The 287780-nt window shown below is 32.1% G+C and overlaps 14 protein-coding genes across 30 annotated transcripts; 9 read left to right on the top strand and 5 right to left on the bottom strand.

The window, feature by feature from the left end:
• Positions 1 to 1076: 1076 nt before the first annotated feature.
• On the top strand, positions 1077 to 4604 carry 14-3-3zeta (tyrosine 3-monooxygenase/tryptophan 5-monooxygenase activation protein zeta). Of its 5 annotated transcripts, none has more exons than XR_011779431.1 (6): positions 1091 to 1344; positions 2150 to 2452; positions 2517 to 2640; positions 2767 to 2930; positions 3592 to 3845; positions 3924 to 4604. XR_011779431.1 is itself a non-coding variant. In XM_040709316.2 (5 exons), exons 2-5 carry the CDS (start codon positions 2156 to 2158, stop codon positions 3763 to 3765), a joined length of 759 nt encoding a protein of 252 aa, XP_040565250.1. In that variant the 5' UTR covers positions 1077 to 1344; positions 2150 to 2155; the 3' UTR covers positions 3766 to 4604. The 5 variants fall into 5 exon arrangements, 3 of the variants coding, with proteins under 3 accessions (XP_040565250.1, XP_040565252.1, XP_071743508.1); XR_011779432.1 differs by lacking the exon at positions 2767 to 2930 and adding an exon at positions 3137 to 3300 and having other exon boundaries at positions 1119 to 1344; XM_040709316.2 differs by having other exon boundaries at positions 1077 to 1344; positions 3592 to 4604.
• Positions 4605 to 4893: 289 nt separating this feature from the next.
• On the bottom strand, positions 4894 to 6158 carry Smyd5 (SET and MYND domain containing, class 5). Its single transcript, XM_040709315.2, has 2 exons — positions 5788 to 6158; positions 4894 to 5735 (listed from the first exon to the last, which is right to left on the bottom strand). The coding sequence occupies exons 1-2, from the start codon at positions 6156 to 6158 to the stop codon at positions 4970 to 4972; spliced, it is 1137 nt and encodes a 378-aa protein (XP_040565249.1). The 3' UTR covers positions 4894 to 4969.
• A 190-nt stretch (positions 6159 to 6348) lies between these two features.
• Polr3F (RNA polymerase III subunit F) lies at positions 6349 to 7501 on the top strand. The gene is made up of 2 exons (XM_040709590.2): positions 6349 to 6716; positions 6776 to 7501. Exons 1-2 carry the CDS (start codon positions 6392 to 6394, stop codon positions 7381 to 7383), a joined length of 933 nt encoding a protein of 310 aa, XP_040565524.1. The 5' UTR covers positions 6349 to 6391; the 3' UTR covers positions 7384 to 7501.
• On the bottom strand, positions 7490 to 9405 carry Arc42 (Activator-recruited cofactor subunit 42). The gene is made up of 3 exons (XM_040709312.2): positions 8797 to 9405; positions 8462 to 8741; positions 7490 to 8406 (listed from the first exon to the last, which is right to left on the bottom strand). The coding sequence occupies exons 1-3, from the start codon at positions 8944 to 8946 to the stop codon at positions 7610 to 7612; spliced, it is 1227 nt and encodes a 408-aa protein (XP_040565246.1). The 5' UTR covers positions 8947 to 9405; the 3' UTR covers positions 7490 to 7609.
• Positions 9406 to 10391: 986 nt separating this feature from the next.
• Positions 10392 to 12866, top strand: mIF2 (mitochondrial translation initiation factor 2). Its single transcript, XM_040709309.2, is given in 3 exon segments — positions 10392 to 10867; positions 10939 to 11628; positions 11631 to 12866. Coding segments are annotated over 3 exon segments (2049 nt in total). The 5' UTR covers positions 10392 to 10542; the 3' UTR covers positions 12665 to 12866.
• Positions 12867 to 12884: 18 nt separating this feature from the next.
• LOC121115133 (uncharacterized) lies at positions 12885 to 15747 on the top strand. Its single transcript, XM_071887408.1, has 7 exons — positions 12885 to 13016; positions 13108 to 13963; positions 14124 to 14313; positions 14364 to 14481; positions 14556 to 14649; positions 14704 to 14936; positions 15010 to 15747. Exons 2-4 carry the CDS (start codon positions 13694 to 13696, stop codon positions 14375 to 14377), a joined length of 474 nt encoding a protein of 157 aa, XP_071743509.1. The 5' UTR covers positions 12885 to 13016; positions 13108 to 13693; the 3' UTR covers positions 14378 to 14481; positions 14556 to 14649; positions 14704 to 14936; positions 15010 to 15747.
• Positions 15606 to 18547, bottom strand: LOC121115132 (uncharacterized). Its single transcript, XM_040709313.2, has 5 exons — positions 18386 to 18547; positions 18067 to 18317; positions 17262 to 18017; positions 16206 to 17217; positions 15606 to 16144 (listed from the first exon to the last, which is right to left on the bottom strand). The coding sequence occupies exons 1-5, from the start codon at positions 18545 to 18547 to the stop codon at positions 15821 to 15823; spliced, it is 2505 nt and encodes an 834-aa protein (XP_040565247.2). The 3' UTR covers positions 15606 to 15820.
• A 1308-nt stretch (positions 18548 to 19855) lies between these two features.
• On the top strand, positions 19856 to 24723 carry LOC121115126 (DNA topoisomerase I, mitochondrial-like). The gene is given in 9 exon segments (XM_040709308.2): positions 19856 to 20040; positions 20216 to 20228; positions 20953 to 21734; positions 22160 to 22442; positions 22505 to 22597; positions 22600 to 23060; positions 23125 to 23452; positions 23519 to 23805; positions 23943 to 24723. Coding segments are annotated over 9 exon segments (2739 nt in total). The 5' UTR covers positions 19856 to 20001; the 3' UTR covers positions 24396 to 24723.
• Positions 24724 to 25171: 448 nt separating this feature from the next.
• Positions 25172 to 31301, bottom strand: Pgant7 (N-acetylgalactosaminyltransferase 7). Of its 2 annotated transcripts, none has more exons than XM_071887406.1 (9): positions 31168 to 31301; positions 27641 to 27953; positions 27381 to 27580; positions 27235 to 27301; positions 26889 to 27158; positions 26457 to 26707; positions 26102 to 26288; positions 25743 to 26016; positions 25172 to 25687 (listed from the first exon to the last, which is right to left on the bottom strand). In XM_071887406.1, exons 2-9 carry the CDS (start codon positions 27901 to 27903, stop codon positions 25373 to 25375), a joined length of 1827 nt encoding a protein of 608 aa, XP_071743507.1. In that variant the 5' UTR covers positions 27904 to 27953; positions 31168 to 31301; the 3' UTR covers positions 25172 to 25372. The 2 variants fall into 2 exon arrangements, with proteins under 2 accessions (XP_071743507.1, XP_040565244.1); XM_040709310.2 differs by lacking the exon at positions 31168 to 31301 and adding an exon at positions 28324 to 28580.
• Positions 31169 to 38854, top strand: LOC121115124 (uncharacterized). Of its 10 annotated transcripts, none has more exons than XM_040709305.2 (8): positions 31177 to 31291; positions 31674 to 31687; positions 31819 to 34199; positions 34264 to 34482; positions 34562 to 34963; positions 35014 to 35435; positions 35493 to 36145; positions 38342 to 38854. In XM_040709305.2, the coding sequence occupies exons 3-7, from the start codon at positions 31887 to 31889 to the stop codon at positions 35605 to 35607; spliced, it is 3471 nt and encodes a 1156-aa protein (XP_040565239.1). In that variant the 5' UTR covers positions 31177 to 31291; positions 31674 to 31687; positions 31819 to 31886; the 3' UTR covers positions 35608 to 36145; positions 38342 to 38854. The 10 variants fall into 10 exon arrangements, with proteins under 10 accessions (XP_040565238.1, XP_040565239.1, XP_040565235.1 ...); XM_071887404.1 differs by having other exon boundaries at positions 31180 to 31318; positions 31582 to 31687; positions 31813 to 34199; XM_040709302.2 differs by having other exon boundaries at positions 31181 to 31291; positions 31813 to 34199.
• Positions 38855 to 52271: 13417 nt separating this feature from the next.
• Positions 52272 to 55702, top strand: LOC139904971 (uncharacterized). Its single transcript, XM_071887228.1, has 5 exons — positions 52272 to 53967; positions 54104 to 54402; positions 54469 to 54890; positions 54947 to 55598; positions 55697 to 55702. Exons 3-5 carry the CDS (start codon positions 54763 to 54765, stop codon positions 55700 to 55702), a joined length of 786 nt encoding a protein of 261 aa, XP_071743329.1. The 5' UTR covers positions 52272 to 53967; positions 54104 to 54402; positions 54469 to 54762.
• Positions 55463 to 76553, top strand: LOC121115123 (uncharacterized). Its single transcript, XM_040709299.2, has 7 exons — positions 55463 to 55598; positions 66990 to 69376; positions 69441 to 69659; positions 69739 to 70140; positions 70199 to 70620; positions 70678 to 71326; positions 76048 to 76553. The coding sequence occupies exons 2-7, from the start codon at positions 67064 to 67066 to the stop codon at positions 76150 to 76152; spliced, it is 4110 nt and encodes a 1369-aa protein (XP_040565233.1). The 5' UTR covers positions 55463 to 55598; positions 66990 to 67063; the 3' UTR covers positions 76153 to 76553.
• A 25608-nt stretch (positions 76554 to 102161) lies between these two features.
• On the top strand, positions 102162 to 199858 carry LOC121115367 (uncharacterized). Its single transcript, XM_040709589.2, has 8 exons — positions 102162 to 102257; positions 106070 to 106589; positions 144156 to 144356; positions 147090 to 147327; positions 156848 to 157003; positions 160883 to 160996; positions 195143 to 195223; positions 199596 to 199858. Exons 2-8 carry the CDS (start codon positions 106116 to 106118, stop codon positions 199670 to 199672), a joined length of 1341 nt encoding a protein of 446 aa, XP_040565523.1. The 5' UTR covers positions 102162 to 102257; positions 106070 to 106115; the 3' UTR covers positions 199673 to 199858.
• On the bottom strand, positions 199702 to 252628 carry Egfr (epidermal growth factor receptor). 3 transcript variants are annotated; one of them, XM_040709298.2, is made up of 7 exons: positions 252283 to 252628; positions 207847 to 208182; positions 205195 to 205520; positions 204828 to 205025; positions 201497 to 204356; positions 201075 to 201422; positions 199702 to 200990 (listed from the first exon to the last, which is right to left on the bottom strand). In XM_040709298.2, exons 1-7 carry the CDS (start codon positions 252395 to 252397, stop codon positions 200461 to 200463), a joined length of 4713 nt encoding a protein of 1570 aa, XP_040565232.1. In that variant the 5' UTR covers positions 252398 to 252628; the 3' UTR covers positions 199702 to 200460. The 3 variants fall into 3 exon arrangements, with proteins under 3 accessions (XP_040565232.1, XP_040565230.1, XP_040565231.1); XM_040709296.2 differs by lacking the exon at positions 252283 to 252628 and adding an exon at positions 208865 to 209310; XM_040709297.2 differs by lacking the exon at positions 252283 to 252628 and adding an exon at positions 208865 to 209310 and having other exon boundaries at positions 200331 to 200990; positions 201075 to 201419.
• Between the last annotated feature and the right edge of the window lie 35152 nt (positions 252629 to 287780).

Genomic DNA, 287780 nt, shown 5'->3' with positions numbered 1-287780 from the left:
CTATATTGCGCTCCAACTATTTTGGCTTAGCCACCACTCCTATAGTTTACAGAATTAAAAGTTTCCACATTCAATCCCTATCAATAAAAGGCTTGAATCCCTATTGTAAAAGTTGATGTTGGTCCAATAAAGTGATTAGGTAAAAAATATTGGTTTGTTTGTTCAAAGGATGGGGGTCAATGAACGGCATCATAAGTTTTAATAAATTCATGTATCATGTGCAATGCTAATAATCATAAAAATCTGTTGTTGGGCATACGTACTTAATTACTCACCTCGGATATTACATGTTTAAAATATACTTTTTACATTATGTTTGTAAATAAAAGAGTATTAAGAAAGTGGAATCCGTGGGTAATGACAATTATTATCTCAAATATAACGATACTATGTTGAAAGAAAAACGCACAAACAATGATGGAATGACATTTTGCAAATAGTCCTAGCTAGACACCATTCTTTTGTATGGAATCAGTTACCGATATTTGTCATAATTCATATTATTTATGTTGTTGAATGATTTTGTATATACATGGAAGAAAGGAAAAATTCCTCAAGTTTATAAAAGTTAGATGCTGGCCGGCTACGCCCCCTTCCCCAAAGGATGAGAAATGTCATTTCTAAGAAAATTACATATTATTAAACATTTTATATTGAGGAAAAAACATATAGGCAAAAAATATTTCATTCCATTTTTTTCAAATTAAATGACACACGCTCCCCCAATGAAAGAGAAGAATTTGCTGGAAACCGGCGAACGCCCTATTTAGTGAAAAAATCCTTTTCCCGCTCTTAAATTCAAAATTTTGTGCCGGCCCGAACGGAAACAGAATAATGAAAGAAGCTAGTCAGCAACTTTACTTCTGATTACTTAATCCCCTCCCGATCGGTATTTACAACTACTGATAACATTAAAAAAGTAATTAAATAATGATTTAATTAGATAAATCGACCCATGAACTCTAATTTATTATTAAGATTTATAAAATATCAACATAATTTAATGATTTACTCAAATAAAACAGAAAAGCGTGCGCAAATGGAGAACAGGAAATGAGAGTTCTTGTATGTTGTGTGTATTTTTCTGACTAGTGTAGTGGTGCACCTTATTTAAAGGAGGAGTCCCCGAATAAGAAAAGTCGCCTTCAGTCACAGAGAAGAAGGCGACGTGATTCTATCCCGTTCGGTTATTTTTTCGTATTGATTCCACTTAAGTGAAGGGGGGAGATCTACTCTTTATTTCATTGAGCACTCCATCTCGGAATTAACATTCTTTTCATTCTATCCGATTAATCCCGTGTAGGATTGTTTTTACTCTCTCCAGACAATAGTTAACGAATTCAGGTAAGAATTTACTGTTTTTCTTATTATGTATCATAACTCACGCTGTTTTCTACGATAAAATAAGCTGCAAAGGGGGGAGATATACTTGAGTGAGAGGGATGGTACTCCATTTCTTGGGTTTTGGGAAGTATGTAGTCTTGGGTTGCTTAGAGTACCAATAATGTGATTTTTTTATTTGTAAATTGGGGAAAGAGTATCTATTATGAGTCATCGTTCTGCATTGGGTTCGTCATAGGAAGGTTGATAAGGGCCGTCAGTTGAGGTTGTCCACAGGTATGTGAGCATTGTCATGGACAAGGAGAGTCTTTGGGAGCCTGGAGGAATGTTAGGGAAAGATAAGTTATTGATTGGGGAGGAGTACGAGGAGAGGGGGGACGAAGGGAAGGAAAGAAGAGGAGCAAAGATTGGTGTGAGTTGAGAGTGTATTGGGGGGAGAGAGGAGAGGAAAGAAAAGAAAAGAAAAGAGAAAGAGGTGGTGGGAAAAAAGAGAGAGAGAGAGAGAGAGACAGAAAAAAAAGGAAGGAAGGAAAGAAAGAGAAACGCAAGAAAGAAGAGGAGTATTGGTAAGAGAGTTGGGGAGGTCGAGAGAGTGCGGCGGCGATCCAAGGAGGAAGAAGGGGCGGGGGCACTGGAGGTAAACCTTTCCTTACAGAATTTAGGATCTCATCTTCTTTCCCCTTCCTTTCTTTCTTTTTTCTTTTCTTATTGCCTTTTGCGCAGCGTAATAAGATAAATTGGTGTTATTTTGGATCCTGGAAAAGTCCCTACTTGTGCTATTAATACAACTACTCTTTTTGGATTCTAGATCACTATGGGCGATAAGGATGAGATAGTTCAACGCGCCAAATTGGCCGAGCAAGCTGAGCGTTATGATGACATGGCCGCCAGCATGAAGAGCGTGACGGAGACAGGGTTCGAACTCACCAATGAGGAAAGAAACTTGCTCTCCGTAGCCTACAAGAATGTTGTTGGGGCTCGACGAAGCTCTTGGAGAGTCATCTCCTCCATTGAAACCAAGACAGAGTCATCAGAAAGGAAACAACAAATGGCCAAAGAGTATAGAGAGAAGGTCGAATCTGAACTGCGAGAAATCTGCCATGATGTCCTTGTAATTAGTCATTCTCTGTAGCTTTTTTCATTCTTTTCATGCCTCGTCTTCTTGTCTCTTCTAGAGTCTTTTGGATGTCTATCTCATCCCCAAAGCCAGCAATGCGGAAAGCAAGGTATTCTACCTCAAGATGAAGGGAGACTACTACCGATACTTGGCTGAAGTCGCTGTCGGAGACCAGAAAAATAGTAAGTAGTGTGTTTGCTCTCTTAGCAATACCCTCCCTCTTATGGCCCCTACCCAAACTCATTCCCTTTGAACCAAAAAGAAATGAGGCATAGTCATAACTTAATTTAATAATCCATTTTCAACAGCGGTTGTGGAAGACTCTCAGAAGGCATACCAGGACGCTTACGATATTAGCAAGTCGCAAATGCAACCAACCCATCCTATCCGACTCGGACTTGCTCTAAATTTTTCTGTCTTCTATTACGAAATTCTCAACTCCCCTGATAAGGCCTGCATGTTGGCCAAGACGGTGCGTTTAAGTTCCTAAAAAGAACTGATTACTCTTCTTTTTTGCTAAAAAAGATGAAAAAAGAAAGAGCAGCACCCAAGTTTCAACGTTTAGTTTTCATGTCATTATTATTTTACAAAACCTTTGGGAGGGATATTTTTATATTAACGTTGAAGTTGTTTGCCTTTTCTTTTTAATCATCGTTTTCTCTTCTTTTTTTAAATCAGCTGATGTCGCAAATTCGGAACAAGCATACCGTGAATCATTTGATATAGCCAAAGTCTCAATGACTCCTACCCAACCCATCAGATTGGGTTTGGCATTGAACTTTTCCGTCTTTTTCTACGAAATTTTGAACTCTCCAGATAGAGCATGCCATATGGCCAAACAGGTTTGTCTCCTGATTTTGTGTTGCTATGGTGTGCTTGTGTGGATAATAACTTCTAAGTATGCTGTTTCCCCATTTGTGACACCGGTGATAATATATTATGTTAATGGCTAGTTAACGGCAGTGGTGTAAGAAAGTTTTGATAGATAAATTTTATCACTATACTGTCTTAGCAGCATTGATATGTCTTTTCATTAATTGCAATTTATAAGGTATCATCAGGCTGCTGAGATTCTTAAAATCTAATTCAGGATTCATTTCGTAAGAAATTAATGGAGTTTTGCTTTATTTTAGGCCTTTGATGATGCGATCGCAGAGCTTGATACGCTCAATGAGGATAGTTACAAGGACAGTACCTTGATTATGCAACTCCTTCGAGATAACCTAACGCTGTGGACGTCTGATGCTGCTGGAGAAGTAGATGACTCTGGTGCTGCTGGAGGCACTGAACTAGAGAGCGGAAATTGAAGATCTCGAAGTTAAATAATTAAAATCTATGCGAAAAAAGAAATAAAAATAATAACTAAAAGTCAAAACTTTTCTTTGGGGTACAGCTCGAGGATATTCATTATTATTTATTTATTATTATATTTTTTTCTTTTTTATGAAATCAATTTAATTGAAAGGACGTGAAAATCGTTAACAATTTTATTTGTTTATTAAAGAATTTCCTCTATTACACCAATTACTTCTCGGAAAAGAAGGTTTAAGAACGCAGAAACCCCTTATTTATTTAGGTCGAAGGCATTGCTCAGACTTAATTATAATTACGTTGAAATTTCTTTACACTGTTGTCACATTTATTTTCTTTTTTTAATATATATATATATTGTCTAATATTTGCTAAGGCTTTTTTATCTATAACATGTTTCTGGGCACGTTAACCCTTCTATGCGGTGTTATGATTGTATTTTCTGTTTATATCACGTAATTGTGCAGAAACGTAATCTAAACTTTCAGTTTATCCAACTAACATTGACAGCAGGAGTAAAAATATTTTTTCATATGGCATGGAGTTTAATTTTTGCTAGTTGCGTTACTTTAATCTATAAGTCCTTATCATGTTATGTTATTAAAAAATTAAAATGCATAGTGAAATTGCGTCTATGTTTTTGTCTTAAGTTTAAAAAAATGTTAATATTCCTCAAAAGTACCATATAACATTAACATTGTGAATTGCTTCTACTATACAGTGATTTCCTACGTTTTTATATCAGTTCATGTAGGAATCTTCATATGATGTTCTTTATTTCATAATCGGACTTATTTTGGAATGTAAATAAAGTGTCACCCATTTCTGCCATTCAGTTACTAACTAGTAAAGTTTTCCCCGCGTTAATTATCGTCTTATGGTGTAACAGGGTTGGGGTAGCTCGTATCTGAGCGTAACTATCTTGAATGTGAGATTATATAAATAGGTTCCTAGTCATCCAATCGCTGAAATGCCAGTACGTGCAAATCATTTCGGGTTTTAATGGTTACTTATTTACTAATCCCTTATTGATCTAGTTCATTAGATAGTATCTGTAAATTTAACATGTGATAAAAATGACGGGACAATTAAAAATAATCTCCTGAAGAAATTAATAATACTCATTAAGGTAAAGGAAGTACTTATTTGAGTAAACATTTAAATACATAGAGGATAATTGTTAACAGTGGAATGGATTAATTAATTTTCGTTTTCGTCACTTGACATTTCTTCTTCGCTGGTTACATCAGGGTCATTGATCTGTGCTTCGCACTTTATACATTTGCACAGAAACATATAATTTTCTTTAAGGTATTTTCTTCTCGAGTGTCTTGAACTTTCCAACATACACTCATCCAAATAAGAAATGCAGATCTCTTCCCCTTCGTTGATGTCTTTTTTGGCATTGAGTACGAGTTCAAAGTTATTGAAAGGAAACTCTATGACTGCGTTAGGTTCACAGCTATGATTGGATGCACTTTGTAGTTCATAGAGTCCTGAGCCTTCACTGTTAAGGAAGTCCAAGCCCACGGTTCTATCCAGTACAGTAAATATATTTTCAATGAGATTATCGAATCCCGCCTTTTCATTTTCAGATGGAAAGCGAAGTTTTTCAACATTTTTAACCCAGCGACCGAAGGGAGAGGAACCGATACCCTGACCATTTCTTGCCACAAGAGCAAAAAGGCGGATGAAGCCATCCGACGTTAGATAAGGAGCTACTTCTGGTTTGGAAGAAAAGACTCGAAGAGTCGCTTCACGCAGACATTCCAATTGAGAAGCATACTTTTGTCCGAGTAGTTTATGGGTCATCTCTTGACCTACTATAGGATCTTGACAAAATCTGGATAGCACATGGGAAAAATGATCTGAATGAAGACAAAGGCGAGCAAGGATTTTGGCCATTAGGGTAATGGAACATGATTCGGGAGGATAATGCATCCCCTTCCAAAGTTCTTCCAGATCCCTATAATGCAAATGTTACGTGATAGAAGTTATTTGAGGAATGTTGGACCTACTTTAAAGGTTGATTTTGACAAAGAAGAGCATGTTGTGCCTTTGCATCCTCCTCCAGACAGTGAGTTGAGCAGTATCGTTCATTGCACTCAGGACACGCAGAATGAAATCCAGAGCGTGTCTCACAACATTGCGTATGCGGAAGAAGGATGTTGGGGTCATCTGTGAGTCGGAAGATGTTTTCTTGAGCCGTTTCGAGAGGAGTAAGGCAAAAGGCACATGCTGCATACCCGTACTGCCGATTCCAGGAAAACTGGCTCGAAACCAAAGGCTTCTCACGAAGAATCGTTTCTCCTTCGCGAAATCTTCTCAATGCAACGAGTCCATGTCCCACTTCATCGTTGATTTTAATAATAGAGTAGTCTTGGTTCATATTGATGTTGGAGAAAAACAAAAGCACTTGGAGTAGAAGAAACCGAAGGCATGTGCTTTTAACATGAATCACATGGGTTGCGAACGCACGGTACAATGGAATGCAATCCCTCTTCAAATAAGGATGAACGCAAAGAAAGGCACGCAACCTATCTATTTGTTTTGAACACATTCGCATTGTCTATTGATGATTAAATGAGTTGACCATTTTCCAACAGAATTGTCTTTGTCAAGATGGATTCGAGCGTCAAAGCGGAAAAAATTACTCCAGCGGAAGTTCGAGATAGAATTCTTGCTCTTACAAAAGGTAAAGGAAACGAGGGCATATCGGATAAGGCGCTTCAAAGTCTCGTTCCTGAAATTCCGAATGGAGACCGGGCCAAAGCCATCAATGATCTCCTCTCCTCTGGGAAGGTACAACTATTTCAATCCTCTCAAGGTATTCTTATCAAGGTTAAAGAGGCTCAAGATACTACTGCCTCAAATCAAGCCTCTGTCAAAGGAGGAGACGCTGAAGAAAAAATCGTATTTTCCATCATTCAGGAATCCGGAAATAAAGGTTCAAATTCTTAGATCCACATTGGTTATATTGTTATACTTATTTATTCTTTTTTTTAGGGACATGGATTCGGGATATTCGCCTCAAATCCAACCTCATACAAACGACCCTAAATAAAGTCTTAAAATCCCTGGAAACGAAGAAATTGATCAAAGCAATCAAATCCGTTAATGCGACTAAGAAAAAAGTGTACATGCTCTATGACTTAGATCCGGATGTATCTGTCACGGGTGGAGCCTGGTATTCCAATCAAGACTTTGAAACAGAGTTTGTGGAAATTCTCAATCAACAATGTTTTCGTTATTTGTACACTAAGCTAGAAAAATCAAAAGATTGCCCTTCAGGTCCTGTTGCTGGGAAACACGCCTCCTGTGCTTCCTCAGATGATCTTCTCAAGTACATCTCAGAATTGGGGATTTCAAAGATCTCTCTCAAATTAAACGACATAGAAATGATTCTAGACACACTTATCTACGATGGAAAAATAGAAAACGTTGCGAGTGAGGATTCCAAAAAATATTATAGAGCAACTGAATCCCTTCTACCACCTACGGGCCTTGTTAGAGTACCATGTGGGATCTGTCCTGTTATTAAAGACTGCAAAAAATCCCTTGGTTCTATCAATCCTAAAAAGTGTACCTATATGAAAGAGTGGTTTGAGATCTGAGGATTTTAGAATATCAAATTTAAATCAAAGAGTTGAACACTATCTAAAAATTATACCTATTATACTTTATGGGTTTCACTCAAATAAGGTCCATCGAATAAAGAGATTCAGTCAGAAATATATATTTATTTAAAAAAATCGTAATCAGGATTCAAAATAGGAAAACTATTATTTTAATTATAAAGAAATGATTGCATTGAAATTGAAAATGAATTTATGTGAAGGTTCATAGTCCATATTCCTTCATTATGTTAGAAGCAATCACTATCCTCTGAATTTCAGAGGTTCCTTCATAAATTTCCGTGATTCTTGCATCTCTGTAATTACGTTCTGAAGGCATATCTGTAACAAATCCCATTCCCCCAAGTACTTGAATGCTTTGATGTGCAACCCAAGTAGCTGTTTCAGAAGCAAATAACTTCGTCATAGCAGCTTCTTTGGTATAAGGCATCCCAGCATCCTTTGCGGCAGCTGCACGATAAAGCAATAACCTTGATGCTTCAACACGCATGGCCATATCTGCAATTTTAGATTGGATCATTTGAAGCTTGGCAATGGGTACACCGAATGACTGTCTTTTAGATGCATAGTCCACCGCTGTATCTAAGGCATTTTGAGCTATGCCTTGCGCTTGAGCAGCAACTCCAATACGTCCTCCATCAAGAGTTTGCATGGCAATTTTAAAACCCATTCCTAATCCCCCTAAAACATTTTCTTTGGGTACAACGGCATCCTCTAGTATTACATTACTTGTAGATGAGCCCCTGATTCCAAGTTTGTCTTCTTTTTTCCCAGTGCTTACACCAGGTATGGACTTGGGAACAATGAATGCAGTGATACCCTTGTGTTTTAATTTAATGTTAGTGGTAGCAAAGACGACCATGCAATGGGCTTCGGGAGCATTAGTGATCCATGCTTTGGTTCCATTTAAAATGTAGGAACTGCCATCATCACTTAGTTTGGCCATGGTGGATGCAGCTCCAGCATCGCTTCCATTACCAGGTTCAGTGAGACCAAAGCAGCCTAGATAATATATTATATAAGATAAAAAGTTATAGAAAGACTCTTCTTTTTTTACCGATTTGATTTCCATCTGTTAGAGGAGTAACATATTTTTCCTTTTGTTCGTGAGTTCCGTTCTTGTTGATAGGATCCAAATAGAGGGAGTTGTGTGCGGATAGAATAACTCCATTGGATGCACATCCACGAGAGATTTCTTCCATAGCAATAGCATATTCCATGGCACCCAGACCTGATCCCCCATATTCTTCAGGAGTGTTGATTGCCATGAGTCCAAGTTCTCCCATGGCCTTGACGCACTCTTCAGGGTATCGATGCTCTTTATCAATTAATTTAGCCTAATGGAATAAGTGTAAGATGTATGTATAGATAGAGGACAAAGAAGAAATTAACCTTGGGCATAAGCTCCGACTCTGCAAAGGCCCGACATGTATCCATAAGCATCCGCTGCGTATCATTGAAGTTCATATAACTGGAGTTGTGGCGCTTGAAGAGAGCATTGGAGAGAGGGCTCAAAAGGGATCTGGAAACGGAGAAGGACATATTGATTCCTGGACATGCACTCCTGTCACTTGTCAAAGATAACCTAGCTTTTGAGTCAAGTCAATTCAATAAGTTAACAACTTAGAGGGCGCTTCTAAGTATGTTTCTTGCTCAAGAAGCTAAGAGGAAATATTTTTTTTATAAATTTCAAGATTGAAACATATTATATAAATGTGACGTCTTTTGCCTTAGGTATAAATTTGTATTTTTTGAAATCTTCCGACATACTCAAATGTTACAACAATCATTTGATGAAATTTTACGAAACTAACATTAACCATAACTACTCTACTCTCTTTTTAATGACAATTGTACGTCAAAAAATCATACTAGAGGGTTAAAGAGGCAGAGAAAAGCAAGTTGGAAATTCTATCGAAAAATTCAAATTACTCTGTGGTTGCCAAATAAATATAGGAAATATTCGTATTACTGAAATCAGAAACAAAAGCTACATCAACTAAAGTTAATTATCGCTTCAAATCTGTTTTTTTATAAATCCTTCATAACATAATCCTATCTGCCCCTATAATAAATATATTATAGGGGCAGATTATATAATATTATATTATTTTATAATCAACAGCAGGGACAGCTAACACAATGGACACTAACTTTTATTTATAATGGGAAACGAAACCTATATCGTGCGCAATGGCCAATGTGTATCTGACCAGCTGTAGCGAGACAATCTCGACTATTGAGCAAAAATACGGATAGTATAGAGCTTTTATTTAATTCAAACAAATAATATCGATCTCAGAATGAAGTATTTCTTTAGTTCATTTTTAAAAAGTGGCAGTGGTACCTACTGATTAATGTGTAGATAGGATTTAATATATTAAATATATATTGGTCGTAGATAAAGAACGTAATTTTAATAATACATGTACGCCAGTTCATTATTTTGGATTAACTTAATAAATGGCATTCGAAATTTTACAATAGTCAATCACGCTCATTAATAGTAAGAGACACAATTGCTTCGTTTGTCCATCACTATATTATTATAATACTTTTAAGTATCATTGTAAACTTAATCATTTAATATCTGTAGTTAATAATTCACAATTTTCCCTTGTCTGATGAGGATATTGATAAAATATTCCTTTCAAGAATAGGGTGCATCATTCAAATATAGCAAACTCGCCCTCTAAAGAGTATTTAAATTTGTATTCTTAAAAATAGAATGAACTCGAGATAATGATATGATTTCTATCATTCGTGAATTATGACATGTGTATGATCCTATTAGATGATTAATTAAGGATTACAATTTATGAGAAGGAGGGAAGGTTGTTAAGAGTTTTGATTTTATTTGTCCACTTCTTTTCATTAAGTTGTGTCTTTTTTTAAATATTTATTAACTATAGACTATAGTATATAATAAGAGAGGCTTATTCAAGGATTGCAATTAAATTAATATTTTATTTTATCTAATTTGCTTGATTACGTAATGTGGAGGATGATGAGGATGATTTGCCATGAGTCAATGAGGCTTAGATATTCGTATTGAAGAAAGACATTAGGAGGGGTGAATGGTGATCTATAGAGTAAAGAGAGAGAGATTGGTCCTAATCAGCTGTTCCATGTGCTGCGATGCTTTCTCGCGGAGGAATGATTATCCGATGGATCTCGAGTGGTCAACCGCTCTGTGGTGGGACCCGTGTACGAAAAAGTCACATGAATTATGAGAAACACATGATGAAAAAAACTTCCAAGACACAAGAGATAAAAAGGAAGTCTGTTACACTGTGGCATAGTATGAACGTCAATCAATTGGCAAAAGTACTCGAAGTTCCTTCCCATTCCTTATTTGACCTCATCTTGGATATCCCTGGATCCGAATTCATACATGATGAAGAAACGCCCATTCAAGACTCGGATATCTTTGCAGAACTCGCTAAAAAACTTCATTTTAAAGGTTCATAATAAATGCAGATATCTACGTACATAATTAATCATACTCATTATACTTCAAATAATTCTTTTTAGCTAAATTCGTTGCTTCGTCGGACTCTTTGTCTTCAAATCCATCCTCCAAAATTGCTGAACTTATTCCTCAACCCGATAATCCTACAATGTACCAACCACGAAGTCCTGTCGTCGCTATTTTGGGACATATTGATCATGGAAAAACTACATTGTTGGACTATCTGAGGAAATCATCTGTCACTGATAATGAATTTGGAGGCATTACTCAGCACATTGGAGCATTTTCAGTCCCTGTCCCTTCTTTTGTACAAAATACTATTACCTTCATCGACACACCTGGACATGCTGCATTCAAATCCATGCGTAATCGAGGTGTTTGTGCCACAGATATTGCCATTCTTGTTGTAGATGCCTGTGAAGGCGTCCTTGAACAAACACTTGAGTCTCTAAGTATGATCAAAGAGTCGGGGAGACCTTACATTGTTGCAATTAATAAAATAGATAAACCCAATGCGGATGTTAATGCAACAAAGGAATCGTTAAAGGAATTAGGAAAAGTTAACTTAGAGGATTTTGGCGGTGATGTTCAGAGTATTTCCATGTCTGCTCTCAAAGGGACTAACGTCGACGGATTTTTGAATGCTATTGGCGCCTTAGCTGAAGTTCTTGAATTAAAGGGGGATCCAACTGGTCAAGTGCGAGGTGTCATCTTGGAGTCACAAATGGAAGCTGGTATTGGGCGCTCCACTGTTTTCTTGTTCAAAAAGGAACTCTAAAAAAGGGCGACATCCTTGTGGCTGAAACACACTATGCTAAAATTCGAACAATTAAAAATGAGTTTGGAAAGTCTCTAAATAATGCAGGTCCGTCTCAGGTTGTACGAATATCAGGTTGGAAGAGCTTACCTTCTGCTGGAGATGAAGTTCTGCAGTCATCGTCAGAGAAGAAAGCCCTTGATGTAGTGAAAACAAGAAACCAAGTCAAAATGACGGAAAAAGCATTAATGGAAACTATGGACATAGAGAAAAGACGATCGATTGAAAGGGAGGCCTACGTGCAAAATCGCTTAGAAACTTTAAAATCTGGCAGAATTAAGTCAAAAAAGAATTATTTGAAACATATGTATAGCCCATCAACTGGGATTCCAAAGCTGAGTATTCTTATAAAAGCTGATGTTGATGGAAGTTTAGAGGCCATCATGGATTGCATTTCAACCTATGATGCACACGATTTAGTAAAACTTGATATTATAGAATTCGGAGTAGGAGAAATCACGGATAATGATGTTAATGTAGCACAAGAATTTGATGGGATAGTGTATGCTTTTAATGTTCCAGTCAGTAAGTCTATTACCTCCATTCATTTGATGGATCGGATCAAGACCTGTAATATTATTTATAAACTAATGGATGATATTCGTGACGAAATCAATGTTCGAATGCCTTTAATTGACAAAGAAGTGGAGGAAGGGATGGCTACCGTTCTCAAAGAATTCATTGTTACAATTGATAAAAAGAAATCACCAGTAGGGGGGTGTAAGGTCATATCCGGAAAAATCCATCGAAATTCATATTTTCGAATTAGGAGAGCCAATAGTATTATTGCAGACAAGCTCAAACTTAAGAGTTTGAAGCATTTAAAAGATGAGGTTCCCGAAATTTCCAAAGGCTCAGAATGTGGATTGATGTTTGAAGATGCTGGCATACGATTCCAATTATCAGATCGCTTAGAGTGCTACAAAATGACTCAGGAACGAATGAAAACGGATTGGAACGGCGGACTTTGATATTATATTTATTCATAGAGTTTAATAAATTGTGATATTCCAAATATCAATTATGATTTGTATTTAATATTCATGCTTATTCTCAGCCTATTAGAATTTTATAAACGCATACTACTTTATTTTGTTATAAATATTTGGTTTCATAGCAACACCATAAAAACAGAAATACCTATATAAAATATAATTTATTCTTGGTCCTGTATCTTCATGTCCATCATTTCATAAAATGAATTTATCGTACAAAATTTGCTTTGTATCAAGTCGAGAAGATGACTTTTCTCATATGGATATATCACAACCTACTCCAACGTCGAAGGGATGGTCCTCTAAACGCTATTGCATTTATCCACAAGTATATACCTTATACTTATATCATGATATATCTATGGAAATGAATTCATTTTTTTTACAAATTTATTTACTATATTCATTATTTATTACAGTTCATTATTTTACAACTACATAGTAGATCCATTGTAGACGAAATAAGATTAATCACAGATAAAAACAAGGTTCCTTTAAAAATGAACTTTTACCTCGGAGATGTACCGGATTTCAAAGACCTGAACCCTGATGTGAATGAAGCTTATTTCATGCAAGTGGGAAGTTTAACCTTACCACTTGAGAGTAATTATCGTTTATGTCACAATGTTGTACTACATACTAAAAAGTCTGGACAAAGCACTTGCATCTTTATAAAAATATCCTTTACTTCGAATCAAATATCTAAAAAAAATGAATTCAATCAAGTAAGTATAGTGGGGATTGAGATTTTTGGTTCGCCTCTTAAAGTCCAGGAAGTCTCGAGATTAAGTATTTTTGATTTGCTCTACGTGGATGCAAAGATAAATGATATACGTGTTCAACTTTATAAGAGAAAAGAAATGGCTCATGCCTCTGGAAGGTACATCTATGAAAAAAAAATACAAAGAGCTAATGAGGAATTAAAGAATGGAGGTGAGATACTGGCAGCTATGATCATAGAAGCCCGACAACATTTAGATCAAAAAAGAGTTTGCAAAAGCAAAAATGAAAAATGCAGAAATAGAAAAATTCCGTGGGGAATTGTTGTCCAACTTAGAAATCGAAGGCCTATGCGAAAAAAATGGTCAAAGGGAAGAAAATGATATTGAAGATCTTGAAAAATTTAAGAAGGATTATGAAATTCCTGCTCTAATACTTGATAAACCTATTCCAAAAGAATCCAGAGAAATAGGAATAAACACCACCCCTACTGTTGAAAAAAACACTATCCTCTCTAATCTATTTGGGGAAACCTCATCATTGATAGACAAGGAAGTAAGCATTTTGCACCATACTCTAGTAATATATATATATATAAATAATTATTTTGAAACTAATAATAATTCTCTAAACTCAAATATATCTTCTTCTCCTTTATTGAGCCTATTATATACTAAAAGTGGTAAAAATTAATTTAATTTGAGTACTAAAACAGATTGATCCTTCATCAGAATTAAATGAATATGGGAAAAGCTCTTCAACAGAAAATAAACCTAATGCCACTCAAGATGAAAAAAGCGACTTTAAAACTTTTGAAGTTCCAGATTCTGCCATTTATGATCCGCCAGTAGAGGATGATTTCTCTCCCAGGATCTTGGATGTGCCAGATAACTCTGTTACTGATGGTATTTGAGAATAACTTGATGATAATTATATGCATATTCTTCTATTTCAGCTCAAAAAAAATAGTGAGGAAAATAGAAAATTTGATGGTGATCTAGGGAAGGAAGAAGAGGAAAATAAAAAATTAAATGATGATCTTAGGGAGGGTAATGAGGAAGAACATAATAATTGTAAGGATTATTTATTTTCTAAATTACTAATTGATTGAGCAGTGGAGCATTTCTGATTTATTTAATACATTTAGACACATATCCAACCTCTCCACTCCCAGATGAGAAAATGAATAACAAACTACCTCGTAAAAAAATATGTGGAACCCAAGGGTGAAAGTCTAAAAAGTAAGAGGTCTCAATTCAATTATAATATTATCCTTATCATTTATGATGACATAGATGTAAAGTTGAAAATCAATGACTCAGTTGCAAAGGAGTTGAGTTTGGCAATTAGTGTTTATGGACAAGAGAGAATAGCCAAATCTGTCAATAAGCATGCAATAATCAGAATGGAAGGTTCTGAAGAAATTTTGAAACGTTTTAAATCCTTGCGTAATAACCATTCTCCTCATTCTTCAAAAAAAGTATTTAAGGCAACCTCTGACATACTAATGAGACTATTGAAAGATTTAGTAAACCAGCAATTAATAATTATTATTTATATTATCTATTGATAATTAAATAACATTGTTTTCTTCTTTTTAGTTGATTAAGATATTCAGGGATGGAATAAATTTGATGATGCTCCTTTATAATGATTTCGCATCAAGGTATTCAATACCTTTGGATGATTTAATTTATTCAGCAGAAGAATCCTTATTTCATTTAATTTTAAAAAGTTCAGACGTTACCAACACAAAAATCTCAGTTTTGAGTGAAGGAAGTATCCAAAACCTTATTCGAATTAAGAGCCTTCATAAGTCAGATGAATTTCAAAAGACGATTCTCAGACCATTAAGCGAGAAGGCCACAACAGGAAAGGATTTGCCCCCCAAATGCGATGAAATGAAAGCCAAGATAGTTTTGTGGTATTTACAAATGCAAGGGCGGAAGGAATTATTACCTACAAGGCTAGTTAAAAGAGGAACTCGGTTTGGAGTCTCTGCAATTCAGAATGTGGAAAATAAAGTGAAGAAACAGGGAAAGACTATTTTAATTATACTGTATAAGAATAATCCAGATTGGGTTCAGGACTACGTTATTCAGAACATTTCTTCCAGTTCGAGGAAAAGTATTATAGTTAGATCCTTGTTACAGGAAATGGAAGGTAGGCATAAAAGCCAATAAAGGAACATGATTGATACAATTTATCGAATATTTTATTTTCTTGCGCGATGAAAGAAACAAAAAAGAAATCATTTTAAATGTATAATTAATTCATTTAATAATGCTTGAGTGAATAACATAAATAATAAATTTAACATGGTTATGTATATAATATAATTTATATAGGTAATTTCTTATATAATAGAAAAATAATTATCTAAATATCACAAAATATAAATATGAAATATTCCTAAATATGAGCTTTGCTTCGATGTGCCTCGAGTGCAGTAAGATTTATGAACATCTTTCCACAAACTCCACATTTGATTGTTTGGTTTAAATCAGTCACTTTGATAAATTTTTTTGAGGGATTATTTCCTGTTTTTAAGGACGACAATACTTTTAGATTAAATTCCTCACCAAAATCATCTTTAAGACAGGGATGCGAGATGAATTTACAAACAGATGAAAAGTTTGTTTTGCATTTGTCACAAGAGTTTACACGAGCCGACTGATGCTGGAGAAGTACATGTCTTGATGGAACGGTTAATCCACATTCTCCACAGTCCACCAACTATTTGAATAATAATTATTTAACAAAATACTGCATTAAAAAAAATAGCGTCTAAACTCACCCAACTGGAAGAATTAAGATTATTAATCTTAAAATAAATGATTCCATCAGATTCTTTAAACTTAAGACCATCACATTCATGATGTTGATGAGTTCGTGTTGTGGCATAAAATTTGCTACATACGCCACATTGGATCGAACGACACTTAACCTTCATCGCATGTAATCTGAGTTCTTGTAAGTCGGCAAAAGTAACACCACAGTACGGACAAATGCAATCTTTGCCATCTAAACAACTAGGATGAGATAAATTTTCAGTACATTGCTCACTACAACTACTACCCCCACCTGAAGCACTGGAAACAGCTTTTTCCTGTGAAAGACCAGGCAAAGGTCTAAGTCCAAGACTTTTGCATTTGTCTGTATGAACACTTAGAGCAGATATATCAGAATTACAAAATCCACAAAATTGACAAGTATAAATAGTACTGGCTAATACTTCTGGTTCTAAGGATGAAATACATTCACTAGACTTTTCTGATACAGCAGCTGATGACTTTTCGACCTTTTCGTCAAACATACACTTTTCATAATCCTCTTCATCAATGACTTCTTCTTTAATAGAAACCTCATTTCCAAGTACGTTGCCATCTTCTTTAGACTTTTTCTTCAGAGGTGGAGAAACTCCATAGTCATGGTCTAATTGCTCAATTTTGACTTGAAAGTTATCCTCTTTCGCAGTTTCCTCAATTTCATCATCTTCATCATATCTTAGACTTCCAGAGCACGGATGGTTCTCTAGCTCTGAATTCGTAGTAAATTTAAACAAACATTTCCAACATTGAAAAATAGCCTGGATTTTTCTCTTACGAGTACTTTTTTCACGTAACACAGGAGATGCGGTTTTGGTCGTTTTATTACTTTTTTGAATCACTAAACTTGTTTCACTAGATTTATCACTGATGGATTGTGTATTGGACTGAGAAAAAGTCTTGGTTGCTTCACTGGTCTCGGATAGAGGATATTCAGCTACTACGGCAGGAACTTTAAGTTCTATATATTTTTTTCTGAAGCTTCTGGTATTACATTAACAATAGGAGGATCAAGTGGCACAGGCGAAAATGAAATGCTTTCAACTACTTGAGAATCAGTAATATTACTTGCAACTGGCGATGATTGTACAGATGCTTGAGGTATAGAGGAATAATTTGTCAATTCAGGATTTCTGTCTTCAGAATTAAGGAACTGTATGTCATTCTCGAAATCATTTTCATCATTAAAACTAGAAGTGACACAGGGATCCGACACTTCAGTCCAACATAGACGACACATATATTTTGAGAAGGAAAGCGTGACAACTAATCTGGGCTCACATATATGCTCTTTTGACTTTGAATATCGATACTTGTTGCGGTTTTCCGCATCAAAGGAAAAAAATTCAAAATGCCAGGGATTAAAGCACAAAAGCGTTTCTCTGTATTTTCCTCGAGAGAGAGAACATCGATCTGATGATAGGAGACATAACTCACCCTCAACATGATGAAAACGAAATGTTTTGTAGAGCAAGTGCTGAACATATTCCTTTAATTGTCGAACACAGATTTCTCCACGAGAAGGAAATGATTTGGCACAAACCGGGAAACAGTCTTTTCGATCACCCGAGAATCCCTTTGTCATAATTTTGATTTCACGGGGATTTAACTTTTTTAATAGTACATGTAGAAAGACTTTTGAGCCCTCCGTATCTCGTTTATTGGCAATTCGACGCCCCAATGTACGAAGAAACACATAGGTAGTATGTTCGTTATAGTGATGAGGATTTATACATTGGGTTGTATTACAGGAGCGCACCAAAACTTCCGCATCTTGATCCCTATAAAACATTGTTAATAAGAGAATGAAGGAAAATGATGAGATTTCACCTAAAGGCTTTGTATACAATGATATGCGCCCTTGGGACTGTGTTGAGTTCCAAGGGATAACAAGGGAGTTTGAGGGGAGAGACGAGGGGGTCCTTCATTAAGTTGGCAAGGACTTTGAGTTCCTCGATTGTTTTGAGTTTTTTGAGTCCATCGTAGAAGAAAGGATAGTTTCCAGCAAACTTCTCTGTGATTTCCTTTGGGATTTGTTCAGCCTCGGATGTAAATGGGCACGTCTCCTTGGTTATCACTTTCTAAGAAAATACAAATAATATATATTAAAAAGCATGAAGGAATCATTGATTGGACATTTACTAATTACCGTGCTTTTCAAATAGGAAATGTATTCAGTTGCCTCCAAAATAAGCTCTGAGGCGGGTAAAAGAGATTTGCGTGAGCGGAGATCCGTTGGGAGTTCATGATAGAGTTTGCTTAGTTGTTTTAAAAGGAAAGGACGATCCTCTAAATCCAGGAGGATCCTCATCCCTAGAAGTTATCAGTAATTAATAAATAATTATTATTCCGCGTATTTGTTGTATGTACTAATTTATTATTAAGCGCCAAGTCCCTCTAAATCCCTTTTTCAGCAGCTTCTTCTTGAAAAAAAAAGAATAACGAAGTAATAAAGCTAGTAATACAACGGTTCAAAATAGTCCTCGCTTAACATATCTTTCAAGCTGCAAACCCGTTGATCGATCGAGCGTTGCGATCCCATCTCATTTTAATAATATTATGCACTTCATGAAACAGTAATTAACATTACTCCATGCGTTCGATCCAGTAGGAATTTTCTTACTCATGTAACATGTTATAACAACTTAAAGATATTCAATTTACTTCAATCCAAGGGATAATTAAATACCAATGTAATACTGGTTTTTATTATATATATATATATATCATTTAACCAAATTTCTTAGTATAATTTAAATGCTCCAATTGATAGCACCACGTGGAGCGTGGTACGAAAAGTTACGTCTTTCCATTAAAACCCATTTAATTAATTAATAGTCATCAATGAATCACATTCAAACTAAGGATTTTAACATAAATCATAATCTACACCTTTTGGGCGACATAGGTAAGCTCTAGTAAATGTTAATTTATTGTAGCATGGTCCTGCTCTTATTAATATTATTCCATCATGATTCATGATGTTTGCTTCCTCATCATTGTTGTTAAGTTGTAGCTGAATAAAAAAGTGAAGGGAGGCAAATTACAAGAATTTTTAGTCCGCCTTTCTATAAAATTAATGGATTGATGTGAAATGACTGTATGTATGTATATTAGAGATAGAAGTTATGCATCATAGCGAATGCCGGGGTTTGACTCTATGTATGTTAATGTAAAAGTAAAAATTTGCTAGACCGGGTGTATATTAATAATTATATAATGTACGTACAGCTGAGTATGGCTAAAGAAAAGAGAGCTAGAAAAGGAGAGGCGAAGGACTAGTACTGCTGCTGTCCATTTAAAAAAGATAATAATAACAAGGAGAGAGAAGAAATAAAGTGGGAATAAATGAAGAAACAAACAGAGAGAGAGTGGGATAAGAAGGAGGCAAAAGGGAATGAACTTGGTATTCTTGATGGATGATAAAAAAAGAAATAGAGAGCAAGTTTTAAGATGGCGTCTGTTCTACAGGCCGGTTTCTATCAAGCTGAGAAGGAGGTGAAGGAAAGAGAGTGCGCGTTTAGTAGTGATGTCGATGTGGAGTGAGTCTGCTGCTGCTGGCTATAAAATATATATAATACTTAGAGTTGGGCGTGCGCTAGAGCTCGGATTTCTTCTAACTTGGTATTAGAGTCTTGCGTGAGACATCACATTGTCAAGATAGGAAATCGTGTCGTGTGGAGTTATCTCGCCTTTTTTCGCATTCCCGGCTCTCTCATTCCAGAAACAAATCTCTAAGTGAACGAATCCTAGTCTTCAATCGTCATGGGTGAAAATGGAACGATGCTTCATCATGGATCCTCTGTAAGTAGTAGTGCAGTTCGCACCGGATATTATCTTGATTCACGGAATATCATGTCTAGGGAGGGAGAGAGTCTTCCTTGACTTCCCTTCGAGAACTCTTTCCATCTTTAGACCCATACTTTTCCTTTTATTTGTCATTAAAGTGCTGACTAACTTTGTATTTCTTTATTTTCAGGGCTTAAATGGAGGTAAGATCCCTGTTTTACGAGAATAAATGAGTAAAATAAATCATTGTACAAGGCTTAAGGGGATTATATTCCCTTTTGCCTTGTCTATGGAGCAAAACGTGGAGAAAAATGGCGAAAATGGATTTTTTTAGTTGAGGCAGTAGAGTCAGAAACTAAGTCCCAATCTCAAACGATACTTAGAAAATTTATAACGCTTTGTTCCTTCCCCTTTTTTTTTCTCTCTTCCTTTTAATTCTTCTATTTCCCAAAGATTCTCTCTCATTTCTCTTTTTCTCCTTCTGTATCTCTCTTTCCTCCGCTCTCTAGCTAGCAGCTCTTCCTCAGACTATTTCCTTCTATCTCTCTCTCTCTCTCTTCTTGTAGCTCTGCTTCATTCTGACGCCATTTTCCCTTTTCCAGACACACACTTTTTCTTGTTCTCTCTCTCTCTTTCTATCTCCCTTTCTCCTTCTTCATGCAGCTTCATGAAGCTTTGCAAAAGTTCAATAATAAGAAGAACGTGGGGTGGAGTTAAATGGGGCTCGAATGAGCGTTTTCCTAGTGTAACAAAATGCAAGTACATTGCTCATTTCCCAGCAATCTTTTGATTATTATGCATTAAGTCTATACATGGCGCTTTGATGTTTCCACTTTAAATAGCTCTTATCCGCCCCATCCCCTCTCCTACATTGCTTGTTTATTTATGTAATTCGTTGCTCAACTTCTATTTTCTTCTAACCCGTAGAAGCATTCACGAATGGGTCGACAGAGACCAAAGCTTCTGAGCATCGTCATTCTTCTTCCAAGCATAAACATAAGGATAAGGAGCGACGAAAAGAAACGGAAGAGGAGCGCCGTGTTCGCAAAGAGCAAGAGCGTAAAGAAAGGGAAGATCGCCATAAGCGTGAAGGGCGTCGGGAGGAGACCGAGGAGGAACGACGGGCTCGTAAGGAAAAAGAAAGGCGAGAACGTGAAGAAAGGCACAAAAGGGAAGGGCGTCGGGACGAAACAGAAGAGGAAAGAAAAGTAAGGAAGGAAAAAGAGCGTAAAGAACGAGAGGAACGTCACAAAAGAGAAGGCCGAAGGGATGAGACGGAAGATGAACGTCGTCTCCGTAAGGAAAGGGAACGAAAGGAACGGGAAGAACGACATAAAAGAGAGGGTCGGAGAGAAGAAACAGAGGAAGAGCGAAAAGCTCGTAAAGAAAAAGAGCAACGTCATAAGTCCAAGGAAACGGAGGAAGAGCGTCGAGTACGAAAAGATAAAGAACGTGCTGAGAAAGAAGCTAGAAAAAGGAAGGAAATGGGATATGATCATTCCATGGGCGAAGAAGTGTCTTTTCATAATCATGATGAGGAAATGAAGATGGAACAACAAGAACAGCAAGTTAAAGATGAGCCTCAGTATGAAGAAGAACTACATGAGGAACAGGATGAATTTGAAGAAGATCGCTATAATAATGCGAAGCAAGAAAATATGGAGGTTGAAGTCAAAGTGCAGGATGATAGTGAAGATGATATCCCTTTGGTATGATGCATTTCTATTAATCATAATTTTCTTATAAAATTACTTATTAGTATATTTATATTCAACTAAGTCATTCATCATCCCGGTGCGATTACCACGTGGTTTTTTAAAAAGTTAAACAGCAGCTTTTAATTATGATTGACTGATAGTGCATGTAATAGTAATCCACTATTATTATTTTTCCCCACAAGATTCCCTTAATAATACAAACATAAATTATCGGGATTTTTTTTTTTTTGAAAGATTAATCCTATTAAATAGCAAAGATATGTCTCAACTTTCAGATTAAAGGTTTATTGCACTGCTTTCATAAGAGTTTTTCACGATTAAATTAAACGTTTTTATTACTATTTATGCAGTCTTTTAAAACTTGCTAACCATTTTTATTTGAGTTGCTGTATTTATCTTTTTTTTCTAATCTTTAGGCCAAAAAATCTAAGAATAAGAAAAGGAAATCGAGAGATGAGGATTCTGAAGATGATGTTCCACTTTCGAAAAGGAAAAAACCCAAAGTAAAGAAAGTTGAACGAGTTGAAGTAAGCAAAAAGTCAAAAAGCAGCAAGAAAAATCACAAAGTAAAGCATGAAGTAGTAAGTCCTACTAAAAGTGGAGGCCGTAAGAAAAAGGAAGATAAAGTTGAAGTTTGGAAATGGTGGGAAGAAGAGAAAGTAGATGATGGAACCAAGTGGAAATTTTTGCAGCATAGAGGTAATGATTTATATATATAGTTAAACTTATCTATTTTTTTTATTCAAAAATAATTCATTTAGGTCCACTTTTCGCTCCCGACTATGATCGTTTGCCAAAGGGTGTACACTTTTATTATAATGATAAAAAAATGAAGCTATCGTCCGAGACGGAAGAAGTGGCGGATTCTATGCAAGGATGATTGAACATGAATATACAGAAAAGGAAGTGTTCAACCGAAATTTTTTTAAAGATTGGCGTAAAGTAATGACAAGAGAAGAAAGAGATATCATAACTAATTTGAGTAAGTGTGACTTCAGAGAAATCAATACATACTACAAGAAGGTATCGGAAGAACGTAAAAATCGTAGCAAGGAAGAAAAAAAGGCGGAGAAGGAAAAAAATGCAGCAATACAAGATGAATTTGGAATCTGCGTTATTGATAATCACAATGAAAAAATCGGTAATTTCCGTATTGAGCCTCCGGGTTTATTTCGTGGACGTGGAGAGCATCCTAAACAGGGTATGTTAAAAAGACGTGTTGTACCGGAGGATGTGATTATCAATTGCTCCAAGGATTCTAAATTCCCTGAACCTCCTCCAGGGCACAGATGGAAAGAAGTTCGACATGACAATACTGTATGTCTATTTGTTTATTCACAAAAGGAGTATTAGAATGTGTATTAATTATTTTGTGTTTCAGGTTACTTGGTTGGCTTCATGGACCGAAAATATTCAAAATCAAATCAAATACGTCATGTTAAATCCTTCCTCAAAATTAAAAGGGGAAAAGGATATGTTAAAGTATGAAAAAGCGCGTGAATTAAAATCCAAGATTGAAAAGATAAGGGACGATTACACAGTGGACTTTAAGTCTAAAGAAATGAGAGTCCGTCAAAGGTCAGTTGCTCTCTACTTTATTGACAAATTGGCTCTAAGAGCTGGTAATGAAAAAGATGAAGATCAGGCTGATACAGTTGGTTGCTGTTCCTTGAGAGTTGAGCACATCACTTTACATACAGTTAAAGACGGTAATAATCTATATTATTTTAATAAAAGTGGATAATGATTAAAAATATTGACATTTATGGTATTAGGCAAAGATTATTGCGTAGAATTCGATTTTCTGGGTAAAGATTCGATTCGATATCACAACATTGTACCAGTTGAGAAACGCGTTTTTAAAAATGTGCAACTTTTTATGGAAAATAAGAGAGGTGAAGACGATCTTTTTGATAGACTCAATACAACAATATTAAATGAATATCTAAATTCATTGATGAAAGGACTTACTGCGAAAGTATTTCGTACGTTTAATGCATCGTTCACTCTGCAGGATCAATTAGAAGAATTGACTGAGGCAGATGATAATGTTCCAGCAAAAGTAAGTATTTGTTACTTTCCATTGAATTCTGAAATTTCTTAACATCAAGCCATATAATTAAGTTTTTTCAATAGTATAGTTTGCTAACATTGTGTATATCAAGTGTTGTCAATCATTAATTTTTCTTTCAATTTTAGATGCTTTCATATAATCGAGCCAACAGAAAAGTTGCTATTCTATGTAACCATCAAAGAGCTGCCCCCAAGACGCACGATAAATCTATGCAAAATCTTCAAGATAAAATCAAAGCAAAAAGAGAGGCTGTTGAAAAAGCAGAAAAAGATTTAAAACAAGCCAAAAAAGCCTACAAAAACGGAGGCTCAACCTCTGAAAAGGTTGTGATGGATAAAAAGAAAAAAGCTCTCGAGAGAACTGTCGAACAACTAGATAAATTGGAAACGCAGGCTGTAGACAAAGAAGAAAATAAAACAATCGCATTAGGTACGTCCAAGTTGAATTATTTGGATCCACGTATATCCGTCGCATGGTCGAAGAAATTTGATGTACCCATTGAGAAAGTGTATAACAAAACTCAAAGGGATAAGTTTAGATGGGCCATTGAAATGGCTGGAGCAGATTATGTATTCTAAGGAATGGGGAGAATCCAATTAGCATATTTGTTGCATTTTGACATCGATTTACATTAATAAATATAATGTATAGAGAAAATAAGTCATTGAAACAACAATACCCTAAGAAAATGTAGGAAATCATGTTTTCTATGGAACTAGAATGTCGTTAGAAAATAATCCGACAATTATACGTCCTTCGTTAATTTATTATTTATGTGAATGTGTATATCTAATTTGTTAATTTACATTTTTTTATATAAATATTTAAACGAATTTACATAGAAGTGTGTAAGCATGTATTATAAAAGTCTTGCTTTATTTGTATATAATAAAGTGTGTAAACGCATCATTGTTAGTTCTATATCATTTGATCTATACATATAGAAAGATAAACATTTGTACACCTGTGTCTTTTCGTCCTATTAATATTTTAGGATACAGTCACATTATTTTCTTCAAATTATTGATCCTTAATCATAAGTTAACTACTTTAATGACTGGAACATTTTTAGTAAATGTTTTTCCAACAAATTCTATCGTAAAAGGATATTATACAGGTTAAAAAAAAAAAACTATTTCCAACAGTATGAAGATGCTAAAAAATGAGTAGCTTACATACTAAGGAATCCTTAAATCATGATTCAATCCAAAAATTAGATGTTAAATGTTATCGGGTGTATTTATAATTCATTCAGAGATAATAGAAAGCCCTGGATCACACTTAGACGCACTTTCATATCCTGACGCTAGATTCACAGCTTAATACTCGACATCACAATAATTAATTCACAACAAACAATAATAGTATTATATTACTTTACATTAATGGTAACAAAATAAAAATCATTAAAAAATAGAGGTAAAAATTGAATATGGATGTAAGTACATACGTAAATAACAAAATAAATTGAAATACATCACAGATAGGTGGCTTCAAATGCAAAATTAAACTAATCATAATAGATCAATGATTAGAGTCTACATACTACAGAGTTTTAAGACGACCAATAGGGCTTGAGCGTTTTGATGCTCCACTTTTGGTGGGAATTATCCTTATCACACGATCGCAAAACGAGACTATTGCTATCAGGTAGTAAAGCTAAACACATCTTATATGTTCTATGATAAATTTGTCGAAGGTTTTCTTTGAATTCCCATGGTCCGCTCACTGAGCCGAATGAACACCATTGAATTGATACAGAACCACTTGAATCTGCAGTTTGGCACCATTCTCCGGACGTTAATTGTCCCTCTGTATTGAGCCTAAACATTTGATTTCCTCCCATTCCATGGCATGAAGAGGCAAGGGTCTAAGCAATTAAAAATAAAAACTTTGAATGATGAGAGGTAGTCGTGATAACGTACCTTCTCTGGAGGATGCTGTCCTCGTGTATCTAAACAGAGATTCGTGGCTTCATTTCGAAATTCTCCCCATTTAGCATTTGGAGGAAGTTTGGGATATTTTTCCAGCACATCATAGGCTACCTCTTTCATAAACCAATCAAAGGATTTACAATTCAGTTTTTTCTTTAAAGCTAACTGCTCAGAAATATCCCCCATATCCACAAATTTGGCCATAGGCTCACGTGTGTAGAAGGACTCCTTATATTCATCATCGAACCAAGTTTCAATTACACGTCTATAAATTATAAATTGACACAAGTGTTCATTTTTGACTCACAAAGAATATATAATTTGATGGATAAGAAAAAAAGGGTGTTTACTTATAATTCCTCATAGTAGTAGGCTGCCCTCCAAATTTGTTACCTAGGGATCCAGAGTGACAAGATGAACAGGAATGTCCTCTATAAACATGCGCCACTCTTGAGCATGGAACCCAAACAGATCTTCCTCCGCACATCCATGTTTTAAATGAGAGTTCAAAATTTTCACCACCCCAGATATATAAACCTAATGATCAAATTCATAAGAGGTATCAAAACAACAAGATTCGATGTACATGGAGTATTTAAAAAAATGAACAGTTTTTGAAAATTAAAAAAAAAAACACTGAAGGAGGAGACAGTTTACAAAAGTTGTTTCAAGTTGCGAATAAATATTAATTATAACCGTTTATACCTGGGTCATACCATCCTAGTTCCTTGAACCATTCTCTATCAATTGCGAATAAACCTCCAGCATGAGTTGGTGAATTATAGGGCTCACTATGGTATCGTCTTTTGGTAGACTCTTTGATGGGTAAGTTCCCTTCTTTATATAACATGCCCCATTCAAAAAGACCTCTTGAGTGTGAGCCTTCAGCATAAACAGAGTTGATTGAGAAATCATCCCAATTGATGCCATCTATGACTGGTACTGAGAGTGTTCTCCTAAAAAAATATTTCAAAATAAATGTAATTAGATATCAATGTCGCAATGAAAAATGATTCCCGCTCTATAAATAAATTTATGACATCCAAATAAATACAGTCGTTGATTTATATGGATATACTTACAATCAATATGATAATAATAATAGCCTAAATCATTGATAGTTAATGAAGTACATACCTGTTTTCGTGAATAGGTGCAAGGAGAGGAGGCAACCAATTTTTGTTGACTTCGCAATGTGCATCTAAAAAGATAACTACATCTCCTTTAGCTGCCAAAGCCCCATTATTCCTACTCCGAATAAGTCCTTCTCTTTCTTCATTTCGAACGACGACGACCTTTCCTTTATAGTAGGGCTTTTGAATCTCGGCATCCAATTGCTCATGTAAATGTTCCAGCTCAGACTTATCATCCACGAGTACAACTTCTTTTAGTAATTGTGGAGGAGAGCTGTGAATTAATTAATTAATGGATTATAGTTTATTCCTATTTATATATCTATCTAAATCATATCTGAATTCCTTACCCATTAATGACAGAATTAATCGTTCTGAATAGAGTGCTCCATCCCTCGTTGTGTAGTACCAAAATGACTAATGATATGAAGAAAAGTAATGATAATTAATTAGTGGCATAAGTGTTGCTCATTATATTTGATGGATAATGAGTTACCGGAAGCAGTTGGCAAACGAGTTGGATAGTCCCAAAAGGCACATTCCTTCTCCCGAATATCAGGTATTGTTCTATTCAAGGAGATTTCATCTGAGACGAGTTGATTAAATCCATAGACACTCTTTAAACGGTCTTCTTCTTTCCGTTGTGAGGCCTTGAGTTTATGGGACTTACCAGCCTCTCCAGGACCATTTCGTGGCCTGATTAATAAAGGATGAAATAAATATGAATCAATGATTATTTTAATCATGATCTCTCACCTCACGATCCTATCGTTTGACTTTTCGTAATTGCCCAAGTTTCCAATGCCTAGAAACCTTGGGATTTCCTCAGGATATGACTTATGAGCCTCGTACCGCGGCTTGAGATTGGCATTACGCTTGGCATTGAGGAAATCTTCTCTAGAAATGATCTCCGAACTCAAATTGAAGTGACTATAGATCAATCCCAAAAAGATGAGGATGAAAAAAGCCCATAGAGCCAAACGGAGAACACGGCCTGTCCTGATCTGAACAACTCTCATCCTCCTCCTCGTCCTCCAGAGACACGACTACGACGTGTCAAACACCGCTTCTTAAAAGAGAAAGAGTGAGAGTTCAATTTAACTACTTACTATTACTACAACAGCTCAGTTGCTTGTAGCTGCTTCTGCACTCAGCAGAGCTAAAGGAATTTAACTTTTTTATTAAAGGGCTGCGCCGATCGAAAATTTAATAAGTAACACTCGCGGCAGCTTCACTTCATTGAAAGGAAAGAAAGAAAGAGAGGCAACCAAACAGAAAAAGACACATAGATAGAGAATTAGCTAGACGAGTGAAATCTAATTACTAATTACTACACAATAAATATTATTAATATAGAATCCAACTCAATTCCCAATATCCTGCTCCCATTGTCAGTATTATATATACTCATACAATCACTGAAGCCATTTGTTACTTACTTTTTCCTATCACTTAAACACTTTCTATATACTATATGAATAGTCTCTTCCCTACTCCCAATGATTATCGACACATAATCTGCCTATTAATTAATAATATCCTCAACAAAATATGAAACACCTTTAATTCAAAATGTCAGTCAATTAAATATACATGGACAGTCATTACACGTAGCTCCTTAAACCAAAATCTGGGTCGATAAGTACATGCTATTTATAAAACATTAATAATTGTATTATTGTCATAGAGATTGAATTCATGTCGTGTCACTCAGTTTTACCTGTTTGATATAATTCATACAATATTATATTGATGTGTCATAAGTCCTATTATCCATGCAAATTAAAATCACGTACATAATATTATATTGATACTTTAAAAATGTAGAATTGAAAGAAATCATTATTAATTATTATACATCAAAGGATTAAATCGTTAAATCCCATTCCTTACTCTATGAATCTAAATGATTGACGTAGTGACAACCACGTCATTTACAATAGGGAATCAATAATAATATTGCTAAATTCATTCAGAGCTCTCAAGTTTAGAAATTAATTCGGCATGAGATTTTTACTTGATAGTAATCATTCAATTGGGATCACAATTTTTAAATAGGGAAAATTATTTATTGACTTCAGATAAACATTTAACTCTACAAGTGGCTTATTATTAGGCTTATAGGACGGGGTTGAGTGACTTCCATTTTAATTTGATAACATTGTGTCAGTCATTTATACCAGGTAATAATCCTTTCATTTATAATATTTTTCGGTTTAATTTAGCCATTAATTTTCAGCTTTGAATTAGTTATTATATTTTGAGACGGGTAACCGTAACGAGATTACAAGATTGTGTTTACTTCTAAATTTATTTCAAATCAATATTGTAGCTAAACTAGCCTTTTAGAACCAAATTCTCATTTGTAAAATGAAGTCCTATTTACTTATGATTCAGATTATGTAAAAAAAAAAAAAAAAATGAAACCTCGAGGAGTTATTCCTTTAAAAACCCCCTTATCATATGGTTATTTTTTAAGCCTTTAAATTCTATTTTCGCAGGATTGAATGATCAAATATAAAATATAGGTAAGCATAAAATTTTGCAAAGAATAAACTTCTTTTTTTTTTTTTTTGCGAATTATTGATAAATCCCTGTTATAACTGTATTAAATCCATTATTTCAACCGTTTGGTCTCCTTTTCCTTATAGTCTCTTTATATATACACATCAACAAACAACATATTAGGTGTAGTAAAAATAAATCCATTATTTTTAATAGATGTTTTAATTTTTTTTCTATTAATATCTATCTCCTTGGTAATCAAAACAGTGTTACATAACGATCGGAATCGACGATTACCATTATTTTATCCGCTTTTCCGACAATGTACCTTCGGAGTAAGGTGCATATTTGAGATCAAGATTACAGGAACGGAATCGACGAAATAAAAAAATGTGCTTAATTGGTTTTTACATTTTCAGGACTATATAAAACTAGGCGACTATATATAGTCACCTTGATATAAACACTATTCTATTTTCAGACGCTTGTATTGTTTTCGAATTTATCGAAGAAAAACTGTAAAATATGGCGTATTTTCTCTTTATTGGTGCCTGTCTTTGACGAGCAACGCAAACAATACTGAGTCAAGCAATCACAAAAGTTCCTGATAAGGAGTGATAAAAATCCTATGTATAATAGTGATCCTAAAAAAAACACCCGAAAATCAACATCGTAACCTATGATCGTAACCCTGACAATTTGATTTAAAGAATGTTTTGACCTTGATCAGCTACAATCAGCTGTTACAAGGGAGGAGGGGAAGAAGGAAATAAACAAACAAAGATATATTAATTTGAATTACATATACAGGGCTCGAAGATGGAATTCGCACCCTACCTCACATTTCTAAAAGCAACATAAAATCAGTAATTTTTATTTTTTTTCTTGTAAGACTGACATTTGAGATATCGTTAATACGTCATGTCTTAACTGTTTTGTTACTGACTTCAAGTTCATTTTGAATTGAGATGGAGGACCTCGTCAAGGACCGGTAAGATGCTGCGCACCTTCTAGATGAACTCTGCATCCTTGACCTTCGAGGAGTCCTCCTGTGACCTCGAAATAGTCATCCCCCAAATGGCCGACATTGACCATGCTGACGTGACATACAAGCGCTCTATAGAAAAGGTGGGTGAACCCAAGGTAACTTGAAATACAAGTTACCCTCGATGAAGGTACTAATTATTATTAAACAATTTGGAGTTTCTATCGGAAAATTAAAATTCTTCAGTCACTACATACTGAATAAATATAGGAAATATTGACATCACTGAAATCAAAAGTAAAGCTACATTAAATAAAGTTAATCCATCGACTTCATCTCTAAATTTTGAAATTGTACAACATATATTAATACTGGGATTGATATTATGAAATATATATTATCCCAGATTAATATTCATAAAATATCCATACGAAAAGAAATATATATGATATTATATTATCTAAATATAAATCAGCGATGTACTGGATGAGCTCTGTTCAATTCATTAAATTTGTGTGTCACGTTAAATCAAATCATTATGTATTTTTGGATAACACTATGGACTATTATAAGGATAAAGTAAGAAGAATAAAGGTAAATCAAGGACCATATTAAATGAACTTATCACACACACTAATTCTAAAAATTATGTGCACATAAAATATATAAATACAGAGGAAACACATAAAACAACACCAGAAAAACCGGGACAAAGATCCCGTCTAGATCTACTAGTCATAATAATACATTTCAACATGTACTTTTTATCTACTTTTTTTATGTCTAAATATACCTAATACAGATCAGTTCTAGTCCTGTCTTCTCCTTAAGCTGTTCAATCCTTTATTAAATCCTCCGTGGCCCATTCAACACACCTATTTTTACTCCTTTTCGACGACAAGAATAGCATATATAGTGTAAAGTATACAACATACATTTGCATTGTACAATAAAATACTCAATAACTTATTACAGTTTTATATTATATGGTTAAATGTAATGAGTGTTTCATAATATTATCTATTCAGTCTTTCTGTTTAATTTGTTGATTTTTCTTCTTCTTGAATCTCCTGAAAAAAGGATTAATATTTTTATTTCTTTTGATATATTCATTTTTTTTCTCTGAAAGAAGCTAACAGTTAGATAATTTGATCTAGATAGAAATTTTTTTTTGAGTAATTAAAACAGTTTAACTAATAAGTTTGAGTAATAAAAAATCGATATCATATATTTTGTTGGACATTGCTTCTGAGATGATGTATATACCTAAATATTTATTAACTATTTAAAAAACTACAGATTGTCTAGTGACCGTATGTTTTCCTTCAGATTCTTCCTTTCCCTATGGTGAGTCGAGGTTGCGAGGGCATAAAAAACAAAAAAGGAGGGAAGACATTTAAATGAATTGAGTCCGAGTCTAAAGATTGTATTCAATTAGTTGCAGATTGGCGAGTGCATTCCATTGGACCATTGTCGTCGATTGAGGAGGTTGGAGAAGTAGCTTGAGTGGAGATGGACTCCACGACTTTTCTCGAAGACAAATTCAAGACCTTCCTGGGGGCTCCAGATGTGGTGCCAATGCCCACTTTGAATCCCCAGGGGATTAGTGCCGCAAAGAAATGCATCGATTTCGATGATGAGGAGGATGAAAACATTCGCGTGTATGCACGGATCAAGCCGAGGCTCTGTGAAGAGGAGGTGGAAGGGAGTACCAAAGAGTCTCGCATTTATATTTCTGGGCAAGAGGTCGTAACGGATCCTTCGCCTGGAGCAGGATCCAGTTATTCTCAACGATTCCTCTTTAACAAGATTTTCCATCCCCAAGTCACGCAGTTGGATTTCTTCCGCCAAATGGTTCAGCCTCGACTTAAAGATTTCCTGGAGGGACACAACCAACTCATTTTCACCTACGGAGCCACTTCTTCTGGGAAAACATTCACTGTACAGGGCACATTGAACAATCCTGGGATTCTGCCCCGTTCCTTGGACACTATTTTTAATTCCCTTGGGTCCGACAGAATAATTGAAAATACCCCGTTGAAGCCCTGTGGCTTTGATACATTTGAATCCTGCTCCTTCCAGGACGTGAAAGAAGAGAAGGACTTTGTTCTGAGTCTGGGTAGTTATCTCCACCAAGTAGTGGATGAGGACAGCACCACCTCTTCGTCCTCCTCTTCCTGCACAGCAGATATGAGTGCAACCAACAGGGAGAGAGAAAAGACGGAGATCGAAGGCCTAAACCACGAGGGAATGTTTTATTCCCTGTGGATCTCCTTTGCGGAAATATACAATGAAACTATTTATGATCTCTTTGAAAAAGTATCCTTGTCCAAAAAGTTGCGAGGGACTTCTTGCAAAGTTCCTTTAAAGCTGTGTGAGGAACGAAAAGGAAGCGCCTATATAAAGGGGCTCAAGGAAATACCCGTCTCATCTGCAGATGAGGCTTATAAACTCCTCCTTATTGGTAGAAAAAATCTACACTTTGCTGCTACTAAACTAAATCACAATTCTTCCAGGAGTCATTGTATTTTCACTGTGAAGGTTATTAGATTTTGTGATTTAAGACAACCCAAATATGGACGGGTAAATATTCTCTCTTTCTGTGATTTGGCCGGCTCGGAGAGAATAAAGAAAACAAGGAATGTAGGGTCAAGGCGAGTAGAGGCTGGGAATATTAATGCGTCCCTTCTTGTTCTTGGTAGAGTCATGAAAACGTTGAGAGACAATCAACGGATAAAAGAAATGAAGAAACATGCCATTGTTCCTTTCAGAGATTCGAAACTCACTCGTTTATTTCAAGCATTCTTCGTTGGATTCGGAAAAGCTTCCATGATTGTTAATATTAGTCAGTCTCCCTATCTCTTTGATGAAACACTCCAGGTCTTAAAATTCTCTGCTATTACGAGTAAAATTAGTTACGCTAAGGAACAATTACCTGCTAAGCCTAAGAGAAAATCTAGATTCTCATCTATTTTATTTGAGCATAAGCGAATGTCTTCATTAAATGGACGAAATACAATCATATGGGAAAATCCTGAAGCAAGGTCAACACTATGTCCACCAAATCAAATTGATGAAGAAGACGAGAGTGACGTTGAGTCGTCTGAGGAAATTAATGAGACGCATTATGAAGCACTAACAAATCTCATCAATGATTTGGAAAGACGGTTATTGGAGGAAAAACGTAAAAATGAGTCCTTAGAAAGTGACATTAGAACTGAATTGTGCAACGAGTTTAATATCATGATAATGAATGTTGAAAAGGAATGGCAAACACGTATGAAGGAAACAACAGAGCGCATGGATGATCTTAGTGATTGGAGGATTAAGAAATTAGAAAATGCCTACAATGAAACACGCAAACGTAAACGACAGGATATTAGTGACGACGAATTGAATGACAAAATAGCTGAACTTGAAGCTAAGTTAGAGGATAGAAATCTTGAAATAGAGGAAATCAAAAAACAAAACGTGGCTATTAAAGACTCTCACAAGTGTATCCTTGATGCTCGAAAAAAACTGCAGGAAGAAGTGACGACTTTAAAATTTACTAATGAGGACAATAAAAGTAAAATCAAATCCTTGGAAGAAGAAATGGACAAATTAGCACTAGAGAACAGGAGCAAAGAATCTGCTATAGAATCATTAAGCTCTAATCCCATTATAAAAGATTTGAAAAACCAACTTTGGGATACAAAAAGAAAGTTAACTGTCAAGACGGAGGATGCTGCATATTTCAAAAAACTTTTGGATGAAGCAGGAGAAGAATTTCTTGCAAAGGACGAAAATGAATCCAAGTTGTTAGAAGCTCAAAAGTCTTTGAAGGTAGTGTACATATTATACTAAATGATAATAATTAATTGGATCATTATACTCAAATTTATTCCAGACTGAATTAGCTCAAGTTAAAATCGCACTAAAAGACGCACACGAGGAATATTCAGTTTTAATAAAGGAATCAAATAACAGACAAGAAGAGTATGAATCAATGGAGGAACTTTTGTCTGCTTGTCGAAAAGAAAATTGCGAGATAGTCAGTAAAAATGAAAAAATCTTAGCAGAATTATCTAAATATAAGCAGATTGGCAATGCTGGTGACAGTGAAGTGGTAAAGTTTTTTATAACACATTTATTTATGTTTTATAAATCTTCTCATTAAAAATAAAAATTTTATGTTTCATTTTTAGGATTCTTCAGTAGTCGATAACCTCCGTAAAAGGTTGGATTCTACATCTTCAGAAGTAAATTGTCTTTTAATAAAATTAGATAAAACAAGACAACTGTATGAAGATCAAGATAAAGTTCTCAAAAAAGTTGAAGAAGAAAAAAATAGGCTTGATAAGGATTTAAATGATGAAATTGAAACGCTGAGACGTTCTAAAATTAAAATCAAATCTTCAGAGGATGAGAAAAAGAAGATATTGTCTGAAAAAGAGAATGAAATTCAAAATCTAGAAAAGGAAATTAAGAATTTGATGAAGAAAGGTATAGCAAATCAACAATCTCTTGAAGATAATTCTAAAGAAATACAAAACCTGCGATGTGATATTGCTGAGAAGCAAAATATTATTGAAAATCTTGAGATACAAGTAAGGTCAGAAAGGATTTTTTTTTAAAGTTTAATCTTTATTTTTTTAAGATTAAGTCCTTACAAAAAGAGGATAATGTGATAACAATCTTAAGAAAAGAATTGAAGCTTAAAGAATATGAAAAAACTCAACTGAGTGATAAAATTACGGAATTAGAAAACAAAGCAGTAAGTTTGTCTACTGTTACTAAACTTCGAGAAAACGTAGAATACCTTGAATCTGAAATTGAAGCCAAAAATTATGAGGTTGAAAAGTCGAAAGAGGAGCATGAGTCTATTTCGTTGCGCTATGATAAATTAATTAAATTGAAAGATGATGAAATTAATAGAGAAAAGCAAGAAGCGATGAAACTTCGAGGTTTTATGATGAAATCTACTCCCAGTAAAAAGAATGCATTGTCAAATCTGGAAAATGAACTTTCCAAGAAGGAAGCTATCATTCGAGAGCTTGAGCTAAAATTAGAAAAATCATTGTGAGTGTGGTTAAACATAATTTTAATAACTAATTACTAATTTTTATACGTTTACAGATATGATGGAGAGGTTGAAGACTTGCTTAGAGACGAAATAGAGTCATTAAAGCGTGGTGTAACCGAAGCAAATGCAAATCATTCAAAGGAACTGGATAAAATAAAAAAAAGCTAATGAAAAAGTAATCAATGAATACAAGGATGCGAATAAGGAGCTCCAAAAACAAGTCGGCATTTGTTCAAATAGGGATGCTGCAGAGGATTCTAGTCAATTAATTCATCAACAAATGAACGAATCAGATCAGAGCTTTAAAATCGACTCAAGCATCATATCAACTGGATTGCAAAGCTCTGGTAAAAAGAAAAGAAGGGGTAAAATTAGAAATGCCCAAAATAATAGTACAAAATCCAACAGTAGCTCCTCAATTTTGTTAAATGAAAGCAATGTTGAAAATGAAGTAAATGATAGTGAGGGTAGTTTAAGTAGGTCTCGGAAATCAAATAAAGTCACTCGTTCACGTCCAGTTCATAAAACTAAGAAGAAACACGTTAGTTATGTTGATAAAAGTTCTATATCAGAACTAAGTTCCGTAGAAAAAGAAAAGAATGCGCTTAAGGAAACTCCCAATTCTGAATTTCTTCATTCAGCCACCAAAAACACTCCAAGAAGATCAAACCGAACAACTAATAATAATACTTCCAGACAACATGGGGTAAGGATGAAACTAAATACTTTTCTTGTAATGACACTTACTAAAAGAAATCCGGTTTTGGAATACTCATGGTCATTTTAATTTTTATTTAAGCCATCAAACACAAAAATGATCATTCAAACCTTCAATAATCATGTGGTTGGCCTTTATAGCCTTTTCTAAAAATCAACTTTTTAAGATTACATATAATAACGAAAATCAAAGATAATGGAATAAGAACTCATTTTTTAGTTATTGTTATCATATTGAATAGGTAATAAATATTTATTTATTTTTCAAATGTTGCAATGTTTTATCAATTATAAATACTCTAAAAACTATAAATTTAAATTGGTAAAAATTTGAATGGTCATTTTCGTGTGCTACGGCTTAATAACTATAATAAATGTGGGCTTTACCTTATTTTATTGCGAATATTTTCGCATCTTATACATTTTGCCACATGACATATTTCGCCACCTTTTCATGTTTTCATATTAAAGGTTCGAATTTTTACTTTTGGTCTTTACTATAGATGAAAATAATAAGATAATGGAAGAGAGTCCCGCTTTTTGTTGCTGCTACCTGAATATTTTTCTTCCAAGGCTGATATCATTTTTATTTTATTCCTGAAGAGAGAAACATAAAAGTATAAAGTTATCATTAGTGCATGAAAGACTTAAAGGAGCACTGATGATTTGTTGCGGAGTTACAAGTGGACCTCCTTTTTAGACTCTTAGACTTGAGGATTGCCATTGTTATTAGCTGATTTAATGAAACATCAGGGCAACTTTACTTTCTTCCAAACATTCTTCAAATTGTCAGGATAAACACGTTAATTTTCGTTTTTTTAAAACAAACTTTCTTTCTATCAATTGAGTTTCTTACATTTCTTCAAGTCTCAACTAAGATCATGACTATGAACAAGGTGTCATTATTCAATGAGTCCTTTACAAATAGACTCATAATCCTGGATCCGTGACTACTTACTCATTTGTCCTTATAAATACAATTCCTTCTATATTTCCTCACTATCTGCCTTTTTTCTTCATTTTTTAATCTATAGCCGGGATGCAACAGTAAAGACTAAAGTAAAGTTCGAACTTATATTAAATAAACATAAAAAATGCGGCAATATTACCAGAGACGATAATGTTCGTGTCAAAATTACCGGTCACATTAAAAGTGTATTTAATACTGGAGGCAAAATAGATATTATATACCAAGTTATGTTAGGTTTTGGTCTGAAAATTCTAGACCGGTCTGAGAACCTTATAGTTTTAACTAAGTCTTGTTTTTAGTAAATTTCGGACTTGATTTGTTCAATCGTCATTTTATTTCTTTTAGTTAAATTAATATTTGTTTAGCATTTTATTTCGTTTTAAACGGAAATATCTGTCTAAAAGAATAATAATAAGACTAGTGTTGAATTGGTCCTAGGAATAATTTACTTAACATTCCCCCCACCCCCATTCAGCCTTTCATCGATCAAATCAAGGTTAATAGAAATACAAGGTTAGACCATCATGAAATCGGGCTTGCCAAAAATTTCAATCTGATGTATTGTATAGACTGCAGGCCAAGACAGACAGATTTTGACAAAACACACCACCACTCAAAATCTTTGACGTAACGATTGCTAGAATTTTCAATTTAATGTATCATACCTACTGTTGGGCAAGAAAGACAGATTTTGACAAAACATGCAACCACACATCTACTATGGCGTCAACATTAAACGCGTGGTGGAAGTCAAACATCGGTCGTACACGCGTTATGGTATAATCTTGTATTTCTATTAACCTTGGGTCAAATCTTGTTTACCATTCATTCGGAGCCTATTTATATTCCAGTTCAATGTTTTAACTATATAATCCATAATTTTGACCAATAATTTTGTTAAGAGCATTTTACAAGCACTTATGACCTCAAGATTTTCGTTTGGAGTGGGGAGGGGATTGCTCAGACAATTCGTTGAATTTTTTTTAAAGGAGACACTTTAGTTGAGAGGGAATTGGAATGATTTATATATGCTTTTTTTTGGGGAGTGGGTGACAACATCGGAAGCCCAATTTTTGTATGACGTATTTGCACTACAAGTTCCGGTTTCAATAGGAGTTTAGAATAATACTACTGCTTTAAATGCGCCAGTAACTCTATGTCATTGTAGTTCCGGTATACCGAACACAGCACTAATATCTCATTTCTCTTTTTTAGGTCCTCAACTCTCTTGAAAACTTGACTGAAATGGAAGAAGAGGGAGAGCGTGCCTCTCAATCATCTGTAGGAAAAAGACAACTTAGAACTAGGAAAAAAAAGTAATTTTAATAGTGTGGTGATGATAGGAACATTGTAATACCGTCTCTTTTAATAAAGAATATCATAAAAACATTTATGAATATTTTATCTCAACATTTTACAAAGAAAGTCCCTGTCGTCCTATTCGAGACAACAAGAAATGATGATATTTGTGAGACCAAAACAAACTTATGTCTATATGTTTCTGATTATAATTTATTTTTCTCCTTTTATTGTTATTTTTACTATTTTGTATCAAGTGCTCAATTTGATATCTCTTATGTCAAGAATATTATATTCAAATATATATATTCTTATTTTATTATATATTTCAAAATAATTACACCAAAAGTAGGATGGTTTTCATCATCCATTGCGAGCTTGTAACAGCATGACGATATATTAAAGAATTAACAAAAAAGAACAATAGTACCAACCGTTTTGCTTGTCTAATTTCAAAACATATTATTATCTACGTTTTCCCCATCTCTGCTAATTACGAAACATCCATGAATTCAGCCTTTTAACAGAATTAACAAGGAGAAGGACAAAATTTATCTTTGGTATCATAAAAATTAAAATCTTGAGTGGGAAAAAATATCACTACGATCATGCATCTCCTGAAATTAAACAATTGCTTAGCGCCCTATGTTTTAAAACTTTAACATGTCGTTATCTTTATTGTATCTCGCAACTTTTCATCCTAAAATAACATTCCCATTTCTGACAATAATTCAAAAGGTAAACTGAGATACTTTCCCATAATAAGTATAACAGTAAAAATGATGCCTTGTAGATGGCGCTTAAAAATTTGGGACTTATTCCAGGATCTAGGACTATTGTTGTGTCTGTTCTTATTTAGGTCCGAGGTCCTATTCAATCCTACTTGTAGGCCCTTCACTATTGACGTCATTGAGGGTTAATAGAATATTATTATATAACTAGCTAGGTTACAAATTTAGAGAGCACCACAATCAAATTGTCATACATTCAGAGGTTTTTCTTGTTTTAAAAAAACATGAATTTCTTGTAGGGGAAATAACTGCATAATTTAAGTATTTTTTTTTTCCCCCGTTAACTATTTTTCATAAACCTATCTACAACTCTGTTCAAATTAATTTTGTTTCAATAGCTTTAACACATTCAAAATCCACTTTTTAAAATTCGTTTTTTTATCAAAGTTAATTTTCGTCAACTTCCGGATATCTCCAATAAAATACAGACATAGACATTTTTTGTATAAAGCTACGGATGCATTTTTATGTCAGCTACAACTTTGTGTAATTTTTTTTTTTAGTTTAAATACCTATAATATATTCAAAATTGTCTTTTTAAAATTCGTGTTTTAAAAAGGTTAATTTTTGTCAACCAATTTAGATATCTCCGGTAAATTACATGTATGATCCGGAAAACCTTAGGATTGTCTCTATAATCTTTCAAAGTTTTATCAAATTCATTTAGCTGACATCGACATTATAGGACTTGTAAAAATTTGAGTTTGAATAACATATTCAGTTTGTTTGCTACGAGACATACATAATACATTTGTCCATGTCAACTACAACTAGGGTTGCCAACTGTCCACTGAAAAACAGAATCGTCCCGTATTTAGAAAGAAAAAAACACCCGTCCCGTATTGAGCTGAAACGGGACGCACTTTGTCCCTTAATACTGTGAGTTTCAAGAAATTGTCAGTAAAATGCCGCTGGAAAATGAATTTGAGGCACAAATATGTTTACAATTTTTCTACAGATGTCCTATAGATGCACTATTTCAGGATGGATGTTCTACTTTCTATCTTTTATTTTATATTTATGTATACAATTTTATGTAAGCAAGACAGGTTTCTGTTTAAGAAAGATTCTAATTTTATTCAGTTTATTATTTAAGTGAATTACTGGCTAATAATTAGTTTTCCATGTGTTAATGTCACTCCAAAATATGCATCTAATTCGATTCAGGGTCAAATAGTTTAAAAAATCGGAAAAAATTAGTTGCCAACTATCGCTTGAAGAATCGTCCCAAATTTTTAAAAAAGCACCCGTGCGATCCTGCCAATGAGATGTCCCTTATTTATTTTTTATAGAGTTGGCAATCCTAACTACAACTATGTCTAAGAAAATTTAATTTTAAATGGCTCTAATACATTCCAAATTAACTTTTTATAATTAAAAAAAAAAAATCAATTTTTGTTAACTTCCAGACATATCCAGTGAACTACGGGCAGATTTTGGAAAACTTGAGATTCTTATCTATCAAGTGGCGTAATTTCAAAAAATAATATCCACTGATATAGTTAACTGGTGAAATTTTATTTTCTAAGCAGAATGATTGATAAACAAAATATGAATTATGGTCATGACGTAATCTATATAAAAAAATGTGATGTCATACTATTAGGATGTTATATATTTTTAACTTTAATCTAAAATTGTTACTTCGAGCTGTATTTTATATATTTATGTTAAATAAAATAATATATTTATAATTTGAATTATAATCTTTTAATTTAATGAAAGGTCTTGTTGGAATATTGATAGTAAAATAAACGTAAACAGATTAGGCCGAGAATAGGATGTGACATCTACCTATATAAACATAAAATTTAAAAGAACAAGTGACGTCATTTTTTGACGAGGCAAGTGAAGAAAATTCAATTTTCGGCCTAGAAAAAAATGCAATAGCTCAGTAATTATCCAAGAAATAGAAGCCATTTTGTTATCAAAAAAGTTTTACACTGAATATACATCATTGGAACCTATTTAAAGTCCTTGATTAAGTTATTTTTGATTTTTTGTAACCTACCTAATGCAACTAAATAAAAATATAATATTTTCGTATTACAGGAATATTTTTTGTAAGGTATGGGCAAATTCTCTTAGTGTATATATCATATATCTTATTTAGTTAAATAAACCATCGACATTTGTAGGAAAAATACCAAGGACTAAATGTCCTAGGAACTTTTCCTAAGACTGGACTGGAGCGTATAAATAAAGACTGAAAAAACTCTAGCGATAACATGAACAAGAGGGACAGATTTTAGCATAGATAATATATAGAGCGATGAAGCATTTATTGAGGAGATTGTTATCGAGTTAAGATGACGTCAGCCATTGTGGGGGATTGATGCTATGATCATTAATTTATAAATTTTTTTGCACGTGTTTTGTAATCATATTCTATGTAAGTCTAGTCATATATATATCATTGTTCAACTTAAAACCAATAGGAGAACGAAAATATGTAAGACAAAAAAATGCAAACAAAATAACTTCATAAATACAAATTTTATTTTTCATTGGTATGACGTTTTTTCGCTTCATTATTCTTAAACCTACCGACAGCACCGATGATTTAACCAATAGATTGAGGGAGTAATGTAGTACTAATATATGTAGATATTTTTTTTTTTTTTTTAATGCTACTCACTAAACTTTAGCTACACACGCCCGTTCTTACAGTTCTCTTGAACTTTTAAATACATTAGGAAACAAGATTCCTTGTTTTAATTGGTTAAACTACGAAGAAGTTTCTTATTGGTTGTAAATGTCTTCTATTTCTTCATTGAGTAATCAAGCAAATGTGTTTGGATATTTTAGTGCCCTGGATGGGGGAAGATCAAAAGATAAAATAAAAATTAGTCAAAGGAGAGTTTGTCAGAGAACTTTTTTTTTCATAATGGCTATGGGGATTTTACTCTATGTATTGTATAGGCTATTTTTACGATCATGTTTGTTGCCTATACTATGATTTTTGTTAAAGGGCCCTTCTAATTAAGCTTATCATTCACACATGAGAAAATAATAAAATGTTACAAGTTCATAAGGGAGACAGTTGAGTATTTACTACCCGGTAAGTCAATAATCCACAAGGCCTTACTCCACTAAAACAAAAATATATGGTGCCTTTTGTTGTCAGCTGTTGACGTTTCTGCTTCTTTTCTACTAATAAGTGTCTTGAACGTTGATTAGTTTTAATTAGCCTTTGTTAAGCTGTAAACAATTCTAAAAAATTATTGAATATTAATTATACAGAAGGGAAGATTTTTGCTAACTACTACCAACTGATTACACAGGGGAACAATTATAGAGTCAAAATGTGTACTAATAAAATGAAACCAAGAATATAGTTTATCTTTGAGCGCAGAATCCAAAACGGATCTCAGTTTTTATCTAGGAAGTTAGGCTTAAGAAATATCTTAGATTACATTAATTTTGAACTATTATCGTTCAGACTTATTTTTAATCATTAAAACAATCACCAAATTGAAGTGCGAGGAATAAAACTGATGTAAAAGGGTTTTTATGATTAAAAAGTGTTTTGTAGATTCTGTATATTGTTCTGAACTCGACCAAGGACTCCTGTAAGCAGGACAAGACACGGCGCTCACGGGTTTCCAATATGGGCCTTTGTTTATTCTATATGGAATGTCTCTCTTAAAGTGTTTTGCTACAAAATAAAGAGTTTTTAAAAGTATTTTGCTAAGTAAAATCATCAAAAAATAAAAATGAGGCTATATATTTATAATAGAAGTAGTATTTTATTTGTACTTTAATCAAAATAAACATTAAAAACATATAAAAAAGAAAAAATCAATATCAAAAAGTACAAAGTTTGTCCAATTCTACAAATTAGAAGATTTTGATTGAAATTTATCTTTTTTTCTATTAGCTTCTGAATTCTTAGCTGCCATTCTCTTTTTTGTTAAAAATCGGATGTCATCATTCAATTTAGCACTTAAATTTTTACCCAGGATAGTTAACAAAGCGAATGAAATTCTTTGAAGAAAAGCTGTCCAGGAGTGTCCTTCGTCGCACTTTACTCCCACAATGGCGATAATGTCAGAGTTTAAACTGTCCAGCATACTGTCAATGAATGTGGCAACAAATGAAGCTCTAGGATTTGGGGTGCCAAGTAAACTGTCTTTCTCTTCAGGAGTAGTTATGATGTAAGGGAACATGGAGTGAGCATAAAGACAGGGGAGGTAGAGAAGGTCGGATGGAGTCGACAACCGCTCTCTGCTCATTATGTCGATGAACTCTTTAAGGTCTCCATGCTGATTGCTTGGGTTATCGAAGGTTATTGAGTCCGGAGGTGTGCCTCTGATGACCATTAACTCTTGGTATGATGTAATTTGCCTCATGAATGAAAGAGAGCTTAGAAGCTTGTGTAGGTTCTATCTCTGAGGAGTTGAAAAAATTCACTAACTTGTTGAAAATGTCTTCCTAGGTCTCTGTTTGATTCAATTCTGATTTTGCTCCCAGAAAGGAAGACAAATTGATGGCTTGAATCACAGTGTTGACTTTGCCTTCTTAGGTGATGTGTAATACTGCCTTTTTGTCAATTCAACACACCAGAGTGGTACATTTTGAATGTCACTTCTGTCTCAAACTAGATGCTGGCTACTACTTGGGGGCCCAATTTCTCATCATGAGATAGCTTCAAAAGGACAATACTTGGTTTTGTAATGAGGATGAAGTCTGATGGGAGTGTCACCATCGCCAATTTGATACCAAGTTCTTCCACAGAGAGGACTGACTCCTCAATCAAGAGTTTAAATTCCAGATGATGTTGTAGGGCATTGAACTGTTGAGCCCTACGTGACGTGGTCGCAGCTTGAGTTGACCTTGATGACGCTTTGGGAGCGGAGAGGTAGTTGCGGCAGTGTGGCTATAGGGATGGTACTACATCTGGTTTGAGGTACCTGTAAAAGAAGGACAGTTATAAGCATACTATCTTCCCAACATTTTTTACAAATTATCAATCGGGAAAACGGCAATCCGTACAGAACGCATCAAAAGTGAGCAGCTGTCTTATCTCTTGTTTATAGCCTTGCCAAGGGTCTGACTTCTTTTAGACTCACAGATGAAATCAGAGTCGTTGAAATGCAGGGAACACAGCTTTGTACTTTTGGATGGTGCCTAATCTGTCTTCGTCAGATCTGTTTCTCTTGGAATGGCTCTCAGTCAGGCGGTATGAAGTCCAGGATTTCTCTCTTTGCTTGGCCACAGATGGATCATAACCCCAGACTGTTGTGGCTCGTTGTAATAGCCCGTTCTACACCCTGGAGCACACACAACTTAGTGGGCATGCTTGGAATAAAAAAAACACAATAAAGATGGCGTCCACAAAGTAACTAATAGTTATTATCCTACCAAACACGTTGCATTGTTTTGTTCTTTTTTTTCAATAGACCCATGCTGCACGTGTATTTGAATTCATGTTTGCGCGTGCCCGGTCCTGCTTTCAGGAGTTCTTGACTCGATATATTTCCATTTTTAGGCTGAAAAATGATGAAAAACGACACTCTTCCTTAGACCCTTATAACTTATTCATCATTGATAGTAATAAGGAATATCATAGGTTATACTATACAAAAATATTCCATGTGTTATTCAAAAAAATACTTATTTAAAAATATGCATGGCCAGGGATTTTGGTTCGATTTTTAATGGGGGAGTACTATCAAATATGCAACATTGTGTTAATAATGTTTACCATTTCTAAAGCATTAATTCAAGTAGCGAAACGCGACCGTTAGCCTGAGGAGAAAGAATGGTGCAGCGTTACAATTTTTTTCGCAAGATGTTGCTTTTTATTTTCCTGCCACGGAGCATCACAAATATAAATTAACCTTCAGTTAAATTCTTAATGCGGTAAAGTTTTAATTACTTGAATTTAAATATAGTAATATGGATGATCGTTATCCACCTTTTTCATTTAGATACTCAAAGATTATTGTTTATTATTACTGTTGTGGTGCATTGGACCTCAGGTAATTACATGTTTGAGAATCGCAAAAATTAAATAAGTATATTCGTGAACAGCAGCAAGTCGCCAAGAGTCCTTATTTCTTCGCCAAATCACGAGACGGATAAGTATTTACTTCATTGTCGTCACATGGGATTCAAGATGTAAAATTTTCTCCGAGACAGTAAGTGTATTCCCTTACAGTGGTGCAGGATGCTAGATATTCCCCTCCTTGACCAAGGACTTTCGTGAGAGGAAGATGAAAAACACCAAACTGAACTCTCATCTATTGAAATGACCTTCCTGACTCCAAGATTACTAGGACACTAGTTTTCCTAATTTCATAATACGAGGGATTTATCAAAGAATATATACTAGTCACTACAATATATATGTTAGATATCTTGGATGGCTTTTGATTTTTTCTTTATATTTGGATAATACAATTTTTAAAAGCTATAATACATTTTAAACTTCTTGTTGGTTGCGTTTGATAGTTATTGTATAGTAATAAATAGATTTTATTTTTGATTTTTTACTATTATTATTTATAACAAGACATAATTACTGCATAGTTTATATTTATGAACAAAAATTCATCCTCATTTTCAGCCAAATAACTGCTATTCCTTCTTTAACGCAATTCAAATCCAGTTTTTCCTTCAGTTCAGATAAAGACAAAACACCATCATCATGGTCTAAAAGAATTTCAGACAGAGGATCAAAATTTTTAATTCTTTTTCCACGTTGTGCTTCTGGAATTTGATTGATGATGTACTCAAAGTGTCCCTTACCGACTACATATTAGGCATATTATACCAGTAGCTCGTGATAAATTTGATCGTATAATGTTTTAATATGCATATATTCATAATAGATCCAGTAAATACTAAATAGTGATGCATGAGATATCCAAGTTAATAAAAAATAAATGAAAACAGCATTAGTAGTAAAATAAAAACACTTAAGAAATAAATTAAAATTGACAAATGCCGATTTATTTATTTATTATCATTGGAAATTGATGAGTTTTAGATCTTGTACATAGTATGTGGGCTCTTCATGAGACGATTATCTCCGATGGCGATACATGTATGATGTGAGTATCTTCCCATAAATAAAGGAATCTGATAAAATTGATCCAGTAATAATTTCTTTGAGTTCTAAGTTCGTCTTGAGTAAGGGATAAGACTAATAAATACATTATGAATGAGATAGTTAATGAATCTGAAAATATAAAAAAAACGAAAGAGTAAATTATTTTTAATACTCATAGAATGCGGCTCATTCTTACCACGAAACACTAAACGGTTTGAGGCATACTTGATACTTCAATTCTAGCTCCTCAAAAAGGAAGTTCAGAGTTTTTAATTTATCTTCATTAAGGTCCAACTCAACCCATGATATATTTCCCCTTATACTCAACAATTCCATTTGCGTCTTCCATACCTTCATGAGTATCTTTGAAAAAGTAAAATCTATTCCACATCATATTAACTCCTCCTTATTATCTTTCCAAACAATAACTAACAGTCCTCCTAGCGGACAAAAAAAACTGTGCATCATGACTTTTTTCAGCTGTTCATTATGTGGGCCCTCGTTTTGCTACTTGGTGTAAAGGTTTAACCATTTCAATTTAACGATAATGGCATCATACTCTCTAGTAAATAATAATAATAAATATCGCAATTGAATGTCAATATAATACCGTGCATCGAACAAATTCAAATAAAGTATTACTAATTATATTTGAAATAATGAAATTCAGATTTCCTTTTTCTTTCTACTGGTTCTCAGGTAGAAGTCCACTTTTTGAGGAATGAAGAAAGGTAAATGGCGGATAAGTATTTACTCTGCTTGATTCAATGATAAGGAGCCAGAGGGAATAATAGCCGGGGTCTTTTTCAATCTTGGATTTTTTTTCTTACTCATAGTCCAATCATTTTAGTTAAGAAAGGGGATGCGTGTAAAGAAAAACTAAGTATAGCGATTATGAAAGGAAAAAACGGTTCTTGCGTGTGCTCTTTTTTCTTTTTTATCCATTATTTCATTATCATGATTGTCCTAGTTGTCCCAAACTTTTTTGATGGCATCAATTCACTTCCATTATAAAATTTGATTCTTCAAAAGCCGGTCGGTTGAAATATGGAGTGGGATTTTCTTCCTCTGTTGATCTACAACATAACGAGGGGTAGCATAGGCGTTTGGCTTTGTTAATCAATCACCTTATTTCACTTTAATTACATATATTAATTATTACATAGGTTTTCTTAAAACAATCCAAATGGAATCCACCTGAATTTTAAATTTATAAAGTTTTAATCAATTGTTGAAGGGAATCATGAATATAGGCTTCTTTGCTCTTCAACAACTAGATTCGTAGATTCTAGGGGGAAAAAATTGTGGCAATTTTAGTTATATCGCTACCCTGAAATAATTTCAAATTTGAGAAGAATTGGGTGATTACCTTGAGTCATTTTTGTTTTTATTTTCGAAGGTAATCCTGAATTAGATAAAAATTTGAAATACATTTTATCTGTTGTATTATTTAATATTTTCAAAATTCAACTAAATTGTTGTAATGTACTCGGACAAAAATTTGCAAGTTTAATATTAACTTGAAAGCGCATCTTATGAATTCGACAAAGTAGGATCTTTAATTTTTAGGGTCCAGACCCCAGGACCAAAATTTAAATTATACCCTGCTCTGCCTCCAAGAAATGTAAAAATAAACAAAATACCCTAAGAAAAAAAATATAGAACCGTTAAGAATCGAATTCGATTTTAATGACGCGAAATCAATCACTACTACCAACCGATCTTGGGTCCTCTTTCTGTTTTTTTTTAAAGGAAAAGTTACGAGATACAATAAAGATAACGATTGTTTTTCATTGAATAAGGCTTTATGCATGGATTATGCTGAAGCTTTAAAACAAAGTAGCAAAAAGAACTTGTTAGCTTGAGGAGGTACATGGTTGTGGAGTTTGTCTTTTTTACACCAATACTTTGCTTTCTATGACACATCAGATGACGTCACCAGGGTCGATGCTAGCTTTCATCATTTCATAATTACTTATAGAAATAGGTAATTTATATATCAATATATAATAAAACTTTTGTAGGCTTCCGAATTACATTTTTGAGGAAGTAGTGGGCTCGAGCCCAAGGTGATTATATATAAGGTGTGTCGATAAGAAACTTGCAACGCAGTCTGGTTGACGTTAGCTAACGACTCTTTTAATGACGTTACACTGTATCTAAGTTCAGTACTACTGACTTCTGTTACGTGTTGCTGACTACTATTATGTGCTAACTCATATTATTCGAAGAATGATGCCCTTTAGAGGTACTAAGGGTATTTGTACTGTGGCAACCCGTACAAATCCTTCAGATGTCTACTATTTTAGTTTCGCAAGGCAAGATTTGAGGCTCCCCCGACCGTGAGTTTCTATGTGTAAGAGTCAATATATAAAATGCATGGGTTTGTGACCGACACTTTACTCCTGAGGATTTTGAAAGTAATCTAAAAGCGGAACTCTTAAAATTGAAATGCAGGGAAAAATTGAAAAGGGTACATTCCGATCGTGCAATATTTCAAAGAATAAATGCATTCCACAATTTGACAAAAAATGCAAGATCGACATAGGAAAAAAGAATGAAAGAAAAGTTTTGCTGGAAAAAATATTAAAACCCAAGGAGGGATTTGCAAACTATAATCGCTATTCCAAATGTGATTTACAATCGCTCTCATCTTACAAAATGTAAGTTCTAAAGTATTAGAATATTTACGTTCTAGAAAACTTGTTGCTTTGCCAAGTCGCCGGACTCAGGAACTTTTTTTATGGGATTTCATTTGTAAAGCAGGTTTTCTCGAATCAAACCATGAAAGGATGGTAGTTTTTTGTTTTGACGAAATGGAGGTTAGAAAAACCTATGAAATTTATTATAATAATAAAATATTTGGACCTTGCAAGAAAATACAAGTAACAATGGTTCGAGGACTTTCTCATGTAACCAATATTTGCACAATTTGATACTCATATGATAAAAGAACTGCTGTTTAACATCATTGAAATACTTGAACAAGCTGGTATTCAAATAAAAGAAATTAATTTTGATTTAGGGAACCAAAGACTGATATCCCAGCTGAAAATATATCCCGAAATATTTTCGTTTGATAATCTTGTAGACTTAAGACGTCAAATTTATACATTTCCAGATTGCCCACATTTGCTTATGTTACTTAGAAATCATTTGCTTGACCAGGGCTTGAGCTTGATTGACGTCAATGGAAAATATGCAAGATTGACGAATGAAGACTTTCAAGACCTTCTTGAAAAAGATAGTGGTGAATTGAGGATAGCTTTCAAGGTTACAAAAGAGTCACATCTTGAATGCACTAGAAATGTTAGGTAAAGAGTAAGAACTGCAGCAATACTTTTCTCAAATACTATATCTAAAACTTTTTTGTATGTCTATGGGGAACAGAAGATATCACAGTCAAGAAGGATAGAAATTGTCAATGATTGGTTTGATTGCATCTTGAATGCAAGTACAATTTATAGCAAGACAAAACTGTCATGTGAATTTGGTATACATTTAGAAGAAAAACTCCATGCCTTGAATGAAATGGAAAGATTAGTTTCGGGAATTAATGTAATTAGTAAATCTTATGAGTTTTCTTTTCAAAAGGGAATATTGATCTCAATTAGATCTAGAAGGGTATTGATCCAATGAATGGAAAATGAAAGACAAGCTTAATTTTAACTACGCACTTAAATCAAGAGTGTCTTGAGAATATTTTCGTTCGTATTCGTATTGCCCTTAGAGAAAGTAATGATCATCCGTCTTTAGTTGAGGCCCTTAGAAGATTAAAGGTTATCATGTTGGTAAAAGTCATTACTTAATCCTGAGAAACCGTCAGTTGAGAAAGAAGCTAATGAAAATCACCAAATACCTATGAGAGATGACGTCTAAATTGTAACAAAATCTTGGACTCATCACTTCTCTGTGTGTACAATGAATCAGGGAAATGAATCACATGATGAAATATTAGATGGATTTGAATGTTAGGAAGTCTCAGAACTTTCTGAAAATTTAGAAACTATTGGAATTCACAAATACATCAATAGAAAGGAAATGCTCCTGATTTCTCAGACCAGGGTCTTGCCTACATTGTCGGATTTTTAGCAAGAAAAATTTAAATCTTTATATACACATCTTGGACAGAAAACAAGGGATACTGAACCTTACGCGCAAACATCTAGTTTTGGACTATGCTTGTTTCCTGGGGGAGGCCTTCCCATTCCTTCAGAGGAATTATTGAAATTTTTCCAACAATAAGGGCCATTCTGAGAGACACAAGGTATTACTATAATACTTACTTATCTGACACCATCAGCTAGTTCAAGATTGCGTAGCAAACATTTTACATTCAATGATTTCGTCGCTGTATCTGTGGACGCAAGACGTGAGAAATGGATATCTCTTCAGCTCAGGTAATGAGTTTATATTATTACAATTGGACGTGTACATTTTGAATATTTTTAATCTTTCCGACGTTTGAAAGAGGATGCCATTCTATCACAATGGCCTAATCTTTCTACCTACCTATCATCACCCCCACCCACTTCTAGACCAACGAGAGCCTCAACTATCATCCGAAGACTCCAGTTACAAAAAGAACGGTTCAAAGCATTAGAGACTCATATGTTTTTGCAAGAGACAGTCCACTCTGCAAAAAATATCTACATGGAGCTCTCTTCTCAAACATTGCTTTCAGGATTTGGTTTACTGCAAGTTCCAAATGTTGTTCTGGTCAAAATAATCCATTCAGATGACAAAGGATTTGATTTTTTTTTGACAGGAAAACAACCAAGCAACTAAAACAGTCCTCGCTTTCATGATTAAGTCTGCCGGAGGAAAGTACATAGACGTTGTCTTTCTCCTACCGTTGACTTCCTTGTCTTCCTTGTTCTACCCCATTTGTTGTGGGCGCGTTTGAGCCTTCGCTGCAGGTTCCTAGTTTTATATGTAGTGATAAAAATCCTGTGTAAAAAAAAGAACCAAAAACCAAGATGATAGCCATGCAAATTTGAAGAATATTTTGGAAAAGAAAATTAATAATACTCATGACATTTAATTAGATCAGCTACAATCAGTTGTGACGAAGGAGGAAGGAGAGAAGGAGATAAATAAAGGTATTTGCTAGTATTACTCAAATGTCGATCCCTAATGCTACTCTGAGTCCAACAAGGACTCACAATTATAACTTTGCAGCAAAACCTTCAGGATAACGCTCCGTTTTTTATGACCATAAATGTTTAATCAGGCAATGACTACTATATATATGTATATATAATAGTAATTGTCCATGGAATCAGAATTAGAATATAATTGAATCTATTAAGGAAATAATTAAATAACAATGACAACTGCTAAGAAAAATAAAATTAATTTTTTAGATTACCAATTCCTAAACAATAGACCACCTAAAAAAATCACCGGATTTACATTACTGATAATATGCCTTATATAGCCAGGACATATAGGCTGGAATTTTTCTTATGGTGATCCTCAATTCTACTTCAATTTCAACAAGGACTTAAACTTATAACTCCCGAGCCAACCCTCATTCTTACTCTTTTTTTTTCATGAGCACACGCATTAGTTATAAATTTATACATAAATGTTCCCTTCTGAAGAATTAAAGAAAATTAATGATGACAGTTTTAGAATATAAAAAATGTTGTTCAGGTTGCAACTACAAAAATATTTCTAGACCTCTACTAACCACTAATATCATAATTTATTGACGGCAAGATATGTTCGTGGGAGCCTATACAAATGAACTATTAAATATAAAATTTACAGAATATACATTATTAATACGACTTATAAGAAAATCAAGGAAGGCTACATGTAGCCTTTCCTGAAGAACATATATTGGACTTTGCGCTACCGTCAAAATAAGTGCACGCCAAAAAAAGCTATCATTCCATATTCATTTGATTTTAGTTTTCCTTCTATCCCTTTTTATTCAATATAGAAATCCTGGATCTATATTTTCTTATAGGCTTAGCAGGTAATTGTTCCTAAGCATAACTAATTTTACTCGAAATAGCAGTGAATTTTAAGACTTGAAGTGTTACGTCAAAGAGATAGGAAGGCTGACTAAAATTAACAATCATGGAAGTTTTTTCGAATCTAGCAAATAATGTTTGAAATAAACGAGTGAGTTTTGAATCTTTGAAAGGAGCAATGGCATGTTTCCTCACATCTTTTATCCGTTGAGTGTCTCTTAACGTTCTCATCACTCTACCCAGAACAAGAAAGGATGCATTAATATTCCCAGCCTCTACTCGCCTTGACCCTACGTTCCTTGTTTTCTTTATTCTCTCCGAGCCGGCCAAATCACAAAAAGAGAAATTATTTATCCGTCCGTATTTGTGTTGATTTAAATCGCAAAATTTAATTGCCTTCACAGTAAAAATGAAGTGACTCCTGGAAGAATTGTGATTTAGTTTAATTTCAGCAAAATGTAGATTTTTCCTACAAATAAGGAGGAGTTTATAAGCCTCATCTGCAGAAGAGACGTGTATTTCTTTGAAACCTTTAATATAGGGGCTCCTTTTCGTTCCTAACACAGCTTTATAGTTCCTTTGCAGGAAGTCCCTTGCAACTTTTTGGATAAGGATACTTTTTCAAAGATATCAGAAATGTTTTCTGTGTAGATTTCTGCAACGGAGATCCACAGAATTTAGAGCATTCCCTCATGGTATAGGCCTTCGCTTTGTTTTTTCTCTCTCCTTGTTAGTTGCACTCATATCCACTGTCCAGGAGGGAGAGGTGTTATCGTCTTCAACTGCTTGGTGGCTTAGCACAAGCCCCTTCTCTTTTTTCACATCTTGGAAGGAGCATGATTGATAGGTATCAAACCTATTGGCATTTTCAATTTTTTTCCCGGATCCAAGGCAATTAAAAATAGTCTCTAAGGAGCGGGACATAATACCTGGATGATTCAACGAGTTATTAATCTTGGTAAGAATGTTGAAAAAGATTGGTAAAAACGCTTGAAAACCCCACGGAGCTCATGAATGATCTTAGTGATTGAAAGAATAAGGAATAAGAAAATCCCTACAACGAAACTCGCAAATGTAAACGACACGATATCAGTGATGATGAATTAAATGAAATAATAAATGAACTAGAAGCTAAGAGGATCAAGATCTTGAAACAGAGGAAATTAAAAACTAAAACGTGACGATTAAGGACTCTCATAAGTGTCTCCTTGATGTTTGAAAAAAAACCAACTCCAAGAGGAAATAAAGACTTCATAATTTACTAATAAAAGTAAAATGAAACCCATTAAAGAAAAAGGAATAAATTAACTTTAGAAAATAGGAGCAAAGAATCTGAAATAAATCTTTAAGCATCTGATCCCATAATACAATATTTGAAAACACTAACCTTGGAGCACCAAAAGAATTGAGCAGAGAAGATGGAGCAGGCTACATATTTCAAATAACTATTAAATAATGCTGACGAAGAATTTCTTAGAAAGGACTATAATGAATCCAAGTTGATGGAAGCTAAAAACTCATTGCAGGTAGAATTCATGTTATATTTATTGGATAATTTTACTCAAATTTATTCCAAATCGAGTTAAAATGGAATTAAAAGATGCACAAGAATAACATTCAGTCTTCATAAAGGAATCAAATAACAGATGAGAAGTGTATGAATCAATGAAGGAACTTCTGCCTGCTTGTCGAAGGGAAAATAGCAAGATAGTAAGTAGAAATGAACACATCTAAGAAAATTAACGAAATATGCTGGTAAAAGTAAAGTGTTAAAGCTGTTCATCACACATTATTGATGTTATTAAAATATATTCATTAAAAAAATAATTTTATGTTTCAATTTGAGGATTCTTCAGTAGTCGACAATCTCCGTAAAAGGTTGGATCCTACCTCTTCAGAAGTAGATGGGCTTCTTAAAAAAATGAAATAAAACAATACAACTTATAAATATCAAGGAAAAGTTCTGAAAAAAATTGAAAAAAGATAAGAATAAGCTTGATATGGATTTAAATGATGAAATTGAAAAGCTGAGACGTTCAAAAATTAAAATTAAATCTTCAGAGGATGAAAAAAAGAAGATATAGTCTAAAAAAGAGAATGAAATTCACAATCTAGATAAGGTAATAAAGAATTTGATGAAAAAAGGTATAGCAAATCAACAATCAAGGTAAAAAAATTACATTATTTTAAAATTTAATCTTTTTTTTTAAGATGAAGTCCTCGCATAAACAGGATAATGTGATAACAATATTAAGAAAAGAATTGAAGTTTAAAGAATATGAAAAAAACTCAACTGAGTGATAAAATTACAGAATTAGAAAATGAAGCAGTAAGTGTGTCTACTGTTACTAAGCTGCGAGAAAACGTAGAATACCTTGAATCCGAAATTGAAGCCGAAAATTATGAGGTTAAAAAGTCGAAAGAGGAGCATGAGTCTATTTCGTTGCGCTATGATAAATTAATTAAATTGAAAGATGATGAAATTAATAGAGAAAAGCAAAAGCGATGAAACTTATAGATTTTATTATGAGATCTACTCCCAGTAATAAGAATGCACTGTCAAATCTGGAAAATGAACTTTCCAAAAAGGAAGCTTTCATTCGAGAGCTTGAGCTAAAATTAGAAAAATCATTGTGAGTGTGGTTAAACATAATTTTAAAACTAATTACTAATTTTTATATGTTTACAGATATGATGGAGAGGTTGAAGACTTGCTTAGAGACGAAATAGAGTCATTAAAGCATGGTGTAACCAAAGCAAATGCAAATCATTCAAAGGAACTGGATAAAATAAAAAAAGCTAATGAAAAAGTAATCAATGAATACAAGGATGCGAATAAGGAGCTCCAAAAACAAGTCGGCATTTGTTCAAATAGGGATGCTGCAGAGGATTCTAGTCAATTAATTCATCAACAAATGAACGAATCAGATCAGAGCTTTAAAATCGACTCAAGCATCATATCAACTGGATTGCAAAGCTCTGGTAAAAAGAAAAGAAAGGTTAAAGGTAGAAATGCCCAAAATAATAGTACAAAATCCAACAATAGCTCCTCAATTTTTTTAAATGAAAGCAATGTTGAAAATGAAGTAAATGATAGTGAGAGTTATCTATGTAGGTCTCGGAAATCAAGTAAAGTCACTCGTTCACGTCCAGTTCATAAAACTAAGAAGAATCACGTTAGTTATGTTGATAAAAGTTCTAGATCAGAACTAAGTTCCGTAGAAAAAGAAAAGAATGCGCTAAAGGAAACGCCCAATTCTGAATTTCATCATTCAGCCACCAAAAACACTCCAAGAAGATCAAACCGAACAACTAATAATAATACTTACAGACAATATGAGGTAAGGATGAAAATCAACACTTTTCTGATAATAACACTTAGTAAAATAAAAAAAATCATGTTTTAGAATGTCCATGGTTATTTTTATTTCTATTTAAGGCGTAAAATACGAAAATTACCATTTAAACCTTCAACAATCATAAGTTTTGCCTTTAGAACCTTTTTTAAAATTCAACTAAATAAGAGTACATATAATAATGAGTCAGAGCCATAATCAACGATAATAATAATGGAGTATATAATTAAGTTGTTTATACGAATAATTGGAAATACATTGTTTTTAATGCAAGGGGATGAACATTATTTAATAATATATGCTTAAAATCCAATATAATTGATATGTAATCCTTACTTATTTAGTATTTTAATCTATTTAACTATATCTAATTTCAAAACTTTTATGATGCAATCCTCCACTTTTTAATTATTAAATATTCCATAAGAAAATCAATAACTAAATTTTACTGCTTTTGTGAAGAAAAATGTTATATTATATTGATTATTTAATTTTAGCAATTATATATAGCATAGAAAATATTATTAGTTTCCATTTTACTAGAATTTTTTTAATGATAGGCTCTTTAGATTTTGAGGTTTTTGGATGGAGTTATCCATCCAGACGAGCGTGCATTGACCTTGAAAATAAATGTTGTGCAGGTGAGTTGCCACACGACAGGGAAATAGATGGGTATGTGAAGAGGAGTTCATCCAGTAATGTTCCAGGATTATTTTGCATCAGATCTTTGACAATCCTCACTGCTCTTTCGGGCTGTCCATTACATTCACCTTCACTCCCCATTGCGACAATTTTTCCTAAAAGAGTGAGCTTGAGAATTGGGTACCATTGTCGAGGTGTATTTGTAGCGGAAATCCCCATCTAGTGAACTAATGAAAAAGCTGGGTGTATTTTGAGGTGCTGGACATCGGGGTGGCCTCAATCCATTTTGAGCCCGTATCAATAAGGATGAGGATATCCTGTTTCCTGGCTTTCATATCATCAATATGAATGCGTTCCAAGGGTTTGAAGGCGGGAGGTGAATTTAGAAGGAGGAGATGGCTGTGGCTTTGACATGTTTTACAGGACACTACGAAGTGATAAATGTTATTATCATATATGTTAGACTACCATAGCTGAAATCGCGCAACAGATTTCATCTTTGCAATTCCTCGATGTGATAAATGTTGTTCGTCGAGGAACTTACGTTGGAGAGAAGAGGGTATGGTTAGGCGGATTCCCCAAAATAGCAATCCATTTTTCAATGAGAAGGCATGCCGTTCCTTTTTGTGTGGATCTTCTGTTACCTTGGACCAGTCACCTATTCTTGCTGCTTGAAGGGGAGGGCGAAAATATTCATCCTCTTTCACAGCTACTAGGAGTTTATTGTCGCTTGAACTAGCAAAATACATTAACTCATCAGTAGTGTCAGGAGTTATGAGTGGTTCAGGGTCTTCTAAAGGACCTTGGGAAGGAGCGTCTATTTGTAGGTTGTAAATTCCTGTGACGGGAATGATGTTATAATCGAATATATCAAGACGAAGGGCGTAACGGGAGAGACAGTCCGTGACCACAGTCGAAAGGTCTTTTTGAGGGTTAAGAATAAATTGGAGAGGCCTGTGGTCTGTTTTTATGGAGAAGGTTCGGCCGTGGAGGTAGCACTCAAATCGCTTTAGGACGAATATTATTCCGATAGCTTCTTTATCGATTTGTTAGTAATTCTTCTCGGCGCTACTCAGATTCTGAGATGCATAGGCAGTAGGAGGGTTCTCTGCATTCATCAGATGGAACAAGACGGCTCCAAGCCCAATATGTAATGCATCAGTTGAGAGGAACAAGGGTCAAGCGAGATCATAGTAGGCAAGGATAGGTGCATTAGTTAATGTTTTTTTTGGTTTTAATAAAGCTTACCTTAGCCTCATCCATTCCCGTAAAGTCCTCGTTTTGCCTTATAAGTTCATTTAGAGGAGCGTCGATCGATGAGAGATCTTTAATGAATTAGCCGTAGAACTGGATGATTACGATGAAAGATTTGTTCTGGGAGGAGGTTGTCGGAGTTGGGAACTCAAGTGCGAGTCGTACCAGTTCTGGATCTATCGACTTTTCTCCGTCAGATACTTTGAATCCCACGTAGGTAAGCCCATTGCTTGCAAAGCCAGCTTTTCTTTTCTTGAGGCGCACTCCAGCGACACTGATTCGTTCGTAAACTAACCGAAGAGTGGAGAGGTAATCAGGCACTCATTTTGAATATATTAGGGAGTTCATCGGGGTAAATTTTGACATTGGCTGTACCCGCAAAGAGTTTCTCCTGGAATGCTTGAACGATCGCTGGGTTAGAGTACAGACCATAAGGGAGAACTCTATATCTTATGAGGCCCAAGGGAGTGTTTATGGTCAGGAGGTCTTTGGGAACGATAATCGAATTTGTATTGTTCAAAACAGTGGAGAAAATCTAGCTTAGTAAATTACTTCTACCCGGCAAGGTCTCCGAACAGTTCGTCCTGGTAAGGCTAGGGGTGGAGATGTTTGTTGATGACCGGGGGATGGTGTGGGCATAGTCCACAGAGATGCCAATGTTTCAGTCAGGTTTGAGCACAGTTACTATAGGAGATGAACAATCAGGATTTGATTTTCTCCGGGGTACAACGTTTGACCATACCTAGTAGTTCTTTTTGACCTTATTCCGGAGAGCGAGAGGCACAGGACGGAGATAGTGAGGTTTTTCTTCGTCTATGATGCGGATTCTTGCTTTTGCATGATTGACAGTTTAGGCACCAGAGTCCAGGAAAATATAATTGAATTCAGTGTGAAGTCCTTTGAGGGCAGGCTCTGCAGGTTGGACTTGTTTGCAGAGGAATGAAGGTTTATGGATGTAGAAAAGGCCAAAGTCTAGACAGGCCTGCGATCCAGACTAAAAGGAAGATAAACAATGCCACGGGTGGGAAACTTGCTGCCACCAAAAACGGCAATATTACCACCATATGTAGGGTCGGCTTTGTCGGGCACGAGTCGAGTAAGGATGATGTTGACGTTAGCTCCCATATCGAGTGAGAAGGTTACCCATTTATCATTGAGCCTTGCTCTGACAAAGGCTCTCTTAGAGCTGTTAAGGTGGGGAAGTTCTGATAACTTCGCCACTACCATATGACTTTTGCACTTCTGAAGCAAGGATAGAAGTGTTCAAGGCCTCCATACTTGGAGCAAGTCTTTCTGATAGCTGGATATTGGGATCTTAGAGGAAAGTGCATTGAGTCATAAAACTTACATTTTATAGTCTTCTTAGAAGGCTTATGGTTGATAGGAGGGTTCCTTGGCCTTCGAGTACTCTTTCGTTAGCAAAAGAAATAAGTAAGAGATAGGAGAATAGTGTTTATTGAACAAATCGAGGGGTACAGCGTGTAAGTGAGATGGAAAAGAAATTACATACTTATATAAAATACACAACAATGGTCATTTTCATCTTCTACGTCTTAAATAGCTATAATTAATATGGGTTCTACCTGATTTTACTGCAAACTTTTTTGCCTCTTGGACATTTTGCAACATGACATATATATGGTAATGGAGGAGAGTTCCGCTTTTTGTTGCTGCTACCTGAATATTTTTTCCCCCAAGGCTGATATCATTTTTATTTTATTCCTGAAGAGAGAAACGTAAAAGTATAAAGTTATCATTAGTCCGTGAAAGACAAAAAATAGAACTGATGATTTGTTGTGGAGTTACAAGTGGACCTCCTTTTTGGACTCTTTATAGAATTGAGGATTACCATCGCTGTTAGGAGCTAATTTAATGAAACATCAGGACAACTTTATTTTCTCCCAAACATTCTTCAAATTGTCAGGATAAACACGTTAATTTTCGTTTTTTTAAAACAAACTTTCTTTCTATCAATTGAGTTTCTTACATTTCTTCAAGTCTCAACTAAGATCATGACTATGAACAAGGACTCATTATTCAATGAGTCCTTTACAAATAGACTCATGATCCCGGATCCGTGACTACTTACTCATTTGTCCTTATAAATACTATTCCTTCTATATTTCCTCACTATTTGCCTTTTTTTCTTCATTTTTTAATCTATAGCTGGGATGCAACAGTAAAGACTAAAGTAAAGTTCGAACTTATATTAAATAAACATAAAAAATGCGGCAATATTACTAGAGACGATAATGTTCGTGGCAAAATTACAGGTCACATTAAAAGTGGATTTAATACTGGAGGCAAAAATGATATTATATACCAAGTTATCTTAGGTTTTGGCTGAAAATTTTAGACCGGTCTGAGAACTTTATAATTTTAACTAAGTCGGGCTTTTAATTAATTTCGGGAATATCGGTGTTATTTTTTGTTAGTTTTGGAAGAATAAATTTTTGTTTAGCATTTAAATTTCGTTTTAAACAGAAATATCTGTCTAAAACAATAATAATAAGACTAGTGTTGGATTAATTTACTTAACATTTTCCCCCTCAAACGCCACCCACCCCCCTTTCAGTCTTTTTTTTCATCGGTCAAATCAAGGCTAATAGAAATACAAGGTTAGACCATCATAAAATCGGGCTTGCTAGAATTTTCAATCTGATGTATTGTACATACTCCCGGCACAGAAAAACAGATTTTGACAAAACACGCAACCACTCATTTACTATGACGCCAATATTAAAAGCGTGGTGGAAGTCAAACATCAGTCGTACACGCGTTATGGTATAATCTTGTATTTCTATTAACCTTGGGAGGAACAATGTTCGGGCTAGTAAAAGTGCAAGTATGCATGATATTGGTCAACACATGTTTAATTATTGGCCACATCTAATTATAATTAATTATTTAAATGGATTATTATTTCCGAATAATATGATTTAAGTTTATAATGTAGAATTCATTTAAGTATTTAATATTTAAAGAATAAATTCGGTTCTTTTTGAACTTTATATTTATTGAAAAAAATTAAATTTTTAATTGAATTCTTTAATTTAGATACTAAAACAAAATATGAACAACTATTTTATAAAAAATAACCATTTTAAATCATTAATCATGAGAGAATCACACCTATACATCAGTGGGTGCAATAGCTGTAGATTATTTCATCTTATTTCTTTCCCTTATATTTTTGTTGTTGTTGTAGATTTTTTGTCTGTCCGGTCTTTTCCTTGTGTCCTTTATGTCCTAGGACCAGAAATATAAATTTTTCAGCTGGCCCTTTTTTTTTAAATTGGTAGTCTGAAGAATGAATTTTCTTTTCCTAAGCAGTTATCATTATTATTTAATTCCTGAGTAGGGAACATCCTTTCCTAAATGGATTCAATTATATTCAAAACATGATGGAACATTTGTGCATGCTTATAAAAAATGGAGAGTAACCATGAGGATTTTTTTGCGGAGGTATAATTATCTGAGTCCTTGTTGGACTCAGAGTAGCATGTACGTTCGACATTTGGAGTAATTCTAGCAAATGCCTTTGTTTATTTCTTTCATCTCTTGTCACAGCTGATTGTAGCTGATCTAATGAAAGGTCATGAATATTATTCTTTCTTTCATCCAAAACATTCTTCAAATTTTCATGGCTACCATGTTGATTTTCGGGTTTTTTTTAAACATGTCCATTTTATACATTTTATCACTGACTATGACTGATTTACTATACAGTTTTTCCCTCCTCCAATCTTGTTTACTATTCATTCAGTAGCACTAATAGATAGAGTTGGTATTTGTTGTTTATCAGGGGCCGAGGAAGTCAAGGTCGGCCCTCATTTTTTAATTAATTAACCATTATTTTATAGCAACAAAAAAATTGGAATTTTTTTTTGTTAGTTATTGCTCCTTCCCTTTCAAAACTAGTTTGCGGAGCCTATTTATAATCCAATTTACTTTTATAACATTCTAATTGATACTTTTTTGATCAAAAATTTGGTTAAGAACATTTTACATGCACTTACGTTCTCAAGATTTTGTTTGAAGTGGAGGAGGAGATTGATCAGCCAATTCGATTACCTCATTTTTTATAGGCTACACTTTTGTTGAGATGGCAGTGGGATCATATATATATATATATATGTGTATTACTAGCAAAGGGTTACCCGGTATACCCGGGAGTAGGAACCACATTGACTATGGCAAATTGAAAAAAAAAAAAAATATTCAGAAAATACTTTTATATAATTTTAAAACTGGTAAATGGATAACATTGTTTAGAAAATGCTCTTAATGAAATTCTATTTCTTTTGTATTTTTTCTTTAAGTATATTGACGAATATAACGATAGTAGTAATGAAAGTGAAGACAGTATTGAGGAGATTTTAGATCCACGCCATCTATGGCGTGGATCATTGTAATTTTCATTTAAATAGGTATCTACATATAAAGTTTATAATACAATGCGTAACTGAAAATATGGTGAGACGAGGGTTGTTATAATGCCCTAATAAAACATTATCAACAAATTGTTTTAATTTTAATTTAGGGGGGAGTGGTACTTTTTGGTATTTTGACTGAATTTTCAGAGAGAAAAACGTGTCATCAATATTGGTTTTTTATGATGCACCTGACAGTACTCTTCTGATGCAAGTTTTGTCCATATACCTTATGGGATGAAATAAACCATAAATTCAACATTTATTGGGGGGCTACTTGGGTGGGGGGGGGGTATGACCTCACTTTCAGACATAACTTTTTGGTCAGTCTTTGTTTTTTATGATGTCTGAAATAATACTATACACAGATGCAGGTTTTTTCCATGTACAATGTACATTTTACGGTTTTGGGGGTACTTTATGGGGTTCGTACCTCAAGTTTCCGACTGAATTTTTTTGTCAGTCTTAGTTTTTTTTATGATGTACAAACATAGTACTATACATTGGAGTTAGTTTTGTCTATGTAACTTATGTTTCAAATAAATAGTGCGGAGGCTATTTTCAGGAGGGTCTGGAGGCCAGACCCAGCAGAGGGTTTCAGGATGACAAAAAAATAAATATTCTAGTTGAGTAATTTCAGGGGGCCAAACCTTCTGTCCCTTATGGGGTGAAATCTTCTGTGGCAGGCTCCCAGACTATATATTTATATATTTATACTACATATAATAATCACACTATATGTATCCGGTTAAGTAAGGTAATCCACTTAAGTCTCATCACAGCAACTCCCCCTCTTAGTTTTGTCGAACCTTAGTACTATTATTATAAATTGAAAAAAAAATTGTTGGAAACTTCGAATAACATACCAAAAAAATTGTCCAGAAGAGAAGTCAATTTTTTATTTCTGTCAAAAAATTGCCAAATCAAAATTCGCAATAACATCGATAAAAACTTTTTTGCACTAATTTCGCAAAAAAAATAGTTAATAGCATTTATTAACATTTTCAAGCGAAACACGAACCATCCAATGTTTTTTTAGTGGTTGCAAAACAAAAATGTTAATGAAAATAATGTTCTTGTAAAAATAACCCTCGATAACCGGTTCATTAATGCATATATTGCAAAAATTATTTTATAAAATGTTCGAGAAATTGAAAATACTTAGTTTATTGTTAGAGTCATAAATTTTTATAAGTAAAAAGCATCGTTTTGTGGTATTTCCTCTTAAAAATTGAAAATTGAGGTTTGATGACAAAAAATGAAAATTATTCAGATATTTCAGTTAAACATCAATTTTTATGTGTCAAATATAAATACACAAAATAATCTCCAGACTAATTTCTACAAACTTTATTTTATTTACGAATCCAATATTTCATTGGAAGTTGCAACTAAAAAAAAAATGTTTGTCAAAAAAATTGCCTCATAATCAGCAAAGTATGAGTTATTTTCGAAGACCTTTTTTGAAGGTTGACATCTGTTATGGCAATTCTTGAAACATCTCCCTTGCAAAGGAAAAACTTTTGAATAAAAGCCTGGAGCTCCAAGTTATCTCTTTTTCGAATAGAAAAACAGATCGGGACGTATGTATTTAATACAATTTTTACAAGAAGTTTCAAATTGAAGTACCAATTGGGGTTAAAACTAGTTTACTTTAACTATATTCATTGTTTGGTGGTTTAGATTGGCAATAAAGCCTAAGAATATTTTCTGGGTAGTGTTCCAACAAGCTAAGCTCAGGTTTGTGAGTCAAAATAGATAAATATCCTTTAATTGGCCCATCCTGGACCAAATGGCAAATAAGGTGTAATGACTCTAAGTAATTGTTTTTTACCTCATAATCAATCATTGGTACTTTTCTTTCAAGTTCTTCAAACATTTTGCATTCTTCAGGTGGTTTGAGCTTGAGTCTATCTTTTAAAGAAATTATTTTGCTAAGGAATCCTGTATAATTTTCTGCTCCTTCGGGTGATTAATTTCTTCAAATAAGTGCCTAAAGGGCAACTCATTTTCATGTAATAAACTAATAATAACGCGTAGAACTCGTTGAAATTCTAATTCTACAAATTTAAGAGCCCCTTTCTCAGGAACAGTGTTCACTTCGCACCCATCAGTGAATATTGTATTTATCAACTTTCCTTTTACTAACATGGTAATTTTCAGAGTTATCAAATCCAATTATTTTACATAAGTCATTTATCCTTTACTCATTAAAGTCGTACCTATTTATCTTATTACAAAGTTCCTGATGCGTTTCATTATAATTTCCTTAATCTTCAATGCTACTAAAATGAATTGCATTCTAATTAATATTTGAAGTCCAATTCAATTCGGTATACTCATAGAACTGCAAAGCTCAGAATCAAGGTTCTGCCCGGTTCAGATTTAGAGGTTCTATCGATCCGGGTCTCAGTTCTTTCATTTGAACGGAATCGGTCTCGATATTGGTTCAGCTTTATTGGTCTCGGTTCTTTTTAATACATGATCAGTTTGGTAACAAGTGCTTAAAACGAGGGGCGTCACTTGAAAATTTGGGCCAGGAAATGAAATTCCATACAAACAGGGTCACAACTACCTCATACGCAGAGTGCGTAGTACCCCAAGTTCTAAGAGTGGCTCTGAAAACTCGTATAAAGGGGCCTCAGTTTAAAATGTATTAGTTCTAGGAGGGAGCTTTGCATAGTAAAGTTATCATATTATAGGGCCCTGACAAGCTTAGTAGCGGACCTGGACCCGTAATCTACCCCACCCCTTCCCTCTTGTATTTACAATTTCTGCTAGCTATAACTCCTTTACCAGATCCATAAGAAGCCCTTGGCTATTTGGAACTCAGATACAACTGTATCATCCCGGCAACGTAAAAAAATCATTGGAAAACGGGTTTGTGCAATTGCATAAAAAAAAAAACCCTCCGAAAATTGACTTATGTATTAAAGCTAATTTATTTTTTATAATATATATCTTCTTTGTCCCTATATATTCTATAGAGGGACAAAGACACAAGAACCGAGACCGATAAACAATATATTGCGGTCTCTGTTCGACTTTGTCCATTCTGATTCTAGCAATTCAAGAACCGGAACCGCTAGAACTGTAAGAACGCTAATGACACAGCCTTGCTCATAATCTTTTTATGGTTCGGCTCATGGAACAACTTTCTTTGTTTGAATTTTGTTTTTTCTTAATCGGATTCATTTCTGACGAAATAGTGATGTCTTTTTCCCAACTTATCATCAACTTTTTTTTTTTGTCTTCTAATCAATATAAAGCTCTACATCAGTATATTCATGTAAGGATTTGAATTAGAGATCTTTTAATCTTCTTCACAGATACAATTAAAAAAACGATGTCTTCAAACTTGACTATATACTTACAGGGGTGTGCTAAGGGAGAGGGATAAAGGGAGAGATTTGATTTTTTTTCAAACAATGTCGTATTTAAAATTTGATTTAATTTTTCAAATTAAATTCTAAAAAATATTTAGTTTTCTGTAAATATCTATTGATTTTTGAATTTTTTTCCCATAAAATTAAATATTTTTTTTCTTAAAATGTAATATTAAGAATTTTTTCAAATTTTTTTTTAAACAGCTGTGGTTTTTTGAAATTATTTTCCAAAAAATTATATTTTTCCTGAAAAGCCATGGATTTTTGCAATGTTTTACCAAGATTTTATATTTAAATTTTTTTCCCGAAAAATTTAATTTTTTCTAAAAAAGCTCTGGATTTTTGAAATTATTTTTCAAAAAAAATTTTAATATTTAAAATTTAAATTGTGAAATTGAAAAAAAAAAAAATTAATTTTTTGTCAACTGCTAAAAAAATAAATTTAATAAAATTAATTTTTTTTCAAAAAATTTAATATTTGAAATTTATTTTCTAAAATATGTAATTTTTCGATTTTTTTCCAAAAAATCTAGTATTTGAAATTTAATTAATAAAATTTATTTTCTGAAAAATTTAATGATAATACATTCTAGTGACACATCTCTTACAGTAGGGATCGGTAATTTTTTGGAGAAAAGGGGGCTAACAGCTATTTAGTGTCATAATAGAGGACCAAGCAGCTATCGCTGCAGAGTCATCAAGGAAAACCATATCATTGAATATATATTTGATTTTCTGGGTGTTTAGAGAAAACAAGGATTCAATATAATTATATTTAAACAAATCCATATTTTTTTATACTACAGAAATTCAAATAAATAAATGAAATATAAACACAATTTAAAAGAAAAATCTATATTTTACTAAAAAAAAGTCTGGAAAATACTAATTATTTAATGAAACATTTGTTTCTGCTTATTTTGTGACGAATTAATCTATATTTCACTTCTCTTATTTGCACTCTCCCGGTGCAAAAAAGGAAATTTCTGAAGGCTTTTTTTTAGACTGATCCAACACTACTCAACTTATGATAATAAGTTCTAGTCGACTCAAATGACATAGTTAGTAGTAACTACGTGATTTCAGCTGTAATATTTTTTTATAAAAAACAGATAAAGACCATTCCTAGAACAAGACTTTTAGAACTTCAGTTATTTTAGTTTTTTAGACCGATGCAACACTAGTCGTTATTATTGACGAAATCTGTTTGAAACAAGCATAATATAATACAAAATTGGCATATCATAATCACGCAACCTTTCTGTTAAATTGTATTATTTTTCTTCTTCCTTAAAAATGAAGATATCTCCTGAAATCTAATTTAAACATTTTTATTTCTTTTGATAGATTCATTTTTTTTTCTCTGATTTTTTGATCTAGATAGAAAAAAGTTTTTGAGTAATTAAAACAGTTTAACTAATAAGTATGAGTAATAAAAAAATCGATATCATATATTTTGTTGGACATTGCTTCTGAGATGATGTATATACCTAAATGTTTATTAACTATTTAAAAAACTGCAGATTGTCTAATGACAATATGTTTTCCTTCAGATTCTTCCTTTCCCTATGGCGAGTCGAGGTTGCGAGGGCATAAAAAACAAAAAGGAGGGAAGACATTTAAATGAATTGAGTCCGAGTCTAAAGATTGTATTCAATTAGTTGCAGATTGGCGAGTGCATTCCATTGGACCATTGTCGTCGATTGAGGAGGTGGGAGAAGTAGCTTGCGTGGAGATGGACTCCACGACTTTTCTCGAAGATAAATTCAAGACCTTCCTGGGGGCTCCAGATGTGGTGCCAATCCCCACTTTGAATCCCCAGGGGATTAGTGCCGCAAAGAAATGCATCGACTTCGATGAGGAGGAGGATGAAAACATTCGCGTGTATGCACGAATCAAGCCGCGGCTCTGTGAAGAGGAGGTGGAAGGGAGTACCAAAGAGTCCCGCATTTATATTTCTGGGCAAGAGGTCGTAACGGATCCTTCGCCTGGAGCAGGATCCAGTTATTCTCAACGATTCCTCTTTAACAAGATTTTCCATCCCCAAGTCACGCAGTTGGATTTCTTCCGCCAAATGGTTCAGCCTCGACTTAAAGATTTCCTGGAGGGACACAACCAACTCATTTTCACCTATGGAGCCACTTCTTCTGGGAAAACATTCACTGTACAGGGCACATTGAACAATCCTGGGATTCTGCCCCGTTCCTTGGACACTATTTTTAATTCCCTTGGGTCCGACAGAATAATTGAAAATACCCCGTTGAAGCCCTGTGGCTTTGATACATTTGAATCCTGCTCCTTCCAGGACGTGAAAGAAGAGAAGGACTTTGTTCTGAGTCTGGGTAGTTATCTCCACCAAGTAGTGGATGAGGACAGCACCACCTCTTCGTCCTCCTCTTCCTGCACAGCAGATATGAGTGCAACCAACAGGGAGAGAGAAAAGACGGAGATCGAAGGCCTAAACCACGAGGGAATGTTTTATTCCCTGTGGATCTCCTTTGCGGAAATATACAATGAAACTATTTATGATCTCTTTGAAAAAGTATCCTTGTCCAAAAAGTTGCGAGGGACTTCTTGCAAAGTTCCTTTAAAGCTGTGCGAGGAACGAAAAGGAAGCACCTATATAAAGGGGCTCAAGGAAATACCCGTCTCATCCGCAGATGAGGCTTATAAACTCCTCCTTATTGGTAGAAAAAATCTACACTTTGCTGCTACTAAACTAAATCACAATTCTTCCAGGAGTCATTGTATTTTCACGGTGAAGGTCATTAGATTTTGTGATTTAAAAAAACCCAAATATGGACGGGTAAATATTCTCTCTTTCTGTGATTTGGCCGGCTCGGAGAGAATAAAGAAAACAAGGAATGTAGGGTCAAGGCGAGTAGAGGCTGGGAATATTAATGCGTCCCTTCTTGTTCTTGGTAGAGTCATGAAAACGTTGAGAGACAATCAACGGATAAAAGAAATGAAGAAACATGCCATTGTTCCTTTCAGAGATTCGAAACTCACTCGTTTATTTCAAGCATTCTTCGTTGGATTCGGAAAAGCTTCCATGATTGTTAATATTAGTCAGTCTCCCTATCTCTTTGATGAAACACTCCAGGTCTTAAAATTCTCTGCTATTACGAGTAAAATTAGTTACGCTAAGGAACAATTACCTGCTAAGCCTAAGAGAAAATCTAGATTCTCATCTATTTTATTTGAGCATAAGCGAGTGTCTTCATTAAATGGACGAAATACAATCATATGGGAAAATCCTGAAGCAAGGTCAACACTATGTCCACCAAATCAAATTGATGAAGAAGACGAGAGTGACGTTGAGTCGTCTGAGGAAATTAATGAGACGCATTATGAAGCACTAACAAATCTCATCAATGATTTGGAACGACGATTAGTCGAGGAAAAACGTAAAAATGAGTCCTTAGAAAGTGACATTAGAACTGAATTGTGCAACGAGTTTAATATCATGATGATGAATGTTGAAAAGGAATGGCAAACACGTATGAAGGAAGCAACAAAGCGCATGGATGATCTTAGTGATTGGAGGATTAAGAAATTAGAAAATGCCTACAACGAAACACGCAAACGTAAACGACAGGATATTAGTGACGACGAATTGAATGACAAAATAGCTGAACTTGAAGCTAAGTTAGAGGATAGAAATCTTGAAATAGAGGAAATCAAAAAACAAAACGTGGCTATTAAAGACTCTCACAAGTGTATACTTGATGCTCGAAAAAAACTGCAGGAAGAAGTCACAACTTTAAAATTTACTAATGAGGACAATAAAAGTAAAATAAAATCCTTGGAAGAAGAAATGGACAAATTAGCACTAGAGAACAGGAGCAAAGAATCTGCTATAGAATCATTAAGCTCTAATCCCATTATAAAAGATTTGAAAAACCAACTTTGGGATACAAAAAGAAAGTTAACTGTCAAGACGGAGGATGCTGCATATTTCAAAAAACTTTTGGATGAAGCAGGAGAAGAATTTCTTGCAAAGGACGATAATGAATCCAAGTTGTTAGAAGCTCAAAAGTCTTTGAAGGTAGTGTACATATTATACTAAATGATAATAATTAATTGGATCATTATACTCAAATTTACTCCAGACTGAATTAACTCAAGTTAAAATTGCACTAAAAGATGCTCACGAGGAATATTCAGTGTTAATAAAGGAATCAAATAGCAGACAAGAAGATTATGAATCAATGGAGGAACTTTTGTCTGCTTGTCGAAAAGAAAATAGCGAGATAGTCAGTAAAAATGAAAAAATCTTAGCAGAATTATCTAAATATAAGCAGATTGGCAATGCTGGTGACAGTGAAGTGGTAAAGTTTTTTATAACACATTTATTTATGTTTTATAAATCTTCTCATTAAAAATAAAAATTTTATGTTTCATTTTTAGGATTCTTCAGTAGTCGATAACCTCCGTAAAAGGTTGGATTCTACATCTTCAGAAGTAAATGGTCTTTTAATAAAATTAGATAAAACAAGACAACTGTATGAAGATCAAGATAAAGTTCTCAAAAAAGTTGAAGAAGAAAAAAATAGGCTTGATAAGGATTTAAATGATGAAATTGAAACGCTGAGACGTTCAAAAATTAAAATCAAATCTTCAGAGGATGAGAAAAAGAAGATAATAACTGAAAAAGAGAATGAAATTCAAAATCTGGAAAAGGAAATTAAGAATTTGATGAAGAAAGGTATAGCAAATCAGCAATCTCTTGAAGATAATTCTAAAGAAATACAAAATCTGCGATGTGATATTGCTGAGAAGCAAAATATTATTGAAAATCTTAAGGTTCAAGTAAGGTCAAGAAATTACTTTTTTTTTTTAAAGATTAATATTTATTTTATTTTTTAAGATTAAGTCCTTGCAAAAAGAGGATAATGTGATAACAATCTTGAGAAAAGGATTAAAGCTTAAAGAATATGAAAAAATTCAACTGAGTGATAAAATTACGGAATTAGAAAATGAAGCAGTAAGTTTGTCTACTGATACTAAACTTCGAGAAAACGTAGAATACCTTGAATCTGAAATTGAAGCCAAAAATTATGAAGTTAAAAAGTCGAAAGAGGAGCATGAGTCTATTTCGTTGCGCTATGATAAATTAATTAAATTGAAAGATGATGAAATTAATAGAGAAAAGCAAGAAGCGATGAAACTTCGAGGTTTTATGATGAAATCTACTCCCAGTAAAAAGAATGCATTGTCAAATCTGGAAAATGAACTTTCCAAGAAGGAAGCTATCATTCGAGAGCTTGAGCTAAAATTAGAAAAATCATTGTGAGTGTGGTTAAAAATAATTTTAAAAACTAATTACTAATTTTTATATGTTTACAGATATGACGGAGAGGTTGAAGACTTGCTTAGAGACGAAATAGAGTCATTAAAACGGGATGTAACCCAAGCAAACGCAAATCATTCAAAGGAACTAGATAAGATCAAAAAAGCCAATGACAAAGTAATAATTGAATACAAGGATGCGAATAAGGAGCTCCAAAAACAAGTCGGCATTTGTTCAAATAGAGATGCTGCAGAGGATTCTAGTCAATTAATTCATCAACAAATGAACAAATCAGATCAGAGCTTTAAAATCGACTCAAGCATCATATCAACTGGATTGCAAAGCTCTGGTAAAAAGAAAAGAAGGGTTAAAGGTAGAAATGGCCAAAATAATAGTACAAAATCCAACAATAGCTCCTCAATTTTAAATGAAAGCAATGTTGAAAATGAAGTAAACGATATTGAGGGCTATCTAAGTAGCTCACGGAAGTCAAATAAAGTCACTCGTTCACGTCCAGTTCATAAAACTAAGAAGAAACGCGTTAGTTATGTTGATAAAAGTTCTAGATCAGAACTAAGTTCCGTGGAAAAAGAAAGAAATACGCTTAAGGAAACACCCAATTCTGAATTTCATCATTCAGCCACTAAAAACACTCCAAAAAGATCAAACCGAACAACTAATTATAATACTTACAGACAATATGAGGTAAGGATGAAAATCAACACTTTTCTGATAATAACACTTAGTAAAATAAAATAAAAATCATGTTTTGGAATGCCCATGGTTATTTTTATTTAAGCCGTAAAATACAAAAATGACCATTTAAACCTTCAACGATCATAAGTTTTGCCTTTATAGCCTATTCCAAAATTCAACTTAATAAAAGTACATATAATAACGATTCAGAGCCATAATCAAAGATAAAAATAATGGAGTGAGAAATTAAATATAAATAAGTCGATTATACAAATAATTGTAAATATTTATTAATACATTGTTTTAAAGGCATTATTTAATAATGTATGCTTGAGATTCAACATAACAGATAAGTACTTATTACTTATTTAGTCTTATAATCTATTTAACTATATCTAATTTTGGAACTTTTATGATGCAACCCAGCACTTTTTATTTATTAAATATTCCATAAGAAAATCAACAGCTAAATTGCACTGGTGTGAAGAAATTTTTTTTTGTCATTTAATTTTGGAACTATATATATAGCATTTGAAGGGAGGAAATGGAAAAAATATTATTAGATTTTAAATAAGATCCTTCATTTTACTCGATTTTTATATATGATGAAACTCATTTTTTAGTAATTGTTATCATGATGAAAAGTTAATAAATATTCATTTATCTTTCAAATGTTACCATGTTTTATCAATTATAGATACTCAAAAAACTATAAATTTAAAATGGTCCAAATTTTGATTGTCATTTTTGTGTGCTACGCATTAAATAACTATAATAAATGTGGGCTCTATCTCATTTTACTGCGAACATTTTCGCCTCTTGGACATTTGGCAACATGACATATTCGCCACCTTTTCATGTTTTCATATTATAGGTTTCGAATTTTTATTTTTGTTATTTACCATAGATAAAAATAATAAGATAATGGAAGATAGTCCAGCTTTTTGTTACTGCTACCTGAATATTTTTTTTTCCAAGGCTGATATCATTTTTATTTTATTCCTGAAGAGAGAAACGTAAAAGTATAAAGTTATCATTAGTCCGTGAAAGACAAAAAATAGAACTGATGATTTGTTGCGGAGTTACAAGTGGACCTCCTTTTTGGACTCTTAGTAGAATGGATGATTACCATCGCTGTTAGGAGCTAATTTAATGAAACATCAGGACAACTTTATTTTCTCCCAAACATTCTTCAAGTTATTATGATAACCGCGATAATTTTCGTTTTTTTAAAGCAAACTTTCTTTTTATCTATGGAGTTTCTTACATTTCTTCAAGTCTCAACTAAGATCATGACTATGAACAAGGACTCATTATTCAATGAGTCCTTTACAAATAGACTCATGATCCCGGATCCGTGACTACTTACTCATTTGTCCTTATAAATACTATTCCTTCTATATTTCCTCATTATTTGCCTTTTTTCTTCATTTTTTAATCTATAGCCGGGATGCAACAGTAAAGACTAAAGTAAAGTTCGAACTTATATTAAATAAACATAAAAAATGCGGCAATATTACTAGAGGCGATAATGTTCGTGGCAAAATTACACGGTCACATTAAAAGTGGATTTAATACTGGAGGCAAAAATGATATTATATACCAAGTTATCTTAGATTTTGGCTGAAAATTTTAGACCGGTCTGAGAACTTTATAATTTTAACTAAGTCGGGCTTTTAATTAATTTCGGGAATATCGGTGTTATTTTTTGTTAGTTTTGGAAGAATAAATTTTTGTTTAGCATTTAAATTTCGTTTTAAATGGAAATATCTATCTAAAGCAATAACTTAGGACTGATTTACAAAACAGTCTTTCCCTCGCTCCTCCCTCTCTGTCTTTTTTCATCGGTCAGATCTTAATCGGTTTACCATTAATAGGGGTAGCACTAATAAGTAGAGTTGGTATTTGTTGTTTATCAGGGGCGATCAAGAGAGCTTTTTGATAATTAACCATCATCTTACACCAACGAAAAGAAATGGTGTATTTTTATTTTTTATGTATAGTTATTGACCTCCCTCTCATTTTCATGACCAGTTTGGCGAGAAAATGTTCTCAAGGGAGAAGTGGCTGGAAGGCTGTAGCTCCACTTTAAATCAAGGAATTTTTTCTTTTTCAAAAAAAAATGTAATAAACCAAGTTTACTTTTTAAATATTAAATACTTATATGAATTCTACACTATGAACTTAAATAATATTATGAAGAAATAATCCATTTAACTAATTAATTATAATATAATATGGCCAATAATCAAACACACCATAAGGCGTGTACGACTGAAGTTTGACTTCCACCACGCTTTTAATATTGACGTCATAGTAAATGAGTGGTTGCGTGTTTTGTCAAAATCTGTTTTTCTTGCCCAGCAGTCGGTACGATACATTAAATTGAAAATTATAGCAATCGTGACGTCATATACTGAGTGGTTGCGTGTTTTGTCAAAATCTGCCTGACTTGGCCAGGAGTCGGTACAATACATCAGATTGAAAATTCTTAGCAAGCCCGATTACATGAGGGTCTAGTCTTTTATTTCTATTAAACTTGAGTTCAAACCAGGAATGAATCAGATCAATAAATTCTGCCATTATTAAGATCGACCAATCAGACTCCTAGATTGTCGAATATCTCAGGTCCGGACTTGTTGCATGAGGGGAAAAAGTTATTGAGCCAGCAACATTTATTTTAGAAAAGTGGCTGGGGCTTATGACACTTTCAAAAAGCTTTGGAACAATTTTCTATTCCTGAACTTTTTTCTAACTGTACGAGTTTTTGAAGATGTTTTACGGAAACAATATGTTTTGATAAATGTCTTTCTTCCCCAAAAAATGATGGCAAAATTATTTCAACATTATTTACTTAAGATGTAAGAAGTTTTTATAGAAGAGAAGAAGGAACATCACAAATAAAGTATATATTTTATTTTGGATTTTCTGGATGAGAGGTGAAGGTAACAATTTCATTTTTTCTTCCAAAATTTACTCCCTGCCAAAGGAACATTGCCTGGTTTGATGGTCCCATATCTGTAGTAATTGATCTTACACGTAAACTAATTTTGGAATCTCTTATGACGACATCCTTTGTAATTTTCCCCAGTACGGACCCATTGACTGAATCTGGAGTAAAGTAATAACTAACAACTTCCTTCCATCTATTTGCGATTCCAGCGAGCATTACGAAAATATATGTGTTGCATATTCGCTTGTGTGCTCTGAAAGAGTAACCTCCCCCATTTAATAGTTTATCCATTGTTTTTAGACTTTTTGATGATCATTTCATCCATCAATAGTTCACAATTTTTGTCTTTTTCACTGAAAGACGTTATTTTAAACGTCAAAAACTCAAAAAAAAAAAAAAAAAATTACTCAAAATACCGCTTTCTTTAAAAGTTTTCCTTCGCAGTGTCCCCAACGAGAGTAAAGGAAATTCTTAGTCGAGAAGAGATTAATACCCTGACGAACCACAAGCAAATCTAAAAAGTGTAATTAACCATTATAAATTTATAAGAAAGGACATAGCTTCAAAATAAAGCATAAAATCATCCTAAATTCTTTCTTTCAGTTTACCTTAATTTTAGTGATTTTTTAACAGTTGGATTTAACCATGTGATTTCAGAGTTTTTTCCTTTCTTGGACAAACATCTTAATTGAACTTCATTCAAGAACTCTTCAATAGAGGTTTTGCGACAAAACTGAGCCTAATACAATAATTATGATATAATTAATATATCATAGCCTCTACTATATCATTTAGAGATAACATCTTTTAACGGTTTTTTTAGTTGGTAATATTGAAGCCTTGTTCCTGGGAAGTTTTGGTTGAAGATACTGTATTTTTGCAGTTAAATATTTATTTGCCGCAACTTAATTGATTCAATTAGAGCGTGGTACGCATGTTAAAACTTAAATATCTGGGCTTCTTGGATAAAAATGTATGATGAGAGTGGGGTTTGAACTTCGTGATCAAGATAATCTTCCTTACTGGATACCCCATGATTTTTGACATACGAATGTGTAATATTAGAATTCTTTACTTCCTTTGAAGTTCTTCTGCGTCTCTGTTTCGGTTAAACGGGAGCTTTCGTTTGTTTTTTATCTTAGAATATTCAAATAAACTAGGAATTTATCATGTACCAAACGCCACCGTCCTTTTGAAGACTTCCGCAGAAACATTGATTCATCAAAGTGAGCCTAAAGGAATAATTTAAGTATGAATAGTTAGAATATGGAGCACAGCGACATTCATATAAAGTAAACCATTAATTTAATTTTCAAAAATAGTTGATTATATTACATCGCAAACTCTTGAGTCTTTGGTGGGGGTCAAAATTCCACGTTTAATGGTATTGATCCACAACTTCCTTCGATTGATGTCTTGGAAAATTAAAATTTTCATGGGTGATAAGCCTGGAGACTTTTTATTCGAAGTTGATCTATTATTACGATACACTGGACTACACGTTACCATTATGAAAATTATATTGCAATTTATAAGTATCGGCTAATTATGATAGATAATTAAATTAAACACACAAAGTCGTACATAAATTACCTTCAAGAACTTTAAAATAGACTTTATGACAGGAGACAATTTTAAGCCAATCCGCAAAGATAAAAAAAAAACATGATCTTCTTCTACTGAATGTCCACTCTTTCCCTTGAGTCCTTTACTCTGTATCACTGTAGTTCCGGTATACCGAACACAGCACTAATATCTCATTTCTCTTTTTTTTTAGGTCCTCAACTCTCTTGAAAACTTGACTGAAATGGAAGAAGAGGGAGAGCGTGCCTCTCAATCATCTGTAGGAAAAAGACAACTTAGAACTAGGAAAAAAAAGTAATTTTAATAGTGTGGTGATGAAAGGAACATTGTAATACCGTCTCTTTTAATAAAGAATATCATAAAAACATTTATGAATATTTTATCTCAACATTTTACAAAGAAAGTCCCCGTCGTTCTATTCGAGACAACAAGAAATGATGATATTTGTGAGACCAAAACAAACTTATGTCTATATGTTTCTGATTATAATTTATTTTTCTCCTTTTATTGTTATTTTTACTATTTTGTATCAAGTGCTCAATTTGATATCTCTAATGTTAAACATATTATATTATATTCAAATATCTACTATAATATAATATTATAGTAAGTGTATGTATGTCCGCTAATAAAAACGCATAACCAGGGTATTTATTTCACAAACGGAGACAAATACAACCCTTAGACATTAAAATAAAAGTTGTTCAGAATTTTGTTTTACGTACCTAAGGCTATGTTTCATTCTGGTCGGACCAGATTCCTAGTCTCTGAAGGGAAAGTTTTTTTTTTTCGCTAATAAGTTGATTTTTTTTATAAAACAAGATCGATTCCCCATGTGTCAAAGTTTTTTTTAAGGTATGGGTTGTAGATTCGAAAATGCACCAAAACAATTAAAAATCCAAAAAGAAAAACATAAATTAAATACGAATTAGGAAGAAGATTAGCGAGTTTGTCTTTAGTATGTATTAACAAAATATATATTGGGTGTAGAAAAAGTAATGAGACCTTCTAAAAATACTGTTTTGAATAGGTGTTTTTTATTGAATCTTTATGATCCGATATTTTTGAATAGATTAGATTCTAAGCCTTTGATTGATTTACATGTTGTAAACAAAAATTATGTATATTTCGCCATAGAAGCCAGAAGAGCCATCACAGGCAATTTAATCCGCGCCGGGAGGCCAAAATCGTTTGGCTGTTGGGGACAAACCCAAGAGGGGAAGACATCATGGATGCCTTTAAGGTCAACCCAACGATGAAGATGTCAGAGTACGCCAAGAAGAAGAAGGTTCATCGGATTACTGCGGGCAAGGGCGTCTAAAAGGCTGGAGGAAGGTCGCTTAGACGAATTGAGAGACCTCTCCTGTCCCAACGTCAAATAGAACTCTGTCTTCAGCGACGACAGCAACTCTCGAATGATCTGAAGTACAACAGCAACCGGATATTTTTTTCTTTGATTAAAAGACCTTTACCGTTGATCCCGTCTACAACAAGCAAAATGATCGGGTGGTATGCTTCGGTAAGGCTGATAACAGCATCAGAACAGTCACCAAGACCAAACCTCTGGCCTCTGTGAGGATGTTGTGGCTTGAACTGCCGTAAAATGCCTCCAATTTAGTTTCCTGTTGGATACCGGTTACTCGCGGTTACTACTTAATGGTGTTGAAGGAAAGTGTGGTCCCATTGACCATGAAGAAGTCCAACAAGGCCACGTACGTATTTCAGCAGGATGGGGCTCCGGAACATACGGCTAATATTGTACAATAGTGGATGGATAGCAACATGAACTTCTAGTCCAAGAACCTTTTGCGCCCTCAGAGCCCAGATCTGAATCCACTGGATTTTGTGGCAAATTGAGAAGAAAGCTTGCAATGTCCACCACCAGAATATTAACCAGTGGGGGATGAACATTGAAAAATACGTTGCCAATGTGTGCAAAGGGTTCCAGACGTTGTTATTGAGGCTGATGGTGGGCAAATTCATAATTAATGTGCATTGTTATAGTAAAAGAAAAAAATTATGTACAACATCGATCAATTATGAGTCTTTTAATGACTACATAGAGGCAGGTCTCACTACTTTGTCTACACCCGGTAATACGGGTATATCTTAGTATATATCATCATTTTATTATGCGTTTCAACATAATTACACCAAAAGTAGGATGGATTAATGAATGAACGAAAAAGAAAAAAGTAACAACGTTTTGCTTGTCTTATCTCCAAACTTATATTATTGTTTACGTTTTTCCCATCCCTTCTAATTACAAAACCTCCATGAATTCAGCCTTTTAACAGAATTAAAAAGGTAAATTCATAAGAGGTATCAAGAAACTCATTGGGCAAGGGTGTTCGCAAGATTATATCTGAGAAGGGGGCTTGGTTTTGAAAAAAAAATTTAATCCAAAAACTCATAGCTATTCACAAAAAATTTCAAATATTAAGTTTTTTGGAACTTTTTTTTAAAATTTCATAACTATTCACAAAAAATTGATTTGTTTTTTGAAAATATTTTAAAATCCACAGCTTTTCGCATAATAAAAAAATATTTGGAAAAAAATTTCAAAAATTAAAATTATTTTTTTAAATCTTTTTATTAAAAATCCATAGCTATTGACAAAAAATCTCCTAAATCCAGAGTTGTTCATAAAAAATTTAATTTTTCTGAACAAATATTTCAAAAATAAAAAATAAAAATATTAAACTTTTTGAAAAAATATTTCAAAATTCCAGAGTTTTTCACGAAACAATGTTTTTTTTTGGGGAATTTTTTTGTCACTCGTAGACTCGAGAGAGATAAAAAAATAGTGGCAATACCAGTTATATCCCTTTCCTTGAATAATTCCATAGTTAGTTTACTACCAACTGATTTTGAACTTTTTTTTTCGGAGATAAGTTTGCATGTTACAATAAAGGTAACGACCTGAAAATGATGCCATTCATTCATAAATTACGGTTCAAAAATTTGAACTTTGATAGGCCTAAAAGTTTTTTGGTGAAGAAGAAAAAAACATTGAATATAGTCAATGATTTTGAAAATTAAAAATGATTTTTCTTACAAGGTATCGGTCCTTAGGATCTTTAAAAGGTAAAAAGATCAGACCAATACAAAAGGACTAAAAGGCGAGCCTGATTTGGCAATCAGTCCCTCTCCGATCCAACACCAGTGCATATGGCTATGTTCATTATGACGACTAAGGTATTTGTTCATTTTTACTATTCCACCCCCATGGGCCATGGCTTTACCACACTATTATACAAATTTAAATTCAGCTGTTGATTTTTATGCTTCTCCCCTTATCAGTGTTCAAAACGTTGATTAGTTGAGCTCTAATGAGTTCTTTTTAAGCTATAAATAATTCTCTACAATGAAATGAATAATAACACGGGTTAACAAATTTTTTTTTTCTTGCATGGACTTTGACAACGGATTCTTATTCTTATACGGCTGCTGATTTCTGTATAGTCAACCTGAATTGAATGACCTGATTCGAGATTTGAATTTATCTAAACAATCTGCTGAGTTGTTGGCTTCCAGACTGCAAGAGCGAAACATGCTTGCTCAGGGCACAAGTGTCACATTTATCGTAACAGAGATGCAGAAATGAGGAAGTTCTTTGATTCCTACAATCACTTTGATTACTGCAGTGATATTGAAGGGCTTCTTGTGGCTATGGGATTATCTGCGTATCATTCAAGTGAGTGGAGACTCTTTATTGATAGCTCAAAAAGAAGTTTAAAGTGTGTTTTACTTCACAATGGTAACAAATATGGATGTATCCCTATTGGACACTCAGTCTCCATGAAGGAGGAGTATGGAAACATCAAAATAGTACTTGAACGATTGAAATACCTCGATCACCAGTGGTTAATCTCTGTGGATTTAAAAATGGTGAACTTCCTTTTGGGTCAACAAGGGGGTTACACAAAATACTATTGTTTCCTTTGCTACTGAGACAGTAGAGCTGACAAGGATCACTGGTTTAGAATGGAATGACCATCAAGGCATACGTTGGTACCTGGAGAGAAGAATGTCATTAATGAACGACTAGTTGATCGAAAAAACATCATCCTTCCACCATTGCACATCAAACTCGGTATTATGAAGCAGTTTGTAAAAGCTCTTGATCACAATGGTGATTGTTTTCAAAACATATGTTCAACCTTTCCGAGTCTGAGTGATACGAAGAAAAAGGCAGGGATATTCGACGTACCCCAGATCAGAACATTACTCAGGGACATACATTTCATTGAGAGGATGACCGCTGTCGAATCTCGAGCGTGGACTGCATTTACTAATGTGGTGCAGGGTTTTCTTGGGAACAAGAAAACCGACAATTACCAAGAGATTGTGAATGAACTTCTCCTTAGTCTACGAGAGCTCGGGTGCAGAATGAGCATCAAACTGCACTACTTACACGGTCACCTGGACACGTTTCCAGACCACCTTGGAGATGTTAGCGACGAACAAGGTGAGAGGTTCCACCAAGACATTAAAGTCATGGAAGACAGATATCAAGGTTGTTGGGACTCGCATATGATGGCTGATTACTGCTGGAGTTTGATGAGGGATCATTCAGATGCTCTAAATAAGAGAGCGTCATCAAAAAGGAAGCTTACCCCAAAAATGAACTAATATGTTTGTCTACAAACAAAAATACACTGTTCCTGCATCTACTAGTCTGATATAACATTCTATGTTTGTAATAATATTGAATTTTGTCAAATAGGTGTTAGTACTTTCATGTTTTGTATTTTTTTTAGTTTTGTATGTTTAAACAAAATTAGATTGTTTTGTCTTGTATTGAAAAATAAAATAAAACCTTTTAATCAACCTATAGTTGAAAAACCTCATGTGATAACCAACAACTAGTGACACATTGAAATCAGCAGCCAATGTGCAAATAAAATCACAAAAAACAAAAACATAAATTAAGGATTTTTGGTATGTGTTGTAGTATTTTTTCATCACCCCGTTATTCAAAAACTTGATGTGATAGGCAAAAACTAATGACAGATTTGGAATCAGCAGCCAAAATGGAGTTAGATTCACTTTAAAAACCCATGCAAGAAAAATTGTTTTGGCCAGTGTAATTCTATATTTGGGAATAATTTACTACTAACAGATTTTAGGCCTTTTTCTACTTGTTTTTTGAGGAAAGGTTGTGAGATACAATAAAGGTGTGCTGGCACTTTTTATGTTTAGTTGATGACCTGATTCATGGAATTCTAGACAGATAGAATAATCAGGTATGTATCTTCGTTTTCATTATTTCTCTTTTTGAAGGAATGGAGTAAAAAATGACGTAGACTTATATTTTTTTTGAGCGGTGAGCTCAATTGAGCACCGCTCAAGAAGAGTGATAAAATTGCTCAAATTTTCCCTCATATATACAAATTTGTATTACTTTTCCGTTTCACCCTCTTATGAATTAAATAAAAAATTTGAGAGTTATAAAATAATTTTAAAAACTGTTGAAGTGATATCTCAAGATAACCTAGAATATTTTTTCTATGCTGTATCTATGGCTCTCTGCTGCCTTCGGTTGACGAGTTTGCCTCTCATGTAGCAGGGCACTCTAAGAAGACTGATAAATCATTTCCCTCAGAGACACCCCCAGCTCCTTCAAGTGTGGAGATTACGTTGGAAGATAAATCTTTCTTTCTTGTGAACAAATTTTCCCATCTAAAATACAGTTTTCTTATATTTTTATGTAGTAAATTGACATATGATCTCAAAATCTCACGCAAGCACATGTTCAAAAACTTGAAAATTTTGTGTTCAATTTCGAACTAATTATCAGGCTGAACTTGTTGATAGTACACGAAACTTTGTAATAGCATGTCCCCTAAGACTCCAAAACTTTTTGTGCCAAAGGCTCACCAAAAGACAAATAAAAATTTATTGACACACCTATTTTTATTAAACGAATTATTCCTATTATTATAAGTTATTGCAAATAATATATGGTTGTCAGAAATCGTACGGCACACTTGAACTTTCCTCAAGACACCCTGTTTGGGAATCGAATCGCTACACATTATTACTTAATATTATCTGATTTCCATGTGGTAATGTGAATTTTATTAATTTGATAATTGCTATTAAAAGTAATTTTAAATATTGGGCAAAATTGCCGTTAGATCTTATCAAGCACAAACAATTACTTGTTTTTGACTAATACACTGCTGGCTTGAGCGACCGTTGAGAGAGTATTTTCTAAATATGGTCAATTATTTAAGCCTAGATACCAGAGTTTAAAAGATGAAAACTTTCAAAAAAAAAAAAAAAAAATTATTTGTTATATTTATTCTTGTACTTTATTTCTCTTAATTTTTTGCAAAATAATAATAGACAAGAGTGAAGTTACTTGTTATGGAGGAGACATGTTACACAGTCAATAACTTTAAAATGTAAAGTTATCTAACCACCCTGTTCGTATACAATTTAATGTTTCCTTTGTCTATCAAATCCATATAAAACCAGGGTTGCCCTAATTAATTTCACAGTTACAGTTACTTACAGTTATAGAGAATTTCGACATTGACATTTTTGACACAAAAAGTAAACATTTTAGATCAGTGCCTGTTGAGATATATTTCTATTATAAAACTTGAGATTTTAATTTAATCTTATTAAATATCATAGTCCATAAAATTGTTCAATTTATAAAATATTATTAGCTTCAATATTCAGTTCACTTTATTTATTCTGATTCCAACACTATGAAGGAGACCTGTTAGACCCAATTTATTTTATATGTGCTCGTAAATATATATATATATTATATTTAATTATGTTTTGTTTTTTTGTGTAATTTCATAGTATGCTTTAATTATCAATCACAGTACATAGTAAAAAATATATATATATATATAATAATTATAAGTATTTACTTTATGATAACAAAATGTAAAATAAATGCTTGAATGTAACAAATGACAGTTCTTACATGTTTTCCTCCTGTTGTAACATGTCTTATCCTACCCTGTACGTCGTCTCCTCCTACACTGTATCATATCTCCTCCTGGTGTATAAAGTATCCTACTTTTGGTTTGTTTCGAAAACAACAAAAAAAGGGTATTAATTATTACTACCTATGTCATGTTGCCCGGGCGTTGAATTATTTATTCAATTGTGAAACTTATGACTGTTTAATAAATAAATGATTATTTTGTGTAACATTTATCCTGACTATTCCCTTTGTATAAATTTCCGGTAAATAATTGCCATTATAAAGAGTTGTCAAATTCTAATACCCATATACGAACGGAAACATGAGCAGGAGTACCCTTAGGATTTTTTGAGCGGACTAATGCTCTGAAGTTTAGAAATATCAAAATACACACATTGTAAACTTATAAGTAACATACAAGTATATTTGAGCTGTTCTTGATACTAATTAATCTAGATCGATGACAGGAGCATCCGCTGGGCGTAGGATGTAGCCCTCCTCAAATATCAAAATTTCCCAAAATGTAATTCTTTTAAAATTATTTCCAAAAAAAATAATTTTTGAATAATGATTTCTGAAAAATGTAATTCTACAAAAAATATTACAAAAAAATTTAATTTTCTGTGAAAATCTCTGGATTTTTGAAAAATAATTTCCAAAAAATTCAAATATTTATGATTTAATTTTATAATTTTTGTTAGTAGCTCTGAATTTTTTCAAAAAATTTAAAATTTATGATTTAATTTTATAATTTTGTTGTTAAAAGCTGTGAATTTTTGAATTTTTTTCTTGAAAAATTCGATATTTGAAAATTCCTTTTTGAATTTTTTTTCTAAAAAAATTAATTTTAAATCAACAGCTGTGGATTTTTGATAATTTTTTCCAAAAAAATGTAATATTTAAAATTTAATTTTTGATTTCTTAAATAAAAAAAATTAAATTTATGAAATTTTTTATGAAACATTAATAAATATATATATAATCCTGCGGACGCCCCTGTGTAAGGAGTACGTTTAATTAGTCTACTCGACACAAATTAAAGCCCTTCCATCAAAGAGATAAGCATAAGTTATTTACTTGGGATTCCTTGTTCTATTTACAAACTCATATCAGTACTATAGACAACAATGTAGCATGGCAAGATCAAAATTTAGATAACGAACATCAGTTCTTCCATCATGAAATGAATTAATTAACTTAACATGTACAATGTAAATAGTTCTACATACTATGTAGAATAAACCTTCGTAACATTCGTATGATTGCTTTATGGCTTATAACGGTCAAAGAGGAAATATATCTATAAATGTATAAGGCTTCATGATGGAAATTAAGTGCTCTTAAATTGTATCAACTTGTGTGATCCGTAGATGATTCATTTTGTGATTATGTTTATTTTTTATAGTTAATAATGATTTTATTGGTATGGGTACTGTGGAAGTAATACCTTGGACAAGGAGCATTATGAAGTGAAGTGATCAGTCACAAATCGAACTCTGAGCTTCCTTGCTTTATATTCAAAGCTACAAACCAAGTGGCGAAACACAGACAATAAAATCAATCAGGGGGATCGGCTGGAGGAGCTGTAGTCCTCCCATCCCAAGTTAATGAATTTATGTTTTATATTATGTAGATTTTTGAAATATTTTGTCAAAAAATTTAATATTTTAAATTTAATTTTTGAAAATGTTTTCCAAAAAATTTAACTTTTTGTAAACTGCTACGGATTTTTGAATCTTTTTTTGCGATTAGGTGTGGATTTTTAAAATTTATCTTCAAAAAATTTAACATTTGAAATTTTTTTCTAATAAATTTAATTTTTAGATTAAAAAAAAAAAAAAATCCAATAACCAAACACTCCCAAAATATAATCCTACAGATACCCCTGTCACTATTTGGACAAATATATTTGTCGACACAACAGTTTTTTTTCTCTGTTAGGGGCATTGAGTATGCCCTGAATATTACTTTATTTGTAAGATGTTATTTTTGTAAAGAAAAAAAAAGAGCACAAAAAGAAGGCGGGAACAGTGCTTGGTAACAAGGAGGTGCAAGTTGAAACACTTTCATTTCCTTGCAATTTCTACGAGTATTACTTCAAAGCTTTCATGCAATAACCACCTACGGCTCATGGAGAACACATCATCTTGAGCTATGACTCATTTTGAGAATTGAATTATGGAAGAAAGCGAGGATTAGGGAAGAGCAAGACTTATTATATTACTGAATTAAGATCCTTCTTACTATCAGCTGCTTCTTATATGATTTGGAAGGATAAATTGAATTATTGTTATAAAGCGGATAATCTTCTACATTTAAAATATCATAATTATACTTAAATTCTTATGTTTTTTATACATTTTTAAAATAATTTACACCACAGAAAAGGCGATAATTCTTCTTTCAAAGATGTTAACACCATGACGATCTATTAAATAGAGAACAAAAAAAAAAGAACAGGAAACAAATGTGTTTCCTTTTCTTATTGCTAAACTTTTTTTTTTACAAAGATAAATTTCTAATCCATAACTAATATTTACTAATGAATTTCTCTACACTGCTGGCCTTTTCCTCAACATATACCCAAAAGGTGTAGTGAAGGGGGCTGGTATCAGCGCTGTAGTCTGGCCAAATATGTCCAAAAATAAATCGAAAGACTCATTCTAAACTAATTCAAAAGAGTCTTGCAACGGATGAGATGGGGTTCTTTTAGGGCTGTTCTCAAAAGTGGCCTCTTCATCCTCTCAAGGCTCTTTATATCCACTTTTTATAGCTCTCTGGACAGTCAATTATGAAACCCTGATATCTCTTGCGTGGGCACTCATGGACTTGAGGCAATTGGCCTGGGCTATTTTCTGTAACTCCTCCGGATCCAGTTTGTCCTTTTTGACAGAGTCCTTCTTTTTCTCCAAAGTTTCAGACTTGCTGACGGCGTAGACGGTGGTCCTGGAGACACCCAACTACTTGGATTGCGCAAATACAAATTCGTCGATCACGTTCAAATGTCATTTTATCGACTTGTACGTAAGCTAGAGAGCTCAAGTTTGATTTGGTTTGTAAATAATTGTTTATGCTTTAATTTATCGAAATATGAATTAATTTCAATTCCTCAACTTTAATTAATTATTGCATTTGTAATGTTCAGACTTTATTGAACCACCCGTTACTAATTAAAATATTTAACATTTTAGGCATATTAAAAAAAACACTGAAAATCAACATGGTAACTCTGACAATTTGAAGAATGTTTCAGAGGAGAGCAGCTTAGCTGTTATGACGCTTCATTGAATCAGCTCTAAGCAGCTGTGATGAGGGGAAGAATGAAATAAACCAGAACTAAGTAAGAACTACTCCGATGTCGATCCTTGATTCTACTTTGAGTCCAACAAGGACTTTAAATAATAACTCTGCAAAAAATCCTCAAGGTTACTTTCATTATTTTATAAGCACGCATAAATTTTCAATTCGGTTTTATATATATATAATTGTACTTTTTAAGTAGTAGAAAAGGTATTTCACTCATCAGAATTTAAATAATAATGATAAGCAGCTTAGGAAATGAAAGTACACTCTTCAGATTGCTAATTGCAAAAATAAAATAAAAAAGGTTGGATAAAAAATGCTCATGATTAGCATATCTGCATGGGATGACAATAGACCTTTTCTACCTACGCAATCTCCATGAATTTACTTAGATATAGAGCGTGTTCAAGTGAATTCGGCATTGATAATATCGACCATTCTGGGTGCCTGAACAATCAAGTTTTAATACAATGGAAATCCTTTTTGTAATATCAAGGAAAATAGTGAGCTTTTGGATGACAAAATGGGACCAAGAAACAAATAAAATGACATAAACCTTACTGTCTATTGAAAATCTATCCCTCAAATATCTAGTTAGATTATATATTTGACCCTAAAATGTATTAATATTACATCGTCATTTGTTATGGGACGATTAAAAAAAAAACATCTCGTTTCGATTCTATTAAAATTCCCGATACAGATTCAGATTATCTCATATTTTAAATAAAAGTTAAAAAAAACCATTTTGCTGTGCCGGCTTCCACAGGATTTTTTTTTTTTTTTTTTTGAGGGGGGCTTGGTTTTAGATTTTTTTTTGGAAAAAACCACAACTACAAAAAAAAAATTAAATTTTTTGGAAGAAAAATTCAAAAATCTCAAGCTGTTTTCAAAGAAATTTCGCTAATTAAATTTGTAATATAAAACTTTTGAAAAAAGAATTCAAATATTACATTTTTTAGTAACAAGGAATTTTTTTTTTTTTTTTTTTTTTTTTGGGCACAAATTTTTTGTAAACTTATAAAAGAAATAAATAGTTAAATATTTCTAATAAAATAAGAATCGGAATCTCAAATTAAACATTATTTTCCCGACGCCGATTCCTGAAAATACATCTGATTCTCCGATTCCGATTAATCCTATCACTTATTGTTATAGAATCTTATTTCCTTATTATAGAAAAAAAATAACTATTATAACGGAAAGAATACGATACTTTTCGATAATTATCCAACTTTTCTTACCGCTATTTGATCAAAAAAAAAAGTCAAATGTAGACATTTCATATGGATTTTCAGCACAAATTACTTTTATTTAATTCAAATATAATTGTATCAAGTAGTATTCACTACAGTTGTTAAGTTTTGTTTATTCGTAAAGCCATTTGATGTAGTTTGATCAAGATTTACTGGTAATTGGCCCATTTTATTTATTAAAAATATCAACTTTGAGCCCCCCAAGATGGCGTTTTCTTCAAATACGTGAAAGTCGAAAACATTTTTGGCCAAGGACAATATGCCGAACAAACATTTCGCTGAAAGTCATTTTGGACATATGGCAGATATCTAATTTATTGATGTATACGATTGCATATTTTAATTCAACTTAAAATTATATTATGATAAACAAGTATTGTTCATATCCTATATCGGCATTTATGTAAATTATTGAGTTTTTTTTTTTGCAGAAAAATATTTTAGAAGTTCATAAATGACCATTATACAAGCACAATACAGTAGTGGTTCACTGTAAAATGATAGTGGTTAAAAGGTTGCAGACAAAATCGTTGCGTGGTAAAAATGTCGTTTATATTATCATTGTGAGACAAAATTGTTGTGTATAACATCATCGTTAAGCAACATCCCTAAAAGCAATATAATTGCGAGTAATTTCATTGCAAGACATTATTATCGTGTGCAATTTCGTTGCAATTTATATTATATTCGGTGAAATGTCTTTCGGCAATAAAAAATCGGCCAATCGTCCTAGAACTCTTTAAATATAAGGTAAGGTTGAACGGATAGCTTTAATGAAATATGTCATTAATAGAGTAGACTTAATTAATATCTACTATTTATAACGTCAGTGAAAACGTTTTTTATTCATAGACTACTCAAGGGCGCTTTTGTCGCACCTGTTTAGGAAAACAACAGTTGGTACTATGAAAGAATGAAATTGTTGGTAGTAAGAATTAATAAAATATTTCCTTTAATTATCCTACATTGTATTAAAATAATTTATGTGCGTGTTTGATGTTCATCCCGCTTGGAAAAACAAATATAAACACTTCAAAAACGGAGACAAATACAAACTTTAGACATAAAATAAAAGTTGTTTCGAATTCTGAGTTTGGACATAGGACTATGTTTCATTCTGATCAGAACAGATTCCTTGGCTCTAGAGAGTTAGTTTGTTTTTTCTCTAATAACTTGATTTTTTTGTATAAAACAAAATCGATTTCTGTGCCTCAAATCTTTTTTAAGGCATGAGTTGGCGATTCGAAAATGTACCAACAAAATAAAAATTATAAAAAACGAATTATTATACTAACAGAAAAAGGGAGAATGTATATTAAATACGAATTAAAAAAGGGAATTAGGTAAATGAAGGAAGAAGAGGATTAGGGAGTTAGTTTTAGGATGAAAAATTGCAAGTTAGCAATGGCAATGACAATAAGTAAATCATAAGGTCAAACATTTGAAAAAAATCCTTTATATTTACCAAAACTAGTATTTTGAGATGGTCAATTATATGTTGAAATTTCAAGAAAAAAGTGTGTTTGCACTAGTAATTTATTATTATATTTTGTCAAAATATCGGTCATGCTTTCGTCAAAATAGATACTAAACACGTATCCTCCAGATAAACACTTCCTTTGTCAATTACCTTTCAATCAAATTGCTTTGGATGGATTTTGTAAACTCTTCCAATAGTATAAGAACTCTTTGGAAAGCCTTCCACAATTTTTCCTTGTTTCCTCCTCCATACCTTTTGTCCTTTATTCATTGTAAAATATTTTGACACTTCACTAAAAATAAAAAGTTTAAGCGAATTTATCTTCCTTGCACATATTAAAGAATGCCAATAACTTGGTTTATCTTGGATTCTCTAAAACTGCTTGGAGATGTGTACCTTCAATAATATAAATTATTAGGCCATTTTCTAGGTGGACATTAATTGTTCTATTGCTGGAATATCTTCATGGATAGGAAATATAAAGATTTGTCAAAATGTTTCATTACCGCTGATGCATCTATCTGATTGATAATATTTTATTGCATCTTCGTTATTGATTACATTCCCATATCAGATCCCTTGTTCACGTTATATTTAAAAGCTTCTACAGAGCTATAAATTTCTGCATTGATATACTCATTATATCTTTTGCTTAAGTACGGTGAATAAATACAGGCCATCTATTATCTGCTTCCACCGTTTGATACCTACAGATTTTTAACACTGTTTTTGCACCAGAGTATTATGGATTTCTTCTTCTATACAAGGGATAACCAAGTTATCCGGTTTCCGTTTTTGATACATTTTTGTACACATGCCATCCTTCTTACAAGGTGAGTTAGGATTGGATACTTCACATGTACTATGAATCATTTGAGTTTTTATAATATTCAATCATTCTCTATGTTCTGTTGTGTCTGCAGATATGGTTGACAGTGTTGGTTTTCGGTATGGAAATCCTATACCGGTCTGAGACCAAGCTTTTTTGTTGCACCGAATCAGTTCAGTCCATCAATAAAGCTCGGTCTAGATAGATCTAAAGGAAAAGTTCGGTCTAAATCGGTTCAAAGGAAAAATTAGGTCGAATTCGGTCCCAAAAAAATCGGTCTAGACCGATTTTACAGATAAATTGTTTATAAGATGACATCATTGTTTTTTTAAGTACAATGACGTTAAACAAAGTTTAAACAGAGATAGTTCGGATATATTTTCATCCCGTCGTCTCTTATATGTATACAGTATTTTTTCTAAAACTTATTGCGTACTTTTGATTTTTTTTTGAAAAAAGTGAATGAGAGTTGATGAGAGTTGGAAGACAAAAATGGCCTCTCATAATATATGAGACCGAAAAAAATTGGTCCATAAATTGAGACCGAATCAAAATCGTACTACAAAGTGAGATAAAAAAAACGGTCCATAGTCTGAGACAGCAGTCTGGACCGAAAAATCGGTCCAACAGTAGTTCTTGTATTTTGCATAAAAAAACAACATATTGATTAGTCAAATTTCTATAATCAGGGGCATCTGCAGGGGGGGGGGACTATAGCCCGCCTCCCCAAATTTGAAATTTAATTTGAATTTTTTTTCAAAAATTTAATTTTCTGATAATAACTATGAATTTTTTTAAAAAAACCTAAGACTAAGAAGAAAAAAAATATATATATATTTTTTTTTTTTTTTATCCTTCGGACGCCTCTGTTGTCCCTACATCATAAAAATTGCCATCAACTAGGATTTATTATTGTCCTTCGCAAGAAATTCTTCTCCAGCCTTATTATTTGAAATATGCAGCATGCTTGGTCTTCTCTGTTATCTTTTTTTGGTGCCAAATTTGGGTTTTTTCAAATATTGTATATTATCAATCAACGAAGTATTTACTCCACAATCGTGGAAAAGGCAGTTTCCTTGTTGCAATCCGCACTGGACGAGACAATGTTGAGATTGCAAAGTACGTAAGCCTAGACAAACCCTTTGTCTGGAGGTGATTATTACTCTACTCCATGCCACACTTAAGAAATGTTCACCTGGTTGTGAGATTTAAAAAACAAACTTTTTGGACTCAGTGCTTGGCCTCCAAGCTCACTAAACCTCAAACCCATGGACTTCTTTGTGTGGGAGCAGTTGAGTGACACACATACATATCCTCCTGCAACACAAAACTCAAGTTGATGTATAGGATATGGAAGGAATTCTGGAATCTGCCAAAGGAGACTGTCATCAAGGCCTTCTCCCGTTTTCGATTTCGAGTCGAGGCCGTTATTGACGCCATTTTTTTATTTATTCAGCTTTCATTTGGTATTGGTTTTTATTAAAATGGAATGATTAGTTGAGGAGAAAATCTATTTAAAAAAATCGTGTTGATTGTTAAATAGAGCACATATATATACAGCCTAATAATTCATATACATATTTTGGCGCCTCCAAGGTTTTGTATTCAAATTTCTGGGAGGAGTTGAGATAGCCAAAGATTAAAGAATACTAACTATATATCAATATGTAATTAATACATAAATTGTTGTCAAGAGACAAGGATTCCATATTACCAATGGATGAATATCTTGAAATTCGTAAAGAATCCTCATTCATAAATTATATTTATTTGATGCTAAGATAAAATATATTCGAGTATCGTATTAAAGACACAAATTATATTCCTTCCCAAAATTACTCTTGTTGTATTCCAGGAATCAAGTCACGTATGGCTTTGCCAAATAGATTAAAAATAAGGTGTCGTAAAGAATTGAAGGAGCAAGATATTTCATGGATCGCGAGCTAAACGAGGATTTTATACGTATATAGATACATTCTCTCTAAATAAAGACTCGTGAGAATATTAATTATATTGAGGCATTCATTTTGTTTTTCATTAGAGACTGATATTGTAGTTTCCAGGCTTGGATATTGATCGGAAATTGAGCACTGTTTGTTTATTTGTGAATCCCTGAACGAAAAAAAAACAAAAAACAATTAATGTAAAAAATTGATGAAGATCGGATAAATCGAATTTTAAGGGGAAAAAAAATAAAAATAGCAGGTTATTTATCTATAAGTAGGTACTATTTATTTACTTTATTATTTTATACTTCTATCTTTACATCATCCTTTATTTCCCAGTCGCATGGCACAATGTGAACTTCTACCATATCATCAAAATCTTATAACTAAAATAAAATATGTTTCATTTTTTTCTACTTATGCATAACACATAATTTTCCATTATGATTTCAATATAATTTCATGACAATTTTGTTTTTGCTTTTGCAAAATAATGGGATTTAATAAGTTGCATTATTTCATTTTTTACCATTCTTCTCTTAAATGCATGTTTGGAAGTTGAGAGTTGTGTATGGTTGAGCTCAACTTAGCTACAGTGAAATAGAAAACTACTGTTAACACATCCTTACTTTGATTGCATCACGCAACCTTTCATACAAAAATAAATTGGAAAAAAGCCCAAAATCAGTTGGTAGTGAAGTAATTTGGTCCATTTCTTCCCAACTATGGATTATTATTCAATGATTGTTAAGAACTCTTTACAAGTAAACAATAGCTCATTTTAATTCCTTCAATCAACGTTCAGAACACGTAGCTTTTTATTCTCAAAAATATTTGTTTTTGACATATATATATAATCATTGTGAACTTAAATATATTAAAATTTGTAAAAATGAACAAGTTTTTTTTATTGCTTCCCAACCTTTTACATAAAAACGTCCATATTTGTAAAAGATAAAAATGATATTTTTGATCTTATATAATTATGTTGTTTTTCTTTAGAAATTGGCCAATTTTTTCATTACCGGATTAATATTGATATGATAAATAATAATAGGCTATGCCATAATGTTTGTTGTATATTAAATCAAATTTAATCAATCAATAACTATAGAAAAGAGTACATTTTAGGTTAATATTTAATCATATGTTTACTCACTTATTTCTTTTACATTAATCAAATTAAACAAGATATTCTTAGAGTGGCTAATTACAGCCGGATTTTTCTCTTTTCTGAAGGATGGGTTGAGATCGTATATGCATAATCTTGTGTTAAGGATATGCATTTAGAGTTAAGTAGTTTGTAATGAAAAGCAAAGTGGGAGGAGAAGGGAAGAGCGAACATCTAAGTAGAGCCTTGTTAATATCAGCTGCCTGTTATATGATTTTGGGGGAGAAAATGAATTACTCATAAAAAGAAGAGAACCTTTTACATTTTAAATAACATTAGTAGAAGCAAAATATTGTAATTATATTTTAATTATTATATATTCTATTTTGTTATGCATTTTTAAAACAATATACTTCAAATATAGGCGAGAATGCTTAGTCCAGAGGGAAAATATAACACCTTGACGGCTGATTAAAGAATGGAAAAAAAGAGCACACGCAAAAACCGTTTCTTCTTTTTTAATTTTTAAAAGTAATTTATTCATTACATACATGTCAACTCTATATATGATTTTTGTCACGGTGGTAAGAATTTATACTGTATTTTGTTACAACTGTTAAATTTTTTCTTTTCCTGTAATATGTGTTCTTGAACGTTAATTAATGGAATTATAATTAGCCTTTGTTAAGCTGTGAGCACTTTTCAAAAGTTATTGATTAATGACTCCATTCTTGAGAGAGAATAATTGTCAAACTACCAAAGAAATTTTGGTTTTTTAGTTATTTTTCTTTTCGGAAAAAAGGTTGCAAATTATATTAGAATGTGTTGTATGACTATAATTAGATGATTGAACTAAGATCAATCAGAATCGTCTGCAGGATTATATTTTGGTGAGGGGGGGGGGGATGTTGGTTGGAATTTTCTGAAATTAAATTTCTAATATTTTCGTATATTTGATGTCTACGTCTAAATTTATAAATTATTTATCAATTCACATGCAAATTGAAGTTTGTTACTCTCATATTATAATAATTTATAACAATAGATCATTTAAACAGCAAACAAATACTTAAGAATAAAAAAAGACTTAAAACCTATATCATATATTAATTCATGCCTATTATAAATACTGATATTTAAATTGAATCTAGGTAATATGTACTAAAAATCTCTTTGTTATGTCTAAATTGATAGATTTTTTTTGATCGATTAAGGAAAGAAAAATAGAATCATAAAAAAAAAAATCTTATTCCTTCCATTGTAATATTTAATTTGTATCTACCATAAGATATATAATAATACTAGGGTATAGAGGGATATTTTTTTGATAGTCAGTAAGGTTCAAGTCCTTTTATTTGTTCGTCCCATTTTGACATCCAATAGCTCAATATTTATTTTAATATTAATGAAAAAATAGTTTTATTGCGATTAAATTTTGGGGTTTAGGCCACCAAATACTCTCTACATCATATGACGAAATAAAAACTAAATTTTTGTCTCTTAACATTGCGTTTCGTCTTAGCCTGACCAAGCTAAAAAATACCCCTATACAAAATTTCAGCATCCTAGGTTCAATGATGTGGCACCAATAAAGGTCAAACACAAACTCTATTTTATACAGATATACATTGGTCCTTATCAAGATGCAATCAATTTTATTACTATAAAATTTTTAAACGTCTCGTACAAATTATGATCCACAAAAACGCCACTACCATAAAAAATACATTTATTTCAAAATAACTTTTTAAAAACCACAGTCCATAAATGATTTACTCTGTTTGGGCCTGTTTTTTATTTTTTACTCTCTCAAATTGTTTTAAAACATTTTGTAAATGCCAAAGACTGTTCTTAATTTTTCCCCATTATTTTTAATCATCATACTAATTACTGTGTTTGAAAAACTAAATTAAAAAATAAAGTTGTATTTCGGTAAAAAAAAAAAATCCCAAATTGATAAAAAAAAAAGTCATTTTTTGAAACAAGTTGGTAACTAATTCTCGAAAACAATCTTTTTCCATTCAAAAATAACCTTTTTTCGCCTCAAAACCTCTTATTATTATTTTTCTGTAGATCAAAGTATGTATGTCCTTAAATATATGTCCCGAAGGCTTATAATAGTTCTAAAATGAATACATGATGCTTAATATACACAAGTGGAAACAAGCTTAATTTTATGGAGGAATTTATGCATTGTGCATATACATATTATATAGTTCAATAGTTCATAATAATTATGTCATTAGAATACATATTATAACAAATGGGTTGAAAAGTCCCGGGCTTCACATAGAGATATTATAAAAAAATTATTCTAAATTAACCTAATTTTCAGGTTGTTCCAACCTTCGAAAGACAGCTCTCAAATTTTAATGACAATCTGTTCTTTAGTTTGTGAGTTATAGTGTTACCCATTTTTTGTTTTTTCTAAAATAATGGATCAAAAACAATTTTGTGTTTAATTTGACACTGTTTTTTGATGAGGAAAATTATTGTTCAAGCTAAGCAATGGCTTGAAAAGTGTTATGGAGACTCCACTCCATAACGTAAATTAAAAAGGAAAGGCAATTTTGATTAAAATAAAAGTATTTTCTTTGTTAAGCCTGGGGCTCTTCAGCCCCCCATGTGTTATTGTATGTCTACCCAAACTCAGTAAGACCAACCAAATGACGAAAATATAGAATATAGTTAGGGATGTCGGGGGAAATTAGGGGTAGGTTGCAAGCTGGGGCAAGTTGAAACACTTTAATTTGCTTTCAAATTTCTGAAAGTATTACTTCAAAGCCTTCATGCAATAATCAACCTACAGCTCTTGGAGTGTGATAAGTACACCTCATTCTGATCTGTGACTCATAGGGATGGTATTTTTAAAGAGTGCGAAGAGAAGGCGGGAGCTAAAAACATGATAATGGGTGAAGTAAAAAGTTATGGGCGTTTTTTTGCTTTATTTTAACAATTAAATTAACTTAGTTAGGATTATCCTATTCAGATGGTTCTGGCTAATATTCAGTTCTTGACAATGGAATAAATGCGCACATGCAGGTCCAACTCTACCTCAAACGGTTCTGGTAACACTTGGGTGGATGAATTTAAACTGCCTCAGGAACCAGAAGCCCAAAACTCTTGGGTAGGGGTATATTCTAGTATATTTAAAGGTGTTTTTGATGCTCAGAAACACGGCAGTGGAAGAGTTTAAATTTTAATACGGATCAACACTTCACCTGAACAACCTAAGGGCCCGGTGTACTATATAATATTTAGTTATTTTTTTGGTCCCTCGAAACCCGTGGTGGTAGAGTTTAAACTGTATTTTTGCACAGCAGTTTACCTACACAACCCTTTGGTAGGGTTGTATCCTAGCATTTTAGAAAGGGTTATTGGTGCTTAGAAATGCAGAGGTGGTGCAGTTTAAGCTGCCTTGTACCCGGCACTTCACCTATACAACCTGAGGGCCGGGTGTATATTTTGGGATATTAGGAAGGTCCCATGGTACTCAGGGAAGGGGAGGCGGATAAATTTCCCTTGCTTCTTGCCCAGCAGTTCGCCTGTACAATCCGTGGGCTGGAGTGTACTATAAAATATGCAAAGGGTTCCGTGTTGCCTAGAAACACGGCGGCGGTAGAGTTGAAGCTGTATTTTGGCTCAGGACTTCATCTGTACTACCTGATACAGATACTACGGGGTATATTTTGGGATAATAGGAGGGTTTCTTGATTGTCAGGGAAGCGGTGGCGGAGAAATTTAACTTACCTCGGGCTCAGTAATTAACATGCACAACCCATGGGCTGGGGTGTATTATAGCATATTAGAAGGGTTCCTTGGTGCCTAGAAACGTGTTGGCGCCAGAGTTTAAACAGTAACTTGGCCCTGAGAGCCGGAGTATATTTTGGGATATTAGGAATTTACTTTAATGCTCAGGAATGCGGCTGCGAGATTGGCATCTGACCCAGAATAAAGCACTACTTTCTCATCGCGTGAAAGAAGAGTCCCTATAAAATTAGTATACTCATACTCAAAAGACCAACATGAGAATAATTCTTAAAATTTTACGGTCCTTATTTTTTGTTTTATATTGAGCAGAAAAGTTCTTAATTAATTTTAATTTCTTAATGTCCTGGACAACGCCGGGCAAACTTGCTTCACTAACTAATTAAATACAAAACTGGGACTTAATATTTTTAAATTACCTTTTTTTCATTTAAAGAGATTTCTGTAATGACCTTTTTTTAATTTTACCATTTCTTGGATGTTGTCGGTAACTATCTTTCGGTATGTTTTTTAAATTTCATTTCAAGCTTTTAAACACGGTGAAAAAATTGGCATTACCCTTCAAATTTCTAACTTCCCCACCACCTAAAACAAAAATGTCCTTAGTAAAAGTATCAACCCTAAACAAAATTTTTGTAAGTACAAGTCAATTGCCTTAAGAAAATTTTATTTTATTTTCTATTTATAGTAAAAAATTATCTAAAAGTACTAATAACTATATATCTACCGGAAGTGGTACAAAAATTTTGGTATCATGATAACAGTACAAGATATACTGTTTGGTTTGGAAATCCTAGATCGGTATGAAACCATTATAGTTTTAATATTAAAAGATTTTTTTAAAACTAGTGTTGAATTAGTCCTAGGACTGATTCCATAATCAGCCCCCTAATCCCCCCCCCCATTTCAGTTTTTTTATCGTTCTGATTTTTTTTAGCATTCAACGGTCCTGGGAATGGATTAGTCGGTCTTTCAGTCCTGTGGTCGTAACTATTTTCTTAACTCCTATCTCGGATTGAATAATATAACCTAAGAAAATAATGATTGATAACTTGTAGAACGTATAATAGTTGAGTATAATTCGTTCTAGCCACACACCTCCTATGACGTAGTTAGTGAACTGCGTCATTTTAGGTATTGTAGTTAACATAAAAGACCGATTCAGCACTTTTTAAGACCGAAGGTGGGAAAAAATCATATCTCGTACGGAGTCTCAGCAGTAATTTTAATTTTAATTGTTCTACATACATATATTTTCCAAATCCTTTAGACTAAATTAGGTATACACCAATTAAGTGACATATATTATTGAATTCGAAACCTTATTCATAGTTTAAACATACATGGCTTTATCGAGTGTGAAATGACAAGAAATAACAATACTACACTTTTGAACATTCATCCCAATAAAGTCCTTGGACAATTTTTTTTCCTACTTTGGCCTCGAATTGAACACATTAAAAATATTTTGATATTAAAAAAGAATTAAAAGGACAAAATTTACATAAATAGATGTACATAGATTCTACATGTTTCCAAAAAGATGTCATTTAGTGTGACATATTTTAATGGCAATAGCAGACATTAAACGTAATTAGTGAAGAGTTCCTCACATCTTGGTTCCATCAACGACAGCAATAATAAAACGAAGTATGAAGAATACTTATTATAGACCAGGGATGGGGCCGTGTCATTGGAACTTGCACTTAAGTCCTATCATTTGGTATTTATACTTATATTTAAGTATTCATGAAACACGAGGGATTTGGTTTATAATGTAGTACTTAAATCTTTATAATAAAGCAAAATTTATCAGTATGGGCATATGAATTTCTTACTAATGAAGTTCATTTTATACTGCATAAACCATATCATTAATATATACGAAACAGGATCGTAAAAATGCATCTGCTCATAAAAAAACGGAGAGTAAAACTGATGATCTTTTGCAGAGTTATAATTATAAGTCATTATTTGATTCAGAGTAGAACTGAGGATCGACATTCGAGTAATTCTTGCCTATGTCCTTGATTATTTCTTTCTTCCTCTCCCCCTTCGTCACAGTTGATTGTAGCTGAGCTAATGAAACGTCATGACAGCTAATCTGCTCTCCTCCCAAATATTCTTCAAATTGTCAGGGTTACCATGTTGACTTTTGGCTTTTTTTTACATGTCCAAAATGCTCCCGATTATCATCACTACATATATTATATAGTAACAGAGAGTGCCCCCGTTGCAGGGCTGAATAGAGTGGAATGGAAACAAAGAATGAAGGTAGAAGAAAAGAAACAGTACTTTGACTTAAGTACATTTAAATGTACTTGGCCCAATCCCTGCTACAGACAGTCATTTTTCAATTACGGAGAGGTCCTTAAAATCTAAACACTTTGAATTTTTAACTATTTATTAACAATAGAATTTCAACAAAATTGAACTCTCTTAATAATTAATGTAGCCGCCCTTAGTTGCAATGATGGCTTCCCGGCGGCGATGGAAGTCATTGAAAACTGATGCAGAATTAGTCCACTACCATGGCGTCCCAGTACTGGCTGAATGTGGCTTTGAGGACCTCGGAGTTTGGATGACATGCACTGAAGGCCTTTCCCTCGACTGGCATCCAAAAGTTGTAGTTAAGGGGTTTGGCATCAGGTGTGTAGGGGTTTTTGGAAAGTGTCAAAAAAGAGTTCAAAAGAACTCAAAGGACTAATTCAAAACTCATTCAAAAGAAGCTCCCAATGGATGAGATGGGTTTCTTTCATTGCTGGTGTCAAAAGTGGGTTCTCTACCCTCAAAAGTCTCTTTCCACTCGTTTTTGGACTTGACCTGGGCTGTTTTCTTTATATCCTCCGGACCCAGTAGGGCCTTTTGAACAGAGGCCTTCTTCGTCACCAACGTTTCGGACTTGCTGACGGCGTAGAAAGTGGTGCTGCAGACGTCCAACTGCTTGTAAAGCGCGAAAGTTTGTCCATCATGTTCATGTGTCATTTTCTCAACTTTTACGTAAGCTATAGATCTCAGGTTTGTTTTATTTTGGAACTAATTGTTTATGCTTTAACCATCAAATTAAGGAATTTTTGATTTTTACTAGATTTTTTTTTATTAATTTAAATACTCTACTTTTGACTTCATTTTTTGAATCCTCTCATTTCAAAATATTAAGTACCAAATATATAAAGTTAAGCTATTTAGGATATAAAGATATGCTATAAAAAGTAGCGTCTGATAATTAGACATTAAAGCGACGTTGAAAATTTTGGTCTAAGACGAGTATCTATACCACAGAAACGATTCAAAATTATGTGCTGAAATTTGCCACACTTACTCTAATTATGAATTTGAGTTGGTTTGCGAGATTCGGATGACATGCCCTGGTCGATTTTACATGGAATTACACTGGGCTAAGTTTGAAGAGAAATCCGCATATCCGAGGATGGAGAAGATAAAAAAGGGCTGCCTTCAAAATTGAATTCCAAAATTTAGAATACAGTTAATCCTAAACCGAAACATACTGGTGAAATTAAAGTACCGATACCAAAACCGCAACTGGATATTGGATTCCTGATATGCAATACTAGTGTTGGTTTTTGGTCTGGAAATCATAGACTGGTTTGAGAACATTATGATTTTAATTTATTTGGTACGATTTCGATCTGGGCCGGTCTCGTAGTAAAATTTGGTCTACAAAGATAAAATCGGTCTTGATCAGGTCCCACAAAATAAATATATATATGAAGTTTTTGATTTATAATTTCAATTTCGGTCTATGATTTAAATTTGAGCACATGGTTTCAAACCGCAATCCAAACAAAAATATTGGTACAGACAATATATAGAAGCAGGGCCGGTTTTAGGAGGCCTTGAGGACAAGTGCTTTTGATTATGGGCCTGCACTGGGTAGAATTTTAAATATTTCAACCGAAACAAAATATTTACAATAAGGCTATAAATCATAAAAAAGGAACGACATTTTATTAAGAAATAATGGGGATTTAAGAAAGTTAAAAAAAAAACCCCGCACATAATTGATTCAAAAAAGGCTATAAAAAAGATTGACCTAAGACCTGTTTATTAGAGATTTAAATTATTTTTTTGTCATTGATGGCCTTCATTCAAATACACACTTCTTCCTTTGATTGGAAGCAACCAAGCACCTTTCCAATTATATTGACGACTTATGAAACTCCTCCATAGTAATTATTCTTACTTAAGATTAATTGTGTTATTAAATGCATATTAATTAAGCTATTAAGATCTTACTTTTATGAAATACAAAAAACAACAAAATAAGAGGATAAATACTAAATACAACCACAGCAAAAAAAAAAAGAAGAAGCTAGTTCAAGGATGATAATATTTTGCTTCTTATAAATTCCAGAGTCGAGGATTTAGGAGGCCTAAGGTAAAGGTAGTTTTTGGATTTAGCAGCAAAAATTATACTATTTAATAAATGAGGTTTGTATTACAATCATAATATTTAATTTTAGTTTAAATTATCGTATTTTTAGAAAAGAACAAACCTTTTTCCTATTTTTTGTCTTTTTATGAAAATTTTTATTAGTATATATATAAAAATTTTCTATACAAAATTATATGTATCACCGGCCCCAAAAAAGTATTTTCAAGTGGGGGGAAGCTACATAATTTTTTGGGGTAGAAGGTAGGATTGGCACGTTGGGCTTTTTTGACAGTATTTTTTTTATAAATCCAAAATTTTGTAAATAATTTTTTCTTACAAATAAAAAAAAAATTAACAGAAGGCAAACTTTTTCGAAATTATGGCATTGAAATTTTTTTAGCGATGATAAATTTTAGTAATATGATCGCTATACAAATTCCGCAAAAAGGTGGGCCTATAGGTGGGGGCTTCAACAGGGTTTTTTTGGGGAGGGGGGCCTGGTTTTTGATTTTTTTTTGTTTATATCTTTTCCAAAATCCATAGATACTCACAAAATAATAATTTTGTAGAAAAAAATCCTTACCTTTTTACAAAAAAATTATATTTTTGCAAAAAAATATTAAAAATTATAATTTTTGTAAATAAAATTTAAAATATTAAATTTTTTTTTCAAAAATTTATATTTTTTCGGAAAATTTCTTCAAGAATTAAATTTCAAAAATCCATAGACACACAGAAAATTAAATTTTTGTGAAATAAAATTTAAATTTAAATTTTTGAAAAAAATTCAAAAATCTACAGTTATCCACAAAAATTTAAATTTTTTGGAAAAAAGTTTTAAATATTAATATTTTTGCTTTGCTGCATAATTTGCCCGAATGACAAAGAAAAAAAATCTATTAAAAAGCAAGACCATCCCCTGCGGACGCCCCTGATAGACTCTATGGTTCCGGCCCTGAGTTGAGGATAGGTGGATAAAGAGATGCAAAGACTTTACCTAAAGGACGTATCCGTGAACAAGGAATAAAAACAACAACTTTATAAACAGATAATTATAGATGGATGGATGAAATGGATCAAAACCATGAATTACATACGCAGATACAACAATACACTTTGGCGTGAGAAAAAGGCAATCCACTTCATAATAATAGTAGAGTAGTGCTCACGGCGGGCTCTTGGATCTAGATATTCGTCGCCGTCATATTCTCTTCTTCGTATGAAAAAAAAAACAATACATGAGTACATCTTCCTTCATCAGTCAGTTGTTAATATAAATCCTTATCGAAGTGAAGTGTGTGTAAGTTTTTTAATACTTCTATTGAAATATCTATGTAATTCTTAACGTTGCTTATCCAAGTAAGTTCTACACATATAGAAATGAACCAATATGATTCCTAAATGACAATATCTTTATTGATACTCTTAAATGAAATCATAATTGGAGGTTGATATTTTTTCTACAAAAAACAAATTCCCAATCAATCTTGATGTAACTTAATCGCATGTCTTTAAGAATATAAACGCACTTAATAACACTTGATGGCAATGATAGACAGTGATATTTAATAAATACATAATAGATACTTCAAATTCCTATAAAATTATTAAATTTGTACAATTAATTTTACTTTTTTGATCGGGTAGAGATGAGAAAAGTAGGATAATTTGACAAAAAAACAAACTGATTCTTTTCATTGTAATAGTTAATTTTGATCCACACTATGAAAGAAAATATAATTATGTAACGATGTAATAATGTATTCGTAATAACTTTTATGATCTGATTTATAATAAAAGTAGGCATTAGAGTGATGGATTTTTGATAGACTGTATGTAGGTTTGAAATCCGTTTATTTGTTGGTCCCATTTTGAATACCTGTACGACATAGATAGTTAGCATATCCTTTAATATTAATGAATGAATTGTTTTTATTCTTATAAACTTTGGTTATTTAAATCCCCAAAATGGCTAACATGAATAATGTTGTGTAACTTTTATATAAAATTATACTAATTGCAACAACAAAATGAAATACATTATTTTCAATGAAGGATTTACAGTACTTGAGATGAGGATAATGAGCATAATTGAGTATTCCATGGTTGATCGATATATTAATGGTGTAATGACTGACCATTTTGCTACAAATTACTAGAATATAAGTATGATGTGGTACATTATAAAGTTCAAATACACACAGTTATATTACTTCTAAATACATAATAACCTTGTAATTTGAATGGGTCAAAATGAAATGATTGTATCACTCAATAGTTTGTTATTAGAATGACCAATGTTGTAATAATTTAATAATTCCTTTCAAGACAAATAAATTGAAACTTGTACAATTTGCTTATACAAGTAGCAGCTTGTAAATATAATATAATAGTAAAATAATACTTAATTTATCGTTTACACTAGTGAATCCCAAACGGGGCTACGTGATGTTATCAAGAAATGTAATTTGTAAAAAAAAAGAGTCATTTCTAGCGTTAAGAAAACGTCATGAAAAATTCACCAAATTATCTTTTCAAAAGAAAAATCATAGACCTGTAATAATTAGATGCTTCCTCAAAAAAAAATACGCTTAAGGGCTCCGAAATGATGAAAAGGTTGAGAAATACGGATCTACACTATATGATTGTATAACGATGCAATATCAAATTTTTAATATATAATATTAGGGTCTGATATATTATAAAACTAGGCATTAGAGGGATGGGTTTTGATAGAAAGTTAAAGGTTTCAGTCCTTTTTTTTTTGGTCACATTTTGATATCTTAATAGCTGCACAAAAGTAGTTTATAAACATTTTCCTTAATCTTCATAAAGTGTGTGTTTATTCTTATTAAACTTGGGTCTTTTATGCCACTTCCAAAATGGCCGGCATCAAAAATGCTGACATCACATGAAAACGCTCCACTGGTAGCATTGTTGTTGCTCTTTACAATCAAAATAACGACTCCTTGGCATTCCTCAATATATATATATTGTATAGAATTGATGTCCTAATAGTATTATTATTATTATTATGTAACAAGAAAAGCCTTTCATTTGAAGCAATTACTTAGGACTAATCATCATCACCATCACTACCAAGACTTTAAAATTATATTTTTATAAATTGTTTCCAATTATGCAATAATAATTGAAAATCCAAGTCGTCATGAGCAGAGTGCCTATATATAATATATTATTATTATTTATGAGGAATAATGAGAGTTTGAAATGAGTTGTTTAAGGTCGATAATTGTTAAAAAGAGCCATTAAAGTTATGTATTATTGTCAAGTCCTAAGTTTATCTTTGTATTCATTAACCTTGGAGTACTTATATACCTATACCTATATTAATGTGCTTATTTTAGAACACTCATCGAAATGATTTTTTTTAACAAAAACATTGGAATTTACGAATAATAATTACTTATTATTTATTTATTATAATATATAAAATAGTGTATGTCATGGCGTTACAAAAGTTTAGACTGCATTTTGTTGTCATCTGTCGATGTTTCTACTTCTTTTCCACTAATGATTGTTCCGAACGTTTGAATGAGCTCCTGTTAAGGTGCTGTGAACAATTCCCAACAGATGTTGAATGATAAATCCATAGTTGTGAAGATGAATTGGCTAACTACTACAAACTGATTTTGGGTCATTTCCCAAAGTTTCTTTTTGGAGGAAAGGTTGAAAAGATACAATAAATGTAATGACGTGATATAAGGGTTATACTTAAAAATTACCCTCCCATCAAAATTGTCTCATACCTTGCAAGTATATATGAATTACAAAAAAGTGTATTAAATCAGATTTAATATCCAAAGCAATGGCTTACATATTTAATATATTAATTTATTCAATATATACTCCTCTTTGCGAAGACCACCAACTTAAGCCACTTAAGAGGACTTGTGCACGATCAGTTTCTTGTGGAATAACCTCAGAAACAGCCTCTACAGATGTAATAAGCTAATCCTTATATACTCTTGGAACATGATTGACCCTTTTCTCCAACAAAGCTTACACGGACATAGTCCACCGAGTTGCTATCAGGAGAAGAATGCGGACAAAAATGTTCAAAATTGTACGCCTGCGGCAACGTGGGTGGGTTAAAGAAGATTGGGGTTCCTAAAAACTCCACCATGGCAGTACTTTTGTCTTCAAAAAAGTATAAGTAGGTGAAAGTGACCAACTGTCCTATTTTTCCGGGACATTTTCTTTCTAGGGCGTTCTGGGACTTATTATTTGTATAAATTCATGAAATGTCCGGTACAGATGACACTTGTAAAAAATCTATTTAAATGGAAAATAAAATAATAATTATAAAAAGACCAAACTCCAAAATATTTTGTAAATAAAAAGCTAGATCCAAAATATCTGTTTTAATAAAACAAAACCAGAAATCAATAATACTTTATTGTTAAATTGATTAATTTGAACATATTAAACTCCTCGCTCTAAGTCAAGTGTCCTCTTTTTTGGAATTAAAAATAATGTAACCCTTAATAAGATGACTTTATTAATCTGAATTTCATCAGGAGTACGGAAAATAGGTGACTTTTTTTTTACAATATGAAGTCCACTGCATCTCATACCATGATTAACCCCAGTTTTTAACGTAGTTTTATTATTACGAACAAGTGTTCAATAATTTTTTACTTAAGAGATTCCATAAAATATTTTGTTGTGGGAAAAATGAAATTTTCCTAAATTTTAATCTTTTTATTGGCTTTAAAGGCCAAAATTTGATTTTTATATACTTAAAATACTTTCCCGATGATGTTGGTCATTTTGGTACCCCTAACACTTTGTCTAACTCTGGAGGTACCCCGCATAAATTGCTTCTTAGCGCAACCTCAAAAATGCCTAGGAATAAGAAGATTATGGTTGAGAAGATTGGTAGGCCCTTCCAGGAGATAAATAGTAAAAAATACAATTTTTTAGCTTGTAAATGAGCTCCTAAATTTGGTAGACCCCTGAGCGTTATTCCAGGTTAGCCCTGGCATTAATGCAGCCCTGTGTACAATTTACATAACATATCAATATTCAAGATCTCAATACGTACTACATTCCATGGAATTATGTTAATTCTATCCTATTCATTTTTAAAATACATCATGTTCTCGAAATGCTTGTTTCTTAAAATACTTTTGCTTCGTTTATTTCAGCACATATTATGTACGATTCTCCTTCAGTCATAATAAAAAAAGGTGAATGATGGATCGATATAATCGTATGTCTAACAACAACGAATATAGAACAAATTTCCGACGTAGTAGCTATCGCTTCCTCGATGAAATCTCTAAATCCTTTGATGATGATGAATGGGGAGACACGCATCGTGACGACTCCGGAGCCTATGAGGACTTTCAACCTCCTAAATCCGCCATGGAAACACTGGATCGTCGAATATCTCTTTCCTCAGATCAACTTGACACACTCCGACAAATCAACAGACCTCCTCCTCCTACACCTTCCAATCACTTCCGATCCCGCTCTGCCTCAAGAAACAAGCTCCTTACTCAAGAGGAGTGTAAAAAGAAAATAAACTTTAATTTGAAATGTGAATCTCCAGATAAGAAGCGGGAAAGAGCTCGTAAATCTCGTAAAACTGCTGTTGACATATTTCTAGAGGATGAAGGACCCTACTCAAGGACTCTCTATGGCCCTCCACCGCCTGTTGAAAAGGTAAGCAAACTAATTAATACATTTATGCCAGGCTTAGATCAGTTATTATTTTCCTTGTGAGATGCCCCATTTGAGGTACCAGAATTGATCTAACTACATCATTTTTCTTTTACGTACTTTCTTATTTATTTCATTTCATTAACAAGAATTGACCTTGTAAATTCATGGAGATTCTGGAGTTAGTTTTAGAGTCATTCATTATACAATCAGCGCCTCTTATGAACAAATAATATTCTCGCAGTTAACTAAATTTGGGCAAAAGTTGATCCTTGATCGTCGTTTCAATATGCATCTGAAAGACTATAACACATAAATGGGGCTATTTTTTTTCAAAAATACCACCTCATTTTCAGTTAGTAACCTTCAAAAACAGCTGTCAAAATTTCATGACAATCTGTTCTTTAGTTTGTGAGTTTTTGTATTAAGTGTGAAGCCACTTTTCTTATTTCTAAAACAATGGATAAAAAAAATCGTTTTTTAATTTTACACACTGCTTCTTGACGGGGAAAAAATACCGTTCAAGTGAAGCTAATGGCTGGAAAAGTGTTATAGGGACTCCGCTCTATAAAGTGAATAAAAAAGTATTTTCTTTGTTACGCCCCGGACTTTTCAGCCCATGTGTTAAAAAGGAACCACAAACTAATGAAACGTCGTTTAAATATTTTGTCCGTTCAGTCACTCAGGTGGTAAAAAATGAACGGAAATCATGAATCGCGATTATTTCCGCTCAATCTCCATGCCTGATTGATATTCTACATGATATAAATAACGGTACAGTTAAGGAGTAGTTTTAGCAAATGATTTCCTTCACTAGTATATACATTGTACATATTTATTGCAAGGAATGATGCGTTAGTGATAAATTGCCCAACCCATTTATCATAGCCATACCTATATGTACCTATATACATATATATTTGAAGATAAGTTAAGTATATAAATACCTACTCTTGTTTTTGCTTCACTCAATCACTTCAATTATAATTTTTCATGATCTTCATCAATGTTCTACCAGTGATGAATATATTATGATTTAAGGGCCATGTTATTATACATATTACATATATATCAGTGTATTGCTATGAATGTCATACATGGCGTTAAATCAAACATTTCTAGATCCCGAGGGGAAAAAATAGAATATGAGGATGAACTTTAATTAGACATTGAGGTTTAATTAAGTTCCAAATTAGGTAGCTATAATTAAGGGATATCGGGGAACGATGCTACACTTTTTGTTTTTGACTCAATTACTCCGAACTGGTTCGACTTTGATTCGCCAAATTTAACAGAGCACACTATATGTCCACTATTGCTTGAATAGATTTGAAGGTTATATTAGTTAGTGGTTTTCCGCAAATTCTTTTTGAATGCGACTCATGAAATGTTGCAGTTATCACCATTGACAGGGACTGTTGCATCAGTTAAAAAGTGTGGAATTTAAGTTAGAAATTAAACTAATTGTAAAGAATATTTATTGATGAATAAATATCTAGAGCAGTGGTTCGTAATCTGGGTTATGCCGAACCCTAGGGGGGCGGAGGTCAATACATACATGATTTCTTATGGCACGCTCCACTTGACCAATGAAGAAGGGTTCGTGGAATATTAATATGAAATTGGCAGTTTAATCTACCTGTAACAAGATTAAGAACCAGTCATCTAGAGTTTTTAAGATTTTGATTGTTGAATTATAAGCTTTCAATGAATTATAGCTGATTAATATATTAAAATAATTGTGTTATAGATCCCTAATCAGTGTTGTAGGTCTGTCAAAAAGATCATCAGGATACTTCTCCAGGCAAAAAAAATCTTGCTTCTTGTGAAGTGTTGATATTAGTGTGTTAAATCAGACTCCCAGGACTGGATTCTTAATCAGACTCCCCCCCCCCATCCCATCCTTTCAGTCTCTTTTTTAATTGGTCCAGTCTTTTTCGACATTGTAAAGCGCGAGGAAAATGATTTTTCTTGAGGAAGGGAGAGATGTTGGAATTTTTGACAATTTTAACTGAATGTTTTTTTTTTAATAATGCCAATATTTTTACCCCTCAAAAACAGTTTTTATCCAATAACTCGAAGAAAAAGTTGAATAAAATGATTGATTTTCCTCCCACAATAATTTACATTATATTCCTGGGTAGTGAATACGTCTTGCATCACCTTGGATGCAGTACTTCCTTTTAATCTCAACGAAGTCAAATGAACTCAGACATGCTATACATCAAAGTGAGCTATATTCAGTATATATACAGAAATATTATTTGTGAACTTGAAAACCATTGGTGGCAATGACAGCCTCCAAGAGGAGACGGAAGGCCGTGCATTCATGAGAGATGTATTTGTGGCTAATCTTCTTTCACTCCTTATTCAAAAAGGACTTGAGATCGACAATGTTCCAATATCGGACTCGGTAATCTTTGGAATCACATGCCACCCGATGTTGTAGTCCAGCGGGCTTAGGTATGGGCTCTGGGGTGACTCCTCAAACCTTTTACTTCCTCCTGGCAGCCTTGATCACCTTTGACTCAATAGGCTGGTTTATTATGTACTTTTTTTTCCTTCCAAATTTGGTTTTGGACACGGCTGGGCTGGCCTCAAAAGAGTGTTTAGCATGTTTGAGGGTTAGCTTGATTAGCTTGATATTTGAGACCAGATTCATCTTCCCAATGATTGCAAATACGGCAAAGAGTGGCAGTTGACAGCAAGCTATTTGACAATTTGTGAGGTGTGGTGGATGGTGTGTGGATCAATGTTGCAATCTCCAACCTTTATTTCCATCTTTTTCCAAAAGTGTGCCGTGCTGTAAATGTACCCGGTCTCCTCTACATCTTGTGCACAAAATTCCATATAATATGTATAATCTTATTTGCTCTTTATTTGCATATTTTGGTCCTTCACGTGTGTTATTATAAAATGTTTCACTCCAGGCCTCGTTTTCTTGAAAGAAAATAAAAGGAAGTAAAAATCTATTACGAGGAGAGTGATAATGTGGTTATATTGATAATTATTAACTGTTAGTAATTGAATACATGTCACTTTGAAGGATCTACCTTTAATGATTATTAAAATGTTATAATCCTCCACTTAATAATATAAGTGGATGTGTAAATTGTATGCATTTTTGGTATAAAAAACAAAAATGGAAAAATGACGGTAACAATTTGAAGAATCAAGAGTGAAGAAAATGAGTTGATGCCGTCGTTGTTGACTAAAACATTCAAATTGTAGTAGTAATAAATAGGTATATTAGTAACATAGAGGGCGCTTCAAATATTTTTATGTCCGATCCTCACAATATTTTACATTGGAGAATATTTTATTTTATGGAATTCTTTAGTTTTTATAGAATTTATATTGATGTAGAAATAACTATATGCTCCATTTTTTTGGTCAACTAACTTTCAGCTTCCAAAAAAAAAAATCCTTTACTTTTGTTCAATATAGTAGGCACTCTATGTATTTGATCTCTATGCTCAGCATTCATGAAGTTTTGTTAGATCAGCTGCAAGCAGCAGTGAAATGAGGGTTCACCGTATCTAACAAGAACGTATTAACGTATTATGCTTGGAATTGTAAGAAATTTGACCTTAGACGAGTGCAATACTTTTTTTTTTTTTTTAATCTTTTCAAAAGCTGTTATCATCATGCCTTAATTCTTGAGGAGGAACATTTTAGATAAAGTGCGATTGCTCATGAATGGTGGAGAGTAAACTGATGTTTTATTGAGTAATGTCCTTGTTGGACTCGGAACAGATTTGAGGATTGATATGAGTTATGCTTATGCCTTTGATAAATACGGAGTAGGGATTGTGTTTATTTATTTCATCGCTATTTCATAGGCATTTGTAGAGAAAAAATATGAGAGGTTTGAGAGGCGTCCGTAAGGGGTGGGCTGGAGGGGCTGTAGCTCTCCCCCCAAAAAAAAAAAAAAATCCAAATCCAAATTTCCAAAAGATTTAATTTTTCAAATTTTTTTCCAAAACATTTTATTATCTATGAATAGCTTGAATTTTTCAAAAAAATTAATATTTATAATTTTATTTTTCAAAAAATTTAACACTTATAATTTCATTTTTGATTTTTTTTCCGAAAAAATTAATTTTTTAGTGAACAGCTGCTAATTTTTGAATTTTTTTTCAAAAATTATATTTTTTGTGAATAGCAATGGATTTTTGAAAAAAAATTAGAAAAATTAAATATTTGAAATTTTTTTTCAAAAATTAAATAAAATTAATTTTTTTCTATACAACTGGATTTTAAGATTATTACATTTTTTGCTTCACATATAATAGTTTCTAGAGAGTAACCCTTATATAATTACGTGTTTCTTTTTTAAAATACCCGTAGGTCATATTTTTTACAACTTTATCCATCTCTCTGATTCCAAGCAACATTGCACAATTTTTAATATAATAATCCTGCATTTAGTAATATAGGATGCCCCAGGCATCTTAATTAGTTTGTAATGTACACTTACTAACTTATAGAAAAGGAAGTTCATTCATAGGTAGAAGAACCATTCTGTGGTTATGTGTTTCTTATTATAAAAAAAAAGGCAAATGCATTAATACTGGAACAAAAAAAAAAAAAAAAAAAAAAATAGGTGGTTCCTAACAAAGTATATGTATGAGATGGAATTTTGTCCCCAGTAGGTTTAATTGTGGTTAATTAATAGTGTTCGTTCCTTCTCTTAACTTTAAAAAAAATAAAAAGCTTTATTCCTTCCTTCAGGGTATTTAAAAAAGTATATATTTTAATGTCCTGTTTAATATACATACACGGGTTGAATAAGGCAGTAACCAATATTTTATACATAAATTATAATTGTAATCATACACTGCCAACTAACTAAAATATTAGACATGAAAAGCATCCATCCGTGAGAAAATAACTTGAGAAGGTAGGAGAATACACATTTGGGAAGCATCAAAACTGTCACCCAAAATAAATATAAACCAACTTTTGTCAACTACAATTAGAGCTTTTAGATTTATTTCAAAGGATCTCTGTTTTTTTTCCCCCTTGCTTTGTTTGGAAATTGCAAATACTCGGATGATATGAATGAATTACTAGGTTCTGGCAAGGTTAATATAAATACAAAGTTATACCATAACGCGTGTACGACTGATTTTTCACTTCCACCACGCTTTTAATAGTGACGTCATAGACTATGAGTGATTGCGTGTTTTGTCAAAATCTGTTTTTCTTTCCCAACAGTCGATACATTACAACAGATTGAAAATTCTGGCAAGGCCAATTATAGGATGGTCTAACCATGTAACCTTTCTATTAACCTTGGGTTTTTGGAATAAATAAATAACAATTCTTTGGAAAAAAATTAAAAAAATTGATTTATACTATTACATTTTTTCGAAAAAAAATTCAAATTGTTCACAGCTTAACAAAGTCTAGCATGAACACAACCAATCAGCGTACATAACTCGGATAAGATTAAAGAAGTAAAAAAATCGACAGATGATTATAAAATATAGTGTATATTTTTATCTTAATGAGCTGATTAAATCCTATGTTCAGTTTTAATTCCTGGATAATTACGAGCCAATCAGTAACATTGTTCACATTTATTAAGAAATTAAGAACCAATCAAATGTGTAAATCCCCGGAGTCAGAATTTTATTTTAATTTGATGAAAGAGACAGGGAGAAGTTGGCTACTGAGTTAATTATTATAACTTTGTATTACATATTATTTAATTTGAGCTTCAGGTATTTTAAAAGTGTCTTTATACTACTAGGAAATTGAATTATTCCTTGACCATTACCGACTCATTCCCCGGGGATAAAATAATCTATCTACATATAAATAATAAGTATGTGTAGCTATCTATAAATCCTACCATAACTAAGTAGTGATAATATGCTAGAGGAAGTCTGGAAGATGTTGTATATACAATACTTAATGCTCACTCTTGAATTTTTATATGATATGGTATACTTTTTGTCAATATCTGGAAATATCCCCGGAGGAGTTGACATTTATATGTTATATAATATACTATCGTATTCAATAAACACGTAAATAGTTATATTCGTTAAGTAATTCATTGTTTATATTTAGATACGTAAATGTAGGTATATTATAGTTATGTTTCGGATCGAAAAGGTGAACCGTTTTTTTTTTAATTACTTAAGGAAACCGTTCGTGAACCGTGAATATGCACTGACCAATCAAAACCAATGAAGTGTCATCAAACATCATTTGCATGAGAAAATGTCACCGTTAGTAAGCTTTTAAAAACTATTTTGTATGGTACTGCTTTAGATGCCTCAGTGCTCCGGGACCAGTAGAGTCGTGTTATACCAAGTGGCATTAATCACTAGTATATTAAGTATTTGACATTATAAGTAGAGATGCAAATCGTAAGAGTAAAAGAAAACCACAAATTAACATTGTAAACATTCTTTAAATGTTTGGAAAAAGAGCAACTTAACTATTATGACGTTTCATTAAACGTCATTTGTGAGCAGCTATGAAATGATGGAAATAAACACAAACCCTACTCTGTATCGAGCAATGATGTAAGCAGGAATTACAGCGAGGTTAATCCTCAATTATACTCCGAGGCCAACGAGAACTCAGCAACAAATTCCCAGTGTGAATCTCCGTCATACATGAGCAAACCAGGGGCGTCTGCAGGATCATATTTTTTTTGGAGGAGTCTTGGTTTTATTAAATTTTTTCTTACAAAAATTCAAAAATCCACATTTATTCACAAAAAATTAAATTTTTTGGAAAAAAATTTCAAATATTAAATTTTCTTGTAAAAATTGCTAAAAATTACAAAAATTCAGTCTTTTCCCCAAAATTATTTTTTTTGAAAAAAAGTTTCAAAAATTATGTTTCCAATAGTAATTTTTTTTTGAATTTTTTTTTTAAAAAACCCAGTTGTTAACAAAAAATTAAATTTTTAGAAAAAAATTTCAAAAATTAATAAGCAAATATTAAACTTTTTGAAAAAAAAATTAAAGTATTAAAATTTTTCGGAGAAAAATTTGATAAATCCATTGCTATTTACAGAAAAGTCCATTTTTTGGAAAAAAAATTAAACTTGAAATATTACATTGTTTGAAAAAAAAATTCAAAAATTACATTTTTGGAAAAAAAAATTCAAGAATTATATTTAAAAAAAAAAAAAAATCAAAAATTACATTTTTGAGGAAAAAAAGAAGAAGCTTAATTAGGGGGGGGCTACAGCCTCTCCAACCCACCCTCTACAACCCCCTACAATCATACTTGTGATATTTTTATATTTTGATGTTCTCTCTTCAAGAATGAAATAAAAGTTTAAGAAAATAAATAAAAACTATTTACGTATTTTCAACAACAACTAAACCCTGACCCTAAAAAATGCTTAGGATTTACAAGTCTGATCTTAAATATCAAGAAAAGTAACTTTTATCAATCAAGGACTTTTATAGGATGTGAGTGAGGAACATTGTCTAACAAAAACCCAGATTTTTTCTTATAAGCCTCCTATATGATTATACGGCCTAATATCTATAGTATATAATATAAATAATTTTAAACCATTCATTAAAGTCATTTTCAAAGCTATCCTCGTCTGCTTATTCTCTTTCTATATCCTACATATGAAGATAATATAGGTACTTGTAACTAAGTTTACAACGACGCTTCACTTATATCAATTATATTTTACTTATTATTATTTTTACACGGAAGACTTATTCCTCATCTTCTTTGATCATCATCACATATTCTTAAAAATCACAAGGATCTTGCTGCATTCATCATATTGTTATATTGATAGCATGTTACGTACTTACATACCATAGTTAAATACCTTTTCAAAATATGGATGGAAGTCTTTATTCTAACCAGATCATTTTTTTTGGTGTTGGGGGCCGGGGCGGGGCGGGTTTACTTGTTTATTGAATTTAAAAAAACCATCAAAAATTATTTTTTTTTTTAAATAAATTTCAAAAATCCATAGCTGTTCAGAAGAAATTAAATTTTCTGTAAAAAAATTAAAATATTTTGGAATTATTTTTCATAAATTCAAATCAATTCAAATAATTAAATTTTTTTTATAGAATTTAATTCAAATAATTTTTTTGAAATATTAATTTTTCTATTATTAAACTCCATTTGTTAAAAAAAAAAAAAAAAAAAAAAAAAATTTTTTTTTTTGAATTTTTTTAAAAATCCCATAATTGTTAACAAAAAGTTTGTTTTTTTGGAAAAAAAAATCAAAAATCCAAAAAATTTAATTGTTCACAAAAAATTTCAAATCTTCCACTTTTTGGAAAATAATTTCAAAAATCGACAGCTATTTTTTGATACTGTCCAAAGAAAATTCTAGTAAAATGCAAAAACTCCTTAATTTTTTGGGTTTTTTTTGCAGATGATTGCTACTCAAATTGCGGGTTGTGGACCGAATTTGGACCATCTTAAATTTGTAATAGTAACAATGGCTGTTTTACATTCATGATTTCACATAATACATTTTTTCGGAGCTACGCATGGATTGGAACTTGTTTAATTGAACATTGTATCATAATAATTGAGTAGCCCTGATATAGATAACCATTACTCCAAGCTTCAGAGTTATAAAGAGCAAATTATTTTGTAAATAAGTAGATTTTTATTTATCAGATATTTTTAAAATTTTGTCAATGATAAATCTGTTTTGCTTTAATTAAATCCTTACATGTAAATTCCTATATTACAATATCATGCAATCAAGAATTTTCATTCCCTATGAATAGCTTTTCAACTAACCTGAGAGCCTAATACATTTTTATATCAAGTGGAAAGCAGATACAAAATTGAGGGTGGGATTAGGAGGTTCCAAAGCCTCTTAACAGGGGCGTCCGAAGGTTTATATATTTTTTTATTTTTTTTGGGGGGAGGTGACTTAGGTTTAGGAATTTTTTGAAATTTTTTTTCAAAGTTTAATTTTAAATTTTTCTGAAAAAATTTCAAAAAACACCAGCCATTAACAAAAATTTTCAAAAATTATATTTCAACTATAAAATTTTATGAAAATAAATTTCAAAAACCTATACCTATTTACAAAAAAAAAATATTTTGGAATAAATTTTCAAAAATGTAATTAAATTTCAAATACTAATTTTAAATAAAAGAAAAAATCGAATATTAAATTTTCTAGTAAAAAGCAAACATTCCTTAATTTTGTGGACGTTACAGCCCCTCCAGTTCAACCCTTGCGGACGCCCTTGCTTAAAGAGATTGAATAACTGCCTTCAATAGGACGTTAGCCCCAAATATGAAATTATATCCTGTATTTTTTTGTCAACTTTCGATTATTATTATCTTGTCCCTTAATATTATTCAAACGTTGATTGGTTGAACTAAAATGATTCCTTATTAAGCTGTAAAAAATTTTATATTATGTTTGAAGAATAGGTTAACAGAGGAGAATAATTAGATAACTACTAAATGATTTTTAAGCAAAAAGTTACAAGATAAAATAATGCTACATATCGTGTTAATCTGAATAGATCAATATCTTCCTCTCGTCTGAAAACTTAACTCTGCTATTACTGCACTCAAAGTCTTGCTCTTGTGGAGGCCTTGACTCTTGAAAGTCTTATTCTTCGTTAGGTTTATCTTGGCACTAACAATGGAATACATTTCGCGCATTGACATCATCATCAATCATCAATATTCTAATAAAAAAGACACTTTCAATTATTTCCGCTTGATATCGATCCCTCGTAGTACTGGGGTATTGAATACAACACTTTAATGAAGTCTAAATAAGTTTTTGTTACTTTTGTCAATTTAGATTTTTTTGCCATGAGACAATATTTTGGGAGTATTTATTTGTTTATAATCAAATATATATATTTTGACTGACACACACAGAATATGAATTATAAATAAGGTTCTAAAATATATGAACTCGTTGTATATAAAAAAAAACCGAAAATAAAGGTTTTAAACAATTTGAAGAATGTTTTGGAGAGATTAAACTTTATTGTCATGGAATTTCATTAGATGAGATGTGAGCAGCTGTGAGATAAGCGAAATAATCACAAGCCCCACTTCGTATGTAGTAAGGACATAGACAGAATTTACGTTCATGTTGATCCTCAATTCTACTCCGTGTGCAGTAAGGACTTGCACTTATAACCAAGGTTTTGCCCGGTTCAGGTTCAGCGGTTCTATTGGTCCCGATTTCAGTTCTTTCATTTTAACAGTTTTGGTCTCTGTTCAGCTTTATTGGCCTCAGTTCCGGTCTATGTTATTTTTTATACAGGCTCAGTTTGGTAACATGCACTTAAAACAAGGAGACGTCGCTAGGAAATTCGGGACCAGGAAATGATATTAGATAGAAACGGGGTGCAGTTACCTTATACGCAGAGTGTAAAGTTCCAGCAGGTTCCCCAAAAACTAAGGTTGCTTAAGACAATGTTTTTCAAAATGGGGGCTGTGATGAGAGGCGCAGGAAGATGGAGGATTGAGGGTTGGGTTCAGTATATACATGCATAGTACACTTGTTTCTTATAAAGTGGGCCTCAGCTAAATATGTATTAGTGTAGTGGGGCCTTGGCATAGTAAAGTTAGCAAAACCCTGGCTTAAAAAAATATTATAGTTATCATATAATAGGGCCGCGACAAGCTTAGTAGCAGGCCTGGACCCATAATCTACCCCACGTTTTCCTCTTTTATTTACTCGGTTCTCGGTTCGACTTTGTCTGTTCCGATTCTAGGAGTTCAAGAACCAGAACTTCTTGAACCTCTTGATCGATACGGTACAGCCTTGTTCATAACTCCCTAACAAATCATCAATTTTAATCTTCGTCTTTCATGATTTCATGAACACTTTATATTTAGTTTGCCCTCCTCAATAATGATAAGAGCTTTGAAAAACAAAACAAATACTGTTCAAGTTGCAACTTAAAAAAGTTTAACACTCATTTGAGCTCATGTTTTTTTTTAACTCCAGTTATAAAATATTTATTTTTTTAAAAGTTATAAAATATTTATTTTTTTAAATCTAAGTATATGTATGTAATTCCTTGGATTCTTATTCAAAAGGAATGCTTTTAATTCTTGAATACTCATTAAACACGTAATATTTTAATTCTCCATTTTCGTGATAGAAACTTTGTCAAAGGATTGTCCTTGAATATTGTAACAAGTGTTCCAAAAACTTAGTAATTATTTATTTGAAAACTTGGCAAACCCATTTATGGCAACCACAAAAGTACACAATATAAGATACCCATTTATTATGTAGACAAGTTGAATTAAAAGAATGTCATTGTATTGTTCCCTCTTGCGTATGTTTTGTATTTATTCTTTTGTGCCCCTCATCCATACTTGCAAAAAATACAAAAACATACGCTTCCCCCACAAAAACTCCAGTAGCAAATACAATTAGGGTATATTCAAATACCTTAAAGAATGATCTTATAGTCCTTTTTTTTTTTGTATTTTTCAAAATAATTACTTCTTTGCATGTTTCAACGTCATAAATTATTAAATTGAGCGTTTATTTGTAGGGTCTATATATTATTTAGTTTGTATCTAAATACATAACTTACAAGTTCACAAAAAACAAAACCACTTTAATGACCATGTAATTGACACTTATTATGTAAATACAACAATTATATCATAGGCAATTAGTTCAACCTTGGACCAGTTCACACTTCTACCGTTCATTCGTTATTTTCTCAAACAAAACTTCCGTTGAGGTCCTACGTCATTACTAGAGTTGAGTAGTTTGTAATAGAAAAAACTACATTGTATAATTACAAAAGGAAAAATGGTTGTTGCGTGTGCTTTTTCTTCTTTTCTGTTCATAATTTAATCAGCTGTTGCAGTGTTAATTTATCCGTCTGAAGTATGCATTATTGTCTATATTTAGTGTAAATTGTTTAAAAAATGCATGATGTGATAAAATATATGAATTTAAATACAATTATAATATTTATCCTTCAATAAAGCTATTTTAAATCTCAAAGGTTCTCCTCTTTAAACCAGGAATTATTTTTCTCCCCCAAAATCATATAATTAACAAGCGTCTTAGATCAGGTGTACCATACGTCTTCTCCCTGTACTCTTTTTTTTTTTCGTTACAAAGATATCAACTCTAGTAATTACCTTCATTGTATCTTGTATTATAATTACCTTATTACCTCTCACTGCAACGTTATTCTTTACTCTAATGACATTGACTATTCACAAGACTAAGTAATGAACTGCCATGACTTGTGGCCATGTTCTACCCAACATGTCTGGACCAAAAAATTGGTCCTTATCGATCTAGAAAAAGTCACTTGCGACTGAACCGAAAAAAAAATTCAGTGTTGTACCAAGTTTCAACACTAGTAGCTACACAATTATATTTAATATTAGCGTTGCTTTTCAAGATATTGCTAATCAAAGATTCAAGAAAATTCTAATTTTTTGCATTCCTAAGACCTCAGAAACTTAGAGTTGGATTGATTTAAAAATCCAAAATGTTATTTTAAGCTGGTCTAATGTTAGCAATACCACATAGTAAATTTTAGTTAAATCCGTTTCCTCCAGAAAATTTATCATAAAATTAACCATGTATATTAGAAAACTTTTGGGGAGGGGGGGGGGGCTTTCAAAACTTTTGGAGGGGCTTAAGCCGCCCTAAAAAAGTACTAAAAAGTACTGGATGCAACTCTTTTTTTCAACTATATAAAAGAAGTTATGCTTTTTACAAATCAAATCCGTTTCGCCGTGAGCATTTCTCATTTTGACTTATGAAGAAAAATACAACTGTTGATATTTTTCTTATTTTCTTGATTTTGTATTGATACATCACATGTAATGTGGCTGCTACTCCAATTTAATTAACTACAATCATACATTCCAATAGCTCTTAACATATGTAACTCAGTCTGTGGTTTCATTTATAAAATAGTTTTTAATTCATATAATGATCTGTATCTAATGGAGTAGGGACAATACATAGATAATCGGAATACAAACAATAAAATAAATGAATATGGGAAATTAGTGATGTGCCACGGGCAATCCCCGTCCTTTGGTACTCGAGTTTTATGAAGTAAACACTAAAAAGACAGCAAAAAATTGGCTTGTATACCTAAAAGAAGAGTATTTACTTGGAACTCGTTAAAAAACTCGTAACTCATCCGAACATAGGAGAAACTCCCTCTTTCTTTTCGAACACATTATGCCATGTCAATCTCCTTAAAGGATCTTGTTTTCTCAGCAAAATTTAGAATTTATGTTTTTCCACAGGCAACACTATGTATAAGTATTTTGATTGTTGTGCAATGCAATCTGTACCACTGTCCATAGGGCAACGTTTTCAAAACACTTCTTTATTTCTTTAATGTACGTCCACAACGGAAATAAATCTCCGTAATCCGAAGGATGTTAAATTATGATTTACTAATGATAGTACCCGGCATTGCTCTTAGTTATTACTTATTAGTAGTCGATTAACATACAAATCTTGCTTTAATAATATGATAACTTTCCAACAAAGTAACATTCATTTTTTTTTAAATTTAATATAAAGTACTTCCTTTTTTTCTCTTTTTATATGAGTTGCACCAAGTGAATGCGAGATTTCATTCATTCTATACAGTATGCCTCCCTTTTTTCTTCTCTTTATACTGTATTGATATATGATATACATCAGGGGGCACTATTTACAGTGCCCTGTGTGAATGTTTTTGCATACAGTAACACAGATAAATCTTGCCATATTAATCTAGACCGATTTGTTATATCCATTTTTCCTCGCTGAGAATGAATATTTCAGAAATAAATGTCAGCTATTTAAAAACTATTATTTTTCTACAATCATTATTGATTTATATCCATTCATATTAATAAACATCCGTGGCATATAAACGATATGTTATAGGCCTACAATAGTAAAAGATTGACGTGTTCATTATATCAATGGTTGAATTAGGACTTAGGATTAGGATTCAGATAAGTTTTTAAGTTAATTTGTTTAACATAAATTAGGGGTACGACAAATTTAAATGATAAATTTTCAATAATTATTATAAAAAATGAGTAAAAAGAATGATTTATCATTCCTCGAGTGTTTTTATAAGAAATTCGAAAATACTCGAGTAGCAAAATTGAGCTCTCGGCACATCCCTAGAGCAAAGCAAAGATATATTAAAATGGTTGAATGGTAATAGGAATGTGTGTTTAATGTTTATTCTTAATTAAAGCCACGAATTGGTATTCCGTTGGTTGCACGTTCAAGTGTCAAAATGATAGTGGTTGTAGAATGTGTGTACATTTTATGTATATAAAATGTACACACAAGCATTGTAATCAAGGCCCATATGTCGGAAATACATACTATGAACATACATATATTGTATATAGACGACCAAAGTCATATTCCAATGTAATTAAATGTTATGTGAATATTTATTATTTATATTATAAATAATATTATTTCTTTGTTATTTTAATTGCTCAATAATGGGATAGAACTTTGTCCAAGTCTTATTAGCATCAGCATTTCTAAGGCTAGAGGAGATCGGACACAGTTACAACAGGCTCTTTTTATTGAGCATAAAAAAGCTATAGGCACAACATTGACATTCCAATTGTATTTATATAGAGTGGGGATTTAAAATCCGGAACAAGTTTAGAGCTCAATATCTTGGCAGCCCTTAGATATATGTTTATGAAAGTGTGCTCATCAGATTCAACTGACAAAGCTGCATAAGAAAAAAGACAAAAATACTTTAGATGTCCTCCGAATACGAACTGCGCAGCGCAGCCATTATTTTGTGCCTCCGTACAAATAACCCCATAGATATTGATGCTAGAGACACAGTCCGTTTTAGATGCCCCTTTAGTTTGTAATTGGTAATATAAAGAAGGAACTTTGTTTTCCCTGAGCAGTTGTCACTATTATTTTATTCCTGAGTAATGAACATCCTTTCTTAAATAGATTCGATTATATTCAAAACCTGATGGAACATTCGGGTGCGCTAATAAAAGACGGAGCGTAATCCTGAGGAATTTTTGCATAGTTATTATTGTGAGTCCTTTATGGACTCAGAGTAGAATTGGGGATCGACATCAGATTAATTCTAGCAAATGTCCTTTTTCACATCCTTATCTCCTTCTTGCCTTTTCACAGCTGATTGTAACTTATCTAATGAAATGTCATGAGCATTATTCTTTCTATCCTCCAAAACATTCTTCAAATTGTCAGGGTTACCCTTTTGATTTTTGGTTTCTTTTTTTTAACATGCCCATACTACACTTAATTTTCATCATTAGACATTGATAAATGTCTAATAGTTTAAGAAAATACGTGTTGGTGATGATAATATATTAGAGAGACAACTTCAATTTTCACGAATAATATTGACTGATTCAATACAAATTTGAACTATTTTTTGATGATGAAAAAAAAAAAAAAAAAGTTTAAAAAAATAATCCCCTTCCTCTGTTTTCAACGCCTAAGTTTAGGTCTCCTTAGCTTTGAAATCCTTGGTGATTCTATCTTAGACATAGTGTGTTGTTGTCAATATCACCTGGCTCAAGAATAACTCAAGAATTTGAGTGATAGAGATTAAGACAAACCAAAGAAGAAAAAAAATGATCTTGTGGTTGTTTTTAGAAATCGAAAATTTTAATCTATATAATTACTTTTGTTTTGGCCTTCACAGCAAGACCAAGACTTTCAAGGGTTCCAGATAATCCTTTAAAGAGTCGATATGTTTAAAAGAAAAAAAAAATCTTTGAACCTAGCTTTGAGAACAAAACTGATTCAAAAATCAGGCCATCTCTACTCCTGTTCCTTTCTTAATAGAACTATTCTCATTTTGGACTTGACTGTTTCATTTTGAATTGAACTATTCCCATTTTGAACTCAATTATTCCCATTTTGAATTGATCCATTCTGTTTTGAATTGAATTAGTCTATTTTTGAACATATGTATTTGTTTTGAATAGGATTATTCCCATATTTAACATGACTTTTCTCATTTTGAATTGAAAGGATATTGATCAAAACCCTATTTTACACTAAAAAAATCAAGAAATCCTCAATTTTTTTATCTTGGCCTCAATCCCTCAAATTCCTAGTTTTGTCTAGGTTTTGGCTTCTCAAAGTCTCGACCCTATCTTGGTCTTGTGTAAGAACATCACTAATTCTTTCATTCATCAATTGAAAGGGGTTTTTTCTTCATACATATTTATGTATAATATGTATTAGAGAAGTAAAATTGAGGTGTTTTAGACCTCATTTTGAAGCGATAATAATAATAAAATATAATGAAAAGCTCAATGCTTTCGATGAAATTACATATAATTTACATCAATTCCCTCCCCCCTTATGGGAGTGTCTTTCAACCTTAGGTACATACATGGGTATTATATAGATATTACATCCCTCCAAGAAGCAGTGGAAAATTGAAAGTTTATTTTTGATTATTTTCCCCCATATTCTATGAGAAATCCGTACAAAAATCCTTATTAAAATATCATCATTGTGTGATCTCGGTAGACTTTAAATTAACCTTATAATATTTACAACTTGATTATTAGAGGATATCCTTTATACCTAATGGATATATTATATGCCTAGTTGTACCAATATGTAGTGATCCTTTATGTCAAAATATATACAGGGTGTTGATTTTAAATCCGGAGGATGTAAGGATAATGAATACTGCAATGTATTTGCCAAAATTAATTCAGCAATTCACAATTAGTCTACAGCTTTATATGCATGTTTATCTCTCCTCAAGACACCCCACATATAGAAGTCCAAGGGGTTCAGATCCGGCGGGCTAGGAGGCCATATTTCCTTTGCCTTTTGCTTCAAAAGTCTGGAATACGATTTTTGCAGGTGTTCCTGACACATCAGACTCCTTGAAAGGCTTTATAACATCGTAAACAGTTGATTTGAGCAGGATCATAAACTCAATAATCTCCTGGGGTGGGGAGAAATTATATAATGATGACGTCATCAGGGGTAATCGCATCATTTTTTGGGAGGGGGTCCGTTACTAGGATCTTTGACTTTTGACAGAATATTTTTTTCGAAGAAAAAGGATAAAATGCAAGCCAAGTGACTGAACATGTGAATAGTGTAAAAGGTCTTGTAAGCCCATTAAGTGGATATTTTTGGTTTGGCCGATGTCATTCCGGTAATTTGGATGTCAAAGATGGTCCATGCTCTGAAAGTCCAAGTGTCGAAAATGTGGATAAAATAATGGAAATTGCCGATTCAAACCCTCATGTGTGTACTGTCTTGATTGCCAAAAAGATGCACATTAATTGAAAAAGAAATCCATTAAAAATAATGGAACTCTTTTCCCTACACTTAGTATTATGAAATAATTCTATGTAGGATTTATCGAAGGTGTAGAACCTCCCAAAATCCCGGGAAAACAGTATGCCGGGAGTGAAACTCGAATATACATATATGGACTGATCCTTTATGTCAAAATATATAGGTACATAAATATGTAGGTACAACGTGTATAATGTATATGATAATTAATTATCATGAAGGTGTGCCAAGGATTCAATTTTGTGTCTCTTTTGACATAAATTACTCAAACCCCTAGTCATTGGTACAGGGATGGAGTATTCATTACATACCTACATAGTCTCACATTTAAATAATGTATGTAATATATTTTATCTCTATTGTCTACTTAGTATATGGCTTTTTTAGTTCTCCGTTTTACTGAGTCGACGACCAAGGAAGGAAAGGATTTCCCCCAATGTCAGATGGATAAAGTCTCTTTTTGTCTCATTACTTGAGTTCATGCATAAATATATATTGCTTTTATGATGATGTTAGTTCATTTATAATTCGATGGCACATATGTATTCAATCTTAGTAGGTCAAGATCCCTTATTGACCTCCTATCTTTCTTCTTCTTCTCTAATCACTTACGAGATCATCATGCAATATAAATAATGATTCTATGACTGATCTAGGGGAGACTGAGGACTGTGGCAAACACTTTTCACTCGGATATATGAGATGGGAAAAGGTACGAGAACATACCTACATTTCTCGATATAATATCGAAATATATTTAGAGATTATTTCCTTGACAAATTATGCAACTACTCTCGTTAAGGTGCATCAAACGCCCTTATGTTCTTGGAATTTCTTACCTTTTCTCTCAAATGTGGCACTTGCTGATATATGCAAAAAATCCAGGAAATAAGAGGTGGTCCCATGTGACCACCAAGCGCTTACCTAGATATACATGGTGCAATCGCTATTTCTCAACCCACAAAATTTAATATTTTTAAACTGGATTTTTCTCCCATAATAATCATTCGTTTTTGATAAAAACGAATGCCAAATAAAAAAGGAATAAAAATTTATTATTAATCAATATAATCGTCTTTGCCGTGAATAACTGCATCGACACTACTTCAAAACGGGAGGAGGTCTTGATGACAGTCTCCCGTGGCATAATTCCTCCAGAATCCTAGACACCAGCACGGATTTTGTGTTGGAGGACCAGTCGCACACGACACAAAGAAGCTCATGTGGTTGATGTCCAGTTAAAAATTATGACAACCAGGCCAGTGTTTTCTTTGTAGTGTTGCATGAAACAGAGGCTTGTTGCCGATAAATGGCCTCCCAGCTGCAAATTCCTAATCCAGAAAAAAGGAACTGTTCAGCTTCAAGAAGTTTGCAATCTCAACATTGTCTTGTCAGGCTGCCTTTTCCATGATTGTGGAATAACTACATCGTCGATCGATGCCAATTTTTTTAACTGATGCCAAGTAATTCTGGAAGAAAGATCCAGAGCTCAAGCTTTGATAAGAATTTTTACAAAAATGAGGTTGTCTAATATTCTAATAATCATTTGCAATTGTTTTTATTTATAAATATTGGTTGTATCTTCAAAGACGACAAAATGGAAGTTAATATAATTATGTTTCTGGAAATGCTCACGCGCCTCAACTGAGATTGCCAATTTCCTCAAGATCAACCGGACAGCCATCTATGGTATTAAAAAGGGATTTGAAACCAAAGGAACAGTTGCCAGAAAGTATGGTTAAGGACAGAAATAAGTTTAAGAACAAAGACCATGTTAATGTGAGTCAAAAACCGCCTCCCTTAAAACCCAGTGAGGACGATACGCGGTATGACCAAGAAGACAAATGTGAGCAAGGCTACACTCCGAAGGATAATTAAATATGACTTGGGTGAAAAATCAAGAGTAAGGTGGAAGAAACATCTCATTGGACGGCCACAAAGGAGAAGAGGTTGTCTATTGCCAAGCTTCCTTTGAATGTAGTCAATAACATGTGGCATCACAGCACCCCAGATCTTAATTCTTTGGATTATTCCATCTAAATAAAGGTCGAGGGAGCTTCCTGCAACAAGTCTCACGCATCTGTGAGATCTTTGGAGTCTGGCATCAATGCCGCATGGGATGATTAATTAGAAGACAATATCCGTAAGGTTTGTACAGGCCGTCATTGAGGCTGAGGGAGGCCATATTGGCCGAATTCAGTTATAATTCATTCAATATAAACTTAACTTTTTGTTTTCACTGGCTTCACGAGCTAGTTTTTAATAAAGTTTGAAAAATAATCATAAGTGTAAACTTAAACATGATGCATGGGGTAGCTACAGGGGCTGGGCTGGAGTGGCTGTACCCCCCCCCATTAAGGAATTTTTTTCTTTGTACTTTTGATCGTAGTTTGACTATGGGTGGGGGGCAGGGGCTGAGGGTATAAAGCCACTTTAAGGCGATTATTTACTTTACAATACCTAATTCCTCTCCTAGTGCCCGTAGGAGTAATAGCTCACACAATTTTCCTCTACTCCACTGGGTCTTCAAACCCTTTAGGAGTACCAAGTAATTACTATAAAATCCCCTTCGATCCCTACTACTCAACGCTGCCTTTGGATTTGGATTAATTTTTTGTCTCATAGGGAGACTAGTTTCTAACTCCCCTTGGTTATTGGCGGACCCTTTTCTTTTTTTCTTACAAAAATTTATTATTTGAAATTAATTCAAATTTCTTTTCGAAAATTTTTTCTGAAAAAAATTTAATAATTGAAAAAATTTTTTCCATAAAATTTAATATTTTGTAAATAGCTGTAGATTTTTGATTTTTTTTCCCCACAAATTTAGTATTAGAATTTTTTTCCAAAAATTATAATTTTTGAGAATAGCTACCGGTTTTTTAATTTTGTCCCGAAAAATTTTTTTGTCAATGGCTCTGGACATTTGAAATTTTTTCCAAAAAATTTAATACAAAAATTTTTCCTCAAAATAATTTTTTGAAATAGCTACAATTTTTAAATTTTTTTTCCAAAAAAATCAATTTTTTGTCAATTGTAAGTGGACTTATGAACTTTTTTTTACCAAAAAAATAAATATTTGAAATATAATTTCTGGAATTTTTTCTATAGAATTTTAATTTCTGAATTTTATTCACAAAAATTTCAAAACCAAGCCACCCTCCCCTCAAAAAAAAAAAAAAAAAATATATATATATATATAATCCTGCGGACGCCTCTGAGCTATTTCATATTGTATAAAAAGAGCATAGCAACTGTACCCTATCTCCCCTACTATCATTAGGGACGACAAGAGCATTATACTTAATTTGTCCAATGGTAATTTAATTTGAAAATGCATCCGTTTCCATCTTTATAGTAGCACGCAATGAACAATTAAAATTATAGAGTGTATAATAATTACATTATGTATTTTGTATTATTTCTATAAATATAATAATAATATTTACTTTGTCATTTTCAATGATAAACATATTTCCCAAACAATGATCATTCTTCAAAGCCCTTTGTTTAAGCTTTGATCATTTTATCATAACTATTAAAGTCCAGGAATGGTCATAATTGCATTGTATAAAGATATGTTTGGAATGAATAATGCTGAACCAAATACCTATCGCTTTTTTGAGATGTAAAAAAAACCATAAAAAAAAACATCACTTACTATAAAGTGATAAAGGTCAAAAGATCATTTTTCAAAACTCTGATTCGATGTATAATGTAATAAATTCAAGGATACTATATTATTTTATCTTATGTAGGTGAGACAATTGCAGTAGATCTCTTTTCTCGAGTATCAAAAAAGCTGCAACCACAAAATTTACATTACAATTGTATAATATTATGTAGATTATTCAGGGAGTCAAATGAATAATTTTTGCCCACTTTACTTTGAAATATTTGCTAAAAACTGCTTTAGAGGGGTAAAAGTAATTTTTTTGTGAGAACAATATCTTTATACTAATTTAGTCAGTTTTTAATTATTTTTGTTGAAAATTGTATCAAAACGTCAACATTCAAACGTCACTCATTAAGAATAAATTAGAGATAAAATTATCATGAATACAGGGTGCTTTTTCCGAGCAATGGTGCTTGCTTCGTTACGGAAACTATAACCAAATTTGCGATCTTCTTAGTATTTACTATGTCTTCCACCTACATTTGCTGAGTAGTGGCAGCTGCTAATAAGGTATAACAAAGAAATCCGGCGCGTTTGATCTATCTACTTTAAATTAGCATAGAATGGACATTTAATAGGATTTATTCAAAATACAAAAACTGAATTATAGATAAAATCATTGGGAATATATTTCACTCAATGTAGCCTCGACTGGCCTCAATAAAGGCCTCAATTTGTGTCTTGAAAAGAGCGCTGGCCCTGAAAACTAGAACCCAATCTAAATTCTTGCATTCTAGGAAGATGAAGTCGATCAGGGAACTCTTGATGGTGTGAGGATCTTTGTTGATGTTTGAAATAAAGGTGTTCTAGACATAACTCAGATTCAAGTCAAGAGAGATAAGAGTCCAAATATCCTTGGAGACACATTTGTATTTGTGATCACTTCCCTGGGATCCTTGGTCTCCATCAGTGTCTTGCTCAAAACCTGATTGCTGTCATGTTTGAGATCTCAGTATTGCAGGGGCGTCCGCAAGGGGTGGGCTGGTGGAGTTGAAGACACCCCAAATAAAGGATTTTTTTGCCTATATTTTTTGTTATTCCTGCAAATTATGCCGCAAAAAAAAAATAACTTCAAATTTGAATTTTTTTTCCAAAAAATTAAATATTTGAAATTTAATTTTTGTTACTTTTTGTTTAAAAATTTAGTATCTTAAATGTAATTTTTAAATTTAAAAAAAAAATTTTTTTTTTTGTCAATAGCTATGGATTTTTGAAAATTTTAGATTTTTTTTTTTCAAAATAAATTACAAAAACCAAACCCCCTCTCCCCTAACGGGAAAAATATATAACCCAGGGGGTTACCCCTATATTGTTAATATTGATCACAAAAATCATGACAACAGCGCACCTGAGTTCTGCCTCTGAAAATGTAAAATGCTTGAAATCTTCTGTTGTTGAAACCATGTGAAATTTTTATATGTATAAGTTACTACAAAAAAACATTGCGAAATTTTGTCATCATCTATTATGGAAAAATCCGGAAATTTGAAGCGGTGGATTTCGTTGTTACACCTTCTATAACATTTCTGAGAGGCTATCCACCTCTATTATGTATGGTAAGGAACTCAGCATTAGAGGATTATAGGTAGTTGAAAAGTAAAACAATTCTTGAAAATAATAGTTTAACATACTTATTCAGAGTACCAGGGATGCCAATGAACTTTTCAACAAAACTTAGACGTAGCTAATTAAAACCCAAGATGAAAAAAACAAGGGTGCAAGAATATTAATATAATGATTTATTTTGTTATCTTTATTCAAGAACTTTCTTTAGATATTTGCACATGGTCGGCTGGAGGTAAACGGTAAAGCCTTTTTTGATAATCGAGATAGTTTTACGCATGCTTCGATACAAGTATGGAGTAATAGAAGGTACTAAAATGCCGGGATTATATTTTAGAATACTTTAGGAATCTATTAACTCCTATTCATTATACAATGACAGAAGGATACAAATTGAGAAAGTCGCTATGGGGGACATGAAAGTATACTATTTGACTGGGGCACATAGAAATTGACGATAATAACTCCTCCAAGAATGCAAAATATGCAATCCAGACTCAATTATGAAAAAAAAAAATCGATTTTAGTTTGTTTTTGTGTTGACGAAACCATATAGATATGTTATATAAATTGAGGGGGGATATGAACATGGAAGACATACATTATATTAGACTTGTCTGTATAGTGTTATACAGTATATAGCCCCAATAGTAATGAATAGAAGATGATTACACAATATATGTATTCTACTCTCTTCATAATAAAAGATGTGATTTGTGCATATTGAACTTTGCCCTCTTTTGAGTCTTCTTCAACCTATTTGATGGTGAAATCGATCCACTAAGTAACACCTACATACTACTAACGAGAATGATTGACGTGTACAATGTATGAGGAAATCCTTATAGTATTAATGATAGTAGTGAGTTATACTTCAAACAATATGAATATATAATATAATGTTTGAGTAGTATTTACAGGGTGCAAGAGCATATTTTTCAAAAATTTAATCATTTTAATATAATGTGCAATTTTGAAATATAAGTACTTTTTATGGAAAAACGCTTTTAAGGTAATGACTCACATGTGACCAACCTTGGAAATGTTCACATTCTCGTCACGAGAACGAAATCTGACGCAGGTCTTCTGCATATATTTTTTGAGCATATGGAGCTCCATGATGTCGGTCTCCAGCTCGTAGATATTGCAGTGATATGTCTTGAAAAGTTTGGCTTGCAAAACGCTCCACACATTGTAGTCTAGAGCAGGCATGGACACCATCCATGTTAAAGAGGGCCAATTTTTTTAGCACTATCATTGGAGAGCCACATGACCATGCACTTCAAATAACTTGATATGACAGATGCTACAAATGATTCTCAATAAGAACACATAGTATATGTATTGATAGTTGTATGTTTATTGCACCAACATACAACTATTTGCTGCATATAAATGCATTTTTACATGTCCTTAATAAGCAAGAAAGACAAAAAAAAACTTTGTTTAAAAAAAGTGCAAAATGGAATTTTAACTCCTTCTATAAAAAAGTTTCTTATAAAAACTTAGTCCAAATAGCTCAGATTCAATAATGGCAACATTAATTAAACCTAATGAAAAACCTGTGGTTTGGTCTGCTGGCTCATAATGGATTCACACGGAGTGAAGTCGAGGGCAGTGTGTGGTCCTGGGGCCGCCAGTTGCCCATCCCTGGTCTAGATGGATTGAGAATTGGTGAGGATGACGAATGAATAACTTGGGCTAGAATGAGGTATAGTTATCCAGGCAAAACCTTTGGGCCATTGGATTTATATGAAATAGAGCCCCATCCCATGTATATGCATAATTTCTCCCAGTATATTTGATTTTCTACCTCAACAAGACTTCCAAGGGGCGTTGATTTCATCATTTAGGGGGACAAAATGGGCTTCAAAAACTTTAATTGAGCAGCAAGATGCTATGATCTGAAGTTCCCCTTAACCTCTTTGAATGATCTTGCAATAAATCTGTAATTTCAGCAGGTTTAGAAACTGTTCCACAGTGAAGATCTGCTTACTCGATAAAATTTCAGCGTTCACAAGATTTAACATCTGTTGCCTGTCTGCTTGCTCTGAACACCTTTTTCGTCTGATTAAAAAAAAAAAAAAAAAAAAAAAATTAGGGATGAAAGAAAGGCTAATTTGTCAACTGATTGTATTTTTCGTTTGTTTCTCCTCTCACATAATGCTAGAATCCGATAGTACTTCTTTTCATTACACACTTCAACGACCAGACAAATGACCTCAGCAGTAGTTTGAAGGTATGCTTAACCTCTTTGAATGGTATTGAAATCAATGTGTCATTTTGACGGTTTAGGACCTGGTCCACGTGAACATTTCAGCGTCCACAAGCTCAGAAATCCCTTGACTTTTTGCTTGCTCTACACTCATTTGTTGTCTGATTTCAAAAAATCAAAAATTTAGTTGTGTAAAAAAAAGCTAAACTGTCTACTAATTACCTCTCTTCAACTTTGTTGTTGGAAGTAATTAGCAAATTATGTTTTTGCCCTGGTTTGTTTGTTAATCGCCAGGATTACGGTAAAATTTACAGATCTATTTTGATCAAACTTGGTACGAAAATTATATATGGTCAGAGTAATTATATTTACATTACATTAAAGAAGGTCGAGGTAGAACAAAACGTAAAAATGCATAATTGACCATAACTTTGGAAACAATTGACATTTCAGGCGAAGGTTTAGCGTTTTACCGAGTCCCCATGCAAGTTTGTTTGTTTGTTAGTTACCAGGATTACGGCAAAAGTTACTGATTGATTTTGATTAAACTTGAATAAAGATTATATATGGTCACATTAAGGGACCATCACATTTTGAGAGGTCAAGATAACACAAAACGTACAAAATACTATAGCATACAAATTAAGAAAAAACTAGAAAAAAAAAAAAATTACTTATGACCGAAATGGAAAAAAAAAAATCATTGATATGCTCCCTTTTTAGTACTCCAATAAGTGTCAAATATAATGTCTCTAGTTAGAATGATCGATTATTAATATAAAAAAAACAAAGAAATAATCCAGTATAATTTTGAAGAAAGATGAGAAAAAGAAAAGAAAGGAAAAGATACTGATTATTTTTCGCTAGATGTCTTTAGTGAGCTTTATCTTACGATTAATACAAGTACGCTTAAAGGTTAAGCATACACTTAAAAAAGTTCATTTACAGATGTGTGTTTGATGAATCCAGTTGTAAGTTACAGCGTTCCAAAATGGAAGTAAAAAAAAGAAAATTCGATAAATTCTTCAGTATCACTACGACCAAGATGAAAAGGCAGAGCAAGGACCCTAAAAAAATTGTGCTGCTTATGGACCCAAGACAGTAACGAATGCAACAGCAAAGCGGTGGTTCCAACAATCCGGTTCTGGTAATATGAACGTCGAAATTGTCGATGAAATAATGGAAATCGTTTAGTTGGACTGACATGTGACCACCGATTTTATTCCCCAGGAACTGAAGATTAACCAGAAAACCGTTTGGAACTATCTACATCGAATAATCCTAACTATCTTAATTTTATTGTCAAAATAAAGCTAAAAAAGGCACATAAGTTTTTACTCCACCCATTACATAGCTCTAGTTGATTTTAGGTGAAGGTTTTGCACTTGGCCGAGTGTTCATTCAGGTTGTATTTTGTTTTTCTTTCACCCCTCAAATAATGCCTGAATCTAAAAAAACTGCAGGACAAATTATTTCCCGCACTCTGTATCTAGTTAGAAAGTTCTGTTAATTACTTTTTAATTTCTTCTCTTCCCGACATACACAAGAAAATACTCCTCATGTCGAAATCCCTTCTCATCATCATCATTAACACCAAGTATAATAAGCAATTTTATTGTAACCCAATCTCATGAATAATATATATATATATGCGATGATTGTTATTCCTGTAACGAGGTTGTATTTATAATGTTTTCGGAATAAAGATGTTTCTCAAGGTTCCTTCCATTGTGCTTAGGATTTACGTATGAAAGACGGAATAGAAAGAAGAAGGAGAACAAGGTGTACATAGAGATAATTCCTACGCATTTGCGTAAGAAAAAAATACACATACGAGTACAAAACATGATCTTGTACAATAGACGCTAGTTATTATTATTTATTATGAGGAGTAAATAAATAGTTCGTTCGTCAAAATGAAAAGCAAAAAGTTAATTTTGAATATTATGTACAAAATTATGTAATACATAGGTAGATATATAGTTTTAAGGCTTCTAGGACACCTATACAATGGATGACTATCCCCCGTCCTTTTAGACCCTAAAATTTCTCTCCCTGAGCCATTTACCCCTTGGACCATCTACCCCATAGCATTTTACCTCCTATTACAATTAATAGCAACCCTACGACCAAACATTCAATCTTCTAACAAACATAATTATTAATTTAACTTCATGACTTAAGTATTAGTGATGTATTGGACTTTTCTTCTCCGTATTTAAGGACTTATCCAAAAATCTCTTCTCAAACCTTTATTATGACATCCTGTAAATACTCCTTCAAATATAAATCGCTAAATTCATTGTATAATTGAATTGCACCTACTAAAACTCAATGTTTTGCCAATTTTTTGTCATGAGATTAAGTGGATATATTATCTATTGAAGCTTATATGTCATAATCATAGACAATCAGGCTAAGTATCTATTTTAATTGAAAAATGTTCTTAGTTTATTATTAAAATTTTGATGATTTATCGAACACATTATTTTCTTTCCAATTCGAACTTGAAAGTTGCATTTCCCAACAACGCTTCAAACAACCATAACATTCATTTATGACTGTGGCCCTCTATTATTATCTAACTGAACTTCTCAATATTTATAATGAAAAAAGATGGGGGAGGGAGGGGTTGACGGCTGGGTAGTTAAATTACTAGGGGGGTAAAAAGACGGGTGTTACTTGAATGGGGTTGGTTCTCCAGGGGTGGATGTCCTGTTCCCAGTTTTAATACACGATACGTGATTGAATTATTGTTCGGTTCGGTTTTAAGATTCCTATCATATCAAGTTTTTTACTCATAATAATAGTAAAAAAAAAAAGTGACGTGGGATCGGATCAAGAACAATTTATTGTTTTTGGTAATCGGAATTTAACTACAGGACCGGTCCAGATCGAAGTTGGACCAAATTAGTTAAAAATTATAACTGTCTCAGACTAGTATATGATTTTCAGACCAAACCTTAACGCTAATAGATAACTACTATTTGGGATGTATCAAACATAAAATGTGGACGCTCTGCATAGCGTTACCTCGCTAGCACAAAAATGGACACTTTGCTGTCAGCTATTGTGTTTTCTGCTTCTTTTCTCTTTATCAGCGTTCTGAACGTTGATTGGTTAAATTCGAATTAACTCTTCTTAAGCTGTCTAGAATTCCGATCAATTATCAAATAATAATTGGCTTACTAAAGACGGCATTACTCAATCAGCTGATGTCTGATCCGTCTGTTTTTGGTGTTAAAATTTTTCCCGGATCATAGGCTTCAGTTATTGGTTACCACTTGTAGTGATAGCATCATTTTAAGTGCCCAAGAAAAGTCATTATGTTCAATGAGAGAGATCGTAGGTGCACTGCTATTCAGATTATACTTAGTGATCACATGAAATTAAGCAATGCTGACATCTCTGGCCTTCTGTCAAAGCCAGTTAGAACGGTCAGAAGTCTCAGGAAGCAGCTGGAGGAGTCGTCGGACCCGATGGTCGTTGTTAACACCAGGAACGTCACCTTCATCAACAAGGTCATCGTCGACGAGGACCCCCAGCGTTCAAAACAGACCGTGGATGTGGTAGCAGGACTCGGCTCCGGTCCACAAAGGACACAAGAATAAAAGCAATGCTTTTGCCTTCTCCTCTTGGCCTTCCTCATCACCGGATTTGAACCCGTTGGACTACTTTGGGTCCTATAATGACCAACCGCTCCTCCCATAACACCAAGCAGTCTCTCATCACCTGCATGGGAGAAATTCAGTGAGATAGAAGCAGTGCAGGTCCAAAATGTCTGTTCTCAGTTTCGTAGGGTTCATATGGACGCCGACCAACCGCTCCTCCCATAACACCAAGTTGCATGAAGGAGAAATCAGTGAGATAGAAGCGGCAGGTTTCTGTTCTCAGCTGACGGCAGCTAGCTTTATATCCTACTAAAGATATTCGTTTTTATTTGATCAATAAATATTATAAAATAAAGACCGTTGTTGCCAGATTTTGTCCACGACAAAAACCTACACTTTAATATTTTTGTTTAGAGATAATTGTTCTATCAAATGAACTTTAACCAATCTTTTCAAAACACGGATCCTAAAAGAAGGAGAACATTCCAACTGACAGCAAACCAAATTATATTTTGTTTTACTCTTTTTTCTTTCTTAAAAACGGTTGTACGATATAATAAAAATAAGGATGTGTCTGTTTGATACTAAATATTAAGAATGCCCCCATTGAAATGGACTTTGCTAAATGGTAATCAATCTTCACTTACTTTTCTAAAAATAATAAATACTTCGATTAGCGCTAAATTAAAAATAAGGGCCAATTTTACTCAAATTGTTTAATCGATAAACTGGGATATTTTACTATATGTTTAGTAAAATGATGCTTCGTAGATAGAGTACTACTACAATTTTGGATGTTTTTAAAGAATTGGTAACAGGAGTAGGACAGAATAGGATCAATTTTAGGGGTCATATTAAGGACCGGTACAACCCTACACAATAGTGTTGGCGTTTGGTCTGTAAACCCTAGACTGGCCTGAGACATTTATTGTTTTTGTTGGACTATAATATGTAAGTTTGGTCTGGATGGCTCACATAGAAAAATATGTTTTTATCAGTCATTTTAAAATTTGGTATTTTATAGATACATTTTAGATGATGTCATGTGTGTAGGACTCGTATATCTGTGTAGAGGAGAAAATCGGTATATAGAGTGAAATCGGAAAAACTCGGTCCAAAGAGTGAGATCAAAAAATCACCTAAGATCGTTAATATTTTAGAATGTTCTTAATTAATTTTATTTCACATGATATATTGTTTGTTTTTTTATCTAAAAAAATTGAAAAATATTGCACATAATAAATTTAATTTGTTGCACACACGGATACTTTGGCGCTGGAACCATAGGGGTCCAAAGACTATTACCTCCCCATTTTTAATAAATTCTTATAGTTACAGAAAAAAAATCCCTATTACCCAAAAAAATTTAAATGTCAAATTTTTGGGATTTTTTTTTTGACATAAATTTGTATGCTATAAAAATAAGTGTACTCTTTCAAATTTTATACCTTCCAAGGGTAAAAAGTTTCTATAAAAAAAGTTTATAGTTTAACTATAATAGTTTCAGAAAAATATTTATCTAATTTTTGTTTTCTGTCAAATTTGGCATTTATAAAAAAAACATCTTGTCATTCTAAAAATAACCCCTTTCCCTTAAGAAAAATCTTAGTGACGGCCTTTTTCCCCCCTCACCCTATCCCTACTTGCAAATACATTCCGGAGGTGCCTTTGATTTGACGTTGATTTCTTCTGAGTAATCAATAGTCTCTTGTGTAGTGAGTATAATTAACAATCAACTTTCAAAAAAGAAACCGGAAGACTATTAAAAAAATTATCTTTTAAAAATCAACAATATATTTTATATCACGGCTGTACATCGCTAACACAAAAATACCCTTTGTATTTTGTTGTCAGCTATTGATTATCTCATCACACTGGATACGTAATGTCTACTTCATATTTTATTCTTTTTGATAGTTTTACGAAGTAATAAGTTATTCTCTATTTATGCTTCGTTATAAATATTTATGTACATCACGGCGTTACCTCGTCAACACAAACAAAAAGAAAAAAATCAATTTTATTGTCAGCTGTCGATTTTTCTGCTTCTTTCCTCCTAATTAGTGTTTTGAACATTAATAGGTTGAATTAGAATTCGTACTTGTTAATCTGTGAACAATCCTCAACAATTATTGAATAATAATTCCATGATTGGGAAGAATTGGCTAATGTTACCAACTGATTTTGGGCCTTTTCCCCTTATTTTTTTCTGGGGGAAGGTTCCGTGATATAATAAAAGTAACGAAGTGACATACATGTACAATGTAGATCACATAAACAGTACAACTTTGTCAATAAAAGCTACCGTCTATTAATATGCACACATAAGAAATATCCTGAATGGGTAACGATCTCTAAGTCCTTTTCTTCCAACTCTGATACAACAGCAACTAAATAGGCTCCTAGATAACTCATGATGATGATTATAAATGCAAATTGTGTATCCAGCTTCTCTTCATTCTTCTTTGGATCCGTATCTATTCATCATAAATATATAACTTCTTTGTCTCTCTCTCTCTACGTACGTTCCCCCTCCTCCCCGTTGATTTATCTTCTTACAGATCGTGTTGGCTTAGAGACCTCGTGGTTATTAATTTATTTACTAAGGGAGTTCACTCTTATATATTATTATAATTATTATGAAGTAAGATAAATTTAGACATGTATGTACACAAAATATTTTGTCGTTTATTTTATTTAAAAAAAAACAACGTTAGTTGGTGGTTTACATTTTGCATTGTTTGCAAAAATAACGAGAGTTATATTTGTTATTAATAAGCATTAAATCATTTTTATAGATTCAAATAAGAAAAACCGCAAATTAAATTAATAATTAGAGTTGAAGAAAATATATCTTAAAACACGTGTGATATTTTTTTTGAAGTTGTCAATTTGAAGCTGATATCTTTTTTCTTGAAGAGATTATAAAGTGTGAGCTTGCTTATGAATGACGGAGAATACACGGAGGATTTGTTGGACAGTTATAGGTGTAAGTTTTTGTTAAACTCAGAGTAGGTTTAAGGGTTGACATCTGAGTAATTCCAGCGTATATCTTTGCTAGATACGGGCTGGGATGTCCACTGTTCATTTCTTTCTTTCCTCTCATAATTGCTCGTGGCTAATCTAATAAAACGTCATGTTAGCTGAGCTTCTCTCCTTCAAAACATCCTTACAAATTGTCAGTTTTCTTTTTTATATAACGTAGCTCATATTTTTTACAACTCTATTAAATACATCTTTGCTTCTCAAAGATACCTTAGGCTGCCAAGACTTCAAATAGCAACCCATCATAAGATTTTGTCACGTTTTTTACTTTTCTTTATGAAATTTGAGGTCTTGAGTGGACAAAAAATAAAAACTTTTTCATGATTGAGTATTTATCCCTTAAAAATCCTCCTACCTAGAGTTGTAAATTGTAAGCATACTCGCTATGTAAAAAAAATAAACCGAAAATAACATGTTAATCCTGACAAATTTACAAATATTTTGAATGAGAACAGCTTTGCTGTCATGACGTCAACTCAAATCCACTCTGTATCGAATAAGGAAAATAATTATTACTCCGATTTCGATCCTTAATTATATTCTGAGTCCAACAGGGACTCATAACTCCCACCCAATCCTCAGTTTTACTCTCTGTCATTCATGACTACCCTTTCTTTATACTTAGATTTTCGTTCAGTCCTCATCAATAATTAAAAGAGTTGTAGAAAATATGACCTGTTTCTATGGTAAAATAAGAAACCTAAAATAAAATAGTTTCTTCACAATTTGAAGAATGTTTTGGATGAGTGCAGTTTAGCCTGTCTAACTTCATCTTCTAGCTGCAAACAGCTAGGAGATGAATCGAATACATACAAATCTAACTCCGTATCTTGCAAGGACAAGGGAAGGAATTACTCTAAAGTAGATCCTCAACTTTATTCTGAGCTTATAATTATAACTCCCTAACAAATCCAGACAGTTACACTCCATCATTTATGAGCAAACACACTCGTGGTTATACTTTATACTCTACAAACATTAACGATTAATGATAGCAGCTAGTGATGTATCATCGGTCCTAGGACTGATTGTTTACACAGTCTCCCCCCCCCCCATTTCAGTCTTTTTTCTTATCGGTGCCATCTTTTTTACCACTCAACAGTTCTACAGTTCTGGCTATCTTTATAGCTATTCTTCATCCAAAGAATGATAGCTTGAACGTATAACACTAAGTTCTAGCAACACATCTCCTACTTAAAACTACAGAACTATCTTTTCTTTTAAAAAAGTTGAATAACTGAAAGGACATAGTTAGTAACAACGTCTTTTCAGCTGTTTTAATTACTACAAAAGACTGTTAAGGATTTGTCCTAGGATTGAAACATTTGATTAGGACTGCAGTCTAATTAGTTTTGTATTTTTACCGATACAACATTAATAACAGCTTTGGAAAATATAAAACCACTGTTCAGCTTGCCAACTCCAAGAACAACTTAACTTGTACAATAAACAGGGGCATCTGCAGGATTATACTGGGGGAGGGGAATTTTTCGAAAAAAAATTGAAAAATAAATTTCAAATCTTCAATTTTTTGAAAAAAAATTGAAAAATCTACAACTATTCACATAAAATAAAAAAAATTGCAAAATTTTATTTTAAAAATCCACAGCTGTTCACAAAAAATTACAAAAATCCACAGCTGTTCACGAAAAGTTAAATTTGTAGAAAATATTACAAAAATCCACAGCTGTTCACGAAAAGTTAAATTTGTGGAAAATATTAAAAAAATCCACAGCTGTTCTCAAAAAATTTAATTTTTTGGAACAAAATTTAAAAAATTATATTTTTAATATAACATTCTTTTTAAAAAAAAAAAAAATATTCAAATATTAAATTTTTCGGAGAGAAATTTCTAAAATCCATAATAGCTATTGAGAGAAAGTTAAATTTTATGGAAAATAAATTCGAAAAATTAATTAAATTTCAAATATTAAATTTTGTAGTACAAAACAAAAACTTATGTAATTGGTTTGGGGGCTACAGCCCCTCCATCCTACCACCTGCATATGCCCCTTCTAAAAAATGCTAAAGATTTACAGCACTAATCATACCCCTTTCATCAGGTGAAATGAGTCTTGCATATTCTTTTTATTCTATGATCTCTCTATTGAAAAAAAAAAAAAATCATTGTAATGGGGATTGATGATCTAATTTTAATCAATATTCTTGGAGTGATCTATGGAAAGTTTTTTGGTTTTTCTCTCTCTCCATGGGAATGCAAATGGAAAATAGACGTGAATCGATATACAAGTAACTTTATACCTATATAATAAAATCGTAATGACAATAAGAATAATAAAATTTAACCTTAAATCGATAAATTATATACATAGATAGGAGTACATAATCGTTGAATGACATCAGGGGTCGAGGCTAATATATGTACCTAGACAATCTCTCTCTCTCTCACACAGAACACACATAGGGAAATACTCATTTGGAGTATATTACTATTATTATTAAATCAGTTGTTTGTCTTTGATTTCAGTGTGGGATAAATTGTATCCAACGTCGTCTTCGTTTTGTTATTATTATTAAAATTTAATTAGAAATATGACGATGATCTAAGGTTATGAAGCTATACCATGTATGTTCTACTTATTGGGTGACCTTGAGGGCCTTCTGTCTTAATTATGGCATGATATATGAGTTATCTATCTCCTATATATATAGACATGTGTATGTACATACGAATATGAATATGATACAGAGTCAAATCATGGTTGTTGGTAGGATTTTTCTTTGAAAGTGTCGAGTGTTGGACTTTTTGACAACAATAAATAGTTTTAATTTCAATTTGTGACAAAAAAAGAAGAACATACATAAATTTAATCATTTTTTTGACAAAAAAAAGTTTTTGCCTTTTCAAGCTGCTTTTAAGTTAACTTTTTATCCGAATTGAAATGTATTACATCAGAGCATGGAATTTTAGAGATCTAAATTCATCATGCAGAGTTTTTATTCACACATGAGGGAAGTATAAAAATCATTTTTTACTCCCTTTCTTCAAGAGGAGAAATTGAGACCAAAAATATCAGAATTTTCGACAATATAAATAAATTTATTAATTTTTTTGACAAAAAAAAAAACTAAACATTGTCTTTTCCAATTGCAAAAAGCAAACTTTTTTAAACTGAATTTGACTGTATTATAGGGTGTTAAGGTCAAATCGGGGCTTACGTGGTCTAGCAATTTTGTTATGACTTTTTTTATTTCTTTTTTGCCAGCAAAAACATTGTTGTATCAATAAACTTTAGGCAAGTTTTTAGCATCATGAGGACAGTTGCTCCAGATATAAAGAAGATTGAATTTACAGAGAAGGAACGGCGTTGTCCGTGATGATAATTTTTGTACACTACAACATGGAAATTTAAAATCTGGAGGTCTCAAATATCTCAAAAAGTCGACGTTGGGTCTGGCAACAAAACTCTGTACTTAGAAAGGTCGCTGAAGTGGATGAGTGATCACTTATACGACTTCATTGGGAAGGGAATATGAACCCCTAGCAGTCCAGATCTTAATCTGATGAACTATTTTTTCTGTGGTTGAGTTGAATCTAAAACAATTCTAACTTCTCATGACATCAAGGATTCTTTCATTGTCTACATTATAGGAAAATGACCAATGTGACAAAGAAATATTTCGTTAATGACTGCTCCTCCTTCCGGAACCGGATCCAAGTTGTAATTGATGCTGAAGAAAGATACATAAAATAAACTGGTTTTTTAACATTAATATGTACAACTGAAGACCATTTTCAAGTACATTTGCTGAAAAAGGTGGCCTCAGTCACAATTTAAAGTTTTTGAAAAATGCGCCGACTTGATCTTAACACTCTGTACATCAGAGTTATCCTTAAATGGTATATTTTTAATATGGGGGGACGGGAACGTGAAGGGGCTGCTTTATTGACGACAATTAATATTTTTCATTTCAAATTCTTACAAAAAAAAAAAATTGACAATATAAATTTATATATTTTTTGAGAAAAAAAAACCTTACCTTTTTGAACTGTTTTTAAGAGAATTTTTTCTTATCCGGATTTAACCGTAGTTCATCAAAGTGATCCTTAAATTGAATTGTTTTTTTTTAACACATGGAAGAAGGAGGGGGTATCTAAAAATGTTATTTCTATTAAAAAATTGAAGAAACATAAAGTTTGAGGTATATAGATCAATATTTAGAACTTGCACGCATCACCCTTGAAGTTTCTAAATTTTACGTTTTCTTTTTTTTATTAAGCCTTAAAAATAGCCATTATAAGTCACAATAAACCAATTTACAAGGAATAACAATGTTAGATGAATAAAGAATCTTGAAATAGTTTTAATATACTTTTTTCCTTAAAGGATTATTTTGTATAAAATAGGATAAATAAAGTATTGTTGTACTGTGTCATACGGCGTACTTTTTTTGTCCTTACATAAGCTCTTCACTTTTTTTAAGCGTTTTTGAAATTGGCATTGTAATTGTATATTACTATTAAATTATATATACTTTTATTTGGAGTCGTTTGTATATCAATTCCATTTTCAATATATATGAATATTAGATATCGATATCAGAATAATATGATCATTATTGATATCCCAGAATAAATATAAATATTTAGAATGAAGCAATAGGCTTCAGATATATAGTTCATAAATGCCTTTTGAAGTAATTTGCTAAATACATACACTACTACAGGAAGTCGAGTGATTACAGACTTAACCATTAAAGTAACATTTAAAACAGTAGAAAACCTTGAGAAGCTCTGGAGTTTGTAGATACAATAAAGACCAGAAGTGTTGAATCGCAAAAAGGGTTTTCTCCAAAATGGGCTTTGTACCTCACAAAACTAACCCTCTAAATTTATTTTTTTGCATTACGGGAGAAAGTCCACTTTTTGTATATGTTTTAATACAAATGACATCAGTAGTGAATAAAAAATACTATGCAGTCAATTTTTAGTTCGAAGAATGATTTAATTGAAAGTCCTTGAAAAAAGATGATATCCTACTTTTTAAATGTTCATTCGACAATTGATTTTTTCCCAACTTTTTTAGTTTATTATAAATTTGCTTAACCTACTTAATTTAAAAAATTATGGATATATATATTAAGGTTTTGGATCAATAACGGTCTCCGTCACAGAAATAACCAACCCATCAAAGAAAACACACCAAAAAATGGGGGTGAAAAAGATTTGTTTTTGAAAATAATCTCCTTTCAGCTCCATACACTTTAAAAATTCTGATTTGTTTCTGTGTAACTTTGATAGATACTCAATTGTAACTTCTTCAAAACATTGTGGTTTGCTCGAGGATGACTCAATATGGCAGTCATCTTGCACATAGCCTTTTCAAATAATATGCAATGTACCGAACTTTTTGAACTGCGTATAATGTTTACTAGCTTCCATACGACAGTCGTACACTACTTTTCTTAATATGAATGAAAAAAAGGTGTTTATTCCTATAAAACGTTATTGTTTAGTAGACATTAACAATGCTGACGTCACATAAAACCCTTTGCAATGTTTTTTGTCGTTTTGTCTTATTCTCCCTCTAAAAATATCCGTTTATGACAGATTCATAAAATGTTAAAACATAAAAATGTTATTTTCTTATTTTGTGTCAAAAAAGTACAAAAAAATCAAGTCTAAATTCCGTCTCAGAATTTTGAATCGGACAAACCATAAGTATAGTGTGCTTCATTAATATATAAATAATTTTTGAACTCTTCCGCTTCATATAAAACAAAAGATAAAGACTGTAAATTTCTAATAAATATTCTCGCTGAAATTTATGCTCTTTATTTTTTGCTATATATCAAGTAATCATTTGTTGGTAAAAAACAAGTTTTTAAGGCCGCCATGGCCTTGAAGGTAAAACAAATTTGTTACCAGAACCATCTCTTCTTTATCTTTTAGAACCTACATTAAAAAAAATCAGGAAAATCCATGCAATATTTAGGTAAATAATAGTTGATAAATTTCAATTGAATTGCTTATTAGGACTCACGTATTGTTTTGGTCACTCCACCTATGTAGACATTTATATGTGCATTAGATGAATGCTAATTCTTTTAGATATTGATATTAAGAAAATAGTCATAACTAAAACTCTCCATTTTTTAACATTCCTAATATATATCATATTGCATTAATTTACAGGACTCCAAAGATGAAGAAAAACCACTACTTTCCACCATTAGTGGAGAAGATACAGTTCTTCAAAGAGGTCTCCTTTGGCAGCAAAGAGACAAATTCTTTTCACGATGGAAGGAACGCTTTTTTATTTTGACCAAGGACTACTTAAATTGCTTTAGAAAAGGCTCTTCCAAACTCACAGAGATGGGCGGATTTATTTTTAAGGTATTTATATATTATATTCCATATTCATACTGGGGGATATCCTTTTCTGGGAACTTGTTTTTACGTAAACTCCCGTAAACAAATTAATAAATAAATACTCTTAAATTTAAGTATTTCTTTGTATATTTTAAGAAGAAAGAATAAATTTTGAGCTTGTTGTAGCCACAAATATTCTTAATTTTTATTTTCTTCAATTTTATCAAGATTACTAATAGAACTCAAGTTGGTCTGTTTAGAGCCGGTTCGTAATGCTTTATATAAATTATGTAACCCAATCCGATTTACAACTACTACAGATACCAGCAAAACAGTAAGTGATGAACGCACTTATTTATATTGGGGGCTTGGATTTTTGATTTTATTGGAAAAAAATTACATCTCAAATATTAACAGAAAATAAAATTTCTTGAAAAAATTTTCAAAGATACACAACAATTCTCACAAAAAAAATATTATTTGTAAGTTTTTTTTTTTTTTAAACATTAAATTTTTCCAAAAAACAAATCAAAATCCACAGCTATTCACTAAATAATTAATTTTTTGAATAAAAGTTTCATATATTAAGTTTTTTGGTAAAAAATTTAAAATAGCTATTCTCAAAAAGTTAAATTTTTGGTACAAAATATTTAAAAATTCACAGCTGTTCCCCGCCTCTCCCCCCAAAAATCGAATATTAAATTTTTTTTGAGAAAAATTTCAAAAATTCATAGTTATATACAGAAAATTAAACTTTTTGAACAAAATTTCAAAAAGTAAATTTTCTAGTAAAAGCAAATATTCCTTAATTAGTGGATTGTTGTACAGCCCCTCCAGTCCACCCCTGCGGACGCTTCTGCTTTCAAAATTCGACTCGTGGGCTATTGTATTACTTCAACTTTGAAATCCGTATATATCTGTAACTCTAAATATAGGTACTTATCATTTCTTTTTTAATATAACCCACTGATCTGTAGCATCACAAACTTGCTTTTATAAATGAGTCCTCCACAGACAGACAACCAAACTTGCTTTATTAATATAGATATAGATAAAAAACGGACCTTTTCTTTATCAAATGAAATTATACATAGGTTTGCAAGTTGTTGTTTTTTAATTTTTTTGTTCTTTGATTGGTCAGATTGAGTTGCATTGATTAAGTATAAGTAAACGTTTTAGTATTACAATGACTCCATTTGATCTACGAATTGTCTTTGAAGTCAATGTACAAAATGTACTTTAGGAGTATCGAACATACGCACATTGAGTCTAGGAGAATTATTTCCCCTAGTTGCGTTGTCCATTGAACTTCGTCGCTCCAATTAACTATTTACTTTCAAATATAAGTCATCTGAAATATCACAGCTCATTCAGCTTCAAAAATACATATTATACTCCAAATAAGGAATATTTGTGCTGATATGGAACCGTTTACAAATCCTTCAGCTGAAACATGAATATTGTGTGATTTTTTTAGGTTGATTTCTAGTCCTAATTTCCATTTACCAATTATTAAACATAATTAAACATTGACTCAGCGCGAAAACATGCTATCTGGACAAAAACTTGAGTGGATACATTTAAATTTAAATATTTGGGTGACTATATCTTCACCAATAACAGAGCTAGGAGATTCAATTTTTTGCTATCCTCATTAACACGATTTGATGATTAGATTATAAGTTTTTTAATTATCTATGTCTACTATAAATACCAAATTCATAAAATGCAATGACCACATAGTACATCAAAATATCTTAAATTCAGAGCTAAACTGGGATATCTGATATGGATTGTATGATTAAGTTTACATACAGTTTAGTAAAAATGTTAGTTTTTACTAATTCATGTAGCTATTGCAGTAAAATATTGTTATAAATATATTTGTTAAAAGCTAACAATATGAATTGCACATTCCTGCAACTAAAAGTCGGTGTGAAGTAGTCACAATTTCACTGAAGGAATGCAACACTGCATTGCATATAGAATGATTAAGGCCGCATAGCATGGTTTGGTCCAGAGTATGTACATTCATAGCAAATAGTCGTTTCTGAAATATGAAAAAATTGTTGTCATTTTGGGGGAAAAACCAAAATCAAAATCTCCATCTATTTCCAACACCAAAAAGTTATTAAACTATTTTTTTTACGTTTTGCTACTTAATATGTTTTCGTGCAGGGTCAAGGATATGTTACTGTATTTATAAATAGTGTTGTGTAGGCCCTTATTTATTCGGGTTAGTCCAGTGCATTCGTAGGACAATATTCTCAGTCCTGGGACCGGTCCTTAAGAAAGTCAGCCCTAAGGACTGTCAGTACTAGAACTGATTAAAAAAGACTAAATAAAGTTGAGTGACGTTATGAAGTACTAAACTGGACCGAATCGAGACAGAACTCAACGAAACTACAGTCTTTATTCATATATAAGGACCAACCCAACACATTATGTATGGAGTATTTAAAAAGAGGGACTGGTAGCGTATAGGATTGTTGTTGTAATAAATTCCCATCATTTGAAAATTAATTCATTATCCATGCATAACTTTAAACCGAGTTATTTTTCATATAATATATATTTAACGTTTATACTAATGCGTTATATAAATAAATGAAGATAACATTATAATATAATTAAATCCAGGATTTCCCAATATTTATTGTAGGGGTAAAACTCTGATAAATTCGATAGCTGGGAGAGAAAACCTAGTTCATAGTTATTATTAAAGCCTCTGATATTATTAAAACGTTATTTTTACAGCTCAAGTTGACGGATATAGAGTCTGTGGACTTGTTGGATAAGCGGGGCTATTTAACCATTTGTATTAATATAGTAAAAGAAGGGAAAATCTACCTCCGACGACCGGAAGGCATCAAAGAATGGTTCCATTCCCTTCAAAATAACATTTTTGAATCAAAAAGAAAGAAACGCTTTTGGACACGTCGTCAACTCTCTGAGGGACTCGATTCTTGGCTCGTGAATCGAGGTCCAAAATTAGGTAATTATCAATCAATTCTTAGAAATAATTATGTCATTCATAGTAGTATTCTGTCGACTTAACTTGATTCAATCATTCTTGACTAGACTCAAATGATGAGTCCATTTTCAAATTTGATTAGAAAATGAAGGATTTTAATATTATGGGGATTATGACCTTTTCCAACCATAGGCCTAAATAAAGATTGAGATCACATTCTATTTTTTTTTTTTTTTTTTGCATTCTTAAAAGGTATGAGTAAGTTAAATTCTAGTACAAAATTGGAAAATCAAACTTTGGCTTGGATTAGAGTATGATTTGTAATATTAGCAATAATGTTTCCTATTAATTTTTTGCATTAATACTAGTTTTTTAATAAAACTTGACCTAGTTAAAGCTTAAGCTCCATGCTATTTTGAAGCAAAATTTTTGAAATCAGCAGATTTATTGACCCGAAGAATCATTGACAAATCAAAACGAGTCGATGGTGGTTCTAGTGGACACAAAGCTAGTGTTGTATCTGACCTTATTTATTGATCTAGTCCAGTTCAGTCTTGGAACTGTCATTGCGAGAACTGATTAAAAAAAGAAGAAATGATGTTGAGTGACGTCATCAAGGACCGAACTATATAAGTTGTAGGACTGAACAGGATGGGGCTGTAGTCTTCTGTCTGAAAGAAGTACCGACACAAATCTACTCATAGCCACGTTAAAGTAATAAAGTCTTTATGATTTCTTCTTCTATAAAGCTCAAAATCCTGACTACTTACAAAATGCTGATTCATTTTGTATTCATTGAAGAAACAAAATAACTTTGTCACTTTTGTACCTATAATGTATGTAGGTATTTCAATGAAATAGTAACCTTCTAATCAAAATGGAATTCATGTTTATACGCTTGTTCATATTAGGATTTGTAATATAGATTGTACCTTGTATGTACCTTAGGGTGGTTCGTTGTTGTAACTTTTTACCAAGTTCGATTACGGCTAGTTTGGAAAAGTTGAGATGTTGTTATACTAGAACTTATGGAAAATTTATTTTTTCTAGGTTTCTTTAATTCGTTAATAAAGATTAAAATACAACATTAATCATTATTTTGCATATCTTAATTATGATAGATATTATTCGAACCTATCAAAAACATTAATAATTTTTTTTTTGAAGCTACTCTATGGAGGAAAAATAACATAAGAAAATTTTGGTATTTTCTTTCTGAAAATATTTTTAAAAAAGGATACGCGGATCATCAAATGTTCCTAACTTTTTTTGTTCTGTACGACAACCTTAGAAAAAAACCTTTTTTAGACTTTTTATAGGTTAAAAAAATGTCTATCGAAATTATTTTATGCAAAAAAACTAAAAATGTCATCCTAGTATCTATACTCACTAAGTAAAGAGTATTTACCTTTTTTTCTAATTTGATCGAGATCTGCGACATAAAGAGGACCTCTTAGGAAAGTGCAATTTTATATAGGCCATTTTCATACCACATGACAGCTTCTCTGCAATAGTCGTTATCGAAATTATATACATAATAATATGTAAATCATTATTCTACAATACAAGAGGGGAAGAGCGTCGGTACCACTTACTACTTCGTAAAAAATTATCCCGTCAAAAAGTTTAACACATAACATTCATTATGAAATGTAGGCACATCAATGGCACGATTACATAAAGGGATTCATTAACATAATTTTGCATAATATCATAATAGGTAAGTGAAAAGCGCATACGAATGTTTTAGAAGGGCATATATATATATATGTAAGATGTTGGATAACTCAAACTGAAAGAAAACATCTAGTCTATTTTGTTCGAGATATATACTTACATATTATACACGTCAAAATGCAATAGCTATTAACAAAAAATTAAATTTTTTGTTAAAAAAAATTTCGAAAATCCACAAAAAATTTCTAAATTAATTTTTTTGGAAAAAAAATTATGAAAATTCCAATGGTAAATTTTTTTCCAAAAAATTCTCAAATATTATTTTTCTATAGCTTTTCATAAAAAAAATCCATATTTGTTCACAACAAATTTAAGAAATTAAATTTCGAACATTCATTTTTTTGGAAAAAAAAACCTTTACCCCTATTTTTGTCTAAAATTTTACATGCTAACTAAAATATTTATAGTAAATAGGAAACATTCCTTAAGGGGGGGGGTGAACACGCCTCTCCCCCAGGTCTTAATATTCGACATAAATAATTTTTAAAAATGCCTAAAAAATGAATGAATTTCGATTCTTGATTTTTTTTCATCGACTAAAAGTTAGATTTTGTTCTCTCTTCATTTTTAACTTTCGGTAGTCCCCTGCATTGACCTGAGTTATTAGGCATCAACGAACATACGGATTTTGTTTTTATACCTAATATAGAAAATAACTCTCCAACAAATCCTTGTTATTACCCTCTGTTTTTAATCAATCAATACTTATTAGTTATCTCCTCAAGAATAAAAAATAATTATAACAGCTGAAGTTTAAAAAAAAGAAATATGATTTGATGACTTTTGCTCATTGCTAAACCTCATCCAAAATCATATTCATTTTAAAAAAATGTTAAACAAAGTATTTCCCGCTTCTTTTCCTTTTTTTATATGAGTTGAACTAAATGACTAAATTCATTTTATTCATTGATCCCTTTACATTATACTTTTATTTTAAATACTGTATTTGTATATGATACAAATTTTATTTGGAAAATAATAGAAATTAATAAAAAATTGGACATTTGATGTATTTATAATCAAATTTCCGGACAGGGTGTAAAAAAGATATGTGGAGGGATACCCTTGAAAATAGAGCAGAGTGTTTCATAGAATTAAAATCATGGATTTGCATTCAAATTTTGGGATGAGTTAAGACACTCAAGAATATAACATAGCTATAGTGCATAACTTTGATTTGGCTTATGTGACTTAATTTGGCGCCAATATGCATTTTCAAATAAAAAATTTAATCATATTATTTTAACGATGAATTATTGGTATTTTAAATGCAATTACGGGCATCTCCAAAGGATTAATCAAATTATTAATTTGTGAAAAAATAAAGTGTCATTTATACTCCATTTTGAAGGGAAAAAATCTAGTTTGCTTTTTTCTTGACGGGACACATACATCCTAGTACTATTGATAATTAATTTTATAAATTGGGAGATTTGCATTTACAAAAATTAAAGCATCATTTATTTTAGTTTCAATACTGTTCTTCATTAGGAGATGAACAAACTAACAAGATATTCATAGTTGCAAGATGGCTCTGAAAATACTTTGTATTAGTAAACAAACAACGCTCATTAATAGACAATAAGATAATGAGTAAATTAACAAAACATTCATACCGCAAAGTGATTTAGAGACCCAAGACTTAATAAAGTCTTAATGAACAACTCTCACGGCCTATTATTTCAATATCTTAATGTCTTCCTTAATTTTTGGTTTCGATTCATACCCACTTTTTGAGATTCCAATATATGTTCTTTGCTTACCACGAAAGTGGAGATTGTAGTTACTGAGTGGATATTATAAATTAAAAAAGAAAATGGTCTTGTGCAACGTCATCAAAAAAAACACAAAAAAACTCCCCCTTAATATGAGGCACCCCTTTAAGTGTATGCGATTTGTCCTTTACGATTTTTTTGTTTTCTATTCTTAGTAAAATAAGTATCAATAAATATCAATATGTCAACACTACAAATAGCACGACTTAAACTTGGTCTTGATTTGGTAAAAAAAAAAAAAAAATCAACCCCTTAAGGGATTGATCTATTTTTCAATTACATGTCAATTTCTTGAGGAAACATATTTTAAAAACAACATTTATTTTTGTAAAATAACAACACCTGAGATAAGGTCAAATATAAATAATAGACCTGTAACAGCATATGTCTTTCTCGATATACTTGAATGTTTGGATAGGGGGGAGTCATCAATCCCAATCAATCGAGAGAACAATCATGACCAATTGGAAGACCCATGGATCTTGGATCAAAAAATCGATCCTCTGGGAAACAATCCATGATGTTTTTTTCGTTCATATACCTATATACATCATGGATTCAGCTTGTAAATATTGAGGACTTATTAGTTTCAAAACTAAACTTAGGATTTGTGAGCAATCGCTCAACAGCTCAAAAATTGCTTACTTTGCCCTGTTTTATGTGAAAATTGCTTATTTTTCTAACCTGATATGATGGAAAAGCAGAGAAAAATTAGATTCTAGTTAGATTAAACAACAGCTTTTGATTATTCATTGATTATATTTTTTTGAGGGAAAATCTATCTGCAAAAACTCTCCTCTATTTGGCTCTCTTTTTGAAGGTAAAATATGTATATGATACAACCAGGGATTTGATTACATGATTGGATATGTGAGGAAACCAGAATCCAACAACAGCTAATTAAAAGAAGGGAAAATTTGACGCAAAATTGCCTGTTGAATAATCCCTCTTGAATCTTGCAACAAAGGAAAAATAATAATGCACCAAATTGCGAAATCCGGATCTTCCATTAATGACAAAGGTTAGAGGTATAATCAGTTATGGTGGTGATGATGATATCCCTCCATCTACCAATACTCCTGAAGATCTTGTAAAATCCAAATTTAATTAGTCAATTTCGATATTTTGTCTGGAAATTTGAGAAAATTTTAGTGCTCTTTTTTTGCTCATTTTGGCCAAACCAATTGCACAAAAATCCTAAGTGTATACATAACTCAACTAAACTTTAGGCGAATGTTTCATATTTTTTGGAGTACCTTTTAAAACCAAATATTGCGTCTACCACACAAATAAAGTAGAAATTTGTAACGAGATATCTCGACTAAAATCCCTTAAGGGGTTGGATTACAACTCTGATTTCGAGGTACATAGTACATATTAGGAAATTCGAGATATCCGACTAACTTCCACATAGGTACTAAGTTGTAATTACGTAGCTACATAAAAATAACGACATCTTTTAAAGAAACAAATTTGGCAATATAAATATAAAATCAAATTATATCATGCAAAAGAAATGAGATTGTTTTGCGAAAAAGGGTTGTGCAAAAATAATATTTAGTACATATTATGTATGTACATAATACATATTTTATACAACTCCTCATATAATGTGATTATTCTTATAACATGAAGCACTTCCTCTATTTTTTTTTCTTTTGGTTTTTTGCCTGAGAGTATTATAATTTGTGATGCAGCATAAATACATACTTACTTACTCCCTATAGAGAAAAGAGGTAAAATAAAAGCAATGAATCATTAGTAGATAGGCAGGCAGGCACCATGGGTGGGTAGGTAAGTAGGTCAAAGTTCATCATGCACAAATTGCATGGTTTTATAGATATTTCTTTGTTGTATCTAAATAATGGGATGTTAATGAATATGAATTTTGTAGAGGAACAAGGATTTGCTCTAATAATAGGCGAAGTAAAAAGTTCTGGATGTTTTTTCGCTTTATTTTGGCAATAAAATTAACATAGTTAGGATTATCCGATTTAGATGGTTCCGAACGGTTTTCTGGCTAATCTTCAGTTCCTGAGCAGTAGAATAAGTGATTACTTGTCGGTCCAATTAAACGATTTCCAATTATTTCATCGACAATTTCGACGTCCATATTACCAGAACGGAATCGTTGGAACCACTGCTTTGCTGTTGCATTCGATACTGTCTTAGGTCCATAAACAGCACAATTCTTTTTGGCCGCCTACTCAGCCTTTTAACCTTGGTTGTAGACATACTGAAAAATGTATCGAATTTTGTATACTTTATTTTCTGTAAGTTTTTAAATTTTTCCAGTACTCCATGCCTTTTAGTGAACCTTTGTTCCAATTTTCAAAGACTACATTATATTTTCCTATGTTCAATGTACTTTCAATCATAGAGAGACGCGCTGGAACGATTATTTTTAAATAATTGCATGATTGCAATTTTATTGTAATATATTTTGAATAATATGAATTCTACAAAAAAGTATAATTTATAGGCACAATTCTATGTTCTTGACCAGAAGCATAGATGTTTAGCTTTTTTTTCTTCTTCCTTTTTTTTCTCTTAAAGAAATCGAATATAAAAATGAGTAAAATCTCTTATGTTCTAACTATTTATAACATGATGAGTTCCAAAAAGTTCTGAGCATTGCCCATAGACGAAATATATATATAGACAGAGTATTAATCCATTTTGGGACCGCATCTATTTTTATCCCTAATCCAGGAACAGTTTAAGTATGTAATGCGCATATTTTGAAGACACAGTAGTATACTTTTAAGAGGTAAAGTTAATACATCATCGGTGTCCAATGATCGAGTCTGACCAGAAGGAGTGTGTCTTCTAGGGATCATAAAACAATCAAGAAGTAAACCTTTAGCAAGATACATTTTACGGCTTCAATATAATGTTTATCATCTTTTTCTTTTTTCAAACAATCAATTTCAATTTAATATTCCACTTCAGTGAGGATCTTCATCATCTTCATCATGTCTGACGTGTTGTTCTTGTTCATAGAAGGTCCCCTATGAAGTTCTTGGATGGACAAATACAATCTTTACAATTGTACTTGGCTACGGGCGAGATCAATCATTCATTGGCCTGTTTTATTCTTTCTATTGATAAAAGGGCAAAAGTCAACTAATAAAAGTTTTCCCTTTGACTACCTGATTCTAAAACGTACTCTGGCAACGTCATAGGGGTGCAATTCTACAGCTGTGCAAAATTAAGTGATAGTTTGGGTTCCCCACACTGAAGACGAGGGGTGTCAAACATACTTCTCGAGGGTGGATCTGGCCCATCTGAAGGGTTGGCCCGGAAAATACCTCTGGATAATTAAAATAAACGAATAAATTTACTGTAGTTTTCTTTCAAATCTGCGAATACTGTATTGACAGCTACGAACGCAAGGTTCTAGCTTTTAGTCTAGAAAAAGTGAATACAGAGTGTTTGATTTTTCAAGAAAAAACCTTGTGCATGCTATGGTGGCACTAAGTTTCGTTGATTAAAGAATTCAATATTCTGCGCCATTATGAAACTCAGCATAGTTAAAAATATAATAGCTTGCAGAGAGAACCGAAAGATAAATGAAATGATGATCCGTCTGAAAAGACAGCAATCTGCTTTCATCAGGAGTGAAGAAGCCTGTGATATAGCGGTGAAAGCCAGTTACCTAATTGCGAGCCAAATAACTTTATCATCAAAGCCTTATAGTGATGGGGAATTCGTTAAAAAATGCATGTTGACGGCTGTTGAAATTATGTGTCCTGAGAACCATGATATTTTTTCAAACATTAGCTTGACAAGAAATACAGTGGCAGATAGGATTTTAGAACTATTGGTAGATTTGGACCATAATCTGTCACGCCGAGTTATGTCATTTTTCGGTATTTTCTGTTGCGATTGGGTAAAAGGTTTGTTATAAATTCATATATATAAATTTTTTACTCTTAGGTCGTTCATAATATATTTAATAAAAGAAACATTTATATAATATAGACTTTAATTAATGATTTATTCTTTTTTGGACTAATTATTAGCATTAGTCACTTGTACGTTGTATGTAATTTTGCAATGATTTTACTTGCTACACCACATTAGATCAGATTAGTCTGCATTTGGTCCCTAAACCAAATGAATTCAGGGGCGCCTGAAGGGGGTGAACTTGTTGGGATGTAGATCCCCCCTATTAAGGATCTTAATCTTTTTACAAGAAAATTTAATATTTAAAATTTAGTTTAATTTTTTAACTAAAAAAATTAAATTGTTATTTTTGAAAATTTTATTTAAAAAATTAATATTTGAAACTTAGTTTTTGAATTTTTTTTTTCAAGAAAATTAAATTTTTAGATTTTTTCAAAATATAAATCCAATCCTTCTTCCTTGAGTTTCACCCCTCTTTAGTTCTAATTACTGTAGGCTATTAGATTAGGAAGTACATATTGCAGTACAAGTACTTTGTATGTTTTATTTTTATACATGAATAGACAAAGTAATTAGCAGCACCGGGTTTGATGTTGTTGTTTTTGTTTCTTTAATGACCTTCATAAAAATATAAATAATTATTATAATGATAATATCCCAGCTTTTAGTGAGGAATTAAACATACACTTAAAAAAGAAATAAGAAAAAAAGACGTGGTTCATAATGTCGAATATCATTTCGTATTATATGAATGTATATTAGACTGTCTCTTTTTGGGTTCATACCCCAGGGGCGTCCGCAAGATTATATTTTTGGCGAAGAGCTTAATTTTTGATTTTTTTGGAAAACATTTTCATAAATCCATAGCTACTAACAAAAAATTACATTTTTTGCGAAAACATAATTTTTTTTTTACGAATCTATAGGTATTCAAAGAAAATTAAATCCAGAAATATCAAAAATCTACAACTGTTTATAAAAAAATTGGGATTTTTTTTTTAAATCTCCAGCCATTCTAAAAAAAAAAAAAATTGTATGCAAATTTCAAAAATCCTTAATGATCCAAATATCACATTTTTTAGTAAAAAAACAAAAATTTCTTAATGGGAGGGCTACAGTCCCTCCAACCATCCCCCTGCGGACGCCCCTGAGTTAAGTACCACTTGTAAACTTTTTTTTCAAAATCTCTGGTACTCCAAAGGGCAAGTCTACCCTATTTGAGAACCACTGTACTAATAGACCCCAATAATAATGAAAAAACAATCTGCAAATATTTGGTTTAATCGTAGTGTGTATGGGAAAACAAATGAAAAACGAATTTGCTTCCTTTGTAAGGCATCAAGGGAAACGGATTGGAATTTTTGATTTAAATGATAACATATAGCAAATGTCTGGGAACACTTAAGATGTGATTTGAATTTTAAAATATATTTAAATGCGAAGTATTTTTTATACTTTTATATTGACCCTAATAAAAAATAAATAAATCTTATTACTACGAAAGTTCAGAGAATCAATTACAAATTCAAATCCCCCCAGAACCTGATAATTATTTAACAAAATTTCTAAGGATGTGATTTCCTTTATTTTTGTGTGAAATACATGAATCAAATACATATAATTATAAAAAGTACAGCTTGTGACACGTATTTGGAACGGTACAAGAGGCGTAAAAATACGCATTTTTAACTCAACAATCTTATACTTTTAAATTAAAATGGTCTCTACCACGCCAAGAAATGACTTGTTTTTTTTTGTTTGTTTTTTTGTTATCCCTAGAAGAACAAGGTTTTTAAGCAGAGGGAATTAAATTTGAACCCAAATTAGGGACAGTTTAATATACACACATTGTACATATAAATTAGTCTAATAAACAAGTCCATGTAATTTTTTCCCCCGTAATTTCATAGACAAAGACCCAAGTGGCATCAACCAATCATATTCATTAACATACATTGCAGGTTGTATCATATCATAAATATATTTTTGATGGTTATTAATAATTATTACATATATATATACACATATTTTATATACGTTAAATACTTTTTGGCCCAGCTGCACACAGCATTATTAATAATTATATATCTTCCTCTCTTTCCTCTATGTCGTATAATTAGTTGGATCCCCCTGCGACAACTACTCACCAAAGGCCGTCTCGAGTCCCAACATATTTTCAACCTCTTGCGGAGAGCGCGTGGCGAATGATATGTCAGAGAAGATCCCTCCTAAAACAACTTCTGTCTCTACTCCGCGAGGCATTAATCGAATGATTTGTAAGTAATTTATAAGACATTCTTCAAACTGTAAAGATTACATTGTCCAAGGTTAATAGAAATACAAGGTTGTTCCATCATGCTATCGGGCTTTCCAGAATTTTCAATTTAATGTACAGTATTGGCTGCTGAGCAAGACAGACAGATTTGGACGTCATAGAGTATAACAGTGTTACTTTAACAGTAACAGTCAAGGAAGGTGATGCATAGTTACTCTTTGTAATAGTTATACTCTTTGACGTCACTTAAAAAGCGTGGGGGAAGTCAAACATCAGTCGGAAAAGCGTTAAGATATCATCTTGTATTTCTATGAACCTTGTTTTTGTCCTTTTTCGTTTTTTTACATAGCGACAGTGCTTAAAATTTACAATCTGTAACGATAAGAAGTGTTTAAAATTATTTGTACAAGTTACAATTCCTTCGTCTTAAAGTGCATTATTTAATTAAAACATCGGTAATTCTAATTATCAACCATTAATTTGAACTATCATTTTATTTTAATTTATTAAAATTAAGTGATTATTTATAAATTATATATAACTGTGAGCATTTGAACTTAATAATGTGCCAAATAATATTTCTATTTTAGTAATTAATTTGATAACTACTTTAACTCCTCAAAAATAATTTTTATCTAATATCTCGAAGAAAAGTTAACAATAATCATCATTATATTATACAATAGTAATATAGATTTTGTGAATGTTGCAAAACTAACCCGATTATTATAATATCTCAAATTTATCCTTGTGAATGATGTCTAAATTTATATTTACTGATAACCAATTATTCAAATTACATCAGTCACAGTAAAAACAATGACTAAATGACTTCATTAGTACAAAAAAAAAAAAAAAAAAAAAATGCTCCTTTCAAAAATTAATTTTTATACAATATCTGGAAGAAAATTTTACAATAATTATTGATTTCTTTCCACAATAACTTGCATTATACGATAAAATTGTGATAAAATGTTTGACTATTGCAATTGAAATCCTTTATGAGGGATTGTTTTTTTTTTTTAATTATGTCGACTGATAGTAATTTAAATAATTAATTAATAATTAAGGGAAACTTTTATTTTTCAAATGAAAAGTTGACTATAATTCTTTTATCCAAAGTATCTAAAAACTGTGTTGTTTTTAGATACTTATGTAAATAATTGAAACTCCCCATTTCGAAGTAATCAGTGGCTGATTAGATCATGTTTTTGACAGATCATCCAAGATAATCTGCTTATCTAATAGCAAAAATGTTTTTTTAGGGGGGGGATTGGATTCATTTTGAAACATTTTACGATTCGTACCTATAAAAAAATAAAAATCTACTTCTGAGAATTCTTCATTCTCATGAATTCTTATAAAGTTGACAGAAAAAAATGGAAGATAAAGTTCCCCTTATGCGGTTTTTTTTCTTCATATTTCTTCTTTGCAAATTTTATATTTCATATAGAAAAAAATGGGTAAATGAGAGAACGTTAACTATAAACGTACTTTTCTTATATGTTTCCGTATTTGACTGTATTATAGATACAATTGAGATGTACATTTTCTGACTATATATATATATATTTTTTTAAATGCTCAAGAAGAAATAAGGGGATTTTGTATTCGAGGGTCCCATGTCTTCCCTTCTTTATAAATATGTGAAGTGATCATTCAATTTGTATGGGTGGAGGGATTGAAATTTCTCACTCTATACATCTATATTGTATTGTACCTAAGTGCATTCATACGTGTGGAGAGAAATCAGTTTTGTTTCCTCCACCTATGTTGGTATTTCCAAGTAAATAGGTGAATACATATGTATATAAATAGTCAAGATGCCCCCCGCCTTGGTGGGGCAAAATCCTTGAACTCAAATAAATAACTACTTTAATGGAGTGGGATGGCTGAATATGGTTCACAAAATAAAATAATAAGTTTTTTAATTTTTGTGAGAATAATTTTCTTTTGAGTCCTGGTGTTTGTATGTAGGGATATTGATTTAATGAGATAAAGAAATTATAATTAATTTTTAATAAATACATTATGTGGAGGATATCTACTCGTATATTATAATGATCACTATTTTCGAAATGAAATAGTTTAAGGTAGCCATTTTACACAAAAACTGCGTCATTGGATGAAAAGAGTCTTGCGAGGGTGGAGAAGCTATTTTTGACACCAGTAATGAAAGAAATCCATCTCCTCGGTTCTAAGAGACTTTTAAATAAGTCTTTTGAGTTCTTTTGAACTCTTTTTGAGAATTTTCGCCCCTCCCTACAGCCTGATAACAATCCCATCGACTGCACTTTTTGTATGCATATCTAGGGGAAGGCCTACAGTGTCCTTCATCCAAACACCGAGGCCCTCAAAGCCTCTGTTACTCAGCACTGGTACCCCATGATACAGGACCACATCAGCAGCGGGTTTAGGCCTTCCACTGCCATCTGGAAGTCATCACAGGCCCTTAGGGTAGCTACATTTAAGATTAAGAGATCTCATAGACACATCTACTTATAGTATTAATTTTGTTGAAATTTGGGTGTAATACATAAATAATATCTTGTTGAAGTTTAAAATTCAAAGTGTTCAGTTTTTAATAGAACACTCGGTATATGGACTTCAAAAAAGATTCCTAGATCAGATGGAGTAATTGTAATACTATAATATTTACTTAGGTATACTTAATTATTGTAACTCCAACCAATTAAACCGTTAAAGGCTTAATAGTATAAAGATATGCACATTCCTTTTTTTTTTCATCTTGAATATGATGCGCTTAGCTTTACTAAACATCCTCTATTCATATAATATTTTAAATAAAAGTATGACACCCTTAATGTAAGCAACACATTCATTCCTACATTGTTATTTCTTAGATCAAAAATGACTGATATGAAATTGAAAAATGGATATATATTAACATTTAGACCTACTTTGCTTCATTAGTAAAGATTTATAAAGGATGTAATTCCAGGTTATCATTTTTACACGTATATTTACTTCTTGTAGACGTATATATTGGGTTGATGTCAAAAAAATAACAAATCAAACTTCACAAAATCTTAGATAGCAACAACGAATCCGTATTATAATATACAGAAACAAAATGAATTAAAATTATTTCTGTATATTCTTTAAAATAATTTTTTTAAAAAAAATCTAAAAATGAAAATTTTGAAAAAAATCATAAATCCAAAACCATTTACGAAAAATTAAATTTTTTTGGGAAAAAATTTTAAAAATGTATTGGTATTCTTAAAAAAAATTTATAATTATATTTCACAAATTAATTTTTTTGGAAAAAAAAAACCTACAGCTTGTCAAAAAAAAAAATTAGTTAAAATTTCAAAAAAATCCATAGTTATTCTTAAGAAATTTAATTTTTGGAAAAAAATTTAAAAATCTACAATTTTTCAAAAAAAAAAAGAATTTTTTTTCAAAAATACAGTTGTTCTCAAGAAATTAATTTTTTGGAAAAAATAATTCAGAAATTCACAGCTGTTTACAAAATATTTTGAAAAATTAAATTTTCTTGTAAAATGCAACATTTTGAGGGGGGCTACATCCCCTCCAGCCCACCCCCTACGAACATACTACGGATACTTTCATTTCAAAAATAGTGATCACTCTAATGAATATCTATATGTATTTTGAGTTTATTAAGAAAAAAAAATGTCTTAAACCACAAAGTTTTTATATGAAGGTTATTTTTTTTTAATTTACAAAGAAAATGTAAATTAACAACTTTTTTAATTAAATATCCCATAACTCAAAAAGTACATCTATTTATAAGATATATGTAGCAATTATTATTAGAACAAAAATGTAACCATTTGCAATCAATGAATAACTACGCTAATCATTACCTTTTCTTCTCTTTTGTACTATTTAGTGGTGAATGAGCTAATATCCAAGGAGAACATTGCCGAGAATCACAAGAAGCTCAAGAAAAAACTGAATGAAAAGGATTCTGGAAATGACTCGGGGCATAATTCCATTAATACAAGTAAGTTTTTTGTTTTCCTTTGACCTTTTTTTTAGTAGTTCAATGTCATTTTGAATGTATGTGGCTGCATTCATAGGAGCCGGAACAACAGGGGAAGGAGCAATGGAATCCTCACTTTTTGAAAAAGTATATGACTGAAAAGTGGCGTGATTATTATATGTATAGTATTGACTTCATTTATATCTATAAAAACAGTTCCTTCTCCTTCATTGACCCCTCATCTTCTTTGTTACAAGTTACACATGAGTAATTGTCTCTTAATACTATTCACCGTTCATCTATTTATTGCATTAAAATTTCCGTTCAAACACTCAATCGTTAATTTCTCTCCGTTTGTTTGTTAATTATTTTTCAAGCGAAACCTTTCATTTTTATTCAAAATTTAATCCACTACGAAAAAACGTTTTTCCTCCCGAAATGTCCCTTTTGATTGGTATTACTTTATTGTTTTTACTAGTGGGGTATGCATTTTTTTTCTTCCCTTGCATGAATTCATAATTTGAATTCATGGAGGTTCCGTAGTTAGTGTTAGAGTCATTCATGATACTCTCAGCTAGTTTCATGTCGGTCTTTATTAAGGACTGATGAAGACTGCTGTCCCGTCAAGTTCAGTTTTGTCTGGTGTAGTTAAATACTACATATCAGTCCTAAAAACTTATGTCCTTGATTACATCACTCAACTGGCACTAGGAAAATTGTCCTTGGGGAAAAGAACCCCTGGAAGATTGCCCTGGAGAAAATTGCGAGTTAGGAAAATTGCCCGTATTTAAACCTCATGATGAATAATAACACATTATAAATTCGTTTAATATTATTTATAACAAATATCTAAACATAATTGTTTCTTCTATCCTCCAAAGGAGTACCTTGAAGTGTGAGTAATATTATTGCAATACAATTTCCTTGCAATTTTATAAATTCAATCCAATCTCGATCTAAGAAATTGTTCGAGGGATGAATGAGTAGCTTAAGACCTCTTAAAACATGATTGAATATCCTCCACTCTCGGATTGGCCCGGGGGTAGTGTAGGATTGCTAAAAACCACCGTCAATTCATTTAATACATCCAAAGAACCCCTCCAATACCAAAAAATAGTTTAAGCCCTCGGTTTTTCTTATTTTTTAACGCCATTTAGCTCTTTTTTTCTTATGGATACTATTTTATACAAATAACAATTTTCCTTCATTGAACTTTTTCCAGTGCAGTTTTCCACGCATGCACTCAACTATATATATTTTAAGATCTGATCTCGTACTGACAGGTCAAATGGACAGGTCCTAAGACAGGACTGAACCAAATAAATAAGGACCGACATATTGTAACCAATTAAATTTGGACCATGGTCGTCCCTTTGACACCTTTCTTTTGGTCCTCGGGGTAAAAGATGTATGTCTTTTGGGGACAGTAGAAAGGGGTGAAGAAATCTACGGGCAAACGAATGAAAAACAATAATCGCTCCTCATTTTTCGGTCAATCTCAAATCCCACAAGGGACTAATGAATTATTGTCTCTTTCCTTCATTGAGCATTAATTGTTTGATTACATAATGTTAATGGTGATACTAGTCATCAGACAAAAACACCGCAAATGATCGTTTGACCAATTGTCATTAACCTTCATTTGATCATCATTGTTTATTTCTCACGACATTACCCCACTAATAAAACACTCTTCTTTATTGTCAACTATCAATTTCTAGAATACTCTTGTCATTAACTTATAGTGGTCTAAACCTTGATTAATTGAATTCGGACTAGCTCTTGCTAAGCTGTGGATAATACCTTCATATTGTTAAATGAACAATAGTCCAACAATTTGGAAAAATCGGTAATAACTGTTCTTGAAACTAAAAATCCATCTTTTTTAAAGGAAAAGTTGAAAGACACATTAAAAATCAGATCGTGATTAAATGTGGATTGTGGAAGTTGCGTCTCATAACGTCTTTTTTTAATTATAACACAAGCAATATAATTTTTATAAACAACTACTATATGTTGATGCTTAGATGATTTCATTTTGATTTATTAAAAGGGCTCATTAATTACTGTTTTACAATTTACATGACGTGGATTTTTACAATGACACAATTAGTCATTTTAATCTGAAAAGTCAAGTATTAGATGATCTAACAGAACCATTCAATTTACCAAATTATTATCCCATTTTGATTACGACTCATACTAATGACATTTCCAGAAAATCAAAACTTCCTCACGACGAGCTTTTCTTAGCTCGTGTAGTTATCTTTATTGATCTTGTAATCCTTCCTCCAAATACAAAACAGAAAAGAAGACACAAAATCAATATGTAATTGGCCAATTCTTTCCAATTATGGAATAATTACTCAATATTGATTTAAAAAAATTATACCATAACAATAGCTCATTCGAATTCAACCAATTATTGTTCAGAACAGTAATTAGAAGAAAAGCACGCACATAGCAAATTATTATCTAAGTTCTCGTGTGTTAAGGTATCTTAGGGTCAGAAAAGATGTATTAATACCTTTTTGAATTCATAAATACGTAGATTCAACTGCTTTAAATCAGAAAGAGTCAAATGAAGAAAACAGCTGAAGAGAAAATACATTTTATTCTTGTTCAGGGGGGTCCACTGGAGGGAGGGCTGGAGGGGATGTAGCCCACCCTCCCGCAAATTAAGAATTTTTTATTCTTACTAGAAGATGTAATATTTGAAATTAAAAAAAAAAAAAAATTAATATTCGAAATTTAATTATTTTTTCAATTTTTTTTCAGAAAAATTTAATTGTAAATAGCCAAGGATTTTTGAATTTTTATGAAAATAGCTAAAAAAAAATCCATAAAATTTTATATTTGAAATTTAGTTTTTTGATAATAGCTATGGATTTTTGAACTTATTTTCAAAAAATTAAACTTTTTGTCAATAGCTGTTGATTTTAGAATTTTTTTTCCAAAAATTTAATATTTGAAAAAAATTCCAAAAACCAAGCCCGCAGGATTATATTTGGGCTGGAGGGTGGTCTTGATTGTTGGTATTTTTATGAAAAAAATTGACAGATTAAAATTTTTGAAAAAAAATTTGAAAAATTAATTTTTTTCTTAAAAAAAAAATTGGAAAATTAAATTTTTTGGTTGCTAGAAAGAATGAGGAATGATATATGCAATAGTATTGTCCTGAAAATTGATTGGTTGAACTTCTATTATCTCATATTGTTAATAATTCTATTAAAACTATTAAATAAAGAATGCACAGTTGGTAAGAATTTGCAAATAACCAGTTAATTTTTATCTATTCTTTTCTGTTTGAAAAAGGAAAGGTTCAATTATGAATGGAGATTTTTTAATAGGAGTACAAATTGTAAAGCTTTTAGACGACATTATATGTACAAAACATTCCATTCGTTGTCTTCTCCCCACGAAGAAAGATATTATATATATAATAATGTACCTATTTTAGATCCTAGTATGAAGAACTATTGAGATAATTAATCAAAGTCTTATTCATCTCCATAATTGGAGACAAAACATATGCAGCCCCCCTCTAAATATTTTCTTCTATATCAATAGTAAGTCCTAATAATAGGAATAATCACTTGGTCATGCTCCTTTGTGACGATTATATTGATAAATAAACATAAAATATGGACATATGAAAGGGATTCGTTCCCCGCAGAAAAAATGTGCCTCGGATATTTAGTGATGTAGACGCTCCGAAATGTTGACATCTCGTCTTAAATATTAAAATTCGTCGGAATCGAACACAAAAGCCATTCCGTAGTGTAATCTTTGCTAAATAATGTCATCAAAGATGTCAGCCATTGACGTCTTCCCCATTTTTTGATTAGGCATAAATTGATAATATTGGCTTAATTTTTCCCATGCATGAAAAATACTTAAAGTTTTACTAAAATAGTTAAATTGGCAAACTAGCGGTAAACTACCTGGCTTTGCCCAGAGCTATTATGCATCGACGAACATACAAATTTTGCTTGCATACACAAATCCTTGGTGTTACGCTCCGTTTTTCATGAGCAAACTCACACGTAGTCAGAAGGACAACCTTGTTTTATTAATAAAGATGAGTGAAAACAATTCCATGTTATGATACATTTTTCATGAACCAATAACAGGTCCATAAACTGGACAAAACGTGAGATTGGACCAATGTTAAGTCCTAGGTGGGAACATGGACTCTAGACTTGCGACTCGACTTGAGTACATATTTGGAAGACTTGCCACATTATTTGATTTCAATATCAAAGACTCGAGAGATGAATTGAACTCAAGAGCTGGTATATGCTGAGCTCAAAAAAAATCTTAGCCATGGATAGGTTATAAATTGTCAATATTTTCTGTATTTGAAAAAAAAACAAAAAAAAACCGGGAATCAATATGGTTAAAATGACAATTTGAAGAATGTTTCAGAGGAGAACAGCTTAGCAGACATTCAGTTTTATTAAATTAGCTGCGAGCTGCTGTGGGATACAGAAGATAAACACATTTCCCACTCCGTATCAAGGAAGGATATAGGGAGGAGTTTTTGATCCTCAATTCTCCTCTGAGTACAAAAGGGACTTACCCTTTAACTCTACAACAAATCCTTAGGGTTAGTTTCCATCACTCGTAATTACACTATATACTTAGATGTTCTCTCATCAATAATGAAATAATGATAACGACAGCTTTAAAAATAAAATAAAAACACTGGCTAGATTGACAACCAACTAACACCCTTAAAAATACTTAGGATTTACAACTCTCACTACAAACCGCAGGATTATATTTGGGGGTTGCTTTGTTTTTATGAATTTTTTGAGAAAAAAAATTTTTAATCCTCATCTCTTTAGACAAAATTTGAAAAATAAAAATTAAATTGTTCGGAAAAAATTTCAAAAATCCGTAGCTATTCACAAAAAGTTAATTTTTTTTTTAAAATTAAATTTTCTAGATAAAAGCAAAAATTCCTTTGGGTGGGGAGGGCTACAGTCATGCCCCTGACATACCCCTTCTATTATAGTTTTTGTATCAAAAGAAATCTAAGACTCGAACAGTACTGGGTGAAAATATAAAAGAACTTATTCTTGCAGTAAATGGACTTTTCCATAGTGTTTAGACTCTGTCCAACACCACTTTGATCTACCTCTGTTAAGGCCTCATACATCCATTCTGATATTTTTATTTTCCTTATCAACAAAAACCCTCATTTTAAGAGAACTCTTAGAATCGTGTATGAACATTATTTATGCAGTAAGGTAGCAGCCTAGCTTTGTTTTTTTTCTTCGATGCAAGTTCAATATATATATATATATATATATCCTAAAAGTTCTTTGTGTGTGTGTATTAAATGGTTTTTTCCCCACATTTTTTTAACGTATATTTTTAAATAATATGTAACCATATCTGATATTTATACCATTCCACACAAATATTTTTTTATATATTAGCCTCATTTCCTAAATATTATTTAAATGAAATATTTTTCTGTAGTCATAATAATTACTTCTAAATGCTATCACGTAACTACATCGAACAATATACGAGTACATAAGTATTAAACTATTTACTAAATAAATCCACTCCTCCTTCACTTCTTATCATGCAGCTTCAAGGCATCCATTCACTCTCTTCCTATTATGAAAAGGTTGTGTGATCCAGTATCTTTGTTTCAAGGCATTAAAACCATAGAGATAAAATACTTGGAGTGATAATACTGAGCAATAGCAAGGGAAATTATTTTACATGGCGATAGGAGACGAGAAAAAAAAGATAGATAGTTGACCAAAACAATCAAATAATCGTAAACATTGTATCCCCCCACACACACAAAAAAAAAAAATTCTATATATATATAGGATTTCAATCTATTAATGATCATGTCTTTGATTCATCTCCAGAATCAAATCATATATTCACATTTATCAAATATATTCAAAATGATATGCAGGCATAAAATTTCATCATTTGGTCAAACGTGAAAATGAGAGAATTCAAAAGACCAAAAATTAGAGCATAGTCAAAAATCTTATTCATTCTAAGAATAAAAAAATTATTGACTCTTGAATTGAATTAGTGTTAGAATAATCTCTTAAATCCACCATTAATATTGTGAAAGACGGACTAAAATTTTACTTAAATCTAAACATTTGAATAAAAGATTAATATACTTCATAAAATACTTTATTAACCTATTGACATCTCCAAATTCATATGATCATAGTAATAAACTACTACTTATTACTATCAACATTTAAAATATATATATATATTTGAAGCGCCATCTATGTTTTTAAGATATCTAACTATTACAGTTCGAAGGTTTTCAACTACGTCTTCAACTCATCTCTCTATGTATTTTATCTCTATGGTGCTAAACATTGATTGGTTAATTTCAAATTATTTTACGTCAAAGAAGGAAAACAAATGGGGAAAACAAAGACAAAATGAGCAATATTTGTCCAAATATATCTAGTTAGTTAACCAGTTCCTTAATCACGTTTTTATTGGTGTGATGACTACTATTAATAGGGCCGATAAATGCTACTATTTTAAAAAAAATTGGGAAAGGTTCTCTAACTTATGGGGAATTACAGAATTGCAACAAGAATACTTTTTTTACCACCATGGGGTTTGGAACTACCATGAATATTACTCCATCATTATTTATACAGTCCTTTAGTTGATTTAATAACAAGGTGAACTCTGCGAAACGATTGTAAAATTTACATACTTGAGGAAGAAACATTATGAAGTCTGTACTGATATCTTAAAAGTGATGTCTTGTGAGAGGGGAACATGTGTTGTTTTGACGTAGCAAAGGAACTCTCCTCAAGCTAACCGTCATGTTTTGTCACTGTGTGTCATAGCTTTGGTTCTGGTATAGAATTTGATCCCAACAAGCATAATTGAATAATGATTTCATAGTTGGTAATAATTCGCTAATTACTTCCAAATGATTTGGGGCCTTTTTTTGTTTCTTTTTAGAGAAAAGGTATAAAATACAATAAAGGTAACGACTATTCTACATTACTTTACTTATATAAAAATTTACATTGTACTTTGTTATCAGCTGTCGAATTTTGTACTTCATGTTTCCTCTACTGTTTTTCTGAACGTTGATTAATTCAATTTGAATTAGCCCTTGATGTGAACAAATCCCAACAAAATTTAAATAATAATTTCATCGTTGAGAAGAATTTGCTAAGTGTTACCAACTGATTTCGGGCCTTCTTTCTGTATCTTTTTGGAGAAGACAATATAATTCTTCATTTAACACAGTTTTACTCCACCAGCACAAAAATTTACACAATATTTTGTAATCAGCTATCAAATTTCTGCTCCCTCCCCATTATCAGTGTTCTGAACGTTGGTTAATTGAATTCAAATTTGTTTTTGTTTAAAGCTATATACAATTCGCAACAATTTACTATTAAATTATAATTCCATAGTTAGGATATAATTGGGTAAATTGATTATCGACTTTTTTTCTACTTCTTCTTTTTCAAGGAAAGGTTGTGATATACAATACATGTGCTTAATTTTCTTGGTGAATCCCTCCCATAAATCCATCCCGTCACGAAGGATGATGAGTCAGGAATCATGCTGAATGTAAAACAATGAAAATCCGTCTTAAAAGAAGCAATAGGAACAAATCCCTTGTCTGACTATAAAATATTATATTAAGTACGTTATGGAATAAAGACGGAAATGAATTCACCACTTCTTCACTAATTAGAATTGATCCTGAATGATTTTGCAATCTTTATTCAGAGGAGAAGGAGGAAGTGCGATGATATTTAAAAAAAAAAAGCAAAACAAAAAATGTTAATGTAAATGTTTGAAAATTGATTAAAAAATCATTGAAATTGATCACACGTATGGGTTATGTTACTCGCATAGAGGGCTCTTTGAACATTCTTCCCATCGAGACTAACCATTATTTTATTTTTTTACACAACTTCAAATGGATATATTGGGTATTAAATTCATTTTTTCAAAAAAAGTTTATAATCCTTTTTTTTGGTAGACAGTATTTTAAAGCTTTTGTAGTCTTTGAAATTTTGAATGTAATTTGATTTAAACCGTCTATTTCACTATTAAACATTAATGTGGTTAATTAATCACTCATTACTGCTCATTGAAACTATATATATACACAATTTATTAAATATTTTTTCAATTAACAAAGTGGTTTTTCTCTGAAATCTCAAAGTTAATATCAATTTTATTGAATATTAACAGAGTTGTATGATTAATAAAATATATTATTAAAAAACATCATTCATAAGTTATGTAATAAATAGTTTTGGTAAGTATAATATATCTTTAATACAATTATTTTTCTATGAAACAGAAGCAAATTAATAACATTTATTTACTAAAACTACAACTGTGGAACCTATATTAAAGATTGAAAGAGAGGTGAAAAATGTCGAGGATTTATTTCCGAAAAGTGACGATTTCTCCGATAGTCTCTTTCGAATCTGTTTGTTGTGTGATATCATTTGAAAACTGTAAGGGAAATACATAAGGATTGTGACTATAATTACAGACCTATAATGGAATATTTTTGATTCCGTCTAACAAGCATAATCTGTGTATCTAATAACCAATTGTTTCCATTCCTTCGTCATCTGGAACCTCCTTTGTTCCTTCACTTTTGACAAGGAATGAGAAGAATTTATCATATAATGTATGATAAATATCCATGTACTTTGTGACAAAGCTCATGATGATATCTGTTCCTCATATTCTATTACTATTAATGTCAAGGAATCAATTACTCGTATAATAAATTATATTTATAACATATATTATTGTCAATAATATAAAATAACGCTTCATATCCTTCATTGGGCATTACGATTGCAATAATTGTTTCTATGTTAACTTGGTTCGATTCGACTCAAATCAAACAAAAAATATATATTATCCAAAAGATGTCGTGACAGTATTTATTCAATTTTGTAATACAACAAATAAGTATACAACCACACCCCACAACCACCCTATTTGACGTTCACCAATATAAAACAGAATAAGAATTTCAAAGAGAAACCTTCCTCATAAGCTGGGAACACAAATCTCGAGATTCTTATCCGTTATCCATACTAACAACTCCGCCTTAGGAAGGGATAAATTTAGGAATTAGTTTGAGTCTCTCCATTAATCTTTGGCTAGAGTTAAAATCCGGAGCAAGGAATCAACCATGAATGATATATTGAAGGAATCCAAGGAGTTAGTATAATATCATCACAGCGGATGCAATCTATTCCCTCCCAAGGCTGAGTTGGTTGAACGGATAACGGATAAGAATTTATATTTCTAATTTATTTTTATACTCTATTTATGATAATTGATATATGTATGTTAAAGAGGTGGTTGTCAAGCTACAATTAAGTAAACAGAGCTCTTACCCTATTGGCTATTATCATTCTTGAAGTTGTACTATTTTTCTGCAATATGGCGCCACTCTCTGACGTCTTGTTTATATTCCAATATAAGTAAACAATGGACATACCTTATTGCGAGTCGATTTTCAAATTGACTAAAATAACCATGCCATGAAATATTCAACGACTTGGACTTGTGATATAAAAACTTTTTTCCACTTCTTCTAAACAGAGTATTTCCATGTGAAATGAGCATTGTTGATGTCGGCCATTTTTGGAGGCCTGAACAATCCAATTTTATAAGAATCAAAATCATTTTTCCATTAAGATGAAGGATAATGATGTATAATTCTGTATATTTCGATGCCAAAGGGGACTGACAAATAATAGAACCTCTACTGTCTATTAAAAATCTATCTTTGCCATCAAGTAGTATTCAATAGAACATTTCATTGACGTCATGAATTACATCATAATTGAAGGGGACGCCATCTTGGGTTTTAAAGTTGATATTTTTACTACATAAAACGGACCAATTTCCAATAAATATTAATCAAACTCTGAATAAAAACAGACTTATGACTTGCATTGAATACTACTTGATGCTAATGATAGATTGTTATATATTAATTCTATCAAAGTAATATGTACTAAAAATCCCTAAAAGTGTCTGAATTTGTACAATTATCATTATTTTTGATCAATTATGGACGAGAAAAGCAGAATAATTAGAGAAAAATATTTTGTCTGTCCATTGTAATAGTTAATTCTTATCCACAATCATGAAAATATGATTGTACAATGAAATAAGATATTTTTAATACATTTTAGGGCCAGATATATATTAAAACTAAGTAATAAAGTTATGAATTTTTGATAGACATAAGGTTCAAGTCTTTGTATTCGTTGGTCCAATTTTATTATCAAATATTCACTATTCTCCTTAATATTAATGAAAAAGTGGATATATATGGTTGTAAAACTTGATTTTTAGGCTCCCAAGATGTCCAAAATTAAATCGTTTTTTTATTTATAAAGTCATATAATGAAGTTTCTTCGTGATTTGTTTGGAATTTTGTCTATTTTTTTAATTAATATATCAACTATGATCCCACAGAAGTCATATCTTTAAATCAAGATGCGATTGTTTTCAAATTGGCAGTGATAGAGCAGTTGTGGCTTCGTATTTTTTCCTTTTATGATAATGTATTGAATTAAGTTGGCCTTTAAAGACTCATCACAGCACTAACAAAAAGTACTTTTGCGGAAATATGTTCCGGCTTTTATTCTATGCCTTTGAATGCCTTATTGTTACAGATTATTTCTTTTTCTATTATCTATATAAAGAGTGTCTTTCAATTTCATTGTATATATCTAAAATACCATGAATTTTATTTATCATATAATTCTGATACCCATCATTTCATTTCTTTTCTTTTGTGGCCTCTTTTGATGCTTTGTGAAATCTATTCAATTTATTCAGAATTATCTCCTTTGAATGTAGAATATACATATATTATATTATATTATTATTGATATGTCGATGTAATCAGGTTCAAGGTGACCTGTCATTTATTTTTCCATCATCATCCCCCCTCTCTCTCTCTATCCGGCAACAAGTACTACATATGATATAAATTTATAACTTGTAATAAGTAGTATTTCGATATGCCTCTTTAAGGAGTCACAAGCAGATAATCTATTACTTCAAAAATGATATTTCATAATACAGTCATACATTGAGATACGAGTGTTCAAAAATATGAGTTTTTTTAAAGATACGAGCTGGTTCTGAACGACGGTAGTCCTCGAATCAAAATTTTATCCCCGTTATTTTTAATTACAAGGCTTAATGACGCAACCAAACGACATCTGAAATATAAAATATATAAGTTTTGTTTTTATCCCATACCTCAAAGTGTAGAAATGTCGAAGATAAATACAACGCGTGTCCAATCTTCTTTGTCCCTGTCTCAGTGCCAAGAAGGCTCAGATACCGTTCGGATCATCATTTAGATTGCCTAACTTCTACAGCAACTATATGGCAGACTTCTGGCCTGCCTCTATGTAGCCCTCCTCCAGTCCTGACCTCAACCCCTCCGGACCTCTTTGCAGTTTGGAGTGTCTTGGAGGAAAATGTCTTCTACATATCTCATCCAGCTGTCTTTATGACATCTACGTGTATAGATTGTGAAATAGGACATATTGATATAAACATAGTATTTGAATATATCACAAATTGGTTTTGATTTGTGTTTTCTTGATTCCATACAAATCACTTTATTTGTAATTTAGTCATGCCTCTGCCAGTTTTGAGCCCTAGTTTTGAGTGCGAGCTTTTATTTAGATACTATATGTTCGAGAGTTGTGGACAGGACGTCTGAAAGAGAGAATCGTTTTAAGCGTGAATATTAGTCTCTAAGTATAGTTTAGATTATGGAAGCGATTATTTTTATTTATTTATGTTTCTAATGAGATAAATTGCTTTGACAAAATTTGGTTACCAAATCTATCATAAAGGTATATGCAATTCATTACTAAGAACTTACTAAGCTTATTATAATCTCAAAACCTCAACAACTCTCTCTTTCAAAAGAAAGAGGTTCTGTGATATAAATGTTTCTTGTTTGGGGAGAAGTAATGCCACGTATATAATTTTTGCGTTTCTAAAATTTAATCAATCATCGTATTTTCACTCATACAAACAAACAAGACGTATTTTAAATCACAGAACTACACGTAGTGTTGTGTCGATCCTTATTTATGACTTATGAATATAATACAGTCTAGTTCACTCCTGCATTTGAGTCCAGAGGTGTCCAGAGGGGTGGGCTGGAAGGAGTGTAAAAATTAAAGTTTCCTTCAATAGCTATAAATTTTTGAATTTTTTTTTTTTTAATATAATTTTTTTTTTTAAAATTTTTGAACTTATTTTTAAAATTCTACAGGCACCTCTGAAATCCTAAAAACTTGTAAAGTTCGGTCCATGATGACGTCACCTAAGTTAATTTTTTTTTTATATTTGTTCTAGTACTTACAGTCATAAGGACTGGTCCAACGATTGGACTGGACTAGACCAAATAAATAAGGTCTGACACAACACTATGAACACAGTTTACTTATACACTTTTGATAGATGTGGCAACCCACCATTACGAGCTCCGTTCTGGAACGAATCAAACTCATATGTCATGGAATGATTGTACTTTGTAGTATATAGAAGGAGTTTGATGATTTTGTACATATTATATACGATCCCGAAGCCCTCATGAACCCTTAGTCTTAATTAGATATTTCCATAAAAATCCACTGCAACATACATGCTCAATGCTCATTGACACCCCTTTGTAGGTGGGAATTGAGGAGGATTAGAGGTGCGTTTCCCCCTTATAGGTACCTAAAACATATATATGTATTATAATAATAACTATGTAAGTAATAAGGATGAATATGGTTAAATCCAGGTTAAAATTACAAGATTGTGTGTGTCCAGAGAGCGTAAAGAAATTAAAATAATAATTTGAGGTATGAAAGGAAGGCTTGAAATATCCTTTTTGATTCTTTGTAGGGGAGTCCGGGAAGAGTTGCAGTAGTTTTTGGTTTTAGCTCAACTACTCAGAGCTGTTGTGACTCAGGGACACACAGGACTGCTATTAAAGGGGGGTCCCCTTCTTTCGTTTAAATTTGAATCTATGTAATGTTGGAAAAAAAAATTGTGTCAGTTCCGCAAAGTTTAAATGCAGACATTAAAAAAAATGGTTGATTTTTTCTTTATTTTAAAGAATTTTTAAAAATTTTTATAGTATTTTTCAAAAAACAAAATACTTGTGGATGACCTTTATATATGTATATGTAACACATGGACTGAAATGTCCCTGTCTCAACTGTTTTTATTTTGTCCCAAATTAGTTTCCTTTTAAGTTATAATTATTTCCTTTATTGAGCGGAGTTACCAAAACCCTTTTCCATCCATTGCTTAGATGAAAGGTATTTTTTCCCATCAAGAAACAGTGTAAAATTAAAACACGAAATTGTTTTTTGATCCATTGTTTTGCAAAGAACAAAAATAGCTTCACACTTAGCACAATAACTCACAAACTAAACAACAGATTGTCATGAAATTTTAACAACTCTCTTTCGAAGGGTGGTACTTATTTAAAATGAGATGAACTATTAAAAAAATAGCGCCATCTATGTGTGAAGCCCTGGAATTATATCATTGTCTATACACAAATTAAACCGAACTTGGGTATTTTAATATTTTTTGTTCTTTAAATAAATATCATAAAATTTTTTTTTATTGAAAATGGTTAACTGATGATATAATTAGTTATTGGTGTTACCAAGGAGGTCTAAAAAATGTTGGTTCTTCGAAATAAATCCTGTTCTAATTACCTGATTTGAACAAATTGAACTAATTTAGAATTCCTGCACCACATTAAATCTGATGACACTAATTTCAGCTCTTTATCATTATTATCTGTGGATTTATTTTTATAAATCGCCCTAATGAAAATATAGGAACTAAATTGTAATTATTTTGATTTTATAAAATATTCTGTAGAACCATTTCTCCGCAATATTTATTTTAAAATGACACTCAAACATATCATAATGACTGACTGTATTTAAAAACCAAAACAAACAAAAAACACTTTAAAATCTTGCCTGTAGAATGAAACCACGCCTACCTCGCTGCGACTTTTTGAAATACAGATTCCCACGTATTATAAAAAAAAAGGTTAGGTTGTCACCCGTTGAGTATATACTAGCAAATTCGTGCACTTTGTAATTCGAACTATTTATTTTATCCATTGACACATTAGTTAAGAAATTTTTGCTTTTTACTAGATTTTTTTTTCGTCATTCGGATAAATTATGCAACAGAGCAAAAATGTAATATTTTTTTTTTTTTTCCAAAATGTTTAATTTTGGTAAATGGCAACGGAATTTTTGTAATTTTTTTCCAAAGAATTTAATTTTCTGTGAATAACCATATATTTTAAAAATCTTTTAATACAAAAAATTTATATTTGAAATCTAATTTTTAAATTTTTTTCTAAAAAAATTTAATTTTCGGCAAAAAACAATTAATTTTTGCACTTTTTTCTTGAAAATTTAATCATTGAAATGTAATTTTTGTAAATTTTTTTGACAAAATGTAATTTTTGAAATTTTTTTTCAAAAATTTGATATTAGAAATCTATTTTTGAATTTTTTTTCCAAAAACAAAAATTTGGAAATTTTTCCTTTTAAATTTAATTTTTGAAATTTAATTTTTGATATTTTTTCCAACAAATTTATATTTAAAATATAATTTTTAAAAAATTAATTTTCTATAAATAAATATGAATTTTTGAAAAAATTTCCAAAAAAATTAATTTTCTATAAATAAATATGATTTTTGGAAAAAATTTTCCAAAAAATTTAATTCTTTTTGAATAGCTATGGATTTATTATATTTTTTGAATTTTTTCCTCCCTCAAAAATATATTCCTGTGGACACCCCTGAACCAATACCAAGAAGAAAAGTTCACAAAAAATTAGTGATTTCTTCCTCAATAATCTGAATGTTTATATACAATTGTAACGTAATTTTTGTAGCTCTAGCTACTGTTCAAGAAAAAGGGCTTAAGTATTGTCTCGGTCTCCCCTACATGTACAATTTGTTTGAACGAAGCTATAATAATATACTTTAAAATACATAATATAATTGTTGGGAGGGAATTGTTGATTTGTACATGATGCTCTTGGACTTGAAATCTTATCAACCTGAGTAACTTGATATGTACAATGTAGGTAACTCGGTACATATATATTGTACATTCTACATACCTAGATAAGTATTAGATAGTGTAACTATGTATTGAAGATCCATGACTTGTGATGAAGGAATTCTATACTCTTTTAGGTATTATATGATGTATGTATTGTCTTACAAAAATTGCATTTTAAGGTCTAATAGTCCTCAATGTTGTTTATAACATATACCTACCTATATACACTTTAGAGGAAATTATGGTTGACCTGTGAGCGTTTATGGAGTCTTCCGGGTTAGCAACATGATGGAAGTATTAAGAGGTTTCATTGCAGAAATGGGGATACATATTTATTAATTATGGTAGAGCTATGTCAATATACAGGGGCTTCTGCAGGGGTGGGCCGGAGGGATATAGCCTCCCCTCTCCCCAATATCCAAATTGCCAAGGAGTTTTTTACTATTGTACCTTTACCTAATAATATCAAAATTACTTCTCAAAATGTCCTCCTTTTACGTCCACCACGGCCTCTAGTCTGGGCCTAAAGGCCTTACACACCTTGATAACGTAGTCATTGGATATATCAGCACACTCCTTCTCAACAGAGGCCTTCAGGAAATCAACATTGTGGTAAAAAACTATGCTGGCCTTGTTCTCCACAAACAAGGCCAGCAGTCCAGAGATGAGGGATCCACAAGTTTGGAGGCCAGAAATCAGAGAGGTTATCCTTGCAGCCACCTTTAGTTTTTATGTCCTAATGGCCAGGTGCTGAGTCTTGTTGCCGACATTAATACCTTTGGGGTAGTTGACATCCAATCGGGGCTTCACAACCTCCTTCATTACCTCATCACAGAGTTAGGGGTGCAGAAAAGATCTACAATCCCTTGCCGTTTTGCCTTCATTGTCTTTGTTGCTTAACGAATCGCAAATAATAATACAGCGTATGAAAGCTGATTCATTTCAAAACAATATTTTTTATATAAATAAACATAAATTGCAATTAACAATGGCTCTATGGTACGGTACGATTTACTTACGCACACTTTATTATGAAGTTATGATTCCAATTCATTTTACACTAGTTTTAAAAGATAAAATGTTTAATTATTTGCCCCAAATTGCAATGTTTAAGTATTAATTAACTAATAATTAATTGATTCATTTCATTATGAGGATGGTTCAACAGTTGTCTCGAACCGCTATTAGATCTGATGTAAAAAAAAACTCATGACAATCGCTCAATAAATCACGGTGTTACTTCGCTAACGCAAAAATATCTTATGTATTTTCTTGTCCATTGTCAATGTTTGGATTTCTTTGATTGAATATTTTCCCTATTGCCATCGTAAGGACTTACACTCCTTGTGTAATGTAAGAAGTTTAAGTCAAATGACAAACCATCTTGATAATTATAGAGTCAGAGATGATGGGAATCATATTAATTTCATAGTATTCCAGCATAAATCCTCATAAAATATACTCATAATTATTTTGACAATGTGTCCCTTCGCCGAAGTGTTCTTGTTTTTTTTTATCACAGCTGATGATCATTGCTGCAGACTGAATATTCTAATATACTACAGTCTTGCTATGCAAAACTGTCAATCGAAATCACTTTGTCGTCTATATATATATTATTACAAATGTTCCTTTCATTGGTCAGATGGAGTTGTATTAATTAAGAATAAGTCAAAATTATAGTCTTATCTATATATATTTATTTCTCTATGGTATAAACCAATTGGCGATCACTTAGATAATGTGATCAATGTTTGTGTATATAAATATAGTTGGTTACTTGAGAACTTTTTAATCAATTAAAGTCGTTAAGGGTCCCATGTATACTAATCTATAATTAACTACTCAACCTCTATGAGTTCACCTTTTTAATTGAATTAACAAGGTAAATTCTGAGAAAGGAAGAAAAAAATATATACGTCACGAAGGAAATTAATATAGACATTATTTTTTTATCTCAATAGACCATAATTCAAAAGCCATGAAATCAAAGTACAAACTAATTATTATTTAAATAGTTTTCATACGATATAATTGATAGTGGATATGCTTGGCTACTTAAACTTACCCATCGTTTTATTTTTTTCATTTCTGATTTATAAACTTGAGTCGGCTTGTAATGTGTTAACATTAAAACAATCTTGAACTAAAGTTAAAAAAAGGATAAAATCTCAATATGGTGGTCATTTTACGTTCATTTACATTGTCAAGTAAAATGGTTGTGGGTAATTTGATTATTACACAATTCATTACTAGCAATTTAATCATTAAGGAATTTAATTAAGATACAATTTCATTGCAAGCCATTTGATAATAGTTTGCAGAGGTGTCCAATCTCTAGATCGCATGCCGCAGAGGTGGCTTCAAGTCGTAAAATTAAGCAATATTGTCGCAATATCATCAAAACGCGTAGAACGCTTATAATATGTGCAAAAATTGAAAACTATTTGACGGTATGTCGTATTTTCTAAGACTCTAACAGGGTTGCCAGATTAGCTTTTTTTAAGCAGTGTGGCTTGAAAAAATTAGATTTTGCCTTTTTTTAATATTTGGGTGTAAATTTGAAATAATTTTTTGTTGAAAATGCTATAGCTTACTTTTGTGTTGACTGGCTACATTTTAAATAACTCGACTGGAATCGACTCAACAATATAGGGTGTACTCTAAATACTGTAAAATGAATAATTGTCTGTAAATTTTTAATTTATATTATTAGATACCTAAAATTTTCAGTGGATCAAAATTTGGATAAGGTTTCTTGCAGGCCCTGTCTTCAAAAATGGACAAGATTCCAAGATCTACCGGGTTCAAATTCGGACTGGATGGAGGCCGAAATTCACGGCTCATATTGGACTTACGATAAGGAGTACCATCTCGATGAAAGGTCTAAATCTCTTCATTGAAATGGGAATTTGCCCATAGAAAAAGACTTTTCCCTAGGATAGTGTTTACGTACTCTCAGCTGTTTTGACTCCAGAGTTTATAAAAACTAGAGGTGTCTTATCAGATCTACTGACGCAGACCATCACAGACTGTGATTTTTACGTATGATAGATTCTACGGGTCCTATAAAGATCCATTTATAGCCACAACCCGATTATTTGAGAGTTCAATTTCGCCTCAACATAGAAAAATTTATCATCACTAAAGATAATGTTGGGAGCCATGTCCGACTTCAACAGACTGATACGTTTCTTGCTCCAGTTCACTCTCTTTTCTTTGATTTGATTGAACGGAGCTGTCTCTCCAGAAGAATGTTCTGAAACATCTTCAGGTCCTTCTTCACAAGTTTGTTCATTGTTGTATAGCCTATACTTAGCTCCATGGTCATTTTACGGAGCATCTTCTAAGGATTTCGTCGAATCCGTACTCGTATTAGGACAATTTTTGATACTATTCGTCTCCTTGTATCTGGCTATGGTGCGTTTTATGAAGGTTCTGTTAATCTTAATGACCTTTAAGGTCTTAAAAATATTTGGATTGAACTACCCCAAGCAGTGAAACTTAACAACAGCTGCTTTCCATGTTCGTAAATGAAGGATCACGAAAAATCATTTTTGCAAACTTTGTTGACTATTGATCATTTATTTAACACAACATTTTTTAGAATGATAGCTCAAAACTTCTATGAGTTATATAATTTTAAACATTTGTTACAGGATTTAGTGTCCACCCTGTATGTAGTTTGAATATACCTTCTTAGTTACAAAAAGTGTAATTCATTATTTAATAGAAAGCAAGGTGAATTAGGTTACTTAGGTATAATATGTAAGAATTTTGCAAATAATAATTTTTCATGTTACAAAAGAGATCTGTCCGCCCACATCTCTACTTTATTTTTGATGAGAATAATAATAGGTATAGCCAAATTTGTATGCTTATGGAGTTAAACTTCCGTTTAACTCGGAGCCAAGAAATTTTCATGTTTAAGACAATTAACATGATGGATCTTCTTAAAACTATTAAGTACTACTCGTATTTAAATGAATGCACTTTAAACAATGATTGAGTTGACATGATTTATTTATCAACGGGAGGAAATCCATTCATTTTTATCTTTCCAATTTGGCTCCCCCAAAAAAAATATCAAAATTTTCAAAAAATATATTTCATCAAATATTTTTTCCCATAAGTATTATAAATTTTCAAATTTTATTGCAAAAAATTTAATATATGAAATTTAATTTTTGATTTTTTTTCAAAAATTATATAAAAAAATTTTTGATAATTTTTTCAAAAAATTTAATATTTGAAATTTTTATACTAAAAATGAAATTTTTTTGAATGACTATGGATTTTGACAAAAATTTAATAGCAGTGGATTTTTGAATTTTTTTTTCAAAAAAATTTAATATTTCAAAAATAAAAATCAACAACATTAAATTTTTTATGAACAACTGTGAATTTTTGATTTTTTTTAAATAACTATGAATTTTTGAAAAAAAAATCCAAAAAATGTAATACATGAAATAATTTTCAAAAAATTTAGTTTTTTGTGAATAGCTCTTGATTTTTGATTTATTGGTAAAAAAAAAAGTAATATTTAAAATTTTATTTTTTTTTTTTTCACAAAAATTTTGTGAACATCTATAGATTTAATTCTTAGAATTTTTTTATAATTTTTGGATTTTTTCCAAAAAAGTTGCAAAAAAATCCCCCTAAAAACAAGACAAAAAAAACATATATCCTCCGGACCCCCCTGCTATAGGCATATACGCAATGTACAACTTCCTATAAGTATCTATCACGCACAAATCATAACGGTACGCGACAATTATAACAAATCCCATTTATATAATCAAAAAAACCCTCTTGATATAATCCCTATTTATTTTTTTCCAAGCTTAAATGGCTTCATCTTTATTTTCGTCTATCTTGGGCGGTGTGGGTGTGCTTGGAATGTAGTATAGATCCGTATATGTTTAACTCAGAGTATCTTACAAAACAAAAACCTCAATCATATATCCATTTTATTTTTTTTATAATAGTATTTCCTTGATTATAATTATAGTACAATTTATGATTTAGTTACAAAAGTCTATTGAAGGATCATTAATAATAATTATATATGTATTATGTAAAGTGGGTATATACCTAATAATAATGAAGGGGAAAAGTGCAACAGAAATCAAATCACAATCAGACGTGGATTGTATCATGTATTTTGGGATAATTATTATAGTATATAGGTGGGGGAGTCCGGGAACTGTTGCCAGAGATCACTATTTTTGAGTACAAGAAAAACTGCTCTGTGGAAAAATGCCGATGGAAGATTGTCTTAGAGAAAATGGTGTAATACCCAACGCCCTCAGATTGGCCCGGGGTTAGTGTGGGATTGCTAAAAGGGGTTTGAACTAGTTTGTGGTGTTGGGGAGGTTCCTTGGATGTATTGAATGAATTGGCGGTGGTTTTTAAGAATCCCATACTACCCCCGGACACTGGCCAATCGAAGGGAGGAAAATATTCAACCATATTCTAAGAGGCCCTAAGCTATTTATCCCCCCCCCACCCCCAATTCTTCCTCCTATATTGCAATAATATTACTCACACTTGAAGGTACTCCCTTGGGGGATGGAACAAACAAATATGTTTAGATATTTGTCATAAATAATATTGAGATAATTTATAATGCCTTATTATTTATCATGAAGTTTGAACAAAATACGGTAAATTTTCCTAACTGGCAATTTTCCTCCATGGGAATTTTAACAGATATCATTGAAAATATTGATTGTTCGCTATTCGTTGATATAATTGTATTCAAATTCAAAACTCACTTATAGAAGATAAATTTGAAATATTATTACTCTCAGAGTACAAAGAGGTCAGTTGCAAATTCCCTTCACATTCTAAATTTTCTGTATGATTTCATATAATTATACTTCACATCAAACATATTTTTTAGCCAGAAGAGTATTTTGAGAGGAAATTTCTTCGATCTAGATAGTGGAGACCCAAAACTTGCATTAGTATTTAATTACAATTTTAATAACGAGATTTCATTACGCAACCAACGACAGGTGAAATAAAAGTATACCATCTTTGTTTTGATCCTCATGTCTGTAAGTGTAAAAATGTAAGAGCAACAACAAAAGAGGTCAGCTCATGTGCAATCTCATCCACACCTGTGTCAGTGCCGAGAAGGCTGTAAAGACTGCTGGCATCTCCATCCAGACTCTCATCAACATTAATAAGTCAATTACAGCTCAATATAAAGTTCCAAACAGCAAAGAAGAATCAATATTTCTGCACTAACAATATGACTGACTTCTGGCCTACCTCCATGTGGCCCTCCTCCAGCAGTGACCTCAATCCCCTGGGCGTTGTATTTTGGGACGTCTTGGAGTTCTCTACTGCATCTCTAATCCATATTTGGATTCGCTCTGAGCTGCTATTATAACACCGTGGTACGCTATGTGCACGGTCTTCATCGTAAAGTGATGTCAATCTGTTTGCCGGCGTGTCGAGCCTGTTATTGCTTGTTGAATAAGGCTTAAGAACACGTTTTAGAAAAAAGTTTGTTGGACAACAAACAAAGATGGAAGTTGCATGGATCATATGCAAGAAACAGAATTTAAAAATATAGAACCGTCTATGAGAAATATTAAGTTGAAGTTGCTGTCCCAAGACTTTTGGGTCTCCCTCTATGTTTTGGTATGCTGTGTTACAATTCGGCGAGTCTATGTCAAACCAACTCAGAGTAGTTGATATAAAAACATTAAGTGTTGTTACTGTCTCTAGTCTCCCCTACTTATAAGAGCATAGAAATAATGAGAGAGAAGTAAAAAAAAAAAAAACACTTAGACATCTGATAACATTAAGGCTAATGGTAAATACTTCAAGAACACGAAGAGTACTATTTGATAACATGAATAACAAAGTACATATGATACATAATATTATGCAGTGTACAATTCTTGAACCTTTAGCTAGAAAGGAAAAAATGAAAGAGACTTAGTAAATGCGTCACTGATTAGAATCGACCATGGAGAAAGAAATACAAAAAGGTGACAAGATGCGCGAATGATTAAGGAAAGAAATCCACAGACACAAAGGGTTTATTATGACATCATATTTTGTTTCTTACCTTAACAGTTTAAGAACTTTATTCATATAATCGGCAATTCCAATTATAGTATTTTGACTGACGTCATAAATTGCATCATATTTGAAGGAGACGCTTTTTTTGGCACTCAAAGTAGATATTTTTACTACTATTTGGACAAATTTTCCTATAAATATTCATAAAACTTTATCAAATGTCTTTAAGAATTAAAAAAAAATATATTATCATTTTTTGATCGATTAGCGACGAAAAAATTAGGATAATTAAAGAAAAGTGTATTTTTCGTTACATTGTAACAGTTTATTTTTATCTATAATATTAAAATAAGATTGTACAACGATGTACCAACATATTTTTAATACATTTTAGGATCAGATATTTAATAAAATCATAAAGTAACTTTGAGACACTTGAAGTGATACTTTTTCCTAATTATCAACAAAAAAAAAGGTTGTTTTTCTATTGCATCCAAAACTTGGTTGTATAGATCCACAAAATGGCCGACATCAACAATGCTGACGTAGCATTAAAATGCTCTATAAATAAATAATATTCAACTCTGATCATCTAATAAAAAGTTAAGCAATCAATTTATTTCCGTTAGCCGACGCTAAAATTGTAATCACTCAAATATCAATAATTTAAAGTAATTTTTGTAGCTTGAAATATGAGTTATATTCGTTCCAGGATAGAGCTCGTAAGTCGAAGCACTTTATTTTAGTATAAATATATTTCCAAAAAATTTAATATTTAATTTTTGAAATTTTTTTGCGCAAAATTTTATTTTTAGTGAATACCTGTGATTTTTGAAATTATTTTGAAAAAAATTTAATTTTAAATTATGCAAAACAAAAACCAAATCACGTCTTAATATCACTTCTAAAAACATGTAAAAAAGGGATTTTTTGATCAATTTTGTTCAATATAAATATTAAATATTTACTTTTATATATTTTTTCATTTAAACTTTTGTCGGTCTTTTTGTTGTTTGTCAACTTTTTCAGTAAAACCCTGATTCTTAAGGTGGGTTACCACATTTATCACATGTAATTTATTTCTAAGAAGTTTGCATATTATAATCTTCAAAACTCAATAATTCTCACTTTCAAAATATAGAGGTTATGTGATTTAAAAAGTGTTTTGTTTGGGAGAGTGAAAATTTATTTCTATATGTAATTCAAAATTACTCCCGTATAATTTGAGTTAGGATAAATTATTTCCATTCTACGTTTGCACAAATTACAACTAACACAAAATCTAACACATACAGCCTACTTAACACAATGACAATAAATTCAAAGGCTGAAAAAAGTCACTACTAATTTGTGAGTTCCAAGTAAATATCAAGGCTTTGACTCCAAACCCTATTCAAGTTTCATGTCTATGAAGTTCAAGACCGAATTAAACATCGATTAGTTCATACTCAAGTCAGTATCACACTCAATAGGGCTTATTACAAATGATAAAGGCCACTAATTTATAAAATGAAGACTTTGTGTATTGGAAATACTGTAGTCTAAGCAATATTTTTGAGTAGCGTCAGCTCTTGTGGTTATTTTGAGCATGGAAACTTAGTCTGATTAATCAAAAAGAAATTGAAGCATATAATTTAACTAGTAATAACAGAAAATTCGGCTTATAAGAAATCACATAACTAAACTAAATATTTTCTATTATTGTGAGACAATTTCACTTGATGACACGTTTCTGAAGAGGTCAATTTTGTGAATGGATAAATTGAAAGAAAACTAATTCTGAATTAGTTACCAAACTTCTCAAAATTTACAAACGTCAAAAGTTATTTTATTTTATTTTAATATAAAAAAACATATATAAAAGTTATTTGTAACTTACTATGCTCAGGAATGATTATTTAATAATAGCTCGGAATTGTTCAAAGCTTAACAAAAGTAAATTCAAACTTAACCAATCAAGCCTCAGAACACTCATAAGCGAAAAAGAAGCAGAAAAAATGACAGCTGACAACAAAATAAATTTATATGCTAGTGAAGGAACACCGTGACTAATGAGTATATGGAATTTTTGTTATGGACCTGAGCACAGATAAAGGCGGATTACCACATCTATTCTGCGTATACACGTACAAGTGTATATATAGGTTTAAATATATATGATATCAGGAGAAGAGTTGCTCTGACAAAAATATCATTTATATATATATATATAGTTATACCTATATATACAAGGTTGATGTAATCTAGTGGTTCATATTTTATTTTTTTTAATTTTTCAAAAGTAAAATTTAAACAAGAGGTTTTGTGAGCACATTTATTTTACAAAATCATCTGAAAATAGTGCTTGGCACAACTTTTATACAATATGTGAGTCCTCCACTCTAATAATTACCTCGATACGAGGTTTAAATCCCTGGTACTCGTACATGGTCCAGTCCTTCTTGATGGAAGCCTCTAGAGACGGGTCACTCCTGTGAGAAGTGGGACACACCCTCTCCTCCAGAACGTCTAGATAGAGTAGTACAAGGATTTTGTGTCTAGAGAGGGGGCGGCCATATTTTGAGGTCCCAAAAGTCCTTAAAGTTGTCTCTCAGGTAGGCCTAGGTCTTAGCGGTGCAGTGAGGCGGAGCTCTGTCTAGAGTGAAAACAAAGTTGTCGCAAACTTTTATCTGGCCCAAGGAAGCCCTTTCTTATCCTGAAGTTCGATTTAAGCATCTCCATGCAGCCGCTCCTTCCTCTCCACGAAAATGGGAGGACAGACTCCACAACGCCCAAGAAACCATGGTTCCAGCAGAAAGACATGTCTTACTGAAGCTGAGACGTTATCTGGATGCTCGGTTGTGATGGTTCGGCTCAGTGATTTGCATTACTAAGTCTCATCAAATACTTAGTTTTTTATGGTGCTGTCCCTTGGGGATTTTCTAATCAATCACAATTTCTTATGACGTTCTTCTAATCTCTGAGGAGACAGACTTAACATAGACCGCTGTTCTGAAACGAATTGCACCATCTTAAAGCTACTAAAACATATTAGCTCATTTGTATACAAAAATCCAAATAAAATCACCCGAATAGTAGATCCATGATGAGTCTCAAATTTTTGATCACAAGTCCAAGTGCTTGAATATTTTCACCGAGTCTTAGTTTACTTCCTTAAATACTTGCATCGTGTCTCATTCAAGTCCTCAGAAAATAAAATATTTTTTAAAGAGTCTTTGTATACAGGGAGAAATTGATATGAGACTTCTCTCAGTCAACCCCTAACGACGCCATGAAAGTATTTTATTGAATATAAATTAATAAATGGACAGTATTGGGCCCACATAGCTAGTGTTGTGTCGGTCTTATTTTGGGGCCCAGACCACTCTGAGTACCGGTCATATCGGTCCTTGGAATTTTCACCTAAAAATGTTGTTGGGTTATTCGGCCAAATAAGATTTATTAGATATACATATGTATATTAAGATCATTGTACATATCTCGGGGAAAAAAATATTTCTATTATTATAATACGAATATAAATTATTTTTACTTACTTGTATAATTTATTTTATTATACAACAGAATATTTAAAAAAACAAACAAAGGAATATCACCCTCAATTTTCCCTTATTTAAGGATCAAAAAGTTGGACTGAACCCCAGTCCTTGGTTCTAAATATAGACCGACCCACTACTCGGCTTAGTTTCTTAATTTACCGTGTGCCAACAGAAAATCAATCTTGAACAAAAATTTAAAAAAAGATAACTTATTTATTTATTCATTTTCTTCGTAAATATAAATGGCCCATTATTTAATTGACTTATATCGGTCAACTATGGGCTTCATATTATGATTTTGTAGGTTGAGTTGAGCCATCCTTTGATAAAATATAATGATATTTTGTTTAGTTCCGATAAGGACTTTCAAATAGGTATAATCTATTTTATCTTTTTTCTATAACTGATATATAATTTTGCCGAACTTTAAGTAGAATTTGTGGTATTCCAAATGAGTTATGCACATGAATAAATGTTTTTGTTGATCCCTTGTCGTTTATATAATATTATCTAAGGATTACCCGGGTTTGCTTGGGCTAAGGAGGGAGAGGGAAATAAATTAAGAAAACTAAAAAAATATTCAGAAAATACTTCTATATACTAATAATATGAATGTTTCGTTGTTGTCGAAAAAGATCCTGATAAATATAATTTTATTTCTCTTGAATTCTTCAGACTATATCAATCCGGTTAAGTAAGGTAATTTTAGAACATCTTATCAAAGCAACTTCAAACCCCCCCCCCCCCCAAAAAAACTCTTAATATTGGCTCTTGTAACCTTAGTATAATTATTATGAATAGAAAAAAAAATAATGTGTTAGAAACTTCAAATAACATACCAACATAAATGCATCTAAAAAATTGTCTAGATGATAACTAAATTTTATATTTGCTTCAAAAAATTTCCGAATCGAAATTCGTGAAGTAAATTGCAAAAACTTTTTTGCACTAATTTTGCAGGAAAAAATTGTTAATAGCAGTTATTGGAATTGTAAAAGAAAGACAAACCTACCAATATTTTTTTCGTACTTGCAAAAACAAAAAAGTTATGAAAAGTAATGTTGTCGAAAAAATAATCCACGATAAATGGTTCATTTTTGCAAATATTGAAAAAATGATCTAACAAAATGTTCCAGAAATAGAAAATATTATAGTGAAAAATTAGAGTCTCAATTTTTATGTCCAAAATGTATCATTTTGTGCCATTTCTTTTAAAATATTGAAAATTAACGTTTGATGAAAAAATAGGGGGGGGGAAGAGAGAAAAAATTGAAGAATTACGCAGAAAATGACAGATATTTCAGTTAAACATCAAAAAAAAATTTGCAAATTTATATGCAAACCAATCTCCCGACAAATTTTAACAAACTTTATTCTATTTACTAATCCTATATTCCATTAGAAGTTCATTTTTTGCCATCTGAAATAAACGAAATCGCATTTTTCACCGATTTCTTTTTTTGCCCATAACTTTTTTGATTATGGATAAATTTAGAAAACGGTGTTATTCGTATAGTTGTTGTTGGAAACGCCAATCTCTTTTTGATAAATAACTCAAACCCACATTTAGTCTCCATGAGCTGCAAAAAACGGTTTTTGTGTTTTGAGCATTGCATAAGCTCCCCTTATATGACCCCAAATCGACCCCCCGTCTTAGCATGTCCGAGCTCAAAAGGGGGACCCATGCAAAATTTCAGCCCCCTAGGTTCAACGGTGTGGGAACGTATAGAGGACATCTACACACACACAATCTTTCTTTTTCTATGAAGAAATTTTGGCTATCATATGGAAATAAAAATCTATAGCTACGCTTTTAATAAAATATTAAAAATTATATGTAATACAGAATCGAATAAAATACTATGTAAGATTTTAATATTATGAATTATTAAAAATTGTAGAGAAATAATATATTAATGATAGCTTGGGAGTAGTTAAGAAATAAATAGCATTTGGTGTGATTGACTAATTTGGCTGACTACCAGATGATTTTGAGCCTTTTCTCTGTTTCTTTTTGAAGGAAAGTTTGCATGATATAATGAAAGTAACGACGGTATGGATCTTGTAACTGTACCTCCCTTATTAGAGAGATCTTGGTTAAGGATCACTCATATATTATACTGTACATAGAGTTATCCAATGAAAATGATAATAATCATCTCATGAATAACAGTTTTCTTTAAAATAAGATTTTTTTTTTTTTTAAACCCTTGTAAGGATTTTAAACGTCTTTAGAGAGCTTCCTCTTACCATCATTATTAATGACTACATTTAAACAATTAACCATCAGATCAGTAATTTACTTATATAATATATATTGTGAAGGTCCATAGTAGATACTTAGATAGAGGTAAGGAAAAAGAAGGAAAATCATGATGAGATCATCAAATTTCTCTTTCATTTTAATGTTGATTGAAAAACAAAAATGATCTTATCAAGGCTCATTTGTTGAATGATACCCCTACTCTTTATCTCTGCAGTTGGATTACAAATGGTTCTTACTTTTCTACATTAAGGCGAAAGTATGCTACAACTTAAAAACAGAGTGGGGAGCCTGATCATCAGTGACGGGATTGACTTTAAATTCATATATGTATATACCCGTATGTAGCAGATCAGTATAAGATTCAATTCCTGGAAATTGGATACCAAAAATAATGGGATAGCATTAAATAAATGATTACTTTTGACATTATTATGGATTATATTCGATTTTTATGAGCGGATTTGCTCTCTTTTCCTCATGTTGTAATCATTGATTGTGGAAGTTATTGGATAAATCCAGTTACACGGCGTTATCTCAATAAAATAAATATTTACTTTTTAAGTTAGTGTCAGCTGTCGATTGTTCTGCTTCTATTCTTATTATCAGAGTTCTGCACCTTGATTGATGGAATTCGAATTAGCTCTTGTTAAGTTCAAAGTTATAAAGCAAGTGGCAAAACACTCCTTTAACTTGAGTAGATTCGTTTTCCTTCGTTAAATCTTTTTTCGCCGCAAGATGTCGTTTTTATTATAGGATAGATAATTTTAATTGATCAATTTTCCTCATTACAGTTCTAGGGTTTTTATCCACCTGGACGACTACCCCTTATCATTTTACCCCGAACGAGTACCTCCCATCCTTTTACACCCTAGGGTTTCACTCCTCGAGATATTTACCCCCCAGAATGTTACCCCTTATTACAATAAATAGCAACCATACAACCAAATATTCAGTCTTTTAACAACCATACAACCAAATATTCAATATTTTAACAACCATACAAACGTAATATTAATTTAACTTATTGAAATTGGTATTAGTGATGTATCATAAATCTTTTGACGTCAATACTTGTCACTGGAATTTATTTAAACTTTATTAGTATCTTATCTGGGATCTGTAAAGCCTCCAATCAAATTCATGCTGTGATCAATATATGAATTCATTTTTTCTTCATGTTTTAATATATTTGAGCATGTAAAAGTTCATCTCTGTGGAAACAACTGTAACCAACAAAGTGTTGGCTATCCTTAATGATACCCAAAGATGGGTAAAATTCTCATATACTATGTCTTTTTTTTTATTTATAAATAAGCAATGAAAACTTAATTGGTCCCCTAAAGCATCGGTGGTTGATGACTTAGTTAGTCGAAATGCCCACTGCGTATATTTGCATAGATCTTAATTTGAAAGTGCTCACTTTGAGACTCAAAGGTTCAAGTCACTTTAAATATTTTACCTAAGCCTCTCTAATAAATGGGGTCTCTCAGAGCCAGAATCGAATTATTATGCCTTTATATGAAAATATTTATTAATCATTTTTGTATCTTCTAATTAGTAATTCCTTTCTAATTCGAACTCAAAAGTAGCAGTGCCCAACAACTGCTACTAATAACCATAACATTCATTTATGACATTGGCCCTCGATCGTTTACTAGTTCTACTTTTCATTAATAATTATAAAAAAGGATGGGGGTAAAGGATCCAGGGGGTATATGGGTGGGGAGAGAAATGCAAGGGGGTTAAAGTACAAGGGGGAGTAATCTTCCTACTCGTGACAAATGCAATTTTTTCTTCCCTTCGCAGAATTCATCGGACAAATACAATTAATAGGACAAATTCAAGGACGTTGTATAGTTAGTTGTAGAGTAATATTCAAGGACATTCTATGAAGCTCTATTAGACAAAAAAATCAGTCACATAGCCAACTTTATTTAGACAAATATCTTTTTTAATAACATTGCATACTTCAGTCTTCAAATCGCAACAACAAAAAATTAAACAACTCGCACGACAAAATTATATCATCGTGATATTTTCTTTCCTCTAAATACGAACCATTTTAAATTAAAAAACTTCTTTATTTTCAAAAAGATTATAAGATTATAATACACAGAGTTTTTAGAAAAAAGTGTCCAATATCAAACACGTCGTTTACGTATACATTTCCTATAGATGCGGAAACTCACCTTATAACTACCAATGGGGAAGAGTGTTGTTTACTAATTGTATTAGTTTGTTTACAAAACGATTGAGAGTGGCGCCGCTTTGCGGCAAAATAATATAACTCCCTGAATGATAACATGATTTAATATATTTATTATTTGTAAATTCAAATTCAAAATAGTATTTGGGGCGCAATAAAAATAATTTAAAAATGAATCACTTTTTTAATTTATTTATATTGCGCACCCAAACTATAAACTGTCACATTACCATGCGGCTAATATTTGGGATTTTTTTAGTTTCCTCATACCCCATTGATTTTGGATATTGTTATCTTTCATTTTGAACGAAAAAGTTGCGAGTTACAATATAGGTAATGGCGTGGATCATTCTTCAAAATGTTTAATCCTCATATAGCTTTGTTTTGTGGATTCCTTCTAAATGTTATTTTGAACTAACATGTTGATCGTGTGTTTTTTGTTTTGTTTTTGATAGCATGTATTTCAGTTCCTTTAATATAATAATTCCTTTACAAATAATATCAGATATTGTCTATCCTTCCACAAAATCTATTATTTTGTCCTGTTTCTTTATTCATTAAAAAGTATGTAGGTAACAGTATTAATCAGTATAATTAAATTTGATTTAGACTGATGATAAAACAAAAAATAAAATTTTAATTGTTAGTGATAACTCTAAATGTCATTTGGGGATAAAGTAAAACACAACGTAGCCTTACCTCACCAACACAAAAATATACACTTACAGGGTTCGTAAGCAAAACGTGGACTCAACAAGTAAATTTAGATAAGTACTAACTATTGATTTTTTTATAACAAAACTTGTTAACAACGCTATTGCGAACTAGGTCACTCAATATGGCCACCATCAGCAGTAATCACAGCCTCCATACGGAACCAGAAAGCTTCGCATGAGTTGATCACAAACTCTTTGGATGTTAAATTTTACGAAGTAACGATAGAGCCCTTCAGCGAGTCTACACATGAGTGAGGAGTTTTGCTGGTCGCCCTCTACAAGATACCTCACACAGCAAAGTCCAGTGGATTCAAATCGAGCAAGAATTTTGGGCATATGTCATTGGACAAAAAAAAGGGAATATTGGTTTAATAAAACTTATGTAATTTTGCTTATATGCGTGACGGTGCGCCATCCTGTGTCCATACATAATTTATTTCCGGATAGTTTGTTTCCTACCATGGGAAGATGCTGTACCAGAGTACATTATAGTAGGCGTCCTGGCCAATTTTATAACATAGGCTGGAAGAAGAAAGGGGGTATATTTTTATTATTGGCTCCCATAACCCCAAGGACTAGTATTTGGTCCGGTTGTATGGTGAGGTACAACACCTAAACATCTTCTTTTACTTTTGTGAGCTAGAGGTCCTTGCAACTGTTATAGACTTGTTCCTCTGTGAAAATCTTCTTGTCCAAGAAAAAAATAATCACAAAACCTCATCATAATATTGAGATAACGAGAGTTAATTATTAGTCCACACTTTGCTTACGAACCCTGTAGAGTATATTTTGTTGTCAACTGTCGATGTTTTTGATTGTTTTCTCCTAATCAGTTTTATAAACATTGATTGCTTGATAATTCTCAATAATTATTAAATAATAATTCCATAGTTGGGAATAATTGTCCAAAATGGCTAACTACCAACTGTTTTTGGGCCTTTTTTCAGTTGTTTTCCGTATGAAAGATTGTGTGATACAATAAAGGGCATTACTTTTATATGTTAACGCAAAAATATACACTGTATTATATTGTTTCTTTTCCCCTATTCAATATTCTAAACGTTGATTGGTTGAGTTTGAATTCACTCTTGTTATGCATTGAACCATTACCAACCATTATAATTAAATAATAACTACATAGTTATGAAGAATTAGCCAACTATCAAACGACATTGGAACTTTTTTTGTTTCTTTTTTATGGAAAGGTTGCGAGATACAATTAAGGTAACGAAGTCATAGATTTTTATCACGTCGTTATCCTATATAATTAATGTAATTTATGTGTGTTTTTGTGTTTGAGATGTACGTCACGCTTAGAAAAACAATGATAAAAACGCATTTATTTCAAAAACGGAGACAAATAGAGACTTTAGACATAAAGCAAAAATTGTTAAGAATCTGGAGTTATGTAAATAAGGCTATGTTTTATTCGGTTCAGAACAAATTCCTGGGCTGTGGAGGACAAGTTTTTTTTTCCATAAAACACGATCGATTTACCGTTTCTAAAAGTTTTTTTAAGTTATGGGTTTGTAGATTCGAAAATGCACCAAAAAATTAAAAATCCAAAAACGAATTATTTTCCTAACGGAAAAAGGGAGAACTTATATTCAATACGATTTTAAAAAGGGAATTGGTTAAATGAAGGAAGAAGAGATTAGCAAGTTAATGTTTGTTCTTCACTCTTCATTGTGGTTGGAGAAGGAACATGGCAAGCTAGCAATCACAATGGTAAATAAATCAATCACAAAGTCAAACATTTGAAAAAATTGCTTTATATTCACTAAAATCATTATTTTCACATGGTGAATTATATGTTGGATTTTCAAGAGTGTCAAAGAGGGGGGGGCAGGATTGATTATATTTTACATCTTTACATCAATTGGACAGAAAACGACAACAAAAAATTGTATATAAGGTGGCTAGTTTATAGAAGATCGTTTTAGTTTATAATTTAAAATAAATATACTAAATTTAAATAAAATCTTTTTAATTGGTCATCTAGAAGATAGCTTATTCGTACTAGTATCACTAATATACAAATTTATACTGTATTTGGTAATTTGCTGTCGATTTTTCTGCTTTTTTATCTTATCAGTGTTCTATACGTTGATTGTTTGAATTTGAATGAATTAGCTCTTGTTAATCTGTGAACAATTCCAACAATTATTGAATAATGATTCCGTCGTTGGGATTATTTGGCTAACACTGACTGATTTTGGGCCGTTTTCCTATGAGTCTTTGGACGAAAGGTTGCGAGATACCATAAGAATAGTGACGTGATATATGTTGAAAATTTGTTTCCAGTCGAATAAAGAGCTATTTAGAATTAAATCTTCCTCTGGAATGTATTTTGATTATGTATTTAAGTCAAGGAAATGTTGAGATTTTGTATTTTGGATATTAGGTTCCTATAAACTATTTAAATCAAAGAGAGATTCTGGGATTTACAAATACCTATATAATATAAATCCCCACAAAAATATATGTATATAAATCACTATTCATTGGCTCATATTTACGCAAATTGGATCTGACAAACACCTACATGGATTGTTCCTTAATATAATCGTGAATAAAAGAATTATACTTATTCTTGTATTTGAATTTTGTTAGATGTGATGTTCGCTCAATCAAAGTACAATATTAAATAGTATTAAAATTTGTAAGAAGTAAATGAGAGATTAACTATGTCAAATAGGAACATGATCTATTGAGTAAAGTTGGATGTATCATAAGTGTATTGAAAAAAACGCAAAGGATCAACGATATGATTTAAATATAATATGTATAACTATTTCATTAGTTTAAAAATTACTTAAGTTAAATCCTTGTTTATTATTTATAACCATAGGTGGGGATTTGAGGACTTAAGCTAGACTTGAGACTAGACTCGGACTTGCAACTTTTTCCTACCTCTGATTATAAATAGACCTTTCTTTACATTATTTCATATCTATCATTATGGAATAATATAACTACCATTAATGCTGCAAACAATTTCTTAAAATCCATGAACTAACGTACTCCTTAATGTATCTTTTATTTAGTTCTATCTATAGTTATGTAGATAAATATTTCCTCATGCAAAAAAAAAATCCCCACCTTTATCATTAATCATTCTTCTAATTATATAAATATGATTAATTAAAGCCTCTTTAAACTATATAGAGTACATACCTAGGTTTTGTGATTACTGTTAACCAAATATTCCGTTTATTTTATTTATTTAGTGTCGGATTCACAATCGGAAGATAATTTATCCAGTCCATCTAAAGTGCAACAAATCCGTCATTCATCTGTACAGTCAACAGGTAAATATATTTTATTCTTAATATTTAATGCATTTAATTGCAATCAAAGTGTATTTAGAAGGAGAAAGAAATAATTAGAGGAGGAAAGTACATGTTTGTTAATAACTAATTCCTCTATTTTTTTTCTTCACTTTTTACGAGAGTGCCATTAAAATTTATTAGGGTATAAATAACATTCACAAAAAAATCTCATAACATTTTTTTTAAATAAAACAAGGTATCATAATGTATATATAAATTTGCAAATAACATATCGTGATATTTCTATAGAATTAATAGTTTAATACATCAAAATACTCTTTTTTCCGCGATTCTTCATGAATATTACTTTATATCATATAGTGTTGTGACGATACATTATTTTCTTACCGGTATCAATATAGGTATTGTTATTTCGGTACTTTTATACGAAGTTGGAATATATAATAAGAATGTCGTTAAGGGAAATAAACATAACTTTACCGGGGTGTTCTTAGGATTTTGGTTTGGGGTGGGTACTAGTTCAGAAATTTGAGGCCTCTTTTTATATAAGTCAATTTTTTTTGGAGTAGGGTCATCGGGGAGTCTGTTTTTTAATTATGTAATATAATTTCAAATACCGGTTCCAGTATCTTGTTAAAGGGGACGTCCACACGATTATATTTTTTTGGGGGCCCAAGTTTTTGATTTGATTTTTTTTTTTAATCCGAAAATTAAAATTTTTATATTAAAAATTTTTTTAAATAAATTTCAAATAAACTATTAAGAGAAAAATTTCAAAAATTCACAGCTATTTACAAAAAATTAAAGTCTTTGGGAAAAAAATCGATAGCTGTTTCCAAAAAAATTCAATAACAAATATAAATTTTTTTGAAAAAAATATCAAATCAAATATAGACTTATTAAAGAAAAATTATATATTTAATTTTTTTGTGAAAAATTTCAAAAATCAATAGCCATTTACAGAAAATTAATTTTTAGTAAAAAAATTTCCAAAATTAAATTAAATTTTCTAGTAAAAAGGCAAAATTATTTCATTGGGGGGGGCTACAGTCCCTCCAGCACACCTCCTGCAAACACCAAACACCCCTGTTTTAGTGTAGTGCAAAGCTTTAAAACAAAACAAAAGATGGAAACGTGAGTGTTAGTCTGAGAATATTCCATTCTTTTTTCCAACTCAAGATGTCGCTTTTTATGATACCCTATATGGCGTCCCTTCATCTTTTTCCTTAAGGACGTATGGAACTTTTTCCAATGTTATTAGATCACTGGCTAGAATAACATTGACTTTTCTTCCTTTTGTAGAATTTACCTTGTTAATTCAGTTGAAAGGATGAATTCATTGAGATTGCATAGTTAATTATTGATAGAGATGAGTAGTTCTCCCCTTCATAGTAGTAATTCATTTTCTTTCCCAAAATGACGTAACAGTCAGAGGATATTAACAAAAATCTTAATTTATGTGTAACATGCGTCTCGCTCTCGCCTTCTCCTTGCGCTTTTTTTTACTATTACAAACTACTCAACTCTAGTTATAGAGTAATAGAGCGTTTTCACGTGACGTCACACTTTTGATGCTGTCCATTTTGGGGGCCTAAACATCCAAGTTTTATAACAATAGCAACACCTTTTTTTGATAATATTTAGGAAAAAAGTCAACTATTGGATGTCAAAATAGACCCAACAAATAAAAGATCTTAAACCTATTGTCTAAAAAAAAAATCTTGTTCTATTGCGTTGTAATATAATAAATATGACCCTAAATTGTATCAAAAATGAATTATTACATCAATCAACTATCTTATTGCTGTAGATCAAAATTAACTACTATAATAGATAAAATAAGCTATTTTTCTCTAATTATCCTACTTTCCACAACTGTAATCGATGAAAAAAAAATATTCTACAAATCAAACCATTTTTAGGAATTTTAAATACATGGTACTTTGATTTAATTCAAATATCACTGTTTATCATTGGCCTCAAGTAGTAGATGATGCAAGTTTTAAGTCTTTTTAGATCAATAAATCCATTTGAGGGAGTTTTATGAAGGCTTGTCGAAAATGTGTCCATTTTATGTAGTAAAAATATCAACTGTGAGCCCCCAAGATGGCGCCTCCTTCAATTAAGATGAAATTTATGACGTCAATGAAAATCCTCTATATCAAAGAACACTCAATGCGCCTAACGTAAAAAAAAAGTCGCGTAGTCAATTATATTCGGATAAATATTGATTACGTGGTCTTCATTTTGCGACTTGTTTTTTAGCTTTGTGGTGAGCTTATGGAGGGTGCATAGTTAGTAATATATTAATATTCAAGTATAATCGACACCCCTAGCGAAGTTATCTCTAAGCCAATATATTTTTGCCAAATATTTATCATGTAATCTTCATTTCGCCACTTGGTTACTTATCTTGATATAGTACTGTGTTTTAAATGAGTCAGTACCCGGTGTCACTGTAGTACCGGTTTCCCGAACAACACTAATACAATACCCATTAGAGTGATAAATAATGAAAAAGGAACCTGTCTGTAATCAATGATTAGTGATTACACATATATGTATTTATTATACATATATGAATGAATAAGTGATGGTTATTTCCAATCAATTAATATGTCATGGAATTTACATTAGAGAGATATCTAAATGTATATGTATTAATTGATTGCTTTTAAATCAACATCACGACGGCTTAAATTAAAGATCCAACACCTTAGTAACTAATGATTCAAAGAAAATCAATTGCAATAACATTTTTTATATTAAAAATCAGATATGATAGCAGCAGGGACTTTGGTACTATTTTCTGGGAGAGGGTGCGTATTAATGGGTAGTTTTTAATTTAAAAAAAAATCAATAACCTTCTGTAGAAAATATGCGTCTCATTATACAGGGTAATTCATAAGTCCCTACGACATAGATAATCATGATAATCCAAAGTGTGTATAATGATAATTATAACATATATTATATATTAACAGCAAAATACAAAAACATAGTCATTTATTTATCATAAGGTTCAACCTGTAGGCCACTTTTTTATACACACAAATGCATTCGTCGGAAAGATCGATTTTTGATTGACTTGAGCCAGTCTTTTGGAAAATTTCAAAACTCTTCCGTGATGACTTCTTTTAATCTAGCAATATTTTGGGTTTTTCGGGCAACAATCTTGAGTTTCAGAATACTGCAAAAAACATTGGTATAAGACGTCAAATCAAGACTTGGAGGTGGCCAAAGAGAGTACCAAATTTCCCTAAACCTTGAAGGTGACAGATAGAAAATTCTATCTCGTAGGGACTTATGAATCACCCCGTATTGTAAAAAACGAATTGTAAATCGAAGGAAGTTTTTTTATCAGTGAATTTTTTTATTTCACCCGTTTTTTGGGAATTGATAATTTAAGAATGTATTTTATATACCTAAGCTGCTGTCATTATTATTGAACTCAAGTGAACCTCCCTTTCTACTACATTCTATTATATTCAAAATCTGATTGAACATTCGTGTGTGCTCATAAAAGACGGAGACTAACCTTGAGAATTTGTTGCGGAGTTTTAATTGTAAGTATTTATTGGACTCAGAGCAGAATTGAAGATCGACATTGCAGTAATTATTGCAAATGTCCTCGTTTATATACTTCCCTCCTCTTTCATCACACCTGATCTAATGAAAAACTTCCTTATAGCTAAGATACTCTCTTCTTAAACCTTTTTCAAATTGTCAATACTTATTTTCCGTTTCTTTTTTTTTAACAGACCCAAAAGATATGCAATTTTCAAACAAAGTATGATATATAATAGTAGTTTTCAAAATTTGGAGCCCCCAGGGGCATCGCTAATGGAGTTTGAATCAGAATAGTATATTAAGCTATGCAAACAAGATGTTAAGAAACCACTGCACTACTCAGCCAAGATTTTTATTTCTTAAAAACATATAATGTGCTCCAAATATTGTGTTAAAATATATATTGTCGTATCTCAGATTTTTACCAAAAAGAATTAGGCATGGAAACTCCATTCTTTCATTTTAAATATAATCATTATAGATGTATCCAATTTTAACAGTAAAATGGATCTGAGAAATTCATTTTCACTGCCTGAATTTTTATGTTTTTAAATATTACGACTTTTAGGAGAACCTATAGACACTAACACTAATTTTGTTATTTTTGAGTTGCCTTTGTTTGAATAATGCAAAATACATGTTTTTAGTTGGAAAATAGTCTCTAAGTCATTTTATCTGCCATCAGAATTTGGCTCTCAACCCTCAATATTTTCTTATGAAACAAAGAAACATAAATAGTTTATTTCTCTCTCCTTCAAAATTTAGTGAATGTTCTTCACTTATAAAAAATAATTATGTCATTTATTTTCGTTTGTTAAAGATACACCGTCTACCATGGGTAATAAAGGAAAATCGAACCTCCATCGTCGCTATGGCTCAAGTCAGCATCCTACATGAACAACTAAAGTGAATTCAAATGTCATGTATAATTTTTTTTTGTATCTTTATTAATATTAATATTATTTCGGATAAATATGAAATCAATACAAAAGTATATATATAAATATATATATATAAAGACAAAATGGCACTAAATTCTTGATAAATAATAATAATTAAATAATTTTTAATGAAAAAAAAAAAAAAAACATCCAACATTTATGGAAATTTCATGTTCATATATTATTGTGTATTAAATATTACTTTTGAGCATTATATATATATATGATATTATAATAAATTGAAGAAGAAAAAAAACTTGGAAGTAATTATAATTAATTAATTATATAATAATAATATAATATTGCGCGTTGAGTAAATTTAACAATATACGATATAAAGGGGGCGGGAGTATAATATCATCATTTTTTTTGTTTTAAAGAGTAATATAAAATTTTTTGCCATAAAAATATACTTTTAACATTTTATGAATATATATTGAGTAGACAGAGAACGGAAAAAAATGTATATATAATTAATAAATTGTTGATATATATATTATAGAGTAATAATTATAATTAAATATTGGGAAGGGGGTAAATATCACAGTTGATCCAAGTAAATTAGAAGTTTACTCGTAGAAATGATTTTTTAGCGTAAAAGAATAATAACAACATTTAATAATAAATTATTCATTCATTCAAGAAAGAGAGGGACAATTAATTAATTAATAATTAATTGATAAATGTAGGTATGTGAATATATATAGAAGATAGATTTGAACTTGAATAAGATGATGTCCGCCGTTAAACGGTAGTTTCATGTTTGGATGGAAGAGTATTTCTAGGATGTAGGGGTTGTAACTCCCGATTAAGTCTTTCAAAGTCATTATAATAATCGTGATCATCAGACTCTTCGCCAGAGGAACGTGGAGGGTTGGATGATCTACAATAACCATTGATGACACCATTAAGTCCAGCTGAAGAAGGTTGTTGTTGTGTTGCAGGAGGAGTGGAGTTGGCTGATGAGCCTGCAGCAACAACCAGGGAAGCTGTAGAAACAGGTGGAGGCATGGGGTATGAGGCTGTCGAACCAGCTATAGACGGTGGGCCCCCTTGACTGGAACTTGGACTATTAGGTATGAAAGGAATGCCAAGAGTATGATAGTCTCCTCGAGATGGTTTTTGATCGTTATTCAGAATGTATTCAGGGTTATCCATAGAGATGAATCCTCCACCAACAGAATTACCAATTCGGCCAGTTAAATTAGGATGTCCACTGCTGGTGCTACTGGAGTCCACAAAATCAGGTACACGGCCATAATTAGGAGGGTTATCTACATATATTTATGAAAGAAAACATGCAATTAGATCACGCTTGGTTACAACAAAGCATTTAAATATAGCGAGTCAAGACTTACCTGTCAAAAAGTATCCCTGAGGTGGAGGATACGGAAACATTGTGGGATTTTTAGGATCTGAAATTAAGTCCATATAGGCATTTGTATTGTTATTAATGTTGTTATTGGGAGTGGTATTGCTCTGTTGTGCTGCCGCCGCTGCAGAATGAGGGGAATGCGGAGAGGGTACCAAATACTCCTCGTCATCCATAGGGAGATTCAGTCTTAGTCCATTTACTTGACGACGACTTAGAGTGTTATTTGAATTAACGTTGGATGTGCTGCCTAATGGTAATGTTGATTTGTGACTATTATTATGTTGAAGAGTTGACGTTGAAGGATTTGGCATGGAATCCACATTGTCATCTTCTGAAAAAAAAACAACCATACAATGAAAAGTTAGATCGAATATAAAATATAAAAATATTATTATGTGATCTTACCCAACAATTTTAAAGGATCACAGCTCGACGAAAAAAAATTGGACCCAAAACGACAACTTCGAGACCCTAGTGTACTAAAACCATCGTTAACACCACTGGAGGAACCGTATTTCGATTGGCGTAGATGGTTCGAGTGTTGAAGGTGCAGAGTCGAATCATTGTATGAAGGGGGAGGCATATTTGGAGGGAAAAACTTTTGGGTAGGTGTTGTTGGACCATTTGTATCAGTAGGAGAGTGATGCGGTGGAAGCCGACCAGGATTTAAATACTCCTCTGCTCCCATGACTACTTTAGATCCTCCTATATTACTTGACAAATTACGAATAAGTTCTCTTTCATCTTGAGTGGTATAAGATGGAAGCCTCATTAATTTATCTCCGGGTATAACTAAATAACGTCCGGGGTCTTGAGCCATTTTGGCAAACTCCTCTCCCAATTCTTTAAAAAGGGGTCTACATTCAGAATCTACCATCCAACACTTGATGAGAATCATATACACATCAATCGTACAAATGGGAGGTTGTGCTAACCTTTCTCCCTTTTCCAGTAAGTCTGGTACGTCCCGTGCGGGAATGTTTTCATATGGTCGACCACCATAAGTGAGTAATTCCCACACAGTGACTCCGAAGGCCCAAACATCTGATTTATGAGTAAAAATACGATGCTGAATGCATTCTAAAGCCAACCATTTAATAGGCATTTTTCCACCAGCAGCTTTATATTCATCCTCATTAATATCCAAAAGTTTTGCAAGACCAAAATCTGTAATCTTAACACAGGAAGGTGTTTGAACGAGAACGTTCCTCGCTGCAAGATCCCTATGAACTAAACGACGTTCCTCTAGATGAGCCATTCCTCGTGCAATTTGCGTACACCAATTCAATAATGGTTTAGATCCAATTTTATCTTTGTTGTTGCGAACGTAGTCAAGAAGACATCCAAGAGGCATAAGCTGAGTGACGAGCATCATCTGAGATGTCATACAAACAGCTAAGAGTTGTAACAGGTTTGGATGCTCAACACTAGCCATAATGTAAGCTTCTTCTAAGATTTCCTTGTTAGCATTTGATCCAGTTCCTTCTCTAAGTACCTTTACAGCCACGGGGATTTTGACATTTTCTCCTTCAGGTACCCAAACACCTTTATATACAGTTCCAAATGCACCATAACCTAATATACCTCCACAACGAAGTTCAGCTTCACGAACAATTTTGAGCTTCGCTAAGTTAGGTTTTATATTAGTAGGACGTAGGGGTTCATTGTCTTCATACCCTGTCATTACCATTGTCATTTTAGCTGTATTTTCCTTTGCTTTTGCTCTTTGTCTCCATTGATATCCAAAAACAGACAAAAATAGCCCAAGTAAGACAATACATCCTACTAATCCCCCAATTATTGCAGGAATAGAATTCTGAGCCGTCAAGGTTCTTCCCAAGTGTAGTGCCTCTGCTGAGCAGAAGGGATCTGCATCGCCTTCTTCAGGCAAAATTTTGTTTGGCCTCTCCTTCGGACAGGTGTGAGTACAATTGAAAGGAGCAGTTGAGGAGTTAATATTACCAGGGAACTCGCCTGTTAAATATACCTTGTAATTTTTGCAGGCCAAACATTTATCAGGACCCATTCCATAGCAACCTCTGCATTCTTCAGAACAAGGCTTGCATTTGGTAGAGTCTTTATAGTAATCCCCGTCACACTCTGGAACACATTGCTGATCCTGAGAAAAATGTACACATTCCTGGCACACATCATCGTGAAATCCATAGCCATTACATTTCTTACAAAGCGAATGACATGGACGACAAATGGCCTTCCCGGCTAAGGGTTCCAACTTTCCTTGAGTCTGACGCACAACCCACTCCTCAAAATGGGCTTCAGGGCAGTGTTCGTCTTTTTCTAAACACTGTAAGATATTTCCCAAGTTAGATACAATGGCCTTCTCACAGGATTTACATCCTCGAGGTCCTATTGTATTTCCTGGTCCATCACAGCCTCCAACACAATTTTCATGACAAGGCTTACATGTTCCAAAAGAGGAATTATGATACTTTCCATCAGGACAATGTGACACACAAAAGGGTCCATCCTTGGTATGCTTACACTTATCACAATTTCCTGGTCCTGGACCTTTGCAAGTCAAATCACACTCCTTGTGACATTTCATACATTTATTTTCTTTCACTTTGTAAAGTCCTAAATTTGGATCACAACTGGATATGCATTCGCTATCAACCTGAAATTTTTTACATGACAAACAGGAATTATTTCCTGGTCCCCAGCATCCTTCTGCAGAACACTGTGGATCACACATGTGATCTTGGCGAATGCACTCTTGTGGATTTTTATTGTTTTGCAGAAGAGTATTATGAGAAGGGCTTTTCATGATTTTTTGCCAATTAATCTCTTGAGCATAGCACAAATCTTTGTTTTCTAAAATAGAAACAGCTCCAGAACGAATTTTTCTCAAAGATTTAAGTCCTAATGAAGTTAAAGCAGTCTTAACAATATAGAGAGCCGAAAAATACTCCGTGAGTGTTCGACCTCCAATTACTTCCAAATTACGGAAGGCGTTCAGGTTTTTAAAATTAGGATGGTGTCCTTGAATATTGATGTATCCAGTCACTTCTTTTAGCGTTGTAAAAACTTCCAATTTCTTTGGATCCATTGCAGGATATCGATTTCCAAAAGTATAGTTTTCATAGACTTCTTGGAAGCCATTAAAAGTAGAGTCTAAAATGGTTATCGATCCCTCAATCACTGTACAGTTTTGAAAGGAATCGATATTTCCAGCATGCATCACTTCATTGAAATGACACGTCTTTGGACAAGGCCCATCGCAGGGAACACATTCTCCATTTACAGTCTAAAATAATAATTATATGAGTATTAGTATAAGTAATTATGATTACATTATTACTATAAGTATATACAATGTACGTATTAAAACGTTTTGTTCATGTCTTACAAAAATTAAAGGTATTAAAAAGATTCTACGTCCCTATTCTATTTTTTATACGTTTTAATTATATATAATTGTTTCTGAAAGTGGACTCTATCAAGACGTCTAAGGCTAATTGGAGGTAGGTAATTTTGACATCATACATAAGTATATTATTTATTAATATAATATTTCTTTGTTTCGTGTTTTTTTTTTGTTTTTTCTTTGCAAAACTTATAGTAGTATAGGTTACTTTTAAAATATAACAATAATCATTATGATTGTAATTTAAATTGCTCCTCCACCAAGGACGTTGGGAAGGTTGACATACTCAATTGATGAATCACTCATGATTAATATATATATATATATATATAACTACAAACACAGGCATACCTTTTTCTTAGGAGGGCATATTCTCACACATGCCCCGTTGTCTTTAAGCAGATGCTTGGGACATTCTTTAACGCAGGTCGCACCGTAAGCGTATTTTCCTTCAGGATTCTTTTCCCAACGATATTTTATAGGATTGTACCTTTGCATCGGCGGGCATTCTTGCTTGCATACTCCATCGTCAAAGAAATTTCTACATGCCTAAAAAAATTACCAAGAAGAGGGAAGAGTGAGCGAACGAGAACTTAAAAAGAATATTATTACTACATATTCTCTCAATATTGCTTAAGGCATTTATTTTTCTTTAATGTTAAAAAGAGGAATTAAAGTAAGTAGAGAGCTGATAATCTTTAGAAGAGAAAGAACTTACAAGACAATCAGATTGTTTAGGCCCAGTACATCCTCCTGCACAAAAGAGATGACAGCACTCTCGAGGAAGTTCTCCAAAGCATCGTCCTTTATGACACTGAGGACTGCAATTAATTTTAGAAAATTTTTGACAATTTGAAGGGCCTTCACCCCAACACCCGCTTTGGCAAGATTCATGACAAGGAGTGCAATCTCTTTCAGGTTCATTGAAGTTATAAACATACACATATTTTCCTCTAGGACCCGTAATGATTTCTTCCCATTCAATCGTCTTGATATGACATAGATTATAATTGTTTAAAATCCCTACACTTCCTTCTAAAATATCTGAAAAATAAGTATACACAAATTAGCAAAAAAGGAACATCATAGTAATATACAAAAAAGTATTTATTATCAATCTTTATTTCGAGTGCTCCTATATACGTACATATATTTATGTACAAAGAAAGAAAAATAAAATTAACCACATATTTTAAGTCTGACGTCAGAATCCGATTGCTTTATAATAATAGGTACGTAAGTATATAATAATACTTATATATTTAGACTTGGAGAAAAAAGAAAAAGAGAGAAACCATTTTTTTCCTTACCTGTACTTATGTATGTACAGACTAGAAGCTACATAACTACAGATACGTAATGATGGACACATATGAATTTTAAAGTGTCAAATATCATCGATAGGTCATTACTATACGACAAAAATAAAATCCTTTTAAATAAGAAGTATGATAATAATAAAAAATCAGGTGATTTTTTTCCATTCAAGATACTTTTCTCAAGGTTATCAACATTTGTGGATGTACATTGTACACATCTATCTACACCGTACACAATATAATATTTGTAATATAAGAAATTACATCATCTTTAAAGAAATAATAATAAAATTATTATTATTATCGACTGTTAATGGGTGTCTTAATGAAAAATAAAATACCAAATATAGAAAGTGTTTATATAATATACATCTATAATAATTATTATCGAAACAGAGTTTGCCCCCGAGGAAAGGAGAATCAGACACGATGAGTTAGAATTAGGAGAGGACACGGCGATGCAACTCCTTCATAGTCATCGTTTCAACTCTTTAAAAGTTCATGTTCCATTATTATATAACCAAACTGAATATAAAATAGTGAAAGAGGCTTAACCTATTTAATACGCTCTTCCGCGTACCGCTAGAGTACTATCAGTGGCACACTGCTTGCAATGAACAAAATAAAAGTTCCGGTTCATGTTATTTTTAAGTGGGTCTCAAACTTTTTACATTGTTTATCACGTACGACTAGAAGAACCAGAGTTCGATTCTTCAATATTTAATAAACAATATTTAAGATCCCGTTCACGTTGTAGAGATCAGTGGTTCATAAACTTTCTATAAGCTATTTAATACGTTCCTCAACGCACCACTAGAGGGAGCTCACTTACTCAGTTTGAATCTTAACTCTTAAATAATGACGAATATACAATTAATAGTTTATACTGAAGAGATCAGGGGTTTGTAAACTTTTTACAGTGTACTCCAGCAAATCGATCTCCGTGTACATATACCCATTATGATGGTATAACCTAATATTGAACAATATTGGAGGGTTAAGCTATTTAATAAGTTCATTCACGTACTACCTAGAGAGGGCTAATATACCATTATTGGTAAGTGTACCATAGGTCGCATCTTAATTCTTTAATGAACAATAGAACAGTTTTAGTAGACGTTGTAGATATTAGTGTCTCTTCAACTTATTATGTACAGTGTGTAGAAAATATCAATATCAGTCTCCGAGTACATATCACTATTATCAAAGAATAATAACTGAATATTGTACAATAGTCAAGGAGATATAAACTATTTATGAAGTTCCTCCACGTACGACTACAATGACCTCAGTTTGCATTTTAACTCTTTATGGACCATAGAAAAGCATCAGTTCATGTTGCGGATATCAGTGGTTCACAAACTTTGTACAGAGAGTACTACACCCTGAGAAAATATTAAGATCTCCTCCAAGTTCATAATACTATTATGATTAAACTGGATTTCGTGCAATAGCTGAGACATAACCCATTTATGAAGTTCCTCCAAGTACCACTACAGGGACCTCAGTTACCATTTTAACTCAATTGTTCATTTAAAACAATATAAAGGTTCACATTTATGATGTAGAGCAGTGATTCTCAATATTTTCATCACCGAAGAGGCCTATAGTTATTTTTATATATGATCAACCAAATGTTTTATATATTATTGATGTTATCTTTCGGTGAGCCCTTGACGACGCACCATGGAGCACACAGGCTCCGAGGAGATCAGCTTGGGAACCACTTTAATATAGAATGCTTACAATTGTTAAGTAACATGTTATCTGTTACAAACCTCGTGAGGTTTTTGTTAAAGTGTGACTGTTTATTTTTTGAGAGAAGACCTCACACAAATAGTTATTATTTCTTATTTTTGATATAAAGAATAAATTGAATTTCATCTTCTCATTTTTATGCGTAAGATCTTTAAATAAATATGCACAAACTTAGATATTTTTCATGCAAAAATATAGAACAAGTAGAGACTAAGACTTGTGGTAGTAAAAAAATAAATAATAATACACTTAGAGGAGAAGACTTAAAAAAAAAAAAAAAAAAAAAATCTTACCTCGAAGTGCAGGCATTTCCAAGTAATGCATCTTGGAGAGAGTCACCATGAGTGAGAATTTATCATCCCTCACACTTAATTTAAATAAAGTTCGTCCACGAATGATTTGTAGTGAGGGAAGAACGATTTTCCTCACGTCTACATGGGATATGAGAACATAGCCTGTTACTTCACGAATATGTTGAAGAAAGCTAAGATCCAGGTTTTCATCCTGTAACCAAGTGAGTTCTAAATTTCCATCCACGTAGGTGCAGTTGGTATAACGATCTCGTAGATTCCTATAGTGATGTTCGCGATTGTTGGGCACGGACATTCGTCCTTTAGTGCCGATACAAACTGAAAGATACGAAAAAAATAGATGGTTAAGTATAATTTTTAATTATGATTCATGTGGAAAATATTTAAAAAAGTTTATAGTTAGACAATTTGGTAAATAATGCCCTCCCCCCCCTTTTTTTGCATGAAAGAATGCCTTTAACTAGAATCTTATAATAATAATATATTATTATTTATCTATCTTCCTAGTTAGTACAAACGAACGTAGTTATCCTTGTGGAGACGGTCATTTAAAAGTATTGATATTAGATAAATTAAATATCAAGGGTTGTAACTTCAATATGAACCAGTTTTATGGATTGACCTTAAGTGCATAAGATAAATTCTTATTAAAAGAGACAACAATATTCAAACACTTTACATATAATTAAATATATGTACGACACATAACTACCATGGACTCTAAGAGGATCATAAAAATTGTATTTCTTACAAGAAAATAGATAAAAACAGAAAGAGGAAGGAATGTTCTTTTGTATTCTACCTGATCCATTACTTAGTAAGAAACAAAACCATAACTGACTTTTACAGAAAGAAGCATGTCATTGCATATTTTATGATTCTATGTAAAGTGCGGAGAAGCCTCTTTCTCCTTATCCTCGTCCATGATGACGAAGAAAGGGTATGCAATAGGCTTTATTTGAGGGTTCATGAGTATAAAATAAAGTCTAAGGGTCCTTACTTTTTCCATGGGGCTGTGAGTTGAATCTAAAATGATGTGACTTGATGCCTCCAAGAGAAGAAGCCTCAACTGGAGAGGGATTCTTCCAGAGGACTATACACAACAGCAGGAGAAGGATTCTCATTTTCGTAAATTGAGGAGGATGGATGAAAATGATGCTCATGATTCCTGGAAGAAAAGGGCACCATTTCACCAGACAAAATACTCGGGAAGGAGTGAAATGAGGAGAAGACAACGACACTTTCTACAAACAAAGCACATCACATCACTTTAATTTTAATTTCCAAACACTACTATGATGTACACATAACTTAGGCCAAAAAAATTAACTTGAAAAACCAAAAAAGAAAGAACACGGGTTTCTTCCTCTCCTCTGCGGGATCCACGGCTAACTAACTAACACACACACTCACTCCCCCCTTTCCCTAGGTAGCAGCCATCACAATACATCATCCAACGGCACCACCTCTACCACCGTCCACCATGAATCCGAGGGCACGTTCCTACCTGGTTACTCGCTCTCCTACCAAAAAAACACCTATGCTGCCATGGTTCACTCCTATTCAGCCTTAAAAATACCTGGAAGCCCTCATTTCATAGGTAGCCCCGTGCTCATGGATACTCACCCCAAAAAAAAACATCATATTTTTATAAAAATAAAAAAATCAACATACACTTCATTTTTTTAATTTAAAAAAAATGTCTCATCCCTAGCTAGCTAGCTAGTAACCACATGAAAGAAGAAGAAACATGATGGCCGACGCGATTTGACCATGAACCAAAAAGAAAAAAAAAAGGGAGCGCGTTATTATTTATTATTCGGTTCCTAACTGAGGTGCATCTCAAGTGACCAATTAAATGATTTAACATCAATAAAAAAATAAGTAACTACTACTACACGATGTACAGCAAAAAAATAAAAGGGGTTTGTAGTAAAGCAGCTAGGGATTTCATTGTTAGCGCTGTTTTTTTTATGAAATCAGGGACTAGGATGTTGCCGCTATTGCAAAAAACTTGAATCCCTTATTACAGCTCAGAGAATAGCAGTGAATGAACGTCATCAACAAAAATAATATTTATATCACTCATTTAAAAAACAAGTTATTAGATAAAAATAACATGGCCTTTTTTCCAAATTATTACGTCATTGATGATGGCAATGCCTTCGTACGCTGACCTCTCTCTAGTTAGTGGTGTTACACGCAAATAAAATACTATTTATACAATATATTATGGATAAAAGAAGAGGCAATAAAAATTATATTGTTTGACATTTTCAAAAAAATCTCGATTCATTTTACAAAGTTGTCGATATTTATCTAGATAGAGCCAAGATGATTATTATAATGTTATTCTAGATTATATTACACGGGAGAAGAGAGCAGGAGATACGATTAGAGATTTGGACGCCATTTTTAATTAAGAAGATGAAAATAAACAGGATAGGCGCCATATTAAAGAGAAGAAAAAGAAAAAAGGATCCTTTTAGCAACTAGCTAAAAGCAGGATTAATTTATATATATTAATAATACAACGCTAAGGCTAAATTAACATCAATGATGATCAAATACAAAGAATGACGTCATTGAACGAATTTGCAGATAAGGATTTTCTCTTTCGAAAGAAAAAAGAAAAACATCAAGGTTGTCAAACTCATGGTGTGGATTAGTAGTGTAGTGATGGTAGAGATAAAAACTACTCCCTAAGAAAATAGTAGTCGCAATTCTACTCAAATGGTCATTTCTTGTTAAATTATACCTATATATATATATATATATACTTATAGCAATTATCATTCCAACTATTATTTGAAAAAGAAATAATAAAATAGCGCCCTCTTTGAAAGAAAAAAATATATATTTAAAATGAGTTTCATTTTTTCTTTTTTAACGAAAAAAAATCGTCATTTATTTTGCTTTGTCCAACAACAGATTTGGAAATAAGGGAAAATATATTATAATATATGTACATAAAATGATATTTTATGACTTAAAGCATATGTCTATTTATAATCATCTGGTGAGTGAAATTGTAACACAAAAAATATGCATAAAATATGCAGCTAGTTAAAGGTCGAACCAAATGTTAGGGGATTTTTTCTTCTCCGGCTCCTGCTTTAAAAAAAGAAGATAAGTAATTAAGGAATGTATGTACATAAGAAGTTCCGTTAAATACAAAAATGATGTTCAGCTATTTTGCTCTTTCTTTTTGTACGTAGAGAATGCAGCTATTTAAAAAACAAAACAAGCCAAACGAAACGAAGAACCATTTCTCACTGACTGCTGTCGTATGTGTAAGTAAGTGACTGAGTCCATCGAGGTTAATGAATATAGTAACAATACAATAACAAGAGTCTTTTAAGAGGGGGAACAACAACAGAACAGATATACATAGAAGAATGTCTCCCAAACCCATTTTAAGAAGGGGGGAGGGAGAAGATTGGAGTTGTAAATTCTAAGCAGTTTTTAGCGTGCGATGTCGTTTCTTTGTTTTTGGTAACCATAACAGGGTTTTTAAATTTTCTAATTATATTTATTGTTATACTTATTCTTCCATTCTTCAGGAGATAGCATCCCATTATTGAGTAACTACGTGTGTGTGTCCTCATAAAAAACAGACGGAAACGCTGAGGATTTCAGGGGGAGTTATTCTTCTAAATTATAAAATCAAAGTTTGCCTATTTGTCGACAACTAATACATCCTAGAAATGTCACGTACTGCCTTTTTTAAAGCTGTAGGTCTCCTTTTGATTGGAATCAATGTCTTTCTTATTGCAGGGGTCCCATTACCTTTCCTCAAAGAGGCTCTTTTTGCTTTGTTTATCCAAAACTCACAAAAACGCTATTTGAATTTGGAAGAGAAAACATGCTCCGCGTAGCATTTTGAAAGTGGAGGTGTCAATTTAAACTAAAAAATATTTTTTGTTGCTATATGTTTCAAAATATTCACCCTATCCCCCTTAAAACCGACACTTATTCGGCCAATTCATTAAAAAATGATCAACCAAGCTATACGACAATTGTAAATCCTCAAAAAGTCAGGTGACCATGCCTACCATGTTGCACGGCTCCTAAAGTATAAAATATTTCTGTGATCATGAAAGACTGAGGAATTCTTGGAAATTTATTATAAGTGTAAGTTTACAATGAACGACTCAGAATAGAATTGAAGATAGACCTCGGAGCCATTCCTACTTACATATATCCTGGCTTATTATGAAGTGGGATTCATATTTGTATCCTTCCTCTCACACAGCTAATCTAATGAAACATCAGGGCATCTGTAACCCCGAATGTGTGGTACCATAAATGATGGAGAGTAAAGCAGAGGAGTTGTTGGGAAGTTATTATAAGTATAAGACCCTGTTGGACGACTCTTGTAGAATTGAGGATCGAATCGGAGTCCTACCTACCAAGGGGTGGGTGTCTCTGGCCATCAAGATGCATTATATGAAAATGTAATTTTCATATACTTCCTATGTAAATAAGTACAAAATGTCCCCCGAGTATAAATTTCAAAATTCAGCCTTTGTTTACCTAGTTAATTTTTTGTGTTTTTTTTACAACTTTAAAAATGATGTTCTGGCTATCGAAAGTATCCACGACTCACCATGTGATGTTACTGCTTCTTTGTGTATCTCTTTCTCTCCGTACTTACATATTATTATGTACTATTATTATTGTGTTATTAGTATGAAAAAAACCAAAGTGAAGGTGGGGGGGGGACGGAGTAATAGTACTTCTACTACGACGAATACTTTTTGCTTCTTCTCTAATAACATGGTTCTCTTCTTTTTTTTTACCTTGTTGTTGCTCTTCCCCCTCCCCCCTTAATTATTATTTTTAAACGAGAACAAAACAAAAAGAAAATTGCTCCGAGGGTAAAAATATATTGTATCTATAGACTACTACATATATAATGTATAAAAGTACTTATAACTAAAAGTACGCTCCTAGTTTCATATGTTTCCAACAGGTTGACCGACAAAACCTACCAACCTATATCACATTCAGTCATTATATAAGCGAGCAAGGATGATTTTTCTGATCATAAATAAGTATGACAGTATATTTTGTACTATTTCATCTTTGAATCCTATGGAGCGTTTTTATGTGACGTCAGATGTCAACCATCTTACGGGGGGGATCTATAAAACCTAGTTTTATAAGAATAAAAATCCTTTGATTTATCAAGACTAAGGAAAATGGTGTAAACTAACTGTCATGTATTTTTATGTAGTGCTGTGTCGGTCTGTATTTAGGACGAGACTGCAATCCCATCCATTTCAGTCTCGTTCTGTACTAGTTCAGTCTTGCATATCTGTCCTGAAACTTATAAAATTCGGTCCTTGATAACATCGATAAACTTTATTATTTTATTTATTTATCAGTTTTATTACTGACAATCGAAAGGACTGACAGTCCTAAGGACAAATAAGACGGGTCCTAATAATGGACAGGACTGAATAAATAAACACTATTTGTATGTTCAAATGGGACTGATACATAACTTAAATTAAAGTAAAGTACTTAAACCTTACTCTGTCCATCAAAAATCTACATCAGGAGTTCTCAGCAGTTTTTGGATGTTAGCTAAAATGATATGAAGAAATCATTTAAAAGGCCACATTAATGTAAAATTGGCTTTAATTTCAATTGACCAGTAAACAATATAAACATGATAAAAGTCATGGACGTTTAAATATTTTTATATATACATATTTTAACTCTAATGACCGCAGTTTGTTCGTCAATTCTGAGCTATCTTTTTTAAAGTTTTCATCCAGACAGGTAGTAGTAATCCTCATTATCTTATCTAAATGTCATGAGTGAGTTTAGTACGTTATTTATTTTTCCCTACAATAATCCAAGAGAAAAACATGATGAACCTTCCCATTGCATTCACCATTAGGCATGGATGAAAATGTGTACTTAACCAGTTGAAGTACATCATCACGATTATGGAAGTTTTCAAATATTGAATCAAATTATCTAATCAGGCCTTCGATAAATTATTATATATTTATTATTGTTATTCAATCATTTTTGTGGGCCGTATGAAGTGTACTCGCAGGCCGGACTTGCCCTGTGGGCCGCCTGTGGAGAATCCCTGATCTACATTTATCTCTAACGCCTCTCGATGTATTGCATATCAGACACTAATATTATGTATTAAAAATATGTTATTACCTCATTAAAAAACTTAATGAGGTATGTAAAGACAATTAATTAACTATTACATTTGCAAGGATCAGATATTTTTTCGTTTTATCCTACTTTTTACCTCTCTAATCGATCCAAAACAAAATTAATTGTAGCAATCTAGTCATTTTCTAGGGATTTATATTATATTTTACTTTGATTGAATTATAATCTAATTTTTTATACATTCTTTGTATATTTTTAAAGCTATTAGATGAAGCATTTTAATCAATATATCAACTCTAGGCCCCAAGATTGTATCTAGTTCAATAATGAGGTTATTTCTTCTGAAGGAACGCAAGTTGTACAAAAAGGTCGCTAAAATTATTGGTCACAATTAAAGAGAAAGAATTTGATATATTTGAAAGGTCATAGGGGAAGCAAAGAAAGTTTTATTCATCCTTATAAAGGCTCTAGAGTCTAGACTAGGGGTGGGCAAACTTTTTAGTTTAACATTAAGAAAATATCCATTTTAAAGGCAATTTTATGAAAAACATACATTTTTTTCCACGTTATACTAAAAAAAATATGTGACGTGGTGACATCAAGTCAGTTTGGGATATAAACGAAGAAATTTTTGTTTTTCTAGCTATTTTACTTAATAAGAAGGGATTATATGATTTTTAAATGGTTTTTTGTGCCTTTATGTCAAGAAAATATTATTTATCAGTATTGGATGATTGTAATGAAGGCTTTAAGCTTTATCATAATGTTTCTCATTTAGAATTTTAGGCCTTACTAGTTACGTTTTTTTTTTAAATCAAAGCCAATCTATGTTTAACATTGTAAATGAAATTTTGGTCACACGTAATCACGCAGTTACTAACAAAGAATAAAAAATGTGTTATTAAAATAATTGTTTAATTAGTTTAGCTTACTGATCGATTTTGACGAAAAAATATCCAGCCTGATTTTATGTCGACACGTCACATATTTAATATGAATTGAAAAAAACAAAAAAACAGCTCTAAAATAGGAATATGAAGGAGAAAAAAGAAACAATAGGACATAAGTTAACTAACAAAACATACAGAGCCTAGTCAAAGTGAACAAACAACCCGGTAAACAACTCCCATATCCAATTAATTTCTCACAATACTATCCCCAAAACATCAACAACTTAGATGTATTTTTTGTTAAAAATACACTGTCGATTTTTTACTTTTCTTATCCCTTACTAGTGTTCTGAATGTTGATTGGTTGAACATGAATGAGTTGAGAACAATTCCCTATCATTTAATGAATAATAGTAACCCCACAGTTTGGGATAAAAATGAACTAACTACCATCGTCTGATGTAGTAACTTTTTAAATGATCTTAAACCTATTTAGCGGATCATTTGTGGTCTTTTGGCCGTAGTTTATCCAAGTTTGTTCTAAGCCACTGTTCTTTACATTTTTAATCAATTTATCTCTTTAAAAACTTAATTATCCAGATTTACCCCGTTTTTTAAATAGTTTATTCCTTGAAATGGTTATATGAATATATTTAATTTTTTAAAACTAATATGAACCCCTTTAAAAAAGAAAAATTTACACCAGGTGAAGACCCCTGCTCTAGATTTAAAGTCATAAACAAAGTTGCTAAACTATCAATGTTTATTCAAAGTAGTGGTCTATGAAATACTTTTTTTTGTCAGATAGGGTGATTTAGTAAGGTGCGTTGCTGGACCTTTTTTTTCCTCTTGGAGGGGGAAGGCTCAAGGTCTTCAAAAAAACTTCTGAACTCGACCCCAACATTTATTTAATAGATTTATAAAAATATATCTATTTATATAAGTATAATTCTTGAGGCTACCTCCCCCCTTATAATGAAAGCTATAAACTCCATTGATGTTGTGTATATGAAGAAAACTGAAGTCCTGTCCAGTTTAGTCTTGGTACTGTCTAGTTCCGTCCTGCATATCAGTCCTTGTATAAAAAGTTCGGTCCTTGATGACGTTACTCAAATTTATTTCGCTTTTTTTAATCTGTTCTAGTAATGACAGTCTGCAGGACCGGTCCCAAGGGTTATTAAAACTGGTCTTGATATTGGATTGCACAACCAAATAAAAAAGGACTGATTAAATCAAATTATTGTGCGAAGGAAGGAAAATATTGCATACGTCATGAGGGATAATGATAAAGTAACGTCAGCTACGGTATAATAAAAAGCGACATCTTGCAGTATAAATGTTTTAAATAAGCCAAAGATTCTTCATACAAAAGATAACATGCGCTTTTCTCAACTAGTTTTTTTTTTGTAAATAGATTTTTTGATGACCTTAGACAATGCACCACGAAGCTCCGGTTAGGAAAACCTGTTCTAGACTATATGCAGCTAATATCGTTGGGTTTGTAAACCACATATATATATATATTAGAATAATTATATAAAGCCTATAATTGACTGGAATATTCGGGCGTTTACACGTATTTATAAAGTATAATAATTAGTATTGAGAAGTTTCGGTCCAGAAATCCTAGACCGGTCTGAGATCGTAACATTTTTGATAAGACCGAATTAGTTCGGCCCAAGTTCGGTCTGGACCTGTTTTGTAGTAAAATTCGATCTATATGATAAGAATCGATAATTAATCGGTTCTACAAAAAAGATAACGTTATTTTTTCGAAAATAAATTTGATAAAAATAATACATTTTTTTATAGAAAAGAAATGTCTGTGCACAGTTTACATTTTTGGTCGAGGGAAAATCACTTTCAGTCTCGGACTATTCAGTAATAAGAACAAATTGGAGATTTTTAATTTATGTAACTTATTCTTGCTCAAAATTGTTTCTATCCTGACGCACCCGCCAATATGTTAAAGTACTTATAATGGTACTAGGTAAATGTAGTTAACCATTGACAGATTGAAATAGATTACATTTTCTAACTAACTAACTATGAGAGGGAGGATCTCTTTCTAAGATCAACTCAACACAACTCTTGTTAGCAGGAGTGAACAAATTATTCTAACCATGGTCCTCGATAGACGATAAGGAGGGAGAAGGGGGGAGAAAAAAATGTCTTTAAAATATAATATATAAAATTTCTTTTTAGTAGGTACTTCTATGAAGAAAGATGGTGGAACACAAGAGGAGCGATTAAAGGCTCAGTTGGAGACGAGAAAAAAAACATAACGAAGAAAAAAGAATAAACTCCCCCCTGTGGACATTTAAGGAAACAATTCAAGACGCTTCTTCTTCTACTTATTTTAGAATAACATTCAAATAACTATTTTTTTTATAGGTACTGGTCGCGACAATTAATTATAATATTCGTCGTTGTTTCTTTCTTTATTTTAATTTGCTAAAAAAACTCTTATTTGGTATATATTATTATAATAGTGGACTATTAGTAGATATTATAATTAATATACAACAGTTGGATTCATTGCCAAAAATTACAAAAAAAACAACAAAAACATTCCAGGAATATTTTAATATAATATATTTTTCTGTATATTAAACTTAGGTCGGACAATGATGCAGCTTTTGCAAGAATCAAAGTACCTTTGTTACTACATAATATGTGATGAGTTCGCAATCTTGAACAGAAATCAAGAAAAGGAGAAATGTTCAATATATTTCTTTAGATCCTATAGGTATATAAAAGTGTTGAGTTTCAGTCTCGAATTCTAGACCGTTATAATTGAGCTAATTTGGTCCAACTTTCGTCTGAAATAATGTTCGGTTCCTGACTGAGTATTCATACTATTTGTAACTAAATAATATGTGGTGAGTAGTGTTGAATGGGTCTAAAAAATTAAAAAGACCGCAGTTCTATTAGTCCGATCCTTATAAAATTTGTTAGTCCTTGGACCGGTCCTTATCGGTATTTTATGGAAACTATAACAGCTGAAATTACGTAGTTAATACTAACTACTAGTGACAGGACGATTACAAAAAAAAAAAAAAAAAAAAAAAATTGGGCCCAATATGGTCACTTTTAAATAATATATTCAATTTATAATTCTGTAGTTGACGATTAAATAGAATATTGCTTGTAAATAGAAATTGAAAATCATTATTTCTAGGATAATATAAATTGAGGATTGAAGGCCAAAATGCCGTAATCCATATGTTACAAATATACTTTTTATTACCTATCCTAGATCTCTAATATTTATACTTAAAACTAAGACATTCAGACTCTTGAAATGATTTTCCCAGATCTATTTTAATGTAAAAATTGAAAAACACAACTATTCATAGTGACAGAATGGATTTTCCATGAATAATTCTGAAAAGAATACAGTCAAGTTACGACAACCTGTCTCTAACCCCACAAAATATAATTAAGACTCAATTTTGAGAAACAAATATTCTAGCTTGCTTTTATAATGACGAGCCACATAACATATAAGTATGATATCATCATCTTGTTATTTATTTTTTTAAAACCTCTTCAGCTTTCGCATAAAAAATATACCATAAAATAAAATAGGTAAAAAAATAGGGAAGAGAAAAGCCATCTGTTGAGAAGTTAAGAAAACAAGATTTTGTTCGTACTTAGTAGTAGTAATAACTAATGGTACGTTGTGTTTAATGCATGATGTTGAAATATATAAATATATTATTCGTTAAAAGTGTGCGAGATAACAATTCTGTAATTTAGACAAAAAGAGAGCTAAAAGCCCCTAAGGATGCGCCTCATATGTATGTTGGACGATGGTATGTCAGTATACTGTATATTATCCTCTCTTCGCTTCTTATTGCACACTTTTAATAGTCCAACAATAATAATAAAATAATGGTATTATTAAGAATAGAACAATGACGTCATGCTTGAGGTCACTTACGTACACGTACAATAAGGAGAGAGGGAGAAAAGAAGAAAAAAAAATGAGACAATTGAAAGGGGGACAAGCTAGCTGAAGACGAGAGCCGTTAACCAAATAATATGTTATATTGTGTACTTGTCGAAAAAGATCAAATTACGCACTCAAAAAAAAAAAAAAAAAAAAAAAAAGTGTTGGTTTTGGTTCTACTATGGATTGGGTTTCTATAACTGTAGGATTCTAATATTTGTTGAAGGAATTATACTTAGAGCGTTTTGATGTGACGTCAGCATTGTTGATGTCGTCAATGTTGAAAAATGTTTCTTTACAACCAAGTTTTATAATTAATATAATTAGTATTTCGGAAAATAGTAAACTAATACTACCGTGTGTTTGGATGTCAAAATTAGACCAACAAATAAATGGACTTGAAACTTGGAGTATATCAAAAAAATATATTTCTTATTGTCTAGTTTGATAAATAATAATACAAGGGCCATGCAATAAGGGGGGTATGGCCAACCCACATTAGAGAGTTTACTATGATTATATAGCTAGGGTGGTCATATTTTTGGCTCCAAACAGAACATGTGACCCAATTAGTGTAGATTTGAGGGGGGAATGGTAAGTATTTTAAAATTAGTTTTATTTTTGGTTAAATTTGGAACTTTCTTAATTTTTAAATAGACTTTTATTTTATATTTTTACAGAATATCTACATTGTTTTTAAATTAGGGAGACCAACCGTTTGCTTCTAACATCCTGAAAATCTACTTAAACCATAAAGAACCATACATTTCATTAATTTATAAAAAAATCCCACGGAAGCTCTGGACAGGATAAAAATTGAGGATATGTCTGGGTAAATGAGTACGGTTGGTGAGCCAACACATAACAACAGAAAAAAATCATATATATATATATATAGAAAAAAAAATGGCCCCTCTACTTTCAAAAACAGCGTGGCTCCCTGCAATGCCAGACCCTCCCAATATGTGTAAAAATATGTTGTTAGTTGTTATTTCAATAAAGTGTTTCTTCACTAACGTAACAAATTGCAACATAATTGAAGGCGTCACGTCACCATCGAGGGGCCCCACAATCGATATTTTCTGAAAATAAAATCCACAAATTCCCCAAAATCTTGATGAAACTTCATCAAATGACTTTAAGAATACAAACGCAATTAAAAAATTGTATAAATACTACTTGATGCCAAAGAATGATAAACAGAGATCTTCAATTAAATCTAAGTAATAAGTACTAAAAATTCCTATGAAATCATTAATTTTATTTTGGATCGATTAGGAACATGAAATCTTTGCCAATATAATCGTTAATTTATTGCCTAAACTATGTAAATAAGAATATTTTATCTGGTAATAACATATTAAGACCAAATACAGTCCCTTAATCAGAACTATATCCAAGGATGAGTACTCAAAATTATCGGAAAGGCTAAGGCCGTGACTAAGTCTTTTGGTCTTTTTTTTAATGACCTCATTAAAAAAAAAAATCACCCCAAAATTTGATATATAGAAAAGACAATTTATTTAGCATTTTTGATACTGTTAACCCCTCAGTGGACACAGGTCTGGAGGATACATATAAAAATAGAACATTGTTAAGCCCAATAATTTAAACAAAATTATGAAGTTTTAGTTTTTAATGAGATCCCTAATGGTTCCTCCCCTCGTAGTTACGGCTCTGATCTGATATATGTTGAAATTAGGGATTAGCGAGATATATTTTGATACAGCCTTTTTATTTGTTGCATCTATTTTGACACTCAAGTACACAGCAATGGTTCACCATAAAATTAATTAAAAAATATTCTTATAAAACATGGTTGTTTAAACCCCTTTCAAGATGGTCAAAATCAAAAATGCTGACGTCACATGATAACGCTCTGTTATTATTGGAGGAGGGATCAAATATGGAGCAATTAGTTTCTTCATTTTATAATAATAAATAAATTGTAAATTGAAATACCCTTTCATAAATATTTCATATGCGACTAATTGATTTCTAGTTTATTAGTATATTATCTATCATTAATAGACGTACGAAAGATTCCTCAGCTCACCTGGACCCATCGACAACAAGAAGGAGTCTTCTTCCAATAATAAAAAAATAACAGATAAGTTGAATTAGTAGCCTTCTACACAACTCAACAGACAAATGGAATAGAGGGGATGGTAACATGACTAGCATGCGTTAATAGGGATCAAAACTACTAGAAAAGCAATAATAATATTGATATTATTTAAAGATACGATGGGTATTATTAGACTGTCCCGTTTTCGAGTATATATTTTCCCCCCTCTTTATAAAGTCCTTGATGACGTCACTCAACTTAATTACTTCTTTTTTTTAATCTGTTCTAGTACTGACCGTCCGAAGGACACTATCCCTACATATATAACTTTTCTTTAGATTATTACAGACAAGCTGTGTGCAACATGTCTATCTGATATACTAAGCTTTAAACAAAAGTGGCGAAACGCAACTATTAGTCTGAGTAGATTCCTGGTACTACTAATATACTTTTCCCCACATAAGATGTCGTTGCCTATGATACCACAGATACTATCACTTTATGTAAGTAACAATAACATGTTCTTTCCTACACCTATCTAATTCAGTGAAAAGGGTTAATTCGTGGAGGCTGTATAAGTATATTCAACGCTCCTAGTGGTCAAAAATAGTACCGCGACAATGCACTAGTTAGTACGAATATTGATTAAATGGTCGGTGTTTCGCCACTTGGTTTATAGCTTCAGGTAAACCAAATACTAAAAAATATGATCAGTACAATTTTTGACTCATAATATAATCATATTTGTGATGGTAAAAAGGCTAAACAAAGGATCTTTGTAAAGAAAAAACTAAGTTTAGGTAAAAAGAAAAACGGTTGATATGTGTGTTCTTTTTTTTTTTCACTAATAGCTCATCACGGTATTAATTATTAATATTTTCACTAATTTCACTAATGCTACTTTAAATTGTAGAAGGTTCTTCTCTTTATAGTTCCTTTTCTCCCCAAAAATCATATAACAGGTAGCTGATATTAACAAGGGTCTTAATTCAGTAATACCATATGTGTTTCTCCCGCCTTCTTCTCGTGCTATTACAAAAATCCTATCACTATGAATGTCTAATTTCGAAACTCAAAAATCCCACTTTTTCTGCATTAAAATTGAATGAACTATGCCAAAAAGGGCTTGAGAGGCTCCAAACAGGGCCAAAGTAATTTTTTTATTCTCCATAGCTGAAAATATATATGTGCAGAGAAAAAAAGATATCACCCCAAAAGCAGGACAGTCTAATGGGTATGTTATTGGCGGTCATCAATCCTCTTCGGTTATTCTTTTAAGAAAGAAGAAAAAGAAGATATCGTCTGACAAAATCATCATTATCTTAAAATTCAAAAGGGATTCCGTTAAAAAATCATGGATAATAATAATGTGAGCAATTTTCTTCTTATCAGCCCCTTAAAAGACAACGAAAAGAAGAACAACACAAATTGAAAATGATGACGATAGTACCAACAAGAAAGAAAAGACCCCCATACATATACATTTATTATTATTTATAAGCTTTAAAAGCCAGGAGACGCGACACGAATGACGTTTGTTCTTTTCAGAATAATTAGAAATTACTCAGAGCTTAAGAATGTATATACATTAGGGTGTTTCGAAAAGTCGGACCATAACAAATGTTTGTTCCTCATACATTCCCGAGTTTTCTCACCAAAATATCACTCTTCCACAAAATCTACTCCCCTCCAAGAATAAGGGTCAGGCTTTTTTAATATTACCACTTTATTTTGTATCGGAATTATTAGGTGTTAACGAACAGACACATCTTGCTTTAATAATATATATATGTACTCCTTTATATATATATATGACGCGCTGAGCTTTAGCTACAAACGTTCATAATTACATTGTCATTTCTTAGCTCATGTAGTTACACAGTTCTAAGTGAATAATCGCACAACTAAAAAGTGAGTACTTCACGGACAAACTTTGCCTTATTAATAAAGATCAAGGTTAATAGAAATACAAGGTTATACCATAACGCGTGTACGACTGATGTTTGACTTTTACCACACTTTTTAATATTGACATCGTAGGGCATGAGTGGTTGCGTGTTTTTGTCAAAATCTGTCTTTCTTACCCAGCAGTCGTTACGATACATCAAATTGAAAATTCTAGCAAGCCCGATTACATGATGGTCTAACCTTGTATGTCGATTAACCTTGATATAGATTATAAGAGCTCAATGGAAAACAGAGACAACATATAAAGTATAAAATATTGCGATGTACCACACTTTTTGAAATGTCTACAATCTCTGCTTGATCACACACTTTCAATCAACGATTCATCAGTGCTACTTTTGGCGATTTTCTATATAATTTCTGGAATCGTTGCCTGATTTGGTCTACTACTGCAATACTCGTCTTAGCAACTCGTTCTAGTAGCTCGCAATAACACATTTAAACTCAGCCAACCAAAATTTTACTTTTGTAACCGAAGGAACAGACTCATACAAGTCCTGAATCAAGTTCAGCTTTTATATTGGTGGGGCTGATACATTTCAAAGAAAAGTATTGTATTACATAAAGATGATTAATTTCCCCAAATTCACTGACAACGTTCAATAATCATGGCTACCAAACAAATACTAAATAACATTTCGCCTTCAAACTTGAACCATATACTTTATAGATTGTATACTCTCTAATTTTTTAAACAACTCTTAGTCAGACTGGGTACTTCTGAGACCGCCCACGTATAATGTATGAATGCTAGGTAAATAATTTATTGGGGCCCCTAAATATGTTCCATTCAAGCTTAAATTTGTTTTCTGGGCCAATGGAGCGGGTGAATATAATATTACATGAAATATTAAGCACTATTCTATGAATGGGTTTCAATTAGAAATACACTTCCGTACTCTTTACCATTTCAGTCCTCTATATATGTATTTAAAACACCCTAATGTACAAATCTCTAAGACTAAAAAGTCATTTCAAAGAAGACAATTCTGTTTAAATATAATTAAAATACTATGTGTATATATATGTATATTGTAATATCCCATCCTTAAATAATACCTAGATATACTTTGGAAGAGGAAAATATTTAATTCTATAAACGATTACGGAAATACTAAGTATGCAATCATTAGGTAGTATTTAAGGCCGAATTGGTACATATTATAATATAATCAATGGATTATGTTGACGATTATAATTATTCAATACGTCATACTATCTGTTTCTAGGTAGTGGTAGTCAGACCTCAATAGGGACGTCCGCAGGATTATATATATATATATATTTTTTTTTTAGGGGGTGCGCGGATTTTCAATTTTTTTTTCAAAGAAAATTCAAAAATAATTTTTTTTCGAAAAAAAATTAAATAAAATAATTTTTTTCTTGAAAAAAATAAAATTTTTTGGACAAAAAAAAAAAAAGAAGAAATTAAATTTTTTTTTATGAAAAAAGTTTCAAAAAACATATTTCACACATAAAATTTCTTAATTTAAAAAATTTTTTAGATATCAACCAGTGACGTCATAATTAATGCATCTTCACCCATTTTTATATGAATAATAAATAGTTCAATTAGGTCATAATTTGGAATAGTGGCAAATCATATAAGTTAATAAACTTAAAGTTTAACTAAACTTAGAATTCAATTGGTAAACTGAGGTCACGGCGTTACTTCATTAAGACAAAAGTATATAGTGTATTTTGTTGTCAGCTGTCGATGTTGTTTCTACCTCCTGCCCCATGGTCCATGTTATAAACGTTGATTGGTCGAATTCAAATTCGCTTTTGTTCAACTGTTAAAAAATTTCCATAAATATTGAGCAGTTGGGAAAAATTGGCTGACCACCAACTTATTTTAGGCCTTCTTCTCTGTTTCTGTTTTCAGGAAAGGTTCTGAGATACAATAAAAAATAACAACATGAGGTATTTTACTATACTATAATTCAAAAGGGTGCTATTTAGTGGACGTAATATCATTTGGGACGTTTTTCAAGGAACAATAACTGGGACAGGACAGGATTGCATATAATTTAAGGCCCATTTTAAGTACCAATACAATTTTAATATTTAATTAGGCAAACATCTACCAATGGATTTAGCGCCTTTCCCATAGTTTTTTCCGGGAGAAAGGTTTCGTGGTACAATAAAAGTATCCAAACAATTAATTTAGCTCAATAAGGATAGAATATGTTTGATTCCATATATTAATAACTAACCCTAACTATAAAGTACATCTAGTGTGTACAAGCTCTAATTTCGTGTGTGTTGATGGGAGACTGACCATTAAATAATATGTACTTTCTTCTGATAAGCTCCTTATCACCATAATCACTTATAAGAAGCTCTTGTTTTGTTTATCGTTTAATGGACCAACTAAGTACATATGAGTAGTACGTAGTATATTAAGTTTGATTTAATCTTCATCGTAAAATTGATCATTTTTATCATCATTATTTCGAAGGATGAATGCACTCTTCCAGCGACCAGGGCCAATCAATCTCTTCTTTACTCCCAGGTTACAATCACATAGATATAGTATTTATTTATTTATAAAACAATGATAAAAAGATTAATATATATGTATATATTTATGACAAAAACTGATTTGTATCTCATCATGATGATGATATGAATAGCTAGAGAGCAACAAGCTGCTGGGAGCCAACATTATGATTCGATTATTATTATTGAGTTGTAAAAAAAATGACCTGTCAGTATGTGAGAAATAAAACAGAAAAATGGAATTGTAATTCTGACAAATTGAAGAACATTTAGGAGAAGAGCAGTTTAGCTGTCATAATATTTTATTAAATTAGCTGCAAGCAGCTATATAAGGAAAAATTAAAACTTCTACCCCTTCCTATTTATTAGTGATGAGACAATTTAAAAAAAAAATCCCGATGCCGATTCTTTAATAGTTTAAATATTAGTTAAAAAATACAATTTTGCTATCAGGCATGCCCACGGGATTATATTTTAGGGATGAGCTTGGTTTTTGGAAAAAAAAAAAAAAAAAATTAATTAATTACATGTTTAATTTTTTTTTCAAAAATTCCCAACTATTAACAAAAAAGTAAATTTTTTGATTTTTTTTTCCAAAAATACGACTATTCTCTCGAAATTTTTTTTTTTTTTTTTTGAAAAAATTCCAAAAACCTACAGCTTTTCTCCAAAAATTAATTTTTTGAGAAAAGTTTCAAAAATCCACAGCTGCGCTCAGAAAAAAAAAAATTTTTTTTTTTTGAGAAAAATTTCAAAAATTCACAGTAAATTGAATTTTTTGAGAAAACAATTTGAAAAATTAAATTTTTCATTAAAAAGCTAAACTTCCTTAATTCCTTATTTTTTAAACTGGGAAAATAAATAAATGGTAAAAATACCACTAATAAATAAGAATCAGAATCGCAAATTAAACATTATTTTCCCGAATCCGATTAATCATCCCATCACTACTATTTAACAAAGACAGGATCTGCTCACAGTTTTTGAAAGTACAGAGAGAATGTAATAATTTTGCTGCTATATGCTAACTGACTAATTATTAGAGATGGGGTTTGTGTTGGAGTGCGAGGAGAAGCCAGGAGCGAAATATATGTTATAACTGAATTTTTACCATTGTTAATATCAGCCGCCTGTGATAATTACTGATATAAAAATGAGAACCAGACAAAATAATATAATTGTATTTTAATTAGCATATATTTAAACTTTAATATGCATTTTTAAATCAATCTATACCAAAGATAAGCAACCCCCCCCCGGGCCTATTAAATAATGAATAAAAAAGAAGAAAGATCACGCCAAACAACCTTTTTTCCTTTAGTAATCGCTATACTTAACCCTTGAGTGTTGAAAATGTCACACTCTCACATGATACCCCCCACCAACAGCTACTACATCAATAATAATCATACCAATGAGCCTAAAACTTCGTCTTTTACAAGTACCCTGCGTATTGATTGGAGGAATTAGTCCAAACAATGGGATACTTGACATATAAACTTCCAGATTGCTTAGTCATTTGCCGGACATGCTCCCAATTTGCATCATGTCCAGAGGATCCCAAGAACTTTTATATAAATTAATGAAATGTTCGTTTGTTTGAGTAAAAGAGAAAGATTGGTACACCTAATTTAATATACAAAAGGGATTATCTGTAATACAAAAATACATATAAAGTATACGCCAGTTTAAAAACAAAGAGAGATCAAAATCACATTGTTTCTTACTAAAAAACTGTAAGATAATATACTAGAATCATTATTTAACCTTAAATTTGACTAATTTCACAATATTTATACTAATTGGGCTCACAATGTGTCCCTTTTTGGGAATACTAATGGCCACCCCAGCTATACGATAATTGTAATTTCTTAAATAGGGGAGTAACGATGGCCTCCTAGCCCCTTGCTACTCCGCTCTTGGAACACATAGGTAGAAATTACTCTGATGTCGATCCTCAAATCTACTCCGAGTTTAATAAGGAATTACACTTATAATTCCGTAACAAATCGGTTCTCTCCGTCATTCATGACTATACGAACACTTTATATCAAGATGACCCACTCTTCTAGAATGTAAGACTATTAATTACAGCATTGTGGAGAAAAACAAAACATTGTTCAGATTGCCAAATATAAAATTTCATATTTTTTTACATACAATTCGTTATATATGTATTAATTTAAGAAGAAAACTGATTTATAGGGATGTATGTCAACATGAGTAGAGAGACACAATCTCATCGGATCAAAAACGATTTGATTATTATTGCTCAAAGGAGAAAAAGAACAAAGGACTGACGGAGTAACCCGATTATGTTGAATGTAAAATGTATCTACAGCTCAAAGTTACAGAAACAAAGGACCATTTCTTTTTTGCAAGCAAGAAGTTTATACGCTGAAAGAAAGAAACACATTCTCTTCGTCCTGTAAAATTAAACACCATTAAATCTCTACCCCAAGACTTATAATTAAGCATAATTTGTTTTGATGGTGAGGTGGTTAGAGACGTTAGCAGAAAATAACCCCAAAATAAGAGAGGAATAAAACTTTGATTTGGAAGGCATGAAAGGTTAACTTTGTGGAGAATATATTATTGAGTCTCTAAAGATAGGCTACTAAACGGTCACGTCTGGACTTTGGACACGTCGTTACCTATAATGTACTTTGCATCTTTTCCTCTCAAAAGAAACAGGGGAACAAAAGGCTCTATCAGTTAATAGTTACCCAATTCTCTACTATGTAATTATATATTTAATTATAACTATTTGGAGTTGTTCACAGTTTAACAAAGACTAATAGGAATTCGCCCAATCAACGTTCAGAACCCTTAGGAGGGGGAAAATACAGGAATATCGACAGCGGACAAAAAAATACAATATAATATACTTACTTTCATTTTTCAAAAAAAAAAAAAAAATTCCATAAAATTTAATTTTGTGTGAATACCTATGAATTTTTTGATTTGTCTTCGAAATATTTTATTATTGAAATTTAATATTTGAAATTTTTCACGAAGAATTGAATTCTTTGAGAATAGCTATGAATTTTTGAAATTTTTTTTTTTTTGGAAATAGCTGTAGAGCTTATAATTTTTTTCGAAAAAAAAATTATATTTGAAAACTTTTTTTCAATTAATTTAATTTTTTTCAGAAACATTGAATGCTTCAAATTTTTTGCTTTTCTTTTTAAAAAGTTCTAAATCCCAAGCCCCATCAATATAATCCTGCGGACGTCCCTGATAATGGTCTTCAGACCAGGGACCGATCTTGAAACGAGAGGAATTTAATGAATATCATAAGACATAATAGTCTTACGATGGTTTAGTTTAATGGTATTACAGTCCATTAAACACTTAGCAACCAAGGCCACAACAGCATACCAACCCACAGTTCTTCAAAGTACCTACATCATATTATTATTTAGCATTTACTTTGATGAAACAAAATATATTATCTTCCGCAAAGATGCACTCTATGTACCTAGCTGAAGAAGAAGTACTTTGTAGTAGATGAGTTGATCAATAATAATTATATCTTATTATTATTTGCAAAAATAATACACATCCATAGATTTTTATTAATAAACTGTTAATATACAAGATATGTATATTAATACAGATATATATGTATTTAAGATACTATTACAAATGTAGGGAAGACCGAGGTCAGTTGTAGCTAGTTTTGTTACGATACTAATATTTGTATACAGGTTCCGGTACCAACATTAGTATATAACAAAGCATATATGAGCAAAGCTCGTTGATTAAAAAATGTGCAAGAACAGGCGCAGACTCACGATTTTAGATGAGGGAAAATAAATTGCAACTTAGAATTGTTAGGAAAATTCTAAAAACAAATGAGAGCGCACTCCCAAAATAAGGTATTGAAAGCCTCTAGAACGCTCGTGTTTTCTTGAGGAGCATTAATTCTATTGCAGTTATGCTGATCGGCAAGGCTTATAGAAATATAAGGATATACCATAATGTAATCGGGCATACTAGAACTTTCAATTTGATGTATCGTACCGACTACTGGGTAATACAGACAGATTTGGACAAAACATGCAACCAATCATATTCTATGACGTCACTATTAAAACGCGTGGTGGAAGTCAAACATCAGTCGTACACCCGTAATAGTATGACTTTGTATTTCTAATAAGCTTGCTAATCTGGATAATTTTGAGGATATTAAAAAAAGAAAAAAAGAAACCAATAGTCAATGTGATAACCCTGACCAATTGGAGAACATTTTGGTGGAGAGCAGCTTAGCTGTCATGGCATTTCATTAGATCAGCTACAAGTAGCTGTGACAAGGTGGTTGGGGACAAGGAAATTAAAAAGGACTCCAATGTGAATCCCCAATTCTACTAAGTATCCAAGAAGGGCTTACAATTATAACTTCGCAACATCGTTTTATGACCACACACAAATGTTCAATCCGGTTTTGACAGCAGTTCATGAAAATAGTATTCACTGAAATACCGAATAATACTACATATTTGCAAAATACCCTTTATTTCAAGCATCAAAAAAGTTACAGTCACAAAATTTCCTTTACAATTGTATAATAAAACCATTTTTGACAACTTTTCTTCGAGATGTTGATTAAGAACTGATTTTGAGTGGTAGAAGTAATATACATTGAAGGAGTGATATTATTGTATTAATGCAGTCTGTTTTCCATTGTTTTCCTAAAACATGAATGATTTGACGTATGGATTCTTTGACTATTACTTCAGATTATAATTTAATCAAATTTTACGGCACTCATGTAGGAAAAATTTGCAGTAAAATATCTCAAGTAACAAAGCTCTGGATAGTTTTTGAGAGTGAATTTATTCCATCTATAAAACTAATAAAAATGATCTATAATATAAATCGGATTATTTTATCTTAATCTACTATACTACCAAATTGAAATTTAATCATTCAACATGATGGAAAGTACTTTAAATATGGATTCATAAATAATATTTTTAGTCTAATGTTCTTAATTTGTAACTCATATTCGATATTTTTAACTCTAGCAACGATCCCTGGCTACAAAGACGATTGTAAATAGTGTTGAAGTGGCCTAAAAAAACACTAAAAAGACTACCGTCCCATTAATTCCGTTCATAATAAAAATTATCAGTCCTAGGAAGGGTCCTTATCGGTCTTATAGGGTAACTATAGCAGCTGAAATTACGTGATTACCAACAAAATCCTTTCAGAGGCGTCCAAAAAGCGTGGGTTGCAGGGGCAGTACCCCCAACCAAATTAAGGAATTTTGGCTTGTTTTTGGGTGAGGATGAAATTTTTTTAGGCACAAATAAAAACAAAATAATTTTTTTTGGAAGATTTATTTTCTTGTAAGGTCATTAGGGCGAATTATCCAGCAGAGAAAAAGAATCAACTTTTAGAGAATGGCTGTGGATTTAAAAATTTGATTCCCTAAAAATTTATCAATTCAAATTTATTTTTTGGAACTTTTACATTAGTAAAAAAAAAAAAAAAATCGAAAATCCCCCCCCCCTCCCTATATAATCCTGCGGATTAGAAAATCAGTCCTAGGACCGATCCAACACTAGTTGCAATATTTGACGAGTTGCATTCAAAGACTATTGCCTGGTATAACCTTTAAATTAATAAAAAACAATAGTAAATATATGTAAGTATGTTGTGTTACAATTTGGCGAGTCTAAATTAAACCAGCTTGGAGTAATTGAGGCAAACACAATGTGTTGCAATTGGCCCCGGTCTACTCTACTACAGAATCATATTTTTTTTTTTTAAACCACTGTGAGCAGTTCTTATCCCTCTTCATAATTAGTCTACCTTGAAGGGATTATCATCGTCTTTTTTATTATTAGTATAAGGAAGATTTAGGAGGAAAAATATTATTGTAATTTAATGATCTCCTTCTCTTCGCAAGTGATAAACATATTTTTGAGTAAAAATTGTTTCTTGAGGCGAAGAAGAACATTGACCTCTCTCCTCGGCTGCTATTCCGTCTATAAGAGGAGAACAAAAGAAAAAAGATTAAATACATATATACAAGAGTCCTCTAACGTTAGAAACCTGTAATATTTGAGGCATACTATTATTATTAACCTGTTGCTCTTATAATAAATATACGAATCCGCGCGACACCTACCGAGAAACCATTATCCCTTTGCGCCCTCTATTAATATAATTATTCTCCATTAAGATACACAATGGTTAGAGCATTTATATGTATAATACTATAAAACTACATATTTATTCATAACGATATTTTGCGAATACTTTATCAAAAAGATGATTCCTCACTGTAAGGAATATCATTTTCCATTTAAACTTCATTTTTGGTAACTTTTTTGTAATTGACATTAAAAAAATACAAAATATAATTAATGGTTTAACACTTTATTTCAAAAACTTGAGTATTACATTTCCAAAATGTTATTTTTGTGGAAGATATATTAATTGTAGCACGTGACTTCACTTAAATTGTACAAAATCCTTCGATTTTTCTAAAATTTAAATTTCACGACATACTTTTTGAAATAAAGAAAGATATTTTCCTATTTGTTATTTTTATTAATTTTCATAAGTTGACTCGTGCATGATTTAAAGAAGCTGACTATGAAGTATTATGAACTCAAAAAGGTTATGACATAAGATTTGAATTTTTATATTCATTTATATCAATCAAGGCTCATAATCAGTCATAAGATTATCAATTAATTGTAGTTATAATAATAAATAACTATTCTCTAAGAAAAATACAAAAAGCTAGCTACTTAATGTTTGACAATCGAGATTCATAGTAGATAGAAAAGCTAATCGTATTTTAAGAAAGAAAAAATAAACCAAAACTTTTTTCAGGTTGAGATTCTGTGAATTAGCCTTGTTTCACTCCAGACATTGGTAGAACTCATTGCAATTGGCTTATATGGAGAAGTGGTTGTAAATATTTTTAAATTATTAAATTTAAGAATAAAGCCCTATTATTGATTCTTGTGTATCATCATCTTTTGTTTGTAATGAATACTTAGAGCTTATACAATAGCTGCTAAGATATTATTGACTAAAACTATATTTTAGATTATGTTTATTTTAATAAAAATATATTTTGAATTTAACTTATTTTTGGTCTTTTAAAGAATTATTTTTGATTTTGTATTTCGCTAATAATTTATACTCAACATATTTCAATCGATATTTATCATAACCCCGAATACAATTTCTCTCGATCGATCGTTTTATTAAACAAATTATGCTACCTCAAACAACGCTCATAATATGTTCTCCTTTACAATCAATAACAGCTTCGAACAAATTAACAGTTTTGACGGTGAAGGCCGTATCCAAGTAGTACAACACTGTCATGATGGCAGCTCAAGGCGAATCCAAATTTGGATGAGAGTGATGGCGTATTTTTTTCTCCAGGACACCCCAAACTGCAAAGTCCATGGAGTTGAGGTCAGGTCTGGAGGCTGGACAGAATTCGGCCATATTCTTGCTGTATCAGTTTTAGTTCTTCTTGGTTGTATGAGCCTGTAATTGATGTTGTAGGTAGTCCGGATGGAGATACCAACGATCTATGAATCCTGACGCTGGAGACAGCCCTAGCGCTGCACTTTTTGTTGCTACTCCAACATTTATACACTTTGAGGTATGGAATAAAAAAAAAGTTATTTATTTGTATTTTAGCTGTCGTTTGGTTGCGTAATGAAACCTTGTAATTAAAAATAACGGTAACAAAATCGTAATTAAATGCAACTGCAAGTTTGGGTACCCCCTCTGTATATATTAGCTAAATCAATCGTATGCATATTTCAATGAATCACGTTTTTTAAAGAAATTGTTATTTATTTAGATAAAAGTTAATCCTCTTTTTATGTTATGGCCTTATTTGATAAAAGGGAGGAATTTTCATTTTTCTTCTATGACCTTTTTTATACAATTTCTTGAAAAAGTATATAAATATTTCCCCTAATTTCGCGCCCATATAACTTTTTCCGACCTATAAAATATTATTCCTGGTTGAGAGGGGTAACATAACCCGATTACTCTCCTGTTACTGAAAAAAAGGACGGTTGACCACCTTAATTATGGTTAACAAAGCCAAAACTAATAGGTAATAACTGATTTGTCTCACTAAATAAGAATAGGATATTCTAATTACATGAAACTGTATGTTGTTTTAAATGTGTTTTTTATTGGCTGTTACAATATTGTCCATACGTAATAATTATTATTATTACAGGTAGCTCTAGCAATTATAATTATTATTTAGAGCCGCAACTTTGTTTATTAACAAATGATCACGCAATCTACTCTCTCTTATTTGTAATTTGATGACTTGTTAATTTATCAGCGCTTTGTAGATGTTATAACTTACAATTTGTAGGTCTGAAAAGGCCTTATTTAATTTTTACATCTGTCATTTTACTTACCAACTAGTATAAATTGATATTATCCTTTCATGTTGGCCTATTCAAATGATTTATTATTATTTATTTATGAATGATAAAACTTTAGGGATTTGAACTTTATAATGTGCCCCATAATGGATATTATAAATGAGTAATTATTATCAAAAATAGTCAAAAAATTACACCATTTATATTATATGGACTATCTAAAGCAGCAAGTCACTACCTTTCTGTTACTGTGACCCACTAAATTCATTTACTAAGTTGCTCTGACCCAAAGGAAACAAAATTAATTGAGTAATCTTCTTCACTTTATTTTCGGAACTAAATATTACTAGATATATATATAATTTTAATCCAAAATATCTGAAAATTTATAGGCACAATGTTTTTTTATTTACAAAATTTCCTTGCAAATGACAAATTGTGGTTATTCAATTCCTACTTTAACTTTGAAAGTAAATCCTTAATTTAAAAATTCCTCAAGATATTTTATTTTCTTAATACTTGTCTCTCAATTTATCATGAGCAATCTCAAATCTTTACAAAATAAAAATAATTAAATTAACTATAATAATAAGATAGTATTGATATTAGCACGCTTTTACAACACAAGGACATTTGGTATCCTACAAAAACTTGTTTGAAGGCCTTAGGTGACCCCGTGAAATTGTCAGGGTACCCTAGTTGGGGTCGCAACCCAAAGGTTTGGAACTATTGATCTAAAGCAATGGTTCTTAAGCTGGGTTCGATGGAACCTCAGGGGTTCTGTGAGTCAGTTTCAAGGAGGTAAAGTCACACATCCAACTCTTTATCATTTGTGTTGACAAACTCTGCTTCACAAATTAGGAAAGGTTTGATGAATGATCATATGAAACTGCTTGGTTTCAATGTCTACAACTTTATGTTTTTTTATGAGAATCCTTTGCAATCAAAGCAACTTAAGGAAGCAATTGAAAGGGAGATATTCGATCAGTTTATAGAACTTCAGGTAGTGTCAGGAACTTCGTAGTTCAAAATAGGTAAACTGAAAATTTTCAAGATAGGCTTCCTGAAGAGAAGAAACTAAAAACTAATTATTTTCGGTTAAGGAAAGAAAAAGTGTCATTAAGAGACATTCAAAGATGTTTGGGTCTGTTGGAAAGCTTGAGATAGAGTGAACACAATTTTATTATAGGGATATTCAATATCTTTTAAGATTCGATAATTATAATTCGATGAAGTCATAAATTTTTACAAAAGAAGCAAAGATCCAGCTGCCAGAATGGTCAAGAATTCCATAAGACTGATCTAATGAATATTCAATTATTGCATTATCCTCGTCACAGGTTCGACTGTTCATTCTTCATTTAAAAATATTCATTTATTATTTGGATTGCAACTGGTACACGACATAGAGAAACAATATCTTTTTAGTCAAGTACAAATTTACATAACGGAAGTTAATTAAAATATATCTATCTACATGGTAATGCAGAAAGGCATGAAGAAGAGTGGAAGGAACGCAGTCATAGTAGTAGGCAATGATAGCAAATAAGTGAGATCACTCCTCAAGAGTAGGTACACATCTGGCTACCATTTGTCTGTATAATCATAATTCCATGCAAACAAAGACGCTAAAGAAGAACTGTTGAACACGTCAAGCATCAACTCTGTGTTCCCAAATATATTTTTGAGGGGTCAGATCCTTTTATTTTTCTTCGTTTTTTCGTACTGAGAAGAGTAAATAATATGAGTCTGTATATGTATTATATATATATAATTTATGGTTGAAAACGTCACATTATTTTATTTTTCTGAACATTTATTTAAAAATACACATACTATATACAAACACTTAAAAGTTCTCACAGTATATAATTGACCATATGGTAACTATGATGAGGGGGAATTATGTGGATATACTGTCTATTTAGAATGTCTTATTTGTAGGGCCACCACCAACACTGTATGTACTTACATACAGATATATATCAGATAATATTTTACTTGACATGGGAAATATGATTGAGCGATCTCTATATATAAAATTTGACTAATATAAATTATAAGTCCTCCTCCCTGACTCGTCGTTATCCCACTAACTAATTTGGTTCCGTCTAAAAAAGCCTAAAAAGACTGTAGTCCTATCTTAATATAATACATCAGTTCTAGAAACAGTCTTTATGGTCTTTTACGGTAACTACAGCAGTTGAAATGAAATAACTACTAACGACATCCTTTCAGTTGTTGAATTTTTATTGTAACCTCTTTCAAAAAGAAAGGTACCTGAAGTTTGAAGTATTAAAACTTATTATTATACGTTTTAGCTATCATTTATATATATATATATTCCTAGCTAGAAGTGAAGAAAATAAAAAGATAGTTAGGAATGAAGGATCGAATAATCGGTCCTTAGAATCGTTGAATGGTAGAAAGGGAGGGGGACACTGATTAGGAAATCAGTCGTAGGACCGCCGATTAAACTCTACCACAAAAATACATATTGTACTTTTTTCAGCAATTGATTTTCCTATGGCTGATTAAACCCACCTGCAATTCCTAGCAGTATTACTATACTCCAATAAGGACTTCATTACCAGAGGTGAATTGGGCTTGAGTACATGTTTTGAAGACTTGATCTCACAATCAAAGACTCACAAATCTACTCGGACTCGAAAGTAATTTCAATTTCTTCACTGGATATAAATTTCTCCTCTCTAAAATATATTTTACTTTCTGAGGACTAGAAATGGTCTCGATGAAAATTTAAGGATTTGGCAATGTGAGTAAAAACTTGACTTGGATTTGTAGCATAAATTTTTTTTCCCGCGCCTGGACTCATAACTCATTGGAGTATAAAGTTGGGAATATATTTCAAATTTTCCGAATTGTTAGAATTTTTCCGGGATATATTATGACATAACTGCATAATGCTTTTTTTTTGTATGTGAAATATATATATAAACGTAGCTCTTAGTAGCTAAACATCGCCTAGAGTGTTTAGCATTTTCAGAGGCAGAACACAGGTGTGCTGTTGTGATGTTTTTGGATGTTAGTAATGCTGAAGTCTCAAAGATGACAGGGATCAACAGGAGGTCTGGCAACATGACTCTTTCAGCTGCCACACATCTAAAACGACTCAAAATTGGCTCCAGGATCACTGCTATGACTGAGTATACAATAATATTAGGCCTCCTAGGTCCTCTCACCTGAATACAATGAAATATTTAGTCTGGAATTACCTTCAGTCAAAGTTCAAGAGAGGTCTTCACACCACCAAGAAGTCCCTGATCGGTTCTATTGTTCTGGAATGCAATAATTTAGATCGGGCTCTAGTTTTCGGGGGTAGCAAAAGGTTCAGGACCTGAATCGAAGCCGTTATTGAATCCAACGTCAATGATTATATCTGCTGCTCAGTTTTTCTTTTTATAAATCTTAAAATATGATCATTTTATGTTAATTTAAAGTAGATAGATCAAACACACCGGATTTCGTTGTTGTGTATATATGTAATATCCATAGATACGGTAATATGTCTCTATGATTATATCGAAATAATTAATATTATCAACAGTGAGCAATAAAAAAAATACAGAAGGCAATCGAGCAAATATTTCCTTTCCCTTTTGTCAATCGGGGTTGTGAATGCGTATTAGTGCGTACAAAGCCCAGAATATCAGTTATATCACTTGAAATAATAGCCTTCATATCCCAATCATCTGAGCTCCTCCCAAAAAATCAAATTGAGAAAGTGATTGTTTGTTCCCGAATAAGAAGCAATTGCGTGTTAGTACTAGTTAATAATATAATAAATTAACTGTTGTTATTACGAGTATATCATTTGTTCCACATGACTGTAGTGAAATGCCTTTCCTAGAATGATCATATGTAATGCACAATTGACTTAATCCTCGTTTCATCACCATACTTTAAATATATGTAAGTACATAATTCCTAATATACATACAGGGGTGTCTAAATACTGTACAATGAGTAATTGTATTTAACTTTTTTCTTTTTATAATTAGAAGCCTAAAATTTTGAAAAGATACTAGTGGATATGATATCAATACAAGTTGAAAAAAATATATATATTAAAAATGATATATTTTTCCAGAAATTACAGTAGACACATGAGAATGATCAACATCTTATTGAAAGGTCATCCTTTAAGTGAGAATTGGCCCATACCTAAATACCTTTCTCAAAGAGGGTATTCAATGCTTTTAATTTTGACCTCCGAGGGCACCAAGATAAGTAGCCTCTCACTGGATCGGCTTATGAAACCCTATAACATCACTGACAGTAGATACTACAGAGTGTATCAGATTTTTTTTTCTGGATAAAACCATACATTTTGTGAGTGGAATATTGCACATGCAAGAGACCTCGGGGTCTCACATCTCCAAAGAGCTATAAAAAAGTGGGTGGAAAGAGCCTTTAGAAAGTGGAGAGGCCACTTTTGACACCAGCAATGAAAGAACCCCATCTCTTCCGTCGTAAGACTCTTTTGAATGAGTCTTTTGTGTTATTTTTAACTATACGTACACCCTTGATGCCAACCCTTCGACCACATTGGGTAAATATCGAGGGGAAGGCCTCCAGTGTTCGTCATCCAAACACCGAGGCCCTCAAAGCCACCATCAGCCAGCACTAGGACGGCATGACATAGGATTACATCTGCAGCCAGTCCCAAGCCTTCTGCCGCCGCCTGGATACCATGATTGTCGCTAAGGGTGGCTACATTGTTGCAGGCAGCTAATTACATTAATAATTTTGTCGTTATGAATGATACAAATGAATACATATCTTGACACAAGTTGAATCATCAGCACTGTATGAATATAAAAATACATGTAATAATAGATAAATCATGCAAGTTTATCTATCTCACATCATGGGCTGAAGTGTGTTTATATAAAAACATACTATTAATTTAACAACTGCGAGAATCACTAAGGAGTAATGGGTTAGATTTTTTAAGCAACAAGTACAAAGATAAATTGAAATAAGGGGTGCTAAATTAAGAGGAATCTCTTTCAAATAAGAATAAAAATCAAATATAATTAGTGTTGTTTCGATTCGACACAACACTAATAAATGGTCATTGATTTGATTTTCCAATTTAAAAAAACCCTGTGTCATCTTCATAGTTGTATTGAGTTGTCCTAATGGTTTTATCCACTAAGCCAATTATGTTTTGCGTGATTTTCGTGGCACTATCCTTTCTAGGCAATTTTCTGATGAATCAGAATTATTATGAGGTTCTTCTGATCACTGAGGAGACAATAAAAAAATATTAGGACACTAAGCAAAAAAGATTCGACGTAATAGTTCATGAAAAGTAGGTAAGTAATGCATAAATGCACTGAAAGTTACTCCTGTAAAAAATATGACCTGTTGGTATGTAAAAATAAAAGAAACCAGAAATGAACGTGGTAATCCAGGCAATTAGAATTTTTTTGGGAAGAAAGTGACTTAGCTATCATGACGTTACATTAAAGCAGCTGCATGCGGCCGTGAGAGGAAGGAAATATACACAAATCCCACACCAAATATAGCATAAATTACAACGATGTCGACATTCAATTATCGAGTCCAACAAGGACTTACACCCATAATTCCTGAGCCAATCCTCCATGTTACACTTCGTCTTTGATGGTCACACGCACTCGGTTATTACTTTATACTAACATTTTCCCTTCTCAAGGATGGAATAATAATGACAACGGCTTTGGAAAATAAAAAAATCATGCTCAGATTAGCCACTAGAATAAGCCGCTCCCGCTTTTTAGGACATGCTTTATACACCCTAAAACTTTTATTGAAAAAAATGTAAGTACATTATATAAAATACAAATAATCAATGTGACTTTAGATGAGACATAGTAACAATGAGCGCGTTTAAACGCTCATCGTTTCATATTAAAAGAGAGGAAAAAAAAGAGTTGTAAATGCTCAACATTTTTTAGCGTGTGAGTTTTTGCTGTTGTTGCCAATCTGAGCTTTTTTTTTTAACCTTTGCTAACAAAGTTGAACAGAGGTAATGTTTTTTTCTTTGTTAGTCAGCAGGATTAAAAGTTACAGCTTTAGATACCTATGGGCACTCTGTAGAGCGCAAAACCTCCCCATAAAATCAAATAGAGTTATGTATCTAAATTTTAGATACACAACTCAATTTGATTTTAGGTGGAGATTTTGCCCTCTGCGACATGTACATTCCAGTCCAAAGCTGTTACCATTATTATTTCATTCTTAAGGAGATAATATAGAAGTATAAAGTGAAACTACGAGTGAGTGTGCTCATGAAAAACGTAGAATAAACCCGAGGATTTCTTGAGGAGTACTTTTCTATACAATTAAAGCAAATATATTGTATTATAGAAAAGTGTGTCAGTTCCTTACTGCCTAATTACTTCGGGTAATGCCAAGTACATGTTCTTATTTATCGATTCGACTCGACTCAAATAGACGCATCACTAATCACTCATCATGGGATAAAGTGTGCTTATATAAGAACATACTATATTGTATATGTAATATAACAAGGGAGATAATCACTTAACTAAGGGGTTACCCTCCCCTCACAGCCACCAGTACAAAGATTGAAGTAAGGGGTGGGGGGGGGTGCTAAATTAAGAGGAACCCTTCCAAATATGAAAAACATAATCAAATCCAATCATGGATGAAGGAGGGTGTTCACTGTTCAGTCAGTGTTAATTGAAAAAAATTAATTCTGAGGGACAGAACGGATATAGAGAGAAGGCCGAAGGGGAGCTCCTCTATAAGACGATCTATGTATGTGTTATTTATTAAGTATATTTAAGATCTATATATATGTATATAGTGTGTCAACACAAAAAAAATCTTTAACAAAAATCATGAAAAGGAGAAATGTTCAATTTATTTATTTTAATTTATAAATATAAACATTTCCCTATACTCGTATTTCAGATACAGGAGCGTATGTAGGGAGTGGGCTGGAGGGTTGTAGCCCCGCCTCCTTGCCAAAAAAAAAAAAAAAGAAATTTTTGCCCTTTACTTGATTTTTTTAAAGTCCTTCGTTCAATTATGCAGCAAAGCAAAAATTTAATATTTGAAATTTTATTCCAAAAATTTTATTTTTATAAATAGCTATGAATTTTAGAATTTATTTTCTCCAAAAAAATTAATATTTGAAATTTTTTTCGAAAATATTTAATTTTTTGTGAATAGCTGTAGATTCTTGAAATTTTTTCAAAAAATTTAATATTTAAAATTTAATTTTTGTAATTTTTTCCACTAAATTTTAATTTTTTGATTTAAAAAAATAATAATTTTATGGGAATAGCTGAGGATTTTTGACATTTTCTTCAAAAAATTAATTTTCTAAGCCACTGCCCTCCCCAATATAATCCTGTGTACTTTCCCGAGTTATATAAACAAGATACATAAAATATGAACTTTTTAACGTACCTTATCATTATTTTCTGAATACAGACTGAGATAACGTTTGAAATTTCATTTCTAACGAGCTAACAAAACGGATTTTAAGCAGGCAATCATATTAAGTGATATCTTCCCCTTCAAACAGAAACTGATCATGAAATTCAATAGAAATTAGATGGTCAGCCCTGCGGGCCACTCAAACGAAAAGGGTTTTATAAAGTTAGAAGATAATTAGTTAAGGAATATACATAAATATAATCCAGATTCATATTTTTGGATAAAAATCCGCCTAGCCTGCTTTTGTGTTGATAGGTCACATATGACATAAATCAGTTATTAGGCCACAGATTTGACTTATATGGCCTACAAATGACCCTCCTAGTGATGTGATATTCAGGACTAAATGAAGCTTGACGCTCCATATTCCAACTCTCCTCATTACACATTTTTTACAACTTACTTAATGGATATATATTTTTTGTGGAAGGGAGAACGAAACAAAATAATAATAATTAGTATTATTACATTCTTTTTTTCGTTAAATCTTGACCTTAATACAGCTCAAATTTCAAAAAAACACATTTGTGGATGTCATAGAAATGCGAGAGTTTGGACTTTTGGGAGTTTGATAATTAATAGTTTAAAAATATCTACATATAGATACTCCTTGTCAGTAGTTCTCAATGTGAGTTCCATATTGAGAGCCAGACGCGCAGAGATGGGAGACAAGCCAATGGAAAAAGACAAAACTCAGCCATGAAATAAGTGAATAACGACAGTTGCATTGTTATAAGCGGCAAGAAAATAATAAATATGAACTTAAAAAAAGAAGATATGATATTTCGCAGGGATGTATCGGTCCCAAACTAAATCTAAAGGATGCGTCCAAATCGGACGCAACAACAGTCCCATATAAATTGACTTGACCAAATGACGTCATCATCAAGCAATCTCAGCCATCAAGGATCAAATGTTTATGAGAAAATAATTAATATTTTAATTAGGCCTTTATTATTAATAATAATGACAAACTATTCAGACTAAAGATGTTTGAGATTTTATTGAAAGAAATCAATGGGGGCATGATCAAAATAATACAACCATCAATATCTACAAAATGGCACAAAATTACGAAGTTGTTGTAACAAATTTATAATAATAGAAAAAAAGTTCTTATGTTTGTTTGACTGTCTGAGAAGGGCTCATTTTTAAGAACGAGCGTATTTAGCAATAGCTCAGCGCATCATATTTTAAGAAAATGTGACTGTAGATTAGGTTTAACAACACCCACCATGTGAAGCTATATCAAGGGATCTTTTTAAAAAGAAAAGAAGAGTACATATATTTAGGGCTGTAAATCCTTAGCATTTTTTAGTTAGTTACATAGTTTTGCTGTTGTTGTTGGTAACCTTTCTATTTATTTTTGGAAGTTGTTGAAGAACGAAGAGTAACAATAAGGATTTCTTGGCGAGTTATCTTTTATATTAATACAAAAATTGTCTTTAATAACTCCTAGCAATGCCGGGTACTATCACTAACTAGTAAAAAAAAGTAAAAAATTATCAGAATCCAAAGTTTCCGAGAAAGTTGAGAGTAACCAATAGAAGTTCTACGTATTGGAAATATAAAAAGGTTAAAAAAATAAAATAATCCCATAGCTTACTCATTTGGCTAGATCTTAGTTTTATTTGTTAAATGTTATTAGTTTTAAAATCTCCAAATGAATATACCAGAGTGGGCCCCATGCTATAAGGCAAGTTGTGAAAACGAAGACAAAGACTAAATGACGACCCTAGCCAAATAGTGGACACTCAAGGCGAGGAAGGTAGGATTGAGTAGTTCTCAATTCTGATTGGCTTAAAATTAGAAGCTGCTACATGTTCCTCCAGGCACGCAGACAGTTTGAACTGGGCGTTGAATAAGGGAGACTACGTCACAACAATAACACGATATTATAGGTTGGTGGTAGGGACATAGTCTTCCTTGTTTTTGGATTGAATTGTTTATTTTTTCCTTAACCGCTCTTCCCCTAGAGTCTAAGACTATAAAATCAATATTTTATCTAGCTATAGTTGTCTATTGAAGGGGGCATTTTTGGCCTCCATGTTTGCATTTGCTACACATAATTTATGCACTTTATTATAACTTGTGTTCGCAATTTCCAACCCCACCCCTTCCCTATCTGGGTTCTTACTCTAAAGGGTAGCCTTTGCGTTATCTGTGGTATATCAGCAACGAGGGAAAAAGTTTTCTCATAGGCAAGAAAATCTCCTTAAGTAGCTAACAATCTCATTTTCCCACATAGTTTTAAAGCTTTGAGTGGATCTATCATGACGTTCATGATAATTAGACACGCAACCTATCTTTTTCCAAAGTAATACAAGACCATAATTACAAATCCTTTCGTTTCATCACTCTCTCTTTAACTCACTAGATGAAAACAGCACAAAGAACATGCTCAGCGAGGCATGGAGATACATATGTACACCTACCTACCTATGTTGAAGCTATATATGTATGTAGGTACATAAATGAAAAAAAAGTCTTACTGTGAATAGTGTTGGATCGGTCTAAAGAAACTATCCAGACTGAAGTCCTCTAAGTTCATTCCTCATTAACTTTGTCAGTACTAGGACCGATCTGTATCAGCCTTTTAGTAATAGATCATTTCATCTGTGGACTTTTCATTAATAGCTACGATCATAAATCATCATTTATAACAAATTAACAATAGGATTTTGAATTAATTTCGTGTGTATCTAGTCATACACATAGTACTCTAGTATTAGATGATTTAGCTATAATATATTCTTTTATGAAGTCCTATCTAGGACTGTAGTACCGACGAATTGCTCTTCTAAGACTGTGGGATGGGAGGAAAGACCAGGGCTGCGGAGTGGGTACATAAAATGCCCAACTCCGACTCAAGTATTTTGAATGTCACCCACTTCGACTCCAACACATAATTTCTTAATAATATATTTTATAGCCTATATAAGTACTATTGAGTCATTTGAATCTAGAGACTATTAATATAGCTATAGGCAGTCACTGGAATGTTATACGTACTCTTTAATCTGATGAAAAATTGACTATTCACAAGAATAAGTAATAAACTTGCATGGCTAGGGGGTATGCCCTACCCTGCATAATAATTTAAATGAAACTTAATGAAGTACAATTATAAATGAGTTAACTTTCAAGTTTCATAAATTAAAATTACTTAATACCTACAATTTATAACCATTTAGAAAAAAAACTTTATATACAATTATACAAAGTTATAATGATTTTTGTACTCGGAGTCGGTACAATTTTTCCAACTTCTTACTCCGAATCCGCAGTCCTGGAAAAAAACTGATTAGGAATTCAGTTATAGGACCAATATTGTCTCGGATTCGGGTTGGTTCTGATCTTTATACCTAAATATTCTATTAAATTTCAGGTACGCAAACTTTCAGAATCCCAAATGAGATGGATACTTGTCTCGAATTTTATCAGCATTGCTCCCTAAGTTCAGGCCTTAGTAAAATAGGATCCGGATTTAAAGTACATTTTTACGGATATTTGATACCCAAACAATAAATAACCCAATGCTATTACTATAAGAAAATAATTATTAGACATTAAACACTTTATTGTATCTCGCAATCTCTCCTCCGATAAGGAATAAGGCCCAAAATCAGTTGGTGGTTAGCCAATTCTTCTAACTATAAAATTATGGTTCAAAGTTAATAACTGTTTACAACTTAATAAGAACTAATTTGAATTCAAGTTATCAATATTAAGAACACTGGTTAGAGAAAAAGTAACCCCGACAGCTGACAATCTGTTAATTTTTGTGTTAGTGATGTAATGTCCGAGTACCCGAAGCCTGTTCGGGTTTCAGATCTTTTAGGATTATATAAGTTTGCTTATATCACACCCGTGTACTTCGAATCCGGTTCTAAACCCGGTCCTATCTCTAGGACCGATCCCACACTAACATTAACTGTGAGTACCGAATAGTGCAGAAAATTACTAATGTACTATTGGGAACATTTCTTGTTTTCTTCCATTATTCATTGCATGAAAATGACCCTGCAGCAGGTAAAGGAGAAGTGCTACATCAAACCACCCAAAGGACTCATAAGACTTAATTACTCATCAGAGAATATTCTTTTCTCTATATACTTCTATACCTTTGTACATAATATATCGGGTGGAAACTAATACTGAACACACTCATACACTTGAAAATTATTCTGAGGTTGTCTGTTTGTTACTGATTTAAAAAAAATCCTTTGCTACATAGAAAATGTCAGCAAATATTTATTATTTTTTAATTAAGCTAAGATTTGTATCAGCAGAGTGGAACACAAGACTCTAGGTCACATGATTCATTCGTGCAGGTCACACTACAACTGAGTTTTCAAAGCTAATTGGAGTAGACTGTTGATAATATACAAATAAGTAGGGGATGTGAGCATTGCAAAGAAAGTAAGGATCACCTAATCACTTTTGAATAAAAATATCAATTACTAAGAGATGAAGTCAAAGTGGCCACACTATAAGCCAGATGCTAATCCTCTTAATGATTCCCTCTTATTGTAGTTGAGTAAAATACATGTAGAGAACGTGGGGAGTCAATAAAGGCAGCTGTTCACCAGCCATTGATTGAAATGGATATCGACAACATCCGTAAATTATGTGTCTTTTTTCGTAAGAGGATTACTGTCACACTATTGACAGCCGATGGTGACAGAATTGCATAGAGGAATCATTGACAGTTTGGAAGATAGAAAAATAATATTTTATAAAACACTTAAGAATCATATTTGTAAGGTAAGGTTTCTCATTTCGAGGAGAAAATATTTTTAAATATCGGGATCCCGTTGGTAAATAATAAATACTCTGAAATTTAAGTACTGTCAAAATCCAGATATAATATAATTACGTTTATAGTAAACGTTTCTCAGATACTAAATTTTTACTACAAAAAATACTTCGCATAGAAGAAACATGAAGGAAAAAATCAGCAGAAAGTCAACTTATATCCCTCCCCTACCCCTCTTTTTTTTTTTTTTGGTATTAACTTCATAGGAATTCATGAGAACGAATAATTCCCATGAGGATTTTTCCTTTTTAATAGGTACAAATCGTATGATGGCTACAACATTTTCTTACTATAGGTATATTTTTAAATACATTTCACATTGCTTTTCAATCAATACGTGTATACATTTCATGAGTGCCCCCAAAAACACATGCACTGAAACGTAAGGTAAAAATCCTCGATGTTCTGTCGAAAAAAACAGGATCTCATCAAACACGGGTTGCCTCGAAATGGGGATTTTCAAAAATTACTTATTTACATATAGGTAAGCAGTGTTGTGTCAGTTCTTATTGATTTGGCCCAGTCCAGTCTTAAGTCCGGTCCTTCGGACTGTCAGTACTAGAACTGATGTAAAAAGAAATAATAAAGTTGAGTGACAGGTCATAGGGATACAAACATTATGGTTTGTTTGTAATGAAAAAAAGAGTGCGAGGAGAATGCAGGAGCGAGAGATGTGATACTACTGAATTAAGTCACTTGTTCCTATCAGCTAATTAATTACTGGTATAAAGAGGAAGCTAGATTTAAAATAGCATTTGTGCCGGGAAAATATCGTAATCCTATTTAAATTCATATATATATTTATTTTATTATGCATTTTTAAATCAATTTACACCAAAGATGGGCAAGAATTCTTCTTTTAGATGTTAACACACCCACAAACGATTAAATAATGAAAAAAAAAAAAAAAAAAAGTGAACGCAACAAACGTTTTCCTTTTCTAATTTAAATTTTTTCATTACAAACTACTCAATTCGAACTAATAGTACATGGATTGTTTTTTTAAGGCACACAGATCCTTTTGAATTCTGTAATCCGATCCTACCAATATTGTTTATGTAATAAATAAATTCTGGTAGGTGTAAAACCCTAAGAAATCCCGGGGAAACAGGGTTTTGAGAAAGAAATCTTAATGGAAACTATGTAAATGTTTAGTTTACACACGGTAAGTGTGCCGAGGCGTCCGTAAGATTATATATATATTTTTGAAAAAAATCAAGAAATTAAGATTTGTCGGAAAAAAAGTTCAAAAAACCACAGTTATTCACAAAAAGATTTATTGCAATTTAATAAAAAAACAAACAAATATTAAATTTTCTAATAATTAGCAAAACTCCTTTATTCGGAGGGCTAAAACACCTCCAACGCCTATGGTGTATGGAGAGAATGAATAATAATTCAACATAGAAACTCTACTCTAGGTGGTATAGGAATTATTTTACGAGGAATTGAAAGGCAGCAGCACCTGGAGAAGGGTGTAACCACGACGACCACCACCACCTCCTCTCCTCAAACTCCCTCAAGTATAACCTTTGGTCCCCCCCCCCATCAAAACTTTTAATGCATGACGTTTCACACATCAAAATGTGTGTCTCTTCTTCAGCATTACAAACATATATTCCCATTAATACAAATATCGTATGTATACTATAAACAAATAATATTAAGTAATCTGTAGTTGTCTTGTATTTATATAAATGATAAATATATGTATTGTAAATTGTATAATAATTGAGTCAATTGTGACATGTGGTGTGTCAACATGAAAACAATTGTGAACAAATATCAAGAAAAAAGAACATCCTTTTTTTTTACTTCATATACATACAATATAGACATATATGCTGGGTTGTCTGCAGCGGCTGGGCGGGCTGTAGTCCTCCCCCCCAAAAAAAAAAGAAGGAATTTTACTTTTACGGGATTTTTTTCTCCTAAAAATTTAATTTTTGTCAATAGCTATGGATTTTGAAAAATTAAATTTCTAAAAAATTTAATTTTTCAAAAATTTAACAATTTGAATTTTTTTTCAAAAATGTTATATTTAAAATTTTTATACAAAAATTTAATTTTCCGCAAAAAAAAATTTCAAAAAAATGTATTTCAGAAATTTACTTCGTAAAATTATTTAACAAAAAAATTAATCATCTGTTTATAGCTATGGATTTTTGATCTTTTTTTCCACAAAATTTTATATTTCATTTTTTTGTCTTTCCTTAAATGTAATATTTGTTTTTTTTTCAAAAATTTGTAATTATTTGGTAATTGCTATCGACTTTTGAATTTTTTTTTTGTAATTAATTTTTTTCCCCCTAAAAATTCCAAATAACTAAGTATTTTTTTATTTATTCGGATTTTTTGCGTTAAAAATTTTGTGTCCAAAAGAGGAAGAAAGCTGCTTTATCCGAGAGTCGGTTAAGAATGTGAATATATTATTACTAATTAGGGAAAAGAAAGACAATTTTTAAATGACAAATTTTCAATAATCCTTTTTAAAATATGATTTTTTGACTGATAAATTTGTTACCGTGCAAAAAGTGTTAGGTAATGTCAGGGCGTCCTGCAGGGGGTGGACTATATGGACTGTAGTCCACTGAAATCAATGAATTTTTGTCTTTATCACCCCAAAAATTATCGGTAAGGCAAAAATTACAAGTTTCATATCTATAATAGTATGAGTATTCAAGCGAGTAACGAGTATAGCTCGGTAATTTCTCGAGTGTGTTTTTTTCCCCCGAAAATACTCGATCAGCAAAATTACTCAATTTCAAAAACCCTCCAACCTGCGTACGTACTTGTTACATAGCCCTTTCTGACACGGCGTTTACATCATTTTTTGATGTCAGGTGTTGATGTTTCTTGGTCCTTTTTTCTTATCGGTGTTCTAAGCGTTGATTGGTTGAATGCGAATAGTATCTTGTTAAGGCTTTGTGAACAATTCCCAACCATTATTGAAGAACAATTTCATCGTTGAGAATTATAATTGGCTAACTTCTACGAACTGATTTTGAGGCTTTCCCACAATTTATTTTCTATAGAAAGGTTGTAAGATGCAATAAAGGTAACGAGGATGAGCCGACATACAATTCTTCACCAAACATATTTATTGATCTGCTGTTGATTTGTCTATCCCGCTCCCCTACTTATTTGTGTTTTAAAATAAGGGAGTTTCACTGTGATCCACAGTTTCTGTGAGTAGAGTCACAGAATTCTAAACACATGAAACAATCCTGCAAACAGCTTAGCTTGTTTTTTTCCTTTCTTGAAGGAATGAACTAAAAAAATGACATTGATTTTAAAAAGAAATTACCTTTAAGCTATTATATTTTCTGTTTAAGTTGCATTATAATCAAAATTAATTATTGTCAAGGAACAATAATCAAATCCCTACCCCAACAGAAATACTCAACTACCTGGAGCAATAGTCCATTTAGACAAGCACCAATGACATATACATTGAACAATTGTATTGCATGGAAAAATGAGAATAAAACAACTTAGGGCATAGGCTCCTACTATAACACTTAGAAGGTCCGGATTCGAATTTCAGCCTTGGTCTTTATTGGATGAATAACACTTACAGTTGTTTCCATAAAAGCAATCATATAGGTCGAACACCAATAACTTTATATAAACAAATTTGCGACCTTTAAGTGTGACTTGCTGACCTGCTTTTGAAGGATTCATTGAAGCAACTTATAAATAGAAATGGAAGATAATTAATTAATTATTTTTAGAAAATAGTTATTATTTACTTTATTAGTATATTGAAGTAATATATTGCATGATTTATAGTTGAGTTTATAACTTTAAATTTAGCACAAACTTGTACATAGTTTTAATTAGACAACATCAAGATCGTCTTCTACTATTTTCATCGTAACACATTGGATAATTAATTAATTTGTGTAAAGTAAATAAAAGTATAAAATCCAGACTCATTTTTGATGATCAAAATCATCTTTGATTGCTTATGTGCTGATGAGCCACATATGTATGTAGTAGGTAACTTGCCCTATATCAGTGATCCTCTACCTCTTTATTCAATATGATCTACCAAATAGTTAATGTATTATTTATGCAATCTCTCACAGAGCCCTTGAAGATGCACTGTTGAGGAAAAGGGCTCCGAGGAGCTCAGGTTAGGAACCTGTGCCTTATGCTATACCTAAATGGAAAATAGTCCAATAGTTCGGGGAAATGGACGAACTACCAATTAATTTTGAGTCTTTTCTCTTTTGTGAAGGCGGAAAGGTTGAGAGAGAAAGTTAATACAGATCCCATTATGTTACATGTATGACATGTAGAATGGAGATCCCATTATCATCCTCATAATATACATATGTATAATACTAATTTAGAAGAAAGAGGAAGACGAAGCGAAGAGACGCAAGGAAGGCATTGACGAGGAGAGAGAATCATCATTATAAAAACTTGAAGAAGAAGCAGAAGATCTTTAAAGAGGAAATCCGGCAATTGGATTGAGTCAACCTGTATGAGAGAATTGTTCAAACTTGAAAACTTTCTCTCTCTTTCTCTTCCATTTTCCCGCCATTAAAGCAGAGTATTATCATGTAATTTTTTAATTGCTACTAGGCATTAGCGTTTTATGCAAAAAGCACAGCACAGCTCTTGGTCCCTTTGTATAAATTGCAAGGATTTGAAAAACTTTTATAATAGATATATATTCATAAAAAATATAATTTATCTAATTCGTTCAGGACAAATACTCAATTACCGCTCCCGAACAAAAACTATCATAACATCGTCAACTAAAAATATAATACTTGATGTCCATAGATAAAATAAATTAATATAGAAGTAAGATACACAAAAGTCTTGAGTAATGATAAGGGTTTCTTATTACGACAGATCTGTTTATGTAGACTAAGTATAAGAATATTAAAGTAACTCCCTATTTTTAGTTGACAGTATTATGTTAGGTAATTGAGTATTAGGCTAAAACCAGTGCTTCCAAAACTTTTCATTACGGCAGAGCCTCATATCATTTTTGTATATCTGCAGGCAAATAATGTTGTAATTATTAAATCTCTCGTAGAGCCCTTCATCATGCAATACGGAGCACAAAGCTTCGAGAAGCCCCCTGGGGACCACTAATCTTGACATATAATCAGAGTTCACTAGCTTATGGCTAGTAGAAAACCAGTCTGAGTTGTACAGGATGGCCTGTATCTAGCCAATTTGAGCACGTAATGCCGTACATTAAATAACCCATATACATATGGCAATTTTGAGTTCAAACCATATGTATTACCTTGTGCCAACGTCTCCTACGTCTAATTGACATTGAAACAAATATGTATTATGGGTGATTTATAAGTTAATTACATTTTTAAAAACAAATCGCAGTTATAGAGAATTCAAATACTATTCAGATGAATATGAAGCAAAAAGATCAACTTATCTACTTGGAAATAAAGAATTTAAAGCATATGCTAGTTTGAAGAAAGACTTCTTTTTAGTTATACTTTTTATTAAGTATAAATAGTTTTTCACAGAAAATCTATTACTTTCATTTTGTACTTCCAAAACTTACCTTATTTAAAACAAAAAGTAACTTTATTCCTGTTCTAGTCTATAAATGAACCAATATTTGTCTTATTTAAGGCTAGTAATTTTTCACAGAGATAGTATTTTCTTTGGACTAGCCCTGTTGGGCTTTTAAGGACCGTTGAGCCCTGCATATAATATGTACAAGTTGTAACTTGTATTAGCAGATTGTACAAGTTACCATTTCTACATCTCATTAGGTTTTATTTCTTTTACATCATCAGTCATTTAAATATTGATTGATGCTCTCATTTCATTTTGATCTGTTAAAATCACACATGTATTATGTATTGAGAAGTAATATAACTCTGGGTATTTGAGCTTTATAATGCACCAAAGACTACGTTCTATCAATCGGTAAGTTTTATTCAAATAGTTACACCATTAATATATGGACCATTCAAGGGATATTCCATGATTGCATTATTATCTTCATCCTTTGTAATTATTCCCTTCATTTGCAGACTATAAATTGTACACAACATATATTTTATATTTGTACTCGTAGTCTCGAGTACAAATAGAGTACACAACAAGTTGTTGTTATTATTGCGTTTGCTGTTATTTTTATGATTCCTGCACCTGACAAAAACGAAGAAAATAATATAATAATCAATTCCCACGCTTACCTTTTTCCTCTAAGGGTGTTGCACCCGGCAAATGTATGGAGAGGAGTAGGGCAATTAATAGAGGCAGGGACATCACTGGTTTTCTCCTCCTTAAAGTAATGTCACTAATGAGCATGTCAAGTGCTATATAGGCCTCATATGCGAAATAGAACCCACGGAGAAAGATCCCCAATCAGTCACTAGAGGGCATTCAAAATATCCGTCGTCTTATATTTTATTTATGTAAATTTGTGGAAGAAAACACACTTTACTCAACACTCACAGAAAATGCAACAGGGCACCACCACTTGCACACTAAAAACACACACACGAACTACTATGAACAATTCGCGCTGCAAAATGTACTGAGAATTAACAGTAACAAGTACTTTTATTATTATGGACGTTGTAGTAGAAGTCGAGGGTACGAAACGAACAACTATAATGATATTAAAATTATTATTCTGTTAATACGTACCGGAAACGAGGGAGTGCGCTTGCGTTAGTCGTCTGTATATTAATAATATTTTTATTATTGTTAGACGATGGGAGTACTCCTCCTCTACGTACTTGGAGTTGGAGGGGGGGGGGTCATTCTTCCTCATACGCCACCTACCACCAGGATCATGGTGAGGATCCTAAAAATAGTCTGAGTATTCACCTTTTACAAACAACATCAAAACAGGGAAAAACAACAGGAAATGAGATTGCCCTAAAGGGTTGTTTTTAGTGTGGTAGAAAAAGTCCCATTCAGTTGTCTTCTGGAAGAAGATCTTTTGAAAGGTATATCCTGGTTTCTCATACTCTTAAATCCAGTTATGAGGTTGTTCAATTTCTACAGTGGAGCCCGTCTCTAAATTTTAGCGTCCCTATACACCACAAGCGCCAGAATGCATTTACAAGTGGGGAACGGGGCAAATTATATAATTGTGACGTCATGAGGGGTGTACGCAAGATTTTTTTAAGGGGAGAGGGTTTTTTTTTCTTAATAAATGGCCAATTTGACAGATAACTTTTTTTGTTAGAAGAGACCATAAACTTTTTTGAAAAAATTGTAGAGTTTTTAATTTTTTGGAAGGGATAACATTTATTAAGTTGGACAGACAAAATTATAGAGTTCGTACAGGTATTTGAATATTGAATCTTGTTGATTTCAATTTCTTGAGCATCTAATTAAGTCGAGTAAAGGCATTAGGGAAACAAAAGTATTTTTTGATTAAAGTTCAACAATCAAGTCACTTTGACTACATCAATAAGGCCTTCAGTTACTAATCAAAAATGTATATAAATTTAAAAAAATATATTTGTTTGAATAATAAGAAATTATTTCAAAGAAATGAACCATTATAATAACTATAAACTAAATGTATTTAGTTTGCCATGTTGTATAGTTATTAAAATATCAGCTGTATCGGCATTAATGATGGAAATTCCGGCTCCTTCGGTTCAATAAAACGTGGCGGCCTATTAGATTTTTTTGTTGCTTTAATCGATATAGTGCGGGGGGTCAAGGATTATATATATATATACTTTTGTTTCGGGGGAGGGGAATTTAAAAAAACCTCTCAATGGTTGGAACCCGGCTCCTGTCGTTCACCTAAAAGAGCCGGGGTATAGAGTAGTTGGAACGTCACATCACTAATCGGCATCACTACCAATTATATTTCTTCTTTTTGATTTAATTTCCCTAGCCGTAGAAAAGAAACAACTGGCGAAGAGATTAATCTATTCTCGAATATTTCAGGGATTGATTAGTTGAGTTTTTCAAAAAAAAAAATTGCCGCGAGTCGAGTAATTTGGTGACATTTATCGACTTTTGTAAACTCGAGTTGTTTTCGAGTTTGAGTAATACTCGAACTCTACTTTTTATGATTATTTCTATAACTATTGAAATTTGTCAAAAGAGGGTGGAAGGGCAATGGTCCCTTTGGTTCCGGTACAACTGCTATGTACACTACAGTGTTGCAAAAGTCTACTTTATAAAACATCATAAATTTGTTATTTTCTTGCATTTTTTTTAAAATTTATGATCTTCCTTCAATTGGGCTTCCCCCCAGATTCGTGTCATTATATTTTGATTTCCAAATAAGAGCACACTAATCAGTATCAGATTTAAGAACGGTTGTTAGTATTTAGAAATTAATAAATTTAAAAATAAAGTATATATTATTTTGTGATTATTCCTTTTTTAGAAAATATTCATAATTAGGATTTTTTTAAATTAATACTTTTGGAGCTTTTTAATTTCCCTATTTTGATTTTAACTTTCATTTTAAGTTGATTTTTAATATGCAACACTTATCCCACATAAAATTGGAGATTTCATGAATTTATAAAAAAAGTAAGGATATGTGAGGATTTTCCTGGGGAAAAGAGGGGAGTTCTATACTCTTTCCTAGATTATGGTACCCTCTTCCTATGATATTTTGACACCCTAGTGAGATATTTTAATTTTTTTCTAGTAAGATTTCATTTTTCGCTTTTATTCTAAATTTTAAATACTTATTCAATTTTATTTATTTAATCATTTGGTACCCTTTAAAATATTCATCGTAAGACGCATGGATTCTCTGCTACTTTATGAATTTTTATTGGGCCGCCATTAACTGCTACGGCTGCGTATCAGAGGCATCCGTAGGATTTTATTTTGAAGGGGTTTAATTTTTTTCGGAAGATACAATAATTTTTATTTGATAATTCTGTAGTTAATTTTTTTTGTAAGATACGATAATTTTTATTTGATAATTCTATAGTTACATTTTTTGGGACAAACCTACATTTTATTAAATTACCTTTTTTAGTTAATATTTCAAAAATAAATTTCTAACAAGTTGATAGGATGGGACTTAAATCTCAATTAGCTAAGAATTTAGTTTCATATCTTATTTCTTTTTTAAATTTTAAATGACCTTTTTTTTAGAAAATACATTTCCCATTTTTCTTTGTTGACCTTTTTTTTTATAGAGATGTTTCTCATTTTTATCACATAACTTAATTTGTAGGAAAATGTTTGTTTCTTAAAATGCCCTTTTTCCCTGGAAAGTAAAATGTGTGGGGTTCCTACACAGTGCAGTGCCCATTTTAAAGTGGGCACACTGCAACCGTATTTACCCATGGTCTGCCCTGCTACCCAGCCAGTGCCTAAATGCCACTTCCATCAAGAAGCAACACTTCTCCCTCTCTCCAAAACACGACAATCCACACCATAATATAGGAAAAAACAAAAGTCATTTAATGCCATTATGAGTGACAAAGAACCCCAATTAAACTACTAAGTTAGAAATTACATATTTCGTTACTAATTCTCTGTCATTAATCATTTGATGAGTGAATGTACATATTATCAAAAATGTAATTATAATTTTTTATTATTTATTTATGAGACTAAATGAGTGTTATTATTTCTTTGCAATAGGAGCCTTATGAAGGTACATTATAATAATATCATTTTTCCTACGGAACATCTAACAAAAATATCAATGTTTAAGCAATCCTTATGAAAATGAGCAGTGATACATAAAAAATTAATTTTGCGGGTATTAAAATAAAAGAAACCAAAAATTGACATGGTAATCCTGACAATTTGAATGATGTTTCAGGGGAAAGCAGTTTAGATGTTATAAAAAGGCAAGAGTAAGGAAATAAGCAAAAAGATAGCTGGAGGGGGTATTTTTTTTTTTTTTTTATAAATCTAATTTATCTAATTTTTTGTGAAAAAAAATTGGATTAAATTTTTTTTTTTTAATTTAATATTTGGAGTATGTCAATATTTGAAATTTCATTTTTAAAATTTTTTGATTTTTGAAATTTGTCTCTAAAAGATTCGATTTTTATGAATAGCTATGAATTTTTGAAATTTTTTTTGCGAAAAATTTAATATGAATTTTCAAAAAATACAATAAACTAACCCCCTCTAAAAAAAAATCAAATAAGAAAAAAAAATCTTGCGGACGCCCCTTTATAAGCTGGAATTACTCCATTATTAATCCTCAATTCTACTCCGAGTCCAAAAAAGGACGTACACTCAGAATTCCCGAGCATGCCCTCATTTTTCTTTGCGTGTATTTTGGGCATGCTAAAAAAAGAAAAAAATCTATATGGTAACCCTGACTTTTGAGAATGGATTGGAAGAAAACAATTATGATATCATGAAGTTTCATTAGATGATCAAAAATCAGCTGTGACAAGGGAGGAGAACATATGCAAGAATTACTTCGATATAGATCCTCAGTTCTACTCTGAGCCCAACGGAGACTTGGAATTATAACTGTGCCGCAGATCTTCAAGGTTACTCTCCGTCTTTTATGAGCGCATACGAAGGTTCAATGAGGATTTGAATACTATTGAATCTAGTAAAAAAGGAAGTTCATTTCTCAGGAGTTAAATAATAACCACAACAATTAGTAAAAAGAAAATTTATTCTTCAAATTACCCATTCCAAAACATTGGACAAGCTATAAAGTACACATGATTTACATCAATTAATTATAATGAAAGTATTGGATTAATTTACATTACTTCTCATTGTCATTTTCCGTTTTTTATGAGCAAAAGTACTAGTTATTACATTAGAATTGATTAAATAATAGCAACAGCTTTAGAAAATAAATAAAACCCCTGATTAGATTGTCAACTAGAAAAATTCACTCCCGCTTTCTAGGAGAATCTTTAGACACCTCTAATCGTTAGTGACTGAGGGTGGCAGTGTGAAGTTAAGTATTTCTCTCCCTCCCTCTGTCTGTGTTTGTAGAGTCTACAGATACTATGCAGATAATACCGGATGTTGAACAAATAAGAAATAGTTTGCAGGTCCATGTCAATGATAGATTTATGATTCCTTTTTGGTAGATAATATGAGAAAAAAATAAATAAAATAGGTATGTCGGAAATGTTTTGTATTTTTCACTCAATAAATATTCTTTATAGACGAATGGCCGTTTCCTTTCTACCAGCAAAGGTGCAGGGATGATAATTTTCTAGGGAGCCACTTTAATGTTGCCTGAATATTAATAATTGTTGCTAGGGTGACCAAAATTGGATTTCTAAAAAAAGAGGATACGGTAAATAAAAAGGGAAATCAACTCGAAACTATTAACTCCTTCAAAAACTCGTAGCCATCCTTCCAAATCCCTCTCTCCCTCTTCTAAAGGCCGTTGCCATGCATGTTCCTAGATGGAATAGTCCAGGGGGTTGAAGGTCTGGACTCTGCAGCAGTTAGAAGTACATGCTTGCCTGGAGCCACTCTTGGGGTTTCCTTGCTGTGTGGTTAGATGCTTCATCGTGTTTGAACACCCAGGAAGAATTGCCAACGATTGATGTCGGTGCTCCTCTGCTACATCCTCAAACGTCACAACTCGATCATTCTACCTACAAGGTCAACAGTAAAGATCTTTTCATCGGAAAAGATCACAATGAGTCCACAAGTTCCCTTGAGGTGACTTAGAAACTTTTTTGTACACCTCACACAGACTTTCCTCCTGCCTTTTTAGAAGCCTGGTCACCACCCATGGGGACTTGTTCATATTCCAGGCCATGACAGCAATAGAGGAATTCGGCTTTTTCTTGATGAGGTTGACAGAAACGCAAAGTTTTCTGATTGTTACTGGAGAGTGCCTTAGGTCCTTACCAACCTTAAACTGCATGGAAACATTGTAAATCGTCTTCTTCGAGGTCCTAGTCTATGCCTTGATGGCCTTCTGGGACAATCCCACGCGTAGGAGTGCTGCAATCTTAATCCTCTCCTCGTATTTTTTTGCTCATCGTGGCGACTAGAACAATGTTTTACTTAGTAATATACAGCTAATTGTGTGTTTTACAACATTGCTCATCGGGACATTGTACAAATGATTCTTAATCTTTCAAAATTTGCATGATAAAGATGTGTAAATAATAACGGTTGGCCCTCTAAAGTATAATTGCATAAGAAAATCCACGTATTGGGTGAGTGCGTGGCATTGGGCTTAAATACGTGAGTCTCACTCTAATTACATTAGACATGAGAGCCCTGCAACGTGATTCCCTGAATCTTGGTTGTTCTTCAAAACAAACGATCATATGCCTATGACTACAAGGAATATAATATGTTGTAGGACATTAGTAAATGATATTGTGTAATGTCCTTAATACGTAATTTTAGTACTAAGACATATTAACAAGTCAGAATGGATTCAAATGTATTTGTCTTCCTTCAAAGAATAGTAATTGGAATATACTTTACATACACATAATACAGTCATTTTATAACAATAGCTTAATCACTCAAATTATAATATATTATATACAGACTAGGGTTTCTTCTCTCAAGATCCCATTTTCCCGGTATTTATCGGGGTTTTACACCTAAGCAAAAATCTAGGGAAATATTGCATTGAACTATTTAATAATATATGCTTCCTTTCAAATATATATAGTTAAATGACAAGTTAAATACATAATAAGTATTTAACAATCACTCAATTAATTTTCTTTTTACAATTTTGTGGCCCGTCAGAATTCAGAATTACAATATAAAGTGTAGGGACGTAAGAGATGTATTTAGAAATACATCAATTATTTTATATTTTCAATAATAGGCAAAAAATAATGTTAACAAAACATGTAGACAAGGTTTTGGCAAAACTTTTTAATTCAATATGGTCATCTGCATTATCAATGATAGCCTTTACACGTCGCCTGAATGCCATGCAAGAGTTGATGACAAACTCCTATGACAAGTTGTCCCATGCAGCCACTATGGAGGACTTCAGTGAACCCACATTTGGGTCTGAGGTCCTGTTGGTTCCATATAGTGTGGTCCCATATAGAAAACTCCAGTGGGTTCAAACCTGGTGAGGAAGTGGGCGATATACCTTTGGTCCAGAATTGAGCCATGTTATCTGCGCAGAACTTTTGGTACTTGGCAGACGTCGAAGAGGGTCGTCGTCCTTAAGCCACACTTAATTATTGTCCGTGTAGTTGGTCTTCAGCCTTGGCAAAAACACGTACTTAAAAATCTTATAGTAGACCAGGCCAATTTTCTGCCCAGCCTTGAAAAAGAAAGGAGGTGTCTTCTTTCCATAAGAGGCAACAACACCAATCACAATTTTTGTGGCAGCTATTTGGTGTGGTAAACCCCTTGGACCTGTTTCTTTGTTTTCGTAAGCCAGCAGTTGTTCTGGCAGTTGTGGAAATGATAAACTGTGAGCATCTTCATGTCTGAGAAAAATTTCTCAAATGACCCATTTACCTTGATCATTATGAGGATTTTCTTGCACCTCTCGAGCCTCCTGGCTTTCATGCCCTCTGTCAGAATGTGGCGTGGGACCTTTGTGAAAGAAACTAATCCCAAGCTATGCTTTATAGTCCTCCTGATGGCCCTAGGAGCCAGAAAGAAGTAATTAGTGAGGCGATTCATCGACTTAGAGGGATTCTCCTTTATTTTCTTCTCCAAACTTAACAAGAACTTCGTATCCCTTTTTAAATTATGCCCTCCAGTTCCTGACGTTCTTGAGAGGTCCTTTCCAATTTTTTTCATTCTTGGTCAACTTAAAAACTAGGCTCCTAGAACACTTAACAATGTTCGTAATCTTCATCACATCAAATCCAGCATCTAGTGCTCCCTTTTTGCTTGTTGCTCGCTCATGATGATGAAATGACTAAATGATTAGTATAGTTTGTTTATTTAAAAAGAAGGTGGAAAAAGAATATCAAAAAATAATCATTAAACCTTTTCATGTTAATGAGAAAATAAACATTAATCATCAGTCCTGGTTTTGCTGGTTTATTCATAATATTAAAATCCTAAAAAGTATTTTATTCGATATTCTTTATAATATTGTTAAGCAATATTTTATTAAAAGTAAAGCCATAGCCCCCATTATACGAAACATGTGTACTATGTATGAGTAGACTGAAAGTAATCCTCAGTTCTCCATCTTCCTGCCTGTGGAACTAAAAAACTGCAGCCCTGTTTGTATCTAATATAATTTCCTGGACCGACCACACTTCTTTTTAAGTGCCTGTTACCAAAGTGAGCCTGTATAAAAAAAGAAACGAGACCGTTGAAATGAAAGAACCAAGACTGGGACAACCTTGATAAAGACCTACACAACAATAAATGATTTACCATTATTTCATTGGGGAGGGGGGGGTATCATACCCCCTCTGTGGAACAGTTCCTTAACTAATGGATCCTTATGTTTCCCGGTGTTTCACTCAAAAACAATTTCCCTGGAAATGTGAAATCCTAGTATGTACACTGTGGAAAATCATTAAGACTGCATTTACAAAATAATAACAATAAAAAATAGCTATAAATAGCAAAATTAGTTTAGGAGAGAAATAAACAAATAAATAATTTTTTTCTAAAAATACTCTTGGTTTCATCTTCAAGTTCTACATAATATAGTATGTATTTAGGTATTACCTATATATTATTTTGATTTAATAGATTTCTAACAATGATGAAAGTAAATCTTTTTTTTTTGTCGCATTATAATATGAGATTCGATTAACTCTATTAGTGTTAAATTACACAAATACGCTTTACATAGTAGTAAATAACTTTGTATAGAATCGAAAGTGTATGTAGTTGGATCCATTAAATGGAACAATATTTACCTATATTTATGTTTTTGCAAAAATTAAATTTTTGCATAAATCAACATTTTATCGACTCTCTATTTCCTAATCAATTATCCCTAATTAATAAGAAACTAATAGAGTAAATTCCTCTAATCACAATTAAGAAATCTTTCTTATGTGTAGTAGCTATTTAATAGAAATGATGTGTTTGACTTGATTAATTTTAAATATATATATTTTTTTTGTATTTCACGTTTTAGATTATTATTATTATAAAACAACGAGATAAAACGCACTTGTTTGCTTGAGTAGATTTCTTGTCCTATTAGAATCATTCTTCCCAAGCAAGATATTACTATTTATTGTACAACAGATGACGTCAGTCCATGAGAATACTATGATTAGCGGTGAGGCATAAAATATGTCCTGTTGCTATGTAGAAATATAATAAACCGAAAATGATGAGGTAATCCTGACATATTGAAGAATATTTTGGAGGAAAGTAATTATCGGTCATGACGTTTTATTAGATCAGCTGCAAGAATCCGTGAGACGAAGGAAATAAACAAAAACTACAATCCTTATATATATATATTTTTTTTTTTTTTTTTTGAGGGGGGTTGGTTTTTGGAATTTGTTTGAAAATAAACCAAAGATTAACATATCAAAAATCTAAAGCTCTTTGTAAAAAAATAATATTTTGAAGAATTAAATTCTTAGGAATCAAAAATTGAAGAATTATATTTTTTGGGGATTTTGATATATGAGGTAGGGGACTACAGTCCTACAGCCCAACCCAGGCGGACTCCTCTGAGCAATGCCATATTGGTTCGAATCACTCCGATGCTGATCATCAAAACTACTCCGTGTCCAAATAGGTCTTCTTACACTTAACATTCCCAAGCAACCCCACATTGTTACTCTCCGTCCTTCATAAGTACACTTTACACTTAGATGTTCCCTTCTCAAGAATGGAATATAATTGATAGACACATTGAAGAATAAAACAGCTTGTTCAGATTGTTAAATAAAAAAAGTCGCTCCCACCTTTTAGAACATATTTTATACACCTCTGACGATTAGGCTAAAGTTATCAAACACTCCGGTTTTGGGAGACTGTCCCCATTCAAAGGTGACCCCGATTTGAGAGGGGAAATGCAAGCAGAATCTAATATATCAGTTATTACGGTAGCTATTTAATGTATCGGACCGACGCAGCAGCATGTAGTCGCCAAATATTGTATATCTGTTGTAGATTAGCCACACCGTTACCTCACTAACACAAAAAGTACACTTTATTGTCTTGTCAGCTATCGATGTTTCTGCTTCTTTTCTCCTAATTAATGATCTGAAAGTTGATAGATTGAATGAAAATAAGCTCCTTTTAAGCTGTTAACAATTAATTATAATTATTATTGAATGAGGTTTTTTGTGTTTTTTTTCGGAGGAAAGGTCACGAGATGCAATAGCTCAAAAATTTAATTGAAATATGAAAGTTTTTGCGAACAAATTTCAAAAATCCCCACTTGCTTATAAAAAATTAAATACTAGGAAAAAACAATTGTTCAAAAATCCACAATTGTTGACAAGAAATATTTTTTTTTTTTTGGGGGTTAAAACAAGCTTTAAAATTCATTAATCTTAAATTTATCATTATCAAAATATCATCACCACCCCTTTAAAATCCCCACGGATCTGACTAAGTGTCCTCTTTTTTATTAGACAAACATTATTAATTCTAATAAACGAGTTTTGACATGTTAGTCCACAAATTAAAAATTAGCAGATCTTACATCGATTATATCAATGCAACTCCAGAGTATTTATATCAGGCTCAGTCCATCTTTATAACGCCTTTACACGCCTTAACAGAAACACCCACACACCCACAATTGGCTGCTGCCTTACACATTCAATCAAATTGTTTTATTATCCTTTAATATTATTATTTATTTGTTTTTTATTATCGCCAGTATGTTATTTTATAATTGTTTGTTTTAAAGTTCACATTGCTCAAAAATAATTTAATTTGCAAACAAATTATTTTAACTTTAGTAAAGTGTGTTTCCAGACTGATTTATCCATCTATACCCGCACACACCCCTAACAAAAAATTCCTGGGAGTGCCTCTGTAAGTGCATGTAAATGGGCCTAAAAATAAAATTTCGTCTTACATTTTTATTATTTGAAAAACAAACGATAATTATCGTTATACCAATAGCAATTTTGGTACCAAAATCAGTAAAAAATATTTTGATCGTTATTATTAGCAATATTTTAGTCTGTTCTTTTATTTATTAGAAATTATAATTTTTTTACAATTTAAAAAAAATATTGTTTTCTATACAAAAGAAGTCAATAAGTTTCTAAGCTAGCCCTCCCATCTTCTAAAAAAATAGCCAAATTTAATTATCACATTTTTTTAAATGTTTCTCTAATTGGTCAGATGGAGTTGCACCGATTAAATATAAGTAAACATTATATTATTACATTTACTCCATCTGACATAGGAATCATCTTTGAAGTCCATATACCTCATGTTCCAGGAACGACCAGGTGCAACCTACACACATTGAGTTCAAGAGAATAAGTTATCCCGACCAGCTTGTCTATTGAACTACGATGTTCCATCTATCACTTTGGGATTTGGTATATCGCCTATGACTAGTATTAAATTGGTCTAAAGAAACTATTATTTCTGCAGGCCTATCAGGCCTGTCCTTATAAAATTTCCGTTGCTGAAGCTTTATCCATTCAAGGAGACAAGATACCTGAAGTTTAAGGTAGAAGGTGTGGCTAGAAATTATTATTACAGGTTCATTCATCCTTTCTTCGTTTTTATATTCTTCAATCCTAGCTAGTAGTGGAGGAAGGGGGAGAGATATAGCTAGGACCAAAGCAATGAAGGACCGACTAATCCTTGATGGTAAAACAATTATTGACCACCCAGGACCAATTTCAGCGTGAGGGGATCTGGGGTTGAGATAAATGTCTGACCTTTTTGAAGAAATATTTCCACTTTTTTAGAAAATAAAATGTGGGGCACTTTTGACCTTCTTATATAAAAGAAAAAAAAAGTTTTAGGATAGGCCAGCCTTTCTTATGGCTCTTTGAAATACATTTTTCTATATTTCATAAACAAAGAAGGTAATTAATCTTTCATCTACTTAAGGTATTTTATTAAACTTCAATTTTAACCACCAGGGAATAAGGATTCAAGAGTACGACTAGACTGATATTTAATAAATTATATAAAAAAGCTTATGAGTCAGATAGGTTTTATGAATTATTTTTTCTTTGCCGCATAATTTGGTCGAATGAACTTTTTTTTTAAAGAAAAAATCCTTAATCTTTTTCTCCAAGAAATTTAATATTTGAAATTTAATTTTTAATTTTAAAAAAATAAAATTTTATTTTTTGTGTTTAACCATAGATTTTATTTTACCCAAAAAATATAATTTATTTGTGAATAGGATTTTTGAATTTTTTTGAATAAAAAACACACAGAAAACCAAGCCCGCCCACCCCTTCAAATGAATGTAACTTAATGAAGGAATGAAGGGGGAAAAGAGAGAATAGAGAAGAAGGGATCCTCATTAACGTAAATGAAAAAACATGCTTTGCTTTATAAAAATCATTAGCATCAAACAACTTAATTGTACTTAAATTGCTTCAAAACATTATATGTATGTATAATATAAAATATATATCCCATTGTACATGTGCTCCATTTTCCTCTTTAATTGTATTACATCAGGCAATGCAAAAAAATAAGAATTTATTGGCATAGAAAGGAGGATTTGACAGATATTATTGAGTCTCCTTCTTACGTGTTAAATTAATCTTTTTGCATTTTTCTATAGTAAATATAAGAATATATTTTGTTATTCAGGATTATAATTCCCTTTAGTAACAAATTTGCTGGGATATTCATTATTTAGATTATTTATTTTAAATAAAATAGGAGACGATATTATTTGAAGGTTACCTACTTATTCTTAGTTATAGTACAACCTAATTAAAGATATTCCAAATTGTAAATTTTATTTGACAACATTAAAATATCGGAACCTTCTACCCTCTTCGTTGTAACACAACCTCTTTCAATGCGATTGTTTTATTTTTTGCTTTTATAAATGTAATTTTTATTAACCCTTTAACGCCCAATTTTTATTTAAGATAACTTATTAATTATATTCGTTGTTGAAGGCCATTCTAACTATTGTGACTCTATTTTGGAATATAGATATAATTACGGCAGGAATAATTAAATGGGACAACATAAAAAAATGAAACCGGACTGAATGGTACATTTAGATAAGTACGAGACATGATTAGACTCAATAAATCCTCTTAATGCACTATATTATATGAACAAATAAAATCCATTCTAATTAATTTTAATATAAACAGTAAAAAACTCACATTTGACTTAATTTTTCTTATTCTTTATTTAAATGGTTAATTATGACCTATCTCAATGTATCTTTGTATAATAAAAAACTATTTTATTCTAATACTACAAAAATAACTGCATTTATTTTATGTGGAACCGTAGGAAGCAATTTCGGTTCTTTTTACAGTATAAGTGAACTTAACATTTAACGCAAGACATAATAGTTTTAACTAATATCCAGGGTATCTGCATAAACTCCTTCTTTAAGCTATTTCTGGAAACTGCCCGATGCCATTTAGCCTCACATCTTCCTTGGGTAATTACTTTGTTGCATTCCCGAAAAAACTAATCCTGTTTCAACGCTAGAGGCTTATTTACATCTCTCCGGACTGAATAAACCTTCAATTGTTCACAGATTTTGTCCAGAAGGTCATCAGGAATAAAACTCTTGAAATAATCCATTGGGGACATATTATCAGTTTTTTCTTCATTCCTATCAAGAATGGGGAGACTGATGGTGGCACAACAACACTTGTGACTACTTTTTCCCAATAGGGAAAGTGATTTATAATTTTCCTTTGTCGGGACATCCTTACGCAGTTTTCAGTAGATCCCATATATTTTTCCAGATGTTTCCAGGGTTCAGTCTCTTCAATCTCGTCGTCAGGAAATTCTGCGTTATTAAAGAAATAGTCTGGATCCCAAAAATCAAGATCAGACCAATCAGAGTCTGAGTTACTATTGCATGCAATAGTATGTGCAATCAAGTTCTGACTGCCAGTAGATTTTGCCCTTTTTGAGTAAAAAGTACCAGAACGTATATAATTTGAAGAACCTAAACAAAAAATATGTAGGATAATTTGAAGTTTTTGCCTACACGCCCAATAGGACTGTTTCAAATAACCAATCCAATGCCTGGCTGGACTGTACAGTCCTATTTAGAAAAATGCAATTATTTATTTATTCATAAGAGTGAAATATAAAAGAAACGCATCCATATACACTCCTAGTTTATGGATGGAATATATATTTTTGTAATATAATAATCTCACTTGGTTTTTATACCACAATTCCTCAAAAACAGATTGATGAAATATTGATAAGAAATTCAATCACGCGCTATCAAGGACAACTAACAACTAACACAGAAAAGTGAGGCATAATCATAGTGCATCTATTGACAGCTCAACTACCAAAGGTATGTTCAGTAAAATATCAGAACTAGAGAACCACCAGTTTTATATTTATAAGCATTTTTTGAAACAAGACCCAACAGTCCACCTAGACGTTAAAGGTTTAAGGGAATTCATCATATAACGAAGGGTGAGTACCATAGCACGACCTTAGATCACTAACACAAAAATACATAGTGTATTTTGTTGTCAGCAGTCAAAATTTCTGCTTCTCCCATAATCAGTATTTTGAACTTTGATTGGTTGAATAGGAATTATCTATTGTTAAGCTGTAAACACTTCTTAGGAATTATTGAACAATAATTTAATAGATGGGAAGGGATTAGCCCATAATTGTCTAATTAGCAACTGATTTTTGGTGTTTTTTTTTTTGTTTCTTTTTGTATAAAAGATTCCTTGATACAATAAAGGTATTTTATAAAGTTCCTTACTTTTATAATATCACGCAGCCTTTCATACAAAAAGAAACAGAAAAAGGCAAGAAATCATTTGCTAGTTAGCCAAATAAGTCAATCATACCAACTGGTATTTATCTCTTATGTTTTCTCAAACTATCACTGTCATATTATTTCTTCCCAATTTTTAAAATGAATTATATATATATGTAGTGAGTATTCTCCATAACGGAATCATATTTTCACTAAAGAACATTCCGGATTAGAGAATTTCCGCTAGTGGGAATTCGAGGTTGCGATTTCAAATATATTTTGGCAAATAAATGTACCGATTTTTTTACATTTTATTATATTTAATAAATAAATACAAAAGTGCTTATAAATTATAGTATATTTATAGGTGCCATAAATTGGCCATGGTAAACTCTTACTCATTTGCTAAGCCCAGTAGAAAAATAAGAGCTCATACGGGTTTGCTTTGATTTAAACTGTTGGCTTATAATGAGGGATGCCTGAGTATCATACAGTTTGCTAGCTACCTTGATGAAGACAGCCCTTTGATCCTAAGGGATATTACATGACCCATTAGCATATAGCAATATCTTTCATGCCATCTCCATCACTTCCTTTCTGGATGGGGCTTTACTGGCTTCTCTTTAATAAGCTCTTTATCGAATTCATCTTCTGATGCTGCGCTTGGACCTAATTCCATTGCTGCATTAATATCTTCTATTGTATATTGCTTTGTCACCGCCAAGTCTGAATCCACATTTATGATGTCTTGATATGGAAGGTCCGGGACGATCTGGTGGAGTGGTATCAGCTCACGATTATCTCATTCCACTTCTTCCATTTATTGGATTCTTTCTTCGATCGATGTAAATCCAACCTTTGCGAAGCATTTAGATATTACGACTTTTCACGCTCATCAAAGCATTTTCCAGGCAGTGGATGGCATCAAGAATAACTATTTTCTTTGTTAGTTCGCTAGCTGTGTTCCAATCATTCATACGCACAAGTATCCTTCAGAGCATGGACTTTCTATATACTAATTTGACATTTTGAATGATAGGTTGCAGACGGGGAGTAGTGTTTGGGGGAAGAACACTGGAGAGTGTTATTGGTGGATTAGCTCCACAGTTGTCCATAAATAACATATGTCGGTGGTCATCCAGGCTTTTTTGTTGGCTTCACACTTGACCTACATCTGACTTCTGGAACGTTGCGAGAAGCATCTTGGATTTTGACTTTTTCCTATCACTAAAGGTCGCAGCTTCTCACCTGACATGGAAACTGCCAACAGAACTGTGATGCGATCTTTGGCCATTTTTCCATTCTTTGCACCTTCTTTTTTGTGGAGATAAGACCAGCTTAGAAGTGTTCGGAAAAAAGTCCAGTTTCGTTCCAATTGAACACATCTTTAGCTTGATAGCCTTCCAAGAGAACAGGCAGATTCTTTTTCCATTCTTCAATAGTCTCTGGTTGAACTTCCGCCCCTTCACCACACAAAACAGCACTGCTGAGTTGATTCCTATAGATATATTTCTCCAGCCATCCCTGAGATGCTTCAAAGTCATTCAAACCCATAGACAAAGCAAAAGTAGCAGCCTTTTCCCTGATGAGAGGTCCAGTTGGTGGAATTTTTTTGAACGACAGGCCATAAACCATTCTATTACTCTTTTATTCACGGCAGAGTATTTGGAACGACGATCCACGAGAAGTTTACGCTTATCATAAATATAATCTCTTTGGATTTTCTCTTTATTTTTCAGCGTTTCGTATACTTGAGTTTTGTCGACACTAAGAATCTCTTTATTTTTGTAACCTTAAGATAATATAAAATATATTCATATTCGTTATTAAACTACCTATGTATTGTTTGCTGTACAAACTTTGTGACCCTCTTCATTCAGTTTGATGCACTTCAATCGTTGTTCCACCGTAAAAAAAATCCTCTTTCGTTTATTCTTTAACGACATTTTTCTAAATTATGAACAATTTTCTAAGTAAACTTAGTGTACACTTCATATAAATATGTATGAAACAAAACAACAAGCTCATGGGTTGCTGTATCACGTTATCTGGATGAACTAGTTAATGCCAAACTAGATACATAACTATGTCTTGTTTATGCATCTCATATGACGGTTTTATACATACATATGAACTTAAAATTACTCTTCTGGCGAGACATCTTTTCCATTTATCGAATGAGTTTTTGACCTTATTGTATTTCAAAAGCCTTCCAGATTACGGATAAAGGAATTTCCGTTGTACGGAATTAAAATTGATATAAAAAAGAATTCAAATAATTTAATTCAAGAGAGTATCTTTCGAGTAACGGAATTTCCGTTTGAGATAATTCCGTAGTTCGGAATATTTACTTTATATGTATATTTCGTAATATTAAAATTATCTGAGAAGTGACTATAACAAACGCTAATGAAATTTATCGAAATAAGAATATGTATTCTCTGTCTGCCTAACTAAGGTCATCGTCCAAGTAAAAATCTTTGTCGCCTTTATTTTTTTTTTCTTTATGAGGACTGTTTAATGTCTAGCACGACTTATCTGTAGAAGCACCGCACTTGTATCACTTTCAAATTCAATAGGATTTTAAACAATAATTATGCATGAAAAAATGATGAAATGTGAAAATCCAAGCTCGAAGCAAAGTTTATATCAAAAGAAAATGATGCCACAGAGTAATTTTAATTTTTTGATATAAATTCTACTTCCTTTTAGACTTTCTAACTTGAGATCCTGTCAGGTTGGAATAGATAGAGGGAGCCCTTGTGGCTACTCTTGTACATCAAACAGTTTCTTTAGTATTTACTTATAATCAACAAGTTCTACTTGTATCTGGACTCAGGAGTGAAAAATGGCTTAGTCACTCAGCCTCATATAGGTAAAACTCAAATTGCAAAACTTAGTTGATATTGTACAATACCCTCCTTTTTAAATAATCATCATCGCAGCAAAATACACATATACTAAGTCCATTGCTACAGTTTTGAAATGAAATAAAAAGCTTTTGAACAAAATAAATTCCTTTGAGTAAGTGTTTCAATTATTTTTAACATTTTAAGATTTCAATCTCAAAATAGTTATCAAAATTGAAGTTTAGATTGATAATTGTATCCCTTAAAGTTAGGAATATTTTTTTAATACAGGCCCCGCGCACCGTTTTTATAATGAAAGGAGCCATTAACCATAAATTGATCGATTATTGTTACTGCTATATGTTGGGTAACCAAGCATCCTCATTTACCCAAACATGTCCTATTTTTACATCCTGCTTAGAAGTATGGATGACTTTTAAATATATCCATGAAATGTCCGGATTCTTAAGGGTTAAGTAGATTTTTAGGATCTATAAGAAGGACATGTCCGTAAAAATGAGGAAGATCCGTACCCAAATTTAATAAACAAAATTGATTTTTGGTAATGAAAAAAAAATTATAAGCTAATTTAAATATAAAAGAAAGATCAAAATCAAATTTTAATTAATTAAAAATATCTATAGATAATAAATTTAATACCAAATGTTACTAATTTGAAAATATTGTGCCTCTCCCAACTAAAACTAACACTATTTGGGCCACAAACATATAAGTACCTTAGCTAAATATATGATAATTGTTAATTCTCAATAAGTGGGGTGGCTATGGCGCCCCTCTCCCTGTTGTACGGTTCCTGTAAAGGATTTTCAGTTTGATTAATGAAATGGTAGTAAATGAAAAAATTGAATTATAGTTGTACAGTGATGATTAATTATCATAATTAATAAACTATGTTAGTTTAATATTGAATATTCAATTTGAGATTCTGTGATCCGGATCGATTATTATCAATGATTCTACTAATAAGGAGCATTTTGAGCATGTTTAAAAAACATACAAAAATCAATATGGTAACCCTGAGAATTTGAAGAATACTTTGGAGGAGAGGAGCATATCTGTCATGACGCTTTATAAGATCAGCTAAAATCAGCTGTGGCGAGGTGGGAGGGAAATTAACAACGATATGGGAAATAATTACTCCATGGTGAATACTCAATTCTAATCTTTGTCTAACAAACAGTTACGATTATAACTCCAAAACAAGTCCTCAGGGCTACTCTGCGTCTTTTATGAGGACCTTAATATGTTGAATACGATTTCGTATACATCAATGATATCTTGTATGTAGTAGAAAACCAAAACCCTTCATGAGGTTGAGTGACTTACCTTGTTCCACTCCATATATTAGTAGAGCCCATTGGTAATACGTTTATTTTAATAATATTATTTTAATCTCAGAAGCACAAAAGGTGTCCGACCTTTAACATGGAAGTAAAAGATTAAATAATGATAAGAAGGAACCACAAGAAGGAAAAACAAAAGAAGACCAACCGCTGTGTCCATCATTTTCATAAGCAATTCTTGAATATAAAGTCGAAAATTATTCATCTTATGAATGTACGTAAACTCTTTTTATTTTTCATTAAGTACATAACATATATCTATAGAAGGAGTTAGTTAATTCACGTGCCATCTTTATTTAATCAAAAAATGAAATACCTAACAAGGAAGATGTAAATAAAGATGAAGTTATATTGTTAGTTAACTCATATGATGACTCCTATAAAAGTTGAATCGAAAAAGAATTATACACAGATTGAATATGATGATAGACATGTAAATATTTATAATTGATTCTTCCCTCAAATACAGGCCCTTTGATCATCCTCGATTCTATTTTCCTTTTTAGAATAAGATATTTAGCAAGTTTTTATGAGTTGTGCCAAACCTTAATTTTTTTCTAAAAATGGAAGGGTTTTAGTTAGAGTATAGTGATTGTTTAATAGACAAAATGACATTTTCAATATTTATGAGGTAGCAGAGGGCTGAAAAGTCCTTAGACTCTAAATTAGTTGTTCATAAGTCCAAGTTGTTTGAATAATTTCATCAAGTTCAATTCAAGTCCTTAAATATGTTTACCAGATGTCTTTTGTGTTCGTTTTAAGTCCAGACACCTGACTGTGCAAGGACAGTATGGGCTCATGGCATGGCGCGACACCCTTTACTAAAATCTTGCCGTCAAATTTGTCAAAAGGACAACGGTTTTTTTTCCTCAAAAATGAATACATGGTGTTAAAATTTGGTATTTTCCCATATCATAATTGGAAATCAACACTATTAATTGATTTAATATTTTTATTAAATCTATATAATGACACCAATTTGAACTCTGGACATCAATTTATTTCAAAGTTATTGTTGATTATGTTTTTTTTTCGTTTTATGCTATCTTGACCTTTAACCTTGACTTGTCCACATTTAATGGCCTCTTATTGTGACCATATATAATCTCCGTACCAAGTTAGGCAAAAAATGTAGCCTCCGTTCAACTTCGTTAAAATAAAAATGACATCTATCAATTGTAGATAAAAGTTAATTCATTTGCAACACAGGAAATCAATTTTGAAAAAAAAAGAAGACATTATCCTAGGGAAACAATATTCATTTCTTATCTGGAGGGGGCGAGGGGGGAGACCTACTGGCTTCCCCACACTTTAAAACTCTTTGTCTTAAATTAAATGGTTCTCAGATTATTTCTAAAACTAACAGTTACATTTTCTTAAAAGTATGCTCAAAAGGCTCGATTTTAAGTTTTTCACTTAAATTATAACTTTCAAAAATAACAATTAGTTATCTTTGATTATTGAGCCCCAGAAGAATATTTTTTTTTCTAATTTTAACATTACCGTGTTTTAATCCTTATTAATTCAAATAAAATGAGTCAATCCTTAATTTCTTCTAGTTTAGAAATAGTTAAAACATGTTTATTTATTTGGAAAATAGGTTTATTGTTTTATTGTTCACGGCACATCACTACCTATGTTAGTCGAGACTCGACATGGAGAGCTCAGCGAATGCTGACGTAATTTAGGTGGAGCCCAATCTATGCATTAATTTATCTCTGGTTCGTGATAACATTAAGTAACGAGATCGGAAATTTTTCAAACTTTTCGAATTTACTCAGGGGTTATTGAAGCCAAGGCCTTGGTGCCATCGACATTAATAATGGTATCGATGCATCACCGGAAGCTCTGGCATGTGATAATAATGTAATTGGAGCTCATGTACTTCCTTTGCTCCCTCAAAGGAATCCTTGAATACTTTGAGATGTGTTTCCCTTGTCTGGCAGGCCTTGGTCTCAACATGCATCCAAAGTGTAATGATGGGATCAGCCTATGTGCTCTTCAGGTTATAGAAAAGGGATTGCCAACGCCGGAGCTGGTCCTAACGAACTGTTTGTCTGGTTTTTGTTTCGTTCAAGCCTTTTTTATCTCTGTACGATCCAACATTGTCAAACTCTTCCACCACCTTCTTGACGGCATTTGGATGGTGCCTTCGGAAATGTTGACTTCTTTGGCATGATCTAGCATTGATTTATCTGGACTGTTTTCGGCAGCCTCCTTCATATCATTTATATACATTTTTTAAGGTAGGGTATCCCTTCCAGGCTTCTTTTCGATTCCAATACTGTCATTAATGGCTACTTTTACGTTGTAAATTGTCTCCCTACTCACGTTAGTTGAGTTTTGGATCTCTGTTGGTGTTTGTTCTACATGAAGTAGATCATCAATATAGCGTCTTGTCTCTTTATGTGCCCTTTTTTCGATTGATGGTGTAAACTTTTTCGGAGGGGGAGTATCAATACACACAGCCTGTCAGCTAATGGGAGGAATGATCAATTCTTCTATTGTGTTATTCTTATTTCTCCATTATAAAAGTGTCCAAATTTCAACTACACACCCGGTTATTGAAAATTAGTTAAACAATTGAATTTTCCCAATTTCATTTTCAATAATTTTTTTCACAGAAGACCAAAGATAAGCACGACATGTTAAAATGATTATTATTTTTTGTTTAATGAAGGGTAAATCTACCTACCTACATAAGTTAAGCTACGCTACATACTATTGGAGTGGATTTTCTAATTCGATCTCTTTCTAATTCATACTCACCTTGATATTTCCAAATCATCATTTCATGATAGGACAACAATTCAAAATGAATCCTTTGAAATATTTATGAAATAATTGAATATATATATATACGCTTGGTATATATATATATATACATCAGGTGAGTGATTGAAGTGAAGATTACGTATTTTTTTTTTTTTTTTGAAAAAGGATATCCTTTTGTTTACATATTATTTCCTACTTTTTAGATTTCCTAGTGAGCCAAGGCCCTTAAATTTAAATTCATTTCGATTCCACCCATAGAGTGTTTTCATGTGAAGTGAGCATGGTTGATGTTGACCATATTGGGAGATGCATAAACAAGCCAGGTTTATTACAAAAACCCCTTTTTTAAATATTAATATTAAGGAATATAGTGAGCTATTGTATGTCAAAATGTAACCCAACAAATAAAAGGACTTTAAACTTATTGTTTATCAAAAATATATCCATATAATACCTAGTTTGATTATATATCAGACTTTATAATGAATTAAAAATATATGATTACATCCTATACAATCTTTTTTTCTCCATAGTGTAGATAAAAATTAAGTCTTACAATGGAAATGGGGAAATATTTTTCTCAAATTGCCCTATTTTTCTCGTCCCTAATCAATATATAAAAAAAACAACTTAAAATCTATAAATTTTATAGAGATTTTGAGCAGGGCTGCGGAGTGGGCACATAAAATGCCCGACTCCAACTCAAGTATTTTAAATGTCACCGACTCCAACGCATATCTTTATTTTTTAATAATATGTTTTATATCAAATATAAGTACTATTGAGTCATTTGAGCCTATATACTTTAAATATAGATTTAATTTATAGCTAGAAGTAGTTATTAGTTATATGTGGTAAATAATTGTGCGATATATAAAGAAAATATTTGGAATATATGAAATTTAACTAGATGAACAAGAAATGAAATGGATCAAAATTTAATAATTGCTAATAGATTCATAAGTTTTGGAAAAAAATGCATGTACTTGCGACCGAGGAATGATTATAAACACAACATCTTACATCAATATTAAACTTTTCTCTGATGACATTGACTATTCACCAGTCTGATTAATGAACTAGCGCGGCTAGTGGCTATGCTCTACCCAACATAAATAATTTAGACTATAGAAGTGTTTGGGAGTTGGGAATTCATGGACTATAGAGCACGTTTGAAATTTGTGAAGTAAACTAATAAATTAGTTAACTTAATAAGTTTCATAAATTAATAGTGCTATATATCTATAATTTTATAACCATTTAGAAAATATCTTTACGAATACTCAATATAAGCCTTAGATTATAAATAAGTTTTGTTATCTTAAATTATAATAAGTTTTGTAGTCGGAGTCGGAAAATTTGTACCGAAAGTTTTCCGACTCCGACTCCACGGATTCGACTCCGCAGCTCTGATTCTCAGTACATAATACCATTGTTAATCATTGGCGTCAAGTAGTATTCAATACATTTTCAAATTCATTTGATGGAGTTAAATCAATATTTATTGGATATTTGTCCATTTTTACATAATAAAAATATCAACTTTCAGCTCCAAAGATGGTACCTCTTTTAATTATGATACAATTTACAAAGCTTTGTGTATGTCGGCCATTTTGGGGGACTAAACAAAAATGAAGCCAACAAATAACATGGCTTAAACTTTACTGTCTATCAAAAATATCTGGGGACTTGGTTTCGATTTAGACTTGATCTGATATTTTGAAAATTTGTGACTCAATTTGATCTCACAATCAATGACTCCTGAGTTGAATTGGACTCTGCTACTAAGACTCGCGACTCGTGTTGAACTCAATGAAATATTTTTGCACAATTATTGTAATTAGGGACTTGAAATGAACTCAAAATAAATTTGAGGGCTCAAATTGACATGGATATGACTTGGACTTGTGATCAAAGACTTCAGACACAATTTGCACTTTAAGTATAAGAACTATTTTCCTCTACTGTAAATTAGACCTTAGATAATATATATTGAAAATATATTATACGTTCTTATTTTATCTTAGACAATAAATTATCTATTGCATTTTCAAGGTTCATATATTTTTCTCCAATTAATTTTCTAACTTTTTTCGTTCCTAATCGATCCAAAACAAAATTGCTTGTTCTAATGCATCAAGCTGCATTTAAAACAGCTGTTAAGTCTTCTGTATTTGATGATGTTTTTGCAATATATTTTTGGAATTTGTACATTTCATTTAATAAATATCTGAAAATCTCTAGGCCCGTTGCTTAGGTTAATGATGAAAATGAAATCTGTAACGTCTCTATTCTTGTCTTTTTTAATTCTTCAAGAATCTAATTTAAAAGTACTTTATTCATGGAGTATTTCTGATTAAAGATAGCACAAATACACAGTGTATCGGATCCAGGTCGGTTCGGATCTTTAGACGTAAATATTCGAGTAAATTTAGGGCACCTGAACTTTCGAATCAAAATCCCAAACCACAATTAGACAGAAACTTGTCTCGAATAAAGTAAGAGTTTTACCCGAAGTTAGAGCCGAAATAAAATAGGAAACGAAATTAGATTACATTTTGACTGAAGCCGAAACAATGAATGATCTAATTTCATTACTTTTCGAACATAATTATTATTATAACTATTGTTATGATAACATTAGACACTTTGTTATCTTTTATTGTATCTCGCAACATCTCATCCAAAAAGATATAGAAAAAGACCCAAAATCAACTGTTAGTTAGTTAATTCTTCCATATGGAATTATTATTCAATAATAGTTAATAATTGTTGACAGCTTAATGAGAACTCATTCGTATCTAAACAGTTAAGAACACTGATTTGAGGGAAAGAAGAAGAATCACTGACAGCTCACAAACAAATACCGTGTACATTTTGGTGTTAGGAGGTAGAATTGTAGAATAATAACACAGTGGAACTGTTTATGCAGATGTAGCTTCAATCACTAATCAATATCAATAGAAATGCTATTAGATAATATCTTTTTTTATACTCGTAATATTCAATTAAATAATAAGCAATATTATACGGTTTTTAATATCTAAAACGTCCCGTGGATATTTTGTTTGATCCGTCAAAGTTCGAGTACTCCAAGTCTTTTTGGATAATACAAGTTTACTAATACTGCATCCGGGGACTTCGGAAACGGTTTCGAAATATGTCCTATCTCTAGTTCGGATGGACACTCTCAAATCCAATAACCAAGGATACATGGTCTGGGCAAATCAAACAAAAAAAGAATGAATGAAAGACCTCGATCGTTGACGGTAATTCTTAATCAATCTTGAAATCATCCAGAGATATGACAAATCAAGTCATATTTTTGGATATTTGCTGCTATTAGGGGTTGTAGTTTTATCCAACTTTGTCTTTTTTGAAAGATTCATGCAGTGAAGAAAAATATCGTTAAACGTTTAATATCCATTCTCAAGATTAAATATGTAGATGGATTTGAATCATTCCTTTGCGAATGTTAGATACTTTTAAATTCACATCCTTGATTCAAATAACTGATTTAGGACCATTAATTTTCTTCTATTTTAGAAAATATTTTTTCTGTATTCAAAATACTTAGATTATTAGCACTGAGCGCTCATTTAATCGATAGAAACTTTCCGAATTGTTTGAAATCATTCCATATACATCACAGATAGTCTGTATTACATCAATTCCGGGAGAAAACAATATAAGAAGATGAGACTTGCCGTGGTGTGCTCGTGCAATCCTGCTGTATTTTTTTAATGTTCCAGTTATTGGTCAGATGGAGTTGCACCGATTAAATATAAGTAAACCTTATAGTATTTCAATTGCTCCATCTGAACAAGGAATTGTCTTTGAAGTCCATACACATTAAGAATATTTCCCATTCTAGGAACAAACAATACGCAAAACTATGCCCATTGAGGTCAATAGAATAATTTTTTTCGAGTTCGTTATCCATTGAGCTACGTCGTTCCATTGGTGTAATTATTGGGGAGTCTAATTTATTTATTATATTATATCTGGTTTCGTGATATCTATGTTAATGGGATTGGAAGCTTTTACAGACTTTTCGAATAAACCAAGATTAATAGAAAGACAAGGTTATACCATAACACTTTTTCCACTGATGGTTGACTTCTACTACACTTTTTAATTGTGACATCAAAGAGTATATAACATGACTATTAATCATATAATTTATATTATTATATGGTGCTAATATACCGTTGTTATTCTCTATGACGTCAAAATCTTTCTATCTTGCCCAGCAGTCGGTACGGTACATCAAATTAAAAATTCTAGCAAGCCCGATTACATGATGGTCTAACCTTGTATTTCTATTAACCTTGGAATAAACTGTGTATTTATATAAGCTGAGGGCTTAAAGATAGAAGTTGTGCCCTTTGTATTCCTTTTACTCAAAGTGCACCTATATAAAAAAGTGATTAGTATAGAAGGCATAATTATCTTATTTAAAAAAGTCCTTCTCAGCTTAGATTAAGGCCAGTCCCAGGGCGATGTTTAATATCTTCTATTACATTCAGGTGATTGAGCACAACGTAGATAGTCCTCCAGGAGGTTTTTTCGTCTTGTCTTGTCAAACTACACACGATTAAATTTGGACAAGTCTTTGTAACATTTAGTATCGTCTTTATTTCGTCAAGAAAATTTAAAAAATGTTTTTGTTTAACGAAACATTCGGAAAAATTCATTCGTTTCGTCTTTATCTCGTCACAGCAGTTGAAATTATTACTGTATCGGTATGCTCAGAAATCTTGTTTCCAGGAGATGTTGGGAAGAAAAGTCAGGTCCACTTCCAGGATTTTTCTTTGGGGACTTTCTCACAAATCTTTTACAATTTTGACAATATATTAGTATTACTTTTTTTTAGAATATCAAAATCTAACAGATAGCCTTTTTTTTTTTGTTAGAAATTAGTTTTGAAAACGATGAATATTGTTAATTTAATTTAATTTGAAAATCGTGACAATAATAATTTACATAAGAAGTAGTCTTCTAGTCCAGTGCCCACGTGGGCACTGGACTAGAAGACTACAGAAATCTCCATTTGTTTTTGATATAGCACTGACATATTTTAATGAAAGCATACAGTGTTTGTTTGTACCAAAAGTTATGCTAGTTTGTATATTATAACATTTCAGAATTTGCCTACAAATACATATTTTAAAATTTAGTGACAAATAATAATTGGAACATAATTATGCAAAGCCTGATTTACATCCAAGAACTCTTTACGACTGTTAATAGTAATTATTATGAACCAAATGCTATTCTGTTCTCTTTAAAACAATATATTTTGTTGATTAAAGAATTACACATAAATTTCTTATTTTTTTATATATAAAAAAGTCTAATTAAAACCTTATATAATTTTTTCACATCCTTGATTACGAATATAAAGGTAGTCATTCCACATAAATGATCAAGGATAATTAATTCATGAAGACAACTTTTAGTGGAGGAATTCATTTTGTTGTCTAATTAATTGGTTGAATCCGGAACATATGTTTACATAGGGAAATTTCAACATGCAAATGTAAATAATAAGACAACAATATACAAGAAGATTCTGCTATGAATTTCTATTGAAATACACAGTTGGCTTTTTGAAATAAACAAAGATGTAGAGTATTTTCCTTTCAGCGATTTTTATAAGTTGACACTTTTATGATTTAAGCTGACTCTTCATATTATGAACTGAAAAAAGTATGGAACAGGATTTGAATTTTTATATTAATTTATTTCAATCAAGAGCCTTCGATTAGAAATCGTGTCATATCATAACAAAGAAAATATATACATAACTATTATTACACTTAAATACATGTATTGTATAACGCAACCTTTCAGCCCCCCACCCAAAAAAAAAAAAAAAGAAACAAAATAAGACTCCCAGACTATTATTGTCTACTAGGTGTAAAAAAGGTACTGAAAGGACCTCTAAGTAGTCATTCAAATACTCATAATTGATCAGGATGATGTTGTACATAGACAATTTTATTTCATAATATTTCTTACCATAACAATGCATATTAAATATGAATCTGTCCACCATCAGCCTCAATGACAGTCTCCAAACGTCACTGGAACCCCTTGCACATATAGGCAACGTAGTCCTTTTTCGTGATCCTCCACTGCTGGTTAACAGAGGTCTCCAGGGCATCAATATTCGGGTTGCGGACTTTGCATACCTTCTTCTCAATTTGTCACAAAACGGAGGAATCCAGTGGATTCAGATCTGGGATCTGAGGGGGTCAAAGTTTCAGTGACCGGAAGTTCATGTTGCTACCCAGTCTTCTTTTGTACAATATTAGCAGTATGGGCCGGAGCCTCGTCCAGTTGAAATACATATGCTCCCTTTTTGGACTTCTTCACGGTATTTGTGATCTATGGGACCTCATTTTTCTTCAACAACATCAAGTAGTCGGGCTTGGGTAACCGGTATCCAACAGGCGGCTAAATTGAAGACATTTTTTTTCTCCACACCCTCCAACATCATATTGGAGGCCGGATGTTTGGTCTATGTGACTGTTCCAAAGCATGTTATCAGATCATTTTGCTTGTTGAAGATGGGGTCAACGGTAAAGGTCTTTTCGTCAAAGAAAAAAAATTATTTGGTTGCTGTTGTGCTTCAGATCATTCAAGGGTTGTTGACATCGCTGAAGACGGAGTTCTTTGGATGTTGGGACAAGAGTGGCCTCTCAATTCTTCTAAGTGACTTTCCTTCAGTCTTTCGGATGGCCTTGCTCACATTAGACCGATGTACCTTTTTTTTTTTGAGTACTCGAATATCTTCATCGTTGGGTTGACCTTAAAGACCTCCATGATGTCTTCAGGCTTCACTTTAGTAGGTTTTTCACTCTTGGGTTTGTCCTTAAGGTTGTACCAATCAGATAGTCATATGATAACCAAATATTTTTATAGAAATTTTGGCAATATAAATACATATACGATGAGGGATCAAGAAGAAATTGTATTCATGTCCTTTTGGAAACGGAACATAAATATGTAATAATGTATTACTACGTTTAGTTATCGAAAACAAATATATTATTAAATTAAGTGAGATGATGGAATCCACAGCTGACCTCATAATAAAAAGGGTATTTTTGTAATTGTGAGGGAACACCGTGATTGAAGTTGGTATTTTTTAATATGTGTTAGTACTTTATAATCAGATGTTGACTTGAATTTCAGATGTTTAACGCAACCTTTTTTAGCCCATGGACCACTTTCTCATTCAAAAATTTCCATGAACCCAAATTCTATAAATAATTAACATTTTTGAACATTTTTTTGATCTACTTCGCCATTTGCCGCCAAGTGTTGTTTAGGTTTTTTTTAATTATTAGAACATTATTTTTTATTTTGTCTTTATTTTTTTAAAAAGTTTTTAGATTATGAATAAAAAGTCAGATTCTAAACAGTAACCATTTTTCTTTTTGATTAATTAAAATTTAAATAAAGTTGATTTGATTTCACTTATAAGGATTTTTAATCTTTTTAATGCTGTTATTTAACTATAGGGGCACTATAATACCATAGTTTACAAGGTTTATTAGTTAGTGTCATATCTATGTATAATATATCTATGCCAAAGACATGAATAAAAACCTGTAAATCTAATAAACATATAAATGAAAACTAAATTAAACTATTTATAACTCTTTTTTGGCTATTTTTAAAAATCTATTTTTTCAAACTGTAAGATTGTCCGAACCAACTGTTAAAAATTTAAAAATGAGGAATTACAATGAAGATTTTATCATGTTTGGATTTGTATCTGTAGATTCAAAACCTAAGTGCCTTGAATGCTGTGCCATCTTGACAAATGATTCCAAGGCATTCATTGCATGTTGGTAAAGATAGGGACTTTTTTGAGAATAAAATGAAGGGACAACCAGTCAAACTATTTGATTTTGTAAGGAACATGAATAGTGTAAATTTCAAAGACACTCAAACCTAGTTATTTGGTCTCTGAAATTATTGCCAAGGTTGGAGCACCTCAAGTTAAGGTTGAGAAGCTTCTCAAGCCTTCCTCCTATGCTACCTTGTCTAAACGAAATTCTAGGAAAAGATGCTGCATCTACTCTGAGTAAAATTCCCCTTTCGAATGACATTATTATAAGAAGCCTGGATGAAATGTCTAATTTTGTTGAAAACAAGATAGTGGAAATTCTGAAAAAAACAAACAAAGTTTTCTATCCAGATTGATGAGACCACAATTCCCAATGAAGCTATCCTTCTTGTCTATGTCAGATTTATCCAAGAAGAAAGGCTATTTATTAAAAGTTTGCCTGAAACGACTCGTGGGGAATATATATTCAATGAAGTAATGCAGTATTTTAATCATAAAAATATTCCAATGACTAATTTGATCCCCATTGCTTCAGATGGGGCTGCTGCCATGACTGGAAAGGTGAAAGGCTTTGTTTCAAGAATGAAGTCAGTTGCTCCAGACATCTTCATATTCATTGCCTTATCCACAGACAGCCTTTGGCTGCTAAGAATATTGGAGGAGACATGGAAGAACAACTCAATATTGCCATATATGTAATTCAATTTGCCGAAGTAAATTCAGTTATTGGTAGATTATTTGGGAAATTCTGTGAAAATGAAAATTTCAAAACCCTATTGCTTCAAACAGAAGTAAGATGGTTGTCAAAATATAAAAATTTTCTCTCAAAATATATAGCTATTCATAAATAAATAAATATTTTGCAAATAAATTTCAAAAATCCAGAACTGTCCAGAAAAAACTGATTTAATAAAAAAAAATATATATAAAATTAAATTTAATAAGGGTTGTTGCGTGTACTCCTTCTTCATCTTTGTTTATTATTTAATAGATCGTTGTAGTATTAACTTTTCTCCCTGAAGTAAGCATTCTCGCATATCTGTGGTGAAGCTTGTTTCATAATTGTATAATAAAATAAATATATTATAATATTTTCCCTGAACTAGTGCTATATTCATCATATAACAGGCCGCTGATATAAAGGAAGGTCTTAATTCAGATGTACTATATGTCTTGCTCTTGCCTTTTCCTCGCAACCTTTTTTTCATTGCAAGTTACTCAACTTTACTCATCAGTAACTTAGTTGCAATAGTGTATTATTCTGTACTAAGTGAATGAAGGAATTCAAAGACTTTTTATTTATTCTTCTATTAATTTTATATTATTAGAAGTATAGTTAATCAAAAAATAATTCCTTATGACATTCAGTACACAATTGTTTTAATTCATTTCTCTCTTTTATTTCATAACTAAACGAATAATATAATTAATAAAAAAATAGCCTTTCTTTGGTCAAAAAAAGGAAGGAATAAAAAAAGTGAATGAACCAAATTTCTCCTTTATACATAAATATGTCAAACGTTTAACGATTTTTTTTAATAAGAAACTTATCATTGATTTGATCTCTTTTCTCTTTATGGTCCATAAATTATGTTCATCTAAAGGCCCTTACATCAAAAGCACCATATTCTTTCTGTTCCCTATAAATCATTCGAATCAAGTTCATTTTTCTTCTTTTGGAAAAAGAAATTAGACAATGGATCTTTTAAATAATGTAGGATATGAGAATGACATTTAAAATCAAAATTATTCATTCTCTGAGATCATTATCTCTTCTTATCTCTTGCAGAGTTATTTTTAGTGTCTTGTAATTGAATAGTATTGTTATGTCACGGAACATAAGGATGAAAAAGTCACGAAATTTTGACACCCGTCCGTCCTCATTCTTAAGAACGCGCCCCAATCCTACGCAAAATGTGTCTGATAGGAAAATCTTTGATAAATGACGTCATCATTAGTGATGAAAAACACGTGCATTTTTAGTTCGCCCGTACATTAGAATTTGGCCAACAGAAGAGTGAATTTTCTATTTTTTAGGCTCTTGTCATTGTTATTGAATTCCTAAAGAGTGAACTTTATTTTCTACTACACTCAATTATATTGATAACCTAATTGAACATTTCTTCTTAGACCTTGCAGTAGAATTGAGGATCGAAATGGCAGTAATTCTAGGCTATGTCCTTTTTTATTTCTTCCCCCTTCCCCCTCTTCCCTCGTCACAGCCAATTGTAGCTGATCTATTGAAATGTCATGACAGCTTAACTTCTCTAACCCTGACAATTTTTCAAATTGTCAGGCTTACAGTGTTGATTTTCGGTTTCTTATTTTTCAACATACTCAAAATGCTCTTAATCACTGGTTATCATCTACATTAGCCAGTGACCATCAATCAATTTTTACCCATGTTTATAAGGATAACAAACATTTTCACGTTGCCCCAGTATTTGTTGACAAAATCATTTTTTCATTAATATTCAGGAAAACAGTGAACTATCGCTTGTCAAAAAAGGGCCAATATTATAAAAAAAGGATCAAAAAGTTGGTAGCTTGTCAATTACGTGATTTTCTCCAAATTGAGGGGGTAGGATTCCTAAAACATACATATAGCTCTTTGATTTTCCGATAGAAATTGAGGATAATTTGTTGAAGAATAAAGATAATATTGAGACAAAATTTTAAAGAAAATTATTTATAGCTTACTTTTACGTTGTTAAGCCACAGTTTTAAAATTCATTATTTGGTTATTATGAAGAATTCTTGACACACATAATCATCTCAATGTATTTACCTATCCATTTAATGATGCTATGAAAAAAAAATGCATTTAATGAATGATCGCGATGGTGATTCTTTGGTTTAAACTGCTTTTGGGCCCAGCACTTAACCTGTAAAATCTGAGGACCAGGGGGTATTTTGGGATATTATAAGGGTTCTTTGATGCTCATGGAAGCCGCGGTGGATAAATTTAACTTGCTTTGGCGCCCAGCAGTTCAACTACACAACCTCTGAGCCAGGGTGATTACAGCATATTAGAAGGGTTCTATCCTGGCATGTTTCTCAACCATTCAATAGTTTTATCGTCCGAATATAATATAAATTGCAACGAAATTGCAAACAATAATATTGTCATCCAATGAAATTACTCATAGTCACATTGCTTGTACTGATGTTGCTACCCGATGATATTACTCACAACGATTTTCTCTCACAATGATAATATACACAACCTTTTTACAGTCATTTTACCGGACACGCGAAAGAGTTAACTGAAACCAGAAGAACATATATATATATATATACATATTATAGAACAGAGGACAGTCCTACAAGAAATGAGCGTAGTTTATCTTTATAATATTAATCTACAATTTCATCATAGTTGTGTACTTTGAAAATTAGTGTTGGTATTGTCTTTTGTACAAAGATAAGAATAAAGTGGTAAAACGATGACCACATAATCAGTTTTATACAAATTAATACGAGAAAACCTTGTTTGTTCGGCTAAAATGTTGAGGGCAACGTGAATATTATTGTATAAATAATCGTACAATCTCCACTAATTCACCTATTTTATTAAATTAACATTTTATTAATTCTGTTTAAAGAAGATAATAAAATCGTATATGTCACGAGAGAAATGATTAAGTAACGTCATCGTTGGTATCTCAAAAGTGACAAAAATGATAATTAAACATTTTCTTGTAACCAAAGAATCTTTCTTAAACTAACAGGAACGTTTTGTCACTTTGCTTTAAAGCTTTGGAGAATACATGCAAGTAGAAAGATTAACAACGTACAAAAAAATCCATATTAATTCTTGGTATAATGATGTGATACCATTGTTTAAAGAAATTAATAATACATTTATTCCGCCTTTCAAAAAGTATACGAAGTTGCGTGAGACATTGATTTATGGAGTTTTTACTTTTTAATAAATGATATAAACAATTCGGTAGATTTGGTAAGATGCATAAAAAACCTTGACTATTTATTTATTTCCTCTCCATTTCATTCGCCAATAAATCAATGCGATTCATTAACATGCACAGTTTCGTAACTTACATGAGCTACGATGATATGTCTTCCTCAGTATGGAACATCTATTATTATATATACAATCTACGAGAGTAACAAAGTTTAATATGCGTGTGAGTCGATAAAAATATTTTTTTCCTTAAGAGGAAGGTCTTTATTTATAGTTATTTTGGGTATAAATTTAAATACATAAAAAGAAAATGGCATATACATATATACAAACATCATTTAACATTGCAGTTCAAAATTAACTCCGTTCTAAAGACCTAAAAATCATATTCAATCAAACTGACAATACATTAAAATTGGTGGATATAAGGCATGAAAAAAGGTTATCTTTATTAATAAAGCAAAGTTTGTCTGTATGAAAATATGTACGTACACTCTCGGGTTTTTATAATAACATCTTATTTTATTATGTTATTATGAGATAGAAGTTTGAGTAATCAGTGAGTTGATACGATTTGACTGTATTGAGTAAAACATCTGTTCTTTTGCAAAAAAAACCTTAGTAATAGTCGTAAAAAAGTAACATTGATTTAACTTTAAAGCCATCTCGCCAGTGATTAAAATAAGATGTATGCTTGTGTGTGTATACGAAGTAAATTATTTTTGAGTGTATCTTAGGCCTGCAAAGATACTAGATCTAAGAAATAACAATACAATCTAGCATGTCTGACGTATTAAGATATTGCATTTGTCCTCGATATAAAATATAACGCAGGAAATTCTTCATACTGACAATAATTCATTTTTTAAAATAATCTTCTACATAAAATGGTAATATTAAACATAACTAATTTTAGTATCAAAGTGTATGCAAGAGTCTATAGATGAAGATAAGCTATAAAAAATTTCAAATGGTATGAAGTTTTGTAGTTATGCTCGAAAAAGTCTGAAATGCCCATTAGATCCCACCGATAGTGTCAAATTTCTATATCTAACTTTTCTTCCTAAATTCAAATTTTCTAGTTTATTATAGCATGACTAATTAATGCTGTTTATGTGAAATTAACAGCTAAGAGATGTAATGTTAACATGAAATATTTGAAAAGTCCACCCAATTTCTTAATACAAGCTTCCAAACAAAAAATACACCCGTTAGACCCCACCCTACCTTACAGATATGAAATATATATATTATTATATAAAGTGGCTCGAAAATCATAATTTTAATAAACGATCATTGGGTTACATGGGAAATTTGTAATTCTTTGAAAAACTATTTAATGTCAAATTTCAGGACCTTATTTTCAAGGTTTCCCAATTCATTTGATACTTTAATCATACATATTTTGTGGATTCCTGGAGAAAATTGACTGGTATTTTTAACCTAAATATAATTATCAAATGGTTCAAGTTTTGTTCTTATTATAAACAAAAAGAAGACGATATAAGTTCCCAGAAATCAAATTTTGTATTTTCAGTTAAATATAGTTTATTTTCAACTTAAAACATCAAGAGCAAAACAATAATCTTCCAATTTTTTCATAACATTATAATATTATTAATCACCATCAATAACTAATAAATAGTTGATCCTCATAAAAATAAGTAGGGTGATCTTGTCTTTATGATATAGTGGGCTAGGGAGCTAGTCATTCCTACAAAAGACAAAAAGTATCTTAGTCGCCACGTACGAGAATATAATTTAGATGGGAGCACTCCTTCGCGAGGGATTGTCTCAGAATCCCGTTTGGGAGCAGACTGGGACCTCAAGACAGGCAATTTACAATGTATTCATGCTGCAGAAGGTGGAGATGACCTCAGACTCTCTCTAGGAGCAGGCTAAAAACTTGTGCGCCAACCACCAGAAATCGCCCTTCAAGAAAAAGCCGAATCCCTCAGTCGGTGACATGGCCCGAAAGATGAACAAGTCCCATCAGCTGTGTCCAAGGATCTAAAAAAGATAGGAGGAAACAAAAAACCTGTGGACTCATTGGGATATTTTCTGACGAGAAGGCCTTTGTTATTGACCCTGTCTTCAACAGGCTGAATAATCGACTCGTGACATTTGGGGATGTAGACGTGGAGCACCAATATGTCTCGACCA

The sequence above is a fragment of the Lepeophtheirus salmonis genome, chromosome 3, assembly GCF_016086655.4.
Source record: "Lepeophtheirus salmonis chromosome 3, UVic_Lsal_1.4, whole genome shotgun sequence".
In the NCBI taxonomy this organism is placed as follows: Eukaryota; Metazoa; Arthropoda; class Copepoda; order Siphonostomatoida; family Caligidae; genus Lepeophtheirus; species Lepeophtheirus salmonis.
The sequence above is the reverse complement of the archived record's forward strand: the minus strand, read 5'-3'. Positions and strand labels throughout refer to the sequence as shown.

What these genes read in the sequence shown, in the direction of transcription:
- 14-3-3zeta (XM_040709316.2), top strand. Translation starts at nt 2,156, where the DNA reads ATGGGCGATAAGGATGAGATAGTTCAACGCGCCAAATTGGCCGAGCAA. An exon ending in AAATCTGCCATGATGTCCTT is followed by an intron (nt 2,453 to 2,516) that starts GTAATTAGTCAT and finishes TGTCTCTTCTAG; the next exon opens with AGTCTTTTGGATGTCTATCT. An exon ending in TGTCGGAGACCAGAAAAATA is followed by an intron (nt 2,641 to 2,766) that starts GTAAGTAGTGTG and finishes CATTTTCAACAG; the next exon opens with CGGTTGTGGAAGACTCTCAG.
- Smyd5 (XM_040709315.2), bottom strand. Translation starts at nt 6,158, where the DNA reads ATGAACCAAGACTACTCTATTATTAAAATCAACGATGAAGTGGGACAT. An exon ending in TGTCAAAATCAACCTTTAAA is followed by an intron (nt 5,736 to 5,787) that starts GTAGGTCCAACA and finishes TTTGCATTATAG; the next exon opens with GGATCTGGAAGAACTTTGGA.
- Polr3F (XM_040709590.2), top strand. Translation starts at nt 6,392, where the DNA reads ATGGATTCGAGCGTCAAAGCGGAAAAAATTACTCCAGCGGAAGTTCGA. An exon ending in TCAGGAATCCGGAAATAAAG is followed by an intron (nt 6,717 to 6,775) that starts GTTCAAATTCTT and finishes TCTTTTTTTTAG; the next exon opens with GGACATGGATTCGGGATATT.
- Arc42 (XM_040709312.2), bottom strand. Translation starts at nt 8,946, where the DNA reads ATGTCCTTCTCCGTTTCCAGATCCCTTTTGAGCCCTCTCTCCAATGCT. An exon ending in AGTCGGAGCTTATGCCCAAG is followed by an intron (nt 8,742 to 8,796) that starts GTTAATTTCTTC and finishes TTATTCCATTAG; the next exon opens with GCTAAATTAATTGATAAAGA. An exon ending in AACAGATGGAAATCAAATCG is followed by an intron (nt 8,407 to 8,461) that starts GTAAAAAAAGAA and finishes TATATTATCTAG; the next exon opens with GCTGCTTTGGTCTCACTGAA.
- LOC121115133 (XM_071887408.1), top strand. Translation starts at nt 13,694, where the DNA reads ATGAAAAATGCAGAAATAGAAAAATTCCGTGGGGAATTGTTGTCCAAC. An exon ending in CATCATTGATAGACAAGGAA is followed by an intron (nt 13,964 to 14,123) that starts GTAAGCATTTTG and finishes GTACTAAAACAG; the next exon opens with ATTGATCCTTCATCAGAATT.
- LOC121115132 (XM_040709313.2), bottom strand. Translation starts at nt 18,547, where the DNA reads ATGAGGATCCTCCTGGATTTAGAGGATCGTCCTTTCCTTTTAAAACAA. An exon ending in TTTCCTATTTGAAAAGCACG is followed by an intron (nt 18,318 to 18,385) that starts GTAATTAGTAAA and finishes GTATTTTCTTAG; the next exon opens with AAAGTGATAACCAAGGAGAC. An exon ending in GTTGAAAGCATTTCATTTTC is followed by an intron (nt 17,218 to 17,261) that starts GCCTGTGCCACT and finishes TAATACCAGAAG; the next exon opens with CTTCAGAAAAAAATATATAG.
- Pgant7 (XM_071887406.1), bottom strand. Translation starts at nt 27,903, where the DNA reads ATGAGAGTTGTTCAGATCAGGACAGGCCGTGTTCTCCGTTTGGCTCTA. An exon ending in GCACCTATTCACGAAAACAG is followed by an intron (nt 26,708 to 26,888) that starts GTATGTACTTCA and finishes ATATTTTTTTAG; the next exon opens with GAGAACACTCTCAGTACCAG. An exon ending in GACAGCATCCTCCAGAGAAG is followed by an intron (nt 25,688 to 25,742) that starts GTACGTTATCAC and finishes TTAATTGCTTAG; the next exon opens with ACCCTTGCCTCTTCATGCCA.
- LOC121115124 (XM_040709304.2), top strand. Translation starts at nt 31,887, where the DNA reads ATGGACTCCACGACTTTTCTCGAAGACAAATTCAAGACCTTCCTGGGG. An exon ending in ATGCTGGTGACAGTGAAGTG is followed by an intron (nt 34,483 to 34,561) that starts GTAAAGTTTTTT and finishes TTTCATTTTTAG; the next exon opens with GATTCTTCAGTAGTCGATAA. An exon ending in TTGAAAATCTTGAGATACAA is followed by an intron (nt 34,964 to 35,013) that starts GTAAGGTCAGAA and finishes TATTTTTTTAAG; the next exon opens with ATTAAGTCCTTACAAAAAGA.
- LOC139904971 (XM_071887228.1), top strand. Translation starts at nt 54,763, where the DNA reads ATGAAACTTATAGATTTTATTATGAGATCTACTCCCAGTAATAAGAAT. An exon ending in CTAAAATTAGAAAAATCATT is followed by an intron (nt 54,891 to 54,946) that starts GTGAGTGTGGTT and finishes ATATGTTTACAG; the next exon opens with ATATGATGGAGAGGTTGAAG.
- LOC121115123 (XM_040709299.2), top strand. Translation starts at nt 67,064, where the DNA reads ATGGACTCCACGACTTTTCTCGAAGATAAATTCAAGACCTTCCTGGGG. An exon ending in AAGCTCAAAAGTCTTTGAAG is followed by an intron (nt 69,377 to 69,440) that starts GTAGTGTACATA and finishes AATTTACTCCAG; the next exon opens with ACTGAATTAACTCAAGTTAA. An exon ending in ATACTTACAGACAATATGAG is followed by an intron (nt 71,327 to 76,047) that starts GTAAGGATGAAA and finishes CTTTTTTTTTAG; the next exon opens with GTCCTCAACTCTCTTGAAAA.
- LOC121115367 (XM_040709589.2), top strand. Translation starts at nt 106,116, where the DNA reads ATGATGGATCGATATAATCGTATGTCTAACAACAACGAATATAGAACA. An exon ending in CTCCACCGCCTGTTGAAAAG is followed by an intron (nt 106,590 to 144,155) that starts GTAAGCAAACTA and finishes ATTAATTTACAG; the next exon opens with GACTCCAAAGATGAAGAAAA. An exon ending in TTCATCTGTACAGTCAACAG is followed by an intron (nt 195,224 to 199,595) that starts GTAAATATATTT and finishes CGTTTGTTAAAG; the next exon opens with ATACACCGTCTACCATGGGT.
- Egfr (XM_040709296.2), bottom strand. Translation starts at nt 209,027, where the DNA reads ATGAGCATCATTTTCATCCATCCTCCTCAATTTACGAAAATGAGAATC. An exon ending in GGAAATGCCTGCACTTCGAG is followed by an intron (nt 205,521 to 207,846) that starts GTAAGATTTTTT and finishes CTTATTTTTCAG; the next exon opens with ATATTTTAGAAGGAAGTGTA. An exon ending in CTAAACAATCTGATTGTCTT is followed by an intron (nt 205,026 to 205,194) that starts GTAAGTTCTTTC and finishes TAATTTTTTTAG; the next exon opens with GCATGTAGAAATTTCTTTGA.